This window comes from Lynx rufus, unplaced genomic scaffold (assembly GCF_022079265.1).
Source record: "Lynx rufus isolate CCGP_SWC_20201006 ecotype Redwood Valley unplaced genomic scaffold, mLynRuf1.p SCAF_18, whole genome shotgun sequence".
In the NCBI taxonomy this organism is placed as follows: Eukaryota; Metazoa; Chordata; class Mammalia; order Carnivora; family Felidae; genus Lynx; species Lynx rufus.
The window spans coordinates 3373875-3581504 of record NW_025814832.1 but is presented as its reverse complement, the minus strand read 5'-3'; the positions used below and the strand labels follow the sequence as shown (position 1 = coordinate 3581504).

The 207630-nt window shown below is 40.9% G+C and overlaps 4 protein-coding genes and 2 non-coding genes across 8 annotated transcripts; 4 read left to right on the top strand and 2 right to left on the bottom strand.

Moving 5' to 3' along the window:
• The first annotated feature begins 7077 nt into the window (after positions 1 to 7077).
• Positions 7078 to 88244, top strand: CPD (carboxypeptidase D). 2 transcript variants are annotated; one of them, XR_006962274.1, is made up of 22 exons: positions 7078 to 7844; positions 13804 to 14051; positions 38230 to 38372; positions 39170 to 39339; positions 40359 to 40708; positions 42146 to 42337; positions 43682 to 43849; positions 52598 to 52707; positions 60560 to 60662; positions 61578 to 61720; positions 63272 to 63441; positions 68137 to 68460; positions 70410 to 70605; positions 73925 to 74060; positions 75425 to 75556; positions 77290 to 77385; positions 77488 to 77552; positions 80863 to 80994; positions 81553 to 81738; positions 82035 to 82134; positions 84125 to 86769; positions 87979 to 88244. XR_006962274.1 is itself a non-coding variant. In XM_047080678.1 (21 exons), the coding sequence occupies exons 1-21, from the start codon at positions 7108 to 7110 to the stop codon at positions 84349 to 84351; spliced, it is 4128 nt and encodes a 1375-aa protein (XP_046936634.1). In that variant the 5' UTR covers positions 7078 to 7107; the 3' UTR covers positions 84352 to 88244. The 2 variants fall into 2 exon arrangements, 1 of the variants encoding a protein (XP_046936634.1); XM_047080678.1 differs by having other exon boundaries at positions 84125 to 88244.
• A 7191-nt stretch (positions 88245 to 95435) lies between these two features.
• LOC124513697 (U6 spliceosomal RNA) lies at positions 95436 to 95542 on the top strand. Its single transcript, XR_006962516.1, has one exon. It is a non-coding gene; the product is annotated as a U6 spliceosomal RNA (small nuclear RNA).
• A 2264-nt stretch (positions 95543 to 97806) lies between these two features.
• Positions 97807 to 145048, top strand: GOSR1 (golgi SNAP receptor complex member 1). 2 transcript variants are annotated; one of them, XM_047080677.1, is made up of 9 exons: positions 97807 to 97898; positions 100870 to 100984; positions 105265 to 105352; positions 105736 to 105843; positions 110086 to 110177; positions 112972 to 113046; positions 132358 to 132387; positions 139443 to 139525; positions 143074 to 145048. In XM_047080677.1, the coding sequence occupies exons 1-9, from the start codon at positions 97868 to 97870 to the stop codon at positions 143196 to 143198; spliced, it is 747 nt and encodes a 248-aa protein (XP_046936633.1). In that variant the 5' UTR covers positions 97807 to 97867; the 3' UTR covers positions 143199 to 145048. The 2 variants fall into 2 exon arrangements, with proteins under 2 accessions (XP_046936633.1, XP_046936632.1); XM_047080676.1 differs by having other exon boundaries at positions 100870 to 100990.
• Positions 145049 to 160045: 14997 nt separating this feature from the next.
• LOC124513715 (U6 spliceosomal RNA) lies at positions 160046 to 160148 on the top strand. Its single transcript, XR_006962527.1, has one exon. It is a non-coding gene; the product is annotated as a U6 spliceosomal RNA (small nuclear RNA).
• Positions 160149 to 182450: 22302 nt separating this feature from the next.
• TRARG1 (trafficking regulator of GLUT4 (SLC2A4) 1) lies at positions 182451 to 197074 on the bottom strand. Its single transcript, XM_047080862.1, has 4 exons — positions 196688 to 197074; positions 184217 to 184349; positions 183803 to 184073; positions 182451 to 182646 (listed from the first exon to the last, which is right to left on the bottom strand). The coding sequence occupies exons 1-4, from the start codon at positions 197072 to 197074 to the stop codon at positions 182451 to 182453; spliced, it is 987 nt and encodes a 328-aa protein (XP_046936818.1).
• Positions 197075 to 205503: 8429 nt separating this feature from the next.
• Positions 205504 to 206160, bottom strand: BHLHA9 (basic helix-loop-helix family member a9). The gene has a single exon (XM_047080463.1). The coding sequence runs from the start codon at positions 206158 to 206160 to the stop codon at positions 205504 to 205506; it is 657 nt and encodes a 218-aa protein (XP_046936419.1).
• Between the last annotated feature and the right edge of the window lie 1470 nt (positions 206161 to 207630).

The window sequence follows — 207630 nt, the reverse complement described above, 5'->3', positions numbered from 1 at the left end:
TAATAGGACAAGGGCATCTTCTGTTTCTTGCTGAGTATAAATGAGAAAGAGTGTGGTTTGGGGAGCTTCAGGGAGCTCTCTTGGGACCACAAGTGGAGTCAAACTTAGAATAAAGTGAACACTGTAGAAGGCAGGTGCGTGGCGACTGTTTAGTCACAGGGTAAAAAGCAATGACTGACTCCAAACTTCTCCTTTGGATTTCTCAGTTATCCGAGCCAATAAATTCCATTTATTATTCAAGTTAGAATGAGTCAGGTTTTCTGATATGTATAACTGAAAGTGTTTGATACTTGCTTCCCTCCCTCTCTGCCTCATGAGACTAGAACTGCTGTCCATTTGGTGCTGGCTGATAGTGAATTTTTTGGCAATACAGATCAAAATCTCTGTCATAGCCTCGTGATTAGACAACAGCTTATCTCTGCCCTAGAAACAGGCCTAACTAAAATTTTAAGAAGAGGCTTACCTAACCAAGGGCAAATTTTAGAAGAGATTTCAATAAACATCTTTCATTTCTCTTTGGCCTGGAAAGATACAGACCCCAAGGAAGCAACAGCAAACTTTATGAAAACAAAAACAAACAGCAAACAACAACAAAAACATAAAGCAAAATGTGTTCTATCTAATCCATAGAGAGACATACTGTGGAGTTACATCTGATCCGGCTGGCTTAAGGCAGGTTTTCTAGAAGCACAGTCTGAGACAGGGGTTCTTGGATGAATGATTTATTGAGGAAGTGCCCTCAGGAGAAACCTACAAGGGATTAAAGGAAGCATGATGGGGAAGAAGCTAAGTAGAGATGAAAGAACTCTTACCTCAGCCTGATTCCACAGAGAGCTCTGGAGCATAAATTGCTCCAAAGTTTCTCCCATCCGGAGACAAGGCACCCTGCATCTGTGAAACAGTAGGACGAGTCTAGTGGGAGAGCAGAGCGAGGAGGGGGCGTGCATACAGGCAGTGTGTGTAACTTGGCAGGGATTTCTGGGCAAAGCATCTCCTGTCAGCTAAGGGAAATCTTCCAGAAAAGGGTGCAGGTGTAACAGCAGCTAGGGAAGGGGTATGCTGGCTTGGTACAGAGAATCTGGGCAGGGAACCAACAGCACCTGCAAGAACTGATGTGGTCAAATCTCTTGAAAATTCCTTTGATTCACCCACCTTGAGACTTCATTCCATTTTTAAAAATTGCTCTTCAGAAATTAAGCCATTCTTGTGTTTTGCTACTTAGAACATGTCAGCAAATTTGTGAAAATTCTAATTGGATATTGCTTCATGTCTTTATCATCCCTGTCACCTATAGACAACTTTTTGTCGGTTTCTCTAATTCTTCTTTAAATGAATGTGTCTCCGTGGGCCTCAGTTAATTCTTCAGTTTCTTCTCCCATAGGCACTAACCATGTGTCTGGTCACCTGAATAAAGCATTCATTTCTTTGTTATTGATCACTAACACCTTAAGATTATTTCCACATTCTTTAAAGAGTTTTCACCAACGTACATTTCTACTTCTGTTTTAGGCTTGGTTGCTTATTTCTTTCAATCTTTCTCATTATAAGTTAGATGTACACACAGCACACACATACAGCTCAGATTGAGTTAAGTGCAGTGAGTCCTGGGGTGTGGCGGCAGGAGCTCTGGAAAGATTTTGCAGGTAGGGCTGGAGTTCCCAGCTCTGCCCTGTGTCTAGCTGTGTGACTTGTCTGAGCTGGTTGGTGACAGCTTAAAGCTAGAATCTTTGTAGGCAACCTTGGTACCCCTCAGAGTTGTGAGCAAGATAACATATGTACGTGAGAAATCACATGTAAGGAGGTATTATTATGCAAACTGTGATTGACATAGTATCTTTCAAATCCCCAATTTGCTTTCAGATGGTTGCTTTTGGTCAGAATGAGATGACTTGATCTCTTACTAGTGGTTCTTGGACTGCAAGTTTCTTGGATTTGACTTTCTTTTGCAGAGATGACGAAGAGCAAGTGGTCACTTGTTTGGGTGAGTTAACACTAGAGGGACCTGGGCATGGAGCAAAATTCAAATGAAATGGAGAATTTAACTGTGATCCAGTCTTGCCCTCATCTCTGTTTATCTTCTCAGCAATCTCACATCCCCTCAAGCTGGCTTTTCAGAACCCAATTCTTTGGACTCTAATTATACCTTTCAGGCTCCCAGACAATCTCCTTATCAAAAAACCAACCAACCAACCAACCAACCAAACAAACAAACAAACCCTTCTGTTCCATGTCCCATTAGCTTTCAGGTCTAGAGGATGTGTTTAAAAACAGCCAGTTCCTATTAAGTGTCAATGACTGAAAACTATTATTACTCTCCATTTCTCTCTCCCACTCTTTGAGAGGATTATTTCATACCTTTCTCTCTTTTCTCAAACTTCTGACACCTACTATACATCCTTACTCTTGGCTAATGGTCTTATTTCCCATTTCATTAGAAAATAGAAGCAATCGGGGCGCCTGGGTGGCGCAGTCGGTTAAGCGTCCGACTTCAGCCAGGTCACGATCTCGCGGTCTGTGAGTTCGAGCCCCGCGTCGGGCTCTGGGCCGATGGCTCAGAGCCTGGAGCCTGCTTCCGATTCTGTGTCTCCCTCTCTCTCTGCCCCTCCCCCGCTCATGCTCTGTCTCTCTCTGTCTCAAAAATAAATAAACGTAAAAAAAAAAATTAAAAAAAAAAAAGAAAATAGAAGCAATCAGAGAACATCCACCAGCTCCCAACAACACCTTGCCTACCCACTTAATTGTACCTATGCCCATATGTTCTGCCTTTCCATTCGTGTCTACAGATGAAGTGTCTGTGCTCCTACTTAAGGCCAGCCCTTCCACTGGTGGATTAGATCCCATGGCTCCAGCAATTCTCCACCTTCTCTAACGCATCATCAAATCTTCCCTCTTTACGAGATCATTCCCATCAGTACACAAACAAACTATGATTTCTCCCATCTTAAAAACAAAAAAACAAACCCAAACCCAAAAAATTCTGTTGGCCTTGTGCCCCCTTCCAGCTTAGTCCCAATTTTCTCCTTTCTTTTATAACAGAACTACTCAAAAGAATTACTTCACCAGCTCTACCTCATCATCTTCTAGTCTTTCTTGATGCCACTCCATTCTGGTTTTCCCTGAACCATTGCGCCATGACTGCTCTTATAAACATCACGAGGAACCTGTGCATTGCTAAACAATGGTCAATCCAATTTAGTCCTCATCTCAAGGAGATTTTCTTCTGCCTTTCTTGTCTTAGATAATAGCAAGGCCATCTACCTGGTCACTCTCACTAGCTTGTGAAATTGTTGTCATCGTAGTCCTCCTCCCACCATTCACCACCTGCCTCTATCCCTCTACCCTTGCTGGTCATTTTGCCTGGAGTGACCTTTTCTCCACTTTTTTTTCCTATTTGAGAATTCTTCTTATTATTAAAAAAATAAACAAAAATAATGATTTCTGAAAGCTTGTAATATGCAAATATGACATAAATATTATACATGTATTATCTCATTTAATTATTAGAAAAATGAAATAAATTTCCCTAAGTTAAAACAGCTAGAAAATGGTTGACTTAGGATTTGAACTTGGTTCTGATGCCAAAGCTCATGATCTGATGGTATCGGTGAAAATTTCTCTGATTCATCACAATTAGTTGTCTTTTCCTGTGTTCCAATAGCAGGGGTTTTTTTTGTTTGTTTGTTTTGTTTTGTTTTGTATTTTTAGTTCACCACATAAAAGCAGTTTTATTATAGAGATTAAACAGAGAGACTCTGAGGCCAGACTCCCTGGGTTTGAGTCCTGGATCTGTGGCTTGCCAGCTGTAAGACCTTGTGCCTCAGTCTTTTTATCTTTGAAATGGGAATGATGATAGTACCCACCTCAGAATGGCTGTGAGGATTAAATGTGTCAACAAATGAAAAGGGCTAAGCACAGTGCCTTTAGCTCTGGCCCTGTGGACATATCCTGTCCTGGCTATGCTCTATCTCCCTCACTAGACTCTGACCTCCAGGGGGAGGAGAATCTCTTATTCAGCTTCCTGCACCCAGCAAAGCAGACCTTTCACTAGAATGGGTGTTCCATAAATATTTATCAAGCTGAATTTGTATGTATATGGGTGTTTGTGCCAAATAATGTGACATTTACAAATTCATGGTCTATGCTGTGCTTCAGTTACTTTTAAGTCTTTTTAAGAAAGTAGTTACTAAAGTCAACAAGGCTATCCAATAGCTCTGCCTTGTTTTTAAAAATCCAGGTCATTACTGCTCTGCTTCTGCGAACAGGAAGCCTTTTCACCTTCAAGCTTTTCCTCAGTTTCCTCATTTGTGAGGCCAAGACTCTCCTTGTCGGGGAGGAGGAAAGGGACACCTGTCACAAGGTTCAAGACTTCTCTGGGACAGCTGGAGGTATCTAGCTGGAGGTTTCCTCTCCAGTGAGCAGTGACCAGGGTTAGGAGCTTTGAGTTTCACTTCTAACTTCTGGCATAGGGTACCTGATTAGAATAGAGGCTCCAGACCTGAAAGAGGCCTGGGGATTCCTGGAAGGGCGCTGACTCAAGTTACATCACATTGTCTTGCACTCAGGCTTGTTTATTTACATTTCAAGTCTGCCACACTGGGTGAGGCTACCAGAGTGAGGTGGCAGGAAGAGGTTTCAAAGGAGAGTGAAAATAGTAGAAAAGGAAATATTTGATTAGAGGTTAACATGTCCCCTGGGGCTTCTTTGATTTGGATTATTGTAAAAGTGCATAGTGTAATGATTAAGCACTCCCCAGGGGGAAGTGGTCTTTGTACAGAGTTGGGGCTTATGTTCCTGATGAGTCGCAGCTGCTGTGCATGATGTGGACTAAACCAAATGGGGCGTGGAGGAGAAAGAGGCATTCACAGGACCGGTCACAGCGACTGTGCTAAACTCATCATCTTCACCTAAGCCTGCACTTTCTCCTGTCCTGTATCTCGGCGAACACCTGCCAGGTTGCTTAGGCTGTAACTTGGAGTCAGCCTACAATCCTCTCTCTCTGTCCCCAGATCCTGTATACTTTCTCTCCTGAAGGTCTTTCAAATCCATTTCCTTCTCTCCACCTCCACTGGCACTGCCCTTGAAAGGTTAAGAGCTTCATCACGTCTTCTTGGATTATATCTTTCTTACAGGTTTCTCGGTCTCAGAGTCTTAGGCCTCCCACTCCATTCTCTGTGTTACTGTGAAGGCGATTTTTCCAAGTTAAAATCCATCTAGTTTAAAATCCATCAGTGGCTCACCATGGTCTTCTGGATTAAATGCTTCCCAGAGCCTAGCTTGTGAGGCTATTCGGGTTCTGGTCCTACTTCTCTGGCCTGCATCCTGTCAGGTCACCTCCACACCTGTGAGTGCCTTCAGATCAGTAATCTTGATCTGCATGCAGTCCTCAGAACATGCAGTATTTGCTCTCAAGCCTTGCAGCTTTCTGGGCTTGCTCCTCCTGCTGTCCAGAATTCCTCCTCTCCCTTCCAGCTTCTCTTCTCCTTTTCTCCTCCTCAGGTTGAATGAGATTTCCCTCACCTGAATATCTCTATTGTAGCACTATCACCAACTGTATCCGATCTCTATCTTACCAGCACCTAGCTCTGCCATACAGTAGTTACTCAATAAATATTTGACAAAGGAATGAATTAATTCTTCACTAGTCATATTAGTGTTCAATCATAGTTCAAGAAAGGGCCTTGAAATGCCTGGTTCTGAAAGAAGGAAATACAACACTTATTGCAATTATGTTGTAAGATGAGTAGAATTTCACACTTGATAAAAGAATTGTGAGGTTTTATGTTTCTTCAAGCTAAAGTGACTGAAGCTTATTTAAAAAAAATTTTTTTTTAATGTTTATTTATTTTTGAGACAGAGAGAGACAGAGCATGAATGGGGGAGGGGCAGAGAGAGAGGGAGACACAGAATCAGGAGCAGGCTCCAGGCTCTGAGCCATCAGCCCAGAGCCCAACGCGGGGCTCAAACTCACGAACCGTGAGATCGTGACCTGAGCTGAAGTTGGACGCTCAACCGACTGAGCCACCCAGGTGCCCCTGAAGCTTATTTTAAAGACCAGTTTAAAAGGCCCTTTCTCTAAACGATAAAAACCGTATTATTTGCCAGCTTTGACAAAACCTTAAGGAGTTCAGGAATTATACTCACCAAGCGTTTCCAGAAATGTCATACCTGCTGCTTTGAAAATGTCATTCTAAGGCCACGGTTAAACAAATAACTTGTTCAGGAATAAGTGTGAGAGGTGAGAAAGTGAACTATGAAATGAAATCTCCCTACAGAGGGCTGAGACCAGCACACACAAGAATTAGTGGCAGCGAAATAGCCTGGAGTGACACCAAAAGACAAAATATACATTATACATTATTACACATTAACACAAAGAGAGCCTACTACCTAGCAGATTTCCATTAAACATAAAGGAGACACCTCCTGTCAACACAGAAACTAAAAACTGGAACGGACTGCTTTGTGAGGTGAGCTTCAAGTGTCCCACTGTCTTCAACAGCTTACAGAGCACCGGGCTCAAGCCAAGGCAGGGCGGCTCCGGTGGAAAGCGTGCAGGGTGGAAAGAGCTAAGGCGTCCTTCGGCTCTTACAAGGTTGATTCTTTCGAACCTTTTGATTTTTTTTTTTTTTTTTTTGAGTCCTTTGATTCTTTGGAACCTTTTGATTCTTTCGATTCTCGGTTCTAAGCGTTAAAGCGCAGCGGGAGATAGCTGCAACAAAGATGGGAAAGGAACTAATAAGAGTACTCAGAGAAAAGCGGGTGAGAATTTAAGGGGTAAGCCATAAAGGAGAGATCGGACGAATAGAGGAAAAGCGGAGTAAACGCAGAAGAGGAAACGCGGAGGAGGGAAAGCGAGCGAGAGGAATCTTAGTGAAGGAAGAGAGCGACCAAACTCGTCCGGGACGAGAGGAAGGCACGCCCAGAGGGGGATCTGGGGCTTTAAGGAAAACCCCGCCCGCTGCGTGACGCCACAGAAAGCCCGTCCACGATTGGCTGCGGCCGGAGGGCGGGAGGGGGTTGCTAGGCGCGGAGGGGATCCGGCGGGCCCCCGCCTCCCGGAGCCCGGAGCTGCGGGAGCGGAGCCGGGGTTAGCGGCGCTGCTGGAAGATGGCGAGCGGCTGGGACGCGCGGCCGCCCTGGCGGCCGGGGCGCCTCCCGCTTCTGCTGTGCCTGCTCCTGCTGCTGCTGCGGAACCCGGCCCGGGCAGCGCACATCAAGAAGGCGGAGGCGACGACAACGACGACCAGCGCGGGCGCCGAGGCGGACGAGGGCCAGTTCGACCGCTACTACCACGAAGAGGAGCTGGGCTCGGCGCTGAGGGAGGCGGCGGCCGCGGGGCCCCCGGGCCTGGCGCGCCTCTTCAGCATCGGCAACTCGGTGGAGGGCCGGCCTCTGTGGGTGCTGCGCCTCACCGCCGGCCTGGGGCCGCCGCCTCCTGACGGCGAAACGGGGCCCGACGCGGCGGGGCCGCTCCTGCCGGGCCGGCCGCAGGTGAAGCTGGTGGGCAATATGCACGGCGACGAGACCGTGTCGCGCCAGGTGCTGATCTACCTAGCCCGCGAGCTGGCGGCTGGCTACCGCCGCGGAGACCCGCGCATCGTCCGCCTGCTCAACACCACCGACGTGTACGTGCTGCCCAGCCTCAACCCCGACGGCTTTGAGCGCGCCCACGAGGGCGACTGCGGCCTCAGCGACAGTGGCCCTCCCGGGGCCAGCGGTCGCGACAACAGTCGCGGTCGTGACCTCAACCGCAGCTTTCCCGACCAGTTCAGCACCGGCGAGCCTCCTGCCCTGGATGAAGTGCCAGAGGTGCGCGCCCTCATGGACTGGATCCGCAGGAACAAGTGAGTGTCGTGAACCTTCTCCTCCCACCCCCATCCACGTGGGCCTCCACGGGCAGGGGCTGGGGCGGGCATTCAGTAGACACTCAAACAGTGCTTGCAGTCCTAAGGGACCGGGGTAGTGAAGGTGGAGAGCGACACGCCGTAACCTGGACAGGGCCCAGGCCGCTTAGCCTCTTATCCCGCTAATAGTCCAAGAAGCGCTGTCTAGAGGCTGTCATTTGTTCAACGCAAAGAGCTCTTTGGCTGGAAGAGAGACTCCTTTCTGACATTCTGGTCCGTGTTGTCACAAGACCATAGAATATGAGCAATAGAAGAGAACTTAAGGATAACTTAGGTCAGCTCACTCATTTTATAGATAAGCTGTCGCTATTGCTGTTACTGCTGTGGGCACCCTGCTAAGTAAGCTCTTTCCCTGGGCTGCATGATCTCACTTTATGTTGGCCACAACCTCATGCAATAGACATCATTAAAATCCCTGTTTTGCATATAGAGGAAATTGAGGGTCAGATTGGTTAAGTAATTTCTATGGTGGGAAGTGTAGCTGGGACTTAGATTCTTTGACTCTTTGTCGGTGCTTTTAACAGCTATAGAGGGAGACTGTAGCCCAATAATGATAAATGACACTCCCTGGGTCTTCTTGGTTATTTGACAGAAACTGGTCCTCTTCCAGTCTTTACCTCTGACTCAGCTAGGGAGCATATGGCTATGGCTGGAGAACTTGCACAGAGCTGGTATCTTCATCTGTGAGCTGCTTCATTTTAGACTCTCTGGAAGGTTTTTGATGCCCTTCGCACACTATTAGTGGGCCAGAGCTGAATGGCTAATTGTCACATTTAATACATACCATAAGTGTTATTAAGCACTATGTGGGATGTAAAAAATTAAAAGCATGGGGACCTCAAGAAAATAGTGTGTAACAAGAGAATATTATAAATACATATGAGGTGTGTTTATATACCCAGTTAAACTTTACAGGAATTGTTCCTACTGGCAAAATGTGTGTGGGCTGCAATAATAAGGATCCTCTGTGGAAGAGGTAGAACTTGAACTGCGTCTTGAGAGATGAGTAGGATTTTCAGCAAAAAGGAGGAGGGGAGGAATAAAAGGAGAGAGAACTTACTCCAGATGGAATAATGTCTGGAGTGAGCATGTACTTCTTCCCTTTTCAAGCATCAGCTTTGCCAGCATATCCCCATTTTTGTGTCTTTCATAAGGCTTGTGAATAAACAGTTACTTGCCGTCTTGATTTGAAGATTTCTAAGTGACAGATACAATAAAGGTAATAATGAACAGAGAAGTTTCTCTGTGGGAATCCTCGCTTCTATAAGATTTCAGTACGTATAGCAGACCTAGAAAATTCATAGGCATTATGACAATCCTACTTTTTTTTTTTTTATCTTCCACCTTTGACTTTACTCCTCCTTTTGAGCTCCCTTGTAGATATTTAACTTCACATATATTCTGGGAAGATTTTTTTTTTTCTTTTAAAGATAACCATGTCATGATCTCTGAACATTTACCTAAGAAACATGACTTTAATATATATATCTTGTTGTCAGAAGCAGGGGTGGCTGAGGCTTTTCTGAGATGATATATCAAATGCGTTGTTTGCATTGCTTAAATGAAAACGCCCCGTCATGACCCTTGCAGATATGATATGAATTCCATGATGAGATTTTTCTCTTCAGTGTTAGTTCTGCGGTGGGTGACCAGAAATGAAAATGAGCTTTGCCTTGGTGCAAGTCACCTTGAGGCTATACCAGAAGCTTTAAACTTTAAAATGTGGAGCCAGAAATTTGCTCCCTGGTTAACTTTTTCATATTACAGTATTTAACAGTTATAAGTTGTGGTTTGGGCTGGTTAGTTCAATGATTGGAGCTTGTGACGATTTTGAGTTCATCTGTGTTTGTTGGTATTATGCAGAAAGTCATTTTGTTCTGTGGCTATGGACTGTCCTGATCGTACCCAACCAGGTTTCAAACACATAACTCTCATCAGAAGGGAAAGTAGGTGACTACCTACATAGGGTGTACATGAAAAGTACATCCATCCATCTTCAGCTTTCAAATATCAACTCAAATGCATACTCTTTAATGATAAATTAATAATAAAGGACACAGATATGTGAATAAAATGAAAAACACAAGCACACACACAATTTGAGATGATGCTTAGAGTTAGCTTTATGAATTGGAAAATTAAGAACTGAACACATTAGTCTGTATGGGAAAATTACCTTTTTCAGTGTATTTTCTGAAATCATTTGAGTAATTTTTTTAAAGTTTATTTATTTTGAGAGAGAGAGAGAGAGAGTGTGCTAGCACAGGGGGAGGGGCAGAGAGAAAGGGAAAGAGAATCCCAAGCTGGTTCTGTGCTGTCAGCACAGAGCAGAGCCTTATGCAGGGCTCCATCCCAGGAACTGTGCGATCATGACCTGAGCTGAAATCAAGAGTCAGATGCTCACCTGACTGAGCCACACAGGCGCCCTGAGTAACTTCTTGATATGCTACTCACCTAGCTATATTAGAAATAGATTTTTGTTGCTATTTTGGATATGTAAGAATTTAACACTTATTTCCGTCTGCTTAAGAAAGTGAATTTTCTTTGTTTCACTTTATACTTCATCCAATAGGTATTTTTGTATTATTGGTAATTGACACATATACTTAGGAAAATATACAAGGTTTTAACCCCATTATTAAAATAAAGATTTTATAGTTTTCTTCACCCCCATTTTTGAAAGCACACTAGGCTTCTTTAATTAAATATACCTGCTTAGACTTATATAGGAGATTAGCATATAAATGATTATTTGGTATGTTTGTGAAAAGCATTATCATATTGCTGGGGGTGGGTACAGTTTACTTTTGAGGAGCTTGTATTATATGTACAGTTTCCTGAATCCTGAGAATTTAGTTTATCAGACTCAAGTCCTCTTAATTTTTAAAAGTTATAGGGTTATCCGGAAAGCATAACAGAGTTAACTTAGAGATTAACTTTTAAATATCTATAGATTCTCGTTTATAATATTTATATTTAGCAGCTACTTTAAATCTTATGCAAGAAATAATATATGATACTAAAGTCAAGTATGAAAAACACTTAAATGATTTGAATGGAGCCATAAAATACCTTTCAAATAAATTGGATTGACATGTAAAGTTGGTTTGATAAAGACTAAAAGCGGTAAATTTCTAGCTACTGTAATAGGTATCACTTTGTCTTGAAATCCTTATAAGAGTAGCATTCATACTTTTAAGACTACGTAAGTAAAATAAGGAAGATCTAATAAGTGAATTTTATCGCTCAAGTAGATTGCAAACATTTTGTTCTACAAGTATTTGGTTAGGCCTTTTTTTTTTTTTAACGTTTATTTATTTTTGAGACAGAGAGAGAGCATGAATGGGGGAGGGTCAGAGAGAGAGGGAGACACAGAATCTGAAACAGGCTCCAGGCTCTGAGCTGTCAGCACAGAGCCCGACGCGGGGCTTGAACTCACGGACCATGAGATCATGACCTGAGCCAAAGTCGGCCGCTTAACCGACTGAGCCACCCAGGCGCCCCATGGTTAGGCCATTTTAATATTTCTGAAAAACATTGCAAAAAAAATGCCAAACAGTGAAAACTGCATTTAATAGAGAATCTTGGACTTTAAATTTTTTTTAATGTTTATTTATTTTTGAGAGAGAGAGAGAGAGAGTCAGAACACAAGCAGGGGAGGGACAGAGAGAGAGGGAGACACAGAATCTGAAGCAGGCTCCAGGCTCTGAGCTGTCAGTACAGAGCCCGACGCAGGACTGGAACTCACAAACTGTGAGATCATGACCTGAGCCGAAGTTGGACACCCAACTGACTGAACCACCCAGGTGCCCCAAGAATCTTGGATTTTAAAGTTTTAATTGAAAAACATACAATTAAAACAACATGCTTCACTTATTTCGAATATGCAGTTATCCATTTTATTTTACTAGAATATGAATGCCATGAGGGCATTTTTATGTTTGTTCACTGATGTATTCCCTAGGGCCTAGAACGTTTGGCACATAGTTGACACTTAAAATTTGTTGCTGAATGGATTGCCTGTACTAGGCTAGGCTTCTTGTAACTCTCCCAAAATCAGAGGGGGAGAGAAAAGCACTTAAATTATTTAAGGCATACGTATCAGAAAGTAAATTGATAATACCTTAGCAGTGGGTGCCAGATGGGTAGAATGGAATTAGAATGTTAGAATATATACTTAGGTTTTGTTTCTATATCATTCTGTCACCCAAGGGCTAGCATTGGTAGTGGGGAATAAAATGAAAGCCTGAAGGCAGTGATTCCCTAGTCACTAGGATGTTAGATAGTTCCAAAGGAATGAACATTTGTTGAGCAGAGGATATAAAGCTGTTGTGCTGGAAGGTGTTGTATGTGTGTTAATTCTTATAACAATCCTGGGAAGCAGGTAGCATTAATCCGCATTTTACAGATGAGAGAGAAACTGGGGTTCAATGAGTTTAGAGGCAGTAACTTCTGATCCTATTTTGTTGCTGGGTAGTGACAAGTCTGGGAGACTGAATGTTCTCCCCCATATTTGCCTGGCTCCAGAGCTTGTGCTATTGCTGCTACTCCAAATGGCATCCTCTGGTGTCTGGAAGGTTGCTAATAATAATTATATTAGTTTTTAACTAGTCTCTTTTCATAGTCTATTCTAGTATTTAATCACTGTTTTCATTGGCTAAGTTCTGTCTTCTGATGACCAGATTCTGTGTTACCAGTAATTTTCACTTTTTGATATTCTCTGGGATGGTATTGATGATACTTAAAATAACCTTTCAAATTAGACATATGATAGATCTGATTTTCTTTGAAGCAATGAAATGTTATATATAGAACTTCTGTAGGTCAGTTCATTTCAGCCACAAAAAGGCAGAAGCAAGAAAATCCAGTTTAGAGGGCCAAGAGGAGAGTGTTTAATCTGTACTCACAGTAATAGTTTAAACTGTTACATGAGAGACAGATGTATAAATAGGACTTGAGCATGTTTTTGCCTCTAGCTTTCACCATAAAAGGAGTTCTTCAGTATTTCAGTATCTATAAATTTCACCAAATTATAAATTGGTTCGCTTAGAAGTAGAAACATAAAAAAAAAAATGTTTCTTTTATGGGAGCAGCCCTGTCTGCATGTCAGTTTATTTTTTAGTGGGCCAATCAGAAACATTGGGCTTAGAGCTGCTTCTATGGTGACGCAATGGAGGACTAATCTTTTATGTGCTATATTGTTTTTCTCTGAAAGCAGCTCACTGTATCAGGTTCTCCCCACCCCCAGTCTTCTCAACTGTGGCTTCTCTTTTGAAAATGTGAATTTAGTATTCAGTATATTGTGAAACTGGAGTGAGGCAAAACACATCCTGTTTTAAATTAGACTTCCTACCTGAAACATTTTTGGATAGTAAATATAAAAAATCATGAAAGTTACTAACGTAACTCATGTATTCAACAAGTATTTATTTATACAAGCCATGTTTTCTACAATGTTAACATGTTACAAAATACAAGTCTTAGGTTGAACTACATGAAATTGCCACTTTGTAGCTCAAAAAGTGACTGAATACTTGGAAGTTCATATTGTTCAACCTAACGCCAAATTTGAATTCCCTGAATAAGATGTCTTCTGAAACGTTAATTTATACTGTGATTCAGCTAATTTTTTAATGGTGGGAAAATTCTTTAAAGTTGATTGAGGTGAAGTTGAATTACAAAAACCATTGGACTGAAATTTGTTAAATTGATGATGCTTTCTTTCATTTTCTTTTTTGGTTGTTCTGCTTGTAATAGCTGATAGAGTTGTCTTCTGGGTCTCTAAGAGAGATACCTGAATTCATTTATGAAAGATGTAGAATTTTTAAATACATGGCATTTTCTGTGCCTTTTTTTTTTTTTTTTTTTTTGGTGATACATGATTTGGTTGTTTTCAAAGGTTTGTGCTTTCTGGAAATCTGCATGGTGGCTCTGTGGTAGCAAGCTATCCTTTTGATGATTCTCCAGAACATAAGGCCACTGGAATCTATAGCAAAACCTCAGATGATGAAGTCTTTAAATACTTGGCAAAAGCCTACGCATCAAACCATCCCATAATGAAAACTGGTGCACCTCATTGTCCAGGAGATGAAGACGAAACTTTCAAAGATGGGATCACAAACGGCGCACACTGGTATGACGTGGAAGGTATGGAAAGGCCTGAATTTGCTATCTTTTCCCCCTTGTTCATTTAGCTTTCTTCCTTCCTCTTTCTTTTCTTTTGTTTTTAAATTAAGTAAGCTCTACGCCCAACATGGGGCTTGAACTCATGACCCCTTGAGATCAAGAGTGGCATGCTGGGGGCGCCTGGGTGGCGCAGTCGGTTAAGCGTCCGACTTCAGCCAGGTCACGATCTCGCGGTCCGGGAGTTCGAGCCCCGCGTCAGGCTCTGGGCTGATGGCTCAGAGCCTGGAGCCTGTTTCCGATTCTGTGTCTCCCTCTCTCTCTGTCCCTCCCCCGTTCATGCTCTGTCTCTCTCTGTCCCAAAAATGAATAAACGTTGAAAAAAAAAAAAAAAAGTGGCATGCTGTACCAACTGAGCCAGCCAGGTACCCCTCATTTAGCTTTCTTATGTATACTCTGAGTGGAAAAGAGGAAAATTCGAAGAATTCTAATTTTTAAAAATCTCCTTTTTCTATTTTGAAATTTTTAATCCCCAGTAACATTGAAACACTGCAATGAAAGCCTGTATATCCTTCATTTAAATTCCCCATCTGTTATCTTACCCTAAATGCTCCACCTCTCCCGTCCTTTCCTCCCACACATTCCCTTTTGCCAAACCATCCAAAAATAGGTGGCAGATTCCTTAATACTTCACCTGTAAGTACCTCAGCATGTATTTTCCAAGCACAGAAACAGTATTGTGTACAACCATATTATCATTACTGTAACTGAGAAATCAATAGTAATTCAGGGGGCGCCTGGGTAGCTCAGTTGGTTGAGTGTCCGACTTCGGCTCAGGTCATGATCTCATGGTTTGTGGGTTTGAGCCCCACATCAGGCTCTGCGCTGACAACTCAGAGCCTGGAGCCTGCGTCAGATTCTGTTTCTCTCGCTCTTTGCCCTTCCCCCACTCATACTCTCTCAAAAATAAACATTAAAAACTTTTTTTTTAAAGACAGTAATTCAGTACTACCATCCTATATTCTGTCCATAAGTCAAATTTCCTTTATTATTCCCCACGTATCCTATATAGCTCCTTTGCTTCCAGATCAGATCAGATCCAGTCAAGGTTCAAGCATTGCATTTGGCTCTTGTGTTTTTATAGTTTCCCCAATTTAGAACTGTTGTATCAATACTCTCTTTTCTTAATGATGGTGAATCCTTTGAAGAGTTCAGGCTTTTCAGGTTCTTGTACTATAGAACATCCCATATTGTAGATCTGGTGAAATTTTCCAGCAAGACTATTATATAGATCACATCACATCAGGATGCACATAAAGTGTGTGTGTGCCATGTGGCCATGGTGGACATCTTAGTTAATGGAATGACTACCAGTTCTCTCCATTTTTAGATAAGGGCACATTTTCCTTTTATATTTTAATCTGTGAGGTGACCGTGGACTTTTTACAAAAAAATTTTTTAATGTTTATTTTTGAGAGAGAGAGAGACAGAATCCGAAGCAGGCTCCAGCCTCTGAGCTGTCAGCACAGAGCCTGATGCAGGGCTCAAAGTCACAAACCACAAGATCGTGACCTCAGATGAAATCAGACATCTAACTGACTGAGCCACCTAGGCGCCCCAATCGTAGAATGTTTTTTTAATTGTGGTTGAACACACACACATATATATAACATAAAATTTGTTAGTTGAACCATATTTAAGTATAGAATTAAGTGGCATTAATTACATTCACAGTGTTGCACAACCATGTCCCCACTGCCTACTTACAAAACTTTTTCATCACCCCAAACAAACTTGGTAACTGTTAAGTCATAATTCTCCATTGCCTTCTAATCTCCTATCTCTGTGAATTTGCCTATTCTAGATATTTCATATAACTGGAATCATATAATGTTGTCCTGCATCTGGCTTATTTCATTTAATATGATGATTTCAAGGTTCATCCATTTTGTAGCATGTATCAAAACTTCATTCTTTTTTTATGACGGAGAAATATTCCATTGTATGTATATACCCCATTTCATTTATTCATCTATTTTTTCAAGTTTATTTGTTTATTTTGAGAGAGAGGAAGAGAGCGTGAGCAGGGTAGGGGCAGAGAGAGAATCCCAAGCAGACTTAGTGCTGTCAGCGTGGAGCCTGACGTGGGGCTCAATCTCATGAACAGTGAGATCATGACCTGAGCCAAAACCAAGAGTTGGACCCCTAACCAACTGAGCCACCCAGGTGCCCCTCCATTCATCTATTGATGGACACTGGATTGTTTTCACCTTTTAGCTATTGTGAATAATGCTGCTGTGGATGCTGGTGTACAAGTATCTGTTTAAGTCCTTGTTTTCAAATCTTTTGGATGTGTACTCAAGAATGGAATTGTTGGGTCATATAGTAATTTTCTGTTGAGCTTTAAGGAACCACCAAATTGTTTACCACAGTGGCTGTACCATTTTCCATTCCCACCAGTAATATACAAGGGTTCTTATTTTCCATGGAATATTATTTTTAAAAGAGTTGTTAAAGTAAGCTTGTTTACCTTCTTTTTAAATGTTATGTAAACAGCTGTTGTGCTTTTTAAACTTTTTGTGTCCTTTGAATAATAACTTTTTTGTTTTTATAAACTCTTAGATTAATTAAGACTAAACAGAAGGAAGAAGTTAACTCATGGAAATGTCATGTGTAAAAACATTTTCTCCTCTTAGAATCTGCACATGGTAAAATGCCTTGTTAGCTCTTCCTTACTTTTTTATTGGCCACTAGTCACATTATAAAGTGTCTTATGATATTTCTTTTAATGTGCCTTTATTTAAAACTTTGTATTATTCTTTGACTTTTTATGTCAAGCAGTGTTTACCCAAATTGGGTCCTAAGTTTGAGGACTTGATACTTTCTAGAGTGTTTTGATTCCCCTACAATTTCTACCAATGTTTCTTGTGTGTAACAAACATCCATAAAGAGGTTTAAAATAATTAGAAGCCATTTCTGCCTGTAACAACTACAGGTGATTTGAAAACCATTTAAATTTTTTTATAGATAAGGGACATAGTTTGATGTTTAATCCCATTTCAATCTTCAGCAAACATATTTAATAAAGCCTGTTCAGGAACTGGGGGTATTAAGATGTAGTCCAGTTGCTTCATTAATTTGAGATATTATTTAAAATAATGTGCTAAAAATAATTTACTTTTCTTTTTTGGAGAAAATCATAAATGATTAGAAAATAATTTCTAGTCGATGATTGAGGATGGTAAATCTGTGTTATACTATTAAAAAAACAAGGGTGCTGCCTTCACAGTAAGTAAGATTATTTGGAGAAACCAGATATGAGATTTTCCTGATCCTTCAAACATCTGAAGAAGCTAAACTTTGCTGCTGCCATTATTATTGTTTTTATGAATATCAACTTTCCTCCTTCTCTAGCTGGATGGTCAGACATATTTTCTATTATTTCTACAAAAACTAGCATATCTTTCTTCCTACTCCAGTAATACTGAGCAGTTTTGGGAGTTTCAACAGGGCAGATTAATTTTGTTTATCTTCCACAGGACTGCAGTGAGTAAGATGTTGTGAAACCTTGTGACTAGGCATATATTCAGACCCGGATGTCCTGGAGTAATTTTACTGATGCCTTATGATGTGTTTAGAAATTCTAGCCCGAGGAGGTATACGCTTTTACGGCTAAAAGTGAATATATTGATCTATTCCAATCCTTTTGCTTTATAGGAAATCAAGACCCCAGAGAGGAAATAACTTGTACGATATCATTTATTCTTTTAGCAAATATTTACTGAGCCTCTGCCACATCCCATATACTGTATTAGGTGATGGGAGCAAAACAGGAACAATTTCTGCTCTCAAGATCAGGCAGTGTAGTAGAAGTATGAGGTATGGGGTCATCTGGCCCCACCACCTTCACCTTGGTTGCGGGGCTTGACTCAGCAGGTCTAGCTGACTAAGGGGGTGGGCCTTGCTTCTCTCAACATGTCTCTTAAACCTGAAGGATCCCTCTAGGGAATGACTATCCTAATAAGGCCTCTGAATGAATAGTCATACTCTGCTGCTAAAGCCTTGTTATTGTGAGAGCCTAAGCTGAACTTATTCATGGAACAGGCTTACTTTTTTTTTTTTTAACCACAGTGTGCTGATTTGTATGCCTTTTGTCTACCGTTCTTATTTTCTTTCTAAACAGTTAAGAAGACATACAAATCATCTGATGGTTTAATATGTTTATTCCAAAGCAAACTGATGAAACTGAATTGTAGTTCTAGGTCAACTTCTAAGACTTGACTTCTTTCAACTTATAAAATTTTTAAGAGGGCATGTAACCCCAGACCACCTATAATTGAAATTATATGATCAAAAGCCACCCTTTGATGTAGCTTTTAGAAATTTACTTGGGCAGAATGCTGTTACATTTCATTTTCTTGCCGATAGAAGAACTCTAGAAGGCAGAGTAGTATAGTGGCTAAGGGTGGAGCTTTGGAATCCTGGTGCCTTGAGTTTGAATTCCAGCTCTACTATTGACTAGCCACATACGAGTGTGTGTGTGTGTGTGTGTGTGTGTGTGTGTGTGAGAGAGAGAGAGAGAGAGAGAGAGAGAGAAGAGAGATCTTGGACAAGTTAAGTAATTTCTCTAAGCCTCATTTCCCGCATATATAAAATGAGGATAAATACTATCTGCCTCATAGTATTATGAGGCCCAAGTGAGAATGTATGTAAAGCACTGAGCCTAGCAGCTGGCACAATGGCTAACTTCTCTCTGGTAGAATTTAAACTTCATGAGGGCAGGACTTGATTTTTTCAGTTTTCTATTTCTAGCTCATAGAACTATGCCTGGTCTATAAGGGAAAAAATAAGCCTTTTTTGAATTTTGAATAAGTGAATTCTCAGCACCTGAAAAATGAGTACACAGTTATTTAAAATCTTAGATGATCTTTAGATGAGATAATCTTACAAAAATTTATAAAACTGTTCCTCCTAGTTTCGTTCCCACTCTGAGAAAATAAGCTTGTCTTACTGGTAGATCCGAGATCTGTATTTTTCAGACTTGGTTTTTTTTTTTTTTTTTTTTTTGTGACCTACAATGTAAAATACCTTTCAGTCATTTAAATACATTCCATATATGTATAAAATTGAAACATTTCATGAAACAATAGTTAACTTTGTGGCGTATTCTGGTATTGTTGTTTTCCAGTCTCTACCAGCTCATTAAACAAAAAAATGCTTATCTGAACCTACTTCTGTATTTCACAATCCACAAATGGGTCATGGCCTATAGTTTAAAAATGCATTGTTTTTGGTCACTCTATGGTAAAGTTGATTTATTTGCAAATTCTAAGTAGGAACAAAACACCTTATAAATTGCATGAGGTAACTTACTGTTTAGGCTTTTTATTTTGCCCTGTCTTATTTATATGTCAGCCATTTCCAGTGAGGACTAAGCCATACATGTTTATCTGAAATGACTTACTTTTAGATTGTTTTCTGTGTTATTTGAATGAGTGCTGAGATAGGAAATTGGTCAGAAATATTGTCAGGCCTGCGTGTGTTCATGTGAGTCTATGCATTCTATGATTAATTAAGCCAGCTGCCAGAGGCTTTATACTTACGTCTTTTTGAACCACTATTAACTTGGGACTGAGTCTTTTCAAACTGGTAATCATGAATTTTTTTCTCCTCTGGAAGAAGAAAATGTTGTGTGGATTTATCAAACTTTTTTCTTTCTCCTTTTATACTTTATTTCAGACTTTTTTCCCCTTCTCCTTTTATGGGCAGAGAGTTATGAAATGTGACCAGATAGCATATAACATAAGAAATTCAGTTTTTTTGTGAGTATAAACATCTTTGATCATGTGGACAAGTATTCTTTGCATAAAGGGGAGGTCAGACTGAGCAGCACTGATGTACTCTAAATATTGAGGTACATTTGGCTTGAAGTAGATTGCTGGTGGAAAGGGAAAAACGTGGGAAAAACAATTACCAAATTGTTTTGAACAGCATGAAAGTTATATTTGCTCCAAAAATGAACTGAAAAGCTTATTCTTTTTTTTTTTTTTTCAATGTTTATTTATTTTTGGGACAGAGAGAGACAGAGCATGAACGGGGGAGGGGCAGAGAGAGAGGGAGACACAGAATCGGAAACAGGCTCCAGGCTCTGAGCCATCAGCCCAGAGCCCGACGCGGGGCTCGAACTCACGGACCGCGAGATCGTGACCTGGCTGAAGTCGGACGCTTAACCAACTGCGCCACCCAGGCGCCCCTGAAAAGCTTATTCTTGAGGAGCATTTTCTGTGTCATTAAACAGGGCATTATGGTAAAAATGTGGAGAGAAGGGAACCCTGGTGCACTGTTGGTGGGAATGTAAATTGGTACAGCCACTGTAGAAAACAGTATGGAGGTTCTTCAAAAAGTTAAAAATAGAAATACCATATAATCCGATAATTCCATTATTGGGTATTTACCCAAAGAAAATAAAAACACTAATTTGGAAAGATACACACATCCCTATGTTTATTGCAGTGGTATTTACAATAGCCAAGAGATGGAAGCAACCTAAGTGTCCATCAATAGACAAATGGATAAGAAAGATGTGGGGTGTGTGTGTGTGTGTGTGTGTGTGTGTATACATATATGTATGTGTATGTATATACACAATGGAATATTACACAGCCATTAGAAAAGGATGCATTTGTGCCATTTGAGACAACATGGGTGGACCTAGAGGGTATTATGCTCAGGGAAATAAGGCAGACTGAGAAAGACAAATACCATAAGTAGAATCTAAACAAACGAATGAATAACTAAACAAATAGCTGAATCAAATCTATAAATACAGAGAACAAACTGATGGTTATCAGAGGGGAGGAGGGTGAGACTTGAACAAAGTGGGTGAAGTGAATGGCCATACAGGCTTCCAGTTATAGAATGAAAAAGTCATAGGAATAAAACGCACAGCATAAGAAATACAGTCAATGATGTCATAATGGAGATGTATCGGGATAGATGGTAGCTGCACTTGTGGTGAGCACAGCATAATGTATAAACTTGCCAAATCACTGTGTTGTACACCTGAAACTAATATAACATTTTGTGTCAACTATACTCAAATAAATACACAAAAAGCAAAACAAAAAGGAAAACCCAGGGCATTATGGGTTAATCATATGACACCAGAAAATCAGAATCTGTTTGAAACAAAAAAAGAATCAAATAGACAGTGTAAAACTGAAAAAAATGCAATATCTGATATTACGAATAGACAAATTCATAAATATAGTAGATTTTAAACATGTTTCTCTCCGTATTTGTTGGGTCACAAAGACAAAAATATCAGTAAGGACACAGTGGATTTAAATAACATAAATAAATCAACCTGACCTAATGAACATGTACAGAATACTGTCCTCACATCTAATTTTCATGCAGAGTCTTTACTAATCTGAAGTGTAGAGGACAGGTAATTTACCACGAGTTACACTTATGGAAGATGTGTCTGGTTCTATTAGCGCTCATATTACTTTGTTTTTAAAATTATGTATTACAGGGGCGCCTGGGTGGCGCAGTCGGTTAAGCGTCCGACTTCAGCCAGGTCACGATCTCGTGGTCCGTGAGTTCGAGCCCCGCGTCGGACTCTGGGCTGGTGGCTCAGAGCCTGGAGCCTGTTTCCGATTCTGTGTCTCCCTCTCTCTCTGCCCCTCCCCCGTTCATGCTCTGTCTCTCTCTGTCCCAAAAATAAATAAACGTTGAAAAAAAAATTAAAAAAAAAATAAAACGAAAAAAAAATAAAAATAAAATAAAATTATGTATTACAAGCAAAGTAGCAAACCTACAAAAACCTAAAGCGTTCTTACACCTTTGCTTATTTCACATTTTAATATCAAGTCTAAACTTATTGTTATGACACTACAAGTCCCAGAGTCTGACCCAAGCCTACATTTCTGGTCTTCTCTCCTACTTCACACCTGTACTCCTTGTCCTTTCCCTAAAATATGAACTTTTGGCTATTTTCTGGATTGCTTTTCTCCAGTTCCCCTGTAAGTTCCCTGAAACCTCCAGTGTAGTAACCGTCACTCTTGCCTTCCCAGGGTTTTTTTTGTTAATACCATCAATATAATGTTTATCCATTTATGTTGTTAATAGGTTTTTGTGTCTTCTGCTAGAGTGTGAATTATTTGATAATAAGGACAGTGTGGTACCATTTATTTGGAGTTATCTTTATACAAAATGTATTGTCACAGAAAGAGTGCTAGAGGAAGAGAGACTAGGGAGGTTTTTACGGTTATTTGGAGCAAGGTCTTTCTGGGAGATAAGGGCTCTAGCTAGAGGGATTCTGTGGGAGTGAAAAGGGAGGATGAATATAAGAAACTACAAAAAAAATTACAGGATTGACCATCAGTTAGACGGTAGAACAGAGTGTCCAGAAGAAGGACTCAAATATATAACTTGGAGGTTTTTAGCCTGGAAAAATAAGAATGATAATGAAAATGGGAAAACTAATTGGAGGAGTGGAGTGTGTGTGTGTGTGTGTGTGTGTGTGTGTGTGTGTGTGTGTGTTCTCTCTAGGTAGGGAGAGGAGTGTAGATTGGGGATGGTACTTGATGTTACAAGTACCCAATGGGCAGTTGGGAAATAGGCTCTGGAGCTTGGGAGAGAAATCAAGATGATAAAGAGATTTAGGACCTTTGAGATGTTGAAAGCATATGCGGTATATATGATTTTTGAAAATTGAATTGATATTGTTTCCTGGCATAATTTAATTGCTTAGAGCTGGAGCCAGAAATTCAACTAGAACATATATATATATATATATATATATATATATATATATATATATATAACATATATATATATATAACAGAATGCATATATAAATGAGCAGATGGGTGGGTTTTTATTTTCTTGTTTTGTTTTGTTTTGGTTTTGTTTTTACCTCCAAAGTGAATGCACTTCTGGTTTTGCACTGAGATGTTTTCTTTAAGTAATGCTGGAAGTTCAGATATTACTTCTCAGTCCATCGTTCATGCTTTAAGAATACTATTGATTGTCAAATGTGCATTAGTAAATGTGCTTTTGGTCTTACCTGATCTTGTACACTAAGGAGTTGATTGGACCTCTTCCTTTTTTTCTCATTCTCTTTTAATCTGAGTGCTGCCTGATTTAAAAGGAAAGCAAAAAGGTAAAACTGTTCTCAAACAGAATATTTGCTTCTACCTGAGTCAGGGGTTTGCTTTAGTAAATTGAAATATAGCCTGATATAAAATCTGACCTTTAGGAGCTGTGCAGTTGTGTATTTTGTAATGTGGCAATAGACTTACGTGAAGGTTGAGAATCAAACATTAATCACTACTTCAGGATTTGGTCCCTAAATCTTCAGGTCTGATGTTTAGAAATTAGATGTGCTTTTTCTTCTTTTTTCTAATTAAATCAGACAGTAGAGGATGGGAAAATACCTTAAAAAAAGAAGGAAAATGCAGTTCAAAAGATGTGTGGGAGATCCTGTTGACCAACTGAAACAAAACTGAAAACAGATGCAGGACTGTGTAATTTAGTTTAACTTTGTAGAACCATATCATTAGCAAATATATATTCAGTGGGAGTGGTGAAGGAAATAGATTTTCATAGATAAAGTTGCTGAGAATACAAAGACTAAGTTCAGTTACGATTTGGTCAAAGTGAGGGAAATTGTTTTCAAGAGCAACCTCTGTTTTTTCCACTCATTTGACTCAGATGTTCCACTTAAAATTTTTTAGGAGCCCTGTGCTCATTAGCTTTTAAAAATATCTCAGGGAGTGCAAGATTATCACTTAATAAGTCACTATCTATAAAGAAATTATTCACGGATGTCAAAGTTGTGAGAACTTCTCACTATCCTTTGAAGTAGTTTTATTAAAGAAATAATAGCGCCAAATTTAAAAATAGAGTAGAAATTGCCTATCTCTGTTCCTACACTCTAAAATGCTCATCCTAATAAAAAAATACATTGCAGTTGTTTTCTGTGAATGATTTATAGGGTTCTTGTATGATACAGTTTGATAGTTTGTAGTTTGGCCTACTAAGGCAAGTTAAAAAAAAAAATCTTGGTATGTTTAAGTCTTAACACTGAAGCATTGATTGTATTTTTTCTATTGACTTTCTGCTTATGACATAAGAGTGAGTCATTCATGAGTGTCCCGTTTTTGAATGAAGAGTTGAATGTCTTTAAGTACCTCTCCTCCCCCAACAGAACTAGATCTCTCTGTAGTGAGAACAGTAATAGGGACTGGTTCCTTGGTAAAGATGAATTGAGTGTCTTAAAGCATATGAAAGTTTGTTGTTAGACAAATGAAGGAGGTTAATGGGTATGAGTTGATCGTTCTATCAGAACATTTAGCTACCTGTTAACAATAAGTAGTGATCACAATTTGTATTACTGGACATATTTCTAATGGTTACACTTTTAGGCTTGTTTTTTGATACAAGTAAAGGAATGAGAGCATTATAGGGTTTATGGTTCATTGCATTCAGTTTTTTCTGAGCATAGAAAGCTCTGGATTAGTAAGTAAGGATTTTTTTTTTTTAAGTTTTCAAAACTTTATTTAATCTCTGTACCCAACACTGGTCTTGAACTCATGACTCCAAGATCAAGAGGTACACAATCTTCTGACTAAGCCAGCCAGATGCCTGGGTAGGTAGGTTTAAAAGCAAACTTTATACCATTTTTCTTTCTTTGCCATTTCTCCTTATGAGTAGAGGAAGTAATCTAAATCAGTGGTTTTCACACTGAGGTATGTGTGGGGAGAAGGAAGAGACCTGTTTGTTTTGATAACTTTAAAGGAAATAAATTTTCCAGGCCTTCCATACCTACTCTTTACTAGAAAAATTGAAAGAGATGCTTGCTGTGGGGGTTCAATCACATATCCTCTTCTCCCTCTTGATTGAACATAGGCATACTTTTCTACCCATGTGAAGCACACTGTGGTATGTTTTGGGTTTTGTTTTGTTTTGTTTTTTAATGTTTATCTATACCTGAGAAAGAGACAGTGCCTGAGCTGGGATGGGGCAAAGAGAGACAGAGACAGAATCCAAAGCAGGTTCCAGGCTCTGAGCTGTCAGCACAGAGCCTAAGGCAGGGCTCAAACTCATTAGCTGTGAGATCATGACCTGGGCCGAAGTCTGTCACTCCACCAACTGAACCACCCAGGCACCCCACACTATGGTATGTTGACTCAGTTTTACAAACTTCTAGGGCACCAAAACAAAAGTGACTTTTGGTGATTACTTTGATGGTATTATAAAAGCATCAATCCAGGGATGCCTGGGTGGCCCAATCGGTTGAGCGTCCAACTTCAGCTCAGGTCATGATCATGCTGCTCGTGGTTTGAGCCCCTGTGGGGCTCTGTGCTAACAACTTGGAGTCTGGAGCCTGCTTTGGGTTCTGTGTCTCCCTGTCTCTCTCCCCCACCCCTGCTCACGTGCTGTCTCTCTCTTTCTCTCAAAAATAAACATACATACATACATACGTACATATATACATATATACATACATACATACATACATACATACATACATACATAAAGCATCACTCCAAACTTCTTATTAAAAGATATTTTAAGGGGCAGCTGGGTGGCTTAGTCGGTTAAGTGTCTGACTTCTGCTCAAGTCATGATCTCACGGTTTGTGAGTCTGAGCCCTGCATCCAGTTCTGTGCTGACAGTTCAGAGCCTGGAGACTGCTTCAGATTCTGTCTCACTCTCTCTCTGACCCACACCTGCTCACACTCTATTTCTCTCTCTCTCAAAAATAATTAAACATTAAAAAATCTTATTTTTAATAAGAAATTTTTGAAAGATATTTTTAGTAATTATTACCTGTTCCATTTATTGTTTATCAAAATTTATAATTTTGCCTTTGTGATGAGTTTTATGCCAGTAGTTATTGTAATAATTGAATCTAGAAGACAAAAATTAATACTTAGTACATTTAAGTCATTGAAAATTAAGGAGGGGCGCCTGGGTGGTTCAGTTGGTTGAGCATCCAGCTTCGGCTCAGGTCATGATTATGTGGCTCTTGGGTTCAAGCCCCATGTCGGGCTCTGTGCTGACAGCTCAGAGCCTGGAGCCTGCTTCAGATTCTGTGTCTTCCTCTCTCTCTGCCCCTAACCTGCTCAAGCTCTGTCTGTCTCTCTCTCAAAAATAAATAAACATTAAAAAAAAATTTTAAGGAAAATTTAAATACACATACATACATATTTATAGACTGAAGTGTTATAGGATGATCGGTGAAAGACTTTGAACCATGCAAGTATATCATGCTCAAATAATCTATGGATGAAGTGGAATGGAAATAAAAGCTCAAATAGAAAAAGGGAAGATGTAAAATTCCCAATGTTAAAGAAATGTTCACACAATTTTTTAAAAGGGATTCCAGGAATTAAATCTATATTTTTATTTATTTGGATACAGTGTAAAAGTTTTATTTAAAAATATAAAAATTTAGGGGCACCTGGGTAGCTCAGTCGATTAAGTATCTGACTTCAGCTCAGGTCACGATCTCGCAGTTTGTGAGTTTGAGCCCCACATCGGGCTCTGTGCTGTCAGCACAGAGCCTGGAGCCTGCTTTGGATTCTGTGTCTCCCTCTCTTTCTGCCCCTCCCGTGCTCATACTGTCTCTCTCTCTCTCTCTCTCTCTCTCTCTCTCTCTCTCAAAAATAAATAAGCATTAAAAAATACTTTAAAAATATAAAAATATATGCTATCCAGGAAATTACATTGTTTGCAACTATTTGAACCTACGATGAAAACTTTTATTTTTTTTTAATTTTTTTAAATGTTTATTTTTAAGAGGTGGAGGAGGGGCAGAGAGAGGGAGACACAGAATCCGAAGTAGGCTCCAGGCTCTGAGCTGTCAGCACAGAGCCCCATGCAGAGCTGGAACTCATGAACTGTGAGATCATGACCTGAACTGAAGTTGGATGCTTAACCAACTGAGCCACCCAGTGCACCCCAAGATGAAAACTTTTAGATATCAACTTAAAAATATGTGAAGTGTGGGGTACCTGGGTGACTCAAATGGTTGAACAGCTGACTTTGGCACAGGTCATGATCTCATGGTTCATGGGTTCAAGCCCTGCATCAGGCTCTGCGCTGACAGTGTCCTCTCTGTGCCCTCCCCCCACTTGCGCTTTCTCTCTCTCTCAAAATTAAACTTTAAAAAATGTTTTAAAAATATGTGAAGTGTTGTATGATTTTTCCAAATTATTTTGTTTTGAGTAAACAAGTTTGAAGGGTTTAGATAGCCCCCTGAGAGACGAATGGATAATAGAGGCTTGCTTATTTATGATTGTTAATAAGTTGGACAAAAAACAGATCCTTTATACTATTAGTATGGTGCTTTATTGCTTTGAGGCATGCCAATAATGAATGTTCTACTCCCCAAATTAAAATTTTTTTTGACTGGATAAAGATATTGTTCTGAAGTCTGATATTTAATCCTTTAGTCTATGTTGAGCCACATGACATCCACTTAAAAAAAAAAAAAGCACATGTATTACTGAATCTGGAAGTAGCTGCAGCTGTCAGTAACATCAGGCTTAATCTCCAGATGAATGGCTGTTCTCTATTACAGGGAACTCTAGCTTTGTATAGGTAGGTTTTTGTTGAGGAAAAGATCAAGATGACAGGATCTGAACCAGCTACTCAGTAAAGATTACTCATTATATAGAGTCTTTGACATTTAGTGTTGGAAAAATAAATGTTAAGTTTAACACAGATAACAAATAATGCTTATTTGTGGCATCTTGCAAAAAAATTCTTAAGTTATTCATAATTCAGTTGATATCTTAATTTGCTTCCAGTTTTTTGATGATTAAAATAATTTTTTTAATGTTTATTTATATTTGAGAGAGAGAGAGAATGTGAGCGCAAGTGGGGGAGGAGCAGAGAGAGCCAGAGACAGAATCTGATGCAGGCTCCAGGTTCTGAGCTGTCAGCACAGAGCCCAACATGGGGCTGAAACTCACTAGCCGTGAGATCATGCCCTGAGCCAAAGTTGGACACTTAGTCGACTGAGCCACCCAGTCACCCTTAAAGAAATAATTTCTAAACTGAAATTCGAAATTGGTGAATAAAAACTTTCTGATATTCTAAAGATGGGAGAGATTTATCTGGGTTTTTTTTGTCTTGCAAGTAAAAGTTACTTTGCTACTATTCACATTGGAGGGCTCCTATGAGTTTAGAAATAGGTAGATTCAGTAGATATCACAACTCATAAGTTGTTTTCTGAGAATAGTTTATTATAGACTCAAAGAAAATGTGCTTTTGTAAGATTTCGTCAAGAAAAGGATATTCTGTATATAGCTTTCTATTACTGATTTCTATGTAATTCCATCATGTCAAAGAATACACCTGGTATGATTTCAGTTCTTTTACATTTGTTAAGTTTGTTTTACAACCCAGGATATTGTCTGTCTTGATGAATGTTCCATTTCTACTTGAAAAGAGTGTTTATGCTGCTGTTGTTGGGTGGGATATGCTATAAATGTCATTTAGATTTTGTTGGTGATGGAGTTGAATTGTAATGTTGTCTTGGTCAAGTGACCCTTTTATCATTATGTGATATCCCTCTTTATCCCTGGCACTTTTTCTTGTTCTAAAGTCTAGTTTATCTGATATTAATAAAGCCCTTCCATTTTCCCATCTGATTTGTGTTTGCATAGCATATCTTTTTCCATTCTTTTACTTTTAACTTGCTTATACCATTATATTTAAAGTGAGTTTCTTATGGACAGCATGTTAATTGGCTCTTGTTTAATCATTTGACAATTTGCCTTTTAGCTAGTGTGTTTATACCATTTACATTGGATATAATTGTTGATATGTTTGGATTTAAGCCTAGTTTTAAAATTATTTTTCTGTTTATCCCTTTTTTATTTTTTAATTCTGCTTCCTCTTTCCTGCCTTCTGTGGGATTCTTTGAGTGTTTAGTATTTTATCTATTGTGTGGTTTTTGTTTTGTTTTTTTACTATAGCTCCTTTGTATTGTTTGTTTTGGTAGTTGCTCTAGGATTACAATTTACAGCTTAACTTTTCACAGTTCTACCTAGGATTGGTATTTTGCCACGTCAGGAGGAATGCATAGATCTTACCACCGCATCTTTACCCTCCCCCACTTTATATTGTAGTTGTCATATGTATTATGTGTATATACATTGAAAACGCCACCAGACAATGTTATGATTTTTTTCTTTCAACTGTTGTACATAAAGAACTTAAGAGAAAAAAATAGTTTATTTTATTTACCCAGATATTTACCATTTGTGTTGTTCTTTCATCCTGGAAATCCCAAGTTTCTCTCTGGTATCATTTCTTTTTAGCCTGAAGAACTTTCTTTAACGTTTCTTTTTTTCTTTTTTCTTTTATTTAAATGCTTATTTATTTTTGAGAGAGAGAGAGAGAAAGATACAGAGTGTGAACAGGGAGGGGCAGAGAGAGAGGGAGACACAGAATCCGAAGCAGGCTCCAGGCTCTGAGCTGTTGGCACAGAACCCGATGCCCGGCTTGAAGTCACAAACTGTGAGATCATGACCTGAGCCAAGGTCGGAGGCTTAACCGACTGAACCACCCAGGCCCCCATGCATTTTCCTGGTTCTCTGAATGTCAAATAATGTTGGGGTATAGGCTCGACGTTTTGGATCTTACATTATGAAATCTGAACCTTGTTTAAATTTTATTTTAAAAAATGATGATTTCTTTGTTTGTTTTAGCAGTGAGTGACCCAGTTGCATTCAGTTGTACGTTTTGACTTGCCTCCTGTGGGCTGTGATTGAATGTCAATTTTCAAAGCCTTTGTGGTTCTGTTCAGATCTATTCTGTGTACTTACCTCCCATGGACCAGGGAAGTGGTCTGTTTTGTAATTCAGTTCTCAGTACCTTTGGTATGCTTTTTAGGGGCATGCCCACTCATGTGCTGTTCAGGATTGACCCCAGGGATTCATAGACAACTTTATGGGATCCCTTTCTTAAGGTCCCTCCTCTATACAGTACTACCAACAGCCCCTAGTTTCTAAGGTCTCCCAGTATAGATGATAAATAAAGACATGAAAGGATATGCAGTATCATTCATTGTCAGGGAAATTACAAATTAAAACCACAATGAGATCCCACAGCCCACCTACTAGAATACTTAAAGCGAAAAAGTCTGACCAGTTGCTTGAGCAGTTTGTTAGGTGAGAATGAAGAACAACTGGAACATTCATGCATGGCTGGTAGGAATGTGAAATGGTCAGCCACTCTGGAAAACAGTTTGATAGTTTCTCATAAAGTTAAACTTATATTTGCTGTATGATTCAGCGATGCCACTCCTAGATATTTATCCAAAAAACATGCAATTATATGCCCACAGTAAGGTCTATACACAACTCTTCATAATAAGCAAAAACTGAAAACAACTCAAATACCCATCATGTGAATGGATAAACAAATTGTACTACATCCTTGCAGTGGAATACATAGTATAATAAAAAGGAGAATTTACATATGCAACAATATAAATGATTCTCAAAGGCATTGTGCTGAGTGAAAGAAGTCTGATACAAAAGGCTTTACATTATATGATTTCATTTATATGACATTCTGGAGAAGACAAAAATATAGGCAAAGAAATTAGATTGGTGCTGAGAGAAGGGAACTTTCTGGGATGATACAAATGTTCTGTATCTTAATTGTGGTGGAGTATACAGTTACATGAATGTGTACATTCATATGCTTAATGAATGTACACATTCATGTAACTGTATACTTAAAAGGGATGAATTTTCCAGTATATAAACCATACCTCAATAAACCTAACTTAAAAAAAAAAAAACTGTAAAGGAGCTTGTTGATTAGAGAGATTGTCAAAATTGTTTTGAATCAGTTAACTTGTACTTGAGTATAGAGGAACTGAGAAACTCTGTATGTTTCAAAGAGTAGAATTTAAAGTATCATGCAAAAAGATTTGTCTCCATATGCTGTTCTATAGCCTTTTTTTTTGTTATTACATGGTAAATATCATTCCCATAAATGTGTGTCTGCCACACCTTAACTGGTAGCATAGTAGCCCATTTTATATGATAATTTATAAACTGATCCACCACTTTTGAGTATTCACGTTGTTTCCAGTGTTATTCTCCTTCAATTTGTTTATTTTTATTTTTATTTTCTTTTTCAGTTTATTTGTTTTGAGACAGAGAGATAGAGCATAAGCAGGGGAGGGGCAGAGAGAGAGAAGGAGAGAGAGAATCTCAAGCAAGCTCTGCTCTGTCAGCACAGAGCCCAACACAGGGCTTGAACTCACAAAGTGTGAGATTGTGACCTGAGCCAAAATCAAGAGTTGGATGCTTAACTGACGGAGCCACCCGGATGCCCCTCTCCTTCAGTTTAAACACTACAGTCCTCATTCCCCATAGCAATTATCTTGGAATAAATTCCTGGAAAAGACATTTCTGTGTTAAGGTTGTGCCTTTTTTGAAGATTCTATACACATAATTATTCATTTGTTACCCAGGAATGTTCTATACTCCCTTTATTTTTATGGATTTTTTTTCTTAGTTTCTTTTTTAAATGGTTGTAAAGGTAGGGTAGTTTTTGAATCAACAAATATTTTACAATTGTTAGCTAGTTAAATCTATCATTTTTTTCCTTTTATGCTTTCCTACTACTTTGCTGTCATACTTAGAAAGACTTTCCTCATCCTGAAAGTATAAAAATATTTATGTTAACTTCTAGTTTTGTCTGTGGTTTCACTTTTACATCAAATTCCATATGAGTTTAAGCGTTTATTTGGTATGATATGAGCTAAACTCACCTATATTTTTTGTCACATAGTTGATCAGTTGTTCATGTAACAGTTGCCAACTAATTCATTCCCCACTGGTTTTAAATGTGTCTTTAATCACGTTGCAAATTCTTTTGTTTCTGTTACTGGGCTTTCTAATTTGTTCCATTGGTCCATTTATTTTGATCTTAATGCACTGCTTTAGTAAGTATAGTTTTATGATATCTTAATATGTGGCAATACAAGTCCCTATTATCATTCTTATTTTTTAAGGTTTTTGGATGTTGTCATCCATTTATTTTTTCAGATTCTAAATCATTTTGTTCAGTCCCAATAAGAATCTATTTTTCTGAGTAATATTTGTAAATTAATTTCAGGGAAATTGATATCTGTATAAGCCTCCTATCTAGAAGTGTGAAATCTACATCCCTCAGTAAAATTTTACATTAACTTATTGATTATGTATTTTATTACATTTAATCCTATATGTATTATGGGTTTTGTTGCTGAAATCTTTTTTTTCCATTATATTTTCTGATTATTGCTAAAATATGGGAAAGGAATTGATTTTTGAATTTTTTTAATGTAGTATAGTCATCCTTTTATTTCCAATACTATTTTACATGGCTTTCTGTTAGTGTCTTATCAAAGGAACATTTGGGGAATGTATGCCAAGATTTAATTCATATTTTGTGTTTCCACTAGATTCTATGCTGTGAAGCTAACATTAACTTGACAAAGATGTGTTACAGTTAGGTACATTCACTGTAATATTTTCTCAAATCTATGGGACCTACAAAAAGAATTTTGTCTCCGTGAATCTGACCTTTAGTTTTGGATTGTTTTTAGTGTTATATGGTTTTTAAAAATGGCTATAGTGTGTGCTTTGTGGGATTGGACGCTGCTGGATATAGTTTCTTTTCTTGAAGTCTTATTTTAATTTTTATTTACTTTTTAAAAAATTTTATTTTGGGGGGCACCTGGGTGGCTCAGTCGGTTAAGCATCCAACTTCAGCTCAGGTCATGATCTCATGGTACGTGGGTTCAAGCCCTGCATTGGGCTCTGTGCTGACAGCTCGAAGCCTGGAGCCTGCTTCAGATTCTATGTCTCCCTCTCTTTCTCTGCCCCTCCTCTGCTCATGCTCTGTCTCTCTCTGTCTCAAAAAATAAACTTTTTTGGAGCGCCTGGGTGGCTCAGTCGGTTGGGCGTCTGACTTTAGCTCAGGTCATGATCTTACACTCCGTGAGTTCAAGCCCTGCGTCGGGCTCTGTGCTGACAGCTCGGAGCCTGGAGCCTGCTTCGGATTCTGTGACTCCTTCTCTCTCTGCCCCTCCGCCTCTCACTCTGTCTCTTTTTCAAAAATAAATAAACATTAAAAAAAATTTAAAAAATAAAAATAAAAAATAAACTTTTTAAATGTTTATTAAACATTAGAGAGAGAGAGAGAGAAAGCGCACACATGTACGTAAGCAGGGGAGGGGCAGAGAGAGAGGGGGACAGAGGATGTGAAGCTGACTCTCTGCTGATAGCAGCAAGCCCAATGTGGAGCTTAAACTCATGAGCCACGAGATCATGACCTGAGCCAATGTTGGACACTCAACGACTGAGCCACTCAGGTGCTCCGAAGTCTTATTTCTTAAAGACTTCTGTCCTTACCCTCCACCCCCGACTCCAGGAATATATTTATATGTGTCATTGATTGGCACTGGCTAATTACAGTACTATTAAAGTTAAGTGTAAAAAGCTGATTAGATAATACTCCAAAATATTACTGTAAACATGGTCTTGTTGTTGCTTTTAGCTAGTATTTCTTAAATTGCTACTGAAGTAAGACAATTAAGGGACAGACAAAAGAATGCCAGAACTCAAGCCTGGTGATTATAGTGTTGTAAGCAGTCTACTTCACTGCCTTCTGGCATAATTCAAGTGTGAGTTGTCCATGTTTGCAATTTAACACAGCCAGTAAGTGTTACATATGCAAAAAAATTGTATTAGTCGCACTTGCATTCTTCTGAAATTGTTACTTTTATATGTTCTGTGTTCTGCTTCCTCACCAAGACTTTAAACTCTGAATGAAGGTATGTCTCTTAGGATGCCTGGGTTGCTTAGTTGGTTGAGCATCAGACTTCGCATGGGATCATGATCTCACGGTGTATGAGTTCGGTTTGTGAATTCCAGCCCCAAATTGGGCTCGCTGATGTCAGCACAGATCCTGCTTTGGATCCTCTGTGCCCCCTTCTCTCTGTACTTCCCCCACTCATACTCTCTCTCTCTCAAAAACAAACATTAAAAATCATAAAAAAATAAATAATAAACATTAAGAAAAAAAGTATGTCTCTTATTTATAAATCCATATAATCTTAGTATAATGTCTTACACACAATGACCATTGTACTATGACCAATATGGTAGTAAGAATTGGAAAAGATTTGGGCCCCTGGGTGGCTCAGTCGGTTAAGCATCCAACTTCAGGTCAGGTCATGATCTCGTGGTTCATGGGTTTGAGCCGTGCATGGGGTTCCATGCTGACAGCTCAGAGCCTGGAGCCTGCTTCGAATTCTGTGTCTCCCTCTCTCTCTCTCTGCCCCTCCCCCACTCGTGTTCTGTCTCTCTCCCTCTCTCTCAAAAATAAATAAACATTTAAAAAAAATTTTTTTAAGAATTGGAAAAGATTAATAAATATTATGTATGATGAATGGTATGTGTATGTCCACATGTGTACATACAAATGAGAGTTAACCAAAGATAATCATAGATGCCAGACCCAAAGTGAGTACCAAGATGCTGGACAATAAGCAGAAGCCAAAAGATGGATATGTTGCCTTCTAAGAAAAAGGTAAAGACCAAGTTACTGGGCTTGTGGTGGTTATGAACTTGCCTATATTCTAGGAAGACAAGTCTGTTTGATATTTCTACATAGATATTCAATGGGCATTCAATTTTAATACATTCAAAACAGTAATCTTAATTAGCTACTTAGTTTCATTCCTTCCACACATGTATACTGAAAGACTACTGTTTGCCAGATACTCTTCTAGTATTTGGACTGTCCATCAGTGAGTGTAGCAGCTATCTCTGCTCTTACATTGCTTATAATCTAGCAGGGAGAAATAGGCAGTAAATAATAAACTTAATAGGTAAATTGTTAAGTACTGTAGAAAAAAAAGAAGTACAAAAGGGTGAGGGGAATTGCAAGCATTGGTGGGATGGGCTTGGGGATAGTGGTGGGGAAAAAGTAAGTAGCAACTTTAAATGGGGAAGTCAGGGCGAGCCTCACTGTCAAGTTGAAATTGGAGCAAAGAGCTGGAGGTAAGGGCGTTAGTCAAGCACGGCTATCTGGGAGAGAACATACCAGGCAAAGGGAAGAGTTAGAGCAGAGACCCAAATTCAGGAGGTACCTAGTGTGTCCACTGAACAGCAGAGAGGCCATTGTGGTGGATGCAGAGTGATGGAGAGAGTATGAGAGGAGGTTAAAGGGGGAAGGGAAATGGTGGAAGACATCATGTAGGGCCTTAGGCTGCTGTAAAGGCTTTGGCTTTTAGTCTGAGTGAAAAGGGGAGTAGACATTTGAGTAGACGTTTCTTCAAAGAAAATATACAATAAGTATATGAAGAGATGCTCAATATCACTAATCATCAGGAAAAGCAAATCATAACCACAATGACTTATCACCTTACACTTCTTTGGGTTGGTCACTATTGAAAAAAGACAAAATAGCAAATGTTGGTGAGTATGTGGAGAATTGGAACCCTGCATGGTTGGAATATAAAAATAGTGCAGCTGCTATAGGAAATGGTATGGAGCTTCCTCAAAAAGTTAGAAATAGAATTACCATATGATTCAGCAATCCTACTTCTAAGTATATATACAAAAGAATTGAAAGCAGGATCTTGAAAAGATAATTGCACACCCATGTTCACTGCAACATTGTTTACAGTTGCCAAGAGACAACCTAAATGTCCACTGACAGTTGAATGGATACAGAAAATGTGGTATACACATACAATGGAATATTATTCTGCCCCAAAACAGAAAGAAACCACATCTGATAAAGGACTGTTACCCAAAATATATGAAGAAATCTTAAAACTCCACAATAAGAAAATAACAACCTGATTGAAAAATGGGCCAAAGACCTTAACAGATACCTCAACAAAGAAGTTAAACGGGTGGCAAATAAACATGCAAAGATGCTCCATATTGTATGTCATCAGGGAAATGCAAATGAAAGCAATAGGTTACCACTATTACCTAGCAGGTAGGTTACCACCGCACCTAGCAGAATGGCCAAAATCCAGAACACTGACAACAACTAATGCTGACGAAGATGTAGAGCAACAGGAATTCTCTTTCATTGTTGGTAGGGGGATGCAAAATGGTACAACCACTTCAGAAGACAGTGTGGTTGTTTCTGAAAAACTAAACATACTTACTATATGATCCAGCAACCATGCTCCTTGGTATTTACCCAAAGGAGTTGAAAACTTATGTCCACACAAAAGTCTGCACACAGATGTTTACAGTGGCTTTAGTCATAATTGCCAGAACTTGGAAGCAATGGGGCAGCTGGGTGGCTCAGTCGATTGAGCATCCAACTCTTGATTTCGGCTCAGGTCACTATCTCATGGTCGTGAGGTTGAGCCCGCAGCAGGCTCTATGCTGGGCATGGAACCTGCTTGGGATTCTCTTCTTCTCTCTCTCTCTGTCCCTCCTCCGCTTGCACTTACTCTCTCTCTCTCTCTCTCTCTCTCTCTCTCTCCATCTCCCTCTCTCAAAATAAACAAACATTTAAAAAAGTTTCCAAAAAAGTTGGAAGCGACCAACACACACTTCAGTAGGTGATCAGGTAAAATAAACTGTGGTACATTCATACAATGGCATATTATTCAGTACTAAAAAGAAAACTATCAAGTCATGAAAAGACATGAAGAGACCTTAAATACCTACCGCTAAATGGAAGGAACCAATCTGAAAAGGCTACATACTGTATGACTCCAACTATATGACATTCTGGAACAGGCAAAACCATACAGAAATAGTAAAAAGATTAGTAGTTGCCAGAGGTTAAGGAAGAGGAAGGGATAAATACATGGAGCACAATGAATTTTTTTTTTTTAATGTTTGTTTATTTTGAGAGAGAGACAGAGCATGAGCGAGGAAGGGGCAGAGAGAGAGAGGGAGACACAGAATCCGAAGCAGGCTCCAGGCTCTGAGCTGTCAGCACAGAGCCCAACATGGGGCTCAAACTCACGAACCATGAGATCATGACCTGAGCCAAAGTCAGACGCTCAACCGACTAAGCCACCCAGGTGCCCCGGAGCACAGTGAATTTTTAGGGCAGTGAAACTACACTATATGATACTGGAATGATGGAAACATGTCATTATACATTTGTCAAAACCCTTAGAATATACAATACCAAGAGTGAACCCTAATGTAATTTATGGACTTTGAGTGGTAAGGAAGTGTCAACAATGTAGGTTTATCGGTTGTAACAAATGTACCACTCTGGTGCAGATGTTGATAAGGAGAGGCTCCATTCTTGTGAATGGGCAGGGGGTATATGGCAGATCTCTGTACCTTCTGCTCAGTTTTGTTGTGAACCTAAAATTGCCCTAAAAAATAAAGTCTATTTTTAAAAATCGAGTGACAGGAATGATAAGGTAATAAGCTTTCTACGGAATGAGTGAGTGGGCTTATATAGGTGTAGAAGTGGTGAAAGTAGTTGGCTATGGATGCCTCTTCCCCTTTTTACTTCCCTCTCCCATTGAACACATTTTGAAAGGGTTTGTTGTGTCTTCTCCCCCACGCCCCCGATTTGTGGAACTGCACCACCCTGGATTTGGCCTTTCTTTTTTTCTCTTGCCACCTTCTTCATAAAAGGGAGTACAGTTAGAATAGTAGGCACTTAATGCTTGGCATGAACGTCCTTCACAACTTTAAGATCATGTGTATCTTTCATGCTCATGCTATCAAAAATCTTAACCTCTCTCTTTGTATCCTACTTCTTACATTTGTAAAATGGGTGAGATGGTAACACCTGCTTCATACACTTGTTGTAAAGATTAAATGTTAATACTCATAGAGCTCATAGAATAGGTCTGGCATGTGGTAAACACTCAAATTGTAGAGCTGTTAGCATTATTGCTATTGTTATTAACCCATGTGTTTATGCTCTTCCTAACTGTTCATCCCACTAGTCAAATACATTTGCTTTACGTATGCATATTCCTTTTTGGTGTATATTCCTTTATCCTTCCTTCTTAGTCTCCTCTATAATCCAAGAGCTTTCTGCAATTTCAAACAATTTTACGAAAAGAAAATTTATACATGCAGAGATGACTGATTTAATTTCTTTGGTCTTTCTGAGAGTAAAATTCCAAGAGTAAACTTACTTTTTTTCCTTTATGTTACAGGTGGCATGCAAGATTACAATTATGTATGGGCCAACTGTTTTGAGATCACATTAGAACTGTCTTGTTGCAAGTACCCCCCTGCTTCACAGCTTCGACAAGAATGGGAGAACAATCGTGAGTCTTTGATCACATTGATTGAAAAGGTAAAAGTAGCTGACTGGAAGGGTGGGGTACAGAAATAATGGATGATATAAGGGAGAAATTCAATTGCATATAAGTAGCAATCTTTAACCATTCATGTCCTCCAGAGGGCTTTCTCTGATTGTCCTAGAACACTTTTATAAACTGAAATAATCAGGTTTGTACTGTCAGGTTCTTACAATGTCATGTGATCATATGAGCTAGAGAGGCTTTACCGCTGTATGAACCATGGACGCAAGTTTAATTTAAACATCAGGCAGAATAATATACTATTGGATATACCAGCAATTATTACTTAATGAGAAATTATTGCTTGTCGAGAAAATTAGAAGTCTGGTTTAGAGGAAAGGGAATTTCAAAAGTCTATTACTAGTCTAGATGTCAGACACATATGACTTAAGTTTAAGGATTTAATATTTTTGTCTATATTTTATTTTAACTTGGAGGCATTGAAAAATATTTCAGGGAAATAGTAGTAACATACTTTTTTAGGAATTCTAGCATCAGAGGCACCTGGGTTACTCAGTCAGTTAAGCATCCAACTCTTGGTTTTGGTTTAGGTCATGATCTCATGGTTTGTGGGATTAGCCTCTGTTCTGACAACACAGAGACTGCTTCGGATTTTCTCTCTCCCTCTCTCTTTTTTCCCCTCCCTCACTCATGTACGCTCTCTCTTTCTCTCAAAATAAAATAAATAAACTTAAAAAAAAAAGAAATTCTAGCATCAATGCAGAGGGGTTATGCTCTCTTGCCTTCTGAATTATCTTTGAGCAGTCTACTTTGATTCTTGTTTTTTTAGGTCCACATTGGAGTTAAAGGATTTGTTAAAGATTCAGTAACGGGATCTGGCTTAGAGAACGCAACCATCTCAGTGGCTGGTATTAATCATAATATCACAACAGGCAGATTTGGTGATTTCCACAGATTACTTGTTCCTGGAACTTACAACATTACAGCAGTTTTAACTGGGTAAGAATTTAAACTAGACTCTAGGGGTGCCTGGGTGTCTCAGTTGGTTGAGTGTCTGACTTTGGCTCAGGTCATGATCTCACAGTCCGTGAGTTCGAGCCCTGTGTCAGGCTCTGTGCTGACAGCTCAGAGCCTGGAGCCTGCTTCGGATTCTGTGTCTCCCTCTTTCTCTGCCCCTCCTCTGCTCATGCTGTGTCTCAAAAATAAATAAAAACATTAAGAAAAAATTTTAAACTAGACTCTAAAAATATCAAGCCTCTGTTTATAGCTAAGACAGAAATATAGTCTAGGAAATGTTGTTTGCTCTATCTGGCCTTTGTTTTTCCTTGTATAATGAGAATATAGTATTGTGGAGGCTTTTGTCACATAGTCTAACAGTACAACTGGATATGAAGTATGGTTGTAAAATTGTGAGGAAGGACCAGTTTAAAAGGTTGATTCAAAAGATGGTCAGCTGTGTAAAACGTTGCCTCAACACTAATGAACAACAGAGTAGAACAAACTCAGAGCTCTGAAAAAGACATTTTAAAGAGCTGTCTTATCATTTGCTTTCTAATATATGAAATGAGTGGTTTCTGACCTCCCCTGAGCACCTTTCTGCAAGCTTGGCTTGCTAAGGATTTAACTGAAAACCTTTCATTTAATTCTGAATTTCCCTATTTAGAAAGGTAGTTGGAAAGTCAGTTTGACAAGGCACAGCAAGGAATGGGATGCAGTGGGTGAATGACCTCTGTGTTTCATATTCTTTTGTCCTTGGCATGCAATTTTTGGTAAGCATTCTAATGTGTGGTACTGAGAAGATGATAAGAGAAATAGTTCTTTAAAGATGTCATCAGGGATTCTCTGAGATTGTATCCTAAAAGTCTTGAATTTACCCATTTATCTGTATTTCGTTCGAATTTTGATAGATCACTAAGTGTAAAAGTCTGAAAGGGCTATTGTGCTTTTATAATGTAAAAGCATCGTGTGTTTGAATTTAACTGCAAGCCACCCACTTTTTCAAAAAAATTTTTTTGCAGGTATATGCCACTGACTATTAATAACATAATAGTGAAAGAAGGACCAGCCACAAAGGTGAATTTTTCCCTTCGGCCAACTGTGGCTTCAATAATCCCTGACACAACTGAGATGGTAGTAACCGCTAGCACAGTTGCTCTGCTTAATAATCTTCCTGGAACCCAATCCTTACACCAGCCAATTCAGCCAAAGGACTTTCATCACCACCATTTCCCTGATATGGAAATCTTCCTGAGAAGGTTTGCCAATGAATATCCTAACATCACCCGGCTTTATTCTTTGGGAAAATCAGTAGAGTCAAGAGAACTTTATGTAATGGAGATATCTGATAACCCAGGTGTCCATGAACCAGGTAATTTGTGTGGTCTTATACATAATCTCAGTAGTGCCTTTCAGAACTATGTACCATATTTCTATGTTTCATCTAGAAATGTCACCTTTAGAATGTATAAGTGGAATAAAGAAAATGTAACCAATCTTTGTCGAGAAAAGAAGAAAATCCATGTATTTAATAAAATGTATAGATCAGACTTTTTCTTCTAATAGTACTTTTTAAATTTTTTAAATTTTGTTTAAATCCAAGTTAGTTAACATATAGTGTAATAATGGTTTCAGGAGTAGAATTTAGTGATTCATCACTTACATACAACACCCATGTTCATTCCAACAAGTGCCCTCCATAATGCCCTCACTCATTTAGCCCATCCCCCTACCCAACACCCCTCCAACAACCCTCAGTTTGTTCTCTGTATTTAGGAGTCTTTTATGGTTTGCCTCCCTCTCTGTTTTTATCTTCTTTTTGCTTCCCTTCCCCTATGTTCATTTCTTCTCTTTCTTAATTTCCACATATGAGTGAAATCATATACTATTTAACTTTCTCTGACTGGCTTATTTCACTTAGCATAATACACTGCAGTTCCATCCACGTTGTCACAAATGGCAAGATTTCATTCTTTTTGATTGCAGAGTAACATTCCATTGTGTGTGTGTGTGTGTGTGTGTGTGTGTGTGTGTGTGTGTGTATACATACCACATCTTCTTTATCCATTTGTCAGTCAATGGACATTTGGGCTCTTTACATAATTTGGCTCTTGTTGATAGTACTGCTAAAAACATTGGGGTGTATGTGCCCCTTCGAATCAGCATTTGTGCATCTTTTGTGTAAATTGTATCTTTTGGATAAATTCCTAGTAGTGCAATTGCTAGGTCATATGGTAGTTGTATTTTTAATTTTTTGAGGAACCTCCACACTGTTTTCCAGAGTGGCTGCACCAGTTTGCATTCCCACCAGCAGGGCAAAAGTGTTCCCCTTTCTCCACATCCTTGCCAACATCTGTTATTGCCTGAATTGTTAATTTTAGCCATTCTGACAGGTGTGAGGTGGTATCTCATTGTGGTTTTGATTTGTATTTCCCTGATGATGAGTTGAGCATCTTTTCATGTGTCTGTTAGGCATCTGGATGTCTTCTTTGGAAAAGTGTCTATTCATGTCTTTTCCTAATAGTATTTTTATTTCCATATTATATGGGTGTGTGTGTGTCTTTGTGTGTGTCTGTGTGTGTGTGTGTGTGTGTGTCTGTTTGTGTATGCTTTGAGCCTGCTTAGACATATATGTTAGTAAGGAAGCTGCTTTATAACATACTTTTAACTGCTTCTTTTGCCAAAATATATCTTTTAAAAAATTTTTAGTTCAGGGTCTTTGTATGTGTTGGGGAAAAAATAGAGTCCATGATAAATAAAAAGGTAAAAAAGGTAAAAAGACTTTTCCATGTAATCGTTTTGTTTTCAGGTGAACCGGAATTTAAGTACATTGGAAATATGCATGGAAATGAAGTGGTTGGACGAGAACTGCTGTTGAACCTCATTGAATACCTTTGTAAGAACTTTGGAACAGACCCTGAAGTGACGGATCTAGTTCTCAGCACTCGAATTCACCTTATGCCATCCATGAATCCTGATGGGTATGAAAAGGCCCAGGAAGGTAAAGAAGAGGCGTCTATTAATGCTGACCTTTTCGATCATCGTATGTTATGATCATTTGGGAGTAGAAGAGAATTTGAATTGGTTGTTTCCTCAGAATTTCTTCTTATTTTGTTCTTATAATATATAATTGTTGCAGCTTTTGTATTCTTAAAAGATAGGCTAGTTCAGTCAACAATTATGATATCAAGTTTATACATATATATACATATATATATACATAAATATGTATAAATATATATAATTTAAAATGTATTTATTTTTGGGAGAGCGCAAGCAGGGAAGGGGCAGAGAGAGGGGGACAGAGGATCCTAAGTGGGCTCTGTGCTGATAAGTTGACAGCAGTGAGCCAGATGTGGGCTCGAACTCTTGAACCACAAGATCATGACCTGAGCTGAAGTTGGACGCTAAACCGACTGAGCCACCCAGGTGCCCCTATCAAGTTTATATTTAATGGAGTTTTCCACTTTGGTAATGGCTCTTATTTACTAAAAAATAATGTATGTTTTTTTCACTCACTTTCAGATTTTTCTCATCATAATGATAATAATAGGGTTCCACTCCTTTTTTTTCTTTTTAATTTTTTTTTTCAACGTTTATTTATTTTTGGGACAGAGAGAGAGACAGAGCATGAACGGGGGAGGGCCAGAGAGAGAGGGAGACACAGAATGGGAAACAGGCTCCAGGCTCTGAGCCATCAGCCCAGAGCCCGACGCGGGGCTCGAACTCACGGACCGCGAGATCGTGACCTGGCTGAAGTCGGACGCTTAACCGACTGCGCCACCCAGGCGCCCCTGGTTCCACTCCTTTTTAAAGGGACATAAACTTAAGTTCAACCCTTTTTTCTCCATCTGGTTAAACTTCCAACTATGTTCTTGATTAGCTTTTCATGATATGTTAGTGTAAGCAAACCACAATTTTCTTACTTCCATTTGGTCTGTTTCTTTACAATGTTTTAGTGACCTATGTACCGGTAAAATAGAACTTCCTTCTGATCAGTCGTGTCCACTCAACTTTGTGATCATGTCATTGTATATGGATTATTGACAGTTGAGTAGTACTAACAATATAATTTATATAGTTGGATTTTTTTTCCTCTCAAAGTATGAACAGAGGGCAGAAATGAAAAGATAATGGTTTTACTTCTCTGTTCAAAAGATCTGGAAGAGATAACACCTTATTAATGTACAATACAAAAAAGATGTGTCTTTTAATCATAGTGTGCTTATTCGGAGTGAAGCCTGATATTTCACATTTACCTTTGAGTTAAGATTAGCTGAAGTAGTATGTGTTGGATTAAAATGTAAGTGAAACATGGCTTAAATTTGAGCACTTTATCATACAGGAGATTCCGTGAGTGTAATTGGCAGAAACAACAGCAACAACTTTGACCTGAACCGAAATTTCCCAGACCAGTTCTTTCAGATCACAGATCCTACCCAACCAGAAACTATTGCTGTAATGAGCTGGATGAAGTCCTATCCATTTGTACTGTCAGCAAACCTGCATGGAGGTAATAGCAACTTGATATTCCAGTAATTAATTCTTGTTGAGAGCATTTGAAAATCCTGGTGGAATTTTATCTGTTTATAGTCTTAGGCTGTCTCAAAACTGGTATCCTGTTACTGCTTTTGCAGCAGACAGTAATAAAGATCTTTTCTCATTGCTTTTTAAGCTAGTTTTCTGGCTGTTTTCTCCCTTCCCCTCCCACATACTCCTTCCCTATTTTCTTCTCCCTCCTACCCTCCTCCCTATCTCTCTCTCCCCTTGTCCTTCTCACCCTCCTCTCTTCCCTGCCTCTCTCCCTGCCCTTGCTTAGTTCTTCAAGTGTTTTGTATTTATCCCTCACATGTGTTTTATATTTGTCTCTCTCACTGGGAATTTAGTAGCATACTCTTTGTGATTCAGAAAAATTAAACACTAACAAATTGGAAATCTTTAGTCCTTTTTTCCCTAAAATTTAATAAACCCTTTTATGTAGGTTTATAAGACATTCTTTTATTTTTTCCTTGCTATGTATTTAACTACAGCACATTGGCCTTATTCTCATGTAGTGTTTGGGCTTACACACCTTCATATAATTCAGCAAGAATTGATTAGATGAATAGAATGAGAGGTCAAGATTAAAAATCATCACAATGTCCAACTAGGGCTTGTAAGTAAGAATGAAAGTGTCAATGCCAAAGTGAACAGAAAACATATGTCTACATGTAAACTTGTACATGAATATTCATAGTAGCATTATTCATTTTAACCCAAAAGTATAAACAACTCAGATATCCATGGACTGATGATTGGATAGGTAAAATGTAGTATACCCATACAATTGAATATTATTTGACCATGAAAAGCAAGGAAGTCCTGGTGCATTTTATAACTTAAATGAACCTTGAAAATATGCTAAGTGATAAAAGCCAGTCACTAGAAACCATATGGTATATGACTACATTTTATGAAATGTTCAGAACAGGTAAATCCATAGAGATAGGTCATAGATTAATGGTTGCCTCAGGCTATAGTGGATAGTGGTGGGAGGAAATGGGAGTGACTGCTAATGGGTACAGGGGTTTTTTTGGCATGATGAAATTATCTGTAATTAGAAAGTAATGATGGTTGTACAACCCTGTGAATATAGTAAACAACATTGAATTATATACTTTAAGTGGATGGATTGTATGTTACGTGAATCACAGTTGACCTCCGAACAACATGAGGGGAACAGGCCCCCTGCGCAGTTGAAAATTCACGTTTTAACTTTTGACTCCCCTAAAACTTAAATAGCAGCCTACTGTTGGCCAGAAACCTTACCGATAACAATAATAGTTGGTTAACACATATTTTGTATGTTGTATGTATTATATACCGTATTCTTACAATAAAGTAAGCTTGAGAAAAGAAAATGTTATGTTATTAGGAAAATAGTAAAGAAGAGAAGTACATTTGTAGTACTGTACTGTATTTATCAATAAAAATCCCCATGTAAATGGATTTGTGTAATTTGAACCTCTGTTGTTCACAGGTCAACTGTTCATCTCAATAAAGCTGTTAAAAAAAAAAAAAGTGAAGGTATTAGCACCAGGGGTAATGGGGAAGTAATTTAGTGTCAATATATGTTAGAATATCCAATGAAGTATTACAGTTGAAATTTGATGGCATATAGATTAACCTGCCATTTTATTTTATTTTTTATTCTATTTATTTTTTAACCTGACATTTTAGAATGACAGTACACAGTTATGATATTTGTATTTAAGAAGTAAATTGAAATTCTCCAAAAACTGCTTTGAAAGCTTCCCAGTAATAGGAAAAAATATCTTTACAATTGGTAATCATGAACAATTCTCAAATACCCAAATAGGAATTATGAAGTTATAGCCTGGTTGGCAAATAAATTTTTAATATATTTCATACCATATTTGACAGAAAATATTTTTTATTTGAGTTTCAAAGAATATTCTCAGTATATGTCACATATCATGTTGGCTAAATCTGAAAACTTAATACTAGTTACATTCCAGTGAAAATAATTTACAGATTTCAACACGTGGTATCACGATCTTGTCATTGGCGTGGGGGGAAATACATCTTCAATCATGTGGACATGTTTCTTTCCATTACATATCTTGCTATAAACTTCCCTCTTAGAACCATTTTTGCTGCATCCTGAAGGTTTGAACTGTTGTGTTTTCATTTTAGTTTGTTTCCATGTGCTTTTTAATTCCTTATTTTATCTCTTGGTTGACCCATTCATTATGTAGTAGCATGTTATTTAACCTCCGTGTATTTGCAGTCTTTCTAGATTTTTTTCTTGCAGCTGATTTCTAGTTTCATAACACTGTGGTCAGAAAAGGTGCATAGTATGACTTCAATCTTTTAAAATTTGTTGAGGCTTATTTTGTGGCCTAATATGTGACCTGTTCTGGGGAATAGTTCATGTGGACTTGAAAAGAATGTGTATTCTGCTGTTTTAGGATGAATATATCTTTTAAATCCATCTGGTCCAGTGTGTTATTCAAAGCCATTGTTTCCTTGATGATTTTCTATTTAGATGATCTGTCCATTGATGTAGGTGGGGTATTAAAGTCCCCTACTATTATTGTATTATTACCGATTAGTTCCTTTATGTTTGTTATTAACCTTTTTGTGTACTTGGGTGCTTCCAAGTTGGGTGCATAAGTATTTACAGTTGTGATACATTCTTGTTAGAGTGTCCCCTTTATTATTATATAGTATCATTTGTCTCTTGTTATAGTCTTTGTTTTAAAGTCTATTTTGTGTGATATAAGTATTGCTACTCCATATTTCCTTTGACATCCATCACATGTTAGATGTTTCTCTATTCCCTCAATTTCAATCTGCAGCTATCTTTAGGTCTAAAATGAGTCTCTTGTAGGCAGCATGTAGATGGATCTTGTTTTTAATCCATTCTGTCACTCTGTGTCTTCTGATTGGACCGTTTAGTCCATTTACATTCAAATTATTGATAGCTATGTATTTATTGCCATTTTATTACTTGTTTTATGATTGTTTCTGATGATTTTCTCTGATCCTTTCTTGTCTTTCTCTCTTCCATGGTTTCCATATATCTTTAGTGATATATTTGGATTTCTTTCTCTTTATTCTTTACATATTTATTAGTGCTTTCTGATTTGTGATTATCATTAGGTTTGTATATAACATCTTCTACATATAACAGTCTATATTAAGTTGATGGTTTGTTTAAGTTTGAACCTATTCTTTACTCCTCTCCTCCCTATGTTTTAGGTTTATACTGTCATATTTTACATCCTTTTATTTTATAAGTTCCTTGACTGATTTTTTACAGGAATATTCATTTTTACTGCTTTTATGTTTCCTACCTTTATACTGTCACTTTTAGTCTTTCCTTTTAACTCAAAGAGTCCTCTTTAATGTTTTTTGTAGGGCTGCTTTACTGGTCATGAGCTCCTTTAGTTTTTGTTTGTCTGAGAAATTCTATCTCTTCTTTTATTCTGAATAATAGCCTTGCTGAATAGAATATTCTTGGCTACAGGTTTTTCCCATTTAACACTTTGACTATATCATGCCATTCGTTTCTGGCTTGGAAAGTTTCTGCTAAAAAATCTGCTGATAGCCTTATGAGGTTTCCTTTGTATGCAACTGTCTTCTTTTGTCTTGCTGCTTTTAATATTTTTCTTTATCAGTGTATTTTTCCATTTTAATTGCAATATATCTTGGTGTGGATCTGCTTTTGTTAATTTTGTTGGGGGTTCTCTGCCTCCTGGATCTGGATATCTGTTTCCTTCCCCAGATCAGGGAAGTTTTCAGCTATCAATTCTTCAAATAAATTCTCTGTCTGCTTTCCTCATTCTTCTTCTTCTGGTACTCCTATAATACAAATGTTATTACATTTGATGGAGTCACTGAGTTCCCTAAATCTATTCTTATTTTGCATAATTCTTTTTTCTCTCTTTTTTTCAGCTTGATTACTTTCCATTACTCTGTCTTCAAAGTCCTTAATTCATTCCTATGCTTCTTCTGTCCTGTTTATTCCATCAAGTATGCTTCTCATATCATTTATTAAGCCCTTTGTCTCTATGTTATTCCATATCTATCCTTATGATCATTGCTTTCAATTCTCTCAGGTATGTTACTTATATCTGTTTCACTTAGTTCGTCAGCCAACCTTGTCCTATTCTTTCATTTGGGACAAATTTCTGTCTTCTCATTTTGTCTAAGTCTCTGGGCTGTTTCTCCATGTTAGGGAAGTTAGCTACGTCTCCTGTTCTTGAGGGTAATGGCCTCATGAAGAGGTCCTGTAGTGCCCTGCCATGTAGTGTAGTGTCTCCTGTTACGCAGGGCTTGGCACTTCCAGGAGTGTCTTCAGTGTGTGCTGTGTGTGCTCTGCTGTTTTGTCCTGTCTGCTTTATCCTTCAGGCCAGTTGTCTGCAGAGACTATCTTTGCCAGTTGTGGCCAGTGTTTTGTACTTGCCTTGAATGTGGTGAGTTTTAACTAGGTGTGCTCTGGTTTGCCTGTGAAGTGAGACCTGTTGCTGCCACCACCAGAGCAAAGACCCCACAAAACTCAAGGTTTGAGAGCTGTCATATGGGCAGGGGCTTGAGCTGGTCATCTGGGGGTGGGGGCCCACCATACTGGGACTCAAGCAAGTAAGACTGGGAAGGATGGTTCTTCCAGAACACGGGGGTGGGGTGAGGAGAGGAGGGGGGGGTGGGGGTTGGAAGGCAGGGAGTAGAGAGTGGGGCTTGGTGTAAGCAAGTTAGGTAGCATGTGTTAGTGCTGCACTGGTTCCTGAAGATGATTCTGTGTTTATGCTGAAGGACAGGGGAGGGAGATGGGTCTGGCCAGTTTCTTTGTTCCTGGAGAAGTTGAGAGACTTCATGGAGACATGAATGCTGCTTCTCTGGGACACACTCCAAGATGAACAAATAACCTCCCTACTGTGTGCCCCAGGTGCTCTTCAGATCACTGTCTCCACACTATGTTCACAAGCTGTTTACCCTGCCTTCTCTCTAAGAACAACCTCAGTGTTCTCTGAGCTCTCCCAGAACCAAACATGCTGACCTTTACAACTTTAGGCTTTACACCCTACTGTTTGCAAGAACTCATGAAATTCAAGCCTTCTTGCTTTCCAAGCCAATTGCTATGGGGATTCATTTTCCCTGTACATCCCGTGTGTCGGTCTGTCTTTCACCCTTCTCCAAACTGTGGCTCCCTCCCCACCACAGTAGACATGATCCATTTCTCTCCTAAACCATATCTCTGCACTTCATGCCTTCTCTGATGTGGCTTTTCTCTACCTTTAGTTGTGGAATTTGTTCTTCCAATCTTCAGATCAATTTCTGGGGTGTTTAGGATGATTTGATAGTTTTCTAGCTGTATTTGTGGGACAAGGCAAGCCTAGAGTCTCTTACTCTGCCGCCATCTTCCCCTCTTTGTCCATGACATGTTTTGTTTACTCATCATAAAATCTTAAATGGGTTTTGAAATCTTAGCAAAGAAATTTCAAATAGGATTTCTTTGCTGTCAACAATTTAGAAGGATTTTGAGAGAATATAGAGAAAAGTAAGATACCTTTTTGTAAATTTTGATACTTACTTTTTATTGAGGTGAAATTCACATAACAAAATTAATCATGTTATGGCAAACAATTCAGGGGCGCCTGTGTGGTTAAGTCAGTTGAGCATCCAACTTGGCTCAGATCATGATCTCCAGTTTGTGAGTTCGAGCCCCATGTCAGGCTCTATGCTGACAGCTTGGAGCCTGGAGCCTGCTTCGGATTCTGTGTCCCCCCTCTCTCTGCCTATCCGTGCTCACACACTTTCTCTCTTTCAAAAATAAAAATAAACATTAAAAAAAATTTTAAGTGAACAATTCAGTAACATTAGTGCATTCACAATGTTGTGCAACTATCATCTTTAGCTCTAAAACATTTTCATCTCGCCAAAAGGAAACTAAGGAGTTGCTCCCTATTTTCCCCTACCCTCAAGCCCTGGGAACAACTAGTCTATGTTCTGTCTCTGTGGATTTTCCTATTTTGGATATTTCATAGAAATGGAATCATACAATATGTGATCTTTGGTGTCTGTCTTCTTTCACTTAGCATACTGTTTTTAAGTTCATTAATATTGTAACATTTATTAGTACTTCATCCCCTTTTATGGATAAATAATATTTTATTGTATGTGTATACTACAATTTGTTTATCCATTTTTCCATTGAAGGACATTTGGGTTGTTTCCACTTGTTCAGTATCGTGAATAATATTGCTTTGAGCAATGGCATGTGATAGCTGAATCCCTGTTTTCAATTAATTTGGGTAATTCCATATTTAGTGCTTTTTCTTTTAAATTTTAATTGCAGTGTAGCTAAAATACAGTGTTATTATAGTTTCAGATGTACAATATAGTGATTCATCAATTCTATACATTACTCAGTGCTTATCATGATAAGTGTGCTCTTAATCCCTTTTATCTATTTCATCCCCTCTCCCCTCCCACCCCAAGAATCATCAGTTTGTTCTCTGTAGTTAAGTGTCTGCTTTTTGACTTGTCTCTTTTTTTCTTTGTTTTGTTTCTTCAATTCCACATATGAGTGAAATAATATGGTATTTGTCTTTCTCTGACTGATTTCATTTAGCCATGTTTAGCTTTTTGATGGAAATACCATATGATAATTGCATGTTTAGCTTTTTAAGGAACTGCCAAACCATTTTCCACAGTAGCCGAACCATTTTACATTACTAGCAATGTACGGGGGTTCCAGTTTTTCTACATCCTCATCAACACTTGTTATTTTCTGTTTTTTATGTTCTAGCCATTTTGGTGAGTAAAAAGTGGTTTTTCATTGTAGTTTTATTTTTTAAGTTTATTTATTTATTTTGAGAGAGAGGGAGAGAGAGATAGAGAAAGAGAGTGTGCAAGCAGGGGAGAGGCAGAGAAAGAGGGAGAGAGAAAATCCCAAGCAGGTAGGTTCCTTGCTATCAGCACAGAGCCCAGCGTGGGGCTCAATCCCATGAACTGTGAGATCATGACCTAAACTGAAATCCAGAGTCAGTCATTTAACCAACTGAGCCATCCAGGCACCCCCATTTTGTAGTTTTGATTTGCATTTTGCTGATGACTAATAATAAGCATCTTTTCATGTACTTGTTGGCCATTTGTATATCTGCTGTGGAGAAATATCTGTTCAAGTCTTTTGCCAATTTATTTATTTATTTTTTGTCTTTTTGTTGAGCTCTAAGGGTTCTTTATATAGCTCTAAGAGTTCTTTATCAGATTGCTGATTTGGAAATATTTTCTGCCATTCTATATACATTGTATTTTAACTTTCTTAATAATGTCATTTGACACACAGAAGTTTTTAATTTTGATGAAGACAAATTTATCTTTTGTTGTTGTCCCTGCTTTTTGAGTTGATACTAATTATTTTCTAAAAGTAGACTGTTTCATAGAAATAGATGTTTTATGACTTTTTTTTTCTGTCCTTAGAAAATTAGCCATTTGAAAGAATTGAGTAGAAGTTGATGTTGACTTTTCTCTGTTCAAATTTTTAGATATGGGTCATAGTTCTGGGGTGAAATTAAATTTTGGGGGTACATTAAATTTGTAGAAGAGGTATTGAAGTACACTTGTTCTCGTTAGAACTATTTTGGGGAATAGAGTGAGCATAGTTCTTCATACTTGCTTCTTAAATAATTTTATCTCTATATAAATGTTTGCTGGTATTTGTTACCACAGGATTACTTCATCTGAATTCAAGTTGAATATGTTCTTTCATTTCCATTCCATGAAGTGGTGTGATAACAAAGGCAAAGATGAGTGGCTTTAGTAAAGGAAGGATAAATGGACAGATGAATAAAGGAAAACAGTGTGACTAATAGGAAAATAAGAGATTCCATCAGGGCTCTCGTCTGAGAAGCACCCTAACTTGTTTATGCTTTATGGGGAGCATGAAGGGACTTTATATTCTTTATGTACGTTTTATTTCTTTATTTTTTAAAAACTTATTTATTTATTTACTTTTAAGTAATCCCTAAACCCAATGTGGGCTTGAACTCATGACCCTGAGATCAAGAGTCACATGCTCTTCCACCTGAGCCAGCCAGGCACCCTTTACATATGTTTTAAAGCTTGCTTGCTTGCTTGCTTGCTTTCTTAAAGCATCACTTTCTTTACCTTAAGTCATGAAATATCATATGCTATAACTCTAATGGACTAATTCCTAATGTGAGCATATGGGAAATTTTTAGCAGTTTTTTCTGAGTGTAGATCAGGGATGGCTCTGCTGTGCATACATAAGTCATTTAACCTCTCTGTTTTAGACTCCACATCTGCAAAATGAAGAGGATGGATTAATTGGACTTCAGGGATCATTTCTTATCTTAAAATTCCATGCCATTATAAATGTCTGAATTTTACTGAAAAAGTATCAAATTTTGCTCATCTTTTCTGATCCTAATTATTGTAAGAGTAAAATTGTTTAAATTCACCCTGTATACTTTTGGTTCAGCTCTGACATGTAAATTATACCTAGAAGTTCAGGTAAATTCTAAGTGTCATGCATAGCTGTTTAGTATTTTACTTATCCAGTTGATTTTCTGTTGAGGAAATTAGCAGCTTTTTTATTTCTAATGAGGAAATTAGCTTTGGAAAATTGTATTGGTTTCCTGTCTCTGGCAGTATTGTGAAAGTGTACTTTATTTATGTTGAAGATCCATCTTGAAAGAGATATCATGGTACATGTTCCTTTGTTCCCTTGCAGGTTCTTTGGTAGTGAACTACCCTTTTGATGATGATGAACAAGGGCTTGCCACATATAGTAAATCACCAGATGATGCTGTGTTTCAACAAATAGCACTTTCTTATTCAAAGGTAGGGTCGTGTTTAAACATAAAATGCTATAAATTTTTTTAATTAAAAAATGCATTATAACAAAGTCCTGTAAGACACAGGTCAAGTGCTTTCTCCTCGGTTAAGTCTTTCCATGATTCCTTTCAGGCAGTATTACCTCTTTTTCTCCTGTTTTCCACCTCACTGTGAATGTACTGTGTGTTTCCCCATTAACCTTTAAGCTCAAGTAATGTCTTTTCATCTACAGTTTTTAGCATAGTACCTGAATCCTCATAAACTAAAAATTATTAATTAGCATGCTAGTTTATTTCATTTGACTAGTACTTAAGTTATAAATCTAGTAAAGTGTCTAAGGTAGGGGTTGACAAGCTACAGCTCTAGGGCCAAATCCAGTCCACTAATGGTTTTGTAAATAAAATTTTATTGACACACAGCCACACCATATTTTATTTTTTACGTACTGTCTGTGACTGCTTCCTCTTTCAGCATTTGAAAATAAGTCAGTGTAATGAACCATATTAGTAGACTAAAGAATAAAAACACAGCATTCATCTCAATAGGTGCAGAGGGTAGAGTTGAGTAGTTGAAACAGACACTTTCAAGCCTGTAAAGCCTAGAATTTTTACTCTCTGGCCCTTTACAGAAAAAAACTGCCAACCACTAGTCTAAGCCATTGAAAAGACTGTACTAACGTAGAAAGGGAAAGCAGGTAGAAATTACCGTATTTTCTAAACTTTCTGTAATGAACATACACTACTTTTACAATCAGAAATGTCATATTTGTGTGTTTGTGTGAAGTTTTAATTTAAAACTTGTTCTTAGATACTGTGTTAAAAGTTGGGGCTTGGAAACTAGACTTGTTAGTTTCAATTTTTGGTCTTATTACAGACTCAGTCTGTGACTCCATTGGTTATAGGCAAAGGATATTAATACTGTAACTCTGTGGTCTCTAATCACAGCTTTCTGTTGTTTTACATTTTCCACACCTTCCTTCTGCACAAGTGGACCTTGTTGAGAGTTTCTAACAGGGGAGTATGTCTATTATTACACTTTAAGGAATAGTTGTCTTCTGTTTGAGCGCACCACTTTTAGAGGGATGTTCATGGCCTAAGAGAAGAGTGGGATACCCTCTAAATAGCAAAATAAAATCTAAGTGGTCAGATTTTGCACATTTGGTGCCCAATCTTATAGTTCTGCTTTTTATCCTTATTGTGATTTCTAGTTCCTTAGCCTCTTTTTGTTTTCTTTGACCTTGAATTGTTTTGATTTTACTCTCTACCCAGCTAAACCCCATGGACATCCACTTTAGTGATGCCCTCACTTACAGTTTGGAATACCTTTGACATACCTGCCTTGCCAATGTCCGGTCCTTAGTAATTGCCACTGTCTCTCTTCTACATCCCAGAAAAGTCACACAGTCATGGAAATTGACAACACTGCATACATATGTATGCTTTCTAGCCTCAGCTGAACCCTCAGTTCTACTTGACAGTATTTCATGTTTTGCTGCTAGACACTTTGGCGATTCTCAACCTTTATCCTCTACCTGAGCCTCCTAATCCCAGCTTTACTCCCCTTATTCTCAGTAGATCACTGTACCTTGAACTAAATAGATAGAACTCTGAATAATCTGATGTGAGTTCATTCAGATTCTGTCTTCTCAGGTATTATCGATTGATGTCTTTCCCATATTCTCCTCCATTTCTTGATCCTACCACATCCTGCCTCCTCTGGAATATTGTGCCTTTGTTTTTTCTGTTGTAAATGGGAAAGGTGATAATTAAAATCCTCAGTCTTTACTCACAGCTTCCTTTCTCTTAGCTGTGATGTGTCATGATCTATCATGCACCCAACCCTCCCTGTGCCCTGCCATAGCTTCATGATGAGGAAAAGCAGACTGAGACACTCTGTGAAGACAGAAGAGGGGGACTTGTGAAGGGCAACCCTGAAGGTGATGAAATGACCACCAAACTTTAAGTACCCCCGAAATCTGAAACCTAAATAAAATAGTAACTGGGCAGATGAGAGCATGGGAATATTGGGAAGAGATTTCAAAGAACATACAACTTACATGGTCTGGTGCAATTTAAAGGGACAGGCACAATTTAAAAGAATAGGTTCAAAGGGAAATCTTCCAAACTCTTAACTTCTGGAGCAGAAAAAAGGTGAAAAGAAATGAAGAAGTGCTCTTTGACCATTGGAATGTGAAGAGTAAAAGAAGGAAAAAGGGGAAATATAGGGTTGTCCAAGATAGAAGAGAACCATAAAATCAGAGGACCTACAGTTCCATCCTACATCAAGGCAAATAAACAAAAAAACAGAAATACACTAAAGTGCCTTGACTGCTAGACTGACAGAAAAAGACACCATTAACTAAGAATCATGTATAACAGCCCAGTATCATAAAAATGAACAAGAGGTAAGTAAAATCCATGGAGAAGCATTTCAGAAAATCGGGAAATGAAATTTCACACATATTGCCTGAGGAAACCTTACTAGGACCAAAAAACAATCAAGAAGCAGAAGAAAACTGTAAGTCAGCACTCCAAACAGATGAAATATACCCAAACACCCATTGAGAATATGAAAAACCATGTAGACTCAGATATTTAAGAGATGAAAACAGAAATGGAAAAAAAAAAAAAAGATAGGAACAAATGAAGAACAGTTGATAAAACTCAGGAAGGAAATTGAAGAAAAAGACAAAATTATCTCTAAAATGAAAAATAGGGGCACCTGGGTGGCTCTCTTGGTCAAAGCATCTGACTTTGGCTCAAGGTCACGATCTCACGGTTTGTGAGTTCAAGCCTGCATCAGGCTCTCTGCCATTAGCACAGAGTCTGCTTTGGGTCCTCTGTCCCGCTCTCTCTCTGCCCCGCCCCCCCTCTCTAAAATAAAAAAATAAAACATTAAAAAAATAAAATTAAATTAAAAATAACAAGAGTTAAAGGCCTCATACTTCCCAATTTGAAACTTACTATAAAACTATAGTAATTAAGTGCTGAGATACTGACATAAGGATGGACACAGGAATCAATGAAATAGAATTGAGTCCAGATATAAACTCTTACGTGTATGGTCAATGGATTTTTTGACAAGAGCACCAAGACAATTCAATGGAGAAATAATAATCTTTCCACCAAATAGTGATGGGAAAAATGGATATGAACAGGCAAAAGCATGAATTTGGGCCCCTTCCTCACACCACACCCAAAAATTAACTCAAAATGTATTATATTCCTAAATGTAGGAGCTAAAACCATAAAAGTTATAGAAAAAAATAGGGGTGCCTGAGTGGCTCAGTCGGTTAAGCATCTGACTCTTGGTTTAGGGCTCAGGTCACGATCTCACAGTTCATGGGATTGAGCCCCAGATCAGGCTCCACACTGGCTGGCATGGAGCCTACTTGAGATTCTCTCTCTCGCATCTCTTTGCTACTCCCTTGCTCATGCTCGCACTTTCTCTCAAAATAAATAAATAAACTTAAAAAAAAAAAAAACTTTTAGAAGGTGCCTGGGTGGCTCAGTAGCTTGAGCACCTGACTCTTGATTTTGGCTCAGGTCATGATCTCATGGTTCATGATATCGGGCCCACATTGGGCTCCGTGCTGACAGCACAGAGCCTCCTGGGAATTCTCTCTCTCTGCCCCTTCCCTGCTTGTATTCTCTCTCTAGATAGATAGATAGATAAATAAATTAAAACTTTTAAAAAAACTTTTGGAAGAAATATAGTAATAAATCTTTGTGACATTGGGTTAGACAATGGTTTCCTCAATATGACATCAAAAGCACAAGTAACCAAAAATATATATACATTGAATATCATCAAAAGTTAAAAACATTTTTGCTACAATGCTATACTAGTTTCCTAAGGGTGCTGTGACAAAGGTCTACCAACCGGGTGCCCTAAAACAACAGATATTTATTGTCTTTTAATCCTAGAGTCTAGAAGTCCAAAATGAAGGTGTTGGCAAAGTCAAGCTGTCTCTGAAACCTGTAGGGGAATTCTTCCTTGTCTTTTCATATCTTCTGTTGTTTTGCTTGCAATCTTTGGCATTCATTGGCTTCTAGACGGATTACTCCACTCCTCTGTCTTCACATGGCATTCTCCCTGTGTCTGTGTCCAAGTTTTCTCTTTTTATAAAGATACCTGTCATATTGGATTAGAGCCCATTCTAATTACCTCATTTTAACCTGAATACCTCTGTAATCAAATATAGTCACATTCTGAAGTCTTTGGGGTTAGGACTTCCAACATATCTTTTTTAGGGGGCCAGAATTCAATACATAACAGAATATCAAGGAGCTATAAAAACAACCAACAAAATAGGAGAAAATTATGTATCTGATAAGAATCATATCTAGAATGTGAAGAACTCTTATAACTAATTGAACTGATTGACAACTTAATTGAAAAATGGGCAAAGGATTTGAATATACATTTCTCTAAAGATATACAAATTATCAAGAAGCACACAAAAAGATACTCAATATCGTTAGCTGTCAAGGAAATGCAAATCAAAACCACAATAAGATACTATTTTGTACCCACTAGGATTGCTTATAATTTAAAAAATGGAAAATAACAAGTATTGGTAAAAATGTGGAGAAATTAGAACCCTTGTATATTGCTGGTGGAAATGTGAAATGGCACACAACTGCTTTAGAAAACAGTATTGCAGTTCCTAAGAGTGTTGAATATAGAATTATCACATGACCTGACAGTTCCACTTCTAGGTATATGCCCAAGAGAAGTGAAAACATATGTCCACACAAAACTTGTACAGTTGACCCTTGAACAATAGGGATTTTAACTGCATGGGTCCACTTGTATGTGGACTTTCTTCTGTAAATACAGTACAGTACTGCAAATGTATTTTCTCTTCTTTATGATTTTCTTAATAACATTTCTCTAACTTTATCGTAAGAATATAGTATATAATACATATAACATATAAAATATATGTTAATTCACTGGTTACGTTATCAGTAAGACTTCTGGCTTTTACTAGTTAAGTTTTGGGGGAGTCAGAAATTATACCTGGATTTTTGTGTGGGGGCATTGGCACCGCTAACCCTCATGTTATTCAAGGGTCAACTGTACATGAATGTCATAGCAGCATTCCATAATAGGCAAAAATGGAAACAACCCAAATGTCCATCAATTGATAAATGGATAAACAAAATATGGTATATTCATGCAGTGGAAGAGTACTCAGGGAATTGAGTACTGATATGAATTACAACTTGAATGACTCTTGAAAACATTATGCTAAGTGAAAGAATAAGTCACAAGAGACTACATATTGTATGATTCATTTATATGAAATTTCTGGAACAGGCAAATCCATAGAGACAGAAAATAGATTGGTGGTTACCTAGGGCTTGGGAGGCAGGGAGGGGCAGGGAAGAGGTTGGAGGAAAATGAGGAGTGCTGATGAGTATGGATTTCTTTGGGGTGATAAAAATGTCCTAAAATTTACCATGGAGATTGTCACACAATTCAGTGAATATACCAAAAACCATTGAGTTGCACACTTTAAGTGGGTGAGTTGAGTTGTACGTGAATTATATTTGAATAAAGCAGATTTTGAGAACCTTAAGACTAAGGGATGGGGCATCCATTCCCAATCATCCCAGTTTATATGTAAGCCAAAAAAAAGTCTAAAAGTTATATACCAAAATATTAACTGACTGATGATCTCTGGGCTTATATTTTTCTCCTTTTGTGCTCCTAAATTTTCTAATCTTTCTACAATAACTTTTATTATATTTTAAGTACAATGAAATTCAATGAATTCAATTAAGTGAAAGAAACAGAGCTTTCTGTTGTACAGTGTGACAGATATCAAGTGACAAGAAAATTTCAAGGAGGCATTAGTGGAAAAAACTACTGATTTTTAATAAAAATTAGTTTACTTTAGTTAATAGTAGTATTCCAGTATTAATTTCCTTATCTTGGTAACTGTACTATGGGTATACAAGATGCTAACATTAGGAAAAGCTGGATCAAGGGTATATAAAACTCTACTATTTTTGTAACTTTTCTGCAAATCTAAAATTAGTTCAAGAGAAATCAAAAGAAAAGAAGAAAAGGAAGTAGTCTCTTATCTCCACTCCCTTATTGTTCTCTCCTCTCAGTTTCTTGTCATCTGTCTTCTGCCTACATTGTTTTACCTGGAGGTGCCCCATCGAGGCTTACCAGAAATCTGTTCTCTTTCTTTCTTTCTTTCTTTCTTTCTTTCTTTCTTTCTTTCTTTCTTTCTTAACTTTCTTGACCTCTGAAGTCTGACACTATTGTCTTCTTCCCTTGATCTCTGTCCCATTGTATAATAGAAAGCTGTTTTTTCTCTTTTGTTGGCTGGACATTGTCTCTTTTCCTTTTTTTCCCCCTCCATCTTCTGTCCTCAGCCGTTTTACTGTCTTGGCAATTGCATCCAATTGCTTTACCTGTCACCACTCTGTAAATGCCTCTTTAAAAAACTGTTTCATAGAATGGAAGTTATTGTAAAAAGATTAGAAGATACAGGCAAGCAACAAGAAGAAGACAAACCTAAAGACTATCCATCATTTAGTATCTTGGTATATTACTTTTAGACTGTGTGGTCTGAGACTGGACAGTTAGATCCTCACCCCCAGTCTTCTTTAACTTGTCACACTGTTTGCTTGAAAAAAATTAATTTAGGTTTAAAAACAATTATCAGAGTAACGAGAATTAAAGGAGATGGTAAAATGCACTGGTAAAATCAAATCCAGGGGCTCATGATCTCACACTTGGATTGTTTCAGTAGTACTCTGATGGATCTCCCTGGCTTTGGTTTATTTTTTACATTATTACTAGGATAAATTTCCTAGAGCCACGAATACTTCACATATCATCCTTTCTTCAGAGATTTTTAGTGGCTCTTTATTACTCTGAGAATAAAGTCAAAATGTTAATAGCTACTTCCTAGAACTATGTTGTCTAGAGTCAGATTTATACTAGATGATCCACTAAGATGTAGGAAGAATATATTAAAAATCCTATTTGTAGTTTTAAATTTATCCTTTAAATTTTTTTATGTAGGTTTATATTATATATGTTATATTAATATAGTAGTATATCTATATAATTTATAATTAAATGGATAGATATTGATGGAAATGGAGATAAAGACATAGATGTATGTAAGCCTTTAGTGGAAAAACCAGAAAGCAAAAGAGCATGGCACAATTATTAAGGTAATCTAAAATAATAATTTTTATTCAATAAGAAAGCAGTGGTGGGGGGGACATCTCAGTGGCTCACTTGGGTAAGTGTCTGACTCTTGATTTCGGCTCAGGTCAAGATCTCACAGTTTGTGAGATTGAGCCCCATGTTGGGATCTGTGCTAACAGCATGGAGTCTGCTTGGGATTCTCTCTGCCTCTCTCTCTCTCTCTCTCTCTCTCTCTCAAAATAAGTAAACATTTTTTTAAAAAGCAATGGGATTAAAAAAAGAAAGCAATGGGATCATAAGCTTATAATTGGTATGTTAAGTTTATGAAAGGGGGGATTGTTCATACACACACACACACAAATATATATATACATATATACATACATATGTATATATATATACATATACATAAATATGTATATATATATATATATATATATATATATATATTTGTGTGTATGTGTGTGTGTATTTTAATCCAGGTGGGTTGTTTATATATGGCATAGAAAGATATACATTGAAAAGTCTGACTGCTTCCCATGCTTCCATCCACCCCATTCCCACCCCCACATACACCCTATTGGTAACCACTTTTATTGTTTTTCCTTATCCTTCCTGTAGTTTTTGATGTAGATGGAAACAAGTATAAATAAAGATTTTTAATTTTTTTTTTCAGGAAAATGCCCAGATGTTTCAAGGTAGACCCTGCAAGAATATGTACCCTAATGAATACTTTCCTCATGGAATAACAAATGGAGCTAGTTGGTATAATGTCCCAGGTAAACATTCTTTAATACCAAGGCCATATAACTTGGATTTTCTGTCACCCTGGATGGTGCCACTTCTTACTGATTTTTTAATTTTGAGAAAATATCATTCCTTTAAAAATATTGTTTAAATAATTTAAAACATTCAAATAACCTTTTCAACTATTTTTAAATTTGACACATGTTGGGATACCTGAGTGGCTCAGTTGGTTAAGTGTCCGACTTTGGCTCAGGTAATGATCTCATAGTTCATGGGTTCAAGCCCCACATAGGGCTCTGTGCTGACAGCTCAGAGCCTGGAGCCTGCTTCCAATTCTGTGTCTCCCTGTCTCTCTGCTCCTCCCCTGCTTGCACTCTGTCTCTCTCTCTCTCAAAAATAAAATAAAAACATTTTTAAAAAATTTTGAGTAAAGATAGTGTACTAAAACTTCATGAAAGTGTTATATTTTATCTCTGGCTATGACAAAAAACCTTAGATGTGCTGATAAGAGTGTAAGCCACATTTGAATTCTTTTTTTTTTTTTTTTTAATGTTTATTTCTTTTTGAGAGACAGAGCGCAAGCAGGGAAGGGGCAGAGAGAGAGAGAAACATAGAAACTGAAGCATGCTTCCAGGCTCTGTCAGCACAGAGCCTCATGTGGCACTTGAACTCACAACCCCTGAGATCATGACCTGAGCTGAAGTCAGATGCTTAACCGACTGAGCCACCCAGGCGCCCCTACACTTGAATTCTTCTTGAACATGAAGGTACAGGTGTCTTACCTGTACTACAAGCATCAAAGAGCTCTCAAATGAACATATTATTGTTTTTCAACCAATGCTAAGAAAAGATGGATTTAGCTTTTTACTAGGAATGTTGTTTACCTTTTGGGATGGGATCTAGTTCTACTTCTTCAGAGTGACTGATTTTAATTTTTTATCCTCCAGGTGGTATGCAGGACTGGAACTATTTACAAACAAATTGCTTTGAAGTGACTATTGAGCTAGGTTGTGTGAAATACCCATTTGAGAAAGATCTGCCAAAATTTTGGGAACAGAATCGAAGATCTCTAATCCAGTTTATGAAACAGGTAACTATTAAGGAGTGAAGTATGAAATTTCTCCCAAGAGCAAAAATACATGTGTGTATTGTGTGTACATGTAGTTTTCACACGGTGGTTTTCAAATATGCTCTTCTGAATTCCAGTTTGGACTATTCATGTTTTAGTATTTTTATCTGGAAAATGCATGGATGAAAATGAGTTGAAGAGCTCATGCAGGCAAGAGTTGAAAATGATTAAACAGGGTAGCGATGTTTCGCTTTTAATGGATAATGACTTTTTATTCTGTCTTTATAAAAGACTGACATAAATTGGATACACCCCTAAGCATTTGTCAAGTGATAGAAAGATGGGCTAGGGGGTAAGTGTCTTTATTCTTTTTCTTTTTGCCAGTGGTTCACTGTTGAAATGATTAATTTCCTTTTGTTTGAATATGCTTGGTGACCAATAGGTAAAGACTGTAAGAAATATGCTAATATTAGTTAATTAGTAGGGTAATCTAATACTTTGTGCCAGTACTTTTCTGCTTTATTCTTTTTGCTGCATTGACTGGCATAAAGGCTATGAGTTTGCATACTAATTTTTTAAAACACTTTATTATGAAAAATTTTAAACACATAGAAAAGTTGTTACTAATAAATACCTAGATTTAATAGTTTTTAACATTTTGCTGCATTTGTTTTATTTATATAAACTTACCCACATACACATATATTCCTGAACTATTTCGATATAAATTGCAGCTGTTATGGCATTTCACCCCTAAATATTTCAGAATGCATCTTTTAGAATAAGGATATTCTTCTATATGACATCTTCAAGTGCCATTATCTCACTGAAGAAAATTAACAGTAATTCTCTAATATTACCTAATACCTAGCCCACATTCAGATTTCCTTCTTTTCCCCCAAAATGTCTTTTCATAGCTATATTTCAGAACCAGGATCTAGTCAAGGTTTATGCATTGCATTTTATTATTACATCTCTTTATTCACTTTAATCTATAATCGTCCTTCCATTTTTTAAATTTTTTTTTTCAACGTTTATTTATTTTTGGGACAGAGAGAGAGACAGAGCATGAACGGGGGAGGGGCAGAGAGAGAGGGAGACACAGAATCGGAAACAGGCTCCAGGCTCTGAGCCATCAGCCCAGAGCCCGACGCGGGGCTCGAACTCACGGACCGCGAGATCGTGACCTGGCTGAAGTCGGACGCTTAACCGACTGCGCCACCCAGGCGCCCCCGTCCTTCCATTTTTTAAAAATGACATTTCCCTTTTAAAGAGGCCAGGACAGTTTTCTTGTAGAATGCCCTATATACTGAAATTGTCAGAAGTGCTAAAGTTTAAACAGTCTTATTTATATTCTTCATGATAAAGACAAACATAACCTATGAAAAATTAGCCTTTCAGCAACTAGAATACTTTGTTTAATGGGTGTTTACCTTTACTGTCAACTCCTAAATTCCTCTTTGCTCCACATGTTTATTTTATTACCAATCTGTTATTTGGGATGTAAGCTCCCAAAATAATTAGATGATGATCTTTACCATTGACATGTGGGTGTCCTTGTACTTTATCCAGGTTCATCAAGGTGTCAAAGGATTTGTCCTAGATGCCACGGACGGCAGGGGTATATTAAATGCCACCATTAGCGTTGCTGAAATTAATCACCCAGTGACTACTTACAAAACTGGAGATTACTGGCGTCTCTTGGTTCCAGGAACTTATAAGATCACAGCATCTGCTCGAGGGTGAGTGAATGAATACTTTGAAATTGAGTGCTTTAAGAGACTCTTAAAAACTGAGAACAAACTGAGGGTTGATGGGGGGTGGGAGGGAGGGGAGGGTTGGTGATGGGCATTGAAGAAGGCATCTTTTGGGATGAGCACTGGGTGTTGTATGGAAACTAATTTGACAATAAATTTCATATAATAAAAAGAAAAGAAATTGAGTGCTTAAGGAAAGACAAACATGGTTGTATTCTAGAAGATTATTGCCAGAAAGCCCCAGAGAAGCCAAGCAACCCTGAGATTCATGCTGGGAAGTTTAGAGCTGGTTACCCATTTGAATCTCCTCTAGTGATAAAGTGAGTACATGAATTATCACATTTAAGAAATCTGTGAAATTATGCACTTTGGACAGTGGCCTCTTTTATCCTCCTCCTCTCAGGTCCACTGCTCCCTGTCTAGATGTGAGTAATTTCCTTCACTATTGGTAACAATTCTGGGAAGCACCTGTTAGTTGGGAAAAAAGGACTCCTGCTCTACTGTATACTTCTAGTCATGTCCAATGACTAGAAGTTACATTTGTTGCCTTTTATTTTCATTTATTTATTGAGAGAGAGAGAGAGAGATTAGGGGAGAGGGGAAGAGGGAGGGAGAGAATATCTCAAGCAGCCTCCACAGTCAGCACAGAGCCCAATGCAGAGCTCAATCCCACAGCCCTGGAATCATCACCTGAGCCAAAACCAAGAGTCGGACACTCAACCTAGTGAGCCACCCATACATTTGTTCCCTTTTAAAGCTCTTTCATGGGGCGCCTGGGTGGCGCAGTTGGTTAAGCGTCCGACTTCAGCCAGGTCACGATCTCGCGGTCCGTGAGTTCGAGCCCCGCGTCAGGCTCTGGGCTGATGGCTCGGAGCCTGGAGCCTGTTTCCGATTCTGTGTCTCCCTCTCTCTCTGCCCCTCCCCCGTTCATGCTCTGTCTCTCTCTATCCCAAAAATAAATAAAAAACGTTGAAAAAAAAATTAAAAAAAAAATAAAGCTCTTTCACACTTTTTTCTATCCACACTTAAACCATTCTCTTTTTTTTCTATTTAAAAAAAGTATTTTTAATTTGAGTATAGTTCACACACAATGTTACATTAGTTTCAGGTATACAACAGTGATTCAACAAGTCTTTATATAATGCTATGCTCACTGTAAGTGTAGCTACCGTTGGTCATTATACAATGCTATTACAATACCATTGACTGTATTTCCTGTACTGTACCATTTATTTCTATGACTTATTCATTCCATAACTGGAAGTCCATAACATAGAAATAAGTTATTTCTATGACTTATTCATTCCATAACTCCTACTCCTCTTCCCCCATTTTGCTTACCTGCCCCCCACAACTATCAGATTTTTCTCTGTATTTATGCGTCTGTTTCTGCTTTTTGTTTATTAGTTTGCTTTATGAGATTCCATATCTGAGTGAAATCATACAGTATTTGCTTTCTCAGTCTGACTGATTTCACTCAGCATAATACCCTCTAGGTCCATCCATGCTGTTGCAAATGGCACGATCTCATCTTTTTTTAATGGCTACATTATATTCCACTGGGTATATACACCACATCTTCCTTATTCATTGGTTTATTGATGGACACTTAGGTTGTTTCCATCTCTTGGCTATTATAAATAATGCTGCGATAAACATAGGGGTACATGTATCTTTTCAATTTACTGTTTTTGTTTTCTTTGGGCAAATAGTCAGTAGTGGCATTATTGGCTTATATGGTATTTCTATTTTTAATTTTTTTTTAATTTTTTTTCAACGTTTTTTATTTATTTTTGGGACAGAGAGAGACAGAGCATGAATGGGGGAGGGGCAGAGAGAGAGGGAGACACAGAATCTATTTTTAATTTTTTGAGAAACCTCTATAGTGTTTTCCACAGTGGCTATACCAGTTTACATTCCCACCAGTAGTGTAAAAGTGTTCTTTTTCTCCTCATCCTTACCAACACTTGTTATTTCTTATCTTTTTTATTTTAGCCATTCTGACAGGTGTAAGGTAATATCTTGTTGTGGTTTTGATTTGCATTTCCCTGATGGTTAGTAATGTTGAGCATCTTTTCATGTGCCTATTGACCATTTATATATCTTCTCTGGAAAAATGTCTATTCAGGTCCTATGCCCAATTTTTAATAGGATTATTTGGGGGTTTTTTGGCTGCTGAGTTGTATAAGTTCTTTATATATTTGGTATATTAACCCCTTACTGAATATATCATTTGCAAATGTCTTCTCTTGTTCAGTAGGTTGCCTTTTTGTTTTGTTGATGATTTCCTTCACTGTGCAAAAAACATTTCATTTTGGTGTAGTGCCAATAGTTCATTTTTGTTTTTGTTTCCCTTGCCTTAGGAGACATATCTAGAAACATGTTTCTTTGGCCAAGATTAGAAAAATTACTACCTCTGTTCTCTTCTAGGATTTTTTATGGTTTCAGGTCTCACATTTAGGTCTTTAATCCATTTTGAATTTATTTATGTGTATGGTGTTAGGAAGTGGTCCAGTTTCATTCTTTTACATGTGGCTGTCCAGTTTTCCCGGCACCATTTATTGAAGAGACTACCTTATCCCTATTGTATATTCTTGCCTTTTTTTTTATCATAGATTAATTGACCATGTATGTGTGGGTTTATTTCTGGGCTCTCTATTCTATTCCAGTGATCTATATTTGTCTATTTTTGTGCCAATACCATGCTGTTTTGATTACTACAACTTTGCAGTATATCTTGAAATCTGGAATTGTGATACCTCCAGCTTTGTTTTTCTTTCTCAAGGTTGCTTTGGCTATTTGGGGTCTTTTGTGTTTCCATACAAATTTTAATATTATTTGTTCTAGTTTTATGAAAAATGCTGTTGGGGGGCACCTGCATGGCTCAGTAGGTTAAACATCCAATTCTTGATCTCAGTTCAGGTCATGATCTAATGGTTTGTGAGATCAAGTACCATGTTGGGCTCTGCATTGACAGTATGGAAGCTGCTTGGGATTCTCTCTCTCTCCCTATCTCCCTGTCTCTCTGCCTCTCCCCTGCTCACATGCTCTCTCTCTCTCTCTCTCTCTCCCTCTCTCAAAATAAAAAAAAAAAGTAAAAATAAATGCTATTGGTATTTTGATAGGGATTGCATTGAATCTGTAATTGCTTTAGGTAGTATGGACATCTTAAAAATATCGATTCTTCCAATCCATGAACATGGAATATCTTTCCATTTGTTTGTGTCATCTTCAATATCTTTTTTCAGTGTTTTATAGTTTTCAGAGTACAGGTTTTCACCTCTTTGTTTAGTTTTATTCCTAGGTATTTTATTCTTTTTGATGCAATTGTAAATAGATGGTTTTCTTAATTTCTCTTTCTGCTACTTTGTTATTAATGTGTAGAAATGCTACTGGGTAGTATTTGTATCCTGCAACTTTCTGGGTACTTTGTATCCTGCAACTTTACTGAATTCATTGATTACTACTAGTAGATTTTTGGGTAGCCTTCAGGATTTACTATGTATGATATCATGTCACCTGCAAATAGTGACAGTTTAACCTCTTTACCAATATGGATGCATCTTATTTCTTTTCTTTCTTTTCTTTTCTTTTTTCTTTTTTTTTGGGGGGGGGCGGGGTTGCTATGGCTAGGACTTCCAGTATTCTGTTAAGTAAAAGTGGCAAGAGTGGACATCTTTGTCTTGTTCCTGATCTTAGAGGGAGAGTTCTCAGGTTTTCACCATTGAGTATGATGTTAGCTGTGGGTTTTTCATATATGGCCTTTATTATGTTGAGGTATTGCTTTGGTGAAATTTTCTTTCTTATTTCTAATTCTCTAAGAAAGGACATTTTCATCTTTTTTTTTACAGGTTTTACTTCTACAAAGATATATTTACTTTAAAAAAAAAAGAGACAATGAACTTAGGACTTTTTTCCTTGGATAAAACTTAATTTTCTTTATCTTCTCTACCCTTTACAAACAGCTTAGAATCAGAACCACCTGTTTAATCCAAAATGCATCATTTTTACCGTGTTGTAGTTTTCTTTTTTGTGTTTTAACAAGCATAGATGTTACAAATGGATATTATTCCCCTCCCTTACTAGTTATCTTATTTCTGAAGAGTTAGCTTGAACATTATATTGAAGTAAGGGTAAGAACATGAAAATATTTCTAGTTACTGCTACCTTTTTTAAAAAAGATTTCAAATATCTATTGGTCCATAAAATGTATGGATTAGAACTTCACACTAATGAGAAATGAGGTCTTTTCTGTTTTTCTTCCATTTTGTCATAGTATTAGAAAAACGAAAGCAGCAAAATATCTGAAAAATAGGGCAAGAATGATGTGTTTGGTAGTTAATGTCCTAAGTTAGTACCTCTCAAATTTTTCCAACCGTATACCCTGATGACAGACAACTGAACTCAGATTCCAGGAGACGTGGAGCATTTACTGCAAATACTAACTTTCTTTTGAGGTCATATATTTAATCTTAAAAACCCACTCATATTTTACAGTTTACCCATGCCTGTTCTTTGTTAATTTATGTTTAAAACAAATAATAAATTATCACAATGTTAAAAATTTGACTCTCATAGGATTTATCTCAAGGATTCACATATCCTCTGCAGCCCTCTGTTTCTGCAAAGCATAGGTGCTCCACCTGTGGAAGCATGGCTCTAATCTCCCCTTTATTACAGGTATAATCCAGTTACCAAGAATGTGACTGTAAAGAGTGAAGGTGCTATTCAGGTCAACTTCACACTTGTTCGATCCTCAGCAGATTCAAACAATGAATCAAAGAAGGGAAAGGGGGACAGCACCAACACCGATGATGCCAGTGATCCAACCACTAAAGAGTTTGAAACTTTAATTAAAGACCTTTCAGCCGAGAATGGTTTGGAAAGCCTCATGTTACGGTCCTCCTCAAATCTGGCTCTTTACCGATACCACTCGTACAAAGATTTATCAGAGTTTCTGAGAGGACTTGTGATGAACTACCCACACATCACAAATCTCACCAAGTAAGTGTCACCTTCTTACTGCAAGTAAGTGTCACCCTCTAACTGCTTTTTTCATTCGTTCATTCGTTCTTTTTTCTTTTCTTTTTCTTTGTTTCTTTCCTTTTCTTTTTTTAAAGAAGTTACATTCAACATAAGCCATGTTGAATGGTTCTTGTAATTTACTTGGAACTGCATATGGGGAGAATTGGATTTACTTCTTTTGAAACAGTTCTTTCTAACAATGAATCTGAAAACTTTTATGAGGAACATTGGAGGAGAATTACTTGTTAGATTAGCAATGGATGGTCTGTGCCTCCTGGAAAACAAAATTACTCTTCCTAGTGATAACTTTGAATTAAAAACACTTTTTCCACTTTCTCAGCTGCAGATTCACGTCCTGTTTCTTAGTTTGTTTTATTTTTCTGGGGGCAAGGGACAAATTTGGAACTGTGAGTTCACCTGTCAGAGATCATTCTTTCTTTTCAAATAGAAAATGAAGCCTGGTTGCTGCCATTCCCCGGACTCTAGTCTCTATTCACAGTTGCTTTTCCCTGAAGCCTTAGGGACATCTGTGATCAAGGGTCCTGGGAAAATATGCAGTACTGGCTTAAGTAAAACCGATACTGAGCCAGCCTTTATCTTCATTTTCTGGGGCTTCTCTGCCTCACTTTCACTGTTTCATTACAAACCTTCTTTAAATCTTGTTACAGTCACTTAAGGAGGGCACTTTTCGGGACGAGCACTGGGTGTCATATGTAAGAGATGAATCACTGGGTTCTACTCCAGATGCCAGGACTACACTGTATGTTAACTAACTTGAGAATAAAAAAAACAAAAAAAAAATTAAGAAAAAAAAAGAAAATAGAATAAAAATAAGATGAGAAAAAAATTGTTACAGTTACTTGAAAATTATTTTCTTCATTTGTTGATTCCTGTTGTCTGCTTATTGAGGGTTTTACTCTACAAGTTGCCCGGAGCTGATGGCCCTCTACTACATGCCTTATGAACATTATCTAGCCTTCTGTATTTTTACTTTGTTTTTGCCAGTACTTTGGCAATACCACTTTCTTCTCTTCCTCAACTGGTTCTTGAATATTTCTGTCCAGTTCAGGTTTTAATATTGTCCATCTTAGTGCTGTATAGAGCTTATAGACCTTCTTATTTTAAAAGATAAAATTGGACATTATTTTTGCTATCCATTACTTCATCTATTTAAGCTTTTTCAACCTTACAAATCAAGATGCACTTTTTAGTTAAATATTTTCCCCCAAATATGCAACACCTGCCAGTGATGGGACACAAGACAGTTTTAGGTTGTCCACCAACAGGTACTAAGTATCACTGATTAGAAACATGGGAAACCAATAATTTCTATTCTATTAATCCTTCTCAACTTAATGCTAATTTTTTTTTCTACGTAACTCTTGTAAATCTCCCTTTGTGTAAAAGAAACCAGGCCTTAAGCTCAGAGCTCGTGGGCAAGAGCAGAGCGCTTTAGGATGTTTGCTGCGATACTGGTATTGCCTTTATAGTAAAGTATAAAGTATCTTATCTATATAAATTAATTTACATTTAAAAAGTAAGGTTCTGTACATTTACGTATATTTAAATTTTTCCACAATTAAAATTTCAAGCGAGTTAATTTAAAAGCCACACATTAAGTAAATAGTATAGATTATAGAAGAAAGGGCAAATATTGTGAAGATGGTATGAAAATGACTGAATATGGAGGAATGCTGCACCAAACCATACTCTTCCCTAAATATGATAATATCTCACTTGTATTTGATTTTCTTTGGTCAAGGAAAAGTGATTTTCTTCAGATTTTCTGACACAATGATGCATTCTTTCTTTTTTGAAAGGCTTTTCATGTTTGTGTTCATGTCTGAAACATTTTTTAAAAAATCTGTATGTTGGCTTTAACATAATGCTTGATTACTTGCTGACTTGATGTTTTTGATTTTTGAAAGTTTGGGACAGAGTTCCGAATATCGTCACATCTGGTCCCTTGAGATCTCTAATAAGCCCAACATATCTGAACCCGAAGAACCAAAGATCCGTTTTGTTGCTGGTATCCATGGAAATGCTCCAGTCGGAACTGAACTGCTTTTGGCCCTGGCGGAATTTCTCTGCCTAAACTACAAAAAGAACCCAGCTGTTACTCAAGTAAGAGAATAGCCTGTTTTGACATGCATTAGAAGGAAAAAACTCAATCATACCTTGATATCAAGGCACCATTAAAAATTTTTCAAATTTCCTGTTAAATTTTACACAGAGGCACTTTTAGTGCATTACTATAAACTTTACCCTTTGAAAATGGACCACCTTTGTATATACTCACCGTTAACAGTGTCGTTCTGCTGTATTTCTTTGTATATAATTAGAGGCATAGATAAAGAAAATACTAAAGATTTGCATTCAATCTTTTACTCCTTTATTTACTAGTCGAATTACCCTTCCAATCTTTACTTACCATTCTGTACGTTCTAACTTGAGGGACTTCCATTGCTAGTGACTTATAATTGGGACACTATATTGAAAATGAGGTGGGGCATTTGGGTGGCTCAGACGGTTAAGCGTCTGACTTTAGCTCAGGTCATGATCTCGTGGTTCGTGACTTCGAGCCCCACGTCGGGCTCTGTGCTGACAGCTCAGAGAAACGGAGCCTGCTTCGGATTCTGTGTCTCCCTCTCTCTTTCTGCCCCTCCCCTATGTGTCAGGTACTTACACCAAATACTTTGCATACATCATAATTTAATTCTCAATTTGTTATCTCCATTGTATAGATATGAAAATCGAGGCAGAGATATTTGATAACTTACAGGAGGTCACACAGCTAGTATGTGGTAACACTGGGGTTTAAACCCAAGCGTGTCTCACTCTCAAGTCTGTGCTGTTTTGTTACATGATACTGCCTCCCCTAAAAGAAATTTGGGGAGAACTGAGATCATGATTAGGACCAGAAAGTACCTACGGGATTGAGATGAACTTAAATCAGACTTGACCACTAATTATTTTACCATTTTCAGCAAAGCAAATTGTATTGATTTCTTAATGTGAGTTGTAAAGAGTACTCCAAGGACATGTTTTGTTCTGTTCTTAAAAAATGGGAGATTTTCTCAGGATCCACATAAGAGTGAAACCATATGGTATCTGTCTTTCTCTGTATGGCTTATTTCACTTAGCATCACACTCTCCAGTTCCATCCACGTTGCTACAAAAGGCCATATTTCATTTTTTCTCATTGCCACGTAGTATTCCATTGTGTATATAAACCACAATTTCTTTATCCATTCATCAGTTGATGGACATTTAGGCTCTAGGATCCTGAGAAACTTAACAGGAACCCATGGGGGAGGGGAAGGAAAAAAAAAAAAAAAAAAAAGGACGTTAGAGTGGGAGAGAGCCAAAGCATAAGAGACTGTTAAAAACTGAGAACAAACTGAGGGTTGATGGGGGGTGGGAGGGAGGGGCGGGTGGGTGATGGGTATTGAGGAGGGCACCTTTTGGGATGAGCACTGGGTGTTGTATGGAAACCAAGTTGTCAATAAACTTCATATAAAAATAAATAAATAAATAAATAAAAAAAAAAAACTAAAAAATGAGAGAGTATCTAGGATAGTGTTTCTCAAGCCTGCCTACACATTAGAAACATCTGGGAAGTTTTTAAAAATACCGGTGCCTGGGCCCCATCCCTAAAAATATTAGTATTCCTTTAAAAGCTCTTTAGGTTATTCCAATGTTTGGCCAGATGGCTGCCTACTGATATTATGGTTGTAAGAGACTGTATGACCTAGGTAAAATACCTACCAGCAATTTCAAAACTTCTAGCTTGTGAGAATTTGCCTCACTGGCCCAATTAGACTAGAACTAGTAATCATACTTTATTATTTTTTTAATGTTTATTTATTCTTGAGAGAGAGAGAGAGACAGAGTGTGAGCAGGGAAGGGGCAGAGAGAGAGGGAAACACAGAATCCAAAGCAGGCTCCAGGTTCTGAGCTGTCAGCACAGAGCCCCACGTGGGGCTTGGACTTGTGAACCACAAGATCATGACCTGATCATGATGCTTAACCGACTGAGCCACCCAGGCACCCCAATAATTGTACTTTAAATATTTTTTTTAATTTATTTTGAGAGAGAGCGTGCCAGCAGGGGAGCAGCTGAGAGAGAGAGAGAGGGGGGGGAAGAGGGAATCCCAAGCAGGCTCCACGCTGCCAACCCGGAGCCCAATGCAGGACTTGATCTCATGAACCTCAAGATCATGATCTGATCTGAAATCAAGAGTCAGATACTTAACCAACTGAGCCACCCAGGTGCCCCTCGTAATGTTACTTTAGATTGCCATTTGTTTTGAGATAAGGGCCAGAATTATCTGGCAAGTTCAAGAAAATACACACATACCCTGAGACCTGTAGCAAAGCTCAAGCATGTACACTTTAGAAAAAACTCTCTCCCAGTGGAGAAAGTTAAGAACTAATGAATTTAGGGTCTCCAGTATTTTCAATCTTTAGACTGTTTTAGCAGAATAAATAAACCAGGGATTATTTATTCTGAATTACTATCAGAAATATATAAGATAAGATGAAGTATATCAGAAATTAGTTCATGCCACATATGTAGGTATTGATGCATATGGATCATTTGGAGGAGAAATTATTATGGGTAAGGCAAATATTTTACTTCATTTTTTTTGTCACGCTGATTTCAACGCTTCTGTCTCTTTGTTTCCAGACATACATTGATATTTGTTACAATATGCATTCCAGTTTTTAACCTGGAAAATACAGTCTTAAGCATTATTATTGGTTTTAGCCAGTGTTTGGCAAACATTTTCTATAAAGGGACATGTAGTATGTATTTCAGGCTTGGTGAGACAGCTGTTCTGTGTTGCAACTATTCAACTCTGAATTACAGCACAAAAACAGTCATATGAATGGGCATGGCTGTGTGCCAATAAAACTTTATTTACAATAGCAAGCAGCGGGCTGGATTTAGCCTGCAGGTAGTGGTTTCTGACCCCTTTGTAAGTCATTAGGAAGTCTGGAAATAGTTGTGCAGGTAGTTTTTCATTTCTTTTTAAATTTATTTGAAGCAAGAGAGAATTTTATTTTTATTTATACTAGTCCTGCCTTTTAAGTCTATGTAAAACAGTAAAGACTTGGGGCACCTCGGTGGTTCAGTCGGTTGAGCATCTGACTCTTGATTTCAGCTCAAGTCATGATCCCAGGATCTTGGGATCGAGCCCCACGTTGGGCTCTGCACTGAGCCTGGAGCCTTCTTGAGATTCTCTCTCTCTCTCTCTCTCTCTCTCTCTCTCTCTGCTGCCTCTCTCTCTGTCTGCCCCTTTCCCCTGCTTGCGCACTCTCTCTAAAATAAAAATAATAATAATAAAAAATAAAATAAAACAATAAAGACTCTGAGGCATGGGAAGTTATGATTCCACATATTGCTAATAAACTTCACTGGTTTCTGTTTCTCTTTTAGCTGGTTGACAGGACTAGAATTGTGATTGTCCCATCTCTAAATCCAGATGGGCGAGAGAGGGCACAAGAGAAAGACTGTACTTCAAAAAGAGGACAGACAAATGCTCATGGCAAAGACTTGGATACAGACTTCACAAGTAAGACTAATTTGGGAGCCATTAAACTGCTTTGCACATAGTTTGATTTCTTTTAGCCAGGAAACGGGTAGATTGTGTAGATGAATAATGGGGAACTTCCTTCCAGGTTGTACAGGTAAGGTATAAATGACAAACTAGAAACTTGTCAAATTTTTCTCCTTTATTATTTGCAAATTAACTCAAGCGTTTTCTTATAAATTCAATCAATAATATTGGAAGGGTTCCATTACTAGTCATACAGATATATATTTTTTCTCTCTCTATCCCCCCATGTATGTGCGTACACACATACACACATGTGTGTGTGTGCACATGTACACACAATTAATGTGTATGTTGATGTAAAGGAGCCTCTTTCTTATTTACTTAAACAGAATCATAACTATACTTATGTTCTTCAACTTTTTTCATTGAGTATATCACTGGTATCTTTCCACTTCAGTACTTACAGATCTCTAACATTCTTATTAATGACATCTTAGTACACTGTTACTGTATGCCAATACTCTAGTTTGATGAACAATTTTCTTACTAATGGACATTTGCTTTCTTTCTAATTTTTTGCTCTTGCAAACAGTGCTACAGAAAACATCCTGATTTCTGAAAATCTTATTTTCTTTCAAAGATAGGTTATATGTTCTCAAAATTATTTTTTTTAAGTTTATTTATTTTGAGGGAGAGAGAGAGCACAATCAGTGAAGGACAGAGAGAAGGAGAGACAGAATCCCAAGTAGGCTCCATACCATCAGCGCAGAGCCCCATGTGGGGCTCGAATTCATGAACTATGAGATCATGACCTGAGCCGAGATCAGGAGTCAGATGCTTAACCAACTGAGCCACCCAGGAGCCCCTCAATATTATTTTTTTTTAAGAGGACACATTCGGGGTGCCTGGGTGGTTTAGTTGGTTCTTGATCTCAGCTCAGTTCATGATCTCACAGTTTGTGAGATCAAGCCCCATGTCAGGCTCCACACTGATAGTGCAAAGCCTGCTTGGAATTCTCTCTCCCCCCTCTCTCTGCACCTCTCTCTCTCTCTCTCTCTCTCTCTCTCTCTCAAAAATAAATAAATAAAATTAAAAAAAATAGAGGATATGTTCATCCCTTTTTGTTTCCAGTAAGAATTTTCTTAAGCTTGCTTAGAGTCATTAACCTTTACACACTATCCTGAATTATATAAAACTCAAAGTAATCTACCTTCTAGAGTATATCTTTCACACTATTGAGATAATATTGAGTCATACAGTGTTTATATACAGATTTCTAAAGTTAGCCTCTGATTGTGCTCATTAGAGAATATTTTCTTAGCTATTCATACTAAAATTTTGAAATGGTACTTCATATTTGACTTTTGCATTTTTTTTAGATAATGCCTCCCAGCCTGAGACTAAAGCAATCATTGAAAATTTGATTCAAAAACAGGACTTCAGTCTTTCTGTTGCATTAGATGGTGGTTCAGTGCTGGTCACATACCCGTATGACAAACCAGTACAAACAGGTACGTAGAATATCAATTTATGTATATATTTTCTAAGCTTAGATAGGAAATTCCAATTAGGTAATGTTCCTTCTAAATTTTTTTTAAAAATTGTGAGCATTTGAGCACACTCCATGAGCAACAACCAACTTGGGAAGATTGTGCTTATATCAACAGCTCAGTTACTTGGAGGAGAGAGGTCAGATCTAATGATGGGCCAGCTTTATCCAGTGCAGCCATCTTGTCACATTTTTCAATCTAGTTCACAAACATTTATTGAATAATTATTATGTCTATGGACATTGGGAATACAAAAGTGAATAAAACACAATGCCTGCCTCAACTCATACTGTGTTTAAGCAAATATTAGCAATACATGGGAATGCAAGCTGGTGCAGCCACTCTGGAAAACAGTATGGAGGTTCCTCAAAAAAATAAAAATAGAACTACCCTATGACCCAGCAATTGCACTAGTAGGCATTTATCCACGGGATATAGGTGTGCTGTTTCGAAGGGACACATGCACCCCCATGTTTATAGCAGCACTATCAACAATAGCCAAAGTATGGAAAGAGCCCAAATGTCCATTGATGGATGAATGGATAAAGAAGATGTGGTGTGTATATATATATATATATATACACACATACATACATACATACAATGGAGTATTACTCGGTAATCAAAAAGAATGAAATCTTACCATTTGCAACTATGTGGATGGAACTGGAGGGTATTATGCTAAGTGAAATTAGTCAGAGAAAGACAAAAATCATATGACTTCACTCATATGAGGACTTTAAGAGACAAAACAGATGAACATAAGGGAAGGGAAACAAAAATAATATAAAAATGGGGAGGGGGACAAAGCATAAGAGACTCATAAACGTGGAGAACAAACAGAGGGTTACTGGAGGGAGTATGGGAGGGGGGATGGGCTAAATGGGTAAGGGGCACTAAGGAATCTACTCCTGAAATCATTGTTGCACTATATGCTAACTAATTTGGATGTAAATCTAAAAAAATAAAAAATAAAACAAATTAATAAAAAAAAATTAGCAATACAGAATCGCCCTTCCCTGCTTTAAACCTTGACTGACTTGCTTGCATTTAAAACAAAAATTTTTTTTTAATGTTTATTTATTCTTGAGAGAGAGACAGAGCGTGGGTGGGGGAGGGGCAGAGAGAGAGAGAGAGACAGAGACAGAGACAGAATCCAAAGCAGGCTCCAGGCTCTGAGCTGTCAGCACAGAACCTGACACGGGGCTCAAACTTACAAACTGTGAGATCATGACCTGAGCTGAAGTCAGATGCTTAACCTACTGAGCCATGCAGGCACCCCGTGACTTGGTTGCACTTAGATGAGCTTAACAATTGCTTCTTGAATCTCTTTGGGGCCATCGCATATGGAGATAGTTTGTGTTGTTTAAATGCAGCCTATAAGGAATATTGTTATTAGGCCTTCATTGCCCTAAATGTAAGAAAACATACCAAGCAAGTTTGTATTTTAGTGTGGTGTCCTGTTGTGTAAACTAACCATTAGTACCTTCTAATACAAGGAAGATGTGTATCATCTTAGTCTGATTGTCCTGGGCTCAACAGAATTATGTGATTAATTATAATAATTCCTCAATGCACTTCAGTGGGGTTTAAGATTAACTAGAAGGAGAGAAAGATGACTTTTATATCCATGAAGTTGAACTTGGAGTAAGATTTTTTGGATTTCTCCAACTTCTGAATTTTTCTTTTTATAGTGGAAAACAAAGAGACTCTGAAGCATTTGGCATCTCTTTATGCAAATAATCATCCATCCATGCACATGGGTCAGCCCAGTTGCCCAAATAAATCAGGTAAGTATTTTCCATACCCTTTGTTCTTGTTGGTGCTTTCAGGGACTGAGGGTGTCTTACCTTAAGGTCTTGTTGAGCCTCTGTCTCTCAATGCTTTTGTAGATGAGAATATCCCAGGAGGCGTAATGCGTGGAGCAGAATGGCACAGTCACCTGGGCAGCATGAAGGTATGCTCTATAGAATACAGTGAAAGTAGCGTATAATTGTTGGCCATTGAGTGACAGAATAGGTGACTTTTCTGATATAAGCAAAGTGAATGGCAGCTGCTTCATGGCTTTCTTGATAAGACAGCCCTCAACTTAACCTCTGGCAGCATTTTTTTCCACCATTTGAATCATTTTTAATTGTACAGTTCAGTGACATTAATTACATTTAATATAATTAAACTAATAACCATTCTAAACCATCTGTTTCCAAAGCTTTTTTATCACCCCAGAAAGAAACTCTGCATCTGCTAAGCAATAACTCCTGATTCCGCTGGTAACCCCCCAACTCCTGGTAGCCTCTCTACTTTCTGTCTCTATGTTTTTGCCTATTCTAGATATTTCTTGTAAGTGCAATCATACAATATTTGTCCTTTGTGCCTGTCTTCTTTCACTTAGCGTAACGGTTTCAGGGTTCAACCATTTTCTTAGCCTGTATCAGTCCTCTATTGCTTTTTATGGCTGAATAATGTTCTATTGTGTGTACATACCACATTTTGTTTATCAGTTTATCAGTTTAACACTTGAGTTGTTTCTACCTTTTGGCTATAGAATAATGAACAAGTTGTACAGCATACAACTGTAAGTTTGAGCCCTCATTTTCAATTCTTTGGGGTATATATCTAGATGTGGAATTGCTACCCATGTTCTAATTCTATGTTTAAGTTTTTAAGGGACCACTGAGCTATTTGGTACATTCCCACCAACAATGTATAGGAGTTCCAATTTCTCTACATTCTTGTCAAAACTTATTATTTTTCTTTTTTTTTTTTTTTAATTATAGCCATCCTAGCAGGTATGAAGTGGAACTTCATTGTAGTTTTGATTTGCATTTCCTCAAACACTAATGATGTTGAGCATCTTTTCATATGCTTATTGACCATTTATACATCTTCTTTGGAGAAATGTCTGTTTCTCTATTGCCTATTTTATTTTGTTTTGTTTTTATTTATTATTTAAAATTTTTTAACATCTATTTACCTTTGAGAGACAGAGACAGAGCATGAGTGGGGGAGGGGCAGAGAGAGAGGCTCCAAAGCAGGCTCTAGGCTCTGAGCTGTCTGCACAGAGCCCACGTTGGGGCTCGAACCCACAAACTGCAAGATCATGACCAGAGCCAAAGTCGAATGCTTAACCAACTGATATATATATATATATATTTTTTTTTTTTTTACATTTTTTAATGTTTATTTTTCAGAGAGAGAGAGAACAGAGCGTGAGTTGGGGAGGGGCAGAGAGAGAGGGAAACACAGAATCCAAAGCAGGCTCCAACTTAACTGACTGAGCCCCCCAGGTGCCCCAGGTCATTGATACATCTTAAGTTGATTTTTGTATATGATAGGAAGTAGGATTTCAACTTCATTTTTTTGCATGTGGAAATCTAATTGTCCAAGCACCATTTGTTTTAAAGATTGTTCTTTCCCTTTGAATGGTCTTGGCACCCTTGTCAAAAATCAGTTGACCATAGATGTATGTGTTTATTTCTGGACTCTGAATTCTGTTTCACTGGTCTTTATGTCTATTCCCCCAGTATCACTGTTTTGAGCACTGTAGCTTTGTAGTAAGTTTTGAAATTAAGAAGTGTGAGTACTCCAACTTTTTCCTTTTTCAAGATTGTTTTTGGCTATTCAAGGTGCCTTGCAATTACATTTGAATTGAATTGAAGATTGACTTTGCTTTTCCTTTCTTTCTTTCTTTCTTTCTTTCTTTCTTTCTTTCTTTCCTTCCTTCCTTCTTTCCTTCTTTCCTTCTTTACTTCTTTCTTATCAAAAAATGCTGTTGGAATTTTGTTAAGGGTTGTGTTGAATCTGTAGATCACTTTGGGTTATATTAACATCTCAATAGTATTGACTTTCTATTCATGAATGCAGTTATGTCTTTCCATTTACTTAGGTCTTCTTTAATTTCTTTTTGATAGCATTTTAATTGGTTGTCCATCCACTTCAGATTAGTAAGGAGTTGTTAGATGGGTGATTAGTTCATCATTTCATTAACATGTGCAACTAGAAATTTGACTTCATTCTCATCTGCCTGCCTTCCCTCCTTTATTTACTAAGAACTTACTATGTATGAGGTACTTTGCTATACTAGTGATAAATGAAATGTATTTCCTGTCCCATTGTACAAATAACTATTTTACATAATTAATTGATTTGATCTAGAAGAGAGCAACTCTCAATGTGCCATAAGAAATTAAAGACAGAAAAGATTACACCTAATCAGAGATGTAGTCTTCTCTTAGAGAAAATGGCATTTGGGATGCAGAGATGGTGCAGCAGAACATTCTAGAAAGAGAAAGCAATATGGGCAGAGGTCAATAAGCAGTCTAGTTTAGTTAGAACAAGAGCCGTAACAGAGAGCAGCAGAAGACAAGAATGGAAAGAGAGTTTGGGGCTTTGAACACTTTGTTTTAGTAAGGAATGGGAAGCCACTGAAGGTTTTGAGCAGGTATATAGTAACATGATTGGAACTGTGCTATGGAACAATTAATCTCTCTGTAGTGGGTTGAGATAGTTTGGAGGAAGGAGAGAGTGGCGTGGGGAGACTAGTGTAGAATTTCCTAGACAAACAAAAATGAGGGTCTGGGTTAGGGTGGTGACGATGGGAATGGAGCCACAGGATGAAGTCTCAGAGATATTGCAGAGGTGGAATTGACAGGATTTGGCAAATTATGGATGATGGCAAGAAACCGAAGTCAAAGACAAGAGATTTCATGTCTGCGTGAGGACATGAGTTCATACCATTAACTGAATAAGGAAAAAAAACAGGTTTGGGGGGAAAGGTGGTAAGTTAGGTTTGGGAGCCTGTCCACACCAGCAGTTCCTGTGCTGGATAATTGCTATTCTGTAAACAGTGGCTGCCGTCACCAGCAGTGGAAGGTACCAGAGGGTGAGTGCTTGTGCTTCTACCTCCAGAGCTCTGAGAACGGCTGACGTTCCAGAGTTGAGAAGGAAGCTGGCTGTCTGCATGCACTTATTTATAGGGTTGTATTCAGCAAACCCTAGTCAACCTCCTCTACCTGCCAGGCACCATGGCAAGCACTGGAGATACAAAAGTGAATTAGACCTAGTCCCTAGTCTCAAGGACTCTCTTAGCAACAGCCATGTTTGTGACTGATTATAATGATGAGCAGTTTATTTGCTAGAAAATGCTTTACAGATTCTTTGCTTACATCACCCAGGTTTTCTTTCTATTCATTTGTTGCATTACAAAGCCTCACTCCTACTTTTATGTGTTAATTTTTCTACATTCGTTTTTGAATTTTATATTCCAGGATTATAGTGTCACCTATGGCCACTGTCCGGAAATCACAGTGTACACGAGCTGCTGCTACTTCCCCAGTGCAGCACAACTCCCTTCCTTGTGGGCAGAAAATAAAAAATCTCTTCTTAGCATGTTGGTGGAGGTGAGTCTTTCCCTTTTTAACTAGAAGCAAGCTCCCAGGAATATGTTCAATGAAAATCTTCATCAAAACATGTTCTTAATTTTTTACTAAAAGTTTTATTATTTATTTTAAAAATATGTATGGAAAGAGTTTTGTTGAATTTATATCACCTAGGTCAGTGCCGTGACTTCACATATCTGGAATCTGCTGTAATTTAGATAATTTAACCCTGTGTGATGTTGCACATTTTTTTCATTTGAATCTCATGCATTAGTTACTGTGAGCGAGTATACTGTGCTGGAAAGTAAATCATTCAAGATATCAGAAGATTTGTGTTCCGACACTTTAGGCTTTGACTGTTATCAAAGTTCTTTTTTCACATATTTCATCTTTATGCTCTGAAGCAGTTTATGAGTAGCAAATGAGGTCGGAAGCAGTTGGGGAAGGACCAACAAGCCAGGTTTATGGGGTTTTTTTGCTGTTGCTTTGTTCATTTGTTTATTGTTTTTTATCATGCCTCAGACTGTTGCCTCTGGAAATATCTGGAAACACAAATTTATATGTTGAGTATTTTTTCAGGTCCACAAGGGAGTTCATGGTTTTGTTAAAGATAAGACTGGAAAACCAATTTCTAAAGCAGTCATTGTACTCAATGAAGGAATAAAGGTACACACAAAAGAAGGGGGCTATTTCCATGTACTGTTAGCCCCAGGCGTCCATAATATCAACGCCATCGCTGATGGGTATCAGCAACAACATTCACAGGTGAGAAACTCAAACTAAGTAGTATCATGTAAATTCTTATTCTTAATAGTACTTCTATTTTTCTTTGCAACTCTTGTGAGGAATAAAGAAACACAACGTATAACCAACGCTTGCTTATGATATCTTGTTATCTTTCTAGGCTTTGGCAACACAAGGGAAATTTTTATAGCATTTTGTATACTTGTGATGACAATGACTCATCTCCTTGGTTTGGTATAAAGGCCTTAGGAATATTCCAAGGATACAATATACCTTAAGGGAACTTTTTTTGTAATTCTTGCACTTTATCCCTCTAGGTCTTTGTGCATCATGATGCAGCTAGTTCTGTGGTAATAGTCTTTGACACAGATAACCGGATATTTGGTTTGCCAAGGGAGCTTGTGGTAACTGTATCAGGTAAAGACATTTAAATTTTTAGTAGTTGAAGTTAAAACCGGTTCTGACATTTCAACTTGAGAGTGGATTGCCTCCCAATCACCTGAAGCTAATCACTTTTCTTCTAATACCTCCTTATCTAAACATTTTTTTGGATTTTTCTGGAACACTGTTCTCCCATATGTTCTCATGGCTTGCTCTTTCATGTGTTCAGGTCTATACGCAAATGTCACCTCCAGAGAGACACCTTCCCTGATCACCCTAGCTAAGACAGCACCCCTGTCACTCTCTCTACCCCACTTTTTTTATTATAGGACTTATCACCATTTGACATTATATTATATATTTAGTCATTTACTTGTCTATATTTGATCTTTCCCACTAAAACATAAAAGCCTCAGAGAGAACAGGGAGTTTATCTACATCTCCTGCACCTAGAACCATGGCTGGCACATAGTGGGTCTTAATGAAGAGTTATTGACTGAATGAATGATTTGCTTTATATTAAGATCATAAGTCCCTTGGACTTTGACTTGTATTCTACTTTTTCAAGATCATAGAAGGAAGAGGAGCACCTGAGTGGCTCAGTTGGTTGAGCATCCAACTCTTGATTTCAGCTCAGATCATGATCCCGGGGTCATGGGATCGAGCCCTGCATCAGGGTCTGTGCTGAGTATGGAGCCTGCTTAAAATTTTCTCCGTCTCTCACTTTGCCCCTCTCCCCAACTCGTGCTCTCTCTCTAAAATACAATACAGTACATCGTGGATCCTATTTTCTCCAGGATTAATATGTGCCATAGCTTGAATTACTGAAAGGTTAAAAAGTTAAAAAAAAAAAAAAGTATAGTACAATAATAAATACTCTGTATTGTATCCTTTTGATACAGAAAACCTTGGCTCATTTCTAAGTGCAATTTGGACTTGACACAAAATAACCAAGTTTTATTACAGGGTGTGTGGCAGAGAGAGTCTTAGTTAATAGAGAATGGTATATTGGAAATATGGTCAAATCATAGATACTAGTGTGGAATATTTAAAGTAAACAGTTATTAGCTTGAACCAGATAAAGTGTGAATAACTTAGTGGTTAGACGGACATGGGAGCTCTGAGTCAGCAATGGTTTAAATCTGGCTTTGCCACCCATTTACTGTCATGAACTTAATTTTTTTTTATGATTTTGTTATTATTTCTGTTACTAAGACTCTTATTTTGATAACTTATGTACAAATATTTTAAATAAATGGGGGTTTGGGATGAGATAAAATTTGTTGGAAAGGAGCAGAAGTCACTGATTGATATAGAGCCAGTTGTAGAGCAATAGTTTGGCTTCATTGTGGTTAATATATATATATATATATATATATATATATATATACACACACACACACACATATATACATATACATACATATATATGTATACATATATATATGTATATACACACACACACACACACACACACACACACACACCTACACACACATGCACATGGAAAGATGTGGAAAAATATTCCTGAGCGATATTAAAAATCATCTCTGGTTAATGGAGACGTGATGTGGAGTTTTGGCTTGGGGTTTTGGTATTTATACTTACCTGTATTTTTTCTCTTTTTTCTTTTTTTAAAAATTTTTGTAATGTTTTTGCTTTTTGAGAGACAGAGAGAGACAGAGCGTGAGTGGGGGAGGGGCAGAGAGAGAGAGGGAGTCACAGAATCCAAAGGAGACTCCGGGGTCTGTGCTGACAGCTCAGAGCCCAATGCAGGGCTCAAACCCACAAACTGTGAGATCATGACCTGAGCCGAAGTCGGATGCTTAACTGACTGAGCCACCCAGGCGCCCCGTTTATCTGTATTTTTCTACACGTACTGCCTGTGTAATAATAAACGGTTGTTTTTGAGTGCATGAAATAAAAATAAAAGAAGTAAAGGGCATATTATGAAAAGCATCACTGTAAGCAGCTTATTCATATCCTTAAAGTGGAACACCACTCAAGTGGCAATTTTGTTTGATAGGTGCCACCATGTCAGCGTTGATCCTAACAGCTTGCATTATTTGGTGCATCTGCTCAATCAAGTCTAACAGACATAAGGATGGCTTTCATCGGCTCAGGCAGCATCATGATGAGTATGAAGATGAAATTCGCATGATGTCAACAGGCTCCAAGAAGTCCCTCTTAAGCCACGAGTTCCAGGATGAAACAGACACTGAAGAGGAAACCTTATATTCTAGCAAACATTGAAACAGACCTCGCACATCTCCCAGCATAAGTACCCAGCAAAATTACAGTTCCTTTTGGGAGACACTGCATTCAGAAGAGAGACTCTCTTGCTTCTTCAAAGAGCTTTGGGAAGTTAACTTGCTAAATTTGTATTCTCTGTGAATTTGGCTGGCGGTTTTGAACTTCCCCTCCTTTAAGTACTGTTACCTTAAAAAAAAAAAAATCTGCTTTCTATTTATGCAGCAGAGATGGGACAGCCACTTTGTTTTTCTTTTTAATTTAAGATGAGCTGTTTGGAGCTTACGTTATAACTGCATAAAGCCACTTGGATCTTATATTTTGCACATCAGGTGTTTACTAGTGGCTTTAGCTTTTTTATTTTAAATGGCCAAAAGAATCCAGAAACATTTAGGCAGGGACAGCAGTCAGAATCTGACATAAAGCTTTAAAAACTCAAGGTTTCTCAACCTACTGAGAAGTACTTTTCTCTAGTTATTAAGCAGCTGGAGTTTCTCTTATTATTCAGGTTTAATGGAGGCTGAATTGATTTTTAAATATATAACATTAGGAAATGAATACATGGGCTTCCGCATTTGGCTTTCTACTTGTTCCAAGGTTAGATCAGAACTGGTGGGCAGTGCTCTAAGCAGGACTTCACTACCTCTCTTATAAGGTTTGGCAAAGTTCTAATACCCCCATTTTACGGGAGAACTTGTTGACTTTGTTGTAAAAGATCTAAATGTCCATTTGAATAGAACTGAGAGGGAGATCTACCAAAAGCTAAAACTCGTGCGGCATATCTTTTAACTTGGTAAAATCCCACAGGTGCTGCTGCTTTTTATCTGTGAAGCACTAGATTATTCTAGGAATGCCTAATTCTTTAATATTTCCTAAATTTGAAACCTTTTCTGTGTTGTACACTTATGGCTTTCAGATGACCCGGCAATGTACAAGATCTGAATTCTACTGAAAATATCTGGAAGTGTGGAAGAGACCTACTTGCACGTCCTTAACCTACATTTGAACACAAAATAACTGCAGTTCATGCTCCAGTTCAAGCCTACGGATATCCTACTGTTACTGAAATAGTTTGGCCAGTCTTATTCATATAGGTCTCTGCAAGTGATTGGGTTCTTTGTCCTAATGTTTCATTTGGCAGTCTCTTTTTGATCAACCAATTTTGTTAAAAGTTCAATTGAAAGCATTTAAATATGGCTCCCTCCATTAAAAGAAAATGTAAACTGTGTATTGCCGTGTGCTATAACACTGTGGTGAGAAAGTATCATCTTCACTGCCACTCAGGTTATTGCAAAGACCTGAAAGATTTGCATTTTATTGTGTCTGTCATATCATGCTATTCAATGGAATTGATGCTTTTTTTAAGTATGAGTCTTACCAATGATCTAATGGTTTAATACCTTTGAATGTTTTTAGTGGCCAACTTGCTGCTGAGTTTGTACTAAATCAGGGGATCAAAAAACTTGCTCTCATCTTTTCAAATTGTATTCTATATCCATTAATGTATCAGTCATCCCAAAGCCTTCCTCTGGAGTGGTTTACCACCCATGTAGGTCATTCCACGTTTTGTGAGGAATGCACCCGAAGTGGCTTTATAAAAAGAGATTTGGCTAAGCAGGAATAATGAGGTCATGATATTTGTTAGTATCTGCAATAAATTTGGGTGGTTCAAGGTTAAGCCACTCTGGTATTAGTCCTATCATTAACAACTCTAAATTTTGAGCCCTTGCCACCCCATTCTCACCTGACCGCATACACAGAACAGCTAATGCTTCATGAAATATATGTGATTTAACTTCTTCTAATAATACTTTACATTTTCTTTAAGGGGATGATGTGGTGGCATTGCTCTTTTGAGCTTTACTTTTAAGAGCGCAAAGTCAGAAAACCAACAAGGGCCTATGAGTGGCTGGCCCTGGTTGGGACATTGCAGGTGGAAATGAAACGAAGTTGATATGACAGCCTTTACTTTTTTAGCATTGGTCTTCAGTAGAGGGTGCCTTTTAAATTCATTTCTCTGTTGAGTTAAACATATCTTTAACTGTACATCACAGTGGCTGGAGTCCATGCCTTTTAAGCATGTATAAAAATTTTTTAGAAATGAACATACAAATAGTTCTTTTAGTAATTTTTCCTGAAAGTAAAACCAAATTCTGCTATAAATCTTGAATCTTTAATGAATTTCTAAATAATGCATTGCTCTGGAAAATAAGACCTTCTCAGCCTGTGTTATCTATGAACATGAATGTATAGGATCATGACTACTAAGATTGTGTTCTCAGCCCTGCTTTGTTTTTTATTTGTGGATCTAATCTTAGACCACATTAACTGCTTAAGGCATTGAAGCCATAGGGGATAGGGAATGCATTTCTTCAGTGTTTCTCCTAGAGACTTTCCATTTCCCTGGAGTCATGGAGGCAAGTAAGTATCGCAGTATTAAGGAATTTGCCCAAATCAGAGTTGTGCCTTTCTTTCCTCACAAGGCATGTTTTTTGTCCTGGTGATCAGTTTGTAAGCCTTCTTCCCTCCCAGCTCCTTAATAAAGGCAAAGTGATTGAGTAGGTAATGTTCAAAGTGTCTGCCTGTGTAAATGTACTTGTTAATGTACGGTTAATGCAGTTCCATAAGATGAACTCAAGTTAATTTCAGAAGGAGAGACCTTTTGGTTTTGCTGTATTTCACTGAACACTTGCATAGTGTTTGGGATTCCATCCAGTTGAGGAATGCTTGCAATTTTCATTGGAGGGAATTTGCTTTGGGACTTTGTCATCCTCCAGAAAGGAAACATAATGTATATTCGGCCCAGTATGATTGATTGGTTAATCTTTGGTAACTTTCACCTGGACGGCATTTGCTGAATTAATGAATATTGAACTTAAAACTAATTATGAGTTGACAAATAAATAAAAGGTAGTCGTATGCCTCAGCTTATTGTGTTTCTGAGCTAATACCAGGTTACTCAGTAACCATGACTTGCTCCCCTATATCCATTATTCTCAATAGTAAATAGTTTTCTCGTCTTGTTGCCAGAAATGCACTTGTGCTAGGTTTTGTCCCTGCTGTATTAAAAGCTTCTTGGCTATGAATGCTGTAATGGTGCCCTGCCTTATGGTTCTCTGATAGAATTGTTTTTAACAATAGCAACTTTATTGTTACTACAAAAAATTTGACCGTGGTTGATGTTCAGTGATTTTCTATCTAGAAACTTTTTGGTAGCTCTTTGAGTTTCTGATTTGCTTTAACTAAAGCAGATTCTTTGGGGGTGGTTAGGGCCCTTGATTAATGTCAACTAAACTTGGATTTACAGTTCATGAAGAAATATCTCCCAACACCCATTTATCCAATTTTTAGCATTGATTAATTAATATTCCATTTGATTTTCAGAATATTGTCCTAGTTGATTTTGATTAGACAGAACATATTATGAAATTGAAAATAGGCTACCATCTTAAGGCAATTGGATATAAATTATGCAAATATGTATGATTATGACTTTTATAAATGGTGTAACATGAGTGCACTAGCTACACTCTATGCTGGCCATGCTGCAGATTTTCTGGAGGTATGACATAATGGTATTTTTTTTATGCTCAGAGTAAAAATCAACTTTTTGCCTCTTTGTTTTTCCAGAGTGACATTCCCAGGCTCCAGAACAATTCTATAGCTATTCATATGAGGTGCCCAACACTCATTCATCTCAAGTGCTTCAGTCTTGGTTTATCTCATGCACTGTGCCTTCAAAATGAAATTTTTAAAAGGGACTTTAAATGAAGTTGAATAGTAGTTTTAAAAAAAGTCAATCTGTGTAATTTATGTGAAATCTAATTGTAATGAGGTCCTTTCTGTTTTTTATATGTAAACAGATCTACTAATCCTGTATAAAGGTTATTTTATGATGTTTGTCTTTCTTTGTGTTTTGTCTCATAATCTTTTTTCAAAGGCAACAGACCAAAAAAAAATTATTGTCCCAATTTGAAAGCTATGTATTTAGTTTTTCTACCTGTGTGAAGGGGAAAAAATAGTACCAGGCTAGGAATACAGAGTGTTACCTGTAGAATGTTTTTGTCTTCACAAATTGACTTGAAAGAAAGCTGTTTCCGAAATAATCCCATCTTATAGTAGCCACAGTTCTCCTTTCTGTTTGTGGCTCAGCTAAATTGCTATATGTCCAATCATTTCACAACAAACACCACAAAGCTGGCCACTGAAAAGCTTATGTATGCATTTCAAACTTGTTTGTTAAAAATTTTATCCTTTTTCCAAATAAGCCACATTCTATAATGTGTCCTGCCACCTTAGGCACAGTGGTGATGAATTCACTGTCCCCTTTAAATTTAGCAATGATTTGTTGATACTGCTGGTCTAATAGGAATAGGGAAAGCAAAGTTGTATAAAAATATGGGCTCTACTGACAAGGAACTCCTAGTCCAGACCAGAGAAATAGAAATGAAAATATGCTTTACTTCCACAGTGATTGGTTCCTCTAAAAAAGAAAATCTCTGTGGCAGGGGAAGTATAACGTGGAGATTCGAACGTGGACTTTGGAGCTGGACCGATCTGTGATTGATTCTTTGCTCTACCACTTGCTCCCTACGTGACCTTGCATTGTACAAGTTTCTCCACATTCTCTAAGTCTTAATATCTTTGCCTGTTAAGGAGTAATACCTGATAGGATTGTATTGACGTAATATTTAACTCAGAATTGAATGCCCATGGTAACCAGCATCATTTTTCTTCATTTGTCTGATCTTTTGAAAGAAAGGTGTTTTATCAAATATATGAACAGAGATCTGTTTACAGGTGGTCATTTTAACTTAGAAGAATTCCCTACACATGAATACTAAAAAACAAAACAAAAAAAAGAGCTATGAAATTTTCCATTATGTAGTTCCATAGATTGTCTATAGCATGGCAGTAAAGTTTTAAAAATTATGCCAAATGCTTCAGATTTGTTTTTAAATGAAATTAGATTGTATTTATGCCTATTCAGTGAAAAGAGCCTTACTTAACCTGCTACAGGAAATCTGAATAGTGATAATGGTTCTTTTCCCCTCAGTGTTTGAAATGTTTTCCTGAATTTTTGTCAGGAGTTTTCTCATAACTGATCAAGAACCTTTTGGTTTCTACCATAAATGGTAATCTATCAGTGATGTTTCATTTTTCAGGTTTCTAGAAGCTAATTGTCCTCAGCAATTAAGCATGATGCTCAGTGCTAAATGAGCACTCAGTTATGAATAAATACCATTGTGTTAGGCCTTCACCTCTAATTCTCACTTGCAGCTAGAACACCAACTGATTGTACGCTGTTTATTGCAAACCTCAGATACATGCATCATTAATTATTACCCACACTTAAAAGCAATGAAATCAGCATACAAAGCCCAATTTTAACTTCAATATTACAGTTTCCACCTACATTCATCAGTAGAATGTTAAAAACAAGCATGTTATTTCTTTTGCACTTTGTCTGGAGTCAGATGGAATCCTATTCCCTATTAACTGCATAGACAAATGTACACAAGGCAAGCAAGGAGCAGAAAGTTGTTCAAGTTTAGAGGCCAGGCTGGACAAGACTGAATACTGAATACAGAAGGGTGAGAAGATTGAAAGTGTGGTAACTGGAAGTGGGAGTATATCGAGATGATTACCTCCATGTCAGCAAAGACAATTTATGGATTCAGTTAGAAGCAATAGGAAAAGGTTGTGTTGCAATCAAAATGTAGGTGGAAAATAGTAGCCAATGGAGAAATTTAAGATGGAACATGTAGAAAGAGAATGCAGCTTAAGTAGAAATTGTTATAACATGGATTATATTCTGTGACTGTCATCAAGATTGACCAAAAGCAAAGGGGTCATGGGGAAAGATCTAGATTGCTAGATCTGAACCACTACTATTTTTGAGTTTTTGAAGTTATTCCAATGTATATAATTATTGTCTATTAGGTATTATTCCAGTAGGGTTGTTTAAGATCAAACAGGCTTTTTTTTTCAAGAGTTTGAAAGATGTGAGGTGCCCATAATAATTGATCCTAAAGATAGAGAATGGGATAGGTGGAGAGTGGGCTGATTATGGTAATGGGTGAATTGGACAAGTCGTGGATTTTTTAGAAAATAATTTTAGAATAGTTTTAGGTTTACAGAAGAGTTGCAAAGATAATGTAGAATTGACTACTGGGTTTTTACTTGGAAGATGTGGATGTCCAGAGGGCAACAGGAGAAGGGTTGTATATATAGTCTTGTATTCAGCAGAACTTGAATGGAACAAAGGGACTGATCACAGCAAATAAGGTGTCTAGAATCTAGCCAGGCAGGCACAGCCTGCGTGGTCCTGGCATCACGCCATGTGGTACTACCTCTAGGTAACTGAGTTAAACTCAATTCTTCTCTAGAGGAAGGCATTTCCATCCTAGATTTGGAGGAGACCTCTTGATTTTTCAAGGGCAATGACCAAACACAGGCAAAGATAACCAAGCACGTAGGGAAATAAGACACCTCCAGTAAGAAAGCAGAAAAAGTTCTATGCTGGTTTCAGATGCTGACATCTGAAAACACTGTAAAACAAATATACTTACTATTTTCAAAGAATAAAAGATAAGCCTGAGACTATAACAGGAAACTATAAAATAATAAAACTTCCAGAAGTAAAAGTACAGAAGTTAAAATGCACAGTTATAATGGCAGATTGGACACAGAGAAGCAATGAACTTGAAAATAGATCCATAGAAACTGTCTCATGCAGCACAGAGGCAAAAAGGTAGAAAATATGAAAGACAGGGCCAAAGTGTGGACTGAACATAAGACTAATACATGTTTGATCATCAGCGTTCTAGAAGAAAAGGGGAGAAATAATAGAACATAAACTATTTTGGTACAATGATGCAGAATTTTCCAAAATTGATAAATGACATCTGTAGATTTAAGGCACTCAATCTAAGCATGAAAAGGTAAGCACCCACAACTAGGCACCTCAGTGAAGCCACTAAGCACCAAAGACAAAGAGAAGTGGTCAGAGAGAAAAGTTAACTTCAAAAAATAAGCAGTTAGACTAAAATATTAGAGACTCACTCCCAACAGTGGAAACCAGAGTACAGTAAAATTATACTTTGAAGGTGCTGGGTAAAACACTAAATAGCTTCCAACATAGAATTCTATATTGAGCAAGTCATTCAAGAATAAAGGTGAACGACCAGGTAGCTGAAGACATTGGTGAAGCCCAAGCTACCTGTCTTCCAATATTTCATTGCAAAGTAATGCAAAAAACAGGAAGGAAAAATGAAACCTACACAAGAGCCACACTCTCAGCACAACCTGAAGTCAGAGAATTTCGAAATGCCAAACTACCTGAATAAGATGAGAAAAATCATCAAATCTCGGCACGTACTTCCATATGCCTGTCCCAACACCACACCTGTGCAAGGCTTTGTGGAGAGAAGGCAGATGGAGATGAACAGCAAGAAAGAAAAGAAGGGCCTAATGTTAGTCTCAAACTACTGCCAGAAAGACCAAGTCCACCTTCAGTCTGAATGGTCTAAAAACATGTCCAAGTAGATCAGAGTACAAACTATAGAGAAGAGGCTTCAAAGTGAGCACAATTCAAAGTGGGCAGGCATGAATTAAAGGGACAGCTTTGAAACACAGAGCTTCTGGTGAAGGAAAATTTAAGAAGTGATGAGAAAGAAAAGAAGCAAAGAGGAATGTTTAAGAGTCCTGCAACTTCCAACCTCTCCCTATCACCAAAATAAATCCATAAAAAAAATCTAAAGTACCTGGATTTTGGTAGATTGATGGAAGAGACCTCAGCCATGAAGCATGAAAATACGAATGACAGATATGGATATTGACAAAGAAAAAGCAAACTTGTCACCACTCGCAGATTTGATTATGCATGTGAAAAATACAAAATAATCTACAAGTAAATTAGAAATAATAAGATAATTTAGTTCTACTTCCAGCTATAGATGAATTGGCTTGAAACAAAAAGACCTTCCCATCAGGAACAATTAGAAAATCTGGATTTAAAAACAAAACAAAACACTTGTTTGAAAGAGTGAAGAACTACTAAGGTAACAAGGACTTGTGGGGTCAAGATCCTAGAGCAAAGGGAATTTAGAGGTGAACATGACAGTCAAGTCTCACCTTGAGGGATTTGTTGATTCATAACTGAATCTGAGAGTCATAACTAACTGAGAGTTACAGGTACGTAGTAGCAGAGAGGGCAGGCAAGAGGCAGAGAACCCAAACAGAAGCTGTAGCCAGTATCACTGGGTCGGGGGAAAATATGAATTCAGCACTTATCAAGGAAGGGGGCACTGGTCAACAGGCTTTCAGTTAGGACACTTGGGTGGCACATTAGAAGTAAGGGCAAATTAGAAACGGACCAATTTTTACAAACCCAGAATCCTACTTGGTAAAAGTCCCAGCCCATACTTGAGTAAGCTGGTGTGCCACTACCTGAACTGCCTGTGTGAAGTGCAGTAAACTGTCTCTGGAAGAAGATATCATCTGGGGCCTCAAATGATTACTACAAATTTTAATTTAGAATATATAGCATCCAATTGAAAGTTATTTTTATTGTCAAAAGACACTATCAAAAGATGAAAGATCAAGAGAAAAAAATAGAAACAGTTCCATAGGAGTTACAGATTTTTCATTTATCAATCAGAAACTTAAAAATAATGGCAATGAATAAATGCAGAAAGAAAATATGAATTTTAGCAAATAATTAAAATCTATTAAAAATTAAATGGAAGTTTTTCGATTCTGGACAAAATGGAGTAGATGTATTTCTCTTCAATTCCTCCCACTAAGCACAGAAAGGGTGGAGAGATGGAGGCAAACCAGTTAGGGACCTCTGTACCCAAGAAACGACATGTGGTGAATTCCTTGGGTTTTCTTTCTGCCTCATATATCCCATAGTGGGTGTTGCATTATATATCCCATAATGGAGAAGCTGGCAATCCAGAGATGCCAAAGGGTGCAGACAGAAAAACCCCAAAAGAAAATGCTTCTGTAGCCAAAGGACACCGGAAGGGGCAGCCTACGAAGGTGCACTAATTTTAGACAGTAATTGCACCGCTCCAGCCAAATGCTACCAAAAACAAACAAACAAACAAACAAACAAACAAACAAACAAAAAACAAGGCCCATTTCTACCCCTTACAGCAATGGCTGAGCAGGAAGCCTAGACTCCACCCTCACCTGGCTGTAATAAAGCCAGGATGGGTGGGTAGTGTCAAAGAAGGCCCAGGTGGAGAGCCAGGACCTCCACACAGCACAGTGGTAATGAGGCCCCCGTCATGGTGTCACTGAGGGCCATCTGTGGAAGAGTAACAAGGCACCCCCACCCACCACCTGGGCTATCAACAGAGGCCAGGGGAGAGTCTGAATTTCTTTACTTCAACCTGGTAGTAACAAGGCAGTTCCCCACCACCCCCACCAGCACAATGTCAGAGGAGTTCTGCTTAAACAGAAGCTTTAAATAAGATTCAGCGTCTTAAAATATCAAGGATTACAACTTAAAAATCATTAATTATACCAAGAACCCAAAGAATTTCAACTTGAATGAAAAAAAAGATAATCAACAGATGTGAATATCAACATGACACAGATGTTGGAATTACCTGATAAGGACATAATAAATATATTGTAATGAGAAATTATAAATAAACTTAGAACAAATGATAAAAAGAGTCTCAGCAAAGAAATAGAAGGTTTGTCTAGGTGCCTCAGTTGGTTAAGCATCTGACTCTTGATTTCAGCCCAGGTCATGATCCCAGGGTCATGAAATTGACCCATACGTCAAGCTCCATGCTGAGCGTGGAGCCTGCTTAAGCTTCTATCTCTCTCCCTCTCTTTCTGCTCCTCTACCTAGCTTGCATGTTCTCTCTCTCTCTCTCTATTTTTTTTTAAGAAAAAAAAGGAAATAGAATATATGAGGAACCAAATGGAAATTTTAGTTCTGAAAAATACAAAAAATGAAATGAAAAATTCAGTGAATGGGCTCGCTATCAGAATGGAGGGAAGAGAGGAAAGATATGCTTGTCAGTGAACTTGAAGACAGAACATGGAAATTACCCAATATAAAAAACAGAAAACAGAAAGAAATTAGTAGAGCCTCAGGTATATGTAGGACACTAACAAAAGATCTAGCATTCATCTCATCAGAGTCCCAGAGGAAGAGGAGAAACAGTATGGGGAAGAAAAAGTAGTAGAAGAAACAATGGCTGAAAATTTCCCAACTTTGCCAACTGACATGAACCTAGGATTCAAGAAGCTAAAGAGGACAAAAACCAAAGAAAACCACCTTAAGATGCATTGTAATTACCTTTCTGAAAACAAAAGAAAAATTTTGAAAGCAGTGATAGAGAAAAGACACCTTAGCTATAGTGGAAAAACCATTCAAAGAACAGCCAGTTTCTCATCAGAAACGTGGAAGCCAGAAGAAATTGGTACATTTTTCAAGGGCCAAAGGAAAAAAAAAATTATGAACCTTAGCTTCTATATCTGGCAACAATATCTTTCAGGAATGAAGGGGAAATCAAGATGTTATCAGATGAAGAAAAACAAGTAGAATTTGTCTCCAGCTGACCTACTCTTTAAAAAAATGGCTAAATGCCATTTTACAAAGCCGTAATCATCAAGACAGTATGATATTGACACAAAAATAGAACATACACCAATGGAATACAATAGAGAACCCAGAAATGGACCCACAAATATATGGCCAATTAATCTTTGACAAAGCAGGAAAGAGTATCCACTGGAAAAAAAAAACAGTATCTTTAGCAAATGGTGCTGGGAAAACTGGACAGCAACATGCAGAAGAATGAAACTGGACCCCTTTCTTACACCATACACAAAAATAAATTCAAAATGGCTGAAAGACCTAAATGTGAGACAGGAAACCATCAAAATCCTACAGGAGAAACGGGCAGCAACCTCTTTTATCTCAGCCACAGCAACTTCTTACTTGACATGTCTCCGAAGGCAAGGGAAATAAAAGCAAAAATGAGCTATTGGGACCTCATCAAGATAAAAGTTTCTGCACTGCAAAGGAAACAGTCAACAAAACTAAAAGGCAACTGACAGGGCTTGCTCCGGCAGCACATATACTAAAATTGGAAGGATACAAAGAAGATTAGCACAGCCCCTGTGCAAGGATGACACGCAAATTCGTGAAGCTTCCATATTTTTATGTGGATCTTGAGAAACTCAACAGCAGACCCTGGGGGAATGGAAGGGAAAAAATAGTTACAAACAGAAAGGGAGGAGGGCAAACCATAAGAGACTCTTAAATACAGAGAACAAACTGAGGGTAGATGAGGAGGTTGGGGAGAGGGAAAATGGGTGCTGGTCATTGAGAAGGGCACTTGTTGGGATGAGCATTGGGTGTTACACGTAAGCGATGAACCATGGGGATCTACCCCAAAAACTAAGAACACACTTTACACACTGTTATGTTAGCCAATTTGACAATAAATTTTATTTTTAAAATAAAAAATTTTTTTAATAAAAAAAAGGCAACTGACAGAATGGGAGAAGATATTTGCAAATGACATATTGGATAAAGGGTTAATCCAAAATCTATAAAGAACTTACCAAACTCAACACCTGAAAAACAAATAATCCAATGAAGAAATGGGCAAAAGACATGAATAGACTCTTTTTCAAATAGGACATCCAGATGGCAGACACATGAAAAGATGCTCGACATCACTCATCATCAGGGAAATAAATGCAAATCAAAAACACATTGAGATACTACCTCACACTAGTCAGAGTGGCTAAAATGAACAATTCAGGAAACAACAGATGTTGGTGAGGATGTGGAGAAAGGTGAACCCTCCTGCACTGTTGGTGGAAATGCAAACTTATGCTGCCACTCTGGAAAACAGTGTGGAGGTTCCTCAAACAATTAAAAATGGAATTACCCTACAACCCAGCAATTGCACTACTAGGAATTTATCCAAAGGATACAGGAATGCTGATTAGAAGGGGCACAGGCACCCCAATGTTTATAGCAGTGCTATCAACAATAGCCAAATCATGGAAAGCGCCTAAATGTCTATTAACTGATGAGTGGATAAAGAAGATGTGGTATATATATACACAATGGAATACTACTCGGCAATGAAAAAGAATGAAATCTTGCCATTTGCAACAACGTGGATGGAACTAGAGGGCATTATGCTAAACAAAATAAGTCAGTCAGAGAAAGACATATGATTTCAATCATATGTGGAATTTGAGAAACTTAACAGATGACCATAGGGGAAGGGAATGAAAAATAAGATAAAAACAGAGAGGGAGGCAAACCATAAGAGCCTCTTAAATACAGAGAACAAACTGAGGGTTGATGGGGTGGGAGTGGAGGGAAATGGGTGATGGGCATTGAGGAGGGCACTTGTTGGGATGAGCACTGGGTGTTGTATGTAAGTGATGAATCACAGGAATCTACTCCTGAAGCCAAGATTACACTGTATGTTAACTAACTTGAGAAAATACATACATACATACATACATACATACATACAGCACACTTACTCAAAAAAACAACTAAATGAAATTCTTGAAACAGAAATGAAATGATAAAAATGATAAAAGAAGGAAACTTGGAACATCAGGAATGAAGAAAGAAAAATGGAAAGAGTAAAATAAGTGTAAATACAGTCATCTCTCCTTCTCCTTTTGTATTCTGTAAATTATGTTTGACAGTCAAAGCAAAAATGATAACATCTGGTGTGGTTCTCGATGAATGTAGAGGAAGTCTTAAAAACAGTCATAACTGGAATGGGTAAACAGACAGGTATCATTTAAACACCTTTACTGGAGGTAACTTGTACATTTCACTAGAACTGGTAAAATGTGGACACAGGTCGACTGTGATAATTTACGTATCTAGAAAGGGTGGCTTTGGAAGGCTGATTTTGACAGGTTGAGGGTGAAGGATAAGGTACATAAAAGCAGCATACACTTTCTAGATTTGGCAGCTGAAAAAGAAAGAAGGCTGGGACTTGAACTGCTGTAGACAGGAGAACAGGCGCCAGTGGAGAAGAGCACTTATGTCAGAGTGGAATAACTAGGCAGAGAGAGGATGGAAGGGTTGGCCTTGGGAAGAAAAGAGCCTCTGGCTCTGAGAAGGGAAGAGGTTGGCTGAAGACACCTATTGAGAAAAGGTGAGGAAAACAGGGAATTATGTCTAATGATGACTTTCTTCTCAGCCAAGCAGGCCCCTGCTGAGAGAGAGGATAAGCCGAATCGAAGGCGATGATACAGGTTAGGTGTTCCGCCCGAGGGTATGAGCTCCAGGACAGATATTCAGGTAGTGTCAGGGAGTAAAACTCGTTTTCAGTCCCACTGCTCAAAAGCTGTGAAATGATAATTGACCGCCAGGTGGCAGTGTCTGTGGAAGCTCACGTATCCCATCGGCCCTGGCGCCGGGGCGGAAGAAGGTGTGGAGCTAATTCTCTGATTCGCATCGCCTCTACTCTCCTATCCCGACTGACGTTGGATAACAAAGATGGCTGCAGGAACCAGCAATTATTGGGAAGGTAAGGGCGAGCGTTACTGTGTGGGTCTCGCCGAGAGGCAGAAGGGCTGGGTGAGGACGGGTCTTGGGGGAGGTGGCAGAGAAAAGAGCCTGACCTCCGGAGTGGCCGAGCCGACGGGTGAGGCTTGTCTAGTGGGAGCCCCGGGCCTGGGGGCTGAGGAGACCGAACGGTCTGGGGCAAGGGGTTACCTGAGAGGCTTCGGGACCTGGAGCAGGGGCTGGGCGGAGAGAGCTGAGCGCGGATTCAGAAGAAGAGGGTCCTGAGCCGCTGGAGGAGAACTGGGTTGAGAGGCTAAGCGAACTTGGGCGAAGGGGCTTGGGGCACGAACTCTGAGAGGAGACGAGTTTTGAGCGAGAATATCCCAAGCCCAGGAGGCAGGAAGAGTCAGCGTTTTAAGAGTTGAGGTCACTGTTGGACAATTGAGTAGGATAAGGGAAAGAAGGAACTTGTCAGTCCGGTCCGTCGGGGGAAGTTGTATGAACGAAGTGTCTCTTACTGGGTCCCCTTGGCAGCTTCAGGCTGCGACTTCGAGGATTGGGTGTCGAGTCGCGTTTGAAGACAGAGGAAATAACTTTACCCTCTGCTGTAGAGATGAGTTTGTTATAAAGAGAAAGTTGAGAGAACCCCTGTGAATTGCAAAGATTGCATTTGCTATATTTCTGCCAAAAAACCGTCTTGAGATTTGACAAGTACCTTTATTTACTGAAAATATGTTCTGATAAAGCGGGCTCATGTAAAACCCATTCCCGGACCATGGCAACCAAGGATGAGTGAAGGCTCATCTTTTTCTTTCAGTTGCCTCTTTTTGCTTTATTACAACAGAAACTACTCTCTGAATCCTTTTTCTCTTTTAACCTATTTCCTGTTGCTACCCTCTGAAGTCTCTTGGAAACTACAAGTAACAGTATTGTCACTATCAGCCATTCAGTCTAAGAGCTTAATTCTAAGTTCATCCATACTTGCCTGTCATATTTTCTTTTCTTTCTTTTTAATTTTTTAAATGTTTATTTATTTTAGAGAGAAAGAGAGACAGAGCACGAGCAGGGGAGGGGTAGAGGGAGACACAGAATCCCAAGCAGGCTCCAGGCTCTCAACTGTCAGCACAGAGCCTGATGCGGGGCTGGAACTCATGAACCGCAAGATCATGACCTGAGCTAAAGTCAGAGGCTTAACCAGCTGAGCCACCCAGGCACCCCTTGCCTGTTATATTTTCAAAATACTTTTATTTGATGTTTTCTACTAGGGAAGACAGTTACTAGTTACAGAGAAGCGTGGTTTAAAATGTGTATTTAAATGCCTATTTGAAATGTGTGTACTAGGTAGAAAATATTTTTAACTTATGTACAAGTGGCTATTGTTATCTTTAATACTAGTCATTAGGCTATAGTGGGTTTTTTTTAAAACATTTTTATTTAGAGAGACAGAGAGACAGAGCATGAGTGGGGGAGGGGCAGAGAGAGAGAGGGAGACACAGAATCCGAAGCAGGCTCCAGGCTCTGAACTATTAGCACAGAGCCCAACGCGGGGCTCGAACCCATGAACTACGAGATCATGACTTGAGCCAAGTCAGCCGCTTACCGACTGAGCCACCCAGGCGCCCCAGGCTATAGTTTTTTGAAGCTCCATTCTATAATAATTATAGCAGCTTATTATTGACAACCTACTCTGTGCCCGGTGCTTTAAGCACATGATTACTCATGCATAGAAAAACCCTGAAGGTAAGGAGTTTAAAAAACAAAAAGCTGAGGTTCATAGGTTAAGTAGATTTTCACTGAATCTCAGAGCCAGTTCTCAGAATCTCAGAACATTAGGCTTAGCTAAGATTCTAAGACTGTATTATACTGCTTCCTACTTCTGGTTGCTGATAAACATGTTGAAATAATATTTTGTATTCCTTATTCATGAAAGATGAATCCTTACGATGTTCCTTTGTACATTTCAGCCCTTTTATTTTGACCTCCACTTTACGATGAATGGGAGTACTCACATCTAGAAGTAGCTTTCCAGACTGTGGCTTCTCTCCCTCAACCACTAGGCCAAACTACTATACCAGTGTTTCTGTTTGCTTCTGTTCTTTTAAAACTTAGGCTCTTTGGGGCGCCTGGGTGGCGCAGTCGGTTAAGCGTCCGGCTTCAGCCAGGTCACGATCTCGCGGACCGTGAGTTCGAGCCCCGCGTCAGCCTCTGGGCTGACGGCTCAGAGCCTGGAGCCTGTTTCCCATTCTGTGTCTCCCTCTCTCTCTGCCCCTCCCCCGTTCATGCTCTGTCTCTCTCTGTCCCAAAAATAAATAAAAAACGTTGGAAAAAAAAAAAAAAACCTTTAAAAAAACTTAGGCTCTTATTTTGTCATACTTATATTTGACCTTGTTGATCGCATATTGTTTGTTGTTAATTTAAGCCCCTCTAAGTTTCTTTCAGTAAACTTATTGAAAGACCATTTTTTAATCCTTTGTTAATGATTATTTTTTCTTAAGCCTCAGTTACTAAGTCATTCTAAGAATTTCATAAGCTTTGGAATATAAAGAGATAGGAAAATCTCTGTCAAAAACAGTGATGGTTTTTCTCTTTTATAAAGTTAGTTTGTAAGTTGGTGTAATGTTGGTCATAAACCATACTCGGTTTCTTTATGATTTGTGTTCTCTTCTGTTTCCCGCCAAATTACAAAATTTTAGTCGTTGTTACAGAAATAATCCAGGGATGTTAGAACATTTGTTGTGTAGCTGTCTTTGGAATACCGGTGAAATTTTTCACCTTTCCCTGTTTCTCCCCTTCTTGACCCATCTGAAGTTTAAATGAGAGACAGTTTGCTTTTCTGGGTAAATCTTTGGTTTTCTTTTTTAACATTCTTTATGGGAGAAACTGCCTCAGTTTATGATTATTTTCATAGTTTGTTTCTTCAGAATAGCTGTGTGATTTTTATGTCTGCTGATGGACTCTGTGTTTAACTATTTGCTTTCATGATTTTGTTAAAGATCTCAGGAAACAGGCTCGACAGCTGGAAAATGAACTTGACCTGAAACTGGTTTCCTTCAGTAAACTATGTACAAGTTACAGTCACAGCAGTACTCGAGATGGAAGACGCGACAGGTATAGGTACTACCAGATTCTGTCTCTTATGCCTTAAACCATATAATTTCTTAAAAGCATTAAAAAATAGGGGCGCCTGGGTGGCGCAGTCGGTTAAGCGTCCGACTTCAGCCAGGTCACGATCTCGCGGTCCGTGAGTTCGAGCCCCGCGTCAGGCTGATGGCTCAGAGCCTGGAACCTGTTTCCGATTCTGTGTCTCCCTCTCTCTCTGCCCCTCCCCCGTTCATGCTCTGTCTCTCTCTGTCCCAAAAATAAATAAACGTTGAAAAAAAAAAATTTAAAAAAAGAAAAAAAAAAGCATTAAAAAATAAACTAAAATATATAATTCTGTAACTTGGTCTATTGGTGAGTTTTTGATATTTTTTTGTTATTGTTTATATTTTAGTGGTTTATAAAAATTCTTAATCCTTGAGACTAGCATTCATTTGGGATCCTTAAGTAAAGGCCCTAAGGATGTCAGGAGGAAAATGCTAAGGCTTAAGAATGAGTTTGCATCAGAGATAAGTTTCTAGTTCAGCCAGTGTAAGGAAATGTGGTTGATTTTCCCACGTTGTCTGTGTGTCTTTCTTTCATTTATTTTTGAGAGAGAGAGACAGAGCATGAGCAGGGGAGGGGCAGAAAGAGGGGGAGACACAGAATCTGAAGCAGGCTCCGGGCTATCAGCACAGAGCCCGATGCGGGGCTTGAACTCAGGAGCTGTGAGATCATGACCTGAGCCAAAGTTGGATGCTCAAACAACTGAGCCACCCAGGTCCCCCCCCCCCTTTTTTTTTTAAGCTTACTTATTTATTTTGAGAGAGAGACAGCACAAGTGGGGGAGGTGCAGAGAGACAGGGAGTGAGAGAGAATCTCAAGCAGGCTCTGCGTGGTCAGCACAGGGCCCGACGCAGGGCTTGAACTCATGAAACCATGAGATCATGGTTTTGGCTGTGCCAAAATCAAGAGTTGGACGCTTAACCAACTGAGCCACCCAGACGCCTCTGCCCACGTTGTATTTCTTATATCTTCTGATTGCTAAATGGATCTGAGAAACTACCCAAATGTAAAGTATACGTACTGCTATTCTGGTGTTTTAGAATGAATCTAATGCATTGTATATCCTCACTATTAATCATCCAAGCTATTTTAAATTTTGGGGTTTTTTTTGAGAAGCTTGTATACTACTGTATTGAACATATGGAAGATGTATTTTTATCTTTGAATCTTATGCTCACTTAGGCCATCCCCTTGTTTAAAAAACTGTTAGGAAATAGTCACAACACTTAGGAAGGTATGAAGAATAATGGATCCTCATGTGCCTGTTTCCCACTTGAAGAAATAATCATTACCAATTCAGTTGAAGTCCCTGTTATCATCCCATTTTCTACTTCTCCGTAATCTACACATTATGTTTGTGTTACTAAAAAATTTATAGTATCTTACTAGTTATTTTGCAGCTCGTGTTTTTGTTTAACATTATCTTTGTGTTTAAGCTATGGATGCATTTAACTGTGGTATATTTATTTGCTACATGTAGTATCATATTGTGATAGTGTAATTGTGTATTATAATCTGTAGATGGACATTGTTTCTAATTTTTGCTAATTAATAATTTTAAGGGCTGACACAGTGTTCATCATGTATCAGGTACTGTTTTAAGAGCTTTATATGAAGGCTGGTAGAACATCTTTACCTATAAAAATGTTTCTGTATATCTAGCAGTGGAATTGCTAGTAGTAGAGCTGTTAGTTGTTATCCGCTCTTTATTTCCCATACTTTTCTGAGGATTGGCAGTGGGGTGGGATTATCCTCAGCTACTAATAATAAAACAATAAAACAATAAATAAAACAATAAATAAATAAATAAATAAATAAATCAAAACAAAACAAAAACAAAAAATCTGGATTTGAGCCCAGATCTTCATATCTTCAGAGCCTATGCCCTAAACCTTTCTATGCACATTCCAACAAAAGACTCATTTCAACACTACAGCCAAAGGATTGCTTCTTTTTAATAAGAGCACATTATTAAAGAATTAAAGATAGCAGGGCCAACATATTGATTCTGGGACCTAAAAGTAAGCTGTTGGTATATCACATAGCTTTGATTGCATTACATTGCTTTGGACTTGACTTAGCAAGTAAAGAAAATGAGTGATGTTCTTTTGTACGAGTAAACTTAAACTTATTTTACCACAGCATTTTTCCTGAATTTAAGTCTCCCATATATACTATGCCAGTGAGTATACAGTTTTAAAACTATGAATTGTTAAGAGTTACAGTTACATAATGATTTTTCTATATTTTCTGTGCTTCATGAACTTAATACTTTTACAACTCCTTTAAAGGGAAAACTATCTTGAAAACATTTCCTCAGAAATTCTACACCAAATTGGGACTGACTTTGTAGGTTCTTATAGCCTAACTCTCCTTTCAATAAGAAACGTAAGGCCAGGGAGGATCAAGATGCGATATACATTCTAAAGTGTTTTATTATTGCCCAGATTGAAAGCATGTCATAATGCATAAACTCAGTGATGATCAGAATTCTTCATCTAGGAGTAATTTTTTTTTTTTTACTTTCTCTATTTTGAGAACTTTATGGTCAATGAATCATCACACATCTATAAAATGAATTAGATTTAACTGAACCTGAATTAAATTTAACTGAATGGTGAATATAGAGATTGTCTTCTCATTCATTCAAGTATTTAATGAGTTATCTACCATGTGCCAGGCACTTTTCTAGGTGCTTGGCATATATCTGTGAATAAGACAAGCAGTTTCCCTCTTCATGAGGCTTACCTTCATTGACCCATTGTTCTTTTTCATATATCTGGTAGAGGAGGTTCAGCATTTTTGCCTGAGCACATTCTGAGAGATAACCACAGAACTTTGGGTTGGCCCTAACGTATAATAAAGAACTAGATATTTTGATATATTTTAAGGCAAGTAGCAAATTGAGATTTTTTTTAAGTCTATTTTGAGAGAGAGAGAGAGAGAGAGAGAGAAGGAGGGAGGGAGGGAGAGGATCCAGAACAGGCTCCCTGTTGACAGTGCAGAGGCCCATACGGGGCTCAAACCCACGAACCACGAGATCATGACCTGAGCTGTAGTCAGACACTGAACTGACTGAGCCACCCAGGTGCCCCACAAATTGAAATGTTTTAAGAAATAAAAATTTGGACCTAGTTAAACATCTTAAAGTAGAAGTCCTTTTTATTAGCTACTTTTTGGTTATTTGATTGCTTATTACTATTGCTGTGAAATTGTATGTAGAAAAGGGAAATAGCTAAGGTACTTTTTTGATGTTAAACTGATGACTTACTCTGTTTTCATTCACCACACCCAAGCACTGTCACAGGACAAGCCAAAGTCTTCAGTAAGATTAAAGAGCATAGTCATTGCCTGAGTACTTATCTGTTTGCAGTATAACAGATCTCTTTTGAGATGCTCATAGGATAATGCATACCATTTGCGGATCTAATGAAGGCTAGTGGTTTTTCTGAAGAGGCAGAACAAATTTTCTGGACATCTGGTTTTAGAATTTGAATCTGTCAAACATAAGTTTCCCTTATAAAAAGTTAGTTTTTTTGACTGGTTATTCAGATTTTAGAAGAGCTTGCATTTTTTGTAAAACAAAACTGAAACAGTTTTGTAATATAAGTAGAAATGTAGAGAGTTGGTACTGAAACTTCCTTGCTGGACATGGCTATCTATATTAGACTTAAAGCCAGTACTGATTACTTAATAACTAGTTTTCCACGGATCATGTAAATCTTAATTTTATTTCTTTTCGGTAAGAGTCCAGCCAAGAAGAGAGAACTTAATTTGAGGAGCCATAATTGCTTAGGTGTAAAAATTTTAAAAACTATTCCCAAAGATCCCATAAAATAATCCATAATACCTCTTACACCTCCTTTTATATGTGGTACTACTTAGTTCTACAGTTCTGTTTCACATAATTTGTTCCTTTAGATTCAGCATTCAGTGGGCACTGCCATAGCTTAAGTTACTTTCATTTGGGAAATTATAAACAAGCATTTGAAACTTCTTTACATTATTAAGAGTAGATGTATTAAAGCTCAGAAAAATCATATATATAATTATATTTTATACTGAATTTAATATTTGGGACATGTGTGATCTTTATAGGAAAACTTCTATGAAAATTGTAGCTTCTTAAAAAATAAGTCTCTGGGATTCCACTTGACCTCTTTAAGAATCACCTTATTATTTTAAGTATGTTTTAAAGGATTCGGTTTAAGTAATGGATTCTCTTTACTGGTTCCTCTCTTTAGCTCTGACACAACACCCCTTTTAAATGGATCAAGCCAAGACAGAATGTTTGAAACAATGGCCATTGAGATTGAACAGCTTTTGGCAAGGGTAAGTACTTTCTGTGAAATGACTGTTTTGCTAGTTACTATGTTAGTCACTTGTTAGCTATGGTACTAGATTATATTAATGCAGACATATTTATTGAAATCACCTTTGCATCCAAGATATGTGCCTCCCCAGGACACTTGAATTTTCATTACAGCCATTCTCAAGTCTTTTGGGTGTTAGTTTTAGCCTTTATAGATTATTGAGGGGAAATACTGAATCCTTGCCTGTCCTTTTGTTTTTGGTTTGGGGGTGGTTTTTTATTTGCTTGCTGTTAGCCAGAAGCGCATACAGGCAAATATTTGACTTGTATCTCTTTGTATTGCTTTTTAAAATATTTTTATTGGTTTTCTTCTCCCTCCTTACTTCCTTCCTCTTCTTTTTAGCTTACAGGAGTAAATGATAAAATGGCAGAATATACCAACAGTGCAGGTGTCCCGTCTTTGAATGCAGCACTGATGCATACATTACAGCGACATAGAGATATATTGCAGGTAGTATATTGCACTGGAGATTTTTAAGTGATTGTAGTAGGTTTTTTTTAAATCCCTGAATAGAATGTATACACATGTATTTAAGAGATTAAAGGGAAGAATCTTCTGAAATGATAAATATTATGCTGCAGAAATTTGTCTTGTTTTACCTTTTTTCCCTTGGTAGAATAAAATTCTGAAAATGATAGCTCTTGCTTTTGCCTGGTAAAAATGAGTAATATTCATCACTAGGTAAATAAACTTCTATTGTGGAAGACCTTGCAATTTCACTAGCAATAATAGTGAAATAGCCAGCTGTCATGCAGAGGCCCTAATATGGTGGTTTGGAGTATACTTTCATCAGGCCTTGAAGATAATGTGGAAGGGAGGTAATATACTATATTTAGTATATTGTTTGAGAAAATATTAGAAGTGTACCAATAAAATGAAATAAATTCTTAAATATTTACATTCAGAGATGTTAAAAACATAGAGTAAAAATAGGAAGGCAAATGTTTTTTTTTTTTTTTTTAATTTTTTTTTTTTTTTTTCCAACGTTTATTTATTTTTGGGACAGAGAGAGACAGAGCATGAACGGGGGAGGGGCAGAGAGAGAGGGAGACACAGAATCAGAAACAGGCTCCAGGCTCTGAGCCATCAGCCCAGAGCCCGACGCGGGGCTCGAACTCACGGACCGCGAGATCGTGACCTGGCTGAAGTCGGACACTTAACCGACTGCGCCACCCAGGCGCCCCTGAAGGCAAATGTTTTTAATGTTGAAAAAATTCAGCAACATTTTCTAATTTTAAAATATAGGAATAGGACACTTTATTTACCTAATGCAAAAATGTGCATGCCATATTAAAAGCTAGCATCACATTTAATGATAAAGTACTGAAAGCATTCCCTTTGAAGAAAAAAGCAAGATAAAGATATCCACAGTCACCACAGATGTTTAATATTGTTTTGGAAGTTCTTGGTGGTACAATTAGAGATATAAATAAACAAGATCTAAATAATGGAAAGGAAGAGGCAAAATTTGCATTATGTAGCAGTGAGAAAATTAGAAACAAATTAAGTAGGATGGTGGATTACAAATTAACATATCAAAGCAAGTAGTTTTCCTACATATAAACAATAACCTGTTAGAAAATATAATAGAAGAAACTATACAATCCTTGTGTTAAAATTTAATAAGAATGACTAAGACTTGCATGTATAAAACTTTACTGAGGAACATAAAAAAAAAATTTAATTAAAAAAATTTTTTTTAATCTTTATTTATTTTTGAGGGAGAGAGAGAGGCAGAGCATGAGCAGGGGAGGGGCAGAGAGAGAGGGAGACACAGAATCCGAAGCAGGCTCCAGGTTCTGAGCTGTCAGCACAGCTCGAACCCATGAGCTGTGAGATCATGACCTGAGTGGAAGGCAGAAGTCAGATGCCTAAACGACTAAGCCACCCAGGTGCCCCCCAAAAGGATTTAATTTAAATAAGAGAAAAAATTATTTTGCCTTTGGAAAGAATATTTCTCTCTAAATCAGCCTATAAGTTGAGTGCCTTCCCAATGAAAAGGGGCTTTTTGTTTCTTTTTTTTCTTCTTTTTTTTTTTTAATTAGCAAAATGACACCAAAGTTCATTTGGATTCACAGAGATACAAGTATAACCAAGAAAAAAAAAAATGTGAAAATGGAGATAAGTAGTAAAGAATGACTAGTTCTACCAGATATTAAAACCTGTTAAGAAGCTAGAATAATTAAGATAGTTTGATTCTGGAGGAAAAAATATACCAATAGAACTGAATAGAGTTCGCATGGAAATTTAGTTTCTGATAAAGGTGGTATTTTAAATCAGTGGGAAAAAGAGGGATCATAAAATAAATAGACCTGTAATAATTGGCTAATTATTTGGGGGGAGAAAACAAACTTGAATTTCTATCTCAGTCCTCACATCCAGAATAAATTCCAAATGGATCAAAGATTTATATGTAGAAAAAGAAATTCTAAATGTTCAGAGTAAAGCATGGAAAATTATACATTTTGGGTAATAAAGAACTTTCTAAACAAGACCTAATAATGGAAACTATAACAAATGTCTAATTTACTTAATGTACAGAGAAATAATAGAAATAAAGAGATAACCTAGGAGCGCCTGGTGGCTCAATCAGTTAAGCTTCCAACTCTTGATTGCAGCTCAGGTCATGATCTCATAGTTGTGAGTTCAACTCTCTGTTAGTGTGGAGCCTGCTTGGGATTTTCTTTCTGTCCCTCCCATGCATTCTCATTCGTTCTCTCTCTCGCGCGCGCGCTCTTTAAATAAATAAACTTAAAAAAAAAAAAAAAAAAAAAAAAAGATAACCTAATAGGAAAATGGGCAAAGGATACTAACTGGCTGTTTACAGAAAATGTCCAAAACCATAAAAAAGATGTTAAACCACATGCTGAAAGGAAAATATACCCATCAATATGAGGTATGATTTTTCACCTGTCAGATTAGCAAATATTGAAACATATGTAGCACATTACAATAATATAGAAAAACGAGTCCCCATCACTGTTGCTGGGAACATAAATTAGTGGTCATTCTAGAAGGCAGTTTAGCACTATCAAAATTTAAATGTTAAGATTCTTTGATTCAGTTATTCTGTTAGGCATTTACTCTTTAAATACACTTAAAAAAGAGAAAGAAATTTCAATAAAATATGTATCTAAGAATGTTTATTTTTCAAACAGCATTTTTTAAACCAGCAAAAAAACAATTAAAATGTTTGCCAGTAGGGAATTTACTAAATGACAGTCATAAGATAGAATTCCATATACCTATTAAAAAGAATGTAGATTTCTATTTGTTAATATGGAAAGGTTACTTGATGTTTTATGAACTACTGAAAAGAAGGTATATAGCAGAATACAGCCGACCCTTGAACAGTGTGGGGACTAGAGGTGCCAACACCCCACCTCTCCACTCCTGTGCAGTCAAAAATTTGTGTATAATTTTTGACTCCGTAAAAATTTAAGTACTAATAGCCTAGTATTGACTTGAAGCCTAACATAAACAGTTGATTAACACATACGTTGTATGTTACACATATTATTCACTGTATTTTTACAATAAAATAATTTAGAAAAAAAATGTTATTTAAAAAATGATAAAATACATTTACAGAACTGTACTATAAAAAATTCACATGTAAGCGGACCTTTGCATTTCAAATCTGTGTTGTTCAAGAATCAATTGTGGTACGATTTCTTTAGCATAAGTGAAAGAAATAATAGGTAAGCTTGTATATACAAAAACGTAGTTCTTGAAAGAAAATACAAGAAAGTGATAATAGTTATGAGCTGTAGAGCAGGATGGTTTTTATTTTTATTACTTTTGGTGCTCTTTTAGTATTCTCCCATGTTCATATATATTTTTGTTTTTAAAGGGCAGTAGGGGCTTTCTGGGAGATTGGATTATGATTTTCATTTTCTTTATATACATCTCTGAATTTTAAAAAGTAATGAATATTCCTTAATAACTTAAAAGTATGGTAGTAGAAAAAGAAAAAGGAAAATATTAAAGATTATTCATTACAATTCTTTTGGTTCTGTTCTTCCTTTGACTGGTTTAGGAATCAAATTTCTGTGGGAGTTCCAAAAAGATGAAATTTGAAAATAAGCCCCATTCAGTGTACACTAAAGAGTCCCTCAGATTTTATTCTAGGCTATTTGGAATCATTTTATCTTAAAATTATTTTCTTCTTCATAATTCTACCTCATAAGGTACTAAAAGATAGAAGGATAGTGATCTAGTGCCACTATTACCCTACCATTGAATTGTTTTCATTTGAAAGAAGTTGGTCACTCTTCAGGAAAAGGATTATAATGTTATTTTTACTTCTTGACTGTTTGATTCTTTCTTTTTTTTTTTTAGAGGTTTATTTATTTATTAATGTTTATTTTTGAGAGAGAGAGAGAGAAAGAGAGTACACATACAAGCTGGGGAGGGGCAGAGAGAGAGAGAGGGAGACAGAGGATCCAAAGCGGCCTCTGTGCTGACAGCAGAAAGCCTGATGCGGGGCTCGAACTCACGAACCATGAGATCATGACCTGATTCAAAGTTGGACGTTTAACCAACCGAGCCAACCAGGGGCCCTGACTATTTGATTCTTAAATAGCAGTCTTCTTGACAGAAATTTTTAATACAATGACAATACATAATGGGCTCAATAAAATGAAAATATATAATTAGCTTGTGTTGAGACTGGATGTTGATTTATTGCAGGATTATACACATGAATTCCATAAAACCAAAGCAAACTTCATGGCAATACGGGAAAGGGAGAATCTCATGGGATCAGTACGAAAGGATATTGAGTAAGTTACCTTTTATATTATTCTGTAGGATGTTTATTCACATTTAGGTTTAGAGCATATCTGTGATTAACAGCAAACTGAGTAGCAGAACCATGATTTAGAGTTCAAGGTTTCTAATTCCCATTTCACTGTTCTTTAAACATTGCTGCTATAATATGGATCTAATCCACTTTGCTGGACTTACCTCTAGTTTCCCCTAGTTTTATCATTGGCTCCTGCCAATCTTGACTTTACTGTTTTAATTTGGTGTCCAGCTTAGATGATATCTTCCTAAGTTTTTCTCTGATCTCTTAACACTCACCTTAAGAATTTCCAATAGCTGAAGCTGTCCATGTTTCCCTTTCTGATTACCACCTACCTCTCTACCCTTTCTTTTGCCCTAACAATTATGTGTGTGCGCGCATGTGCGCACACACATATACACACATACGCAAAGACACATCTGTAACTTTATATATATTTTACATAATATATATAAAGTAACCTTTATTTCTCTAGAATCTGAAATATCTGTGTTTTCTATGTTTTATTCAAACTTCATAGCCTTATGTCAGATTATTTAAGAACTCCCAATGTTTTTATGCTGATCTCAATCCATATTTTAAATATTTGTTCTTCCATCCCTTTACCTCACCTTCAGTAATATATTCTAGCATTTCATATACACATTTAAAATATTTTTCGCCTCTGACAAGGTAAATCCATTGGGCATCCAATTAAAACTGAAGACTTTCCACTTTTGGACTATCTATTGATGCCTATCATTGTCTCACTTGTGAGAAATTTATGACACTTTTCATAAGTAAGTGTGACCTTGTATTTCATAAACATGTCTAAGATATGCATTACCATATGATAAACTGATATGTATCATGTATATTCTGAAAAATGTTTTCCTTGAGCTCCTTTATTTTACTACACCAGTAAGACAGTTCAGCAGCAGAAGTAATTTCATATTCACTGGATTCAAAATTTTTTGCTCAGAACTCTAATTGAGGATTAAACATAACTTTAATAGTTATGTTTCTGTCCCCCCAGAATTATCTTGGAAAATTAATTTTTATTGTTTGTTTCTGTTTTATTCTTTTTTAAATGCTTAGTCTTGTGTACTTTGTAAGACACATGGGAGTAAAAAATCTAAACATTTTTGCCATAGTTAGGAATTTCGTAATATTTTTAGTTCTCAGGAACATATAAGTCTTTTGTTTAATATCTGTACAGACTATTTACATATGCATGTTAGTGCCCCCGGTGTAGGGGACAGCCTTTAATGTTTAGGCATTTTGTTTCCCCACAATTGGTGGGAACTGTTAGAATATAGCCCACTGTAATAACTTGCTTTCTGAAAGATAATCATAAAAGAAACGTGTTCATCCATTCATTAAACTATTTCCTGATTACCAGCCATGAGTAAGACACTAGGTAAGTCACAGAAGATGGTAGAAATGAAAAGAACAACTTAGCCCTCTAGGATTTTATAATATAGGAGCTAGAGGGAGTAAGACACATACTCAATATAATACAAAGCAGAACATGATTAGTGAGATGAGATACAGTAGCAATAACTGACATTAAATTTTAAAAATTTTTTTTAGTTTATTTATTTCAAGAGAGAGCGAACAGGGGAGGGGCACAGAGAGAGGGAGAAAGAGATCCCAAGCAGGCTTCACACTGTCCACGCAGAGCCCCATGTGGGGCTCAAACTCACGAAACACGAGATCATGACCTAAGCCAAAACCAAGGGTCAGACGCTTACCCCACTGAGCCACCCAGGTGTCCCAGTAATAACTGACATTTAAAAGTTTTTTGTAGTTGTGCACTATTCCATATATTACCACTTTTTTGACTTCATTCTTTTGGTATAGTTAGAAATCATTAGTCCCATTTTGTAAAACTAGGTATTTAGAGACTTATCTAAGGTTGACTGGCTAATTGATGGGAGATAGATTTAAATCTAAATTATCTTCCAACTCCAGTGTGCTCTAGGTTATTTCATGTTGCTTTTTCTGAGGTTTTCTTTTCCACTATACTTTGCAAATTAACACTTCCCCTTAGCCAGTAGTTCAGTTTTATCAGTATGGCCCTCTTGTCTTACTGCAGTATATGTGCAGTTACTTGAATTTTTTATTTTGTTCTTAATACTTTATTGTGAGTAAAGACCAAAAACATGAAAGTGTTGATAGTAATGATAAAAAGCATTTTCTTATAAACTTTAATGCACTTAGGACCAAGATAGAAATCCTTAAGTATGCCAAAATGGGCAGATCTTCAGTTGCATTTTAGCTCCATAGGCTCCAGTTGATAGACTGCATGTACCACTGTGAAGGAAAACATTACATGGCAGTAGCTTCCCACCCCATGTGCTGTGCAGTGATCAGTTTTAAACTTTTACTTCCACTTGGAGACAATAAAGATACCATAATAGACAATAATAATAATAGGCAAAGGAAAATAAGATTTTTGTTTAGGAACGTTGGATGATTTTGGGGCGCCTGGGTGGCTCAGTCGGTTGAGCATCCAACTTTGGCTCAGGTCACGATCTCACAGTCCGTGCCCTGCGTCAGGCTCTGTGCTGACAGCTCGGAGCCTGGAACCTGCTTCAGATTCTGTGTCTCCCTCTCTCTCTGCTCCTCCCCTGCTTGTGCTCTATCTCTCTCTGTCTCTCAAAAATAAATAAATGTTAAAAAAAAAAGAATGTTGGATGATTTTGGTGAAAATAATAAACATCCCTAAATTAAAGAGGCAATAATATTTATCTATTTATCATAAATGCCATTTCTCTATTTTGTTCTAGGTCATATAAAAGTGGGTCTGGAGTGAACAACAGAAGAACTGAACTGTTTTTGAAAGAACATGACCACCTTCGAAAGTAGGTATTATTGTACACATACATATCATGTAGTTTCCCATACTTACTAATTCCTTTATTGACATAATAAACATTTTGTAGTGTTTTTTATAGCAAGCGCTTTATCAGTGCTAATTCATTTAATTCTCCTAACAACCCACTTTGGTAGAAATGGAATTGTAACTGTTCCAGCTATAATTAGGAAAGATATTATGCTATTGAATATCAAAAATCTGCATTTACATCACTTGTTATTTGTAATACATCTTTTGTCACCTTAATGTTTCTTTTCTTTAGCAAGTCTATTCCTCTAATACATTTGTACAGTACTATACATTATTAGTAATAATAATGATGCTAAAAATGAATTATGTTTGAGTGGTCTGTTACCACTTATTTAGGCCAAGAAGCTTTATAAAGACTAATAGGCCAGGGTGCCTGGTTGGCTCAGTTGGTTAATTGTCTGACTTCAGCTCAGGTCATGATCTCTCGGTTCATGAGTTCGAGCCCCACATCAGGCTCTGTGCCGACAGATCAGAACCTGGAGCCTGCTTCAGATCTGTGTCTCCCTCTGTCTCTGACCTTCTCCTGCTCACGCTCGGTCTCTCTCAAAAATAAACATGAAAAAAAATTAAAAATAAATAAAGAGTAATAGGCCATACACCAAATCTTTAAAAATCCATCAAAAAGAGATTATCATATTATCTAAGAATTCAGAAGAAAATGCCTAGAAACTTGAATGAACTGTATATATATTTTAACGCAAGTCACCATATTCTATCCCTTTTTCATCTATGTTTTTCTCTGCAAGCTACTGGTTTCTTTAATATTTTCTCTGTATTTTGTTGTAGAACTTAAGGATCAGAAAGTTACTTATCTCTGTGAGGTCAGCCTCAAAGCACTTGAGCAGTTAGTATCTATGATAGTTAAACATTACAAATTATGTTGATATTTGCTGCTGAATATCATAAACTAGTCATGTCTATATGAGCTTAATGTACTATTCAATTTATTTTTCTTTGAAGATCACCACTAAATATAAGCTGTTGAAATCAGAACTTAGAAAAATCAAGACCTTTTTAGAAGCCTGAGTTCTTCTAGTGTTGGATATAGTTATTAGTGTTCCTTCTTAGTCTGTTGAATATTATTGATTGGCACAAGAGGGCAGTCTTTCCTAGAGTATGTTTAGTTTATAGTTACTCGTAGCTTTGGTTATTCTTTTTGTATTTGATAAAAACCACCAGAATAAAGAACTTTGCATTACATCCAAAGCGATGTTAACATATTCTTTAGTTATAGAGTAAATTTAAGGGATAAGATACTTAATACTTAAGTATCTTATACAAAATAAAGGTTAGATTGCATCAATGTTTCTGTATTGTCTCAAAAAGATGTTTAAGTTAGAAATGCAATAGTTGAATTACTTTAGGAATGATATGTTTGTTGCTAAAGAGTATACCAGAGTAATTACATAAATTAATATCCTTTGTTTCATACTTTCAAGACACACTGTTTATTATAAATTTTATATGAAAATTTGCAGTTTTGCATTTGTGTTAATAATCAAAGAAAGCCTTTCAGGAGTTTTGTATTGTCCATTTTACAGAAAAAATACAACAGTTCAGGGGCACATAACTAATTTGTTTATGGTTATAAAAGTGATGAGAAGACTGAAAATCAAAATGTGTTTTCCATTTTTCTCAGTTTTATATATGCTATACTTTATATATATATATTCCTTTCAATATTCTTGTGAAAAAGTTTGTGTGTGTTCATTCTATATAGAGAGAAACTGAGGCAGGATGAATTAAATGGAATATGAGCTTCTGATGAATCAGGGAAGTTGTTGAGACTGAAAACAAGAGCTCAGTCATTGCTCTCAATGTTGGATCACAGAGCTTCCAAATACATTTTGGAAAAATCAATCTTTTGTGTGTAAATTACGAATATTTGGTAGGTAATAAAATAACGTAAAATCATGGATGATACATGTACAAATAATACAGAAAACTCTGTTTTTTCAGTGTCCTCTCTATTTCATTGGCTAAGTGGTTTGAGTCACAATTGGCAAGATCTTTTCAGAACTTTTTTTCCATACAAAAGCTATAAGTGCTCTTTGTAATAAAGTCCTTGTTGTAGAAACTATGAATAACACAAAAAAAACCATTCAAATCACTGGTTAGTACAGATTCTCTAACCATTTTTTACTCATCAGTATATTGTGAGCCTTTTTGCATGTTATTTGATCATTTTTTTATTGTTTTTGCATATATTTTGTAATACAGATAAACCAAAATTTAACCATTTCCTTAAAGTTGGCCTTTTGGATTATTTCTAGTTTTTATTATTGCACATATTGAAGTCTTTACAAATATCCATAATTACTTCCTTATGATAAATTCCTAGAACTGGAATATATTCATTTGTAAAGCTTTTGGCATATTACTGTCAAATTTTCCTCTGAAGGTTTTCTGGTTTAGAGAGCTATTAGTAGTATATATGTAAACATTTCCCAGTGCACTCAGTAACACTGAAACTTTGATTTTTTTTTTAAATTTATGGCAAGATAGGCAAAATTTTTCAGGTAATAGATTTTTTTTTTTAATATGAGGAATACATTTTCATTAGAGAAAACAAGTTAAATGGCCAAGCAAAAGAAGCATAAAGAAGTAGCAGTTAAATTAACCTAAAAGTGATTATAGGGGCATCTGGGTGGCTCAGTCTGTTGAGCTTCCAACTTCAGCTCAGGTCATGATCTCGCAGTTCCTGAGTTTGAGCCCTGCATCGGGCTTGCTGCTGTCAGCACAGAGTCAGCTTGGGATCATCTGTCCCCCTCTCTTTCTGCCCCTCCCCCCACTCATATTTTCTCTCTCTTTCTCTCTCTCTCTCTCTTTCAAAAATAAACATTAAAAAATTTTTAAGTGATTATAGAAACCTATAGTGGTTATAGATTATATAGTTCATCAGTATCATTTGTAATTAATAGGCCAGATTTACTGGTAGGGTAATTTTTATGTTGATCTTTCATGAATAAAGGCATTAATACCCAGTAACTCAGGTAACTAGTTTGATTTTGTGCAGTAGCATTGGACTTTTTATGGCTAAAAACATATGTAGATTTTTATTTGATTCTTCATAACATTTGTATGTTAATGTAAATTTCTGCAGCTTATTTCAAAAATGTGTATTTTTCCCTTGAGAAAGATTTTTATAAATGAATGCAAACTTTAAAAAATCCTAACTTTGTAATTATTTTTATCAGTTCCCATTAACACTTTTTGTCTAAACATAAGTGTTGTTAGCTTGTAACAGTTTATCTCATGAAAGATCATAATTTCTCTTCCTGTGGATAAGGTAGCTTTCATTTCTTACTTGTCTCTGAAATCTGAGTCTGTTTCAGTGTATCAGTCAGAATAAAATGCTGATTTTGCGTTAGTGTCAAGTTTATAGCTATTTGTTTTTCCCTGGGCTATAATGTAGATGCATTCCTGTGAGTTCTTTACTTGCTATTTAGATTAATTTCTCTTCCTTTAATCTGTTCTCTTTCATTGCTCTCTTATATTTTCCTTTTTGAAAAAATATCTGAATTAGTTTTGTATTTTAAAGTTCTTTTTTTCCCTTAAAGGAGTTTTACCTTTATGACCTATCTCTCTCCATATTTACTTTATGTATATTTTTTAATGTTTATTTACTTTTGTGAGAGAGAGAAACAGAGCATGAGCAGAGGAGGGGCAGAGAGAGAGGGAGCCACAGAATCTGAAGCAGGTTCCAGGCTCTGAGCTGTCAGCACTGAGCCTGACATGGAACTTGAACTCACAAGCCATGAGATCATGACCTGAGCCACAATCAAGAGTCAGATACTTAACCAACTGAACCAAGAACTTTTTTTGTTGTTTCTTTCATAGCATTTATGAAAATATGTAATGATCTGTTTGGTTTTTGGTATTGTGATGATGATGATGATGATGATGATGATGATGTGACTCTCCTTGAAAGTAAGCTTCATAAGAGTAAGGACTTGGTTAGTCTAGTTCTTGGCAGTGTTGTGCCCCTAGTTTGTTATATCATAGACACTTAATATTTATTTCTTATATAAATAAATGGATGTAAACAGAAGGTATTAATTTTGGTTTCATATACATGTATATGTAGGACACCTGTTTCCCAATATAGGAAACGTTTCATTCATTTACTTACTCCCCAAATATTTATTGAATACATACTGTGTATAAGATACTGGTCCAGATGCTACATATACATATAAAATCTGATTTTGAGAACTAAAGGGGCTATTATTAATGTGATGAATTATTAAAAATCAAATTCTTATATGGTATATATTAACAGTCTTTGGCAACATCTCTCTTATTTACAGATAAGAAACAAGATTCAGAAAGGACATAGGCCAGGGTTTCATAACTATTTAATAATATACTAAACCCACATTTCCCAAACTATTTCCATATTTGTCCCACATCATATTGCTTTCCCTGTGACTTTCTTCTTTAAAATTTTATTTTTCTTGTATTAGGGGGCCAGCATGCATAATGCTATTAAGAGTTGAAAGATCAGTTGCTTTTCACTTCTCTGAAAAGCAAGTGACCTGGTCTCTCTGTATCTGTTTTTGTTTGTTTGTTTGTTTGTTTGTTTGTTTGTTTGTTTGCTTTTGGGGTTTTTAGTTTTTTGTAATGGGATTGTAGCTGTCCCTTTATGTTATGTAATTTTCAGGAAGAATAGCTTAAGAGTTAAGGCATTATAAAATACCTTAAAAAATCTAAAGAATTTGTTTCACATAACTTTTCAAATATAGGACTTGTTTAAAGCAAGTTACACTTAAATAAACAGGATCAGTTATAGTATTGAGAATTTGTTGTTTTGTTTTCATTCCATTGACATGATTGTTACTGAGGTGGCATACATATTTGTATACTTAGGTGTAAATATATCCATGAATGAGTAAAGAATTATTATATTCTCAGAGGCTTACATTTCTCTGCTAACAATTTTTCTTATGACCTTTCTTAGCCTATGTTTAGACTATTGAATTTTGAATCTTTTAAACTCACCAGTCTTGTCATTCAGGTGATCCAAAGTTGTGGTGATGAAAATATTTTCCATAAGCATTTTAAAAACAATGAAAACAGTTTCACTTTTTGTTTGTTTCGTGATTTTCAGCAGATTTCTCTGAGGTCCCACAGCTAGTAGTAAAAGCTGAGATTCAAACCCAGGTATTCTGATTGTGTTGCTTCTACAATATTGCACTGCTTCTAAACTGATTCTTATGGTATCTGTATCACAGAGTTGCTAAGATAACTCACGTAAAAAGGCTTTGCAAACTGTGAGGCTTTTCTATACAAAGCAGAAAATAATGAGAGTTAAAGCACCTGGCTCAGTCACTTGAGCATCCGACCCTTGGTTATGGCTCAGGTCATGATCCCAGGGTCACGGGATTGAGCCCCACAGTACTCAATCTGTGCTGAGCGTGGAGCCTGCTTGAGAGTCTCTGTCTTTCTCCTTCTGCCCCTCTCCTCCACTTGCACGCGCTGTCTCTCAAATGAAAAGAAAAAAGAAAAAAAGAACATAATGAGGGTTTTAGGAGTAAGAAAAGCAAATACTAAAAGAGAAAACCTTTTATATGCACTGATAGTTTTCAGGTTTTAAATATAATTTGAAATGCTTGTGATGCTAGGATAATCTTTGTGAAATTAAATCCTAACTGTATTAATGGACCGTGACCATATTTGAAAAGTTTGGGATATACGATCACCATAATTTAGTGACCTTCACAAGGAGTGGCTTTATCTCAAAAGTTTTTGGTGTAATCGTATGTACATTTATTGTTTAATAAAAAGCATAAGACTCCAATTAAATAATGGTCCGATTATAACATCTGTGAATGGGATATAGACTCCTGGCATTCAGGATTTGACATTAGCTTTCTCAACTATATATGAAACCTAAAGGTTCATGATGTATAGTTTTGTTGAGATACAAACTTGAATGTTATGAGCTAATGAGCAGGTGTTGAGGAAGTCACTTGGCTAACAAGTATGTATAACCTACATTTACACTTCAGTCTCACTTCTGTGTTCATATTTCTGCTTATTGTTATTTACTTGGTAACTACTATGAAATGATTTATACATGTACATGCATATACTTTTGTTTCTTTGTGAAACATCACTCCAAGGAGAAAATGCCTTTATAAAGGTAATGCTAGTGAAGTGATGCTACAAAAGTGGTGCTCATAAGTAGAAAAATGGGAAGCTTATGGAATAATAGTAGCCATAAATATGGGAATATGCAAAGATCTTGAGATATATCCCTTACCTATATTAGGGGTATTTTGTATAATAGTGAGTTGAATTTTTAATGTATGAGGACTGCTAGCATTGGATTATTTCACTATGTATCTATCATTTTATTTGTGGGATATTTTTAAATTACATGCCAAAGCTCCATTTGTCTCAGGTGGTGCAGTTGTCTGCCATGTTGAAATAGGTGACAAAGCAAATTAATAGAACCCCTGAATAATACTTTTCTTATTTTTATATTCATGTGGTAATGTACAATTTTACAAAGCAAAATGACCTAGTTAGGAGCTTTTATAGAGAACTCATTTTTCTTTACTTGGAGCTGTATTGAAATCAAATCCAGGGGTGCCTGGGTGGCTCAGTCAGTTGAGCATCTGACTTTGGCTCAGGTCAGACTCACAGTTCGTGAGTTTGAGTCCCGTGTCAGACTCTACTGACAGCTCAGAGCCTGGAGCCTGCTTCAGGTTTTGCGTCTCCCTCTCTCTGCCCCTCCCCTGCTTGTGCATGCTCACTCGCTCTCTCTCACAAAAATAAATATTAAAAATAAAAATTCATCTTCAGTTGGTACATTGCTTTGTTAAACAGTAAAATTTGAGTTGGAGATGCTCTGCTGTAGTGAGGAATTTTCTCTCCCCAAATGCATGTTTGCATAATGTGACACATCCTTGGCCTGCTCACCCCCCACCGTGGAATTTATATGGATTAACTGTGAACTGATTGATACTTTATTAATCTAACAAGTTTCTGTTATTCATTTATCAAGCATTTAATGAGTGTCTCCTGTGTGCAAGGTCCTATACTAGACTCTAGGGAACCAAAGATGAATCAGACTCAGTCTCTACTCCTTGGGAATTCATTCTGGTTGGAGAAATAATAAACATAATTGTGCTATCTTGTGAAATGTTACATTTTTAAAGTATTAAATGAGGGGCGCATGGGTGGCTCAGTCGGTTAAGCGGCCGACTTCGGCTCAGGTCATGATCTCACAGTCCGTGAGTTCGAGCCGCGTCGGGCTCTGTGCTGACAGCTCAGAGCCTGGAGCCTGTTTCGGATTCTGTGTCTCCCTCTCTCTCTGCCCCTCCCCTGTTCATGCTCTGTCTCTCTCTGTCTCAAAAATAAATAAACGTTTAAAAAAAATTAAAAGTATTAAATGAGATGACATATATGAAAAAAACTGGAAGCTTTACAAATTTGAGATATTTTTCCTCCAGTGCATAATACAATGTCTGGTATATCTTAAATGCTTGTATATTCTTGAATGAATTGATAAGAACAAAAGACCTATGAAAGCATAATATTATGGTATAAAGAAGAATTAGTTCTGCCTGGATATATAGATGAAATGGGAAAGGCTTCTCAGACGATTTGACTTCTGAGCTGGACTTTAAAACATAAGCGATTTATGTTGAGAATCAGGGAAAGGGATTCCAGGCCAAGAGAGACACTATGAGACATGAAAGTGCCTTGATCTGTATCAACCACGTATCTATAGGCTTATATAGTTTACAAGATACTTATATTTACATTATCCCTTTGAGCCTTATGACAACTTCATGTAGTGAATTCATAGACCCAAGGTGCTTAAAGCCTTGACTAGAACCCAGGGCCTGGGGTGTAAGAGAGAGCAATTAGCCATTTTCTTCTTCTTTTTTTTTAATGTTTATTTTTATTTTTGAGAGAGGGGCTGGAGGGATGGCAGAGAGAGGGAGGGCAGAGACAGGATCCAAAGCAGGCCTTACAGCAGAGAGCCCAGTGCAGGGCTCTAACTCAGGAACCAAGAGATCGTGATCTGAGCTGAAGTCGAATGTTTAACCGAGTGAGCCACCCAGGTGCCCCTAGCCATTTTCTTCTGTATAGTTTCATAAGTGTCATGATTGCTAGTATTATTGAATTTCTGTGGTTACATTTATGGAACTGTTTTCTGAGTTATAAGTATGTGAGAGAAACATACATAAAATGAAAAGTATAGTTCCATTCTTATGTAAGCAGATTAGCTTATATTGATAAATGGAGGGTTTTTTTAGAGGCTTCAGAAACATTGGGAAATGCTTTATTTTATTTTTTTTGGGAAAATGTTTCTTTAATTCATAGATTTGTGATTTGGGTAGTTTTTTTTGGGATTTTCAGTCTTCTTAAACCATTTATCTAAAGAACAGACTATGGAAACTACCATCCCCACATTCTTTCTTAAGCTTTCTGTTTCTGCTATGGTTGAACACATTTGTTGACATTAAAAAAGTATTTTTTGAACCAAAATGTTTGATTAAAATACTTTGAGAAGGGAAAAAGAAACAAAAACTTCTTCTCCATTTATATTTGATTTTCTGTTGTATATATATTGTATGTTGGATGTAATCAAGACAGTGTGGTATTGGTGAAAGAATAAATACACCAATGGAATAGAATAGAGAGTTCAAAAATTGATGCACACAAATATAATCAACTGATTTTTTTTTTAATTTTTTTTTCAACGTTTATTTATTGTATTTTTTTTATTTTTTTTTATTTTTGGGACAGAGAGAGACAGAGCATGAACGGGGGAGGGGCAGAGAGAGAGGGAGACACAGAATCAGAAACAGGCTCCAGGCTCTGAGCCGTCAGCCCAGAGCCCGACGCGGGGCTCGAACTCACGGACCGCGAGATCGTGACCTGGCTGAAGTCGGACGCTTAACCGACTGCGCCACCCAGGCGCCCCTATAATCAACTGATTTTTGATAGAGGAACAAAAATAATTCAGTGGACAAAAGAGTTTTTCAACAAAACATGCTAGAGCAATTGGATATCCTACATGCAAACACACACACACACGAATATAAACACTGTCTTTTTCCCAGAAATAATTCAAAACAGATCATAGTCCTAAACGTAAAATACAGAACTATAAAACTTCTAGAAGGTTTATAATGTAGAAAAAAATCTAGATGATATTGGGTTTGGCAGTGAGTTTTTAGATGCAACACTAAAACACCATATATGGGGGCACCTGGGTGGCTCAGTTGGTTGAACAGCCAACTTTGGCTCAGGTCATGATCTCACCATTCGTGAGTTGGAGCCCCACATAGGACTCTGCTGTCAGCTAAGAGCCTGCTGCAGATTCTTTCACCCTCTGTCTCTGCCCCTCCCCTGTGTGCGCATGCTCTCTCTCAAAAAAAAAAAAAAAAAAAAAAACCATTAAAAATAATACTAAAAATAAAAACGCCATCTATGAAAGAAAAAACTGATAAGATGGATTTCATTGAAATTAAACACTTCTGCTTTGCCCTGCCAAAGATACTGTCAAGAAAATGAAAAGACAAGACGCAGACTGAAAAAAAAATATTTGCACAACACATATTTGATGAACAACTGTTACCTAAAATATTCAAAGGACTCTTAAAACTCAACAATTAAAAAGTAAGCAAAAGATCTAACAGACACTTCATCTGAGAAGATAAGCAGATGGCAGATAAGCATATGAAAAAATGTTCAACATGATGTCATTAGGGAATAGCAAATTACAACAACGAGATACCACCATACACCTATGAAAATGGCTAAAATCCAAAACACTGACAGCACCAAATGTTGGCAAGAATGTGGAACAGAGGGAACTCTCATTGCTGGTGGGAATACAATATAGCCACTTTGGCAGCTTCCTTAAAACACTAAATATAGTCTTAGCATATGATCCAGAAATCATGCTCCTAGGTATTTTACCTAAATGAATTGAAAACTTATGTTCAAACAAAAACCTGCACACAAATGTTTATTAGCACTTTTATGCATAATTGCCAGAACTTGGATGCAACCAAGATGACCTTCAGTAAATGAAGAGATAAACTGTAGTATATCTGTACAATGGAATATTATTCAGTGATACAGAAAGTAAACTTGCAAGTCCCTGAAGACATGGAGGAGCCTTAAATGCACGAAAGAAGGCAGTCTGAAAAGGCTACACACTGTATAATTCCAACTATGTGACAAAAAGCAAAACTGTAGATGGTAGAGGGGCCCCTGGATGGCTCAGTTGGTTAAGCATCCAACTCTTGATTTCGGCTCAGGTCATGCATGATTTCATGGTTCATGGGATCCAGCCCTGTGTTGGACTCTGTACTGACAGCACGGAGCTTTTTTGGGATACTCCCTCTCTCCCTCTTTTTCTTCCCCTTCCCCCCCACCAAAATAAATAAGCATTAAAAGAGAATTGTAGACAGCAGAAAGTTCAGCTGTTACCAGGGGTTCAGAGTGAGAAGATAGAGTAGGTGGAGCACACAGGAGGACAGTGAAACTGCTCTACATAACACTGTAAGATGGATACATGACATTATGCATTTGTTAAAACCTGTAGTACTATACAGCACAAAGAGTGAACCCTAATATAAACTATGGGTTTTATTTAACTATCAGTATTGTCTCATCAATTGTAATAAAGATACCACACTAAAAGATATTAATAATAGGTGGGGGATGATGCATAGAGGCACTTGTACTCCAATGTTTATAGCAGCACTCTCAACAATAGCCAAATTGTGGAAAGAGCCTAAATGTCCATCAACTGATGAATGGATAAAGAAATTGTGGTTTATATACACAATGGAGTACTACGTGGCAAGGAGAAAGAATGAAATATGGCCCTTTGTAGCAACGTGGATGGAACTGGAGAGTGTGATGCTAAGTGAAATAAGCCATACAGAGAAAGACAGATACCATGTTTTCACTCTTCTGTGGATCCTGAGAAACTTAACAGGAACCCATGGGGGAGGGGAAGAAAAAAAAAAGGTTAGAGTGGGAGAGAGCCAAAGCATAAGAGACTCTTAAAAACTGAGAACAAACTGAGGGTTGATGGGGGGTGGGAGGGAGGGGAGGGTAGGTGATGGGTATTGAAGAGGGCATCTTTTGGGATTAGCACTGGGTGTTGTATGGAAACCAATCTGACAATAAATTTCATATATTAAAAAAATAATAATAGGTGGGGGAAAATGGGTATATGGGAACTCTGTACTTTCTACTGAATACTAAAACTCTTCTAAAAAATAAGTCTACTAATTTTAAAAAATGGAAGAAGTGACTTTCCAGGAACTCACTGCTAATAATTTAGCTTTTACTTTTCTCTTTTTTCTCTCCCTAAATTAGAATTCAGAGTCTGTCAGATGCCTTACTTTTTTTTGTCCTTAGGTAGCTTCATGTAAATATTTTAAAAATTACTGTGCCAAATAAGCCACACACACACACACACACAAAAAAGCAAGTAAAGATATTCTTGGTCAACCCAGATTGGAAAGAAATAAACCACAGTATTCATGGAAGAGGGATTACAAATAATTTCTATTTCCATCTTTGTTTTTCTGTATCTTCCAGATGTTATCTGTAAAATAAACATCTGTTAGCTCTAAAACAGTTTTTTTAATATAAATTTTTTTAATGTTTACTTATTTTTGAGAGAGAGAGAGAGAGGCAGACTGCAAACGGGGTAGGGGCAGAGAGAGAGTGAGACACAGAATCAGAAGTAGGCTCCAGGCTCCGGGCTATCAGCACAGAGCCCAACGCGGGACTCGAACCCATGAACTGTGAGATCATGACCTGAGCTGAAGTCGGACGCTTAACCAACTGAACCACCCAGGCGCCCCTGAAACAGGTTTTTGTATCCTACTGTAGCTTCATTATATTCACTTAACATGTTTTAAGAGATATTTATACAGAAATAAGACCCAGATCTTGAAGGCCTCTCTGGTTAACTATAAGTGAAAGACTACATTACTACAGTATTTGTTGTAAATGGTAGGATTAGTGGGTGACAGCCTCATCGATTGCAGTTTATAAAGGGTTCAGTTTTAAAATTGTATTTATTATGTACTTGCTTATTTTACTTATTTACTTGTTTACTTATTTAATAGAATAAAAGAGGGTTCTAATTAGGTGTTATCTGAGTGATCTTGCCACATTCTTATTTTTGTTGGTTTAAATTGCTTTCAAATAATGTGCTTGAAATCCCATTTTCATTCCTGAAATTGGTACCATTTGCAATATGTATGTTGGAGGAAATGAATTATTTTAAAAAAGAGAATTATTTAAATGTGGCTTTAGTGATTCCTCCATACAATAATTAGTGATGAAATTTGGCTCATTGTTTTCAGCTAGTTCAAATTGGTCTTGAAAGAAACAGAAACTTGTTGCTTAATTACAGACTCAGATGAATGCCTGTGGGCTGTTACGAAGTGCTTGTTGAAGAAGGATAATTCCACTTGATTGTATATGTTATGCCCCAAAGGAAAGCAGTTTTAAATTTGACTTTTACTAGATTATGCCATCTTTATGCAGCCATTCTGTTGTTAAATGGGTATCCACACTATCCAGGATGCTCTTAGTGAATGATGTTTAGTCAGTGGAGGGCTTAGCTAATAAAGGACTTTGAGACTTTGGGCAGTCTGAGAAGAAATTTAAAAATCACTGGGCTTCCTCTGTATGTGCCACTGTATAAATGAAGGATACCATGGGGAGGGAGGACCTCCTTCCTCCATAGAATAGGATATTTGGGATTATAATTTTAGTGTTCTTTATAAGTAAAACCTATTATTAGGTTGGTTTCCTTTTTAGGGAAAGCCGGAAAACTCTTTTATTTGACTGCAGTTCAGATGATGCTGTAAAATTACCATTATATGAAGATAAGTTGTGAATCTCAGAAATATATAATGACATGGGGCGCCTGGGTGGCTCAGTCGGTTAAGCGGCCGACTTCGGCTCAGGTCATGATCTCGCGGTCCGTGAGTTCGAGCCCCGCGTCGGGCTCTGTGCTGACAGCTCAGAGCCTGGAGCCTGTTTCGGATTCTGTGTCTCCCTCTCTCTGCCCCTCCCCCGTTCATGCTCTGTCTCTCTCTGTCTCAAAAATAAATAAACATTAAAAAAAAAAAAAGAAATATAAAATGACCTATCTCAATGAAAATAGTTTAAGAAAACCTATTATTGAAGATCTATTTTTATACAAAAAAAATATGAAGAACAAAGAATGGAGGCATGAGTATTTGCCTTGTAAGATTTTTAATTTGATTTATGTAAGTAGAATGGCCTTACTACATTTATTTTTTTTTAATTTTTTTAAATTTTATTTATTTGTGTGAGAGAGACAGAGTGTGAGTGGGGGAGGGGCAGAGAGAGAGGGAGACAGAATCCGAAGCAGGCTCCAGGCTCTGAGCCGTCAGGACAGAGCCCGACGTGGGGCTCGAACTCACAAACTGCGAGATCATGACCTGAGCCGAAGTCGGACGCTTAACTGACTGAGCCACCCAGGCGCCCCCTTACTTACTACATTTAAAATACAATTTCAGTTGGGCAAAATGTTACTTTTAGAAAGGATATCTTTTAAGGAACACATTTATTACATAAACCAAGGCTTTTATCTGTGTGCTACAAACAACTTCAAAGAATTTTCTTGCTATGTCATGATATAGAAAGTTGTTCCTTAGTGGGCATTTCAACTTCTGCAAGGACATTGTCTTTGAATAGAAAACATAATGACTTTATTTTCCAACCAAAGTCTAATAGTTAGACTAATTTATTAGCTAGTTTACTGAAATTTAGCTCTGACATCTATGGTTGAGAACAGATAGAAAAGAAATGCTAGTGTATTTTCAAATCTTGTAGAAATCAGATAACTAACACTGAAGTATATCTGGCTGATTTTCTCATGATTTGTGTGACGTGCTTAGCTTTGTATTTTTGCATTACTGTCTAGGCAGATTCAGTTGAGTTTAGTTAGAAATGTATTTTCCACACAGTAGTTTCTCTGTTGTTTTTTTAACATTGCTTCACCACTGTATACTATTTAAGGTATGTACCATTATATTTAATCTAACTTAGAATTGGTACATTGGTCAACACTTCAGTTTTTAAATTTTTCACTTTTTATTTTGAGTTAATTGTAGATTCATGTGCATTTCACCCAGAGGTAGCATCTTGTAAAATTATAACACTAAAAATCACAACCAAGATAGTGATAAACTTGTCAGAGCTTATCCATCACCACCAGGTTTCTACATCGCCCTTTTATTTTTTTACTATTTTTTTTTTAAGTTTATTTGTTTTTTGAGAGAGAGAGAGAAAGAGAGCTGGGGAGGGGCAGAGAGAGAGAAAGAGAGAGAGAATCCTAATCAGGCTTCACACTGTCAGCACAGAGCCTGATGCTGGGCTCCAACTCACAAACCTGTGAGATCATGACCTGAACCAAAATCAAGAGTCAGACGTTTAACCGACTGAGTCTCCCAGGTGCCCCCCTATTCTCCCTTTTAAAAGCTATTTCCCTCCTGCCTCTCCCTTCCCCATTAACCCTTGGCAACAACCACTCATCTGTTTTCCATTTCTGTAATTTTGTCATTTCAAGAATGTTGTTTATACCTGGAATCGTATGGTATATAACCATTTCAGATTGACTTTTTCACTCAGGATGATTCTCTGGAGTTTCGAGCAGCTTGTTGCATGTATCACTAGCACCTTTTTTGTTGTTGTTTTGTTTGGTTTTTTGTTTTGTTTTATTGCTGAGTAGTATTCCATACTATGGATGTACCACAATTTGTTTAACCATTCACCCATTGAAAGATTTCTGGGTTGTTTCCAGCTTTTGGCTGTTAACACACAAAAGTTTCTGTGAACATTCACGTACAAGTTTTTGTGTGAACATATTTTTTTTTCCTCTGGGATAAATGCCCAGGAGTGCAATTGCTGGGTCGTATGGTAGTTGCGTGTTTACTTTTTAACTAGTTTTAAAATTATTTTCTAGAGTGGCTACCATTTTACATTCCTGCTAATGTGTGAATGATCTAGTTTCTCCGTATCCTCACCTGTATTTGGTGGTGTCAGTTATTTGCACAATAGTGTGAATGTACTAAATGCGACTAAATTGTACACTTTATAATGGTTAATTTTATGTTACATGATTTCATTTCAGTATTTTAAAAACTCAGTTCTTAGATATCCACCTCAAGTGCTACTTATGAGATCTAAATGAGAAAAAACAATCAGTTGGACATATCTGTGTGGGACTATTTCTGGGCACTTTTCTGTTCCACTGATCTCTGTGTCTGTCCCTCAACCAGTAACACAGTCTTTTTTCCACCCAGTCTTGATTACTGTAGATATGTAATAAGTCTTGAAATTGGGTAAACTGACTTTCATTTATTCTTTTTTCAGAATCGCTTTAGTTATTCTAATTCTTTTGGCTTTCTTATATATTTTGCAGTGATCTTATCTATATCTAGGAATTGTGTTAAATTTGTAAATCACTTTGAGAATTGGCATCTTTACTTTGTTGAGTCTTCTAATCCCTGAATGTGATGTGTCTCTCCATTTATTTAGATCTTCTTTGATTACTTTCATCAGCATTTTGTAATTGTCCTATACAGTCCTATACAGGTTTTGTTAGATTTACATCTATGTTTTTCTTCTTTGAACAGTTATAAATGGCATTGTCTTTTTAGGTTTGGGGTCCACATGTTTTTTCCTAGTACATAGAAATACAGTTGATTTTTGCATGTTTGTAATGCAACTTTGCTGAACTGACTTACTCTAGTTTTTATTTTTTTATTTAAAAAATTTTTAATGTTTATTTTTGAGAGAGAGAGAGAGAGAGAGAGAGAGAGACAGAGTGTGGGTGGGAGAAAGGCAGAGAAAGGGAGACACAAAACCCGAAGCAGACTCCAGGCTCAGAGCTGTCAGCACAGAGCTCAACGCGAGGCTTGCACTCGTGAACTGCGAGATCATGACTTGAGCCGAAGTTGGACACTTGACCGACTGAGCCACCCAGACGCCCCTAGGAGTTTTTATATAGTTTATTTGGGATTTTCTGTGTAGGCAGTCTTGTCATCTGCAAATAAAGATAATTTTATTTCTTCCTTTCCATTGTATGTCTTTTATTTCCTTTTCTTGCTTTATTGCATGCCTAGAACTTCCAGCACTATTTTTGAATAAGAGTGGTGAGAATGGGCTTCCTTGCCCTGTCCCAGGTCTTAGGGAGAAATGTTCAGTCTTTCACTGTTAAGTATAATGCTAGCTATAAGTTTTTGTAGATACTCTATCAAGTTGAGGAAATATCCCTCTATTCTTATTTTTCTGAGAATTTTCCTCATGAATAGGTGTTATATTTTGTCAAATGCTTTTTAGCCTGTTCATATATGGTGAGTTACATTGATTGGTTTTTGAATAATTTTTTAAAGTTTTTGTTTAAATTCCAGTTAGTTAACATACAGTGTAATATTAGTTTCAAGTATTACACTATAGTGATCCAGCACTTCGATACAACACCCAATGCTCCCCATCGCCTATTTAACCTGACCTCCTACCCATCTTCTTCTGGTAACCATCAGTCTGTTTTCTATAGTTAAGAGTCTGTTTCTTGGTTTGCCTCTCTCTTTTTTTCCCCTTTACTCATTTGTTTCATAAATTCCACATATAAGTGAAGTCATTTGGTATTTGTCTTTCTCTAACTGACTTATTTCACTCAACATAATACTCTGTCTAGCGCCATCAGTGTTGTTGCAAATGGCAGGATTTCATTCTTTTTTTACAGATGAGTAGTATTCCATTGTGAGTGTGTGTGTGTGTGTGTGTGTGTATAATATATATATAATAATGTATATATATTATTAAAGAAACTGCCCTTTCCCTGTTGTATATTCTTGGCTCCTTTATCATAAATTAACTATCTATGCATGGGTTTATTTCTGGGCTTTCTTTTCTATTGATCTATGTCTGTTTTTATGGTAGCACCATACTATTTTAATTTCTATAGCTTTGTAATATAGTTTGGAATCAGGGAGCATGGTACTTCCAACTTAGTTCTTCTTTCTCAAGATTGTTTTGGTTATTCAGAGTCCTTTGTGATTCCTTATACATCTTAGGATTGTTTGTTTCATTTCTGTAAAAAAAAAAAAATGCCACTGGAATTTTGATAGGAATTACATTGAATCTACATATTACTTTGGACAGTATGGACATTGTAATAGTATTAATTCTTCCAATCCATGAGCATGGAATATCTTTCCATTTATTTGTGTCTTCTTCAGTGTTTTTTATTAATGTCTTGTCATTTTCAATATATAAGTCACCTCCTTGGTAAAATATATTCCTAGGTACCTTATTCTTTTTTATGCAATTATAAATGGGATTGTTTTCTTAATTTCTCTGATAGTTCATTATTAGTGTATAGAAGCAACCAATTTTTGAGTTATGAGTTTTATATTCTGCAGCTTTCTGAATTCATTCTAAAGTTTTTTGATGGAGTCTTTAGGGTTTTCTATATGTAATATAGATATAGATATATATATTTCTATGTATAATATTCAAATTTGGATACGTTTTATTTCTTTTTCTTGCCCAATTGCTCTGGTTAGGACTTCTAAAACTATTGAATAAAAGTGGCAAGAGTCGGCATCCTTGTTTCTGATCTTAGAGGAAAAGCTTTTAGCTTTTCATCATAAATTATACTAGTTGTGGGCTTGCCATGTACATAACATTTATTATGTTGTGGTACATTTCCTCTGTACATGCTTTGTTGAGAGTTTTTATCATAAATGGATGTTGACTTTTGTCAGATGCTTTTTCTGCATCTGTTGCGATGATTATGTGATTTTCATCCTTCATTTTGTTAGGGTGGTGTATTCCACTGACTGATTGTAAATGTTGAACCATCTTTGCATCCCTGGAATAAATCCCACTTAATCATCATGTATGATCCTTTTATTATTATTATTGTTATTATTATTATTATTTTAAAGTTTATTTACTTATTTTGAGAGAGAGAGAGTGAACAGGGAAGGGACAGGGAAAAAGAGAGAGAGAGAATACCAAACAGGCTCCATATTGTGAGCACAGAGCCCGACACAGTGCTTAGTCTCGCGAACTGTGAGATCATGACCTGAGCCAAAACCAAGAGTTGGATGCTTAACTGACTGAGCCACCCAGGTGCTCCTTTTATGGTATTTTTAAAGCTCATCTTTGTCACCTAGTTCATGCAGTAACTTAGGTTTCCTATTATGAAACCTCAAGTTATTTTGTACAGTGAACCTAGAAATTCTTTTGTATAGAAGCAGTTGGAAGAAAATATGCAAATATTGAGTTGAGAACCTACTGTGCACCTTGCATGTGCTGCGCAGATGCAGATGTTTAGGAGTTAGTTTTCCCACTTTCTGCTGTAAAGCAGCACCTTTATACCAGCTTAAATACCTATAAATTCCTCCCTAAAATAGAGTTGTTTGTTTCCAAGGTCTGATGCATAAAGGCAAACATTGTACAGATCAAAGGTGCATTTAGTATCTTTATTCAGATTCTTGAATTGTAAATTTTGTAAGCTGAAATTTGGTTTCGTTTCCAAAACAAAAAACTATTTCCCCAAAATGGAAGGAACTTTAAGGTGTAAATAATTACTTCTTACAGGCATCAGAACTATATTTCCTTATCCTGCCTCAACAAGCTGGTTGTAATTCTTAAGTTTTGAATAGATGGTGGTGACAAGTTTGAGCTATCTAGATTAAAGAAGTTTCATGTCTTTATGTGGTCATTAAAACTGTTCTGTCTTAGGTGCCTGGGCAGTTCAGTCGGCTAAGCATCTGACTTCGGCTCAGGTCATGATCTCACGGTTTGTGGGTTTGAGCCCCGCATTGGGCTCTGTGCTGACAGGTCAGAGCCTGAAGCCTGCTTTGGATTCTCTGTCTCCCTCTCTCAGTCCCTGCCCCGCTTGCACTCTGTCTGTCTGTCTCTCCCTCTCTCTCAAAAATAAATAAACATTTTTTTTAAAAACCCTGTTCTGTCTTTAGTCATCAAGTATCTCTGTGAAAGAAATAGATTTAAGCTAACAAAAGTAAGATGAAAATTATATATGTGGATAAATTAAATTTATTTCGGGGACCAGAATATACTCCAGATGCTTTCAAAAGTCTGGGTATTCTGTTTGTATAAATGTCTGAAAAATTATTCTCTAAAATGTAGAAAAATTAAGTACAAGTTTTAAAGTGCTTTAATAATTCCAGAATTTTAATTTCCATTTTATTTGCAGCTCAGATCGTCTGATAGAAGAGACAATAAGGTAGGAAAAAAAATTTGTTTTACTCTATTGTTTTTTGTTTGTTTGCAACATAAGTGAACAGATCAGGTTAACCCTGTAACTAGGGATAAAGTTCACTTATCATCCTTAGAGATGGGAATTTCACTAGATTGTGATGAATTTTTACTGTGTCTTTCACTTATAAGAGACATTTGAAGCACAAAATATTTGTTTCAAGAATTAGTGGAATTAAGCTGACTTACCAAGGTTAATTTTTCTGATTAATTCATACTCAGTACTTTCAGCTTCAGTCTTTTTATTTTATTTTATTTTATTTTATTTTATTTTATTTTATTTTATTTTATTTTATTTTATTTTAAGGAAAACCATCTTAGACATGTGATTTGGTGTATATACCATTTATGTAGATTGGGTTTCAGTCACAGCAGCTGTGGAAAATGTGCTGCAGTAATATTTAGTATTATCTGTAATAACACTGAAGTAGTTTATTGCTTAAGGTAAGGGACAATTATGTTGGTTTGAACTACTTAATTCTCTAGGTTTGGTGAATTTTTAGATACTATCTTATGATGGTAAAAAAGTAAATGAACTAGATATGATCTCTACAGTTAGAATTCAGCAATGTCTAAAGCATTTTTTGGGAAAGGTGTGATGAAGTACATGGAAACAACAAAAAACATGTACTCTTACTATAGGCCTTGATATTGTCTCAAATGCTTTACATGCTTTATTTTATTTAATTTCTTTAATGACCCATGAAATAAACACTGTCCAAAACAAAAAAGAAATTAAGGTAAGTAATTTGCTTGTGGTGACATGATTGATAAGTTGTGTTCAGGATTCAAATGCTCAAACCTGAATCTCTGTAATTCTAGGACCAGAGCTCTATCTAAGCTACTACTGTATTTCCCACCTTGTAGAAAGTGTACAAGCTTCGGAGTGTGATTTGGTTTGTGCTACTTATTAGATATCTGTTCTTGGTTAAGTTACTTGGAGTCTTCATTTTCTTCTGTGTTCAGAAACCAGGATTGATGATCATACCTCCCTAAAAAATTGTTGTGAAGATGAAAGATAATGAGTAAAATGCCTAATACAATGTGTGAATGATACTAGGTAATCTGTAAGTGGTAGCTTTGTCAGGGACGCCTGGGTGGCTCAGTCGGTTGAGCATCTGACCCTTGATTTTGGCTCAGGTCATGATCCCAGTACCTTCTGATATTTCAGATTTCAGGAAAATTCCAGTAGTACAAAGAATTCCCATATATGCTTCACCTGGATTCCCCACATGTTAACATTTGCCACATTTGCTTTTTCACTTTTCGTTTTTTGAACTACCTGAAAATAAATTGCAGACATGATGCTTCTCTACCACTAAATATTTCATTGTTCACATTTTAAGTATGCATTTATATTGATACAGGCTCATGGATTCTTATTTTATTTAGTAGATTATAATGTTTCTATCATTATTTAATAAATTATAATCTCTTGTAATAATGTGTAGTTATCATATCTGGGGATTTTGTTTAAATTGCATGCATTGGGTTGTCCATCTGGGCAAAGGTTTCGCAAAATTGCCTAATTGTCAACTGAAATATTTTCCTTGTGACTGCTTCCCTTTCAACAGCACATAAAGTAAGATAGCATTTGCTAAGGACTTTTTACTTAAACTTTGTAATCCTTTTCCTTTTTTCTTCCTTTTTCCCCCTCCTCTTTCTGCCTGATCTTCTTTGGGCCAGGCTGTCTTAATTAAGCTTTTCAATTCAAAGCTGGCCTATTTAAGGGCTGGTAATATAAATATAAAAAATTTGGAGTACTTCCTAGTATAGGAACATTTGAGAACCATTGAATCACTGCTACTGTTATTTTGCTAGGTAAAAGCAAAATAATATAATTATAAGGTCTTTTATTTCACTATTTCCCTTTATTTCAAAATCTGGTAGATATCACAAGTAAAATTTTATTGATTCTAAAGCTAGTTATGATTACTTATAGATAATATAAAATTTAAGTGTCAGATAATTGTTTTTGCATATTCTATAGGTAGCAATTTACTTTTTACTCTTGGAGATAAAAATAGATTTTAAGAATATGTACACAACTGAATATAGACTCTGGCATCACTTAATTGAAAAGAACTGATATTTTTAATATTAACTTATTCTTAAGCTTTAAATGTATAACTGATATTGTCTGTTGTTGAAAAAATAAGTGTCTGAGTTTAGTTCACATAACAGGTAAGAAAGTTCCAGTAAGCACATCAATGATTTATCATTTTAAAAGCATTATGTATTATTTGGAGCTTATGTTTTGCCTCTGAGTATTTGACCGTTGAAATAACAACAGTCTAGATTTCACTCAGCTTGACTCCAGATGATGCAGTGAGTTGGGAAAGTATGTCTAGATATACTTTGTGTGGTACTGGCAATCATGCATATTCACCAAGATAATAACATAATGTATGATGATAATATCCATTCTCCAAGGAATACAAAGTGCTTTGTGGAAATTATTTTTTAATCTTCTTTATCTACTTCTGAGTCAGAGTGCATGGGAGATAGTGATAGTCCCAGTGTAAAAAAACAGGCATATATGATTCAAAGATTGCTTTCAGATGCTCAGCCTAGCTTTAAATGAAATTGTGTTACTTTATATAAGACCATAATACCTGTTTTAAAGTACTTTATAAATTTATATTAAAACAATCACATTTTAGGGGCACCTGGGTGGCTCAGTTGGTTGAGCATCCGACCCTTGATTTTGACTCAGGTCCTGATCCCAGGGTCATGGGATCAAGCCCCATGCTGGGTTCTGTGCTGAGTGTGGAGCCTGCTTAAGATTCTCCCTCTCTTTCCCTCTGCCCCTCTCCCTCGCTGGCATGCATGCTCTCCCTCTCTCTCTCTAAAACAAAATATAGAAAAAATAAAACAGGGGCACCTGGGTGGCTCAGTTGGTTAAGTGTCTGACTCTTGATTTTGGCTCAGGTTCATGGTTCATGAAATTGAGCCCTGTATCCAGCTCTACACTAACAGCACAGAGCCTCCTTGGGATTCTCTCTCCCCCAGTCTCTTTGCCCCTTCCTCCCCCTCTCAAAATAAATAAACATTAAAATAAATAAATAATTTTTAAAGCCTCATTTTAAATACCTTATATTCTATCATAGACATACACTTAAGGGAAAAATTATGAATAAGAACTAATGATGCAGGGGCACATGGATGGCTCAGTTAGTGAAGCATCTGCCTTGGGCTAAAGTCATTATCTCATGGTCCATGGGCTCAAGCACCACATCAGGCTCTGCACTGACAGCACATACCTGCTTAGGATTCTCTCTCTCTCTCCCTCTCTTTGCCCCTCCCTGACTAGTGCTTTCTTTTCCTCTCAAAACAAATAAATAAACTTAGAAAAAAAAGCTAATGATGCAAAGGACATTGTTACTTTGGACTCTTCTTGTGTTCTTTTTGTTCTTTGGCTCTAAAATTCAGTGTAAAGTTAACATTGTCTGCTTCCTTCTATTTTAATCTTGACTGGTTGTTCTCTAGACCTGCCATCCTGAACTGGTCCTGGGATGCTCTATCCCCATTACCTTAAAATGACCTCCATTTTTTCTTTAATGTTTATTTATTTATGAGAGAGAGTGGGAAAGAGAGAGAATCCCAAGCAGGCTCCACACTGTCAGTGCAGAGCCCGACTTGGCGGCTTAAACCCACCAACCATGAGATCATGACCTGAGCCAAAATCAAGAGTCGGATGCTTAACGGACTGAGCCACCCAGACACCTCAGTGACCTCCTTTATTGGATCACTTATTTCTTGGATTTGGTGTCTTCCATAAACTCTTAGTTTATTCCCTCATTATGCTGGACCACGTTCTTCAGTGGTTTCCTGAGAAAGAACAGGAGGTACAACTTTTGGACTTTTCACATCTATTCTTGATTCATTGTTTAGCTAAGTTAGGAATAATTTTGAAATTTTTGATGACATTGTTTCCAGTATTGTTTTTAAGTTCACTGCCAGTTAAGATTTCTGTTCCTTTGTATGTGATGAGCCTTTTTCCTCTGGAAGCTTTTAGGATTATCCCTTTTTCCCTATGCTTTTGGTGTTTTTTAACCTTATCATGCATCTTTTCCAGTTCGTTGTACTGGCCATTGGATGAGTTCCTACAGTCTGGAAACTCCTCTTCAGTTCTGAGACATTTTCTTAAACTCTCATTTTCCCACCTCCTTCTTCACTGTTTTTGTTTTCTGGTTTTTTTTGGTTTTAATTTTAAAAGGTAACATGTTGGGCTTTCTGTTCCTTTTTTTACCCTTTCTCCGTTTTCCACTTATCTTTTTTTCTACTTTCTGAGGGGTTTACTCAGTTTGTCCTTTCGAGATTTCTGTTACACTTTTATTTCCATTCTTTTTTTAAATTTATACCAGCTCTTTTCTCAGTGGTGGGTACACTCTTACACACACGTACACATACACACATACATTTATGTCTTTCATGGGTGTGATACCTTCTTTCTCTCTCTGAAGACATTAAATATAATTCAGTTTTAGAGTTTCTTGAACTTCTGTTATTGCCTCTGTTTCCTCAGACTCACTTTTCTGTTTGCTAGTTTTTATTTGGATCTCTGTTAGAGGCTCTTCTCAAGCTTGTAGTGATTCTTGATTCTTTGTTCATGTTTAAGGGTGAGGCTCCAGAAAATCCAGTAATTGGAAGCTAGTTCTCTGTACATGGGTGGTGGGACTTGCCAAGTAGTAGGCCTTACAATGAATGATCAGAAAGGGACCTGGTTGTTTTGTGGGGAACTTCAAAATGTCAGGATCTTTAAGGTCTCTTTTTCTAGGTTAGATCTTCTACTGAACTGGGGGCAGTCACCTGACTGTGTTGTTCAGGGAAGATAATTTAGGGGTCTGGCAATTCCTTGCACAAATTTCCATTTTTAGCCCTATTTCACAGTTTTGCCTTCAGAGATACCTGATCCCTTTAAATCTTGATCTTTTCTAGGATCTGGGAAAAACTTTTATAAATCATGCTTAACTCCTAGCGGTACTGAGGCAAATAACTACAGTAGATTTGGCGCTGATAATGTTATTCACGTTTCTTCATCACTCAGGTGGAATTCCTGTAATTTTCTTTGTGAGATATGTATAGTTTAGAAAAGTACAGTGTTCTTATTTTAGCAATTTAAATCATTCTAAAATGTAAAAAAAAAGTTCATCTGGTAGTGTCCCTCCATTCCTATCCCCTAAGTAACTTGTATTCACTGACAGTTGTGTATCTTTCTAAATACGTTCTCATTGTCATACAAACATATACAATGATGTTTTATTGCTTAAAATAAAAAAGGATTCATACTTTACACATTCTGTGGCTTCGTTAATTATTCAGTGTATCATAAACATTCCTCCAGTTTAATAGAAATAATGCCAACTTATTCTTTTTAATAACCAAATATTATTTCATAGTTTTGTTGTATCATAATCTGTTAAACCATTCCAATGTTGTTTCCATCGGGGGGTGTTTTTGTTTGCTTGTCTCTTACTATTCCAAACAGCACTCTAATATATATCCTTTAATCTGTCTCCCCACACACTTTTGTTTCTTCTTTGCCTTCTCAAATCTTGAAATTTCAGTTTTGCTATGTCATTTGCTTAGAGTACTCCTAGCATTTTCCTCCAATAGGATACCTGGTCTTGGCTGTTCAAGAGTGTGTTCAGTCAGCTCCCAGATAGGTCAGGCTATTAGACCCCTAAGCAGTGGCATACTAGGTGGTAGTGGGTGCCCTAGCAGTTTTTTCTTCTTCAGGGCTGGGCATCACACCATCTGATGGACTGTCAGCTCCTGGCTCATAGGTTTCTGTGGTTGTGTGTACCACCCTTTACCAGCTACAGTTCAGCACATCACTGTAGCTCCTGTACACGCACGTCCATATCTTCCATTGTTGGGTTCCTTAGGGTGAATTGAAACCTAGGGCTTTGCCCCAGGCTTGAAGAAAAATCTCGTCTTCCCTGCCATCAGTTCCTTGGTTCTTCCCTTGCTTGAGAGAGTATAGCCTACCTGGCTTTCTTCCTTAGATATTTCAAAAGAATGAGGGATCTCAGATGGACCCCTCCCCATCATATCTGCCTTTGTTCATGTGTTCCTCCATGGAGGAAGTTGGACCAGCGATAGGGTCAAGAATTTGTGCTCTGATCATCATCTTCCCAGAATCTCTTCATCTCTTGCTTTTTTTTTTTTTCAACGTTTGATATATTTTCAGAATTATTCAAGGACATTCTATTTCCTATTGTTTTTTATGTTATCAGTATCTATAGCTCTCTCCTGTGTGTTATATATAAAAATGGGTACTGACCTATCCTCTAGGATTCTAATGCCCAGGGAGATAAGACTGTTGAAGTTAATCCTGGCATGAAAGCAAAAAGATATTAAGTGAGATTCTTTTAAACAGGACATCAGAATAGTCACATGGAAGAGACTATAGTATAGTCTGTAAGAGAAGGGACGTTCCCCCATCTCTTTGAGTCATTTAATGAATGCATAACCTTTGTCACTTGCTTAAAATAAGTGCTGGAAACCCAGCATAATGTTGCATGTGTCTCCTAAAATCTGCCTAGATGGTTCTCAAGTAGAATTCTGGAACATAATCTTTTCATAAGTTAAGGGCTGGTTATATATGGGTATTTTGTGATGTGTTAACACTTTTGGTTCTTTTTTTATGATTATAATTTCCTACTTCTCTCTCAACAGTTTTCCTGATTAAAGGTATTTTTAGTAGCTGGCCCCTTTCAAAACCATTTTAAGAAGCTTTTGTAATAGGGATTTCTCTGTTATTTCATTTGTTACTTTGGGAAAAATCACAGGAAATGGCCTACTGTCCAGAAAGACATCAGAAGATAGCAGTAGGGATGGAGTGGACATTCAGGAAAAGACAGTAGGAGGTGACTTAGGAAATGATTTTTTTTCCTGCCTGTGCTTTTCAAGATGATGTTGCCTATCTTAGTTTTCTCTTCACTTTTAAGAATATGATGGATCTGCGCAGGATAATCTTAAATGCCGACGTAATTATCTTCTCTTTTCCCCCTTCAGCATTGCTATGGCAACAAAAGAAAATATGACTTCACAGAGAGGAATGTTGAAGTCAATTCAGAGCAAAATGAATACTTTGGCCAGTATCCTTTCTGAAAGTTTGAAATTTCTAGGTTTTTGAGGTGGGGGTGGGGGTCTGTGTGTGTGCTTTTTTGGTTTTGGTTTTGGTCAGGTTGCCATCATCAGTAGTGGTTGAGAGCATCAATAGTTACATATGAATATGCCTTGCATTCCTACTCTATAGAAGTTGATACTGTTTAGTACTATTTGTAAAAGATTCTACACCAGAAGTCTGACATTAGTAGATTTAGAAAATTATAAATATGAATTTTCAAATTATTTTACATTTTAAAAACTCCTGGGGCGCCTGGATTGCTCAGTTGGTTAAGCACCTGACTCTTGATATATTTCGTCTCAAGTCATGATGTCACTGTTGTGAGATCAAGCCCGGGGTCGGACTCCACACTGACAGCACGGAGCCTACTTGGGATTTTCTCTCTCCCTCACTCTCTGCCCCTCCCCCACTCAACGCTTCTCTCTCCCTCCCTCCCTCCCAAAATAAATAAATAAATGTTTTTTTATTTTTTTAAGTTTTTTAAAAATGTTTTATTATAGAGAGACAGAGCATGAGCAGAGAAGGGGCAGAGAGACAGGGAGACACAGAATCTAAAGCAGGCTCCAGGCTCTGAACTGTCAGCACAGAGTCTTGACGCGGGGCTCAAATCCACGAACCATGAGATCATGACCTGAGCCGAAGTTGGATGCTCAACCAACTGAGCCACCCAGGCACCCCAGTAAAACTCCACAGTATATATTATTCTTACCTCAACATCATAAATTATGTGCTTTTTTATTACTTCTTTCTCCAGTTTGAAGAATAAGTCAGTGTCAGATTCTTAGAAAGAGAAGGAAGGAGACAGCCATACATGTAGATGAGTTGTAACTGCTGTTAGAGTATTTTCATTGTGATTCGTTATGCACAAGCTGAACATTAGAATAGATTCTCTGCTTGTTAATTGTGACCTCTACATTTTTAATTCTTGAGTTTCCTGATTTGAATTAGGATTACTAATACTAACATGAAACCCAGTGGGGAAACTGGTAAGCCTGCTACTCTGAAACATTTTGTTTACTCTCTGAGAAGTCAAGACTTTTAGAGAAAAAGTTTCCTTCCCCAATTAGTAAGGGGAAGGGCCTAAAAAGTTGAGTACCTTCTGGTCCTAGATAATTTTTTTTTAAGTTTATTTATTTTGAGAGAAAGAACATGAACAGGGAAGGAGCAGAGAGTGAGAGGGAGAGAGAGAATTCCAAACAGGCTGCACACTGTCAGCACAGAGCCTGACACAGGGCTCGAATTCATGGACAGTGAGATCATGACCTGAGCCAAAACCAAGAGTCAGCCACTGAACTGACTGAGCCACCCAGGTACCCTGGTCCTAGATAATTTAAGGTCACTTTTAGTTTGATACTTACTTCCCTAAGGAATATCCTGAAGTGTATTTTGTATTTTCCAACTTTTTGTGAATTTTGTTCCTGTTTTGTCACCCTAAGTGCAAAATAACTTATCCATAATTGTTTATATTTTACATAGGGCTGTACAGTTTACAGAGTACTGTTATATACATTGTATCATCTTGCCATTACCACAAATTATAATAATTCTGGAAAAATGTGTGTTCAAAAACAAAATGCGTGTGTTAGTCGAGACTCCATAGAGAGATAGTAACAGAAACCTCATTTAGACTGACTTAAGGGGGGAAAGGAGGGAATTAATTTGTTCATATTTATCTAAAATTCAGGGGTAGAATTTAACCTAAGGCATGGCTCAATTCAGGAGCTCAGATGTTATTGTCAAGAATCTGCTTTTCCTCTCTCTCTTCCCCCTACCTACTCCATCTCTTATCTTTGCTTTCCTGTGATTGGCCTCATTCTCAAAGAGGTTTTCTCCACATAGTGATAGAGATGGCTAGAAGAATCACCTTCTGCCAGTTAAAAATCCCCATGGAAAGGGGGTCTTTTCTACCAGCTGTAATAAAAGTCCCAAGAGGACTGTAGTTGCCCCAGCTTGAGTCACTAGAAGGGGATATTCTTTCTGGCCAATCCGAGTTTGTAAATATACCTGATGGCAGAGGACAAGGTCAGCCTACACTATTACATGGACTGAACTAGATTATTATAGAAGGAAAGAGAGGGGGGCTTCTCTAAAGGTAATATGCCCATTATAGACAGAATTCCCTAATGCCAAAAGTATTCTAAGGGGATTGTTGGTTCTTTACGAAGCAAGAAAAGATTAAGCATTTGTTCTATATGAGATTTGTACCTTGTAAAAGTTTTTGCCTATTATTTCATGCTGCTGCTGCTTCAGTATTTTTAAAAATTATTTCTGCAAATTTTTCTCATTAATTCAAAAAACACATTAATGCCTACAATATGTAAAGCTCTGTTCTGGATAGGGAAATTCAAGATTAGAAGATAACATGGTCCTAATCATATAATATGTAGAATATATAAGTGTACAAATAAATATAGTCCCTGCTGGGTGGTTTAATTACAGGAAAATGCAATAAAGATTCACAGAGTGGAGGTATTATTCTAGCTCTCTAGTATTGTAGGTGGTTTTTGTCAGTGATTTTCCTGACTTTGATAAAATACCTATATTAACAAAGAGGAGGCACCCGAAGGTATATTGTCAGAAATGCAAAACAGGGGCACCTGGGTGGCTCAGTTGGTCTGACTCTTGGTTTCGGCTCAGGTCATGATCTCATGGTTCATGAGTTCGAGCTGCATGTCAGGCTCCACACTGCCGGTGCAGAGCCTGCTTGAGATTCTCTCTTTGCCTCTCCCCCCCACCCCTTTCTCTCGCTCTCTCTCAAAGTAAATAAACTTTAAAAAATGCAAAACAAGTTAGGATGCACAGGCATGTGCTTTGGTCTACAACATACAAATAAGAGTATGAAGATATTTTGAAATACTAAGTAAAATATAGCTGTGACTGCTTTTTTAAACCTTTAAAATTGAAAATTTCCTATCTTTTTTTATGTTTCCTAAGTAGGACAGCTAGAACAGTGTAGCCCCCTTACCTACCATATCCTACCTACTGCTGCAAAGTAAACTAAAAAATTTAAATAATTCACCAGTGACTGATTTATTCAGACCCTAGAGTTGGTTGCCACCACCTATTGCCTGATTCCAAGGGGGTTATCACCCTGTGAGGAGACGATCAAGAACTTCAGAACTCTTCTGGCCGAACTTCTCACTTTCCTGAGAGAAGGGGTTTAGAGAGAGAAAAAGAGAAAGGAAAAGAAAACAGAATAGGGTGTTGTTAGCAGTGGTATTGGCTGTACTTACACCTCCCTGCCCTGCAGAGTCCCTCTGTTCCTAAGCTCACTACCTCCCACCCTGACCCCAAGCCTGGTTGTAATTCCTCGGTTGGTTTGGGACCTTGAGCAGTAGGATGTTCCCAGTTTGGGTATGTGTTTTTTTAAAGACTCCCTCAGTGTAATTTTCTTCCTCTGTATTTCTTCTCATTATTTATTGTTTCTGGACTCCACTGATCTCTATTTTTGTGACCCCTGTGACTTTTCACTAAAGAGGCTTCTTCAAATATGACCTTAATAAAGATTTCCCAAAGATCGTTTTCCTGCTGTGAACAGCCTGATCCAACGAATCAATCTTAGGAAACGGCGAGACTCCCTCATCCTGGGCGGTGTTATTGGTGTCTGTACCATCCTATTGCTGCTGTATGCTTTCCACTGATGGAACATCTCCAGGGACTCTTGACAACCACCACTTTCACACCCTGATCCGGAATAAGGAAAAATAGGAAGGAGAAGTTGATTGTCCTGATGATTAGCCTGACCAACAGGATTAATTCAAGACTGATGGTGATGGACTCTGTGATACGGTCAGGTTGAGCTGAAGCCACAGTTTTCCTGTGCTATCTTTTCTAACACACATTTCCTTCTGTTTTTAGTTTAAAAAAAAAAAAAGTTTTCAGTTGCTTTTGTCTTCCCAGGAGGTAAGTAAACCAATCAGAAACAGAGTTTCTATGCTTCAGTAATAGTGTTGAAGGCTGATAACAAGCCAGATCTTACAGCTGGACTCCAGAAAACCAGGTTTCTCTATATCCAAAGACTGTTTTCCTTTCAGCCACCAGATTGGGTTGTGAATAAAAATAGTTCTTGTCCTTTTATTTTACAGTCATGAAGAGAAATCACAAGTCATTTCTTGATAAGCTGTGCTATAAATTTCTACTCTGTGCCCCTGTTTTGGTATTCCAGAAAAATTACATTTTTCACAGGTTCTTTGAGATGCTAACAGGTCAACTTCAACATAGTTGATGTTGTCTGAAACAGAAGACAAACACTGCAAGAAAAGCTTTTTTCTTCCTCTTTTTTTAAATTGTATGCACACTGGGATTAACTATATTGCTGGAAAAGCATTGAGAATAACAGGCTTTTTTGTCCGTCATTGTTTTGATGTTTTGTTTATTTCTTCCATTGGATTAATACTTGCTACTATGAGAAAATGCAATCTCAGTTCTACCATGGTAAAAGTAACTAATAGCCAGTGTCTGTCAGTGCCCCCAACTATTCCTCATCATGTCAGGATTAACCCTGAGTGAGGGGACTGCTCAATTTTCAGTGAGATCTGTTCAGCAAGCCACATGTAAAAAGACATTGATTGAGGGGTCACCATCCAGATTATTCCATTTGTAAATGCTCCATGATTTATGAGCAAAAGTTCAAGAAATACTGCCTAATGTACCAGGAAGTCTGTGTTTTATGAAAACCTACTCATTCCAAATCTGTTAAGCTTTCCAAACATCCAGAGAATGGTTTTACTGTTGAAGGTGCATGTGACAGAATCTATCTGTATCTGCACCTGTCTTCTACTACCATCCCTGGACGGTAACAGAATTTTAAACCACCCACCAGAATTCTTTTCAGGTTTAACCATTTCTCCATTTCTGTAAACTTACAACTTATTCACCTGAACTACCACAAATAGTTTGAAGACGTCAACATCTACACTCCTCACCAAGAAAGAAGGTTGCTCTTCACCATTGGAATGGACTCTGGTATTTATAGTATTGACCTCAGACTGTGCCACAGGGAATAAAAGGATATGAGCATGTAGTTCTTAACGATATCACAGTGCATCGGTGATGACATTCAGGTGAACTTGATACAAGAGCTGATGGCTATACTAACCCCTGGTCTGGTACAGAAACTGAGAGCTTTTTCATTCTGTTGTCAAAGTTTTATTATGTTCTGGGTATGAAAGCCATTGGATACATTTTTTTAAACTATGGGGTTTATTTTTCTAAATATGGGTTGATTGATCAGATAACTTGATTGGGGATGCCCTGAAAAGAAAGTCTAAGTTTTCCCAATGTAAATCTTAAAGGATCAGAGAAGTTCATTTACTAAATTCTCTGTTGGGAGAACAAGACTGTTCTCCCCTGACACTTTATTATCTTTGATTTTTCAAAGGGCCTTGATTGGTGGTTGTGCCTCAGCTAGAATTTATGGGACTTTCATTGCTATATGGTTGGCATTTATAAAATCTGAAGTATCATAAATAAAGTTATTTATTTAATTATACTACCAGTCTTTTTTACTGGTCTGATTATTTGGTATATTCATTAAAGCTGATTGTGTGAGAGTAAAACTAGGGGCTGAGCTGCTTGCTGCACTGAGCAAATACTTTTGATGGCTGATGAGCCTTTCCTTTAGGGTAATGCTTAAATGAAGTAATAGAATTATGTTGGTTATTTTCTTTATGAAAATAAACTAGTTCTTCCAAGGAAGTTGATAAGGCTTGGTATAAGATGTTGTCTGGTAGGTCTGACTAACCTCCCAGTGCTATATAGCCCATAGTGAGGTGACCCAGGGCCAAATGTAGCTAGCCAGGACAGGGCTTGTCCTTTCCTCTTACAGTTCTTTCATTTGCAGAAAGAAACCCTGGAGTAAGGAAATAGAAGTGTGTCATTTACAAAAAGAGGATTTGGATCCTGTGGTAGCTGATTTGAACTCTTTCAGTTTGGTGCCATTTAACTTTTTTTTTGTTTTTTTTTTGTTTTTTTTTAACCAGATTGGTTTTCCACCTTTTCTTCTGTCCTTACAGACCTGTTGCCAGGCTCAGGGGCCAACAGTAAGTTGCCTGTCAGAGCTGGGAGTTCAGGAAGGAAGTTTCCTCTTAAGGGAAGTTATTCTTCCTTGGCCATTGTCATATAAGGGACCTTTTCCTTTGGGATTATTTTAGTAATAATTCAAAACTTTCCATTTCACTAAGTGTGAAAAACCACAGCAACAAAAAGGACAGACTTCCCAAAGGTATACTTCTGAGATTTTGTCTTAATGTGAGCTGATGACTTTAGTTAGAAATGTTTAATTTATTACTAAAGTTCAAACCCTGATATCCCAGTGCTTCAGGTGATCTGTCCTGGCTATCTCTACAATCTTCTTAGTGTTTTCAGTGATGCTGAAGGATTCCCTGTAACCTGTATTGCTCACCCTTTATTTTTCTAATGTTAGAAAAGGGCTTTCCTTCTCCACTATTCCTCTCTCCTTTGTACCAAAATTCACTTGTACAGAGAATGCCTCTTTTTTTCCCTACTACCCAGTACTCAGATCAGGCGTGGAAGTAAAATCCTAAGAATTGGACAAGTGAAGAGAGGAAACATCACACGGGCACTTTTTTGTACCTGAAACCAAATATTTACTTTAGTTCTTTCCTATTGGATGCTGAGTACATCTGAATAGGAAAATGTACTTATTGAGCCTTTTGATGTAATAATGACTTTTGGCCTCTATGGAATTGAGGCACCTTGGACTTGCATTCCCACCATTAATGTTTTCTTCACTGTTAATAATCTCAACCTGATGAAAAGGACTTTAAAGAACTGGACTAACCTTTTTGGTCTTCTAATACCTCATGTTTGGTCATTAGCCAGATACGATATTTTTGGAAATTGACCAAGTTTTCTAACTTGCCGTTGAGGGTAAATGGCCATGTCTAGGATTAGTGCTGAAGTTGGTGGCAAATGTAATAACTAGAGAACAAATGGATTCTACCCAGAAAATTAAAATGATTATGTTCCATTCTCCTTTTGGGTTAGAGGTTATTTAGCCTGGTCTCTACAAAGACACAGAGCTTTTCATCATGGTCTTTCTAAACTAATCTTGTTATTTTTTTTATAGACCTGCATATTCTTAAGCGTATATGGGGAAAGAAAATAAGGAAGGACTAAGTGACTCTTAAGGATGTTTATTGGATAAAAAACTGAGACAAAGCTGAGCCGTGTCTTGAGGGATCATTCTCATTTTCTCTGTCCTTAGTGTCTCACTTCAGTACCAGAGTATTTTTATCTGTCCACATCCTGTTAGCTCTTAGAGAGGGAGGGACATCCATTCCAGTCACACTTCGCCATGATAAAAAATGTTTCCTCATGAGAAATGCCAATACAGATTTTTAAAAATCTATTCCAAATGCACTTTCTAATTTTTTTTTTGCTTTTAAAATGGCTTCTTGGAACCAGATTTATTGTATTTGTACTTAATTTTTGTTCTCATCTAAATGCATTTTCTGACTGTATAGAAGAAGCTTTGTTATGTAATTTAATAATAAATTAGAAATCTAAATGGTTGTACCTGTGGTTGTTTGTATTGAAGCCGCACCATCAAGGCAGTTTGCGGTAGTGATTATGGAATGTTTGCTGTCGATAAGTATTTCTCATCATGTCCTAAAACCCTGGGTGAAGAAGTGCTGAGAAGCTGCCTATCACCTGTTGTTCAGAAACATCATATGACTATTCCACTGATAATTTAGCAGGAGAACCTCTTACCAAAATAAAACTTCAGAAGGTATGATTGGGAGTGTAAAATTGTAGAATTTAGCAAGATAAACAGGTTCTTACCCTCCCTAAATAATGGTTTTTTATCCTGTAGACCAGAACTTGATTCTCTACCCCACCAGAGAATTTGAAAATCCCTCATCTTCCATTACCTCTCCACGTGTTTTTATTCATGTTTTCTTCATCTTTTTTTTTTAGGTAACGGTATAATTGAGATAAAATTCACATACCATAAAATCCACCCTTTTAGGGTGTACTGATGGGTTTTAGTATGTTAGTTGTACGACCAGCACCACTAACTTCAAAACATTTTCACGGGGCGCCTGGGTGGCTCAGTCGGTTAAGCGTCTGACTTCGGCTCAGGTCATGATCTCACGGTCCGTGAGTTCGAGCCCTGCGTCGGGCTCTGTGCTGACAGCTCAGAGCCTGGAGCCTGTTTCAGATTCTGTGTCTCCCTCTCTCTCTGCTCCTCCCCTGTTCATGCTCTGTCTCTCTCTGTCTCAAAAATAAATAAACGTTAAAAAAATTAAAAAAAAAAAACAAAACATTTTCATCACCCCAGAAAGCAGCACTGTTCCCATTAGCAGTGACTCCCCACCCCACTCTCTGTCCTTTTTATCTGAACAGACTGTTCTTACTGATTTGGCCACCCCAGTTTTTCCCTCTCATCCATTCACATGGCTTCTGAAGTACCCCACCTTTCTTGAGATCCTGACCTTTCTTTGGCTACTAACATGTGCCCAGCTCTGTACGTGCACACCCCCACATAGACGTACATAGAGCCCAACACCACTCGTAGTGAGGTTAGCCATCCCTTTCACAGATAAGAAGACAAGCCCAGAAGGATTAAGTAATTTGCTGAAAATCAGAGTGAACAGTAAAGCAAGGATTTGAATCTTGAGGGCTTTTTGATGCCAGATATCGTGCTGGCTCCAGAAAGTATAACTTGTGCTGCATGATCACAGGAGAAGCTAGGAAAGAAGCACCAATTTTGCCTGGTTTTAACAGTGATACATGTAAATCTTATTTAAAGTCCTGTGGCTTGATTATTTTCAAGGACTACTAACTATTGGCTGACTGCTTAGTAAAGAGGACTCATTTGTAAATCACTTCCTTTATGAGAACGAATATATTGAAGTTGTAAAAAAATTTTTTAGTGACTTTAATTCAGGCCACACTTCCTGCTCAGCTCTTTTTGTACCTTCTAGTTTCAAACCTTCTAGTTTCAGAGGTCTTCCTAGAGATGGCCGAGGCCGAGCCGGACAGAGCACCTCAGAGCAGATCCTGAAGCCAGTTCCACCCACGCTGAGGCAGTGGTGCATTTTCCTTTCTAGGTGCGATGGCTTTGATGGGCGGCCACTCCTATTATGCTGCCCTTTCTTGGGGAAAGGATCTGAGGCCCTGCCCCAACATGCCATGTCTGATGGCAGAGAGGCCCAGAATTAAAAAAAAAAAAAAGTGGGTGGAGACTCTCCCTGAAGATGTTTGCCATCAGGATATTTTCTCTTGTTTCTCTAAAGCAAAAGCGTGGAGAAAAGTCTGTTCCTCCTCCTGAAGGTACAGATTTGCTGGCTGAGTTGGAACAAAGAGGGATCCTGTTTTGTCTGCTGCCTTCCGCTCCACCAGCTAAGATTCCCCACTTTGGCCAAGCTCCTCCGCTTGCACAGCTCTTTGTTACTCCCTCTCTGAAAATACTTAAAAAACTAAGAAGATTGGGTGCTGAAAATCTGTAAATGCTTAAAGGAATCCCAGATATCACTTGACGATTTTCTTGCCCTTGTCAAATCATCATCTAATTTGTTATCCTGATTTGCGGTATTCAGTTTCCATCCTTTGGGATACAAAGCTCTTAGGAAACAGTCGCTTTCTCTTAATTTAATTTAATTTTATTTTATTTTATTTTATTTTATTTTATTTTATTTTTTAGATATTCTCAAGCATCATTAGTTCATCCTTTTAGTGATGAAATTGCTTACAGCTTGAGGGAGAGCAGGCAAATACAAATAGTAACTATTTTTGATTCAATGCTGAAAAAGTATGGTTCACACAGAATCATTTCCCCCAAAGCGACAAGTTATCTCTAAGTAAGTGTGGCACATAATTCATAAAATTCTCTCTCTTGTGGGTAATGTGCTAAGAATATGGAATTCTGTGTTTTTCACTCTGGAATAAGTCCTCAGTCGCCTCCTTGTCCTCTCCTGTCCCCCTCTGCATGTCCCTCTGAGCTGGGTGCCCTACCTCTCATGTAACCCCTTCTCAGCGTGTTCTGCACACAGCTGCCTAGTTTATCCTCCCGAACAACTTCCAACCTCTCGTCACTCTGTTCAGGAATATCTACCAGTTCCCTGTTATGTATGCCAGTGTGTTATAGTGAGTTAACACCTGGAATACACACCTGGAGCTTTGCCACGTTCATACACACATCACACAACATCCTGTTCACTTAGTGAGGTAGTATTCGTTTACACAAAAACAAGCCCAAGGGACCAGAGTGCCCCTGGTAGCCATCAGCTGCTCTTTGCCTAACCACAGCATCCTCCTCCCTTGTGAGCTGCAATCAGCAGGGCTACCTGATGGAGTAGGAAGAACAAATCTTGGAGTCAGACGTCCTGTGTTCTGGCACTGGAACAGATACATTTAGGCCATGGGCAAAGTCACTAAACCACTCTTAAGTTCAGTCTTTTCTGCAGAGTGGTCTCTAGTGGCTTTATGCAGTTGTAGAGATTGAATCAAGTAAAAGATAATAGTGGCACAAAATTCCTCAGAATGTCCTCAGGAAACAGTGTGGGGGCAGAGGGAGGGTTCCACTAGACTGTGAGTCCCTGGAGAGCTAGGGCAGTGTTCTTTTCCTTCATGTCATGTGTATGAACTTTATGCAGAAACTGTCACATAACTCTTCTAAGTTCAATTAACTCTGACTCAGCCCTGTCCTACTGGGCCTAGCAAAAAAAAAAGAAAAGAATCTCGGTCATAATTGAATCTCCTTCCCTTTGCGTCTTGGCTTGTACAAAGCTATCAAGAGTCTTTCAACATCCAGAACATTTGAGGCAGGCACTCTAATCCACACTGAACCCCACACTAAACCCAGTATGTTCACTTTCTGAGCCCACATATGTCACCCTTGGGCATAGGGATCTTTACCAAGGAGCTCCTGAGCCTTGGGTTCGTCCTCCCTGGTGCACCCCAACCCACAGCCATTCCCCTGAGGTGCTGCCACTCTGAGGAGGACTGTGAGGGACTAGGACACTGGCAGAGGGTGAGGCACAGTGGATACCAGTGACCCCCACACACCTCCCCGTCTGCCAGTGCACATCTCCCCCCGCTGCCCGTCCCTTGGTCTTGCCCTTGGTCTTCCCACCTTCCTCTCTCCCCATTCCTTCCAGGGTGAGACACTACTCCCTTAAGACGCACACCGTTGAGGTCTCCTCTGTGGGGATGGTGAGGTGGAAGAATGAGACTCTAATCCCCTGAGGAGCTCATTCTCCTGGTGCTCACCTCAGTACTTGGCAGGTGGTAGGCATGAAGTGCTTGTCGACTAAAAATGGTGGAAGGAATTTAAAAAGAGAAAAAAAAAAACACTGCAAAGTTTTAACACTAATTTGCTGTGTTTGGAAGCTCAGGACTCCCATCCCAGCGCTCAGAGGTGGTCCTGCTCCGTGCCCTCTCGTCTCCACACAGCTCAGAGGGAGTGCCTCCCAGAACACTGTGTGATTTGCCTGCGTCTTAGGACTGTGGAGTACAGAGTGCCAGTCATTCCAGGGCTCTCACTGGGGCGATTTTGCCCCTCCCTCGGGGGGGACGGTTGGCAGTGTCACAACCGTGGTAACGTGGGGAGGATGCCGCTGGCAGTTCGCGTTAGAGGCCAGAGGTGCTACTGACTACCCTACAGTGCGCAGGATGGCCGCCACCGCCCTGGCAAAGAATCCTCCAGCCCCAAATGCCTGTAGAGCCCTTGTTGAGAAACCCTGGCTCAAGTTGAATTCATGTTAAAGTTGGTCATGTTCCTCAGGGATGCAAATTACTCAAATAGGTTCCATAACCACTGACTATCCTTACCACCCTTGACTGGCTCGAACTGCTTCTAGGACAAAGCTGGCGCACGTGATCTTCACTGCCCCTCGCTCTGCCTTTCCTTCCTGCTTTCACCCAGTCACTTCTTCAGCCCATCCCAAGTGGCTTGAGGTTCCAAAGACTTTGTAAATTCCTCTTTTGGAATGGCCTCCCTTCCAAGCCTGCCTGGGAAGCACTTCTCCTTGTTTTAAAACCCTACTGTGGGAAGTAACTGCTATGGGGTTTCTTTTGGGGGTGATGCAGTGCACTACATAGAGATCTACGTAGAGATAGTGGTAGCACAGTGTTGTGAATATGCTAAATGCTGTTGAGCTGTACATTTTAAAAGACTTGTGTCATGTAAATTTCACTCCATTTAAAAAACAAAACAAAACACTACTTAAATGGCCTCTCCTCTGAGAAGACTTCCTGACCTGCCCCTCCATTGTGTCTCTTATCTTCCTTCGTGCCCCCACAACCTCAGTCAGCAAACCTAGTAGATGCTCCATCATTATTGAGGAAGAGAAAGAAGGAGAGGTGAGTGGAAGGACCCAGTTGCCCTGCATTATATTGGCCGTAACGCTGGGACATGAATGTCCTCAAATGCCATGGCCTCTTCGTTAACTGCGGCCTCACTGGTTTACAGCAGCTCAGCCCTTCCGTTTCCTTTCCCTGTGACCAGTCAGGGAGAGTAGGCGCCACACTATGGGGTGCCTCTTTTCCCACAACTATTTCAAGACAATCCATTGTCAAAGAAAGCTTGGAACCAAAGAGTGATTACAAACCAGGACTACACTACCAGCTCACTGGAGCGTGACCATCAAGAAAATTCCATTTTGTGGAATTCAGAAAGCTGCTTGTCAGTCAGTCCCTTTACTCCTTGTGGGGACCATCCCTGCCATTCCAGAGCAGGCAGGACTTGAGCCCATGAGAAAAATGGGGCAGTTTCATAGTATCTATCAAAATCATAAGTTAATGTAACCTTTGACTAAGCAATTCCATTTCTAAGAATCAACCTTATAAGTACAAAAAGATGTGTAAATAAGGATGTTCATAGCAGCATTGACTCTAAAAGAAAGACTATAAGTAACCTAATGTGCATCAGAGGGAAGATGGCTAAATTATATAAATCTATATCATGGAATACTATTCAGCTGTTTAAAAAGAATGCTCATTTACTATGCCCTGATACAGAATGATCTCCAAGCTATGTTAAGTGGGAAAAAATGATATGCATGTGTCATATACACATAATATGTTTGTTTGGTTTTTTTAGTCTAAAGTTTATTTTGAGAGAGAGAGCATGCAACTGGGGAACGGGCAGAGAGAGAGAGAGAGAGAGAATCCCAAGCAGGCTCTGTGCCACTAGCACAGAGCCTGATGCGGGACTGGAACCCACGAACCATGAGATCATGATCTGAGCTGAAGTCAGACCCTTAACTGACTGAGCCACCCAGGTGCCCCCATAATATGTTTTTTAAAAAGTTTTATTGGGAAGCCTGACTGGCTCAGTCAGAAGAGCATGACACCCTTGATCTCCAGGTCATGAGTTTGAGCCCCATGTTGGATGGAGGTAGAGATTACTGAAAGAACCTTTAAAAAAAAAAAAACATTAAAAATAAATAAAAACAGCTTTATTGAGTTATAATTGGCATACAATAAACTCCATGTATTTAAATTGAACAATTTGATCACCATAATCAAGACAGTGGACATATCCATCATCCCCCAAAGTTTCCTCATGCCCCTTTGTAAATCCCTCCCTCTAATCCCTCCTCATCCTCTCATCCCCAAGCAGCCACTGCTCTGCTTTCTCACTACAGATTAGTTTACATCTTCTAAACGTTTATAGAAATGGCATTATACAATATGTATTCTTTTGGAGTGGGTCTGCCTTCTTTCTCTTAGCATAATTATTTTGAGATTTATCCATGTTATTGTGTGTACCGATAGACCATTCTTTTTTCTTGCTGAATAGTATTCCATTGCATGAATGTACCACAATTTGCTCATCCGCTTCTCTGTTGTTGGACATTTGGGTTGTTCCCAGTTTGGGACAATTACAAATAAACCTACTGTGAACATTCATGTCCATGTCTATGTATGGGCATGTATTTCCCTTTCTCTTAGGTAAATACCTAGGAGTGGAATGACTAGACCAATTGGCTAGTGTGTGTTTAACTTTTTAAGAAATTGCCAAGTTGTTTTCCAAAGGGTACTATTTTATAATCCAGTCTGTGAGAATTCCAGTTCATCCACATCCTCACCAATGTTTGGTATAAGTCTATTAAACATTAACCATTCTCATAGGTTTGTAGTGATGTCTTCATTGTGGTTTTAGCATACATTTTCTTAACATCTAATGGTGTCATGTGTTTGTCACCCATATATATATATATATATATATATATTTTTTTTTTGTGTGTGTGTGAAATGTCTGTTTAAAATCTTTTGCTCACTTTTTTTTTGAATTTGGGAAATAGTATATTAAACATACCTGTACACATCATACAATTATCAATATTTTGCTAATATTGTTCCATGTATTTTTTTGCATTTATCTATCCTCCAGTTCTTCCACTCCCTCCTTCTTTCCCTCTCTCCCTCCATTCTTTCCTTCCTCTCTTCCTTCCTTGCTTTCTTTCTTTGATGAAATATTTTATTTTTATTTTTTAATTTTATTTTTTTAATTTACATCCAAATTAGTTAGCATATAGTGCAACAATGATTTCAGGAGTAGATTCCTTCATGCCCCTTACCCAATTAGCCCATCCCCCCTCCCACAACCCCTCTAGTAACCCTCTGTTTGTTCTCCATATTTAAGTCTCTTCTGTTTTGCCCCCCTCCCTATTTTTATATTATTTTTGTGTCCCTTCCCTTATGTTCATCTGTTCTGTGTCTTAAAGTCCTCATGAGTGAAGTCATATGATATTTGTCTTTCTCTGACTAATTTCCCTTAGCACAATACCCTCTAGTTCCATCCACGTAGTTGCAAATGGCAAGATTTCATTCTTTTTGATTGCCAAGTAATACTCCATTGTATATGTACACCACATCTTCTTTATCCATTCATCCATCAATGGACATTTGGGCTCTTTCCATACTTTGGATATTGTTGATAGTGCTGCTCTAAACATTGGGGTGTGTGTGTCCCTTTGAAACAGCATAGCTGTATCCCTTGGATAAATACCTAGTGGCACAATTGCTGGGTCATAGGGTAGTTCTATTTTTAGTTTTTTGAGGCACCTCCATACTGTTTTCCAGAGTGGCTGCACCAGCTTGCATTCCCATCAGCAATGCAAATGAAATCCTCTTTCTCTGCATCCTTGCCAACATCTGTTGTCCGAGTTGTTAATGTTAGCCATTCTGACAGGTGTAAGGTGGTATCTCATTGTGGTTTTAATATGGATTTCCCTGATGATGAGTGATGTTGAGCATGTTTTCATGTGTCAGTTGGCCATCTAAATGTCTTCTCTGGAGAAGTGTCTATTCATGTCTTTTGCCCATTTCTTCACTGGATTATTTGCTTTTTGGGTGTTGAGTTTGAGAAGTTCTTTATAGATTTTGGATAATAACCCTTTAACTGATATGTTGTTTGCAAATATCTTCTCCCATTCTGTCGGTTGCCTTTTAGTTTTGCTGATTGTTTCCTTCGCTGTGCAGAAGTTTTTATTTTGATGAGGTCCCAGTAGTTCATTTTTGCTTTTGTTTCCCTTGCCTCCGGAGATGTGTTGAGTAAGAAGTTGCTGCAACCAAGATCAGAGAGGTTTTTGCCTGCTTTCTCCTCAAGGATTCTGATGGCTTCCTATCTTCCTATTTTACATTTAGGTCTTTCCATTTTGAGTTTATTTTTGTGTATGGTGTAAGAAAGTGGTCCAGGTTCATTTTTCTGCATGTCGCTCTCCAGTTTTCCCAGCGCCACTTGCTGAAGAAACTGTCTTTATTCCATTGGATATTCTTTCCTGCTTTGTCAAAGATCAGTTGGCCATACGTTTGTGGGTCCATTTCTGGGTTCTTTATTCTGTTCCATTGATCTGAGTGTCTGTTGTGCCATTTTGCTCACTTTTATGGGTTATTTTGTGTGTAGAATATTGGGAAAGATACTGGAGATGGTAGGAGCAGCCACCTCTGGGAAACAGAACGAGCAAACTGGAGGCCATAGATGAAAAGAACTCTTATTTTCTCTCCCTGTATATACTGCATGCTATAATTGTTTATATTTTGTAAAGGGGAAATAGGCTGCTTAGAAAAATGACAGTATTGCAAACATGTTTTTTAATTTATGAATAAAGATTGTTCTGTTTAGCCAAGAGCACTTCAGAAACTCCACACTGGTAGAAAATTGGAGCACTGAAGTATTAATGGAACCGTGAGATTTTTACATTGTATCCTATTTAATCATTTATGGTGGCACACACATGGCAATGATGCCATCTGGGCCATGGCTCCTCTAAGACCCCATCAAGCAGGGTTTGGCATTTATGTTTAAGTGAATATTGTTCCAGCTTTTTAATTTCCTCCCTTTTCCGTGCTTCCAGCCCTGCTTCCCACCTGGGACATGACTTAGATTAGTAGGTGTTCTGATCCTCAATAGGTAACTTCTTCGTCCAAGTTCATGTCCTTTTAAGAAAACAATGGTGAATTAATAAATGCCTTATCTTCTAAGACCTCTTTGTGACTCTATTCTGGTCCTACTCTTTGATCCAACCCACTAATTAGTTCATAAAAATTTCACATAAACTAAAACTCATCTTGTAGGCTGGGCTGGGTTCTGTGAGATTAATATTTAACTCCAAGGAGGCATGGACATTTGCCTTAAAGAAGTTATTTATTCTAGGGAAGGATCTATATTGCTTTCATTATTTGAATGCCATTGATTGTACTATGAAATTGTATTTCAGCCTAACACTCCCTGTATTCCTCTGTTGAAAACGGGAAACTCTTATGGATCAATTCACTGGTTCAGCATCTGGGGGGTTTTGTACTTCTTTTTTCCTGACAGAAGAAATGTGTGTTTGTTATGGAAATAAGGATCAAATAGAAAAATTAAAGGAAAATAAATATTACCTGTTTCACTAACATTCTATGATAATGGCTAACACTTGAATTTTTTTTTTCATTTTTGAAATACCTAAACACTTATATGCATATATTTTTTTAAAGTTGGGATCATGTGGTACATTCTTTCTTGTGACCAGATTTTTTTCATGTACTAGAACATACACAGCTTCCATGTCATTACATTTTCATACATGGCATACTTTGCAGTGGCCACACCGAATTTCATTATGCAGACACCTAATTCCTGCTTGCGTAATTACATAAATATAACCAACAATGATTTTTTATATTTCTCTTTTTTTTTTTTTTTTTTTTAAGTAGGCCCCACGCCCAGTGTGGAGCCCAGTGCAGGACCTGAACTCACGACGCTGAGATCGAGACCCTAGCTGCGATCAAGAGTAGGACACCTAACCAACTGAGCCAACCAGGCGCCCCCCCAACACCCTATTTTTTAACTCTAAAGTAGTTTCCAGGTTTACCCCATTATGAATAACTAAGCAACACTTGGTTTTTCTTTTTAAAAATCTTGAAACATTCTGCCAACACCCAAGACATCTGCTGCCTCTTGGCTTGTTTCTGGGTGTGTGTATTTGTTTTCTGAAGTGGATGTAATTGAGCTCTTCAGTTTGCCCCGAAGAATGTCCAGGCTGTTTCTCGTGGGTATAAGAAAAAGAGATCCCAAGTAGGCTATGCCTGAGTAGAAAGAGTAGCACTCACCCGTTTACAGTGGGCCAGGAATATTTTCGCGGAAGCAGGGCTGCGGAGAGCTAAGTGACCTCCCCTGGAAGTTTCCTTTTAAAACTCTTAAGTCTCATGGACACCGCCTATTCTTTGGAACACTCCTCCTCCTATTTATTGGTTCATTACTACAGCCATTCTCAATCCTTGTTGTGTACTAGAATCACTTGGGAAAGAGGGGTTTAAACATATATGTATATATGTGTATGTAGATAGATAGATATGGATAGATATGAAATTGCGGTATAGGGACGCCTGGGTGGTGCAGTCGGTTAAGCGTCCGACTTCAGCCAGGTCACGATCTCGCGGTCCGTGAGTTCGAGCCCCGCATCGGGCTCTGGGCTGATGGCTCAGAGCCTGGAGCCTGTTTCCGATTCTGTGTCTCCCTCTCTCTCTCCCCCTCCCCCGTTCATGCTCTGTCTCTCTCTGTCCCAAAAATAAATAAACGTTGAAAAAAAAAATTTAAAAAAAAAAAAAAGAAATTGCGGTATATATATCGCTATATAGATGCATGGATAGATGGATGGATAGATAGATAGATAGATAGATAGATAGATAGATAGATAGATAGATAGATAGATATGCCAGATCTACCCCCAGTTTTGATCCAGCTGGACTTGGGGTGGAGCCCAGGACTGAGAACCTCTGCTTTTATGGCTCTTTATTCTCCAGTGGGGCTTGAGTCACTGCCCTTGGTACTGAACCTCTTTAAGCCACAGGCTGTTCTCAGGGAGTCCCCACTTCCCCCTGGGCTCTGCCGAAGTCATAAGCAGCTGTTTCAGAAATGCTGATGCATAGAGGAAACATATCCCAGCTCACTCCTAGTGATCAGGGTGAAAAGATCAGCATTTCGCTGCAGCTGCATCCACCTCCCGGGATAGCCAATTAGCCACAGAAACAGCAGACACTGCCTGAAGGAGCTCTTTCGGGGCCGAGCTTTTAATGCCCAGAAGCACATTAGGTAGCTAAACAATACTATATTCACATCAGGCAGAACCATCTTGCTTTGGGTTGCAGTATTTATTTTTTGGAGAAAGGGGGCCTTGACTTAGACCTGGAACTTGGTAGCACCTGGATAGCTGGAGAAGAGGGAGAAGCATGGCTGGCATTCTGGGGACACAGCCAGCTGTGGAGGAGGGAGCATTAAACCCAGAGTCAGAAGATACAGGTTTGAATCTCATCTCTACTTTTGCCTAGCAGGAGGACCTTGCAGTTAATACAGCTAATGGTCAATTCCTTCTCTATAAAACATGGATAAAGCTGGGCACCATAATGCTGTCATAATTATGCTCTAATTATGTTGTCAGAGTTATGGGAAGTAAAGTTTATAAGTATGTCAGCAAATTCAGGAGTGCAGGACTGACCTGGCAGAAGAGAGATTTTTGTGTTTGTGCTAATGGTCAGAAACCAGGCTTCTTATGCTTCTTTAGTCCCCACTCTTGCTGATGTGGGGGAGGAGAGAATACTCAGGGAGCAGCTGACAGCCATCTTCAACAATGATAAGAGCAGCTAAGGAGGAGAAATGTGAGATACATTCTGTGAGGTGGCAGGGGACAGGCAGATGGAGCCCAGCAATCAGTATAACAAGCTCTCTGGGTGATTCTGATGCACACAGATGTCTGAGAACCATCACTCTGGAGTATTTCTTTGTATGAATAATCACACTGTATGTAGCCATTCTACTGTAGGTGCATAATTTTTTACCTTGGAACTATTACAAATTGTGCTGCCCTGAACATTCTTGAACACGGGTTTTGGGACACATACATACACTTTTCTGTTGGTTATTTAATTTTTTTTTTCAACGTTTTTTTATTTATTTTGGGACAGAGAGAGACAGAGCATGAACGGGGGAGGGGCAGAGAGAGAGGGAGACACAGACTCCGAAACAGGCTCCAGGCTCCGAGCCATCAGCCCAGAGCCTGACGCGGGGCTCAAACTCACGGATCGCGAGATCGTGACCTGGCTGAAGTCGGACGCTTAACCGACTGCGCCACCCAGGCGCCCCTCTGTTGGTTATTTAAATCTGGGAGTAGGAAGGTTAGATTATAGGTTATACCTATATTTAGCTTTAAGATATACTGTCACAGTTTTCCAAAGTGATGGTAGCAGTTTCCATTCCCACCAACAGTGTATGAATATTCCAGTTCTTCCACATCCTCACTGACACTTGGTTGTCAGTCTGAATTTGCATACGATCCAGCAATTCTGTTTCTGGGTATATGCCCAAAAAAATTGAAATCAAGGTCTCTAAGAATTATGTGTACACTGATGTCCATAGCATTATTCACAATAATCAAAAGTGTAGAAGCAACCCAAGTATCTATTGATGGATGAATGGATCAGCAAAATGCAGTTTGTATGTACGGTAGAATACTACTCAGCCCTAAAAAGGAAGCAAATCCTAACACGTGCTACAACATGGATGAAACTTGAAGACATTATGCCAAGTGAGAGAAGCCAGTGACAAAAACAAACACTGTATGATCCCACTTATATGAGGTACCTAGAACCGTCAAATTCTTAGAGACAGAAAACAGAATAGAAAATAGGTGATTGCCATGGACCAGGAGGAGGGGGCAATATGGAGTTAGTGTTCAATGGATACAGAGTTTTAGCTTGGCAAGATGAAAGGAGTTCTGGAGATGGACGGTGGTGATGGTTGTACAAAAGTATGAATGTTCTGACTGAACTGTACCCTTAAAAATGCATAAGGTGGATGACATCTGGGTGGCTCAGTCGGTGGAGCGTCCGACTCTTGATCTCAGCTCAGATCATGATCCCAGGGATGTGGGCTCGTGCCCCACATCAGGCTCACTACTGAGTGTGGAGTCTGCTTAAGATTCTCTCTCTCTCTCTCTCTCTCGGGAAAATAAATAAAAAATGAGTAAGATGGGTGCTTACTTTGGCAGTGCAGGGACTAAAATTGAATTAAGAGAAGATTAGCATGGCCCCTGTGCAAGAATAACATGCAAATTCTTTTTTTGTTTCCATTTTTTCTTTAAATGAGTAAGAGGGGCACCTGGATAGCTAAGCTGGTTAAGCATCCAACTCTTGATATCAGCTCAGGTCATGATCTCACAGTTCATGAGCTCGAGCCCTGCATCAGGCTCTGCACTGACAGTGTGGAGCCTGCTTGGGATTCTTTCTTTCCCTCTCTCTGCCCCTCCCCCACTCATGCTCTCTCAAAATAAGTAAACTTTTAAAAAAATGAATAGTAAGTTTTATGTTATGTGTATTTTACCACAATTAAAAATGAAGAATAAACACTGTGAACTTAAAACTGAAAGGGGCGCCTGGGTGGCTCAGTCGGTTAAGCGGCCGACTTCGGTTCAGGTCATGATCTCGCGGTCTGTGAGTTCGAGCCCCGCGTCGGGCTCTGTGCTGACAGCTCAGAGCCTGGAGCCTGTTTCAGATTCTGTGTCTCCCTCTGTCTCTGACCCTTCCCCGTTCATGCTCTGTCTCTCTCTGTCTCAAAAATAAATAAATATTGAAAAAAAAACTGATTGAGGAGAGATTCTCTGCTGTCAGGGTAGAACCCAAAGATGTCATTTTTATTCCCTCGTGTTCATGGCTGTGTGTAATAACAATAATTTAATTTTAACACTTGCAAAACTTTGTTTTCTCATCTGTAAAATGGGAAAACTAATTCCTACTTAAAATAAATTGTCACTGGGAACAAATGAGATAGTATATGCGAAAAAGTAAGTGGTACCTAGTAGATGTTCAGTAAATGTCAATTGACTGATTTGTTCTTGTAAAACAGAGCTTTTGGGAGTGGAATAGAGGATCTCATGATTTTTCCCCAGGTAATTGGCATTAAGAATGAGACTGAGGGAGGGGCGCCTGGGTGGCTGAGTCAGTTAAGCGTCCGACTTAGGCTCAGGTCATGACTTTGCAGTTTGTGAGTTCAAGCCCTGAGTCAGGCTCTGTGCACACAGCTCAGAGCCTGGAGCCTGCCTCAGATTGTCTTCCTCACTCTCTGCCCCTCCCCACCTTCTCTCAAAAGTAAATAAACATTTAAAAAAAAAATTTGTTTTAATGAGACTGGGGGGCTCCTGGGTGGCCCAGTAGAGGTTAAGCTCTGACTCCAGCTCAGGTCATGATCTTACAGTTTGTGAGTTTGAGCTCCGCATCGGGCTCTCTGCTATCAGCACAGAGCCCACTTCACATCCTCTGCCTCCCTCTCTCTCTCTGCCCCTCCCCCTGCTCTCTCTCAAAAATGGATAAACATTTTTAAAAAATGAGATGGAAGTTTTTGGTGAAAATGAAAATCTGCAGTTCACTATTTAACTCAGGGTAACTCTACCCTCTGTTAGCCATCTGTAAAGAGGGTGACTTCTTCATGTCTGTTCTCTCCAGTCACATGCCCGTGTCCCCAGATGGAGGGTTTTCTTAATTTCTGCCTCACTGAATTCCTCCTTTGAGGAGGGAGGAGGCTCCAGGGAGGTGGTTTTCCTTCCCTGCAGAACCAAGTATCCTGAGAATGAGTCTCCAGGGCTCAGCTTACCCCAGCCACACCCCCTCCCCACCTCCCCAAGCCCCTGATGTGCCCTGGGGAAATACCTCTGAGCAAGGAAAGCATCCTGGGGCAAGGGACTCTCTGGGAACTACAGCCCACGTTGGGGGGGGGGGGTGGGTAGCGGCATGGGTTTCTCAAGGAGGCTCCTTGGCGGGCAAAACTTTGCCCTTGATGTGGGTGGACCAGTCAAGCTACCCCTGGTGCCAGAACAGAGCTGGAGGAAACTCCCCAGAAACCCCAGAAACACAAGCAGCAATGCAGAGACAAAACGCTAAGGCCTCTCATTAAAATAACGACTTGGTCTGTGAAGTAAAATTCAGACCAGATCTAGTATTCTGGCTTTGTAAATGCTGATGGCTGTAGGTGACCGGCAAGAAAGCTGACAGCATCGGAGGAGGCAGCTGGAAAGAGCACGGATTTGGAGAACAGAAAGACCTACGTGGGATTTTAAACTACAAACTATCAGAAGCTGTTCTGTTGGATCACAGTTGTGAACTGTCGCTGGTGGGAGACAGCAGGTGCAAAAGTCATCTCAGAAGCCACTCTGAGATATTTTTTGGTGTGGAAAGCAAAGACCCAGAGAGGTGTGGAAATTTATTTATTTTTTTTTTTTTGGAAGTTTATTTATTTATTTTGACAGAGAGAGGAGAGAGAGAATCCTGAGCCTGATGTGAGGCTCGAACCCATGAACCGTGAGACCATGACCCGAGCTGAAACCGAGTCGGACGCTCAACCGACTGAGCCACCCAGGTGTCCAAAATTTATTTTAATTAACAAGTACAACTGATAGATTTATTTTGAAGTGGTGAGTATATACAGACGGTGAAGTATTAATCATCTCCTTCCTTAACCAAAATTTCTCTAAAATGTGTTTTACAAACCTATAGCTTTCCATTTCAGGTGGATAAAGGCAACCCTACATTAAACCAGCCCGATGGCAAGAGAAATCTTTTCTTGCATTGAGGGAGAACAAAGGTCGCCAAATTTTAAATTCCCAAATCTCTGCTTCAGTTAATTAATCAGCTAACCACACCTCTTTGTCGGATCCAATCTTGTGAAACCCATCTTATTATCAGCACAGACTAAGTCTTTTGATGGAACAGTATTCGAATGAAAAGGACATTGAGGTCCCCGAGATGTGCTTCAGAGCTTTTAAGTTAAAAGCTGCCTTAAAAATGTAACTCATACCTCTGATTTGATATGTTTTTTTCTAAAAGATGAAGCTTTTATTATGGTTCTAGACCTGACTCCACTGCTGTCCAGCTGCAAGACCTTGAGCAAGTTCAATTAGCCTCAGATTTCTGTACAAACAACCCCGAAGAGTTAGGAGATGTCCCTGCATGGGGCAGTTGTGTGACTCTGACATCACAGTCATTAGATGGCCTGTTCCTTTCCCTGTCCAGAGCCGCCCTCTCTCCTGCCATCCACCACAACTGCATGAAGCACATAAAGAAATTGGCATACAAAATAACACGAACTGGGTGATCACAACTGAGTGAAAATCTACACATTGCCCTGAACTCATTCATTCATCAGATATGCAATGAAGCACCTCCCACGTGCCCAGCCTTTTCCTGGGCCCTGGGCATTAGCTGTTTACAAGATAGACTTAAGACAGACTCTTCCTTGGACTTTTGTGCAACTCAACTTGTATACATTGTGTCCACACAACCAACCAAACAAAAGCCCAATGGCAAATGCTTAGAAAGAAAGAAAAAGAAAGAAAGAAAGAAAGAAAGAAAGAAAGAAAGACAGACAGACATTGGGGCACCTGGGTGGCTCAGTCAGTTAAGCATCCAACCCTTGATTTCAGCTCAGATCATGCATGATCTCACAATTCATGGGATCGAGCCCCACGTCAGGCTCTGCACTGGGTGTGGAGCCTGCTTAAGATTCTCTCTCTCCCTCTGTCCCTCCCCCACTTGCCCTCTTCCTCTTTCAAAATCAAAGAGAGACATTTAAGATTGTGGTGGGGGAGAAGTAGACAGTAAACAAGCGAACAAATAAATGAACAAGATGAATTCAGAGGCTGATAAGTGCTGTACTGAAAATAAGGCTGCTGAATGTGAAAGAGAGTGAATAGAGCAATTCAGGGACATTTTTGTCTTGTTCATTACACTTTTTGCATTTTCCAAGTTTGCCACAATGAAGTATTAATTTTGTAATCAGAACAAAATGAAGGAGGGAAGAAACCACTCCACACTGTGGGAAGTCACCCAGAGGGAACACAAGGGGGCCCGTACACACCCAGCAGTGGAAGGGGGGTGCTGGTAAGAGGGCTTTTTCCCTGTGTCCCTCCCCTGTTATTCTGTCATCATTATAACTAAACCTGCTGCACAGGGAGCCCAAGTCGGTCTCCTCGGTGCGTGTTTACCTCCTGCCTGTTTAACCAGTCAAGAGCAGCTCCCAAGGGCCATGATCAAAACATGAGTTCATCGCGCTTGGTTCCTCTGGGAGGGTGAGCTGGCTCAACCTGGAACCGGGTGTCTCCCTCTCGGGGGAATGTCCTGAGACCCTAGAGGGAGCCTGGCCTGGGACTTCCCTCAGCTTCCCAAAGCCCCCAACAAATTGAATGGGTTTGGGGAGAGCTGTGAGGTGGTTTGAGGGGCATGAGAAAACTACACAGGTCCATCCAAGTTGAATCCCATTACATGGACTTTCCAGCATCCAATTTGTCCCTTATGTGGACATCTTGCTACAGCCACAGGCCCTTAGAAAGTTTAGCAGATACAGGAAGGGACTCTGAGCTCAGTAGGGGAAGGAGGACGCACCAGAGGTATCTGCCTCCAGCTGGAGTAATGGGAGGGCAGGGTCCCAGCAAAGGGAAACTGGGGCAGGGGCTGAGAGAAGATCTGAGACAAGAGCCAGACCGAAGCATCCAGTTCTAGGGCGACGGCCAAGAGCAAGAATTGAATCCAAAGCAAAGGTCGGAAGAAGTGAACGCTGGGGAGGTCCCTGGAGGCGATGCCGATGCCAAGAGAGCGAGGTTTTCTGGAGATCCGCCCAGTCAGGCCAAGGAGAGAGAGAGCTTCTAGGGGCTTCCAGCCCCTCTGAAAACACCCACTCTATCCCACCCATGTTGTGCCAGTTTTGTGTGTCCTTCCAGTCAGGAGAGGCTGGCATGTGTGAGGAGGCAGTTTTGAGGGAAATTGAAAGTGGCTGCTGCTTAAATCTCTGCCAGGTCCAGCTACAGCACAGAGAGCCCTTAGCTGAGCTCTGCTACTATAAAGCAGCTCGCTGTGTATTCAGAACAAATTCCTTCTTGGAAGCCTGGAAGAAAAACGCTCAGGTATTCACATTGATTGCTTCAGCTAATGGATTATGGCGCAGATTTTTCCTCCCTCCCACATTCCTGTTTTTTAAAAATTAAACTATAAATTGTGAAAGTAATACAGAAATAAGTGCTTATTGTAAGATGTTGAGGGTACAAGGTATATGGCATAAAAACTGAGAGGCTGCCTTTGTCCCCTCCCCAGGGTCACCCCCACCCCCACCCCAAGGGTGACTGCTGACTTCAGTTTGGTGAACATAACTTGTATTGCTTTAATGTTAAAAAAAAAAATGTTAAAGAATGAAGATTGCACGGGCCGGGAAGCACCAAGTTCTTGTGGAGAAGGGTTGCTTACGGCTTTCATGGAGCTTGAGAGGCCCTTGGGACACTGGTCCTTGCGACACGCACAGCCCTCCTGCACACTGCGCCCCTGGGAGGGTCCCAAGAAGACCAGATCTCCTCTCACCCAGAAACCTCATCCTCTTACAGGCAACTGTGCAAAAGGGGATCCTTGTTAAAATGTCCTTGAGGAGCCTACAATTCAAAGCACACTAAGAAACACATAGAAGAAAATTCTCCATCCAATGAAAACAAGTGGGGAAACTCTGGAGACATGGCAGGACACTGAGGCGAGAATGTGGGCCGATCGACCCCCCAGCCACCCACCTTTCCAGCTCCTCACTACTTCCTGTCTCCCACTTTGCCCCAATGGGAGAAAGAGGCTTCTGGCTGAGGGTCCTGGTAGCCTGGTGGTGCCGGGAGCCATGAAGAAAGTCAAAGCAGCTTAGAGGCCCATCCATCATTGCCAGGGGTCCCGCAACAGTCAGGTCTGGTCAGCCTCAGCACTGCAGGCTCCCAGCCGCCTGGCCTTGGGGGCTTCCTCATGTAGCCCCACCTGTCAGCATCTTGCCTCTTCCCAGCCCTTCTGGTTGCCATGGCGACCAGCCACCTGCCCCAGTGGGGAGGCAGGGCTCTTCCCCCAGGCTCCAAGGAGCAGTGAAATCCAGGAGGCTCAGTAGCAAGAGCTGCTCCTGGAGCACTTTTTGGACTTTGCTCCCCTAGTGCTTAAGCCCTCTTGTTAAATTATAGGCAGGAAAAGAAAGAGGAGAGAAAAACCGGGCCCCTAAGTGCCCAGCAATGGGAGAAAAGATAAGCAAATAAATAATAAGTGATGGTTTATACATATTATATAGCCACTAAAAAGGATGTTCACAGAGTCTTTAATAACGTAGGGAATTGCTCGGCTCTGCAAATCTAAAGTAGGTTTGCAAGAAAATGCTCCTCAAAGAAAGGGCTTGGCAGTGCATTAATTTTAGGAAATACCACATCTCAGTCCTCTCTTGGAGATTCAGGTTGCATGTCGGCATATTCAAGGCTCTGAGAAGTCTTCTAGTCAAGCACCTGTATTTAACCTTATTTAATTCAGTGTTTTCCTCATTTACTTGATAAAAGAGCCCTCTTCTGTAGACCCCCTTTCCCAGCCACAGGGCGGAGGCCTGTCACCCTAGTTGCCTCATTGTCTCCCTACTGGTGGTGATTGTGTCTCTAGCAGAGCGTTGGCTCCCCACCCCTCCCTGGAGGCCCCAAGAGCTCTTTGATGTAGAGGTTGCGTTTCCTCCCTCCCCTTCTCACCCCCAGTTCCCACCCCACGGCCTGGCACCCAGCAGTTTGTGGTAACGCCTTTTGGAATTAGAGTCCATGTTCATTTCCAATGTAGATACTGATGATCTGACTTTTCCCTCCTTCTTATGATGGGTTTTATCATCATAGGATGAGCAACCAATCATCTGCTCCACTGTCACTAATTTACCTATAATAGGGGAGTAATCACCTACCAGGAAGGAGCCAGGTGCACTAACCAGCCTCCTGACATTGCTGTGTGGTTAGCCCAGCACTTTCTCACCTGGATCTTGGCCCATGCCAAAAAAAAAAAAAAAAAAAAAAAAAAAAAAAAAGCTATTCTGTGCCATGGAAAGTCATATATCAAGTGGGTTTAGAGCAAGGGTGGGCAGACCGGCCCATGGGGCAGTTCCAGTCCACTACATGTTTTTTATAAATAAAGTTTTATTTATTTCCGTATTATCTATGGCTCCTTTAGGGCTACTATCTGGCCCCTTACAGAAAAAGTTTGCCAATCCCCAGTTTAGAGGATCTCTCAAGTTTTATTTATGATTTGCCTTGGGTAATAAGGAAAGGAAAAGTGTCAAGTCTGACGGAATATTGGAAATAGTGTTTCAAAGCAAGAAAAAAGCAACTTGCACTCCTCAGTAATTACTAACTGCACAGAGTAGTAGTGATAATAATAATAATAATAATAAGGCTGGTTTTCATGTCGTTCATCTCAGCTCTTTGCTTTGTGAAAAGCAGTTGAGCAATAAGAAGTAAGCATCTGCTTCTGATGCAGCAACTTGAAGAGTAGCTATAGCCCAGTGAGAAGGAAGGCCCTGCTTCGGGGGAGGCGGTGGAGTTAGGGCCAGGCTCCATTTAAGACAGAAGCGAGAAACAACAAACTTCTTCAAGGATGAAGTCCTGGGGCTCAGGTCAAGATTTCACGGTTCATGAGTTTGAGCCCCGCACTGGGCTCTGTGCTGTGGGATTCTCTGGCTCCCTCTCTCTCTGCCCCTCCCCAACTCATTCTTTCTCTCTCAAAATAAATAAATAGACTTCAAAAAATAAAAAATAAAAATGGATGGAGTCCTGGACACAGGCAGCAGCTCCCAGAGCTCCCAGATCTCCTGTGATCAATCTAGTCCTCCCCCACCTGTCTGCTTCCACCCCTCCCAGGCTGTTCAACAGCATGATGTCCTCTGTGACCACCCCAGACCTCTGGGTCTTTGCTCAGGCTGTTCCCCTCCTGGGACACCCTTCCCCACCCTCCCTTCTTCCCATGCCAGCACTCAGCTCAGCCCAGAGCTCAGCTCCGCGGGGAGCCCTCTGACCCTCCTCAGCGCTGCCCTCAGCGGTTCCCTTTGCTTCCTGCCATCTTGGCACAACTCAGATTCTGTCTACCCTGCAGGTCTCTCTACCTTCCTAGGCCGCAAGCAGCTTGTGAGCAGAGACCACGCGCGCTTTGCTCCTGTACGTGTGCTCGTGTCACTAGGAAAAACAGCGCAGTGTAGTTGTATTACTTTGACATATTAACCGTATTTCCCCCCTTATATTTCTTTGAATCCTCATTTCCTCCATCCACTCCTATTTTTCATCTCACGGTAAGAAATACCCAGGAAAAAGCAGGAAGGAAAAGGAGCCAGTTCTTGGCTTTTGTGTTTCTTTTTTTTTTTTTTTTTTATGAAGTTTATTGACAAATTGGTTTCCATACAACACCCAGTGCTCATCCCAAAAGGTGCCCTCCTCAATACCCATCACCCACCCGCCCCTCCCTCCCACCCCCCATCAACCCTCAGTTTGTTCTCAGTTTTTAACAGTCTCTTATGCTTTGGCTCTCTCCCACTCTAACGTCCTTTTTTTTTTTTTTTTTTTTTTTCCTTCCCCTCCCCCATGGGTTCCTGTTAAGTTTCTCAGGATCCACATAAGAATGAAACCATATGGTATCTGTCTTTCTCTGTATGGCTTATTTCACTTAGCATCACACTCTCCAGTTCCATCCACGTTGCTACAAAGGGCCATATTTCATTCTTTCTCCTTGCCACGTAGTACTCCATTGTGTATATAAACCACAATTTCTTTATCCATTCATCAGTTGATGGACATTTAGGCTCTTTCCATAATTTGGCTATTGTTGAGAGTGCTGCTATGAACATTGGGGTACAAGTGCCCCTATGCATCAGTACTCCTGTATCCCTTGGGTAGATTCCTAGCAGTGCTATTGCTGGGTCATAGGGTAGGTCTATTTTTAATTTTCTGAGGAACCTCCACACTGCTTTCCAGAGCGGCTGCACCAATTTGCATTCCCACCAACAGTGCAAGAGGGTTCCCGTTTCTCCACATCCTCTCCAGCATCTATAGTCTCCTGATTTGTTCATTTTGGCCACTCTGACTGGCGTGAGGTGATACCTGAGTGTGGTTTTGATTTGTATTTCCCTGATAAGGAGCGACGCTGAACATCTTTTCATGTGCCTGTTGGCCATCTGGATGTCTTCTTTAGAGAAGTGTCTATTCATGTTTTCTGCCCATTTCTTCACTGGGTTATTTGTTTTTCAGGTGTGGAGTTTGGTGAGCTCTTTATAGATTTTAGATACTAGCCCTTTGTCCGATATGTCATTTGCAAATATCTTTTCCCATTCCGTTGGTTGCCTTTTAGTTTTGTTGGTTGTTTCCTTTGCTGTGCAGAAGCTTTTTATCTTCATAAGGTCCCAGTAATTCACTTTTGCTTTTAATTCCCTTGCCTTTGGGGATGTGTCGAGTAAGAGATTGCTACGGCTGAGGTCAGAGAGGTCTTTTCCTGCTTTCTCCTCTAAGGTTCTGATGGTTTCCTGTCTCACATTTAGGTCCTTTATCCATTTTGAGTTTATTTTTGTAAATGGTGTGAGAAAGTGGTCTAGTTTCAACCTTCTGCATGTTGCTGTCCAGTTCTCCCAGCACCATTTGTTAAAGAGGCTGTCTTTTTTTCCATTGGATGTTCTTTCCTGCTTTGTCAAAGATGAGTTGGCCATATGTTTGTGGGTCTAGTTCTGGGGTTTCTATTCTATTCCATTGGTCTGTGTGTCTGTTTTTGTACCAATACCATGCTGTCTTGATGATGACAGCTTTGTAGTAGAGGCTGAAGTCTGGGATTGTGATGCCTCCTGCTTTGGTCTTCGTCTTCAAAATTCCTTTGGCTATTCAGGGCCTTTTGTGGTTCCATATGAATTTTAGGATTGCTTGTTCTAGTTTCGAGAAGAATGCTGGTGCAATTTTGATTGGGATTGCATTGAATGTGTAGATAGCTTTGGGTAGTATTGACATTTTGACAATATTTATTTTTCCAATCCATGAGCAGGGAATGTCTTTCCATTTCTTTAAATCTTCTTCAATTGCCTTCATAAGCTTTCTATAGTTTTCAGCATACAGATCCTTTACATCTTTGGTTAGATTTATTCCTAGGTATTTTATGCTTCTTGGTGCAATTGTGAATGGGATCAGTTTCTTTATTTGTCTTTCTGTTGCTTCATTGTTAGTGTATAAGAATGCAACTGATTTCTGTACATTGATTTTGTATCCTGCAACTTTGCTGAATTCATGTATCAGTTCTAGCAGACTTTTGGTGGAGTCTATCGGATTTTCCATGTATAATATCATGTCATCTGCAAAAAGCGAAAGCTTGACTTCATCTTTGCCAATTTTGATGCCTTTGATTTCCTTTTGTTGTCTGATTGCTGATGCTAGAACTTCCAGCACTATGTTAAACAACAACGGTGAGAGTGGGCATCCCTGTCGTGTTCCTGATCTCAGGGAAAAAGCTCTCAGTTTTTCCCCATTGAGGATGATGTTAGCTGTGGGCTTTTCATAAATGGCTTTTATGATCTTTAAGTATGTTCCTTCTATCCCGACTTTCTCAAGGGTTTTTATTAAGAAAGGGTGCTGGATTTTGTCAAAGGCCTTTTCTGCATCGATTGACAGGATCATATGGTTCTTCTCTTTTTTTTTGTTAATGTGATGTATCACGTTGATTGATTTGCGAATGTTGAACCAGCCCTGCATCCCAGGAATGAATCCCACTTGATCATGGTGAATAATTCTTTTTATATGCTGTTGAATTCGATTTGCTAGTATCTTATTGAGAATTTTGGCATCCATATTCATCAGGGATATTGGCCTGTAGTTCTCTTTTTTTACTGGGTCTCTGTCTGGTTTAGGAATCAAAGTAATACTGGCTTCATAGAATGAGTCTGGAAGTTTTCCTTCCCTTTCTATTTCTTGGAATAGCTTGAGAAGGATAGGTATTATCTCTGCTTTAAACGTCTGGTAGAACTCCCCTGGGAAGCCATCTGGTCCTGGACTCTTATTTGTTGGGAGATTTTTGATAACCGATTCAATTTCTTCGCTGGTTATGGGTCTGTTCAAGCTTTCTATTTCCTCCTGATTGAGTTTTGGAGGAGTGTGGGTGTTCAGGAATTTGTCCATTTCTTCCAGGTTGTCCAATTTGTTGGCATATAATTTTTCATAGTATTCCCTGATAATTGTTTGTATCTCTGAGGGATTGGTTGTAATCATTCCATTTTCATTCATGATTTTATCTATTTGGGTCATCTCCCTTTTCTTTTTGAGAAGCCTGGCTAGAGGTTTGTCAATTTTGTTTATTTTTTCAAAAAACCAACTCTTGGTTTCGTTGATCTGCTCTACAGTTTTTTTAGATTCTATATTGTTTATTTCTGCTCTGATCTTTATTATTTCTCTTCTTCTGCTGGGTTTAGGCTGCCTTTGCTGTTCTGCTTCTATTTCCTTTAGGTGTGCTGTTAGATTTTGTATTTGGGATTTTTCTTGTTTCTTGAGATAGGCCTGGATTGCAATGTATTTTCCTCTCAGGACTGCCTTCGCTGCGTCCCAAAGCGTTTGGATTGTTGTATTTTCATTTTCGTTTGTTTCCATATATTTTTTGATTTCTTCTCTAATTGCCTGGTTGACCCACTCATTCGTTAGTAGGGTGTTCTTTAACCTCCATGCTTTTGGAGGTTTTCCAGACTTTTTCCTGTGGTTGATTTCAAGCTTCATAGCATTGTGGTCTGAAAGTATGCATGGTATAATTTCAATTCTTGTAAACTTATGAAGGGCTGTTTTGTGACCCAGTATATGATCTATCTTGGAGAATGTTCCATGTGCACTCGAGAAGAAAGTATATTCTGTTGCTTTGGGATGCAGAGTTCTAAATAGATCTGTCAAGTCCATCTGATCCAGTGTCTCATTCAGGGCCCTTGTTTCTTTATTGACCGTGTGTCTAGATGATCTATCCATTTCTGTAAGTGGGGTGTTAAAGTCCCCAGCAATTACCACATTCTTATCAATAAGGTTGCTTCTGTTTATGAGTAATTGTTTTATATATTTGGGGGCTCCGGTATTCGGCGCATAGACATTTATAATTGTTAGCTCTTCCTGATGGATAGACCCTGTAACTATTATATAATGTCCTTCTTCATCTCTTGTTACAGCCTTTCATTTAAAGTCTAGTTTGTCTGATATAAGTATGGCTACTCCAGCTTTCTTCTGGCTTCCAGTAGCATGATAAATAGTTCTCCATCCCCTCACTCTGAATCTAAAGGTGTCCTCAGGTCTAAAATGAGTCTCTTGTAGACAGCAAATAGATGGGTCTTGTTTTTTTATCCATTCTGATACCCTATGTCTTTTGGTTGGCGCATTTAATCCATTTACATTCAGTGTTATTATAGAAAGATACGGGTTTAGAGTCATTGTGATGTCTGTCTGTTTTATGCTTGTAGTGATGTCTCTGGTACTTTGTCTCACAGGGTCCCCCTTAGGATCTCTTGTAGGGCTGGTTTAGTGGTGACAAATTCCTTCAGTTTTTGTTTGTTTGGGAAGACCTTTATCTCTCCTTCTATTCTAAATGACAGACTTGCTGGATAAAGGATTCTCGGCTGCATATTTTTGCTGTCTAGCACCCTGAAAATCTCGTGCCAATTCTTTCTGGCCTGCCAAGTTTCAAAAGAGAGATCAGTCACGAGTCTTATAGGTCTCCCTTTATATGTGAGGGCACGTTTACCCCTTGCTGCTTTCAGAATTTTCTCTTTATCCTTGTATTTTGCCAGTTTCACTATGATATGTCGTGCAGAAGATCGATTCAAGTTACGTCTGAAGGGAGTTCTCTGTGCCTCTTGGATTTCAATGCCTTTTTCCTTCCCCAGTTCAGGGAAGTTCTCAGCTATTATTTCTTCAAGTACCCCTTCAGCACCTTTCCCTCTCTCTTCCTCCTCTGGGATACCAATTATGCGTATATTATTTCTTTTTAGTGTATCACTTAGTTCTCTAATTTTCCCCTCATACTCCTGGATTTTTTTATCTCTCTTTTTCTCAGCTTCCTCTTTTTCCATAACTTTATCTTCTAGTTCACCTATTCTCTCCTCTGCCTCTTCCATCCGAGCCGTGGTGGTTTGCTTTTGTTTTCCATTTCCTTTAAAGCGTTTTTCAGCTCCTCGTGACTGTTCCTTAGTCCCCTGATGTCTGTAGCAAGAGATTCTCTGCTGTCCTGTATGCTGTTTTCCAGCCCAGCGATTAATTTTATGACTATTATTCTAAATTCACTTTCTGTTATATTATTTAAATCCTTTTTGATCAGCTCATTAGCTGTTGTTATTTCCTGGAGATTCTTCTGAGGGGAATTCTTCCGCTTGGTCATTTTGGATAGTCCCTGGTGTGGTGAGGGCCTGCAGGGCACTTCCCCTGTGCTGTGGTGTATAACTGGAGTTGGTGGGTGGGGCCGCAGTCCGACCTGATGTCTGCCCCCAGCCCACCGCTGGGGCCACAGTCAGACTGGTGTGTGCCTTCTCTTCCCCTCTCCTAGGGGCGGGATTCACTGTGGGGTGGCGTGGCCCGTCTGGGCTACTTGCACACTGCCAGGCTTGTGATGCTGGGGATCTGGCGTATTAGCTGGGGTGGGAAGGCAAGGTGCACGGCGGCAGGGGGGGCAGGCTTAGCTCGCTTCTCCTTAGGTGATGCACTTCAGGAGGGGCCCTGTGGCAGCCGGAGGGAGTCAGATCGCTGCCGGAGGTTTGGCTCCGCAGAAGCACAGAGTTGGGTGTTCGCGCGGAGCGAGCAATTTCCCTGGCCGGAGCCGGTTCCCTTTGGGATTTTGGCTGGGGGATGGGCGGGGGAGATGGCGCTGGCTAGCGCCTTTGTTCCCCGCCAAACTGAGCTCTGTCGTCCGGGGGCTCCGCAGCTCACCCTCCCTTTGTCCTCCAGCCTTCCCGCTTTCCGAGCAGAGCTGTTAACTTATGACCTCCCAGACGCTAAGTCGCGCTTGCTGTCGGAACACAGTCCGTCAGGCCCCTCCGCTTTTGCAAGCCGGACTCGGGGGCTCTGCTTGGCCGGCGAGCCGCCCCTCCGCCCCGGCTCCCTCCCGCCAGTCCGTGGAGCGCGCACCGCCTCGCCGCCCTTCCTACCCTCTTCCGTGGGCCTCTCGTCTGCACTTGGGTCCGGTGACTCTGTTCTGCTAATCCTCTGGCGGTTTTCTGGGTTATTTAGGCAGGTGTAGGTGGAATCTAAGTGATCAGCAGGACGCGCGGTGAGCCCAGCGTCCTCCTACGCCGCCATCTTCCCAGAATCCTCCTTGGCTTTTGTGTTTCAAAAGCCTGGTCTTTTGAAAGAACGAGAGGCTGAAGAAATAGATTTGGAAGAATAAATGTAAGATGAGTCAGAGCAGGGCTCCTACCCCGAGAATCTCCGGTCTGAAGGGAAGTGAGAAAGGCAGATTGGGGCCCTGTTTGCCAGTTTCTCCCAGGTTGAGTGTCCACGGACGTAGTGGCAGTGACAGGGACACACAATGCAATTCTCAGGTGGGTGTATAAGATCCAAGAACAGAGGGGCTCTGAGCAGCTTTCTCCGATTGGGCAGATGGAAGGAGAACAGGACGCCAGAGAAGACAAACACTTGCCCAGGGGATCTGGGCAGGCAGCCCCTGGGCAGCCTGACAGAACTTCCGCAGCCCCCTTTCCTCCTTGCTAGCCAGAATAGCTGGAGCGGTGGCAGCCATTCTGTGACCAGTATTAGGTGGAAGGCATGAGGACAAAGGCTTGAGATTAAGATGCTGAAGCAAGAAGACTGAAGGCACCTGGGTGATGACACCGTGGGGGCACTGTCCCTCCCTGGGGTTGCCTACCTCTGGACTTCTTGTTAAATGAGAAAAAAAGAACCCTATCTTGTGCACACAGGTGTTCAGAGGGCCTCGACCAAAAACACTTCCTTTTTTAAAAAATTTTTTAAGTTTATTTATTTTGAGAGAGAGAGCACAAGCAGGGGAGACAGGCAGAGGGAGAGAGAGAGAAAAAGAGAGAGAATCCCAAGCAGACTCTGCATTGTCAGCACAGAGCCCGACTTGGGGCTCTAACCCACAAACCATGAGATCATGACCTGAGCCAAAACCAAGAGTCAGACGCTTAACCAACTGTGCCAGCCAGGCACCCCTCAACCAAAAACACTTGTAAATGGGTTCAGTGAGGAGACAATGGAACCATCTCTAGACATGTGAGAGGGCAGAGGAACAGAGGAGCAAGCACTGAGGCTGAACACGGCAACTGAAGGTTGCCTCCACAGCCATCTGCAGGGACTAAGCACAGCGGAATGCGGACCAGATTGTTGCCACCCCCTGTCCCCAACGCCTCGGCCTGCTGTCATCCCCAGGGAAAGGGGAGAGACATCTGAACTGACCAAGCTTAAGTTTCTGCCACCAGGCCAAATGGGGCAAAAGAGAAATTATGTTTCTTGCACACCTGAGTTTGGCCTGAGATTATAGGCCGTACATGACCCTTCATAGTATGTGTCAGGGGCGCCCACAATCTCACGGTTTGTGAGATCGAGCCCCGCGTCAGGCTCTGTGCTGGCAGCACAGAGCCTGCCTGGGATTCTCTCTCCCTCTCTCAGCCCCTCCGTCTCCCCCCCACCTCTATCTCCATCTCTCTCGAACATTTAAAAATTAATAAATAAAAATAAATAAATATGTGTTAAATGGAACCGGTGAACAGAACTGAGCCCGAGATCCGCAGCATCAGGGATGAGCTGGTCGATGGACTCCAATCCCCGCAGCCCCTGAGACCATAGTTTGGAGAAGTCTGGTCAGAGAGGATAAATCCCTAGAAGGACCCTGAATAATTCTTTCGATGCTCTCCTCTACACATGCACCTCCTGCCCTCCGCTGCCTGCCCCACCCCCCTGAGGCTCAGACTGCACCCCACCCCAAGCAGGCTTCTCCATCATCCTGACTCACCCCTACCCTCAGCCCTTCCCCAAGACCTTGACAGCAGTGAAAGGAGCCACCTTTTATTGTAAATATAGCATCAACAACAATAAGGGCTACTGTTCCCTGAGCAAGATTACATCCGGGACCTTCTCAGGCATAACAATGGCATGGTGATCCAGCTAATCAGAGAGGATAAGGGGCTCAGTGTGTAAACTCAGGCCCAGTGGAGTCCCCGGTGAGCAGAAGCATGGCCAGGATGGATCATCTGGCTCTTGGGACTGTGGGCAGCTCTGTACCCAGTTAGGCCAGATTCAGGGCCACCCCAAATGTGCAGGGCTTTTTCTGGGCCTACCCATGGGCAGGAGGAGAAACTTGAGATTCAGCAGGGCCTCCCAGGAAGCCCATTAAGCAAAGAGGAGTACCCCCCCCCCACCTCAACATGGAGGTGAGAGGAGCCTGGATGCCTCCAATTTGCACTTCTCAGTGCTTCCTTCCCCTGATGAATTATTCATGTCCATGGCCAGGCAGCAGATCAATAATGCAGGAGGCAGAAGCCCTGGCAGGGCCCGTCTTCCAGCTGACCGGCTCTGCCCCAGGATCCAGGGAGGAACTCTCCACAGCCCTCCCTTGATGGGGTGGTGTGGGCCTCTGTGCTTGGGTCGCTGAAATCCTTCATGGAAATCCAGCTGTCCCCAGGGCTCCAGGCTGGGAGCTGGGCTGCAAATATACCCAGGAAGGGGGCCTTTTTTTTTTTTTTTTTTTTACAATTTCCATACCTCGTCTGCCTGGAGGGGCCCGTGTGTCCCTCAACACAAAGGAACCATGTGGACCGGTCCAGCCCTGGGAGTAGGAATTCCTATCACAGGATGAGGGTGCAAGAGACATCCCCCACTCTTCCTCCAGGGCCCAGAGTCTGGCAGGTAGAGACCCAGGAGAACCAGAGAGTTCATTCTTGTTGCAAGTACAAACTTCCATCCAAGCAGCAGCTTCAAGACACCTGTTTGACTTTCTCTGGTCCCTAGCAGGTTCCAGCAGATTCCAGCAGACTCCAGCAGACCCATGGTGGGGGACCAGAGGCTGGGGAAGTTCCGTGCTTCCTTGGGAATGGTGCTTTGGGGGCACACCCACCGTGACCTTCTGACTGCCTCCCACACACACACCCCCTACTCACACGCGCCTCCTCCTCCAAGGGCTGCAGCCTCACTGGCAAACACTGGGAAGAGGGGTGTAGACGTCATCTGCTAGGAAATGCCATACTTACCCGGGGTTCCTCTCTTTGTCCTTCTCTTTGTTTCTCAGTACTGCCTAGATTTTCTCAGTTTGTTACAATAGATCCTTGTAGTAAGAAAGAAACCCAAATGACTGTTACTTTTGCAGGGGAGAGAAAAGAACCACTAGAGAAGAAAAGAACCACCTAAGGTGAGACTAGCCAGCTCTCCTTCAGGCTTCCAGCCCAGAGCTTCCCCAAACTTAACATGCAAAGGAACAGCCTGGGGATCTTGCTAAAGGTGGATATTCTCCGTAAAGGGCATCGTCTGAGTTTCTGCATTTTTGCCAGCCCTGGTCATGTCCGAGCTAATGGTCCAGGGAGCACACTTTGAGTAGCAAGGCTCTAGAGTCCATCCCAGTGGCTTCCGACCTCAAAAGACCATTGGGGTGACCACTGGAAAAATTTGTTAAAACCCGGATGCTCCAGGGGAGGCTGGCTGGCTCACTTGGTGGAGCATGCAACTCTGGATCTTGTGGTTGTGAGTTTGAGCTCCATGTTGGGTGTAGAGATTACTTAAAAAAAAAAAAAAAAAAAAATCTGAAAAAAGAAAAAATGCAGGTGCTCCAGCCACACCCCAGACCACTTAAACCAGATTCTCTAGGAGTGGCAGCCAGGCTTCAGCATGTCCTCAAGCCCCCAGGTGATTCTAGACCAGCTCAGCTCACTCCTTTACTTGAGGAGACTGAGGCCCAGAGAGAGGCCAGGGGCTGCCCACGATGACACAGACAATGAGGGAAAAGTTTGGGGCCCGGGCCAGAGAGCTTTCCAGGGCCCACGGGGTTGTCTCCTATCATGGGTCGGGGGATGGGCAGGAGGCTGGCAGGGATTCAAGGGGCAGGCCAGGGTGCCCAGAACTACCCAGATTCTGGGATGCTCTCCAGGCTGGGGGCCAGGCTGTGCCTCCCCACAAGTATCGAGCCCTCGCGGTTCCCCAGGATTGCGTCAGGCTCCCAACAGCCCTGGGCGTGTCCAGAGCAGATTATCACCCCATTTACAGACGGGGAGATGAGGTTCAGAGAGGCCAGACCCCTTGTCCCAGGGCACAGCCATCTGTCATATGAGGCCTCCTGCATTGTGAAAACCCCAATATTTCCCTCACTGATTGTAAGACACAGGTGCCCCCTTCCCGTTTTAAAGTTTCTAAAATTGGGTTGTGTCTGACGATGTCGAAGAAACCTTCACCACCAAGCCAGGCACTACAGTGATGTGACTGTTACTGGCAGTGCCCGTGGACAGGAGGTGTCCACTCACCTGAGTGTTATTAAATTGGCAGCATTACACTGGCGGCATTTCATCTTCATCTGGATCCCCGGGTGGTGCTTTAAGTATCCTTGGAAAGATCATGAGTCTCCCGGTGAAGGCCACCTTCCTGCTCTTGGCTTCCCTGACTTCCTAGGACAGCCCTCTGTCCCGTGTTCCCCTCCCAGCAGCCCTCATCTACCCAGCTGGCACATTCACTTACCCTGCCCCAGCAACTAACTCCTTCCTTCCAGAACTTTCCCTTTAGGCCACAGGTCCTATGGTCCAGAAAGCCTGTCCTTTTCATCTATGTGTCCTCAGGGTCCAGTATAAGGCCTGGTATGTAGTAAGTGTTCAATGTAGAGGCAACAAGCTTGAGCAACAGAAAACTGAGTAAGGTACAGGCAATGCAAATGAGCTCATTAAGGGACCCACCTCAAAATAACCAGTTCTTAAGATTACCAAAGAAAGGAAAATTCCATATGTTCCCATACTCCCTCGCTCCATCCTGTAACTGTGGCCCCTCCCCACCACCTCGGCACTGACCGGCTCTATTTTGCTATCCTGCCCCATGCTCTCTCACGGTGTATTTGATAAACTTCTATCTCCATTGTTCTGCCTTGGGTGAATTCTTTCACCGCCCTGGCCACCAGCCCCCATCCGATTGGGACACCCCACCTTTGGTGGCTCCCCTATCCGGTCGGAGCACCCCACACTTACTACAAGTTTGTGGAAGGAGAGAGGGAGGGGTCCCAGCCCAGGGTCCTTTGGGGAGCCTCCCTCCCACTCTGGGGCAGAGGTTGCTGCTCCCTCCACGGCTCTCCCTGTGAGCACCCACTGAAACACCTCCACACTGCTGTGGTCTGACTGCTGTGTCCTTCCCAAATTTGTATGTTGAAATCTTACCTATCAAGATGATGGTATGAGGAGGTGGGGCCTGTGGGAGGTGCTTAGGTCAAAAGGGTTCTGGGATTAGTGCCCTTATAAAAGAGACTCCCAGAGGGGGAGAGGGAGAGAGAGAAAGGAGGGGTAGATGTCACTCTGCCCACACCCACACCCTGCTTGGCCTGCCCTCCAGCAGTCTGGGAAATGGATCCCTCCTCCCACCTTATCCCCCACCACCGCTCCCCACCCCCGCCAACTAACTTGCCTTCCTTCTATAGGGCTTTCCTCTCTGAGTAGCAAAGCATGGTTGCAAGAAGCCAACTTTGGGGTCAGCCCTAGGGACAGGGTCGGTTCACCAACATTTATTCAGTACCTTCTGTGTGCTGGGCATGGTGTGACCTGGGACAAGTCCCTGAATGTCTCTGAGCCTCAGTTTACCAATCTGAACCTGGAGATAACACTAGTGACCCCCTAGGATTTCCCCGTGCATGTGAAACACCCAGCATGAGCCAGGCTGTCAGCAAGTGTCGGTTTCCTGGGCTCTTCTTTCCGTGCCTGAGGTCTTTGTTCAGGTGCAGAAAGGACAACTGAGGGAAGGTGGGACCTGCATTCCTCACTGGAGAAACTGAGGCCCAGGGAGGACAAACTTACCCAGCGGAATGCCCCGAGTGTGCCCAGCCTTCCCATTGCCTGGCTCTGGGCCCTGACCCCGGAACTGGCACCGACAGACTGAGTGGATTTCCCCCCCAACCCTGTTGTTCGGAATCCTTTGACCCCAGCAAAGGGCCGTGGAGCACATGCGCTTTCAGCTTTATTTGTTTCCATGCTGAGCAATACAGAGGCGCCAACTAGAGAGTGTGGTGCGGGCGGGGGTGCGCGGTTCTTGCTGGGACAGGGGGAGGAGCTATGTCTGCATCCAGAGCTGGGGGACCGCTGTGTTCATGCAGCCAGCAGCTGGACCCACGATGGAGCTGGGGCAGCAGGGGGTTAGTCCTGGGGGGAGCCAGGCTGCCTGTGGGTGGAGGCGACAGGGGAGTCAGGGGACCCTCCCTCCAGTCCGATCTCCGCAGGGTGCAGGCCTTGTGCTCCTCTCTGCCCCAGGAGTCAGTCTCCTGAGGCCTCTGCTCCTTCTGCAACCCTCAGAGGCCTCTGAGCTACGTCCTTGGTACAACTAGAGTATTCCCATGTTGTCCTTGCCTGAATGGAAGGAATTCCCAGCTGTCCTGTGGCTGTCTGCTGCTGGCTCCTCTCTTTCTCGACTGTTCTGGGCTTTGAGTGTGAACAAGTGTGTGTCTGTGTGGGTGTGACTGCGGGGGCCAGGGCAGGTCTGGGTGTGTCACAGTGTGCAAGATAGAGCCCCACTTCGGCCATCGTTCTCCCCCACAAGACCATGCCTAAACCGGCTGACTGGTTATTCTCTTTCCCCCTGGGGTGCTGAAGCTGGGACCCCTGGGGCCTGCCAGGAGACCATGGCCTCATGAACCACCAGTTCCATAGACTTTGTGATTCACCCCCTGGCCTGACCTGACTTCACAAGTGACACGAATGCTCTGGGCTCCCTCCCTCCCTCCCCCAAAACACAGAGGCATCTCTATTTTGGCCTCAAAGGTCCCATAAAGCAAACCCAACCCCTCCTTTAGGATCTGGAGAGGTTGGAGTTTGCTCCCCAGGTGGGGAACTAATGCAGAAACGGGGGCCCCAGAGGGATCCACCCAGTGCCCCTGGGCCCTACACCCCTCCTCTGCCACAAAGCCCCTCCCAGAAGGCTCAGAGCTGCACTGGGGACCCTTCTAGTAGACAGAGCTAACAGGCTCCTTCCTAGGAGTCTGAGAAGCGTCAGAGAGACAGGAAAGGGCCCTGAGAGGAGGCATGAGGGCCCTGAATGGGTGCAGGGGAATCATTCTTTGCCAGCCTGGGGCTAGTCTGGCTGTGGCTGGGAACATGCCCTCTTATCAAAGGCAGTAGCCATAGCTGCTAGACAGGGCATCCCAGGGTGGGAAATCCTGGAACATCCCTCTCTGAGGGTCTGGGAAGAGAAGCGAGCCAGGGAGGTGGGCACAGGAGAGGCCCCTGTGGATAGAGCCCGTGCCAGGCAGAGGTCTGGGGAGAATCCCAGGCCAGAAATCAGGTAGGAGTTCAAGGGACCCTGCTCGGTCCTTTCAGGTGTCTCATTAGGTCCTGAGACAGAAGCCATGGCGTCACCTCTGCCTCGAGGCATGTGAGTGTGTTCCCAAGCCCAGGGCCTCCCTGTCTCCCAAAGACTGGCCTCTTCGCCCAGCTCTTCTCTCTGTCCTAGAACTCTCTAGACCCAATCAACAATAAACCTTCATAAAAAACCCTCTGGCCCATTCCCCTGCAAACAGGACTAACACTGCTAACAGCCTGGGAGCCTGTGGGAAGCCCTCAGCACAGAGGTGGCCCCAAAATCTCCAGGGAAAGCCTTTGCTGTTTTGTGGATGGCCAGGGGCACAGGAGAAGGCACAGAGCCGCCGGTGCTGCCGGGCTGGGAGCCAGAGCCCAGGCCCCACCTGGGGCCCCAAGTTTGTACCCTAGACCATCAGAGAGGGTATGGCAGGCAGGAGGCAAGCTCTGGTCCAGGCTTCTCCCCACTGGCTGAGCTGGGCTGGGGTCAGGCCCCAGGCCACTTGGTTGGTGCCCTAGGCGACAGCACAGGGAGGGAGGAAGCAAGAGGCAGACTGGGTCATCCTGGGAGACGTGTTGGGACCAGAGTTCTTAGCAGAGATGCTCCTGAGGCTGAAAAGTTAGAGAAGAGGTCTGTGGGTCATGCGGTTCCTGCTCCTGTCTTCACCAACATCCACCCAATTATGATGTGGCGGTCACCTCTCTCCAGGCAGCTGCACATCTTGTGTGCCCAACCAGTCCCAGGGCCTATGCTGAGCGGCACCTGGGCCCCTGGGTTCAGGGCACTGTCTGGGATCACAGCAAGCATGTGGCACAGGCATGCAAGTGGTCTTTTTTACACCCCCCCCCGCCCCCAAAAAAATACAAAAGAGAAAGTCCCACGTCTTGGCTCTTGGTCATCAGACGTGCAGGGAATGCGCTTCTTCTCTCCCAACCACAGTCCATCTCATTTGTGGGACTGGCTCCTCCTCCAACACGCAGAATATGCTGCTTGCTAGATCCCAGGAAACAGTGGGGCCGAGAAACAAGCCAGAACACTGAGGGCAAATACCAGGCTGTGTCCATGAGACTAAACCTCATTATTCGTCAGTTTCACAGGAAATTTAATTTCCTTTCTTCTTCTTGCTTTTCACATCTGATGTGGGCTGACAGTGGGGAGACTTAGGGGCTTGACTCCAAGTCCGTGCTTCGGGAGCTCAGGGAAGAGTGGGCGCTTGGCAGCCGTGGTCCTGCCCTCCTGCGGTGGTGGGGGTGTGCAGAGGCCTCTAGCTGGCGGGGGCCGTCGCTGCCAGCACAGCACCCTGGTTAGTTCTATTTCTTCTGAACTGTAAAGGAGAGAACAGTTGAGGCAAAACAGAGCTCAGAACAAGTCTTCAAGTCCTCGTTTTGAGGTTTGGGGTGTTTGTTTCCTACTGGGAGATGGTAATAGGGTCATCTGGTTCACAGTGGCTTGGGACTCCCAAACATAGAACCATCTGTGCCTGAAGTTTTTAAACAATTCCCTTTGCCAACTTGAGTTCGGTAGTTCTCATTTGCCATCAAAAAAGTCATTGCTATGGGGCACCTGGGCGGCTCAGTGGGTTAAGTGTCCAACTTCAGCTCAAGTATGATCTCACGGTTCATGAGTTCGAGCCCCGCATCAGGCTCTGTGCTGACAGCTCAGAGCCTGGAGCCTGCTTCAGATCCTGTGTCTCCATCTCTCTCTCTGTCCCTCCCCTACTTGAGCTGTCTCTCTCTCTCAAAAATAAAGATTAAAAATAATAATAAAAAAAAAGTCACGGCTAACATGACGAGCAGGACAGAGGAGAGTGAGGCACACAGGGTGATACGGAGGCTAATGCCCTGGCCGGAGGTCCCTGTCTTCCATATACCTGCATGTGCGTCAGCCCCAGAGAGAGAGCGGAATGTGCTTCATCTCAGATACTTAGTCAGTGGAGGATGTGGGCTTTGAACCCAGGCAGGCTGATTACCAACCTGAACTCTTCCCTCTCCAAAGAAGTGGCCAAGGTTGCCCATGACCCCACCACTGTATCCCAGGCTTTCTGCCCCAAGTTAAATATTCATGTTCTGGACCAGTGCCTCCTTTAATGACTGGGCTAGAAATCTTATTGAAATGCAGGTTCTGATTCAGTGGGTCTGGGATGGGGCCTGAGACTCTGCATTTCTGACACATTCCCAGTGTCAGCAGCCACTGCCGCTGTCCACATAGCGCATCTAGAGTAGCAAGATGTTTAGGGGAAAAGTTTAGACTGACCACTGCAAATGGCAGAGATGCTTGGGGGCTTCCCGAGGCCAGCGTGTGAAGGGAGGCGAGTGGACCGCACTGACCCGCGTGGCCCAGAAACTCAAAGCTGCACCGGCCTTTTGAGCAGCTGAGAGTCACCTTTGAAAATGGTGCCCCTGTTTGGATAAGCTCCCTGGGCCACCTCTGGGGGCTCACAAAAGTGTTACTGCCAGACTTCCACCACATGTGTAGTTTACTTCTCGTATGTGCTGGCCGCCCCAGCAGGAATGCTCGCAGGGCAGGCCCAGCATTCACCAAGCAGCATCGCATCCATGATCTTGGGTGATGCTCGCAGGCTCAACCAGGCACCACACTGGCCCAGGACCCGGGACCCTCGGAACCGAGACTGAAGCCTGCCACCTCTGGTTCCCAGACCTGTGCTCTTTCCACCCCCTTTCCTAATGATCCAGGCATAAGGGAGGTTGGAAGCCAGTCCCACTCTGCTGGGCACTCCCAGGGACGGGGTCGCTTCTCTGAGAGGATTGGCCTGTGGCCCTTATATGCTCTTACTCCATTCCCACCGCCCCCTCCCCTGGGAGCTGGGCTGCGCCCTTCCGTGGTCCGCACCCTGAGCAAGCTGGCTACCTCAGCTCCGTGTGGCTGAGCCTCACCTGCGAAATTGACGGTCACGGCCACAATGATGATGATGATTCCCATGATGATGAAGGTGATGCTGAGCAGCCGGGCCAGGCGGCCCAGCCTCCGGGCCCCGTCCAGGTCCCCCTGTTGCACACTACTTCGAGACTGCAGAGAGAGGGTGGCAGAGACCTCAGGAAGGCTCTTCCCAGCAGCCCTATTGGGGGGGGGCCCCTTGCCTGGGCCTCCAGAGCCCACCCAGCCCCCACCTCAGCCCACACTCCAGCACCCACCTCGGGGGCAGGAAGCAGGCTTCTCCGGTAGAACTGGCCTGGACCCAAGTGGCTCAGCTCTCTTGTGGGAACCCCCAACTGAGCTTGCCCCTCACTGGACGCAGAACCAAGCAATGCGGGGCACTTCCTCTCAGGACAGTGATGGGGCAGGGTGGCCATGGCAGGTGTTCTGGTGAAGACGGAGGGCCTGGGAGGGTGGACCAGGTCCAGGCCATGCTGGGCTGGCAGGAGCAGACACGCCAGGCCCCTCTGGACCCCTGCCCAAGGCTCACTGCTATGACCACACTAAGCCCCAGTGGCTTTTTAAAAAAATGTTTTTTAATGCTTATTTATTTTTGAGAGAGAGACAGAGAGAGAGAGAGTTGGGGGGGGAAGGGGTGGAGAGAGGGAGACACAAAATCTGAAGCAGGTTCCAGGCTCTGAGCTGTCAGCATGGAGCCGGGTGTGGGGCTTGAAACCACGAACTGTGAGATCATGACCTGAGCCGAAGTTGGACGCTTAACCGACTGAGCCACCCAGCGCCCCTCCTTTGGCTTTTTCTGTGGCCCAGGGTGCCTGCCTCCTCTCCTCTGTGACCCCTTCTTCCACAGCAGGAAAAAAGTATCTTCGATCCTTCCTCCTCCTATTTTCACCCAGGAACCACATCTTAGTTCAACCAAGCTGACTTGCCGAATCACACCAGAAAGGCAGGTATCTTGGGTTTGAACTGAAAGGCTGGGGCTTGGCGAGAGCCACGCCTGGCTTCACCAGGCCCATTTGATACTTCTTTCTCAGTGAGCTCAGTTTTTCTCAGCCTTATTTAATTCGGTGAAACCAGGTGGGTGAGTGTGGGGATGGCCAGAAAGGATCCTGGGAGCTCCTGGGAGTGGCTCAGGAGGAGGTGTGTCCCACCCTCCCCCACCCCCACCCCTCACCCTCACCCTCACCCATAATGCTTCAGGTGTCAACCTGCTGGCCAGGGCTGACCTGTGACCTCCAGATTCCTCCAGCTCTAGAGCTCCCTGATGCTCCCTGGGCTTCCAGAACAGGCACAGGCAGGAGTCCACTAAAGGTGTGACTGCTTTCAAGGTCTTAGGCCACTTATTTGGTTATTTTATTTTCGGATTATTTGAGGCTCCTGAGTTCAGCGCAGAAATGTAGTCAAGTCCCTTGATGATGGCAGTGGTGATGATGATGGTGTCTTGAGCCCTTACTTTGTGCGGGGACTTGCTAAGGACTGTACCTGGAAGATCTCCCTTAGGCTCAGAACCATCCCATGAGGCTGGCAGTGTTGGCCACTTTTAAAGGACCTGGAGTTCAGGGGGCGCCTGGGTGGCTCAGCTGGTTAAACGTCTGACTCTTGATTTCGGCTCAGGTCATGATCTCATGGTTTGTGAGATCAAGCCCTGGGTCCGGCTATGTGCTCACAACTTGGAGCTTTGCTTGAGATTCTCTCTCTCTGTGCCCTTGCCCCACTCATGCTCTCTCTCTCAAGATAAATAAATAAACATATAAACATTAAAAAAAAAACTTGTAAAGAAGCTGCAGTTCAGGGAAGAGGGTGCCCCCCTTCCCCAGGTGCTGTTTCTCCTCTCAGAAACCTAACCAACCCTCCACCCCACCTCACGGCTCCCTGTCCAAGCTCCTTCCAGGACAGTGCCACCTGCCTGGTGCAGTGTTTGACCTCAGACTCTCTTTGCCCTGGATCTGCTCCTGGCCTTGTGCTCCTCTGTCCACTTGCCCGATTATTGGCCACAGCTCAGAGTCCTCCCACTCAGTCACAACACCTGTCTGCTGCCACCCTACCCATCAGTTTCCTCTCCTGGCCAGTTCCCCCACAGTCCTCCCTGGCCCCCTTGCACCTGCCCTGGTTCCAGGTGCCACTTCTCACCCAAGCCAACACAACAGCCTCCTGAAGAGCCTCCCACCCCCGGCCCCGGCTCTGAGCTCTCCTCCTCTCCATGTCACCCCCACGCCACAATCCCACTCCACACATGTTTATGCCAGGCCCTGTGCGAGGCCCCCGGCATGCGGTCCTAGGGTGGGATCAGAGAGGAGGCGGAGAGACAGGAGCTGACACATGAGTTCAAAGAGATGATGGTGGCTTAGGCGGTGGTCCTGCCCAGCATCTTCCATGGCCCCCCACCACCGTTCATAGAACAAAGTCCAAACCCAGGTCAGCTCTGCACCTTCCTGATTTTATCTTCTACTCTTCCCTGCCACAACGGATGCCTTTGCCAGCACTGACCTCTCCCTGCTTTTGTTCCCGCTCCCGCTCAAACACCACACGTCCACATCCTCTCCACCTGTCGAGGGCTGCCTCGGATACCACCTCCTCCTCCGTGAAGCTTGCTGAGACTGGACTGATAATGATCCCTAACATGATTTGACCATCTAACTTGGACCTGGAACTATGTTAAGTGCTTGCCATCAGGCAGAGCATTAGAGCATCCCCACACTCCTATGAGTGTGTTAGGGAGGGTTATTAGACCATTTTACAAAGGAGGGGCTAGAGCCCAGAGCACCATGCAGGTGTGAGAGAAGGGGAGAAATGCCAGATCAGGAAGGGCCCAAACTACCGCAGGATGGAATCTGGATTTTGTCTTGTAAGCCCTGGGGAGCCTGCAGTGGGGAGAGACAAATAGAGAGTTTCGTCAAGACAGGAGAGGGAAAAGATCCAGTCAGAGGGAGAGGCTGAAAAGACCAAGGAGTGACAGGTGCCCCCATGTCCCAGGGCGGCAGGGAGAGGTCTGGACTTGCGCAAAGGGATGCCCTACAGCCAGCAGAGGAGAGCACTGCTGTTCTTGGAGACTAGATACACGTGGGTGTGGGCGGCCGCACGCTTTGACCGGTCTGCAGGCGGGTCGGGGCAGAGTCGTGAGGGTTCAGTCTCCGGACACCAGGGCGCTCGGTGACAATAAACGAGTGTGATCCCGTGAGACATTAAAGAACAGATGGGTCTGGGGCGCCTGGGTGGCTCAGTCGGTTAAGCGTCCGACTTCAGCCAGGTCACGATCTCGCGGTCCGTGAGTTCGAGCCCCGCGTCGGGCTCTGGGCTGATGGCTCAGAGCCTGGAGCCTGTTTCCGATTCTGTGTCTCCCTCTCTCTCTGCCCCTCCCCCATTCATGCTCTGTCTTTCTCTGTCCCAAAAATAAATAAACGTTGAAAAAAAAATTAAAAAAAAAAAAAAAGAACAGATGGGTCTGGCTTGAGGAGGGGGCATGGGCGGGGGCTCGGGTAACAGCCCATCCTGAGGCTCAATTGGACGTGGCAAGGACTTGAGGGAGCAGGTACAGCCTCCCAGCTCCCTGCAAAGGCAGCCAGCCCGGATAGGAGCACAGGCTTTGGAACCAGACCTCCTAGATGCCTGTCCCCATCCTCCACAGCTGTCCCCGAAGCATGGCTTCTTCTCTATCCCTCCCCGCCCTCAAATACAGTCACATATGAATTCCTTACCTCTCTAATGTTCCTCAAGTCTGTCCCTACCTCTCCAGCCCTGAGTCCACGGCCCCAGCCCACTCTCACAGTTTGTTTCATCTGGAGACTGCACAGCCTCCTTCCTTCTCACTGGTCTCTCTGCTCCAGACTTGCCCCCCGCCAACCTCTTCTTCCTTTTTCATTTTATTTCATTTAAGAGAGAGAGCGAGAGAAGGGGAGGGGGGAGAGGGAGAGAGAGAGAATCTCAAGCAGGCTCCCCACTCACCGCAGAGCCTGACATGGGACTCGATCCCATGACCCTGAGATCATGACCTGAGCCAAAATCAAGAGTCAGATGCTCAAGTGACTGAGCCACCGTGGGGCCCCTCCAACCAACCTCTTTAGAGCCAAGGTGAGGTCTTTAAACCACAAGCCCGGTCACATGGCTCTCCATAAAAGGGACACTTTTTTTTTTTAATGAAATTTTTCTGTTTCTTTTAAAAATGTTTTTCATTTAAAAATATTTTTTAAAGTAGGCTCCACATCCAACATGGAGCTTGAACTCACAGCTCTGAGGTTAAGAGTCACCTGCTTTACTGACTGAGCCAGCCAGATGCCCCAAAAGGGACACATTTTTATGCCTCGGCGCCTTGGCCTGTACTGTTGTCTCTGCTGGAATAGCTTTCCTCATTACCACATTGCCACTTTAGCTCCTTCCAACCCTTCAAGAGTCACCTCCAATAAAACTTTCCCTGGGGTCCACAAGCAATTAATCACCTTCTCCTTGGAGCTCCCATAGCATCTCACACCATGCTCTTTGCCTCTCTTCCCATCTTGTGTCATTAGTTCTTGTGTCAGTCTCTTTCCCTAGACTGTAAGCTCCTTGAAGGCAGGGACCACAAAGCCTAAATCTTTGTGCCCCTCTTATGTAACCTAGGGACTGGCCCTAGTAGGTATTCAGTAAATGTTTGAGGAAGTGAAGAATAACAGAAGAGAGAAAAAGAATGAGAGGTGTTTTCTAACCAGTGAACTTAGTCAGTGGAATGCTCAAGTTATAATAGAAGATTCATGAATGAAATATAGGCAGTAGGTCCCACAGGAGAGATATCTGTTATCTGGGTTTGGGCCCCACCCACTAACCCAGGCCACCTCCAGCTCTCTGCAAGGCCGGCCCAGGGTACTGAACTAAGGACTTCAACACCAAGGCAACATTGGGAGGAAGAGGGGGAAACATACAGAAAGGCTTTAGGGATTTCCAGGAAGTTGAGCTGTAGAAATTCTGGGGCTACCTGGAATCATTACCAAGGGACTCATTCTCGGCCATAAGCATGGCATGTACTGGGGAGGGGCCCAGGGTTTCAGAGGAGTCCTGCTCCTCACTTGCCAGAGAAATCTTTGTGTGTTCAATAATGATCCAGGACCGTGGAGAGAGGTGCACGTGTGGTTGCTTGGGTTTGAGAGGTGGGGAGGGGAAGCAAGAGGAGAGATGAATTTTTCAGTCACTCTAAACCCAATCCCTCTTCTTTATCCGCAGCACCATCAGCCCATGCATCCCAGTCATGCGTGTTCCTTTTAGCCCGAGAGACAGCGTTGAGGGAGATCACTGGGAATGGCCAGATGGAGTGGGGCAGACCCGACTTCACCTGCTATGTTGTGTCAGACACTTTATGTGTCATACATTGTCCAGTGTAAACCTCAAAAGTATTCTGTAAATCTTCATTTTCTGATCCGTAAAATGGAGGGAATAGCTGCCTTGAAGGGTAGAGCCCTACTTTGAAAAACAGAAGTTCCTCACTGCTAGCTGGCACTCATTTCTGAAGTACCCCCCCACCCAACATGAGCTCCCAAATAAAAAATCCATCCCTAGAGGTGCCTGGGTGGCTCAGTCGGTTGAGCGTCCGATTTTGGCTCAGGTCATGATCTCACGGTTCGTGGGTTCGAGCCCTATGTCAGGCTCTGTGCCGACAGCTCAGAGCCTGGAGCCTGCTTCGGATTCTGTGTCTCCCTCTCTCTCTCTCTGCTCCTCCTCCACTCATGTTCTGTCTCTCTTTCCTTCAAAAATAAATACACATTAAAAAAAATTTTTTTTAATCCATCCCTTGACTCCAGAGATGGAAGAAGACCCTTTCTTACTTTCCACGAGTGAATTACCGGCTGCATATACCACACCCCACTTAGTGCCTTATCTTCCCCTTATACAAAATGGCTCAGGTTGACGGAACAGAGCCATAACTGCAGTAATGGTTGTAATGACTGCAAATTAATAGATCATTTGTGATTGCAATGGCAGTGGGAATGGTGAGGGAAAAGATGAACTCAGGTTAATAGATCGGTGAGGAAATACATCGAAAAAAGTTGGAGAGAGCCGGTAGGGGGTGGGGAGGGAAGAAGATAGGACAGGGAGAGTGCTGGGGAGAGCTGCCAGCGGAGGAAACCAGCCAGAAGCAGGCGGCAACAAAAATTATCAGGAAAGAGTTTCCTCCACCGGTGAGGCTCAGGCCAAGCCCCTGGGAGATCTGAGGGGACTTGACAAATTGTGATCAGCTGAGCACTGATCAGCTATTGGTCCTTCCAAGGAGATCAAACAAATCCAGGCGGGTCAAAGCCACGGGTTGTGCTTCATGCCCCCTTCGCACCCCTCTCTCTGCAACAGAGCAGTTGTTTCTGGAACACCCTAACTACAGGGTTAACTTCAGTTGCTGGAGAGTGGGGAAGCATCGGTGGGGGAAGGTTCTGGGGGAGGAGTCAGGAACGCAGCAGCTGTCAAGGTGGGTGGGGGATGGGGGTCCCGGAGAACCGGAGAACCCATAGTATGCTGTATGTTAACTAACTTGGATTTAAATAAATAAGGAGTACGTCAATATTTTAAGCCATATGTCTGAGTCCTGGCTGATCTGCAGAGCTGGTTGGGGCTCAGCACTCTTGCCGAGTGAATGGATGAATGCGTACATGAATGAAAGGGAGCCTGCAACACATCAGTTAAATAATCAGGTCATCCAAAATGCCTGAGAAAGGAAGCCTGGAGCCACTCTGGACCTCTTTAGCGCTCCCGCACGTCCGCATGTCGTAAGGGAATCCACCGAGAAGGGGCTGCTCAGAGGTCTCCACGACAACCACAGACAGGGCTGCCCCTCCCCTGCTGGTGTCAGGACAGCTGAGACCCCATTATCCCCCAAACTGGTTAAAGTCGGAATTTCCTGTCCACTGGGGATTTGCCCTTTCCTCTGACATTACCAAGTTTCACTTAGTATTAATAAAAACAGCAACCACTGCCATTTATGGAGCATTGACTATGTGCCAGGCTCTGGGCTAGGTGTTTTCACACATATTAACCCAGTTAATCCTTCCGGCAGCTTTACGGGGTAGACAGTTTCATCACGCCTATTTTATAGATGAGGGAACTGAGGCAGTGGAGTGATTTGGACATGATCACATGGCTTAGGAGGCATGGAGCTGGTTGGTACATGAGGCATGTACACCCGGGCCTATCTGATGCTGGTTTAAGCACCATTGTCAACTGAAGGACCGCCGCCTGGGGTCCGGCACCCCTTGCTGACAGGAGACCTTGCTGGCACTGACGAAGAACATGGCCATTTCTCAGCCTGACTCAGAAGTCAAGTGGATGAAGCTAGCCCTTCCCTGGCCACCTCAGGAGGCTCACGGGAGCCTGCGGTGCTGACCAGGGCTGGGTCTGCATACCTGTGATCCCAGCCCCTCGGGTTGAGCCCCTGTCACAGCGAGCCCCTGTCAAAGCCACAGTGGGAAGGACACTGCTGGTCCATGAGTCTTCTACTGATGGAGTCAGTAGGGGTGCAGAAGGACGGGGGTGGGGGTAGGGGGAGGAGGGTGGAGAGACAGAGGGAAGGAAGTGGATTCTTCCCTCCCTGCACAAATGTCTCAAACATGTGGCTTTCCTGGGAGGGACGCACCATCCTTGTCCCCAAAGGTAGCTGCAGGCAGGGTGGGGTCGTGGCGAGAACACTAGATTCAGCACCCAGTTGTGCCACCATGGGCAAGGCTCTGTTCAAGTGTCTCTGTTTGCCTCGTGTGTTAAGTGAGAACAATCAACGTGACTCGGCGAGCCTCATAGTAGGGCGTGCTCTGCAGACAGTAGGCTGTAGAGAGGCTGTCAGGGCTGTGGGGCTCTGCCCTGGGGTCAAGGGCTTTACCTCGTAGCCAGAGTTCTGGTGTCTGTCTCCAGGACCTAGAGACGTCAGCACAGGAGACGTACTAGCTGCCCACACCCTCTGTCCCTCCTTCACCCCTGCTGCTTGGGTGGGGCCGAGTCTCGGCACTCCCTCCTGTGACCCAGACTGGCTCCCAGAGAGGGGAGACACTGTGGGCACCCCCTGATAACTTCCCCCGCCAAGCAAGTTAGTGTAGTGGCTAGAACCCCAGCTCTGGCTCCGGGCATCCCGCTGGTCCTAGGTTCCCCAGTGACCAGCAGGTTCTTTCACACCTGCGCTTCAGTTTTCTCCACTGTAAAAGGAGCATAATACCAATACCAATGGGTTATAGAGGCCAGGTTCAATGAGATAATATATGTGAAGAATTTGAACCTGTGTCTAACATTTAGTAAGTGATATTATCCCCTAACACTGGGCTCCCTCGGGCTCCTTCCTGCTGGCTTCTCACAGTTCTCTTTGGAAATTCATTTCCACAGCTATACACCCTATCTGGCCACCCCCCCACACGCCACTCCTCTGCAATCTCAGCCCCTGCTATCTCTCTCTCACAGCACCTGCCCTTAACTTCTTTGAGCCTCAGCCTGTGACCCCTCCCTCTCCTCCATGGTCACCACCATCTTTCCAGCCTCACTGCCTCCCAATCCAGCCTGATCCTTCAGTGTACCACCTCCGCCACCCTTCCCGGCGTCTTCTGTGCCCCCTGGTCTTGCCCTCATGGCAGCTTTGCCATCCCCAGCCCTGGGTGGGCCCGGTGTCCCATCTATGACTCTGTACCTATAGCCGGAGAAAAGACACACGACCACACAAGCTGATGACAGTTGAGACCCATGGTCTCCAGCCTCAGCAGAGCCCTCAGGCCATTGACCTCTCTGTCCCTTGTCACCTCTCCCCTCCCCTGCCACCAGGCCCTTCTTTCTCAGCAAATGGCCTTGCCCTCCACATCCCTGGTGGCAAGGAGCCCATGTAGCATGAGCCAGCTCCTTTTCCTTTGAGGATTTCTGTCTGCTTCTGCCCTCATGGCCTTTCCTGCAGGCTCCCGGGGACAGGGTCCTTCTGGATCCCAATCTGCACTCTTCACGGACCTCGTCAGTCACCTCTCTCTTTTCTGCCCAGCCTCTCCATCACCAGGGTCACCAGGGGTCTATATATGGCCAAACCAGTGGACATCCCCATCCTAATTTGACCTGATCTCCCTACTGAGTTTGACCATCCCTCCTCCTTCAAACTCACTCCTCCCAGGGCATCTGCCCCTCTCTTCTAGCTTGCCTCCCACCTCCTGAAGTCTTCTTTCCAAAACTCTTTCCTGTCCACTCCCTCCACCCACCCCTTAAATGCTGCAGTCCCCAGAGCTCTCTCCAAGACAGCTGCCTTATTTTTGAGTGGAGACCCAGGACTGGGAGGTGAGTGCAGCTGATCTCTCCTCAACAATCCTCTCATCGGTGCGTTCCTTTCTAAGCCACTGCTTGGCCTGTGCCTTCATCACATCACTGCCTAGACTATCTCGAGAGCCTCCTATGGAGTCTCCTGGCTCCCAGCCTTGCCTGCTCTAGGTCATTTCCCACAGTGCACTTGGATGTTTGTTTTAAAATGTGAACAGACCGCGGCACCTGAGTGACTCTGTCAGTTAAGCTTCCAACTCTTGATTTCGGCTCAGGTCATGATCTCATAGTGGTGAGATTGAGCCCCGAGTTGGGTTTTGTGCTGGGCATGGAGTCTCTTAAGATTCTCTCTCTCTCCCTTTGCCCCCCCATGCTCACTCTCTCTCTCTGTTAAAAAAAAAAAGGTAAAATATGAATAGACCACATCATGCCTCTGCTTAAAATTTTTCAGGGGCTCCTCAGAACCACTAGGATAAACTTAATTTCCTAGAGCAGAGTCCCTGCCCCCCTCCCTCAATCACCATACTCTTGCATCCTTGGGCCACATGCCAAATAGACCAGGTTATCCATCTTCCCAAATGCCTAGCATGCACCTCATTCGTAGAAGAGGCATATTCATTCATGGGGGACCCAGTCATTCTGTACCACTTAGTTCCCTCCAAACAAGCAACTTGCCAGTCAAGCGTATGGTTGACTGAATGAATGAATACATGGTCCGTGTTAAGAATTCTTAGGTTTCCAGAAACCCTCTCTGCCCCTTGCCATGGCCCTGGTCCAGGCCTCTTCTCCGCTCACCTGTGCCTCTGCAAAGCTTCCCTCTCCCAACTGCTCGGCTCAGAGGGGCCCCTCTGGTCCCTCCTCTCATCCTGCACCAAACTGGAAATCCAACCACACCCCACTCTGGCTCCAAATCCTATGATATATATGCAGCAATGTGGGGGAAGCTCAAAGCCAGTCCCAAATGACCACATGCTGTGTGATTCCTTTGATAGGAAATGTCCAGAAGTGGCAGATCCGTAGAGTGAGATTGAAAGGCTAGCGGTTCATTAGATCTGGGCGGGGGAGCACGGGAGAGATGGAGTGATAAAACAGGCTTGGGGGGTTGGAGGTGAGGAAAATGTGCAGTAGATACGGCTGTACTCATCTGTGAATACACTAAAGGTCTTTGAATTGTACACATTGAACAGGTGAATTGCATGATATGTGTATTATATTTTAAAGCTTTAAAAAAAATTAAAAAAAAAAAGAAACAAGTATCCCATGATGGCTTCCCATCCCTGGCCAGGGAGACCCTCAGCCGCCACTTAATCACTGCTACGGCGTCATAGCACTTACTGTGGTTCTTAAGCACATTGTGTGGCTGATCTCACGTCACCCTCACACAGCTTTCTAATGTAGGTGTTACGCAGCACCCATTTTGCAGATGGGAACACCGAGAAGAGAGATTCGAGGGACTTGCCCGAGGCCACACAGAACCTTGCCGTTTTGTCTAGCACGAGTACTTCTTGCAATGTGTGATAGGAACTGTTTACAAGTTTCTCCCCACCGGACCGGAGGCTCCTGGGAATTGGTGATTGTGTCTGGTATTCCCTGCCCCTGGCCCAGTGACCTTCAGAACTGGCTCAGGAACCTGAGAAGGACGTAGAAATGTATTGGGGGTGGGTGCAGTGGTCTCACAGTCTTGGACCCAGGTTTCCTCTGATAAAGGCAGTGTCTATCCAGCCTGCACCCCGCCACCCCCACAAGGAGATGGATTCTAGCAACTGTTTTCTCCTGGGCCCTTGTGTGGTTTCCCTCCCAGAAGCCTGTCTCCCCTCCCGGGGCTTCTCCCTGTAACCAAGAGGTTGGCCCTGCCCAGAGCCCCCAGCTGCACCCCTGAGGCCTGGTTCTGCCTCCCAGCTGCCCCCAAATGCAGCAGGCAGGACAGGAAGCTCCTCAGAGGCCCCACCCTGGGCCCTGCTCAGCCCTGGCTCTTGTGCCCATGCCAAGTCTCGGACTCAGGAATGCTACCAGTGTCCCCTAACGTACTGGCGGGTGGTGCTAGATTTGACAAGGGATCAGGGAAGGCATCCCCGACTGGACACTGGGCCTTAGTGAAGTCAAGAGGTGTTTGGAGAATAGGGGCCTTCTCAGGAGACAGCCCGGGGGCGGCAGGAGTGACCACAACTCCTGAGGGGACTCAGTGATAGGTGACTCAGCAGTGGAGGCGCTCCAGAGGGAAGCAGACAGTGTCTCCACACAGAGTCTCCAGCCCTGACCAGCCTGGAGCTGGTACTTTACCCTCCCCGCTTTCATTCTTTTTTTTTTTTTTTTTTTCATTCCGCAAGTCTCTCTCTCACCCCCTTCTCTCCGTCCCGTCCCTCCCTCCTTCCTCTTCCAGGACCTCAAAAGTCACTTGCCAACATGTACTGACATTTTCTATGGATCTTCTGTCAGTGGTTCTAGCCAAATGGCTTGGTTTGGGGACAACCTATGACAATTTACTCAAAACCTTATGGGACAAGTATGTGAGAAGCAATGACTAGCCCACACGCTCCTCCTTGGCAAGGCCAGCCATGCCCTCTGACGCTCACATTTTTCACACATTTTCCCCTACCTTGAAGACAGATGCTGAAATCAGTGTAGCCACGAAGCCCAGAGGGCCCCCAGCAAAAACACCGCCCCCCAGAGGAGCAGCCTCGGGGGATCCAGGCCCCAGGGCCCTCAGTGCATGGCAGGGAAGCCACAGCTCTTGGAAACCAGAGCTGGCAAAGGCTGTTAGAATACCCAGGTGACCTGGGATGGGGGGTGGGGGCAGCTGGCTCCCCTTCTGAGAACTGGGGGTCCTGAGAACCCACGCTGGCCACAACGTCTGCTGATACACAGCCTCACTCAGGATGACTCCTCGGGACTCCCCCTGCAAAAGGCAAGCCGCCCCCACCCCAACTTGGCCGTCTTTCTGCTGTGTAGAATTTAGCTCCAGGCGGCTCCCTGGGGTCCCCTCCCCAGCAGGGATGCGTGCAAGGTCGATCTGTGATGCCAAACAGGAACAGCGGAGATGAGGGAGGACAGCCAACAGAAGGTCTCCTGTCCCCGGCCCCCTCTCTAACGGGGGGGTAGCAGGCCAGGTGAGAAGGGGAGTCTTCTCCCGAGCCCCCAGCCCCCCTACTTTGCACCCAGACAGAGTGTCTGGTGCCTCCCAGAGGACCATGCCTGCTGAGCCCTGGCCTTGCCCTGGCCTTGCCCCTGCCCTGAAACCCAGCAGCACTTACCATGATAGAAAAGATGAGGGGGATGAGGTTGAGGGGCCAGACGGGGCAGAAGCAGGAGGTGATGGCAAGGATGAGGTAATCTCTGGGGACTTCTTGGTCCTGGGCAGAGGAGGCGGTGACAACGGAGGATGCCCGCCTAGAGCTGGCTCGAGAGGGTGACCAGGGGAGTGTGGCTTCCTGGTGCCCCTCGGACACCACCTTGAAGGGCAGGCCATGGCCATTCTGCTCCAGGTCCAAGGCCCCCGAGAGGGACTTGGACAGCTTCAGTGGCTTGTCGTGCTTGCCTTCCACCTTAGTGAGGAGCTTCTCCATCTCCGGCAGGTCTGTGGGCGAGGCAGTGCCTGGCTCCCGGGCTGGGGGAAACTGAGGCTGCACAGGATTGGCCATGTCGGCTCGGGCCTTGGGTTGCTCCAGCTCCAGACTGAGACGATCAGTTCCAGGGGGACCTCAGCACACCATTCCTCAGCCCAGACTGGGGGCCCAGGGGCAGAAAGGTCACCCACGGGAGCAAGGGCCAGCGGGAGCCTGGCAGGGGGAGGGGGTCGACTTCTCTGGGCCAGCCAGAGTTCAGAGGCTGAGGCCTGCCTGATGCCCCCCGCGAAGCTTCGGAAAGCTGGAGCCTTCAGCCCCGTTCAAGTTTGAGGCCAACTTTGCCGGTGCTGCTGACAGCACAGATGGGCGGGGAAGTGACAGAAAGCAGCTCCAAGAACAGACAGAAGACACTCCTCTCCCGGGTGAGGCTTAGGCTAAGTCCAAGAGAGAGAGAGAGAGAGAGAGAGTACACCACACAGCCTCCCTCTCTCCCCACCCTCCTCCGAGATGCTTTTCCTTTTCAATTCCCCTCTCCCCTGAGAGCCACCCAGCAGCGTACTGCCCTAGCCCAGCCCAGCCCAGCCCAGCCCAGAGGGACTTGAGTGGGCCTCTGGTTTCTGCTGCAGCCACAGAACCTGCTTCTCTGGGCTGGGGGCTCTGGAAGGGGAAAAAGACAAAGTGACTCACAAAAGGGTATGTCTTCAACTGTCCTGGGAAACTGAGCCTCTGTTTCTCTTCTGCTGGAGCAGACTCCATCCACTTCCTCCCGTCTGTGCACTTCCTCTTATCTGCTGGGAAACGCTGGGCCCTGGACCTCTGGCATCCTACCTCGACCCTGACCTCCAACCCCCAGAGGTGCTCAGGTAACAGCCTGGCTCCTGGCTCCAGGAGGAGAGGGAAGCCTGAGCACCACGGGAGGATCCTGCCTGAATTGGTTTTGAGCACCTCACCAAGGGGTGGGGTGGAGGGGTGTCAAGGGAGGAAGTGTGGGTTCCATCTCATGCCCATCAGAGCTTTCCAAGGGTGCTTTGATTTATTCATTTTTAAGTTTATTTATTTATTTAGAGAGAGTGTGTGTGTGAACGAGCGGGGTAGGGGCAGAGAGAGGGAGAGAGAGAGAATCCCTAGCAGGCTCCATACTGTCAGCATAAAGCCCGACACGGGGCTCGAACCCACAAACTGTGAGATCATGACCTGAGCTGAAATCAGGAGTCAGACACTCAACCCACTGAGCCACCCAGGCACCCTCTGGGGTGCTTTTAAAGAGCAGCAAAGATATTTCTGTTCAGGAGCTGCCTGGGGCAGATCGCAGCTCCGAAGTTCTGGTAGACTGTCCTCTCTGATTCCTACTGTCTCTTGTCTTTCTTCATTTCCTCTCGTGTCTTCTCCCTCTGTTTCAGCCTCCTTCTCTATTCTCCACATCTCTTTCTATGTCCCTGATCTCTCTCCTTACATAGTTTCATAAGGACGACCTGGAACCCTGGAACCACCGTACATGTGTGTACATGTGTGTGTGTTGGGGCGGGTGGTAGAAGAGGGTGCAGGGAAAAAAACCTAAGACCCTACGGTCATCCAGGATGGGGGTGGGAAGGTAGAGGAGGGCCGGGGGCTCAGAGGTTGTAAAGTTCAGATCCTTTGATATCACAGATTAGAAAACTGAGGCCAGAGATGGAGAGACACTCATCCCAAACTGTATCTCAACCAGACGCCAATCTCTTATCCAGATCCCCAGATCCAGGGGCTGGTTTGGAGCAAGATGAGTCATTTTAGCGGAAAGAAAGAGCTTGGGTTTGTGTATCAGGCCGGCTTCAGAAATGCTGCTTCCAGAAAGGGCTGGGACAAGGTGGAAGAGGGTGTGTGACTGGCAGAGAGAGGGAGGAGCAGGCCACAGACAGGAGGAAGAGCCACGTGCTAGGGGCTGAGGGGGAGGCTGGGGAGCTGCAAAGGCACCCGGGGGGCCAATAAGCTTTGAAAATAGTGTGTGGCTTTGGGGCAAATTTTCGAGTTTGATAAATTCGACTATATTAAACTAAGAATTATTGCTCCATAAAGGAAACCTATCGTTGTTTGCAAAATGCAGGGCACTCCAGGGCAGTGACATTGTTGCTCTCTTGCCATGGGTGAAGGTGGCGGGGACTTCCTCCTCATCTTAGTGGGGTAGGGAGAGTGAGCTTGGTTCCCTGGTCCAGGAATCTCTGGGAATGTGCTAATGTCTTTTTAAATATGAGACCTCCTGCAAAGGGTGGTAAGTCGGGTGCCCGAGACCCCTAGACTCTAAGTCAGTGTCCACCCTGGACAGAATTCCATGTTACGGGCTGGAAGCTAACCCTGGGAGCAAGGGACTCAGGCCCTCCATGGGGCCGACAACTGCCCAGCCCAAAGATTCCATAGCCTCTAGCCAAATGTGACTACTGAGGTACTTAAAGCATTTCATTTTTTTTTCAATGTTTTATTTATTTTTAAGAGAGAGGGAGAGACAGAGAGAGTAGGGGAGGAGCAGAGACAGAGGGAGACCCAGAATCCAAAGCAGGCTGCAGGCTCTGAGCTGTCAGCACAGAGCCCGATGCGGGGCTTGAACCCACGAACCATGAGGTCATGACCTGAGCCGAAGTCAGACACTCAACCCAATGAGCTACCCAGGCGCCCCTGAAATGTAGCTAGTTTAAATGTGCTGGAAGTATAAATCACACTGGACTTCGAATACTTAGTACAAAAAGCAATGTAAAAGATCTCATTAATACTGTGTACGTTGGGTACATATTGAAGTGATAATAATGTTGATATATTGGGCAGAATAAAACATGATTAAAATTAATGTCACCTCCTCCATCTCTTCACTTTTTAAAAAGATACCTACCAGAAAATTAAAAACTGAAAACATGGTTTGTATTAACGTTTCTCTTGGGCAGTGCTGGTCTAGAACAGAATGAACCCGACATAAAAGGGGGGCCTTTCTGACTTAATAAAAACTTAAAGCGAAAAGAAAAAAGGCAAGAAGTCCCCAGGGTGGCTCATGGCAGTGGGGTGGCAGGACCAGTGGCTGGCTTTCAGGGACTTGGGGACCCAGGTGTGCTCGGCCACTGGGTGATGCTGGGCTCATGGTGCCATCTAGTGGCCTGGTAGTGATGATGGGAATGATCACAGGGTGGGAGTCGGGAGAAGGGGAGAGACCGGAAGAAAGAGCATCAGGTTGGGGCTCCAAGGCTGGTAAGCCCAGCCCAGCCAGCTGCCCCTGCTCAAGCCTGCCGTTGCCGCCCCCGCTCCCCCCACCCCCACCCCCACCCCCAAATGAGGTCTCAAACGGAGGACTGCAGGCCATATTCATCATACAAAATGGGTTTGGCTTGCACAGAGCTTCAGACTTCTGGCATGAAGATGTGGGAACTCTGGGCCCATTTTCTGCAGAACAGCAAGCCGCTGGGCCAGCTGCAGCCTTTAGAAGGAGCTCCTCCAGCTCTGCCTTCATGAGGCCTGCCTGTCTCAGGGGATTTGAGCCGTGAGCCTGCAGCTAGACAGATGGACTGGCCTTTCTGTTCCACGGCTGTCTGGCCGGCCTGCTTTCATAGGGAACTGAAAAAAGTCATCCTCTCTTCTCTCCCCAGCTTCCCCGCTGGGCTGTGAGGTCCTGGAGTGGGCAGGTGTGCCCTGGCCCCCTTGCCCAGGGCCTGGCCCAGTTAAGACTGGCTGGATGAAGCAGAAGAAGATGAAAGCACCAACCAAGTGCCCAGGGTGTGCCTGCATGGACACTAGTTCCTACCTCTGCCTGCCCCCAGCCTTAGTGTACCCTAAGCAAGGAAGACGCTGAGGTCAGCAGTGGAAGGGAAAGTGGACCTGCAAGCTGGGGTGGGGGAAGGAAGCCAACTTCAGAAGGATGGGTAAGTCGGACCTTAATCCAAGGTGGAGGTAACAGAGCCCTCTCAGATCTGTGCCCCATGGCCCTTTCTACCCTTGGTCTATGACTGGGTTTCAGGAAACCCTATGGGGCTGTCAGGACAGGAATAATTAAGCAAATCCCTCTTCTCACTGAGGGCTTCCTGAGCTCAGCTCACCCTGCACCCTGCACCAGGGACAGCTGCAGCCTTCTGGTATCTGTGTGAGCATGTGCGCATGCACACACACACACACACACACACACACACACATACACACACACGCTGTAAGAAAAACATGATGTAGTCCTGTTCTCATCAGCAAGCACCTGGGTTTCACATCCAGTGAGGTGAGGTCCCTCCAAAGGAATCCACTCAGGACACTTTGTCCTCGCTGTCCTGGCTCAAAACATTTCTCTACCTACCCCTCTTTGGAAGGCCCTCTAAGGAGACAAATCTTTCACCTTTAAAAAACAATTCTGAAGAACCTAATAGATACTAACTCTGTTTGCATCCTTCCAAATTCTTGCAGGGTGTGTTCATGTACCTGCATGTCTGTCTACAGTTATAATCAGTGGGCATGGACCATTTTGTGACCTGCGCTACTAACTCACGATTATTTTTACTGTTAGAACACCAAAGTTTCTTAGCCACGCCCCTATGGTTGGGCATTTTTATTGTTTCAAATCTTTCACCGTGGGACTCTGGGACTGCCTTTTGGCAAATCTGTTTTTCTTTTTAAATTACTCCCTTGGAGTGTTTTTTTCTTTAATTTTTGTTTTGGAGAGAGAGAGAGCAGGGCAGAGGATCGGAAGCGAGCTCCACAGCTGACAACAGAGAGCCTGAATGTGGGGCTCAAACTAACCCACAGTGAGATAATGACCTGAGCTGGAGTCAGATGCTCAGTCGACTGAGCCACCCAAGCGCCCTCCTTGGAGTGTTTTTATTGTGATTTTGCCAGTTTGTTCTCCACCAAAAAAAGGAACAGATCCACAGAACAACTAGAAATCTGTTCCCACGACCTCTTCTCCACATCCCTGACAACATCAGTCTTAACTGTTGTTTATTTTTGCTGGTATGTCTCATTCCTTGCTAGACAGACAAGGTGCTGTTTCCTGTGATGGAGGCAACGAGTATAAGGAAAGGAGTTGGAAGGCCCAGACTTCCTAAGAGAAGCCAAGAGACTGCGTGTATGGGAGCCCTTTATGAGCCGTGGACTAGTGTAAGCGTCTACTTGTTATTCTTCTCTGACTCCCTCTCCTTCGAGCACTATTTGAGTGGACAGTTGGTAGCAATCTTATATAATTTCTGTCTTGAGGTATACTGGTCCTTTGTATCTTTTAGCCATGACTTTTAGCAGCTCAGTCTTACATATGTGGTTTCTCTTTCTAGTGCTTTCCCTTCTATATTCACTTAATAGCTATCATTGTACTATTTTTCCTCTATATTTGGACAAGCCTAGCTGGTCTCGGTTGACAACGCCCATTCCTTTCATAATCACAGATTTAGCTGCTCCTCTCCACAGTAAGTCAGTCATCTTGGAGAATGGATACAGTCTTGGGAAGCAGATTTTTAAAAATCAGGGGCGCCTGGGTGGCTCAGTCAGTTAAGCGTCCAGCTTTGGCTCAGGTCATAATCTCACGGTTCATGAGTTCAAGCTCCACGTCGGACTCTGGGCTGACAGCAGGGAGCCTGCTTTGGATTCTCTGTCTCCCTCTCTCTCTGCCCCTCCCCACATAATGCTTTCTCTTTCTCTCAAAGTAAATAAATAAAACTTTAAAAATAAATCAAGCAAGGGGCGCCTGGGTGGCTCAGTCAGTTAAGCAGCCGACTTTGGCTCACATCATGATCTTGCAGTTTGTGGGTTCAAGCCCCACATCAGGCTCTGTGCTGACAGCTCAGAGCCTGGAGCCTGCTTGGGATTCTGTGTCTCGCTCTCTCTCTGCCCCTCCCCCGTTCACCCTGTCTCTCTCTCTCTCAAAAATAAATAAACATTTAAAAAAATCAAGCAAGGGTTTCAGAAAACCCAGATGGCCCATAATGAAGGGCATTCTGGTCCAGGAGACTCTAACGCATCAGGGAGAAGCAGGGAGTACCTGTTAGGTCAATACATACATGTATGCACACACAAATATTTAGATGTCCACATGCCTAGATAAGCACTCCTGTGATGTGTACACATCAGAAAACTTTTATGGCATTAAAAAAAAAATTGAATGCTAGGCAAACACCTATCAGCGTGAAAATATACAAAACACATGGCCCTGATAAAACAATAGCTAATGTGTGTGGACTTTAGTTTATAAAACACTCTCCCATGCATTCTGTCTTTATAACAACCTACTGAACAGAATATGTCTTAACAGCTTCCACTCAGTGAGTGCTTACAGGCATTATGCTAAGTGCTTGAAATGCATTATCTCATTTAGTCTGCACAACAGCCTACGATGTAAGTACTTATTTTAGCCTGTTATACAGAGGGGAACCCCAAGGCTCAAGTCCCTTGAGCATTTTGCCCAAGCTCACTCAGCTGGAAAGTGAAGAGACTGAGAACTATTTTCACATCCCTCCCTCTGACTTCACACATCTGCTGCACATTCACGCCTCCACCTGCAGGGGGCGCTCTCGCCATTCCTGCACTGACCGTGAAACTGGGCCAGAACTCTGAGCTCTCTCTATCCTGCAACTTAAGAAAACAGGACTTGCTGGTCATTTTATCATGTTTCCAGGACATAAAAATCTGGGTCTGAAGCTAGGCAGAAGCATTGTCCAAACTGGTCTGAGATTATAATAATATACAAACAGTAACAATTTATGAAAGCCTTCTAATTGCCAGAAACTACATTATGAACAAATGTTAACCCTCACAGCCACCCTGAGGTAGAGTCATCTGTGTCAGAGGTGAGAAACTAGAGGCTTAGAGAGGTCAAGTGATGCCATGGGTCACACATGTAGTAAGTGGCAGAGCAGAGACTGGATCCCAGGCCTGTCTGGCTCTTTCCTTTCCACTATCAGACGGTGGCACTGCCTCTCCATGAGATGGAAGGCTCAGTGAGCAGGTCTGGGGCCAGATTCCCACATTTTGTTCCTGGTTGGACCCCAGGACTCCTCTGCCCAGAGTCAAAGCTTTCCTGTGATCTGCGCAGCAGCTCCCTGCCCTGTGAAATTGGGAACCCTGATACCTATGGGCCGAGGGCAGGATGCCAAGTGGGCCAGCCAGTGTCTCACTTGCAGAAAGCAAGTATATCTTTAATTAAGGCACTGAGCCTCATCTTGACTGTTTTGGGGACCCTTCACTTATCCTGGGGTCTATGGCTGTCTCTCCAGCTTCCGTGATAGCCCCCATTCCGAACTGTGTAACTCTTCTTCTCCAAGCTGGCAAGTGTCCAGCTCTCCAAGGAGACCAGAGAGCCCCCAGCCCTCCTCTGGCACATCTGGGTTCTCACCCCAGCCAACGGCAGCTGCAACATCAGCCTGGTCAGCATGAGTGAAGCCAGACACTAGCTTGGGAGTGCTCATCTTACATGCAAAAGCTCTCCAGACTTCTCTGGGAGGGCTGGTTGTGCCTCCCACTTTCTCAGCAGATTTGGCCCTAATTCCCTTAACCTCCTCCTCATAATCTTTCCTGATTCTATGTCTGCCTCTCATCATAGAGGCCCTGGCTCTATGCACTGGACCAATTTTCCCTGGGAGCTCCATTCACCCACACTCAGGGTACAGGCAGGACTCACCCACCCCCAGTCCCTGGTCGGCTCTAGGCTTCCTTTCCTGAGACTGGTCCGGACTCTTCAACCATTGCAGCCCTCACAGTGGCTCACTGCAGACAGCAGCTCTGCAGGGTGACGGGTCCCAGAGATGAGGCTGACTGCATCCCGAGTCTCCTGGTGCCACCCACCCTCCCCAAATAATGTCATTTCCCACAGTGCTCCTCACACTGCTCAGCCACACCTAGGGCCCTGCCATGAATCAGGTACCTACCTGTGGGAATCAGGCCGTGGGAGACCGACATTCCACAGTGAGCCCCCAGACCTCAGGCCTTTCTGCCACCCTGGGCCACAGGGCCCAGTGGACATCTGATAGCAGACGGAGATGATAGCTTTTCCTTTTTATTTGGCTCCTTCTGTTGCCTCTCTCAGATCACAGACTTGGGGTATCAGCACAGGCTGGGGACATGGACCCCACACTGTCATCAGACCACACCAGGTGTCACCCACACTCCCACCTACAAGCCCCCCCTCCCCCCCGTCCAAAAGCCCTCTTTCTCCTAAAAAGCATCAAGGAGAGATAGGACTCAGAGGCACAGGAACGCAAAGATCACTTTCTGAGAAGAGTTCATCAAGTCCAAACGTAAGAAAGAACCCAGCAGGATCCTGCTCCTTTCCTGGAGCTGTCATCCCTGGTTGGGCTTCAGGCTGAGGAGGGAGGTGCTGGGGAGCGCAGCCTTGGGCTCAGTTCCTTCCTACTGGCAAGGCTGCCTCCTCTCTCTCTCTCTCTCTCTCTCTCTCTCTGGCCTCAACCATTCGGTTTTTCTCGGTCCAGGGCGGTTTTTTGCAGTCTTCCCTTTAGTAGTCATCCTGCTGTTGGCTCCTCCCTGGCCGGCCTCCCTCCAGGCCCACCGGGTCTCTCTGGAGCCAGTCAGGAGTGCTGGAAGCCCAACCCGGGGCCCGCTCGCGGGTGGCCCCGCGGCCAGGCCAAGGGAGCCCCGGGACCGCGGCGCCAGCTTCCCGCGGACGCCTGGGCCGCGCCCTGAGCCTCGGCCACCGCCCTGGGCCGTCCCGGGTGCGTGTGCGGGGAACACGAGGCGCAGCGCGGCGCGAAGGGGCCGGCGGGCGGCGGGGCGGGCGGCGGCGGGCTGGAGCCCGCGTCCCCGCCGCCCCCGGCACGCGCGGCCTGGCCGTGGCACTCCAGGTGCCCGCAGTGCCAGCGGGGCGCGGGGCTGGCGCGCAGGACTAGGGAGAGCGCCGCGATGCGGTGGATGGCCCTGCGCAGCGTGGCGATCTTGGAGAGCCTCTTGCCGCCCAGGTCGTGCCGCAGCGCCCTGCGCAGCGCGTTGAAGGCCTCGTTGTAGTCCAGGATGCGCTTGCGCTCCCGCACGTTGGCCGCCATGCGCCGTGCCTTGGAGCGCACCGGCCGGGCGCGTTTCCTGCCGCTCGCTGCCTCCTCGGCCTCGCCATTCTCCTTCAGCACCCCAAAATCCCTGCCGGCCTCCAGGCAAGAGCCCCCCAAGTCCTCGGCGGGGCCCTCGGCCCCCTTCAGGCCTCTGAGGCCTGGTCCCGGCCCGCCTCGGTGCATGGCCTTCCCCGGGCCTTGCTGCCCTGGCTCCGGCTCGCGGGGCTGACAGTCCTCACCTTCTGAGCGTTGACTCCTGCAGGCTGGACACTCCCGGACAGGCCTTCTCTAGCTGGGCTTTATGGCACCACGTGGCTCTCCACCCTCCTCATCCATTCATCTCCCTCCTCCTGCTTTATTACCTGCCTCCAGGTAGGTTGGCGAGGGAGGAACCGGGAGGAAGGAAGCAAGGAAGGGAGGAAGCATGCAGATTCTTGCAAGAGGGGACCAGACCCGGCAGCCCAGCCATGCCTGGGGCAGTGCTCCAGCCGCCAGGGAGAACTTGCCCTGCCTCACTCCAGGGCCTCTCTCGGGTGACCAGGTTGAACACACGTTCCACCTGCAGACCCCAAGTACAGTGCCAAATTTGGCCCCTGGGCAGGAGTGCCGATAGGTACACAGAAGGGTCGCCGTGGTAGTTGAGTGTGTTTCAAGAACCTTGAAAGTTCTCGTCAAGGCTTGTACAACCATAAAGCTGTGCTTGAGCAAAGCATTACTGTTCCCGTGGGGCCAATAAGGGAGGGACAGATTTGATACAGCAGGGGCCTGCAGGTAAGAGAGACCTGAAGCTTCTGGCTTTTCCAGCTACCAGAGTGAGCTTGCCTGGGATTCTGGGTTTGGGTTTTGTTTGGACCTTACTCTCCCTCTATCTCCCTTTGGCTCCCCCTTCAGAAGGCAGAACTGGACTGAGCCAGCAGCAGAGGGTGATGGAGATTGTCTTGTGACACCCTGGCTCCCCTTGTGGTACCCATCAGGGGCATCTTTTGGTGTTCAGGGTCCTTGGGCTGCTCTGTCTCATGATACAGCACTGCCATGTTATGAACTCAGTGAACCCACCCACCCACCACCCCTCCCCATTTCCAGGGATTTGAATTTAAATTTTTTTTCAATGTTTATTTTTGAGAGACAGAGAGTGAGTGGGGGAGGGCAGAGAGAAAGACACAGAATCCGAAGTAGGGTCCAGGCTCTGAGCTGTCAGCAGAGCCCAAGGCAGGCAGGCTTGAACCCATGAACTGTGAGATCATGACCTGAGCAGAAGTCGGATGCTTAACGGACTGAGGCATCACTCCCCCCCACACACCTCGCAGGGATTTGAATTTTAAATAGAGTCTCAGAAAAAGAATAATGTTTAATCCTAGAGAAAGGGCCCTCAGTGGAATTTCAGGCATCCACAAGTGAGTTATTTGAAGCAGCAAAGTCAATGTCATTCCCAGCCACAATTCAAAAGCCTCCAAAATGTGAAGGTTTGCTCTGGCATCCAGCTGGGATGAGTATAGGGTTCACATCCTTCTCACCAAAGAGCATACCAATAATCCCATTATTTCATACTATTAATTGCTCCGTGGAGAAAAAGAACACGGCACCAGGAAACAAATTGTGTATTTATCTGTGATTATTTATTTTATTATCTGTCTTGCTCACTAGACTATAAGC

What these genes read in the sequence shown, in the direction of transcription:
- CPD (XM_047080678.1), top strand. Translation starts at nt 7,108, where the DNA reads ATGGCGAGCGGCTGGGACGCGCGGCCGCCCTGGCGGCCGGGGCGCCTC. An exon ending in TGATCACATTGATTGAAAAG is followed by an intron (nt 38,373 to 39,169) that starts GTAAAAGTAGCT and finishes TTGTTTTTTTAG; the next exon opens with GTCCACATTGGAGTTAAAGG. An exon ending in AGAACCCAGCTGTTACTCAA is followed by an intron (nt 70,606 to 73,924) that starts GTAAGAGAATAG and finishes TTTCTCTTTTAG; the next exon opens with CTGGTTGACAGGACTAGAAT.
- GOSR1 (XM_047080676.1), top strand. Translation starts at nt 97,868, where the DNA reads ATGGCTGCAGGAACCAGCAATTATTGGGAAG. An exon ending in TTGAACAGCTTTTGGCAAGG is followed by an intron (nt 105,353 to 105,735) that starts GTAAGTACTTTC and finishes TCTTCTTTTTAG; the next exon opens with CTTACAGGAGTAAATGATAA. An exon ending in CTGATAGAAGAGACAATAAG is followed by an intron (nt 132,388 to 139,442) that starts GTAGGAAAAAAA and finishes TTCCCCCTTCAG; the next exon opens with CATTGCTATGGCAACAAAAG.
- TRARG1 (XM_047080862.1), bottom strand. Translation starts at nt 197,074, where the DNA reads ATGGCCAATCCTGTGCAGCCTCAGTTTCCCCCAGCCCGGGAGCCAGGC. An exon ending in CGTGACCGTCAATTTCGCAG is followed by an intron (nt 184,074 to 184,216) that starts GTGAGGCTCAGC and finishes CTCTCAGAGAAG; the next exon opens with CGACCCCGTCCCTGGGAGTG. An exon ending in GCGGCCAGCACATACGAGAA is followed by an intron (nt 182,647 to 183,802) that starts GTAAACTACACA and finishes TCTCCTTTACAG; the next exon opens with TTCAGAAGAAATAGAACTAA.
- BHLHA9 (XM_047080463.1), bottom strand. Translation starts at nt 206,160, where the DNA reads ATGCACCGAGGCGGGCCGGGACCAGGCCTCAGAGGCCTGAAGGGGGCC.